Source organism: Microcaecilia unicolor, chromosome 1 (assembly GCF_901765095.1).
Source record: "Microcaecilia unicolor chromosome 1, aMicUni1.1, whole genome shotgun sequence".
NCBI lineage: Eukaryota > Metazoa > Chordata > Amphibia > Gymnophiona > Siphonopidae > Microcaecilia > Microcaecilia unicolor.
In genome coordinates, this window is record NC_044031.1 from 645,308,663 (window position 1) to 645,594,712 (window position 286,050).

The window sequence follows — 286,050 nt, forward strand, 5'->3', positions numbered from 1 at the left end:
AAAAGCTTCAAACAGGCAAGACCTCTGCTCTCTGTGCTCTCTTACTCACCACGTGCGAGGACACCTGACGGTACTTATTCAGCTCCTCAGGCTTCACCAAGTCCTCAGGGACAGTCTTTCCTCTCTGAGGTAGAAGATAGATGCAAGATGTGTCAATAACGGTACATTGGTACCAGCTTCTATCAAATGCTCAGTTTGATCTGCTTTCTCTTCCATTTGCTCCCCATCCTCCATCTTTTGCCATTCCAAATGGCCACACCTAGACTCAGACATGGGTGTGTACTAATTCTGGCTATAACATCAGGAATCCCTGCACTTCCACTTATGCAAGTTATAGAGTGAAACACCCTCACCAGCCATCATGAGGTACAAGAGATCAACTGTCCATATATTCTTTTCTGGGAGCTCCCAGCTCTGGCCACCATAGTGCAGTACACTGCAGCTTAGCTTCCTCTGTAGCTCTTTCATGAAGAGTCAAGGTCCCTTCCTAAAACAGGTTAAGACCCCTTTTCCACCTCTGCTCCCCTGAATATTTAGGATTCCTGCTCAGGAGAACCAATTGTACCAGTCCATCCCTCATTAAATCATCCATTGACATGCACCCTAACTCACCTTCTTACGCTCCGTGGTCAGCACCGTAGCTTTGTCTTGTAGCTGAAAGAGAAGATAAGACCAATCATAATCATGATTCCAGTGCGATAAAGGCTTCCACACTGAGAAACAGAAACTACAAACGAACAAAGCACCTTGCTGCTCCTGATTCCTTCTTTATGGAAGTACTGACATCAAATGCACCAGATTCTGTGTGCCCCCTACACTACCAGCGAGAATTGTGCTAGAATCCACCCATCAGTGCCCATTACCAGCTGCAAGGAAGTGAATGCTACCTCTATAGCTCCCCTCCCCCTCTGAAGGAAAGAGCAGGGGGACAAGTCTACTCTTTTTCAACCGGGAGCAATGATGTTCCAGAATCCCCACTCACAAGCTTGCTAATGTAAACAGCCTTTAAGGAGGAGGGACAGGGGCTAGGCAGTGTAATACAAACAAAGAAAGAGATCAGAAAAAGAGATTGGGGGGATGTTTAATCAGGGCACTGTGGCAAAACAGGAAACCTTGAGAAACAGATGGTAAAGGCAACTGCAGAGAAAGAGGAACGTTCTAAGACATGTTCTGTTCTGGGGCAGTATGTGCTCTCTCTGTAGCACCGCAAGGCAAGTGTGGGGAAGGCTGGAGAACTGTTAGCATCCTGTGCGAATAAAACAAATAGCTGCTAGTAGTTTTGGTGAAACGTCTGAGTGCTGGTCATTGATACCATAAGCAGAGGTAATAAGGGTGTGGTATTTCATGTTGTGCGACTTTTTTTTTACCTTCTGAACAATCTCTGGTGTCATTCCCACCAGTTCTCCCAGGTCCATTGGTTCTCCTGCTCCCTGCAGGGTAAATAGAGACACATCAGTCAGAGGAAGGGCAGAAAAAGAGAAACAGGCTGAGACAGAGACCATTCATAGACTAAGCCAGGCCCAGAACAGAGAGAAGCAGAGACCATTCTTCTCTCCTGCACTCACCACAGCAGCAGGCTGAGCGGCAGGTGCAGCCTGTGGAACCACAAGGCCAGCTTGGGGTTTCAAAGTTGCCAAAGCTGCAATGGAAGAAAAGGAAAAAGAGAGATGTCAGGTAAATTAATGGCTCACGAAGAACACAGCTATCAGTGGAAGACACAAACATCTACATAAAGCCTTCAGAGAGCAAGAGAAAATTAAACAGATGTGTTTTCATAATTCCTCAGTCAAAGAAAGAGATATCCAAAGTCAGCAACTATGAATTTCACCGGAGACGCCAGAAAGGGAAGCACATGCAAGTCTCTACACAGCACAGCAACCAGTTACTGCAGTGTTTATTAGGAAAGGGACAGAGAATATAATTTATTTATTGCATTTATATCCCGCATTTTTCCATTCAATGTGGCTTACATGGAATGGGATGTGCAATACTGGTGGCCACATTGCAGAAAAGATTAAAAAATAACAAGAGATGCTACAGATAGGAGCAACTTTTTATTTAAAATATCCCTGTAAATGTTTGGTTACCTATCAATCAGTAAAATATGTGTATTTTGATCCCTCTCAATTAATCTCCTTTATAACATCAAAAAAGTTTTCTCAAGAAAAAATTTAATTGAGCTTGTAAACGAATACGTCTTGATTTAAGTACTAAGTTATTTAATTTTCTTTTTTTCTCCATAGTTGAAATATTGGACTCCCTAATTGTGGACTTTAAGGATGCTAATAAGAAATTTTCGTAATTTTCCTAGGTTTATATTATTGTATTAGCAGTACTTTCCTATCAAGTGATTTAACTTGTTATATGTATATCAATAAATACAATTAAAAAAAAGATTAGAAAAAAGTACAGAGAAAAAATTGAATGAATTTTCTTTTGAGGAAAAACAATAGAGTAGGGCTGCTTGGAGAAGAGACAGCTGATGTGAGGTATGAAAGGGGTCTAAAATTCTGAGGTCAGTGGAATAGATAAGACTGCAAAGAATACAAAGACTAGGGCGCAATTCATAAAATTAACACATTTAAAATAAACAAGAGAAAATATCTTCTCATTCATGTATAGTTAAACTTTGGACCTTGTTGCCAGAGGATGTGGTAAAAGTGGCAATATGGAATCTTGCTACTTTTTGGCATCCTGACAGGTACTTATGACCTGGATTAGCCACTGTTAAGAAACAGGATGCCAAGTTTGATATTCTTAGATCACTGAACAGGAGAATGGATTAATGAATGCACTGATCTAGTCCAGCTCCAATCAATTTCAAGTGTACAGCGCTGCGTACGTCTAGTAGCGCTATAGAAATTATAAGTAGTAGCAGTTATAGGGCTTTGTGGGGGCAAAACAGCACAACTGGATTCCAAAATAGATTAGACAAAATCATGACATGTCAATTAAAGGGTATTTAACACAATTCGGAACGTCACCTCAGGTTCTACCATAAAGGGTCTCCCAAAAGATAGACAACTCTACAGTAACCTGTTTCTTATGTGTTCCTCTGTCTCTGACGCTGGTAAATGGCAGGTGCTTAAAACTGATAGGCTAGATGAACATTTGCTCAGACCAATGTTAGAAGACCACAAGAAATGCTAAGTTTGATGCTATGAGCAGAATTTGTTTGGATCCATGAGGGTCTCAACTGATCCCCTTTCACAGCCCCTGTGAGCAGAGAAAACCTTATCTCCTATAGAACTCTGCTTCACTAAGCAATTTTGAGTAGCCTATCTAGTTGTAAGAGTGAGTGAGTGAGAAGATATTTTGTCCTGTTTATTTTAAATGTGTTAACTTTATGAATTGTGCCCTAGTCTTTGCAGTCTTTGTATTTTTGAAAAAAATAAACATATGATTCAGGGTTATGCCCTAATGTAGGTTTTACAATTGTAATTGTTACAAAAGATCAATTTGGGGCAAAACAGCATGTAACATAGAATAGTAACATAGTAAATGAAAAGGTATGTACTGGTACATGGGTTTCCTCTCCAAATCTAGTCACTTTTTTTTTTTAAAGCTGAAGATAAAATCATGCATGCTGTGCGAGCTGTATATTGTTGGCCACGACAATTTAGCAAACTAAATGGCTTTGAAAATCATTCTCTCAAGTTATGGGGAAAGGCAGCTAAATAAGAAATGCCCTTTCTTTCCATTCCTTGTTTGCAACATGTTCTTGTAATTAGATGTTTGCTCTTTTCCAGGCAGATCCAGAGGATTCCTGTGAAGAGGTATGCCAGCAGCCTGCTACTAGAGGAAATGTGCTACTGTCCTTGGCTACATGCCTGCTGGGAAAGCTGTATTTTTAGTACATTTGCTTTTAAATCTATAAATATTTGGGGATATAACAACAGCTGTGTTGTTTTCTCTATTCTGTCCACTCCCTCCCTCCTCCAAGCTACAAACATACCCTCTCTTGCAGCGGTGACCTCCTTGGTAAGACGGGCAATGACACGGCAAGCAGCATCATGTTGGTAGAGGGCATGCGAGAGCTCCTGGCGAGTTGTTTGCAGCTGCTGCCGTAGAGTAAAACTGTGAAGCATAACTGCATCCTGAAATCAAACACAGAGGCTAGGGGTCACAATCCTCTGGAAACCAAAATGAATAAGCTCAAGGTAGTTCCCCTCCCCCAGAAACTAAACTAAGGGACTAAGGCAACAGCTTCTCCAAATGGTGTCACAACCTAGATGGACTCTTCATAGGTACATCATTATTCTGCATCTCCAGAGGGTCACACAATTTTATTTGGCTGAAATCATGGGGTCACAGGCACAAAAAGAGTGGGAAGGACTGGACTAAAGAGCTAAAGGGGCCCTCCCTCTCCAGAAACTATGCACAAAGGTACAAGGTTATTGTTCCCCAGAAACCAAGAAGAGACACTCGCACTTCCCAAGTCTCATATCAGACACCAAACACAGAAGCTTAGCGTTGTCTATCTTCACCTCCCAAAACCAAGCTGTTATACTGGTCTTGAAAAACACTGAAATCTTTATATGTTAATATTTTTCACTTGACCACCAAAACAGATGCTTTTGAAACCTTACATTTAAAAAAATAAGAACAAATAGTTGCCCAAGTATTAACATACTGCAGGTTAGTCACTGAATAATGCTGTTTGTGATCAATCCAATGTTATTTTTCTACCCCTACTAAAGGAGCTGGTGGTATGGTCCTATTTGCCCATGTCCCACAAATGCCCCTCTCCTCTCTTTGGCATCCCCAAATCAGACCCTCCTCTCAAATGTCCACCAAATGAGCCTTCCTCCATCCCCTAAGTCCCCTCCACCTAGCTGTTATCCCCCTCTTTACAAGACTACCGCTATGGAGGTCACCAGTGCCATTCTGAACCTGGTACCAGAATAGGCAGGAGCAAGTGGAGATCATTCCTGCTCCCACTTCATAACATCTCTACTACTTGACATTTCTAAAGCGCTACTAGGGTTACGCAGTGCTGTACAATTTAACATAGAAGGACAGTTACGCAGCGCTGTACAAAATAAACAAAGAAGGACGGTCCCTGCTCAAAGGAGCTTACAATCTAAAGAACGAAATGTCAAGTTGGGGCAGTGTAGATTTCCTGGGTAGAGGTGTAGAGGTTAGGTGCCGAAGGCAACATTGAAGAGGTGGGCTTTAAGCAGAGATTTGAAGATGGGCAGGGAGGGGGCCTGGCGTATGGGCTTGGGGAGTTTGTTCCACGCGTGGGGTGAGGCGAGGCAGAAAGGACGGAGCCTGGAGTTGGCGGTGGTGGAGAAGGGTACTGAGTGGAGGGATTTGTCTTGAGAGCGGAACTTACGGGTAGGAACGTAAGGGGAGATGAGGGTTGAGAGGTAAGGAGGGGCTGCAGATCGAATACATTTGTAGGTTAGTAGCAGAAGCTTGAATTGAATGCGGTACCTGATTGGAAGCCAATGAAGTGACTTGAGGAGAGGGGTGATATGAGTGTATCGGTTCAGGCGGAAGATAAGACGTGCAGCAGAGTTCTGAACGGACTAAAGGGGGGATAGGTGGCTAAGTGGGAGACCAGTGAGGAGTAGGTTGCAGTAATCAAGGCGAGAGGTAACGAGAGAGTAGATGAGAGTTCGGGTGGTGTGCTCAGAGAGGAAAGGGCGGATTTTGCTAATGTTATAGAGGAAGAAGCGACAGGTCTTGGCTATCTGCTGGATATGCGCAGAGAAGGAGAGGGAGGAGTCGAAGATGAGACCGAGGTTGCGGGCAGATGAGACGGGGACGATGAGGGTGTTATCAACCGAAATAGAGAGTGGAGGTAGAGGAGAAGTGGGTTTGGGTGGGAAGACAAGAAGTTCGGTCTTGGCCATGTTCAGTTTCAGGTGGCGGTTGGACATCCAGGCAGCAATGTCGGATAAGCAGGCCGATACTTTGGCCTGGGTTTCCACAGTGATGTCAGGTGTGGAGAAATAAAGCTGGGTGTCGTCAGCATAAAGATGATACTGGAAGCCATGAGATGAGATCAGGGAGCCCAGGGAAGAGGTGTAGATAGAGAAAAGAAGGGGTCCATGGACAGAACCCTGAGGGACTCCAACAGAGAGCGGGATAGGGGTGGAGGAAGAACCATGAGAGTGTACTCTGAAGGTACGATGGGAGAGATAAGAGGAGAACCAGGAGAGGACAGAGCCCTGGAACCCAAAAGAGGACAGTGTGTCAAGAAGTAAGTTGTGATTGACAGTGTCAAAGGCGGCGGATAGGTCGAGGAGAATGAGGATGGAGTAATGACCTTTGGATTTGGCGAGGAACAAGTCATTACAGACTTTGGATAGTGCCGTTTCTGTCGAGTGAAGTGGGCGAAAGCCAGATTGAAGCGGATCGAGGATGGTATGAGAGGCGAGAAAATCAATTCAACGGCTGTGAACGACGCGTTCAAGTATTTTGGAGAGGAAGGGAGGGAGATGGGGCGGTAGTTGGAGGGACAGGTAGGGTCAAGTGAAGGTTTTTTGAAGAGAGGTGTGACAACAGCATGCTTGAAGGTGTCAGGGACAGTTGCGGTGGAGAGAGAGAGGTTGAGGCTATGACAGATGGGGGGGGGTGATAGTAGGAGAGATGGTGATAAGTAAGTTGGTGGGGATAGGGTCTGAGGAACAGGTGGTGCATTTCGAGGAGGAGACAAGATGGGCGGTTTCCTCTTCGGTGATATCAGGAAAAGAGGAGAAGGAGGCCTGGGTTGATTGGTTGAGGGAGTGGGTGATAGGATGAAGAGGAGGAGAAGGTTTAGTGGTGAATTCGAGGTTGATCTTCTGGACCTTGTCGCGGAAGTAGTCAGCCAGTGATTGAGGAGAGAGTGAGGGGGTGGGGGGCACTTTGAGGAGGGAGTTGAGGGTGGCGAAGAGACGACGAGGGTTAGAGCTGAGGGAATTAGTCAAATGAGTGTAGTAGTCCTGTTTGGCGAGGAATAGGGAGGACTGGAAGGAGGATAGCATGAATTTGTAGTGAATGAAGTCAGTATGGGTGCGAGATTTCCTCCATAGGCGTTCAGCCGATCGGGAGCAGAAGCGAAGTTAACGGGTGCAAGGGTTAAGCCAGGGCTGGGGATTAGTGCGCCTTGTGGAACGGGAAACAGATGGTGCAAGGGTGTCTAGGGCGGAGGAGAGAGTGGCATTGTAATTGGAAACAGCCTTGTCAACAGACTCGGAGGACATGATGGACGGGAGGAGATCAGAGATAGTAGCGGATAAGGTGGGGGGGGGGGGGGGGTCAACAGCCTGGAGATTCCTGGAGGTAGTGGTTAGTGTTGGGCGGGACTGAGGGGGAGGGTGATGAAGTGTGAATGTGATCAGGTGATGGTCAGAAATGGGAAGAGCAGAGACGCCGAGATTAGAGGGCGAGCAGGTAGAAGAGAGGACGAGATCAAGACAGGGACCAGATTTGTGAGTAGGGGTGGTGGAGCTCAGTTGGAGGTTGAAGGAGGAGGTTAGGGTGAGGAATTGAGAAGCGTATGAGTCGGATGGGTTATCAGTGTGTATGTTGAAGTCACCATCTCCCTGGGTTATCAGTGTGTATGTTGAAGTCACCATCTCCCTGGAATTGGCCAGGTAGGCCCACGGGAAGGGCGCTAATGTAGGCCAGGTGGAAGGGAAATTCTACCATACTGTCTGTCCCTTTAAGAAGCAGCCCACCAATGCATCCAAGATGGAAAATAGTGCCAGCTTTTTTGTTGGTGGTATTTTTGCAGGGATAACATGGCGTTATTTTGATTACATAGAAATTAGCTGTTTTGCATACATCTGCATCTCATTACTGTGTAACTCACAGCGCCTAATATTAGTGTACATTGTAGTAATATAACACACAGTGTCCTTTAACATGCATTAACGTGTTAATAATGCACATTAGGGTCATAACCCACCTTATTAGCCACCCCCCATAAAATAATTTAACACTGTCACTTCTCTTCCACACATACCTATGCAGTTGAAAGCAAATTACAGCGTCACAAAGAACTGCAGTGGGATCTCAAGTCACTGCACTCACCATCAGGCTACTCCTCCACTCAGACCTAAGTGTTAGCAGCAATATATTGCATTCCACCGTTGCTCTATAGTTTTTAAACTTTTCAAAAGTAGTTTTGTGAATAAAGGTACTTAGGGCAGGAAATAGAATATTGTACATTTGGGCTGGTCTAACTGGTCTAGTGGAAGTTATCATCCATAGCATAAAAGACAAATAATCAGGTATCATGTGTAAAATTTTAAGATCTCAGGCTAGAAGTTTAAACAATGCTTCCTTAGCATCCTCACCAGATCAGTCCAGACACTGCAGGTTTTGTTTCCATCAGCCAGCAGGTAGAGATAGAAAAATACTGATGTGCTGGAGCTGCATACTGTCCTAACAAAGCATAAAGACAAAGAAGTGTTTTTTATCTCCAGCAGGTGGAAGGTGGTTGAAATGGAGCGCCTGGACTAGTTGAGCTAGGGAGTTTCTGGATGAAGGGTATTTGGCTCCAAGAGGTAAATCCAATGGTGCTGGGTTCCTCCCTCTGCTAAGCCGTTTTCAACTTTGATGCTACTGCAGCAAAAAAAGAAAAAAAAAATTGGCAGTAAGGAACCAGGTACTAAAGATTGACATTAAAGGACAAACTGTCACCAGGTGGATTATGTGGTAGGCTGCTTCATTTGCCTCATTCTTCTCACAAGGAATCCTGGTAGGCACACCATGTCATTCCTTCTTAAGCACCAATTCCAGCACCTGAATTCCTTTCTGCAGCAGCTGTTTCTTGCACCCGGTCCTTTTTGGTTGGCATGATGAGGCATGGCCATGCAAGTGGAGGCTGTAAAGCGCTGCTCGTGCTGTGGAACATGCTAGACGATGTAGACACTCTGCAATTTCTGCCAGCCCTCCACCAAGTAGCAGGACAATGCTTCAGAAGTGACAGCACCTTCCTCAGACAGAGCATTCTCAAGTCAGAATGAGGAATTTGGAGTGGTTGCTGCACACACATCAATTCCTTCACAAAATGCAGGAAAGGCAGCCACCTTGCCTTCCTACGTACCTTCGTTTTCTGGGATGCAATTGGCTCTAGCTTCCCAATCTGCAGAGAAGGAACCCTGCAACTCCTTGGCCTCTAGCTCCAACTCTTGAGAAGCAGGTGGATGGGGCTCCCATGTTTTCTCCAGACTTTGTTCTTCTTTTTCATCAGGCATATATGTTAAACAGATCCACATCTTCTCAGAAGAAACCCTTGTTGAACTATGCTGTCCCTGCAGATGTTTCATAGGTAAGAGTATTTAGAGGTTTACAAATTTCCTCTCCAGATTCTAAGGAGTTCTCGAATCTCAGAGATTCCCTGCACTCCTTCAGAGCATGCTCACCTTGCTTTAGAGGAAGGTGAGCTGCCTGCAGGAGACTATCCCTCCATTCTGCAGATGTTTCATAGGTAAGAGTATTTAGAGGTATACAGATTTCCTCTCCAGATTCTAAGGAGTTCTCGAAACTCAGAGATTCCATGATAGAAGGCTCTAGGAAACTACCTAAGCCATTTTCTATTCCGCTATTGAACACATTGGACATCAAGTTATAAATAAGCGTTATCCTACCCTACAGGTGGAAAAACGAACCATTCATATAACCTAAGGTTAATGCGTTGGTAACTGCATGGAATATGGTGTGGCTCTGAGGGATCTCCAGGACTGGAAGATGGAATCAGTCCTTAAACAGAACTTTGAAGTGGCAGCTTTAGGGCTGCAAGCATCCATTTTTAGCTTTTATGTAGCCAGAGCTTGCCTTTACTATATTGCTTCAGCAGGAAGATGAAACTGGACAGCGGTCAGGAGATCCAGGGATCAGACTAGAGGTAGGACTAGCATACCTGGCCAACGCTCTGTATGATTTTGTCAGAGCTCTTTCTTGCTGTATGGCACACTCCATCTCAGTGAGATGCTCTTTATGGCTGCAAAATTGGTCAGTAGAAGTGCAATCTAAGGCATGCCTTACTAGGCTCCTCTTTAAGGGAAAGATATTATTTGGGGGAAAGTGGTGGAGAAGCTGGTTAAGGACTTAGAGGAGGCTGGTCCTCAAACTCCCAGAGGACAGAAAGGCAGTATATCAAATCCCATTCCCTTTCTTCCTTGTTCTCTGGTCGTCTCGCTTTTGTGAAGCCAGTATAGGCTGGGATGATCAAACTATTATCAGAGGAGACAGGAAACTATCTTTTCATGGAGACAGGAAAGCCAGATCCCAAACAATTCCCTTTTTCACCCAGACCTCTTAATGGTGGGATCTTGACCCATTCCTCAAGGATTTGCTGTTTGACTTTGCCAAGGAATGGGCCAGAATAACATCTGACCAGTGGAATTTCTTTTTGGAACCCCATTGCAGGAGAACAGTAAAACATCTAGTGGTACAGACCACTCTCGTCTAACCTGTGCAACCTGGATACGGTCTCCCAGGTCCCAAAAAAGAATGAGGCACAAGAAGATATCCATTTATTTCATTGTTCACAAGAAAGAAGCTCCAATTGTCTGATTTTTGGACCTCAAGAAGGTCAATCAGTTTTTCTGGGCATCCCATTTCAGGATGGAAACTGTTTGGTTGGTAACTGCTTCAGTTGTGCAGGAGGGTTTGCTTCAGTTGTGACGGAGGGCTTCTTTCAACTCTGGATCTCAGAGAGGCCTTCTTTCACATTCTGGCCTTCCCGCTGGAGGTTTCTAAAGTTTGCCACAATAGATCTTCACTTCCAGTTCAGAGTGATGCCATTCAGCATGGGAGGGAGCAGGGCACACCCCTATCTGGATGACTGATTGATCCAAGCCTCCTCACTGCATGGCAGCATACAAAAGTGACCTCCAGAATACTACAGCTCCTACAATCGCAGGAATGAGTCATCAATTTAATCAAAAGCAAGCTGGAACAGACTCAGAACCTGAAGTATTTGAGAATTCTGTTTGATACTGTATTGGGAGAGTTTTTCTTTCAGATCACACAATACAGAAGATCCATGTTCATGTTTGGCTCCTGCTGTGGCAAAGCTCCTCGAGGACCTCAAATTAAGTGCAACTCTCAGGCTTGATGGTGGCAACTTTGGATGTTGTGCCTTGAGCCAGGGCACACAGGCAGGACTTCCAATCTTCTCTTCTCAGCCGTTGGTTGCCAGTAACTCAAGACTTACTGTTAACTTTTTGTGGACTCCACAGGCACGCTGCAGCCCTGCAATCTCCACAGGGGGATTCTTTAGCAATCTCTGATTGGATAGTGATCACCACAGATGTGAGCCTGTTGGGATGGGGAGCTCATTGCCTGGGTCTAGTGGCCTAGAGGAAGTGGGTGCTCATCGAGGTGGCATTGTCCATCAACTGCCAAGGAGCAATCACCATAGAATTGTTAGCATTTTCTGACACTCTTTGAGGGAAGATGGTCCAAGTTTTCTCTGATAATGCAACAGCAGTTGCGCATGTAAACAAGCAAGGGGGGGGGCAAGGAGTGTGCCTCCTTCTTCAACTGGGTAGAGAACCACCTCACATTCCTCTCAGTGTTACGCAAAGCAAGAAAACAATCTATAGGAAAATTTTCTGAGCAGCCATTCCCTGGATCTGAGAGAATGGAAATTATTTCACTATGCTTTCAAGTTGATAATGGACCATTGGCTAGGAGATTGACAACAGGCACCCCAGTACAGTGAACACCAAAGCAACCTGGTTCTTACCTGGTTCTTCAGCAGGCACTGTGAGTTTGGCCAAAAAGTGGTCTATTCTATGTCTATCCTCTGTGACTGATGATAGGTCAAGTACGTCAAAAAATTAACCACCTACCAGGGTCTAGTGATATGGGTGGCACAACACTAGCCAAAACATCCTACAGTACACAGACACTCCCATCTCCCTCCTGACAAGGGACTTCTGCATTAGCGTCTGGTGCTCATGGAGGATCTATCCCCCTTTGGTCTTATGACTTGGCTCTTGAAAGGTGTAAAAGTTACTCAGAGGTTTTACTGCTGTCACTGCTACCCTTCCTACAGGTGATGAAACATTCTACTTCTGCAACATAAGGCAGGGTCTGGAAAACCTTCAAGGGTTGATGTTCAGAAAGAGCTATTCTTCCCGAGCAGGCATCTCGCTCTTCTGCAAATAGGCCTTCCAAAAGGACTAGCCTTAAACCCTTTAAAAGTTCAGGTGACAGCTCTAGCCTGTTTTCAAGGGCATCTACAAAACTCTCTTTTCCCATTTGGATGTGGTGCATCTTCTGAGAGGGGTTACTCACCTTTGGCCGTCAATCTGGACTTTTATGTCTGGGCTTCAGTTTGAATCTAGTCTTTAAGGCCTTATAAAAACCTCCATTTGAACCCCTTAAAAAGACCACTCTCAAAGACTTAACATTGAAAACAGCCTTCCTTGTAGCCATTACTTCTACCCACCATATTTCACAGTTACAAACTCTTTCCTGCCGAGACCCATTCTAATGTTTCACAGTCAGGAGTATCTATCCACATGGTTCAATCCTTTTTCCCCAAAGGTTGTGACCGCAGTTTATGTGAATCAGATCTTAATCCACCCTTCATTTAGAAGGAAGGATAATGGAACTGACTTTTCTTTGCTGCAATTGCTGGATGTTCACAGAGCTCCAATGATGTATCTGGAGGTGACAATTGAGCTCCGAAGAACTGACAAATTATTTTTTCATTTTGTGGCTTCCAGAAAAGGTGAAGCAACCTCTGAGGTAACCATTGCTCATAGATCATTTCTTCAGCTTATATTCTTGCAGGTAACGGCCCCCTTTGGTTCTGAAGGCACACTCCATGAGGGGGATATTTACTACTACTTCTATTTATTTCTATAGCGCTACTAGACATACGCAGAGCTGTACACTGGACATGAAGAGACTGTAAGCTCTGTCAAGCAGGGACCATCTAAAGATGACAAACAGGACAACAAATAAGGGATAAAGGAATTACTAAGGTGGGAATGATAAAACATGGGTACTGAACAAGTGAGTTAGGGTTAGGAGTTAAAAGCAGCATCAAAAAGGTGGGCTTTTAGTCTAGAAGACAGAGACAGAGCTTGACATACTGGCTTAGGAAGTTTATTCCAGGCATATGGTGCAGCAAGATAAAAGGAATGGAGTCTAGAGTTAGTAGTGCAGATAAGAGATTTACCCAGTGAACGGAGTTCCCGGGGAGGAGTGTAGGGAGAGAGAAGAGTGGAAAGGTACTGAGGAGCTGCAGAGTGAATGCACTTGTAAGTCAATAAGAGGAGTTTGAACTCTATGCGGAAACGGATAGGGAGCCAATAGAGTGATTTGAGGAGAGGGCTAATATGAGCATAGTGACACTGGTGGAATATAAGTTGTGCAGCAGAATTTTGAACAGATGGAAGGGGAGAGAGATGACTTAGTGAGAAACCTGTGAGAAGACAGGTCTAAGCGAGAGATATCTACTTCTTGGATGTAACTTAGAGCAGTTTCTCCTTCAGACATCTGTACACCAGCAATGTGGTCTTCTCTACTTACCTTTTACAAACACTAACATCTAGATGTGATGGCAAGAAAGAAGTTATCTTTGGAGCTTCTGTAGAGACAGCTGGGGTCTCCATTCTGTTACATTTGCTACATTCTGCAGTTTCTGGACTAGTCTGGTGCAGACACTAAAAAAGGAGAAATCAGATCTTACCTGCTAATTTTCTTTCCTTTAGTCCCACCAGATCAGTCTAGGTTCCCACACTTATGCAAAGCAAGGTTATTGGCGTAATTCATCTTGTTCTCCATAATTTGAGTTCCTTTTCTTAATTAATCTTTGCAGATTTTCTCAAGTTATGATTGTATTTCTGAATGTATATTAGTAGAAATGAAGTTGGTTTCTTTGATTTAACAGAATTTCTACTGCTTTGATATCATAATACTGAAGTGCTGACGCTTCATAATGTCCTTATAGGGCAGAGCACACTTGTGCTTTTATATCTCCACCTGCTGGATGATAGACACAACACCCGCAGTTTCTGGACTGATGTGGTTGGACTAAATGAAAGAAAATTAGCAGGTAGGATCTAATTTCTCCTTGGGTCTTGTACAGAGAAAGTGCCTGACCTGATTCTGGAGTATGAATGCTGAATCTAGTGTGGAAAGCCAGTTGGGAGTGTACTATGAAGGCGATGTAGGTGTCAGGAGTCTGATCAGGCCTACTGGAGCGAGTACATCACCCCCTTTGATATCACAGAAGAAGCATGAATGTCTAGAATAAAAATCAGCTAGTCTCCCCATAGTGACAGACAGAAGTGCCTAATCTGCTTCTGGAGCCTGAACACCAGGATCAAATGTGGGCAGCCAGTTAGGATGTGCTCTGAAAGTTGACAGAAATGTCAGGTGAGTGAATGAGCCCATCAGGAAAAGTGCACCATCCTTCTGACATCATCGAAGTACCTTAATCCCACTCTGCAATGGTTACCTAATGATACTGTGTAACTCCAACAATTGAATTCTTGTTTTTTTTACTTAATTGGATTGTTTAATTTTTTATATATTTTTAAAATATTATTATCAATGTCATTCAACAGTGGATTTTGTTCATGTTGTTAAGAGATGAGATTAGGAGGGAAAATACCTCTGTAAATCAGCAGTCTGAAACTTTTTGTATTGACAGATTCGCTGAACAACCACTCTTCACTGACAAAAAATACTCTGTTTTCTTATATCTCTTTCACTTTGTATTTCTTTTTCTTTACATGTCATTTAGCAGTGAGTACAGCTAAAACAATAAATTCTATGGGCTTCTAAATAAAGCATAAACAATACACTTTTTTCAGAAACGGGTCCCGTTTCGCCCTTCAATTTCATCGGGCTTTGTCAGGTAAATCTTTCTGTTGTTAATGCTCTCTTGTCGCTCTTAGTTATCCAAGCTAAACTTCCAAAGTCATTTATGTTATAGATTCTTCTTTCTCAATCTGCTGTCTTAACAACACAAACAAAGGGAGGAGATGGGAAGGGACCCGGCATCACCAGGTATATCCCGAGCCAGCTTCAACTCAACCCCCAGGGTTCCACTGGCCAGGAACCAGCACCAAATCCAGAGATCACAGGGTATGTCTGTCAACCTGCTAGATAGAGAGAATACTGAAGATGTGGCTACTGCACAGGGTACTATACGGCAGAGCTCTAGTTTTCTATCTCCACCTGCTGGCAGACGGACATAACCCACAAGTCTCTGGAATGATCTGTGGGACGCTATGGAAAAACTAATAACCCATCTCAATCTAAAATATTCATTTTTAAAACCACTATTCGTCCCCACCAAGAAATATATCCCCCTATCTATTTAAATCCCTCCTAACAGCTTCAAGTATTTTTCCACAATTGCGCTCATAAAGTTGGGAGATTCTTACTGATTTGCAACTGCAAGTCTAATAGCAGCCTTGGTCCAGAGAAAAGTGAAAATCCCCTTGAGGTACCATAATCGTCATCCTTCTCCAAAGTAACCCTCAACGCTTCTGTTTTATCCATATTAATTTTTAATCCTGACAAATTGTTTAAATTCCTCCAAAGTAATTGGTATAGGGTCTCCTAAATAGAACAAAATGTCATCTGTGAACAATGCTATTTTATAATTGGTACCTCCCACCTTCACCCCGAATATCCTTATTGGCATGAATTCTCTATGCTAAGGGCTCCACTATCAGCACAAATAACAACAGGGACAACAGGCACCCCTGTCCAGTCTAGTGCCGTGCTCAATAACAAATGGTGCCGAGTACCCCCTGTTCACCTTCACTAGCACTGCTGGCCGGTCATATAATTCCCCATCCAATAACTAAAATTAGCCCCAAGGTCTACTTTTTGCAATATGCTAAATAAGAATTTCCAACTCACCCAGTCGAATGCTTTTTCTGCATCTACTGCCAAAAAAGCATTGTTTTATTTGTCCTCTACTGTGCTGTCCACATTACATGCAGAGTACATTTTATGTTATCAACTACCTGGCGGCCAGGAACAAATTCTGTTTGATCACTATGAACAAGCTGAGGGAGAACTTTTGCCAAACTAGTTGCTAGGATCTTTACTATGAGTTTTACATCTAAGTTTAAAAGACAAAATGGGTCTGTAGGACCCACATACTGTCAAATCTTTACCTTTCTTAGGGAGGATTATACCTGCTTCCCTCATTGATGGAGGGAGGGATTCTCCTTGTAGCAAACTATTACCCACTCTCACCATGAGGTCTCCTAGCTCACAAATTTTCTTTAATAAAATTGGGTCGTAAACTCATCTAAACCAGGGGCCTTCTGTGATTTCAACCCATTTGAAGCTTTGCCATTTCCATTCCCGTCATGGGGTATTCAATAATGCAACATCAGCCTCAGACACTGTGGAAAACTGTACAGTCTCTAAGTAAGCCTGAATTGTTCCCCCTTCCCTTCTCAACCCTATAGAAATCTTGAAAATTTTCCACAAATTGGGTTCTTATTTCCTATCACTTTATACCATTTTGTCACCTTTCACTTTTTGGATCACTTGTACACCTTTATGTTCCTTCAGTTTCCATGCTACAAGTCTCCCTGTCTTACTTCCAAACTCAAAAAGCTTTTGTTTTAATGTTAGCTTTGAAAATCTTACTCTCTGCACTTGTAGATTGCTAAGTTCCCTATGGGATTTTGTAAATTCAGCATCTACCTTCCCTTTGGGGCAGATTTTATGTTGCTTCTTTAAGTAATCTAGCCTATCCCTCAAGTGTAATTCCCATCCTACTCTTCTTTTTTTGCAGGCGCCCCCCCCCCCCCCCACACACACACTTTATAAACCCCCAATAACACTGCCTTTAAAGCATCCCATACAATTCACTCCTCTACTTCTCCAGTATCATTTTACTTCATATAATTTTTGACTGTGTCCCTCACTTCCTGGTCCACATCCGCATATTGCAACAAATTCTCCTGTAATTTCCAAAAGACAACCTATTTGTTTCCCCTCAGCTTACTAGAAGTGATCCAGACATGCATGATCAGATAGATAAATTTGGCTCAACTCCGACTCTTCCACACACCCAAAAAGACTCCTATTGCCCCAAAATATGCCTATCCCGGTATAGGAACATTGGGCATGGGAGTAGTGGGTGTAGTTTATCTGCCTGCATGATCTAGTCTCTAGATATCCACCAAATTCAATGCCTTCATTAGTTGGCATAGGTGGATCCTATGAAAATGACTTATCTCCCCCCTACCCTGAATGATCCATCCATGCACCCACTACCAAACTGAAATCACACCCCATTATTACCACTCCTTCTACAAATAATAACATCTTTCCCAGTAATTTATAGAATTTACCCTGTCCCTGATTCAGTGCATACATATCCTATGTAATAATTTGCACCTCCAACGTTCCATTGCTGTCTGGCTGCCTGGGTTCGTAACATCTGATGACGTTAGCCAGCCTCCAGCATTCCATTCCCTCTCACTGCCCTGCCCTCGTGTCAAAACGTAATGACGTCAGAGGGCGGAACAGTAAGAGGGAAGGGAACGCTGGAGGCGAACTGATGTCAGGAGGGAAGGGGAGGGGAGAATTGATGGACATGGATGGAAGGACAGTAGAGAAGAAAATTGCGGGACACAGATGGGAGGGCAGGGAAGAGGAGAATCCCTGGACATGGAGAGGAGGGGAGGGAAGAATCGCTCTCCCTCCGCTCTCTATCTCAGTTGATAACACCCTCATCCTCCCCGTCTCATCTGCCCGCAACCTTGGAGTCATCCTCGACTCCTCCCTCTCCTTCTCTGTGCATATGCAGCAGATAGCCAAGACCTGTCGCTTCTTCCTCTATAACATTAGCAAAATCCGCCCTTTCCTCTCTGAGCACACCACCCGAACTCTCATCCACTCTCTCATCCACTCTCGCCTTGACTACTGCAACCTACTCCTCACTGGCCTCCCACTTAGCCATCTATCCCTCCTTCAGTCCATTCAGAACTCTGCTGCACGTCTTATCTTCCGCCTGGACCGATATACTCATATCACCCCTCTCCTCAAGTCACTTCACTGGCTTCCGATTAGGTACCGCATACAGTTCAAGCTTCTCCTACTAACCTACAAATGCACTCGATCTGCAGCACCTCCCTACCTCTCTACCCTCATCTCCCCCTACGTTCCTACCCGTAACCTCCACTCTCAAGACAAATCCCTCCTTTCAGTACCCTTCTCCACCACTGCCAACTCCAGGCTCCGCCCTTTCTGCCTCGCCTCACCCCATGCTTGGAATAAACTCCCTCAGCCCATTCGCCAGGCCCCCTCCCTGCCCATCTTCAAATCATTGCTCAAAGCCCACCTCTTCAATGTCGCCTTCAGCACCTAACCACCTACCTCTATTCAAGAAATCTAGACTGCCCCAACTTGACATTTCGTCCTTTAGATTGTAAGCTCCTTTGAGCAGGGACTGTCCTTCTTTGCTAAATTGTACAGCGCTGCGTAACCCTAGTAGCGCTCTAGAAATGTTAAGTAGTAGTAGTAGTACATGGAAAAGAGGGGAGGGAAGAGGAGAATCGCTGGACATGGAGAGGAGGGCAGGGGAGAGTCAAAATCACTTACAAGAAAGCCTTTCTAGGGCCCGTTTCATTGTTGAGGAAATGGGCAGGGTTCCACTAGTTAATGAATGTTACAACCTGTTCTCCGCCTTTAAGTATTGTGTAACAGCTCTCACCTTGCACCACTTCTGCAAAGTCAGCAATGTCCTGAAAAACTTTATTCAACTTTATTCCACTGCCACATAATTTCTTGTCGCTACCTCGCTCTACACAGAACTTCTTTCTAGACATAGCTGTGAAAACAAGCTACGTCATCTCTGGGACATTCATCTTTCCTAGTACCTAAGATGTGATGAGCATGTTCTAATTTAATAGAAGGTGGAGCATCCCCAGTACCCTCACTGAAAGCCAGAGGGATTGACATACCTCTATAGTACCACTTCCATGCAATAACGCCTCCTCCTCAGGGTTCCCTCTGAATTACAAATTAGTGCGACACAATCTATTTTCCACATCCTCTAGTCGCTCTTCCAGGATCTTGTTTCCCCCTCCAAATTTTCCACCCGGATGCACAATGTGGCTGCTCTGGTCCACTGGATACATGAACCTCACACAGGCCAGTATAGATACCACCCCTGCCACCCATATACCTGGGCTGACTCAACTTTCCCATATATCACCTTTACATTATTTCGCTAGAAGCTAAACAGGGTGAAGAATCAAGAGGAGTTTCAACCTTTGCTTAGTCCTCTTGCTTCAGCATGGAGATGTCTCTCTTGCAAAGTAGCAAGCTAATGCATAAGGCATATATTACTGTCTATGGGAGGATGATACATGCGATTAGTGTGAAAGAGTCCCCGGTATGTATTCTGTATACCCCTTTTTTCAATGTGAAAAACTACAACTTCTGTGTTTAGGAGTGCTGAAATCTTTAGAGCAGACCCTATGAAGCAAATTTGAGTGGTCATATGAAGTTTTGAGGTTAAATTTGGAAGATGATTTAATTAATCAGGCTTTAACAGAAGCTTCCTGGAGGGGGGTGTTGACAGCAATTCTAATAGCAAAAAGCGCTATGTTGAAACACTGGGTGGGTCCTCACGGTCCCGTTAGCGTAATGGTAAACATTCATGCTTGAGATGGCTGAGTGGGAGTTCAAATGTTATCAATCTAGAATAAAAGCTGGAATTCTGGATTATTGCCACTTCTGAAGAAGCTTTTACGATAATTTCCCAGTCCTTCTGCAAATGCAGTAGTAGTAAAGGGAGAGGCGGGTTGGGATGGGAACAAGAGAGAAAATGTGAAAAATCAGAACAGCAGTTGAGCATATGATTGATTTATGGGATATTGCTTCAATTCAAGTGTGCTGGGTAACTATATCCACAATGGCTTCTTAATGTATTTTTCTTATATGTATTATGATATTGAACTTGTACTTAAACTTTGAACATCTTGGGGCAAGTAGTGAATGCTATAGTCAACTTTTAAATTATGCTGCATTTCCAATTCTTGTTCATGTTCTTCAGGGCCAATTTTTTCTGATATTTTATGCTTACTTGTATACAACTGTGTTGTTCAAAAAAGATATACCAAAAAAAAAAAAAAAAGAACAAATCAAACCAGCCATTCACTTACCAGCTTAAATGTTCCCCACTGAAATTCATCATTTTTGTGAATTTTTCTTTAAACATGATTCCCCTTCCTGCACTATGCACTTACCCACTCATCTTGCAGTGCCTTCAGGATAGCTGGGATACTGGTGGCAGAGGGCGGCTTTGGTCGGATTGGGTGGGCAACTATGGACAAAATGAGGCAAAACACAATGAGATAGGCTGATAATCTAACTACAGAGACAGGATGCAATTCAAATCCAGCAAAACGTTTGATTAACTTTGGTGGTTTTTAATACAATATTATCCTCCTGATTTTTATTTCAAACTTGAGAAAAATACTTGCATAAAATGTTTTCAAAGTGCTACTTACCTGCTCCAACTGTGGTGAATCTAAGTAAACCAGGTACCATTTTGATATGACCTCTATTAGAGCCACAAACAAGTATCACATGGTTTAATGTAAAGAATAAGGAAGGACATCTGAAGAGCAGATCCTTAAACTATGCAAGTCCTACAGTGATACAGATAAAGCAACAATACAGCGTGGATAGCTGAAGAGCAGATGTTCACCAAAGCCCTGTGAAGATATCATGCAGACATATGTACAAGAATACAGCATGGACAGATGAAGCGTGGCTACTCAGCATAATCCCATACAGGCATTATACCAGGGGTTCTTAAGAAAGTCCTTGGGACACACTCAGCCAGTCAAGTTTTCAGAATATCCATAATAAATATGCATGAGACAGATTTGCATACAATGGAGCCAGTGCATGCAGATCTCATGTGTGAATGCAGCATGGAGAGCCAAGGATGGTACTTGGGGAAAAGAGAACTGGGAAGGACTAGGGTTTACTAAACCTCTGTTTTGGATGATGGTTAAGAATTCCATTAACATGCATGATCAAAACACATTCCCCCAAAATCTATAAATGGTGCTCAAAATTGCATGCTCAAATTTGGCCATGTGCCCAATTTGAGTAATGAGGCAATTAGCACCAATAATGGGACATCAAACCAATCATTGGAACTAACTGGCAATCCTTACCTCCCTCCCTCTCCTCCGAGTTCCAACCCCCCTCCCCTCTGAGTTCCATGCTCCCCTATCTCCAAGTTCCAGGACCCCCCCTTTGCATTCCAGGACCCCTCCCCCTCGCGTTCCAGGACCCCTCCCCTCCCCTTCGATTTCCAGGACCCCCCTCCCTGTTCCATGCCCCCCCTCTCATCCGAGTTCCCCTCCGAGTGCAAGCATGACCTGTCCACCTGCCCCTTGCCTTCCTAAGTGCCGGCTGTAATTTAAAACTTGTTACCTCGTGGTCCGGCGGCAACAGTGAAGCGGAGCAGGCATGGCGCTTCAAACTGACTTCCCTTCTGTCTCAGCTTTTCCTCTGGTCCCGCCCTCATTTCCTGTTTCCGGAAGGGCGGGACCAGAGGCAGAGCTGAGACAGAAGGGAACGCACGCAGAAGCGCCGCTCGCCTTCACTGCTGATGCCGGACCCCGAGGTAAGAATTTTTAAATTCTGGCTGGCATGCAGGAAGGCAAGGGGCAGGCGGAGGACAGGTCATGCTTGCACTCGGAGGGGAGAGAGAGAAGAAGGGAGGCGCGGGGGTCTGGAGATTGGAAGAGAGGAGGGGCACGGAACTTGGAAGGGAGGGAGGGGGCGGGCGGGTCCTGGAAATTGAAGGGGAGGGGGGCCTGGAACACGGAGAGGGAGGGGGCATGAACTCGCAGGGGAGGGGGGCTGGAACTCGGAGAGAGGACCGGGGGGGGGAGGGAGGGAGAGGGGCGATTCTCCCGTGATTCTCTACTCACCTCCAACGTTCTGGGGCTGGCTTCCCTTCCCTTTCACTGATCCGCCCTCTGACATCATCGCAAGGGCGGACCAATGGAAAGTATGTTACGAACCCAGGCATCCAGATGCAGAACGTTGGAGGTGCAAATTATTATATAGGGTATAGGGTCAGAGAATAAGCTCAAAAGAAAAAAAACTGGCACGAATTCTAGTTAGGTCTGCTGCTTAACACTCTTTTTCCCAGCAGGGACTCTAAATCTACTTTTATAATTATCCTTGCAAACTAGACTTCAGAGAGGAAGGAACATCTCCCTGTGGGAACTATGGAACTTTCTCACTTAGTTCTTCAATTCAGTGCCTTTCATCACAGAAGTGACTCCTCTCCAAAGAGTACGCTTGTGTAAATCCAACGCAGTATCTTGAAAGCAGAGGCTGTGTTGGGTGCTCTTCTGATACTCTGTCTTCTTTCCGAATAGAAAAGAGAAGTATGGAATAACGCCTCACAAAAGGGTAAAAATAGAGAGGTGCCCAGGGCTCAAGCAGCCCTGTGGTACTTCACCTGATCTCCACTGTTAAGTACCTTGCCTCTCCCCCAGTTTTGGTGCCGAGAGAGATCCTAGCTAGGTTGACTCAATTTCCCCGGAGTGCAGGAGATCTCATTGAACTCCAACACTTAGAAGTCTCACCAGTACTTAAGGAGGGGAGGTCTGGCAGTTCCTTGGTGATGGCTTACCACTCTATAGGCATGAAAGCCAGCCTGGAGAAGAGTAAATGACCAAGTGCTACATGATTTGAGATCTTTACCCCGTGATTGGGAAGCAGTTCCTGAGAGCTATTGGGCACTGTCCATTAGGGTGTCTTTGTCACAGGCTCCAATTTCAGATCTCCCACAAATATTTGCCAGTGTGAAAACTCTTTCTGCACAGTAGCTGGACTCTATCTTTAGAGAAAGCTATTTCTAATTTGACTGCTTTTTTCCGGGATTCTCCATAAAATGCAGGTGCAGAAGGCTGTGGATTCATCTCATACCCACAAAATAAACTCCTTGGACCTCACATACTCAACCTAACTTTATCCAAGTTAACAAATGATTAGAAAACTTGGAAACTATTACTAGGGCCAAGAAATTACATATTTTGAATGTTCCTAAGTTACATTCAGTACCTCAAGTAGGAAAAAGGGTGGAAAGCTATGAGGAAGGAGCAGAAGTTCCTAACCTTACTAAAGGTAGTTCAGACATATCTGGGATCTCAGAAGAAGAAATGGGGGAGACTATAATGGCGCCTTTTGGTGCCTTTGTGTACCCTGTCTGCATTTTCAGAATAGATGTACAGTACAGTCTCGATTATCCACCATCTAGCACATCAGACAGACCCCCCCCCCCCCCCCCCCCAGTGACATAATTGTATCTTCTTCCATTTTCTGGTGTAGCAGAGGGAAATTTCACACCTAAGACTATTTGTTTCAGACCCAGGACCCTGCTTTTCCAGTCTTTGTTTATGCATTGTTTTCCATATTATCCAACTTTTCACTTATCCGACAACAAGTCAGTCCCATCCGTTTATGTTGGATAATTGAAACTTCACTGTACTATGTTCCTGAGCAGCTGAATATGCATTTTTCTTGACTTGTGTAAGATACAAGCCAGAAAAAGTTGTATCATGGCCTTACTTTTCTCAACTGTTTTTCTCACTGGCCCTACTTTGCTCATGTGTTTTCCTTGTAAATGTTTAATACCCTACAAGCCTTTACTGTTAAAAGTCTTTCATTTGATGCTAAAAGCTAAATGCTCAGGTTTAGTTCAGGGTGGGGGTGGGAAGCCTGTTGAAAGGCTTATATATTTGCATATTTGCATTAAGAGGAGCATTGTTTCATGATGTTTTGTTTTCCTTTTTTGTGTGAGCCAAGATGTTTTTCCTGCTGTAAAATCTCCCAGGATATTATAGATTGTGGGTTATGCTTTATTCTTTGAATATATGGAATATTTGTATTTCCCTTTTTATGACCTTTTACTGGTTTTCTTGTACAAATGTTTATACTTGTAGTTCTTTAAAAATGTATTTGAACAAACAAAGTAAAAAGAAATTTCACTTGTGAATATAGCACTATTGATGGATGAGCCCCACTGCAGTGCCATGCCATTCCACAGAGCCACCCAAGCCTGCCCTGTGCCCTCAGTCAGAGAAAGGCTGCTGTAATACTCAAAGGAAATGCCGCTTCATAAGGCTGTGGTGTCTCTTGGGGGAAGGGGGGCGACTTCAAAAGGGTTTGTTGTGCACATATGAAAGTAATGATCTTGGATGCCATGTGGGGCAGAAGCAGATTTTGACTAAATGCACAGTGATGAAGAGCTGAATTCCAGAAAAAGGGCCAGGTACATATCAACCACTCATACAAGCTCCTACTTCCCCCTTTGAGATCACGGAGCTGTTTCTCAAGAAGGAACTGACTACCAGCCCCCCCCCCCCCCCCCCACATCTCCTCAAGGTCTAACGGCATGTAACTAAGGAGTTTCTCTGACCCTCAAAAATCTCCAGCATCTTCAAGATCAATGGCTGGTATTCTTTCCTCTCAGTGACATCACAAGACCTGACCTCCATGGATGGATTATTCTCCTTTTCAGTAATTTCTCTTCCAGTTCTTACCTTTGAGATCTATTAGTTGCTCCTCTGACAAGGGATGGTTGTTCACTGGGTCTGTGCCATTCTCTGCAATGTACTTCTCAATCAGTCGCCGCTCAAAAACATGATTGGACACTGGAGACACACAGGGGTGCTCTGGGACCTCATTGGAAACTAGGGAATAAATGCACAAAGATAATATGGTAAGACAGAGATCATCTCCTCTCAACCATCCCCAATCTCAAACATACACCTTTAATCATCACTGCTTCTTGGATGTAGTTTTCCACTTTGTTGAAGTTTTCACAACCCCACCTTCTGAAACCAAGCAGATATACAAAACTAATGAATTCATCCTCAGCTCCCAGACAAGTTTCTTCTGCACAGCCTGTCTCCTCACACAACTCTATTCAATAGCAAAGTGATGAAACCTCTCTCCCCAGTAATAGAGCTGAGCTCCATGAAAACTGTTACATAAATTTAGTGCTATAGTCAAAGCAAGAAACAGTAATTAAAACACAATTTGTAGACGATCTATAGACAGAAGTACACACAATAAAACTAACCCAAATAAACCATAAAACCAAAAGCACAAGAAATAAAAAAAAAGAATGCAGCATCCCTTAGTAAAGCACAACAAAATAAATTATAAATAAAAATTAAAAACAGAGATGCAGCTAAGGTGAAAAACACACACACATAAAAACCATAATGTAAGGGAATTCCAACAGTTTACACGCAAACATGCTAACACATTTCATCAGCTAAAAAGAGAGATAAAACCAGGCCTTTAATGGAAGAAGTAACTAACTTGTTAGTCTTACTCACACACACAAGGAGTGACACTGGCTGCACATACTGCAGCAGGACATGTTTATCCACTCTTACCCTAGCTGATATAATATTTAACCATCTCTCTGATCTCATGTGCACCTTTCTTTAAATTAGTCACCTTATTTTCAAACTTCTCTTACTCTCTTACCTATCTATATGTTAACCATCTCTCTGACCTCATGTACAACTTTCTTTAAATGTCACCTTATTTTCTAACTTCTCTTCCTCTCTTACCTATCTATATGCTCCATCTTTGCTTATACCCTACACTGTCAATTAAAATGTTCTATTACATATTGTGTTGACATTGTAAGTAGTATACTATGCTGTATTATCTGAATATTTTTACTGCTGTAGTTGTCTATTGCTCATGTTTGATTTATTCTTATTGTACACTGCCTTGAGTGAATTCCTTCAAAAAGGTGGTAAATAAATCCTAATCCTATATAATAAAACACACCTCCAACGTTCTGAAGCCGAGAAAGTGAAGCCTTCAAGCCTTGAAGCATTCCTGCAACGTTCCGGAACTACAGCTTCAGAACATTGGCGGTGCGTTTTATTATATAGGATGTGCTCGGTGCTTTTCTGTAGCACATGGGGGGAATTTAATATATGCTGATTAAAGTGGAGGAGTGGCTGGAGGGGGGCAGGGGAGATAGGACAATTGCTGGGTGGCTGGAGGGGGGGCAGGGGACACAGGAGAATCGCTGGGTGGCTGGAGGGGGGGCAGGAGAGAGGAGATTCACTGGTTGGCTGGAGGGGGGCAAGGGAAAAAGGAGACTCGCTGAGTGGTTGGAGGAGGCGCAAGGGAAAAAGGAGAATCGCTGAGTGGCTGGAGGGGGGGGCAGGGGACAGAGGAGAATCGCTGGGTGGCTGGAGGGGGCAGGGGAGATAGGACAACCGCTGGGTGGCTGGAGGGGGGGCAGGGGACACAGGAGAATCGCTGGGTGGCTGGAGGGGGGGCAGGAGAGAGGAGATTCACTGGTTGGCTGGAGGGGGGCAAGGGAAAAAGGAGACTCGCTGAGTGGTTGGAGGAGGCGCAAGGGAAAAAGGAGAATCGCTGAGTGGCTGGAGGGGGAGCAGGGGACAGAGGAGACTCGCTGGGTGGCTGGAGGGGGGGGGCAGGGGAGAGAAGAGCATCGGTGGGTGGCTGGAGGGGGGGGACAGAGGAGACACAATCGCACCCAGCAGTCTCTCTCTCTCTCTCTCTCACACACACACTCGCATATGCACTCTCTCTCTCTTACACACAGTCAATCTCACACATATTCTCTCAAACATGCACACTCTGAGGAAAACCTTGCTAGCGCCTGTTTCATTTGTGTCAGAAACAGGCCTGTTTTACTAGTAAACAAATAAAATAGATCATATAAATATATATAGACAGAATAAACAAACCAGGAGAATGTGAGCACTGTCTCCACCCCTGGAAGAGTGTTACCATGGAGATAGAGGCTGATCTCATGGGATTCCATCAAACTCTCAACAGGATTTTTGTATTCTTTTGCATGCCATATTAACTGCCAAACACTTGACCAATCCTCAAGAGAAATCATTCTTAATTTTATCTATGCCATCAAAAGACACCCGATTAAGCATATTACTTTCCAGCTCAGTTAATGTAAACAAGTATTGCAGCTACCATGTTTATTGATAGTTATGTCTATGCATTCTAGCTGATATACATATCTTGGACTACATTTCAAAGCTGTGGCCTGATGAGATGATGCATTCTAGCTAACATGCATACATCTTGGTCTAGCTTTCAAAGGGAACGGGAAAGGAGATGGGATGTCTTTCTGTGGTTACAATCTTAAGGGCCCTGTTTACTAAGGTGTGCTAGCGTTTTTAGCTCACGCTAACATTAGACATACCCATATATTCCTATGGCGCAGCTTAGTAAACAGGGCCCAGAGTGGTTTACAGATTATATACAGGCACTTATTTTGTACCTTGGGCAATAGAGGGTTAAGAGACTTGCCCCGAGCTACAGTGATGCTCTAATCAAAAGAGATGTTAACTCTTGAAAGCTAGCCACGAACATATTATTATATGAACCATGTACATCTTGTTTGTTGACCTTTATATTTACAAAAACATAACTGAATACATGAAACAGGCACAGCATGAGCAGTACAAGCTTCCTTTACCTACACTGTCCCATTACAGAGAAGGCAGCAGCAGTACAAGCTTCCAAACACATATATATATGGCCCCACCATGGAATAGATAAAGCATGGGAAAGAAGAATGCAAGCTTCAAATACACACTCACTGTTCCACCATAAAACTAGAGGCCAGGGCAAGCTTCCCTCACAGTGCTCAAACATAGACAGGAAGAATAAATACTGGCAAGTACTATTAAAAAGATGGTGTTGGGGGGGCTTGCAGTTGTATAGGAAACTTGGGTTCATTTGCCTAGCTGGAAAGCATGCAAACTAATTTTATAGTAATTTTCATGCACATGTGGTCATATATGCATATAAATGGCCTGTTATAAAATAGTGACCAACATAATAAAAGCATGCACAATGACACAATGGCACATTCTTTGCCAGTAGGCATGTACAGGGGTGGAGTTTGGGCAGAGTTCATAAGTACATGCACAGATTATAGAACATACTAATTACTCATGCACTTGAATAATCTAGGTGTGAACATTTATATATATATGCTCAACAGCACCTAAGCAGACATCCACTTGACCTCTTAAACCAGATGCCCTATTATAAAATTGTCCTCCACACATGACTGTGTAATTTGCATCTACAGATTATGTGTGCAACATAGTAACATAGCAAATGACGGCAGATAAATAATGGAAGTCCATGGTACCTCAGCTTCTAGACAACTCTTTAGAAACAATAAGAGTAGGCCATGGATAGGTTCTAACTAATTCAAAATTCAGAGGTGTAGCTTAATGGTTGGAGCATCGGGCTGAGAACCAAGCAGTGGTTCTTTGTGATTTTAGGCAAGTCATTTAACTCCCCATTGCCTCAGGTGTACACTTAGATCGTAAACTCTCCAGAACAGGAATCTAGCTAGTATAACTCACTTTGAGCTACAACTGAAAAAGGGAAGGGAAAATGGGACTTGATATACCGCCTGAGGTTTTTTGCAACTACATGCAAAGCGGTTTACATATATTCAGGTACTTATTTTGTACCAGGGGCAATGGAGGGTTAAGTGCACAATGGCTTTCGTTTTCTATGTTAAAAAACAGATCCAAAAGCAAAAACGAAGCACTGAATGACAGAGAACCAATGCAATTAATGGGGAAAAAACACAACATATATAGCAAGTGTTAATTCTTTGGGAACACATTTAAAAAAATATTATGCCAATAAAGTTTTTGGAAATCTATTCCTGGAGAGGGGATATTCCCTTGGAGGGAGGAGGAATATTCTGAGAATGAAAAGAAATAAAAAAAACTATCATAGTATTGTATCAGCTCTAGGGATACGCAGCGAGAAGTGGCGTCGCTATGGAAGAAGGGGATACATCAGGAAACGAGAGGTTATGTTTTAGAGATTACATGGGGACGGAAAAAGTGAATATACAGCTGAAGGGGGTATATTATGGGAAGGTATGTAATGAAGGCAACATACAGCGATTATAAAGGAATACATATCAGGGGTTTATTATGCTGGAAGAAGATATTCAGGGAGTCGCCATAAAGGGAGGATGATACACAGTGGAAGGGTTATTATATGGCAGGGAAGACACACACAGAGGAGGGAGGAATTTGATGTGTAGCAGCTATGACGAGTGGAAGCTAAACAACGGATGGAGGCAGAATAAAAGACGGGAGGGGGGGAGTTTGGAAGGAGGGAAAAATTTCACGGGGTTATTATGTGGGGGAAAAAGGCTATCCGGAAAGAAGGGAATCCACAACTGAGAGTCCCTGAGCGACACTCACTAGAGCAGATAAGGGACATATTTCAGGCCGATCCGAGTCCGGTTTTGCTACCCAAGCCTCCTTCCGTTTCGGTTCTACCGGACACGAATAGGTCCTTTCTTTAGCGTGTCGCTGCCACGCGCCACAGGCAGCTTGAAGCGTTCCTCCGCTGGGCCCGCGCGTTGAAATCTGAACTGCGCAAGCGCAGCGATTTTTTTTTCCCGGTGTCCCGCTAAGCTCTGAATCGCGCAGATTCTGTGACGTATTTCCGGGTTCGTACTTCCTGTTAGTTCGCCCGTGACCTATGACGTAGAAGCGACAAGAAGAATATTTTTTATTATTATTATTTGCAATAATTTTTTTATTGAATTTGTTCAGTGAGTGGAATGAGTAGCTCCAGCGCGTGGGATGTCGGGGAAAGCACTTAGGTAAAAATGTTCTTCCCTCAGTTCCCGCCATTTCTCTGATGTTTAGGGTAAGTGCTTTCCAGTGATAGTGTTACAACTGGAAGTGACGTAGGTTAAGGGGTCGGTTCTCCTCCAGTCCAGTACAGGTTATTATAAGATTTAGAATTAGAAGTATAAGTGGGAGGCGTTTTTTGCAGGACAATTTGTATGTGTGATGCCAAAATTAATAAATATAGTAAGTGGCGAATATATACAGAAGATGACTTATGCTGTTCTTTTTCCAACCTGTGTGTGGGTGTGTTTATGACGAATGTAGCGAATGCAAAGGAGCAACTTTTGAACCTTTGTTTTTTTTAATTAAAATATTTATAGCCTGCTCCATCCCAAATTTCTGAGCGGGTTACAGTGAATAAAGTATTCTGCACTACTGGAATTGCTATTCTCATAAAAAAGAAATTGAACTTTTTAAGGGGGAGGGGGAAATTACCAAGCTGTATTAGACCTTAAGATAGTTGTGTTATATGTTACATAAAACAGCATTTCCCAAATAAGTCCTGGAGTACCCCATTGCCATTCAGGTTATCCACAATGAATATGCGTTAAACAGATTTGCATATAATGGACGCAGTGTGTGCAAATCAATTTCATACATATTCATTATGGATATCCTGAAAACCTGACCGGCAAGGGGGTACTCCAGGACCGACTTGGGAAACACTGACCTAAAGGACTTAGCACCACATCGCTGCGGGTTACGTGTAAAGCAGCTCATTACTACGTAAAAACCATAACGCAACTTGGGTGCAAGTGGTGTTATTGGTAGTAAAATAACCCCAGCTAAGCGGGCCTCACTTTAAAGGAGCTGCAGAACTGATCTAAGCCTCCCACCCCCAGGCCCGATCACACTTCCCCAGCCCCTCCTAAGGTCTCTCCTTCCATCAGCAAGGGCCTGTGGGCCTTGTATCTGATGGTCTAGTGGTCTGGGGCAAGAGCAATCCCCAATCACTCCTGCACTGCTGGCCCCGGGATCCAAAATGGCACTGGCAACCCCCCCAGTGGTTGTCTCATGTTACTACCTCTAGGGGGTCATGTTTCCACATAAGGGCTTCCTTTACTCTAAAATTACTACTACTACTTATCATTTCTATAGCGCTACTAGATGTACGCAGCGCTGTACACTTGAACATGAAGCATTTAGAACAAACTAATGGATTTTTTAGAAAGTAAGCAAGAAGACCTAGAAAATCAGTGTAGATCTAATGTACGTATTATTGGAGTACCTGAAACATAATGTAGAAGACGTACAAAATGGTCTAAAATTTACAATATTGGTAAAAATACAAGTTCCCATGTGAAACTAGACACAGCTCATAGGGTGAGGCATAAAAAGTCACTTTCAGTAAGAGATCCACTTTCAACAGTAGTATGTTTCCACTTCTTTCAAGAGAAAGAAAATTTAAAAACAAAATTCATAATAAGCCTATTCTGAAATGTAAAGGGCAGCCTATCAAAATATTTCCAGATATCTCTGTGCTTGCATTGGAGAAATGGAGAAGTTTCAAATCGTTTACTACTTGGCTTCAGCCCAACTATATGAAGGTCAAAAGGCATTTCCCTTTTGGTCTTCAGTTTGTATATATTTATTTAGAGGGTGCACAAAACTGTTATTTTTGGTTTCGGTCAAAACTGAAAATGTACCACCATGCCCCTTACAAATAAAAACAAGCCTCACTCGGTCCTCCCCCCCCCCCCCCCGTCGCATCCAAGCTAAAGCAGGCTGCAGTCCAGCATCACTGCCCCACCCCCAAACAAAAACAGGCCCTCCTCTGGCTCCCAAATAAAAGCGGGTTCCCCCATCGACCTACCTTACAAACTCTGGTGATCTAGTGGCCTCGTCGGAGCAGGAGCAATTCCCTGTCACTCTTGCCCATTCCTATGCCAGCCCCGCGTCAAAATTGCTGCCACAACTTCCCAGGTTTGTAAGGTGAGCTTGGGGGGGGGGGGGGGGGGGTTACGGGTGGGAGCTCGCTTTTGTTCAGATGGGGCATAGTGGGCCCAGTTTTCCTTCGGGGGCAAAATGGGGCCTGCTTTTGGTTGGGGTGGGGGGGGTTTCAATTTGAGTCAAAAATGTACTGGCATTTGCAACCAAAATAGAAACAACCTACTTCAAATTTCAGGCTTGTTTCAGCACTGGAACCAAAATTTGGTCAGCCCCTATATTCATTATATCTTCTGTTCAACGGTGTTTTGAGGTGTTTTAACAATTATCATGTCAAAAGGAAACCCCCTCCCCTGACAAAGAACTTGTGACTCCTTGGAAAGAAGTGAGGGCCAAGAAAAGAAAGATCTCAGAGAGCCCACAGTTTACTGTCTCCTCAGCAGCAACTCAGGTTTACTGTCTCCTCAGCAGCTTCTGTTGATTTAGCCCAAAATGAACATTCATGTGCTAGCCTCCCTGAAGAAAGTCTGGCAATGGAAGGTAACTCAGAGGGTTGATTTGTTTTGCCATTTCTACTAAAATAGTACTACTTTTGTTCCAGGCATATCACTTGAGTGAAGATATCTCCACAAATCTTCTGACTGTTAAAAATCCAAAGGGGAGATTCTGATGAAGATATGAGCCTGTCATTGCTTCCTTGTGTTATGATTCATAAGGCATCAACTCCTAATGATAGCTCTTGTAGGGGCTTCATTTATTTTATTTCATCTGATACAGTTGTTTCTATATTTTTTAAATTCTTCTATTCATTTATTTTTTCTCCCAGTTATAATTATTATTTTTAATTTATCTTTATTCTTATTTTCTTTCCCAGATTCCTTTATTTCTCTATGGAATCAGTGGCATGTGATTGTTTTGGTATGATAGGATGGATATTAAGTGGTTCTTTTCTTAGGTTCTGTGTTTAGATTGGTTGCTCAGAATGGCTATCTTCTTTTGGGGCCATCGATTTATGTTTGAAATCAATTTATTAGCACAACTGTTAAATATACAACAAGTCAAATCACAAATCAGCGTAACCATTGCATAGCAATAACAGCAGACATTCCTGATCATGTACAGATTTTTCCCCCTGTCCCTCCTTGCTTTTCCTTTTTTTATATATTTTCTCATACAATTATCCCACTCCCCTGTTTAAACACGTTTAACATGTCTTAAAGTAACTGAGGGCCTGGCTTCTTATAACCCCCGGGAGTCCATAACCTACCCTCTTTCCTTTTAACCCCAACAGCTATCCTGCCCCCTTCCACCACCCTTATGCTGAACTGAGTTACAGATAGTGGGCAACCAAAGATCCACAACTAGTCTCTCCATTACAAATCCAATTGGTTTAATAATAGGCTGCGAGCTCGACCAGAAGGAACTGTAAGTACCAGTCCCAAACTGACAAGAATGTTTTTTTTTCCTTTTAAGAGTTAGCTTAACATCTTGTAAACTCTATTGTGCCAATGCAAAAAGGGTACCTCCATTTGCACCCAATATTGAAGGAGGGCCTTTAATTCTGTGACTCCCATCTTGTGGAAGAAGAAGCATTCCCCTGCACTGGAAACCCCAAATTAATCAGATTGTCCTAATATCAAACCCACTGGATTCAGCCTTACATTTTGGCCTGATATCCTACTGGCTTACTGGATTATGGTTCTTCAGTAGTGTTGCACATTAGTACATCTCCACAAAGCATGGACCTGTCAGAGAGATTGGTAAGTACTGTTTTTATTCACATCTTTGGGGGGTGGAAGGGTCAGTGACCACTGGGGGAGTAATGGGCAGAGTCGTCCCTGATACCCTTCAGTGGTCATCTGGTCATTTAGGGCATCTTTTTATGCTTTATTCTAAAAATAGGTCTAGATCAAAACGTTGAAGTTTTCGCTCTAGACATTTTCGTTTTGTTCCATTATGGTTATAAAATTCCAAATATTAGGAACACCCTAAACCCACCATAATCCCACTGCCAAAACACCCCTGACATGCCCTCTTGTTATTTGGATGCACTGCACATGAATTGCATAGGTAAATGTCTGAAAAAACAGGTTTTGAAAATACCAATTTGGACGTTTTGAGAAGAAATACATCCAAATGCTGCTTTATGACACTTTTTGGACATTTTTGTCTTTTGAAAATGAGCCCCAGAGTAACCTGAGAACCTCCATAAGTGACAGAGAGGGGCATTTTCGAAAGGGACGTTTTTGCAAAATGGCGAAATCCAGGGGCAGGGAAACCCGTATTTTCGAAAAATCTTTCGTTTCGAAAATACCATCAGAGATGTCCAAATCCTTAAATTTGGATGTCCCTAGATTTGGACGTCCTTGGATTTGGACGTTTCTGACTTTCGGCGATTTTCGAAACCAAAGACGTCCATGTCAAAAACATCCTAATGCAAGCCATTTGGTCATGGGAGGAGCCATCATTTGTAGTGCAGTGGTCCCCCTGACATGCCAGGACATCAACCGGGAAAACCCTAGGGGGCACTGCAGTTGACTTCATAAATTGCTCCCAAAGTAAGGGAGCTATGCACGTGGGAGCTTTTCTGAAGTCCACCGCAGTGACCCCTAGGGTGGCTGGTTGGTGTCCTGGCATATCAGGGGGGCCAGTGCACTAAAAATGCTGGCTCTTCCCACGGCCAAATGCCTTGAATTTGGCCGGGGTTTGAGATGGCCGACATAACTTTCCATTATTGCTGAAAAACAAACCCGGCCATCTCAAACCCGGCGAACTCCACGGCATTTGGCCGGGCTAAACCGTATTATTGAAAAAAAAGATGGCCGGCCAGCTGTAGCGCTGCCGCCAACATAGATCGCCGGCGACGTTCGATTATGCCCCTCCATGTTAGTTTGTCCTCCTTCCTCAGATTATATGCTACTTGTCTAGCTCATTCTTTAGTGGAAAATTTTATTTCCTCATTCAGTTTTGGGAATTGTGTGTCTCTAATATTCCCCCCCCCCCCCCCCCCCCAGTACAAGAGGAAATGCATTGTTTCTCTGGGGTTGTACTGTAGGCAGTACCTGACTTCTTGTGGTTTCAGTAATACCACATATTTTTACATCAGGCTGAAGTCTATACATTTCTAATTTGTAGTCAGGAGACGATTTCCAGTTGCTGGCAGTGTTGCAAGTTACACATATACCTTGTAGCTGATTATGAAAAGATACTACCTGCACTTATTGAGGATCATTTTCAAAGCACATAGACTTACAAAGTTACATATATTACTATGTACTACTGGTGGGCTCTTTAATCCCCACGTCTCAACACACCTCCAGCAATGCTTCTTTTTAACCTCCTAAAACACTTAGGGGCCCTTTTAGTAAGCAGTGGTAGGCATTAGCCTGTGCCTGCCACGTGCTAAAAAGCACTGCCGTAGGACGCGCTGAGGTGTCCCGTAGTAGTGTGCTGATCAGCGTGCACTAATCCCTTGATGAATTATCAATACAAAGAGAATCACAGGTATTTAAGGCCAAACTACCAGGGAAAGATGAATTAGGAACACCGAACCAAAGCAGCTTGGTCTTGGAGGGATTCAATTTTAGTCTATATTGGTTTGCCCATAATTAGATTTTAGAAATACAGCATCTGTTTTATCATTCTTCTTTGGTTATGTTCCTTGGTGTGATATTTGGTGGTTTTTTTTTCTGAGCACACAAGGAGACTGTCCTGGGCACCAGACCAGGGAGATTGATGCAGTGCTGCCCATTTGACTGAGTCTTTGATTCCACAAGCACGTGAGCTCAAAAGATGCACTATTTTGTCTAGTGACGGACCTGCCTCTCTGGGTTCTGACCAGCCATTGCAGAGATCTTCCTTGTACCGCAGGTCCTTTTGAGAACAGGCTCATAGAGACTCTGAATTTTTGTATGATGTTCTTGCTGTAAACCACTTTGAATGGGTTTCCACCTTAGCAGTATGTACAAGTTTTTAAAATCAATAAGTCTGTCCACCAGTCATCGCTGTTCAATGATAGCTGTGAAATCCCTAGCGATCCCCCTCCCCCCCCCCCACCGAAGTCTGAGACCTAACCCAGGAATAAAAACGTAAAGCACTTGTCACTGAAGCGAATATACAAAGAATTAAATAATACAGTTCTGGAGACCGCACCTTCAAAAAGATATAAACAGGATGGAGTCGGTCCAGAGGGCAGCTACTAAAATGCTAAGTGGCTTTTGTCATAAAGTGTATGGGAACAGATTTAAAGATCTCAATATGTATACTTTGGAAGAAAAGTGGGAGAAGGAAGATATGATACAGACATTTAAATGCGTGGCATAAAACACATGAGGCAAGTCTTTTTCAATTGAAAGGAAGCTCTGGAACCAGGGAAGGTGAAAGGGGATAGACTCAGAAGTAACCTGAGGCAATACTTCTTCACGGAAAGGGCAGTGAATTCGTGGAACAGTCTCCCTGTGGAAGTGGTGGAGAGGAAAACAGTATTTGAATTCAAGGGAGCTTGGGACAATACATAGGATCTCTAAGGGAGTGACAAAGTAGATGGCATGGATGGGCAGACTGGATAGGCTGTATGGTTTTTATCTGCCTACATTTTTCTATGTTTCTAAGTTTAATAGATCTTTTGGTCAATATGAAATGCAAAGTATGAGCAGAGGATAGTCCACTCTTCATTTTTTCCTAAGAGTGGGAGCCTGCATGTTGCTAACATGCTGTGTCTCAAAGCCAAGGCAATTTGAACCTGAACTGCTGGGAGAATTAACCTTCCTGTTAAAACAAAAAGAAAAAAAGCTTGCACAACTTGCTAGGCAATCTTTTTTGAGTGAGTAAAGTTACATATGTGTTTTGGTGGACTGCTTACCTAGTTTACATGAAGTGTTTTAATAATTTCCTCTTGCCCCTTCCACCAGAGAATGTAACTTTTGCCTTAATCTAGCCTTTTCATCACTGAATTTAAAGATCTGTATGAAGATAATTGCAGCCATGTGTACTGCAGGGGGATCAAGAATGTTAAAGCCTTTATCATGTCTTGAAAACGTTTTCTAAATCATGATAGAACTGTGAGGCAGGCTTATTCTGTAGCTTGGAACTCCAAGTCCCATGATTCTTGGAGGGAGTGTCTCTGAAACTATATCCTCCATAGTGGCAGAGCACAGCTGCTGCCGAAGCAAGAGCCACACGTGAAGGACCGAGACAAGGTGAGTGCCTTGGTGCTGGTTTGCACAGGCTGTGTTTTCTCTATTTCTCTGGATCACCTCTGTTCTCTTTTATAGTTGGATACTGTGCCCATTTTCTAGATCTGAGTACCCTGCCTGGTTCAAGTTCCACCCTCTGCTCAGAGGAACTTGTTGCTGTTCTTACCAGGAGAGTTTCAGGGATCTTTAGGAGGACTGAGTTCACAAGGAGGTTTTATTATCTCATTTACAGTGAAGAAATAGTAGTGATTTATATCTATTCAGCAAAGCTGTTCAGTTGGAACAGCTTATTTTTGCAGTGAGAAGCTGGCATGTGTAATTGGGTCTGCTTCCGTCCTTTGTTCGGATTCCCTCCTCCCTTCCCTAGAGTTGGGATATTAGTGAAATGACAGTTCTTAGCACAGCTGCTGCTCCTCCCCTTCCTTGCCACTCCACCCTTTACAGAGCAAGTGTTTTTCCCATCAGCAGAGCTTTAGAGAGGGCAGGTTCTGCCAAACAGAGCTATTGGAGTTTGTCCCCGGGCTCAGAGGCCCCATCCTTTATACTGTATGGGTAGGAATTATTTATTAGGATTTATTTACCACCTTTTTGAAAGAATTCACTCAAGGCGATGTACAATAAGAAGAAATCAAACATGAGCAATAGACAATTACATCAGTAAAAATATTCAAATAACAATACGAAGTATGGTATAGTATACTACTTACAATGTCAACACAATATGTAATAGAACACTTTAATTGACAATGTAGGGTATAAGCAAAGATAGAACCTATAAATAGCTAAGAGAGTAAGAGGAGTTAGAAACATGAGGTCAGAGAGATGGTTAACATATGGGGGGGGGGGGGGGTATGTTTACTAAGGTGCATTAGCTTTTTTAACACGCCTGTAAATTTAAGGCACGTTAAACGCTAACACGCCTATACATTTCTATGGGCGCGTTAGCGTTTAACGCGTGTAAAACATTTACGCGTGTTAAAAATGCTAATGCCCATAGTGCCGCTTAGTAAACATAGGTGATAGGTAAGAATTATCTAATGCAGTTCCTTTTTATGGGTTGATGCTCTCACTGCTGTAAGACTTGCAAGAACTTCAGGTCTCCAAATGCATGTGGGGAGGAGTTGATTGACCACTGACCTGGCTTATCCCAGAGAATACAGACACTGGAGAGTACTGAAGCAGCTCTTCACCATGTCAGATTGCTATGTTTGTTTCTAAGCTACCCTCTGTTTGTTTGTTTGTTTTGTGCATCTCCTGCCTTTCTTATCTGCATATTTTTGATTTCCTGTGTCTGGGTATTCGTTTTCCTTTCTCATTATGGCGAACACCCCAGTACTCTCGTCTCTTAAGTCTCTTTGAATTCGCGTTTCTGTCTTTTTGGCTGTTTCCACTGCATTAATACTTTAGATGCCTTTTGTTGCTTCTGTCCTCTCCCTGAGATCTCTCTTCAACTGTTTATGCTATTTTTATATTTTTAAAACACCAGGATGATTAAAAATTCCATGCTGGCACCTGCCCCACGCAATCCCTCTGAGCCTGTGATGTGCCCCCCTGCCCCCATCAGGAAAAGACATTGAGCCAACAAGGCCTACCAGCTGGAGAGCTGTGCCTGGGGCTGGCCTTGCCAGGCTGCCTGAATTAAAATAAGGTCTTTCCTAGACAGGGGAGCAGGCTTTGATGGCGAGAAGGAGGGCGAGAGGGAAGGAAGAAAGGAGGGCAAGAAGCTGGCAGGGTAAGTGAAGGAAAAAAAAATACATTGGAAAGTCTGCTCCATGAAGTATACACCATTTCCAATTTATCCCTAGCAGTAAATTGTAAGCAACTAAGTGGGGGTAGTTATTGAGGAACTGTAAATGTTGGGCTTTTACTGAACATTGATTTCCCAAGGGAGTGATTAACCTGCAGTAGCATCAGGGCTAGCGGTAATACTGTGAGACTACCACTAGGGATCACCGGCACCGTTTTGAATGAGGCGCTAACAAGGAGCAGAAGCGACTGGAGATCACTCCTGCCCCAACCACACTAGACACCTAAGATTTTGCGAGGTAGGCTCAGGGGGGCTTATAGGAGGGTGGGGAGGATTTTGGCAAAAGGAGGGTCTTTGGGGTAGGATGAAAATTGATTAGGGGAGAATCTTCAGGAGGTGGGAAACTGATTCAGGGCATCGAGAGGGAAGTTGTGGTTGGCAGGTAGGAGGGCATTGGTTATTTGGCTGGCCCCTTCAAGAAAACACCAGGAGCATTGGGCTGCTGCGGCTTTGAGGCTCAGTTCTCCTGGACAGGGAAAAATTAATGCCAGGTTTTTACTGTCATTTATTTTTCCAGGAATAATGCAACTTATAGTGTACACCACACGTTGCGTTATTCAATTTACACAGCAGTCAGGTGTTTAGCATACATTTGACTGCTTTGCATCTCATTACTGTATAACTCAGTACAGTGTTAGATTAACGTGAGTTAACGGTAACTTAATGACATACGTTACGTCTGTAATGCACCTTAATAACTATCCCACTGCAAGTTACTTAAGTCTCCGTTGCCTCAGGTACTAACATGGGCCAATGCTCAAAACTCCCATGGTAAAGCCAACAGCGCAGAACCCATACTGCCAGAACAGCGCAGGAAACTACTTCGCCAATGCTCAAAGGAAATGGTATTCAAATTATATGTGCGCTGTAAAAACAAAAACAAGGGGGGGGGGGGGTGACATGCTTGGCACATGTGCAGAAGAGTTTCATGGTACTCTCAGCTTCTGTGTGCATGCGCCAAGCAAATCTAAAAAGCACACATTAGTGCTTGTTTTCTGCGCATTTAAATATAAGCTTTTCAATTTTTTTTAAGGGCGGCTTTGTTTTGTGTGCTAGTCTCTGACCATTGGGAGGAGAATAGGAAATGACCTCATTAACATCCGTTTGACTACATCTGCAGGCTATTTGTGAATAACACATTTTACAACATAACCTTGTATTAGTTCTCAACCGGACTTGGCGAACGCCTTTACGGTATTGTGTAAGCCACATTGAGCCTGCAAATAGGTGGGAAAATGTGGGGTACAAATGTAACAAATAAAATAAATAAATAATCTTTGGCGCATACGTGGAGGCGTATTTTCAAAGCACTTAGACTTACAAAGTTCCAAAGTCTAAATGCTTTGAAAATGAGCCTCATTATCTACTTCCCTGCTAGAGCCCTCTAAGCATTCTGCACTCACTAACGCCAGCTCTAAGCTGGTGCTAATTGTCTCTAGCACCAGGGTTACATTTTGAGCATCGGCCCATTAGATTGTGAGCCTTCTGAGACGGGAAAATACTTTCTGTACCTGAATGTAACTCAACTTGAGCTACTACTGAAAAAGAAGAGATCTTAGTCAAAAACCCTTCCCGTATGAGTCTGTATGTCTTTTGAATGTGTATCGAGGGAGGGGGGGGGCAGTTTCTCCAAATAGGTTAGTTTTGCTCATACCATAACAGTAATGAACCTCACTCCTAAGCCAGGGTATGTGGAGTAGGATCTCACTCTCTCAAATTTACTCCTATTACTATATATGTCTGGTTGTGTATCTCTGTTCTGCATGATTTGTTGAGCGTGCTTTGTTGGAATTGGCATCTGGAATATATGTATATAATTTCCTGCCAGCAAGAGTGGAGGAGTAGCCTAGTACCTGTAAATACTATCAGGCTCATTTTTGAAAGAGAAGGACGCCCATCTTTTGACACAAATCGGAAGATGGGCGTCCTCACAGGGTTGCCCAAATCGGCATAATCGAGAGCCAATTTTGGGCATCCCCAACTGCTTTCCGTCGCGGGGACGACCAAAGTTCATGGGGGCGTGTCAGAGGTGTAGCAAAGGCAGGACTTGGGCGTGCCTAACACATGGGCGTCCTCGACCCATAATGGAAAAAAAAGGGCATCCCTGACGAGCACTTGGACGACTTTACCTGGTCCTGTTTTTCTTACGACCAAGCCACATAAAGGTGCCCAAACTGACCAGATGACCACAGGAGAGAATCGGGGATGACCTCCCCTTACTCCCCAAGTGGTCACTAACCCACTGGGAGACTGAGCGTCTAAATGGCAGATGACGTTTAATGTGAGCAAGTGCAAATTGATGCATGTGGGAAAGAGGAACCCGAATTATAGATATGTCATGCAAGGTTCCACGTTAGGAGTCACGGACCAAGAAAGGGATCTAGATGTCGTCGTTGATGATACACTGAAACCTTCTGCTCAGTGTGCTGCTGCGGCTAAGAAAGCAAATAGAATGTTAGGTATTATTAGCAAAGGAATGGAAAACAAAAATGAGGATGTTATAATGCCTTTGTATCGCTCCATGGTGCGACCGCACCTCGAATATTGTGTTCAATTCTGGTTGCTGCATCTCAAAAAAGATATAGTCGAATTAGAAAAGGTGCAGAGAAGGGCGACGAAAATGATAAAGGGGATGGCTATGAGGAAAGGCTAAAGCGGCTAGGGCTCTTCAGCTTGGAGAAAAGGCGGCTGAGGGGAGATGTGATAGAGGTCTATAAAATAATGAGTGGAGTTGAACGGGTAGATGTGAAGCTTCGGTTCACGCTTTCCAAAAATACTAGGACTAGGGGGCATGCGATGAAGCTACAATGTAGTAAATTTAAAACGAATCTGAGAAAAGTTTCTTCAGTCAACGTGCAATTAAACTCTGGAATTTGTTGCCAGAGAATGTGGTAAAAGCGGTTAGCTTAGCGGAGTTTAAAAAAGGTAGGACGGCTTCCTAAAGGAAAAGTCCATAAATGGTTATTAAATGGACTTGGGGAAAATCCGCTATTTCTGGGATAAGCAGTATAAAATGTTTTGCACATTTTTGGGATCTTGCCGGGTATTTGTGACCTGGATTGGCCACTGTTGGAAACAAGATGCTGGGCTCGATGGACCTTTGGTCTTTCCCAGTATGGCAATACTTATGTACTTATGTAATGACAACCTAAATGTCAAGATTTGGGCGTCGCCGACCATATTATCGAAACAAAAGATGGACGTCCATCTTGTTTCGATAATACTGGTTTCCCCACCCCTCCACCGAGACGTTTTACGAGGACGTCCTCAGCAAAACTTGGGCGTCCCTTTCGATTATGCCCCTCTACGTAAACTGCTTTGAATGTAATTGCAAATACCACAGACAGGAAGTATATCAAGTCCCATCCCCTTTCCCTTAAGCATGTGCAGAAGAGAGAGATAGGCACCTAAGGCATTTCTACGGTTGATGTAGTGTTTCTAGATTTTCAGAAAGCTTTTCATAAAGTTCCTCATGAAAGACTCATGAGAAAATTAGAGTCATGGGATAGGAGGCAAGTTTCTGGTGTGGATTAGGACTTGGTTATTGGACAGAAAACAGAGGGTAGGGTTAAATGGTCATTTCTTTAAATGGAGGAGGGTGAACAGCGGAGTGCCACAGGGATCAGTACTGGGACCGATGTTATTTAACATACCGTATTTTTTGGACTATAAGACGCACTTTTTTCCCCCCAAATTTGGGAGGAAAATGGGGGGGTGCGTCTTATAGTCCGAAGGTAGACTTCTCCCTACTCACGCGATCTTCCCTGGTGGTCTAGTGACGTCGGGGCAGGAAAGAGCCTCCTCTTTCCTGCCCAGCGCGCTGCTCTCCATCCTCCTGTATGCAGCCTGACGGTCTCGGCGAGATTCAAAATGGCCACCGAGACTTCAATTCTCGGCGGCCATTTTGAATCTTGCCGAGACCGTCAGGCAGCAATGCATACAGGAGGATGGAGAGCAGCGTGCTGGGCAGGAAAGAGGGGGCTCTTTCCTGCCCCGACGTCACTAGACCACCAGGGAAGATCGCGTGAGTAGGGAGAAGTGGTGACAGGGCTGGGGGGAGGGCGGGATTCGGACAAGACGCACCGGAGCACCTAGGTTTTAGAGTTGGGAAAAAGGAAAATTTTTTTTTTCCTATTTCCCTCCTCTAAACCCTAGGTGCGTCTTATGGTCCGGTGCGTCTTATAGTCCGAAAAATACGGTATTTATAAATGATATGGAAATCAGAACGACGAGTGAGGTCATCAAATTTTCAGATGATACAAAACTATTCAAGGTTGTTAAAACATGTGCGGACTGTGAAATATTGCCGGAAGACCTTAGGAAATTGGAAGACTGGGCATCCAAATGGCTAGGATTATGGGATCTTAAAGGTCGTGGATCCAGGTTTCAGTGATAAATAGGATGTCAAGTTTGTCCGTGGTGATTCAGTCTATGATATCTGTTTTGTTTACTACTGACCAGGCGTTGACGTATCCCAGTTGGATTGGATGGTATGATTCAGTCTGGGTCGCAGATGTGTTGATTTTTATTAGTTGCCTGTTTTCTTGAGTTTTAGTTTTGTTGTTTCCTTTCTTCTCTTTCTATTGATTGTATCCGTATGTATTTGTTTTTCCTTTTAGTTGTTTATTATTCTTTTGTTCTGGTGAGTTGTAAGTGGATTGTCTGTAGGGTTTGTGTATTGTGGGTAGGTTATTATTTACATTGGGGGTGGTCCAAGCATGGTAGATTAGGGGGAGGAAATAGATTATCATGAATAGTTTTTTGGTGTTCATGTTGGTTGCGATTTGTGTGCAGTTTTGACAGTAAACAGTACAGTATGCGCAGTACAGTGCTAGCGATATGGTTTAAACATTGCAGTATAACAATTCAGCTTAGGCAGTAGGCAGTATGGTATACGTGGTACAATTTAAGCAATACAGTGGTTGTAATTTGTGTGTAACCGTTACAGTATCAGCAGTGCATTATAAGCAATACAATTTGAACAGTAAGCAGTACATAGTGCATTCATTAAATGCAGAGCGATGTGAGCAGTATAGTGTACGCAGTGCAGTGTTATTAAAGCAATGTGTTCAGTGAACAGTACAGTATGCGCAGTATAGTATAAGTAGTGCAGCTTAGACAATAAGCAGTGCAATTTGATGGGGGATTGTACTCTGCGTAAGTTATAGAAGAGAGATACTGGGCTGGAAAATATTGAATAATTCAGTTCTTGTACCCTAATAGCTTAGGTAGAATGCTGATCTAGACGGCTATTTCAAGTATCTAGTCAGTGTGTAGCAAAGCATGTAACTAAGCAAGGAGTTAACTTGAATAGTGATTTTAGTTACCATTCAAGTGAGGTTTATTCGTCCTTCAACTCTTTTCTCAACAGTTCAGCTTAAGCATCTGCACAGGCTGAGTACCTAGTCCGCGTGCTGGGAATTAGATGAGGCTTTGTCACATCTCCAAGTGGTAACTAGAAAGGTTGTTAGTAGGTCACTCTGCATGCAGCAAACAGAGAGTCTTTTCCCTCATGTGGTGCCTTTCGTGGGTTTCTGCTGTGCCTGCTGTCCGCTGCAAGATCTCTTCTCACCACCGCTAGTCCAGTTGGCTGGGTAGTGAGGTGGGGGTGAGGCGGGTAGGGGCCATCTTGTCTCTATCCTGGGACGGTCTCCCGTTTCTCTTCGACTCAGGCTGATGAGTTCCCAGAGTCATCCCATTGCATTCAAAACAAAGCAAGCAAGTAGATAAAGAGCATAGAGCAGGCAAAACAGAACAAAGGTTGTAGTGGGAGTGAGTCTACCCAGTTCACCAATTGCCCCAATTTATTTATTTTTTGCATTTGTATCCCACATTTTCCCACCTCTTTGTAGGCTCAATGTGGTTTACAACAATTCATTGTATTAATCCCTCTCATCTGTGGAGAACCCTGTTTCTATCATGGTCTTCGTCTTTTAAAGCGCCAGGTTAGGTGGGCAGAAAGGGCCTGGCGCAAGCAGTTTTTTTCAAATATTAATCTTCAAGTCTGTAAGGACCTACAGCAGTATAATACTCAGTTACAATCTGCTAAAAAGTATTATTCTAATTTGATTGCCCATTCGCATAATCCTCCTAAATGTCTTTTCTCACTTTTATCACAACTGAGTCTCCTTCTGTTGCTTCTATTATGCATTCCACAGAATCTTTGGCTTCATATTTCTGTGAAAAACTTGCCAAACTTCATGAACCATTTACCTCTCACATTCCTAGTTCTTCCATACTTCCTCCTAGTCTTACTCCCTCTGTGTTTTGTTCACATTGGTCTGTTTTTACCTTGTCTATCTTTCCAAAACATTATCTAATATGAGGCTTGCTTTTTGTTGTCTTGACCTGATCCCTCTGGCTTGGTTAAAACTGTCCTGTCATGGTCTTCTTCCATTATACCTCAAAATAATTTCCTCTAGTTTGGCTGAAGGCATTGTGCCTAACATCTGGAAGATGTCCTTAGTTCGTTTCATTTTGAAGCAAACTAGCTCAGATCCTGCTCAAACAGAGAATTATTGACCTATCTCTAATTTGTGGTTTTTATCAAAATTGACAGCATTTGGTCTTTTGAGCAAACTGATTTTGTTGATCAGGTACATGTGTTACATCCTAGACAATCAGATTTCTGTAAAGGCTACAGTATAGAAACTATTATAGCAACCCTATTGAGTGAGGTTCACTCTATTTTTGAAAAAAGTTGTTCTCTTGATATCACTTGACGTAGGGTTACCATATGGCTCCAGAAAAAGGAGGACGGATTGAGCCAGCCGGGTTTTACTTCAATTGAAAGCAATGGAAGTAAAACCCGGCTGGCTCAATTACTTCCATTGAAAGCAATTGCTTTCCATTGAAAGCAATGTAAGTAAAACCTGGCTGGCTCAATCCGTCCTCCTTTTTCTGGAGCCATATGGTAACCCTAACTTGACGTATCATCAGCTTTCAACCTTATTGATCATTCTCTTCTTCTGAATCATCTGACTGGTTTGTCAGAAACAGTGCATTCTTGGTTTTCTTCCTTCCTTTCTGAATGTTTCTTTTATGTCAAGACTGCACCTCTTCATCTTCACTTTGATCCCTTGGTTGTGGTGTTTCCCAGGGCTCCCTGCTTTCTCCTCTCCTGTTTAATATCATTCTCAGTCCCTTACTCACTACCATTCAGGAATATGGTGTCTTGTTCTATGTCTAGGAGAGAGTAATCCACCTAAGTGGATGAACACTGACTCCCACGTGAATACAACAGTGCAAGGAGAGTGGAAAGTGGACCAATGACTCCAGGGAAATGGGAGATAAAATTTCAGAGTACCACTTTATTCAATGACTCGACACAGAAACTGTGTTTCGGCCACAGGCCTGCCTCAGGAGTCTTATGAGCCTTGTGGTTCAAAAAGAAGTGGAATCTTGAAATAGAGTGGTCTTAGATGATCCTTATGGTTCCAAAAAATGGATCTTGAGGTCGAGTGGTCTTGAAAAAGACCTTTGCGATTCCCTGCAGATTATATCGAGATGCTACATCAGCAGGGAATCGCAAAGGTCTTTTTCAAGACCACTCGACCTCAAGATCCATTTTTTGGAACCATAAGGATCATCTAAGATCACTCTATTTCAAGATTCCACTTCTTTTTGAACCACAAGGCTCAACTGAGACTCCTGAGGTAGGCCTGTGGCCGAAACACAGTTTCTGTGTGGAGTCATTGAATAAAGTGGTACTCTGAAATTTTATCTCCTGTTTCCCTGGAGTCATTGGTCCACTTCCCACTCTCTTTGCATTGGTCTATGCAGATGGCAGTTTGTTAGTCTTTCCAATTATTTCCTCCTTCCCAGATTTCAATATTCTCCAAGAATGCCTTAAGAAGATGGCTACTCGGTTCTCTGCTCATAAAATGGTCTTGATTCAAAATAAGACCACTTTTTGTTGGTCGACTGGATGTCTGACTACTCCATCTATAGCACCTCTTCTTTTTGATACTTCAGTTACAACAGTTAATTCATTCCATTATTTGGGCGTGATCCTGGTTACTGCACTTTCTTTTCATAAACAGATTTCTAAAGTATTGCAATCTGATTTTTTAGCACTTCGTTGGCTGCACCCGTTGAAGAAACTCTTAGATTTTTCAACATTGCACACATTAGTACATGCCTTTTGTTATTTCTTACATAGACTACTGTAATGTAGCCTCTGCAGGTTCTTCCCAAACTGAATTTAAAATGTTTGCAAACACTTCATAATACAGCTGTCAGATTTCTCTATAAAGCAAGCTGTTTCGATCATTATTCACCTTTACTGAAGTCTTTACACTGGCTCTCAGTCCACCAGTGAATACAATTAAGATTCTGTGTTTGGCCTTTAAGGCTTTTCACTCTGGTACTCCATCCTGTTTATCCAGTTTAATTTCCTTTTACTATCCTGCTTGGCAGCTTCACTCATTAGGTGCACACTGACTAGTACTTCTTTCCCCACGGACTGCGCATTATGAATCTAAGAGACAATCTGCTTTTTTTCTTTTAGGCTCCATGCTTATGAAATTCGCTATCTTGCGACATTTGTTGTTTATTAACTTTTTGCACCCCTTAAGAAAGCCTTGAAAACCTGTTTGTTTGAGCAGGTTTTTTCTTTCAATTGATTTTGTATATTATTGGGTACATTATGCTGTGATTGAGTTGCAGCATCTCTTGTTTGATGGTTTTTAATTGCATTTTGGTTTTGTTTGTTTTTATTTTCTTATGTTTTTATTCTTTCTCTTTGGTTTGATTGCATTCTGTGATTCTGAATTTATGGTATTCTTTCCTACCTTATGTTAGCCTGAGCACTACTCTGACCTTGTTTGGAAGAGCGGTATTTCAAGTTTCTAAATAAACAATAAATGGTATTTTCTTTCATTCAACATGCAATTAAGTTGTGAAATTTGTTTCCAGAAAATGTCAAGGCATCTGCTCCTGCCTGGGAGTGAATGGGATCTGTTGGTACTTCTTAGTGACTTAGGGGTTCCTTTACTAAGTTGCATTAGGCGCTAATGTGCTCCTAATGCAGCAAAAATGGACTAAAGCAGGATGTGCTTAAGCATCACTGCATTTTTTACATTTGCACATGCAAACCATGCACTAAATAAAATAAGTGCCTGTATATAATATGTAAACTGCTTTGATTTCAAGTACAGAAAGGCAATATATCAAATCCCATCCCCTTTCCAGTTCCTTTTTGGATTTTTGGGAGGGGGCACGTCAGGGGCGGAGCATGGGCATTCCTGTGCCAACTGGCACATGGCCATTAAGGGGAAAATTGAAATTGCAGCCATTTTACAGCCATGCTAAAAGTGGCCCTAGTGCGTTGGAAACGCACATGCTAAAAATAGCACTGCTTAGTAAAAAGGCCCCTTTAGCTTTTGTTGTATTTAATATCTCTTCCATAGGGCAGTGTACTAATTATTTGTACTATACGCATCTCTCATTTTTTGGACGTATGCTTCCTAGTCTAAGGATGTGGTTTTTTAGACTTGCATGGGGTATGTCACTGGATTTTCTTGGATTTTCATTATTGGTGTGACCAGTTTTCTTTTTCCCTGGTGATGGTCTTGCTTTGTTGTTGGCTAATTTATACATTTGCTTTTGCTTTTATTTAATGTGACCTTTTATTATTTCATCTATGTATATTTTCTCCTTACTTGGTTTTGCTGGCCAGCACTGTGGGTTGTGGAACAATGGTATGAAAGAATGACTTAATAAATAGATAAGTAAATAAATCATCCTTATAATGGGGATTTTGCATCTGTAAGGGGGAGTGGATTTTGAGTTATTACATTATCTGGCATTTATCAGAGAGGAGAATGGAACCTCATCTCTTCTTTAAGGATATGCTTTTATATTTTTGCCTCTTCTTTCCACAGATTTCTCTGCATTATTTCCCCAAGGGTGAGGCAATCATGAAGACAACATGGACATACTTTCCCTCCAGCTCTCGGCTCCTGCTCCAAGTGATCATTGCCGCCATGCTCGCCTGTGCCATCTTCCACATACCCACAGTGTCAGCGCAGAAAAAAGAGCCTGAGAGGCCTGGAGACATCCTTTCTCAGGGCGCCCATACAGTGAAACATACACTGGAGGGGCTGCTAGGAAAAGAGCTAACTGAGCAAATAACTTCAGTAAGCATAAAACTTCTTACATGAGTGAGATAATGTATCACTGCCTACCTATAATAAAGCTGTCTGTCATTACTTGAGGGATTATGAGATATTGTTGCTCTGTTGTGATGTAATTTCTTCTTTAACAGTATATGCTCATAAAATGTACATCAAGTTTCAGTCTTTTTTGAACATCAGAAATAGGGTTGCCAACGGCTCCAGATTTGCCCGTCAGGGTTGATCCAGTCCAGGTTTTACCCCAATGCATGCAGGGACTTGTAATCTTGCTTTTGTTAGGGAATCCAATTTTGAAATCAGAACTACAAGTCCCCTGCATGCATTGGGGTAAAACGTGAATATGAGTGAATCTGGAGCTGGTTGACAACCTTAAGTGGCTTTTCAGCAGTCACATGCCACCATATATGCCTCATTGGGAAACTGAGGCAGGTAGTTTCCTAGACCTTCCTGCCCGCCTGCTCAGCAGCTCCTCTCTCCAGTCAGCTGCTTCTTGCCTCCTTCCCTGCATTCATAAATGCTGCTGCCCTTCTAGCATTCCTTGCAGAAAACCTCCTTCTTCCCTGTCCATTTCATGTGCACACCTTGATGGTAGAATGCTGCATGCCTGATGCTGTAGAAGTTGTAAATAATTATTAGCTCTGTTTGATACGTACCTTGTTAAGAAATGCTAAAATGCAGTTGCATGAGATAGAAAGATTGAGCTTTGAGAGACCGCTGACCTGCTGAAGGTCAGACCATAAGAGTGAGGGGCAGGGATGTTTTCCCGCCTTGCTCCTGAAGCTGTTAAGATGGATGTGCTGATCAGAAGGGTCCATTAAGATCCGAGGCTTAGGATTCGAAAGGCATTATATAAACACGATCCCACATTTATCAAGTTCTGTGTGTAACTCAGTCTCCCTGCAGGATCTGGGGTTACTAGGCAGCTCTAGCAACCAATCCTGCTTTTTGAGCTTTCATTGCTGTGCACTGTGGGATTTGTAGTCCTGCTTCCTCATTTGGAATCAGCATGACATGTAACACAGCACCTCAGTCAGAGGAGGAGGTGATTTTAGAACAGCAGGACTAGTCTAAAATTTCCCACCTGGTGCATTTGAAGTTTTCTGCTGCCAGGGATTTTATTTCTTCATTATTTTATACCACCTCCTATTTCCCTCCTAAGTAAGCTGGAATATACTGCATCAGTTTAATAGAGGAGCCAGGGTAACCATCTGTTAGTAGGGGGAGTAAGACACTTTTGACTTCCATGAGTCCCTTACACATATACATTCTGTCATGTTTCCCCTTCTCACTTTGGTTTCCCTTTCAGACTCTCTCCAGTCTCTTCTGGATATTCTGCTCAGCAATCTCCACAGGTCTGATCACGCTCTCAGGACTCATCCAACAGCTGCTCACAGTGCTTGGAGTAGGGGGTAAGTGGTGGGGTTTAATATGTTTTCCCTCAGAACCATGCAGAGAATGAGGAGGCCTTCTTTTCTCAGCAGAGACCCAACCCTTGTTCTGCTGCCATCTGTTCTGGTCGGTGGGATGTATCTGTTATGAAACTGAATGAATTTCCCTTTATAAGGCATATGAAGAAGGGACTCATATGAACCTAATAGCTCAGCTTCTGCTACATCTATGTATGCCGGTCCTTAGAAAGGTAGCACAACCTACAAGGATTCCAGTTTAGTCCAAGGCTAATAAGGCTGCTAGAATTCTCCCTTTATCAGAGTGGAGAAGGGTAGATAATGGGGTTCTCCAGGGGTCTGTGCTGGGATCGCTGCTCTGGTCCCGCCCTCATTTCCTGTTTCCACGAGGGTGGGACCAGAGCTGAGAGAGGGAAAGGAAGGCTCCTGAAGCGCTGAGCAGCTCGCACGCTTTTCACTCCTGCCGCTGCCTGTAACCCGACGAGGTAACTTTTAAAATTCAGAGGGAGGGGGACTGGAATTCAGGCGGTTGGGGGTGGGGCAGAGGCACGCCGCGCGGGGCCCCCTTGAGCGCAAGGCCCTATGCGGTCACTTTGGTCGCCTCGCCCTAAGACCGGCCCTGGATCTAGCTGTCATTGTTGATGATACTTTGAAACCCTCTGCTTAGTGTACAGTGGTGGCTATGAAAGCAAATAGAATATTAGGAATTATTAGGAAAGGAATGGAAAACAAAAATGAGAATGTTGTAATGCCTTTGTATTGCTCGTTGGTACAACTATACCTTGAATACTGTGTGCAGTTCTGATGACTGCATCTGAAAAAAGATATCACAGAATTAGAAAAGGTACAGAGAAGGGGAACGAGAATGATAAAGGGGATGGGACGACTTCCCTACGAGGAAAGGCTAAAGTGGCTAGGGCTCTTCAGCTTAGAGATGAAGTGGCTGAGAGGAGATATGAGTGAGGTCTATAAAATACTGACTGGAGTGGAATGGGTAGATGTGGATTGCTTGTTTACTCTTTCCAAAAATACTAGGACTAGGGGTAATGCAATGAAGCTACTAAGTAGTACATTTAAAACAAACCGGAGAAAATATTTATTCATTCAACATGTAATTAAACTCTGGAATTGGTTGCCAGAGAATATGGTAAAAGCAGTTAGCTTAGCAGGATTTAAAAAAAGGTTTGGATAATTTCCTAAAAGAAAAGTCTCTAAGCCATTATTAACATGGACTTGGGAAAACCCATTGCTTATTTCTAGGATAAGCAGCATAAGATCTGTCTTACTTGGGATCTTGCCAGATACTAGTGACCTGGATTGACCACTGTTGGAAACAGGATACCAGGCTTGATGGACCTTTGGTCTGTCCCAGTAAGGCAATACTTATGTGCTTATGTTCTTATGAGCCAAGAGCAGCAGTCCTGGCAAGGTTACACGAAATAGCCACCTACCTGCTTTGTTTCTCTGTTGCTTTCTCTGTCTTAACATTTTGAGGGTAATTCTGCATCAGGGTGTCTACTATAGGTGTTGGTTATGGCACCTTTTTTAAGCCTACAATACAAGGGAAGGAGCATAATTGAAATACTTAGGAGATGTATAAAGGAAACAAGTTAAGGCAAAGGCCCTAAATTGAGCTACAACACACTATTTAAATGCCATCAGACTGTACATTACCAGTGGTGATTTTTTTTTAACATCCATAAAGGCTCTCAGATGTTGAGGCTCCCCCAAAATATATTTTACCCCCAAATAGCAAATTAAACATTTACAAGGGTATGCTAGAATAAATGAGGCACCCAGCATTCGGTTCTCCATTCTCATTGCCAAAAATAACTTTCTCCTGTCTTGAGTAGACATTGCCACATCTTGATAGACCCAAACTGTTTGCCTACAGAACAAAGCCTGTGAGTTCCGAAAATAGAACCGTAATACAGCGTTTAGATCTTGTTCAAAGACAGAAGATGCCAAAAGCATCCCTCAATCAGTCACCTCAGAGAGAGAGGATTCTAATATAGCTGACAAGTTATTTAAATCCACACCCTCTTGTTGAGGTTGATCTGCAACCACAGGAGCGTCCCCCGTATGTCTTGAAGAAACAGGAATATAGTAAACCTTATTCAGAGGTGGAATAGAAGAAGAGGAATATTTCAAAATTCCAATAAGGTACTTTTTTTTAAGAATTCTACAGGGGGCAGTCCTGATGATCTAGAAAAATTCAAAATCCAAAGATTTAATCTTCTGTTGAAATTCTCAGCTTGCTCCAATTTCCTATATATAAACAAGTTATCCTTAACAACTGAAGCAAATGGTGCTTTAAGATCTTTAATATCTCCTTCATTCTGCTGAGTTGATCTCGGGTACTCCAGCTTATTAGATTCCAAAGATGTAAAAAGAACACCTATGTTGCTCACTAATGTCGCTGTATCTTGAGCAGCTTTTGCCACAGTCTCAGTGAGCACCTGTAGGGTCCTCCAGATGCCTTCTAGGGTCATCACTAATTCTCCCAAGGGAGCTGAATCTGATCTCGCTCCCTTCTCCTGAGGTTCTGCAATCGCCTTGTCTGGTTGAACACCGCTGACAGAGATCCCTGCACCCACGCCTTTCTTGTGCAGGGAGAGCTCGACTTCGGCCCAACTACCAGTAGGGCAAGGTGGGGAGATGACTTCCGGAGGAGAAAGAGAAATGTTAGCCCCAAAGAGTGCAGGCTGTCGAGGGGTCTTCAACTCCTGTTCTATCATGTGAAATGTGCACTGCAAAACGTTCCAGCGTCGATTTATCTTGAGGAGGAGGTGTGGACTGGCAGTGGCTGAAGCCTCACAACCCCTTTCCTTTTGGTATGGCACATAACTCGAGGAAAACTAGCAGCGGGAAAAAAACAAGTCTCTAGTAGGATGTCAAAATGGTATGTCACCGTGCTGCGCTTAATCCGACATCTTATCACACCCCACAAAGTATTTATTTAATTAGTTATGTATTGATTTTATTTGATATTTAGCCCCTCTTCCCGATAATGCTCAGAAAGGGTAACAAAACAAATAGGGGCCCTTTTACCAAGGCGCACTTAATGCCATGCAGACCATTGTATACCTATGGGCTGCCTAGCACTTAACACGCACTAATGAATTAGCTCACCTTAGTAAAAGGACCCCATACTTAATAAAATAAACAACCAACCAACCAACCAACCATAAAAGCATGAAATAAAAACATTTCACAGGAAGTTAAACAAAACTCGATCAAAAAAAGTCTTAACAGCTCACCTAATCTACTACTACTACTACCACAAATCATTTCTATAGCGCTACCAGTCAGTAAACCATCAATTGATCAGCAAGAGGAAGGGGCTTTATTCCATTAACAGGAACCCACAAAAAATAACAATACAGTGGGAATAAGTACAAGACTGTGCTCATTCAAGTTGTAGAGAACTGGCTGAGGGGATGTGAAAAAAAACCTCTCTCCTTGAGAACAGTGTCCCCTCTTTAACTGAGCAGTATTCCTCCAATTGCATTGCTGCCAGTGTGGGGTGGTGTTTCAGTATTGTGTTTTCAATGGCTAGAGACAGGCAAGTCCCAAGGAGGTTTTAATAAGACGGGAGATGGCATAATGTCAAAAAGTTGAAGTTGGTTACGCCCAGCAGCTGCCATCTTGGTACTTTCAAAACAAACTATCAACTGCTGCATCCAAAGGACAAAAAATACTATGTCATAAATCAAAGAACCCCTGCCTAGGGTCTTGTCCAGGTTGTAGCCGCGCTTGAAGCCAGCCATGTTGCTGCGGGGGTGGAGGCGCTGGAAGGAGGAGGACAGAGAGGCGCCAATGATGGCTGCGGCGGCAGCAATAGCAGCAGTTGAGGTCCCTCTGGGCTGAGGTGCTCTGAGGATCCCATCCTCGGCAGCCAGGGAAATGACAGAGTCAGTCACTGGGCACGTGGACCAGCTCCTGACAGCTGCCACCCTCTCCCGCTCCGCCTGTATGCCACTCTTTTGTCTGATTTGTTATATCTGTAGTGGTCTCAGCTCCTCCACCTCGATGGTTGATCTCTGCTGTAACAAACATAATAAATCACAAAACCAAAGACCTTAACTTGATGTCTGCCAACAGCAATACCTTTGCTTTCTTTATTTATGCATTCTCTATATATATACAGACTTCTTATTGTTATTATATGCTTAAAGAGAGCCCTCGGAAAACACCACTCATCGCCCCGGATTGGCCCAGGAGGCCTTGGTATGCGGACCTCCAACAGATGCTAGTGGAGGCTCCCCTTCCTTTACCTCTGGTACTGAACCTGTTGTCACAGGGCCCGGTAGCCATGGAGGATGTCTGCCGCTTTGGTCTTATGGCATGGCGATTGAGAGGGCGCAATTGAGGGACAAAGACTATTCAAACACAGTCATTTCCACTCTCCTGCTTATGCCAGGATTTGGCGCCTGTTTGAGTCTTGGTGTGCTTCAAAAGCGATCACACCCATGTGGGCTCCTGTCTCGCCGATTCTGGACTTTTTGCAGGATGGTGTACAAATAGGCTTGGCCTATAATTCCCTGCGGGTGCAAGTGGCAGCGTTGGCCTCCCTTCGTGGTAAGGTTGAAGGTGTGTCTTTAGCTGCTCATCCAGATGTGGCACGGTTTCTTAGTGGGGTGCTTCGGCTCCGGCCTTCCGTGCGAGCACCCTGTCCAGCTTAGAACTTGGGGCTAATTTTGAAGGCCCTGCAGGCTTCTCCTTTTGAGCCGCTTCGGCAAGCATCGGAGAAAGATTTGACACTAAAGGCCGTTTTTCTTGTGGCCATTACTTCGGCGAGACGGGTGTCAGAGCTCCAGGCGCTGTCCTGTAGAGACCCATTTCTGCAATTCTCAGAGTCCGGGGTCACAGTTCGGACCACGCCTTCCTTCATGCCTAAGGTGGTTTCAGCGTTTCACCTAAACCAGCCTATTTTCTTGCCCTACTTTGATAAGGAGGAGTTTCCAGAATCTTTTGGGAAGTTGCACCTGTTGGATGTGCGCAGGACTCTGCTGCAGTATCTGCGAGTTACTATCTCTTTCAGGATCTATGATCATCTGTTTGTTTTGCTATCAGGTCCTCACAGAGGGTCTCCAGTGTCTAAAGCCACTATTGCCCGCTGGCTCAAAGAAACTATCTTTTCAGCTTATCTGCTTGCCAGCCGGTCTCCGCCTGTAGCCTTTAAGGCGCATTCTACCAGAGCGATTTCTTCCTCTTGGGCTGAAACTGGAGCACTCTCTCGTCAAGAGATATGCAGTGCAGCAACATGGGCTTCTAAGCTCTCTTTTGCCCGACATTACAGGCTGGATGTGGCTGCTAGGAGGGATGCGCGTTTTGGAGCACAAGTGCTAGCGTGTGGTGTGACCTGTTCCCACCCTATATAGGGATTGCTTTGTTACATCCCATACGTAATGTCTTTGTCTGCTTGATGACAAGGAAGGGAAAATTAGGTTCTTACCTTGGTAATTTTCTTTCCTTTAGTCATAGCAGATGAAGCCATGAGCCCTCCCTGTATGATTGTCTGTATGCTGTGAATCTGTTTCAGGTTCTGTTCTTGTTTCCTGAAGTTCCTTCCTTGGGAGAAAGTTGGAAAACAGTCTTCAGGATTCATGTTCACTTATAGGAGGATGAATCCATTCCCTCCAGTTTATGTTTTGGAGGACGAGTTTATTCCCTCCAGGAGGATGTGTTCATTCCCTCCTTTTGAGTTCATGCCCTTGTTAAGGGGCCATCGTTCACTGTGAGGAAAGTTCATGTTATTCCCATTGCGGTTTGCCATACTGCTTTGGAAGCTTCAAATACTGAAGAGGCAGTGGAGCTGGCTGGCCATGAGGCACTGTGAAAAGTTGAGTGCTCTCTATCTCCCCCTGCTGGTTTATGGACACAACCCATATGTAATGGCTTCATCTGCTATGACTAAAGGAAAGAAAATTACCAAGGTAAGAACCTAATTTTCCCATGTAAGTAAATGAATGATAGGAAAGAGAGAAACAGCAAAATAGACACAAAAGCATCAAATATCTCATAAATTCACAAATATAATCACACATAAATTGATTAAAACCAATGTATAAATCTATTAAATACAAATATAAATAACAAATACAGGGAAAAGCTACACAAATTCATATATTTTTGTAACAATTAAAGCAAGTAATACTCTCCTAGGTGTAGTTATGCTGAGTTATATTTGCAGAGGAAATGACTTCAGATGATCCGCATTCACCTCTGATTTCGTCAATATGAACGCTTCGCTGCACAGAATTCACTGCTTGAAAATCAATTTATTGAATGTGAACCTCTGGCTTTTAATTTTTTGATTTTATCTTATTAAATATATATACTGTTGCATTTATCCTTGATCTATATCAATGTTTAAAGCACAAAGTACTTATCTTGTTTAAGACGTGGACTGCTGGGTACGCTCTACAGCGAGCCCCTGTTTCACCAATGCTTCAATAGGAGCATTACCCCCTGTCTCTCCGAGTACCCTATGAAGAAGTACAACAGGATAATCTTAACGAAAGTCAAAGAGAGATATGGGCAAACTCATTCCAATTGAAACTGAACACTGAAAAAACACACTGCCTCATCCTGCAACCATAAGCACCCCAGGACACACACTCCCTACTTCAGACAGCTTAAAAATACTTGGCGTCACAATCGACCACAGCCTTACTCTCGAGAACCAAGTAAATACCATAATAAAGAAAATGTTCTATGCAATGTGGAAACTCAAGTGAATAAAACCTTTCTTCCCGAGGGAAACTTTCGAAACCTAATACAATACAGATTACTGTAACGGAATCTACAGGGGATGTAAACTACAACTCACAAAAAAACTCCAGACCGCCCAAAATACAGCAGCCAGATTGATATATAGTAAAACACGATTCGAAAGTGCTAAACCCCTGCGAGAAAAGCTGCACTAGCTCCCAATCAAAGAACGGATCATCTTCAAAATCTGCACTTTGGTCCACAAAATTACCTACGGCGTAGTCCCAGGTTACATGATAGACCTCATAGATATACCAACCAGAAATAGAATCGGATCATCACAATCATACCTAAACCTACATTACCCAAACTGTAAAGGACTAAGATGTAAAACAACTTATGCATCTAGTTCTCTTACTTAAGCACACAACTATGGAATGGACTCCCAAATGCTGTGAGAACAATCCATGACCACTTAAATTTCAGGAAATCACTAAAAACTCACCTCTTCAAAAAGGCCTATCCCACAGATCCAACGTAAATCCTCACACCCAGCAACACAGCATAACTAATGATCGTACTAGACAATTTATAATCTTCACTTCCTTCGACCCTATGACGCCTGATCCACACCTACCTCATCTGAACACAACATAACTTGTATTTGTTATCAACCGAATTGGCAAATGCCTCTACGGTACTATGTAAGCCACATTGAGCCTGCAAATAGGTGGGAAAATGTGGGGTACAAATGTAACAAATAAAAAAAATAAATAAATAAAAGTCTGTGGAATAGCTCTGAAAACTGTTAATTGCTCATACCTTATGCTGTGTCCAATCTGATTTCTAAGAGGACTGCTACAGACAAAATGGCGCTCCATTTTTAAACTGATGCCGTCGTGTTCCTGCAATCATCGCCGTGTCTATGACTTAAAGGGACAAGCCCTTCAAGTTCTAAACAGTTGACTGACATTGAATAGGCAACGTTACCCTCTACCTTACAGGAAGGCTTTCCATTCAATCCTGTTGTTCAGCCCATTGGGAGTTAAGGTATTCAATCTATGGATCCAACGCTGTTCGGTTTGAATCAGTCTACAATCTCTATCACCTCCTCGTATAGATCCAGGAATATGATCTATTATTAAACATTTGTAGTCTCAAAATGTGTGTGGTAAAAATGGTCATAGTGCCCAGGAAAAATCCATGCAAGGGCACACTAAGGCCAATGTTTGCTGCAGCTTAGTAAAAGGACCCCTAGTAAGTTAAAGATCACAAGTTAAAGAGTCAGAGCGAGTCAGATCTATGTGCTGTGTAGCACTGGAGCATTGTACCCAAGCTGCTGTTTGTGCAAAGATCACTCTCCTCTGTTCATAAGAACATAAGTGTTGCCATACTGGGACAGACCGAAGGTCCATCAAGCCCAGCATCCTGCTTCCAACAGTGGCCAATGCAGGTCACAAGTACCTGACAAGATCCAAAGCAGTACAATACATTTTATGCTGCTTATCCTAGAAATGAGCAGTGGATTGTCCCAAGTCCATCTTAATAATGGCTTATGGGCTTTATTTTAGGAAATTATCCAAACCTTTTTAAAATCCTGCTAAGCTAACTGCTTTTACCACATCCTCTGGCAAGGAATTCCAGAGTTTAATTACACATTGAGTGAAGAAATATTTTCTCCGGTTTGTTTTAAATTTGCTACTTAGTAGTTTCATTGCGTGCCCCCTAGTCCTAGTATTTTTGGAAAGTGTAAACAAGCGATTTACCTCTACCCATTCCACTCCACTCAGTATTTTATAGACTTCTAACATATCTCCCCTCAGTTGTCTCTTTTTCAAGGTGACGAGCCTTAGCCCCTTAGCCTTTCCTTACAGGGAAGTCATTCCATCCTCTTTATCATTTTCGTCACCCTATTGTGCACCTTTTCTAACTACTCATGAGACAGTTTTGTAAGTGAGTTAAGAGTTCATTGAAATGAGAGGCAGCTACTACTACTTAACATTTCTAGAGCGCTACTAGGGTTACGCAGCGCTGTGTAGTTTAACAAAGAAGGACAGTCCCTGCTCAAAGGAGCCAGTGTAATGCACCACAGTGCAGTATTTCTGTGGTCATGCTTTGATTGAGTGTGTTATTGCATGACTGTCAGAGTTGATGATGTCATGTACAGATGGCTCTCCTTCTTTTCAGAGAGGAGGCTACAGAGGGTTTTAAATAGGGAGATACTGGGGGAAATTCTATAAATGGTGCTGAAAATTCAGCATTAAAAAAAATCAGCGCTAACAGTATTCTATAATGGACTCGGTGTCCTTTACAGAATAGCATGTAGCACCTGGATGTGCGTTCAGCTTTGGATGTGAAGAATTACACCGACTGAAACCAAGTGTAAATCCCGGCTTGCAAGTCCCCGAAGTCTATAGCACTGAGCACATTTAAAGGGCCCGCCCACGCCTCTCTCGTGGCCATGACCTACAGTATGTACAGATGCACACGGAAACACTTACATGTTATTCTATAAATGGGCACACAAAGCGTGCTTTCACGTAGATATTCTATTGACGCCTTGCATCTGTTAGAATGCTTTTTTGCCCGACAATTTTGTGCAGACGTAGAGCCAAACGTTCAGTGTTTTATATATATATATATGTAATATATTTATAGGGAGCGCACTGTCCCTGTTGATTTTTAATTATGTCCAACCATTGCTCGCCTTTATTAAATCATTTGGATCTGATTCTATATCTTTTCTGACAATGCTCTCCCGACTGCAACATTACAGCACATCGCAATATCATCAGCATTATCTGAAGAGGCTTCAGTCCTGTCTTCAGTAATTTAATATAAGCTAAAATTAAAAGTGCTACAGATTCTGGAGATCTGGAAGAAGTCTGCGTCCATACTTGAGCCTGTGATGACTTTAGATCAGATATACCCAGCCAGTCAGGTTTTCAGGATACCCACAATGAATATGCATGAGATAGATTTGTATACACTGGAGGCAGTGCATGCAAATCTGTTGTGCATATTCATTGTGTGTATCTTGAAAATCCGACTGGCTAGGTGTGTCCTGAGGCCCTTGAGAATCCCTGTTTTAGATGGATCTTAGGGATGCATGTACGCCAAAAACTTTTGGTTCATTTTGGGGGGGGGGGGGGTCCCCATTTTTTTCAGGTGATTTCTCAATTTCACATTTAGGGCCCTGTTTACTATAGAGCATTATAGATGCGTTAACATTTTTAACGCGCGTTAACCACTTGTGTGCCTACAATATTCAGATAGGCGCGCTAAAAACACTAACGCACCTTAGTAAAACAGGGCCCTTACAGAAAAATTATCTTTTTTAAAAGATGCCAGTGTAATGCAACACAGCAATCTGTTCAAACATGTAAAGGAGTATCAGCTTTCAGTCACATTGTTCATATCGTTCTCATTTTTAATTTTCGTCACTATTTTGAACTGTATTCCTCCTCCACCCCCCTCTTTAATTCTTAACCTATTGAGAAGAATGCTGCAAAGTCATGGAATAAGAGAATTCAAAAAGAGTTCCCACACTGCCAAGAAGCACTTTATCACTTTCTCCCCCATCCTCTTGGCAGTCAGTTGCACCATCCTCAGTAAATTATGCTTATGATTTCTCCATAAAGAGGAGGTGGGTGGCTCTGACTGTATCCAACTCATTAATGAAGAAATGTTAATATGCATTGTAGATTTCTTTTTAAATAATTTTTATTGCACTAGCAAAATAAATAAACAACAAAGGTTTCTCCTTTACGTGTTTGATGAGAACGATATGAACAAAGTGACTGAAAGCTGATACAGCCATCATTACAAAACAGGACTTTAGGTAAACACCAAAGAATTACACAGTAAACTGGCATGTTTTCAAATTGCTGTTCTTGCCTTCCCGCTTCCCACTTGAACAGTGACAATTCAAATAATTCAGGGAGAGAATAGCTGCAGGTTGTTTCTTCTCTGCAGCTAATATCCCTACAGTCTTTTCCTTCTCCACCCCTTATCCCAAAGCCCCCTCCCTCTATCCCTTCTCTTCCTGTGGTACTGTATCCATTATTATTATATTCAGGAAAGCACTACATGCCCTGTCAGGAAACAGTTTTGTAGCTTTTCAACATACACTTCTTTGAATTAATTAATTGGTTTGCATAGGCCAGTGATTTGCAACCCAGTCATCACCCAGCCAGTTAGGTTTTCAGGATACCCACAATGAATATGCATGAGATAGACTTGTATGTACTGCTTCCTTGGTATGCAAATCTATCTCATATATATGGATTATGGATATCCTGAAAACCTGACTAGCTGGTTGTGCCCTTGAAGACTGGGTTGTGAAACACTGGCATAGGCAGGGGAATGGGTTGAGCACTGAAATTTTTAAGGCACGCTAATGAACTGACTGCAGGCATGAGCAGATGGGTTTTGCTCGCCAGTAGCATCAGAAATGACAGAGACCCAGTAGAAATCACCTTAAAGTGGGGAACGAATATGTTTTCACCCACAAGTAGTGTAAGGTCTGCTCAAACGTCCTGGGTATATCCCTCGCCTCCTTAAAACAACTGAGGAAGGTGGTAATTGGCGTGAGCTGGGGGAACTACAATTCCCATGAGCTCTTGGGTGAGGTTCCTGGCAGGCAGGTGAAGGAGTAATTAAGGCAGGTGAGCTTTAACAGTAAGGCTTCATTTTTTTTCTGGCTCGGGTACTCCCGCCCTGCTGCTGCAACTACATTTGTCCCCATGGTATGCTGGTCTGGGGCGGGCTGCCGACCACACTTGTGGGAAAGAAGAGGGTGCCCCTGTGAAAAATTACAGAAGGACCTTACGAGACTGGGAGACTGGGCGGCTAAATGGCAGATGACGTTTAATGTGAGCAAGTGCAAGGTGATGCATGTGGGAAAAAAGAACCCAAATTATAGCTACGTCATGCAAGGTTCCACGTTAGGAGTTACAGACCAAGAAAAGGATCTAGGTGTCGTCGTCGATAATTCATTGAAACCTTCTGCTCAGTGTGCTGCTGCGGCTAGGAAAGCTAATAGAATGTTGGATATTATTAGGAAAGGTATGGAAAACAGTTGTGCGGATGTTATAATGCCGTTGTATCACTCCATGGTGCAACCGCACCTTGAGTATTGTGTTCAGTTCTGGTTGCTGCATCTCAAGAAAGATATAGTAGAATTGGAAAAGGTGCAGCGAAGGGCGACTAAAATGATAGCGGGGATGGGACGACTTCCCTATGAAGAAAGACTAAGGAGGCTAGGTCTTTTCAGCTTGGAGAAGAGACGGCTGAGGGGAGACATGATAGAGGTATATCAAATAATGAGTGGAGTGGAACAGGTGGATGTGAAGCATCTGTTCACACTTTCCAAAAATACTAGGACTAGGAGGCATGCGATGAAACTACAGTGTAGTAAATTTAAAACAAATCGGAGAAAAGTTTTCTTCACCCAACGCATAATTAAACTCTGGAATTTGTTGCCGGAGAACGTGGTGAAGGCGGTTAGCTTGGCAGAGTTTAAAAAGGGGTTAGACGGTTTCGTAAAGGACAAGTCCATAAACCACTACTAAATGGACTTGGGAAAAATCCACAATTTCAGGAATTACATGTATAGAACGTTTGTACGTTTGGGAAGCTTGCCAGGTACCCTTGGCCTGGATTGGCCGCTGTCGTGGACAGGATGCTGGGCTCGATGGACCCTTGGTCTTTTCCCAGTGTGGCATTACTTATGTACTTATGGTCGCCGGCTGATATTGGCGACCGTTCCCTCCCGGGGTCCTCTGCTCTGTCGCATGGTGATGACGTCCTTGGATATCCCATGTCTCCCACCCCCTTTTGGGAGCTGCGAGATCTCTGAGGGGGCAGGGTGGGGGAGTTCATGGCCCCTTGTTAACTCTCTGCCATGCACCCTGGCCTGTGGCCTCCCTATAACATGGGCAGCCTTGACCTTCCCCTAGCCCTGCTGACTTTCCGCTCACCCTCTCTGTCTACCTTAACAGGTGAGGGCTGGCTTCCCCAGCATTAATGCTATAAGCCTGGTATAGTTCTCCAGATTTGCCCTGGGCTCCCCCAAACTAGCTGAGGCCTGTGAACTGTCTATTGCCTCGCCTTAACTTAGACCAAAGTTTTCCCCCAGATTTGTTATAGCAGCGTCCACTCGAGGGCTCCCTGCACGTCGTTGTTGGAACAGGTCATTTCCTATTTCAGATATATGCACTCCTTCTGTCTTGTTTCTTTTGTTGGTGAGCCCTTAGGTTCCCTAAGGCCCAGAAAGACCTCAGAGGACAGCCGTGCAACCCCGAATCTTCACCCGCGGCGGCCGCCGTTCACCAAGGGTTGAGCCCCCAGCTGCAGGCGGCCAGCAGGACTGCTGGAACCGCGGGGTTGACGGCTGGCCTGGCTGGCAGTCAGCAAACACAGTCTATGGATTGACGGCTAGCAAGGGCGGCTAGCAATCCGTGGGTAGTATCAATGCTGTCTCTGGATAGCGGCTAGCAATCCGTGGTTAATATCAGTACAGTCTCTGGATAGCGGCTAGCAAGGCGGCTAGCACTCCGTGGTTAATATCAGCCCAGTCTCTGGATGGCGGCTAGCAAGGGCGGCTAGCAATCCGTGGTTAATATCAACACAGTCTCTGGATAGCGGCTAGCAAGGGCGGCTAGCAATCCGTGGTTAATATCAGCACAGTCTCTGGATGGCGGCTAGCAAGGGCGGCTAGCAATCCATGGTTAATATCAACACAGTCTCTGGATGGCGGCTAGCAAGGGCGGCTAGCAATCCGTGGTTAATATCAACACAGTCTCTGGATAGCGGCTAGTAAGGGCGGCTAGCAATCCGTGGTTAACATCAGCACAGTCTTTCATCTGCTGGTACCCTCGTGAGTAGGTCATCCAAGTGCTTGGGGCGAAAGACGAGCGCAACATGTCCCATGCTTCTGGACTGCAATCCGCCACAGGTGCTCCGGAACTGCCGCTCCCCGGAGGTCTGCTTCTGGGGCTAATTCCCTGAAAAGAGCCCACTTGGAGCGAGAAAGAGAGTCAGCCACTTTGTTATGCACCCCCGGGACGTGCCTAGCTTGCGCTGCTACACTAAGTTTTAAGTATTGCAGCACAACTATCCTAAGCATTTTCTCCTGTACTTTGCAAAATAAACATAGAAAAATATACATTTTACAAAGCAGGTACATCTCAGTCCTTACAAAGTATTAAATAAAAATAATGTTTTTTCTACCTTTGTTCTTTGGGAATTTGGCTTTTTTTTCCGTGTTTCATGAGTCAGCCTTACAAATTCTTTTCCAGGCTGGCCTTTCCATTTCTTCTCTCTCCTCTTGTCTTCTTCCTTTCCTTCTCTACATCTATTTGGCACTGATCTGTGTTACCATCTTTCCCCTTTTCCAAAATTACCTCTTTGTCCCCCATCTCATCCCTTTTTCACGTCCCTATCTCCTCCTCCCCTTTCCAATAGTGCCCTCTGTGTCCCTATCTCCTCCCTGCTTTCCAGTAGTGCCCCTTTATGTCCCTATCCAATCTCAGTTTTCCCTTCCCAGTGAAGCCGTCATTGCCATACTCGCAAAACAAAGCAAGCAAACCTATGAGCTGCTGCATCCATGTTGTCACTCTTTATTGTTGGTAGCATTTGTATTTAATCTCACTTATATTTACAAACATGCCAATTTGTGCAGTATAAGGATGTACACAGAAAAAGTATAACAACGGAACGGAATATATGTAGAGTAGTAATTTGTTGTAAATCGTAATCAGTGTGTCATTTGGAGGGGCTAGTTATAGAGGCACTCTAGCACGTGTTATATTTGTGCAGAGATTTTTTTTCTCCTGGTAAAGGCCACTAAAACAAAATATGTAAGCCACATTGAGCCTGCAAATAGGTGGGAAAATGTAGGATACAAATGTTATAAATAAATAAACAACTAAATATAAGAAAGCCAATGGACTGCATTAGGGGCTTATAGCCCATTTAGTTATGTTTAAACAAAAGAGATCTGCATTAAAAAAATATTTATTTTTATTTTGACCTATAAAACCACTTGTCCCTGAAACATGCCTAAAAACAGAATAATCCATTTGTGTGTCTAAAATGTAAATTCCTACAAATGAGATGACGTTAAAATGTGATTCCATGTGCCCCAATGAAAGGTGAGTTTAATTCTACTTCCATTTAATTTCAGTATATTCTATCATCTTTATAACACCAGCTTCCCAAGGCACAGTACAACAACAGTTAAGATAAACTCATCAAGAAACAGGATATCCTCACTTAAATCTCGGTCATATGTATTGTATAGAAGAACAGTGAAGAAAAATGAGCACAAACTACAGAGTTTATAATTGCTTTTTCTACCAGCTGCAATAATTTTTGAAGCCGTTATTTCTTTTCTCCTCCATCTTTTAAGGCACTGCCTATTAACAGAAACAGCTTTAGCCTTGTTACAGATCAACAATAAAGAACGACAACGTGGATGCAGCAGCTCATAAGTTTGCTTGTTTTGTTTGGGGTGAAGGCAATGACGATGACAGCTACGTGGCGGAGTGGAAACACATTAACCAAATTGGCTTTTCTTACTTACTGGACTAGAAAGGCTCACTTCCACTCGTCTATTAAACCTCCTTGGGCAGCTCTCCCCTCCCCCCCCCCCCCCCCCCCCCCCAGAGTCTTGCATCTTTCTCCCTGTTTCTTCTGCTGCCTGCTGTCTTCCGTCTTGCATCGTCATTTTTACTGCCCTGAAGAGTTCTCCCTCAGCACCAGCGATTCAGTCAGCCTTCTGCCAGCATCGGGGCTTCTCCTCAGGCGCATCCCAGACTCCCGCCTACTCTAACGCAACTTCCTGTTTTCCGCAGAGGTGGGAGTGAGACACACCTGAAGAGAAAGCCCCGACGCTGGCAGAAGGTTGACTGTGAATTGCCGGTTGACTGTGAATCGCCGGTGCCGAGGGAGAACTCTTCAGGGCAGTAAAAATGGCGACGCAGACGGGAGACAGCAGGCAGCAGAAGAAACAGGGAGAAAGATGCAAGACTACGCGGCAGGCGGCAAGGAAAGTTACTGGCACTTGGCGCATAGGCGCCATTTTTTCAAAAATCTATTTGGGGGAGCGATCGCTCCCCCTGCGCCCCACCTAGCTACGCTTCTGCTTGGGCTCTGGCACCCACTAGGCATCGATGCCGGGAGGATCGCTCACCCTCCATTCAGGAGGTGTCGATGCACTCTACCTTGGACAGCCCGGTACCGCCTCCGCACCCCGGACAGATTCTGAGTTCGTCGCCTGTGCCGGACTCCCTGCCTTCCTCGACAATTGCTCTTAAGCGAGAGCCTCCGGGCCATTCTTCCAGGAATCCTGGAGGAGCTGTTGTGCCCTTCTTCTCTGGTACCGGGGGTGCTGGCCCCTTGCCCGTCGTGAGGTCTCCGATACCGGTACCGCTTGCGGTGCCTGCGTCGGACGCCTCCCAGGCAGACTCCCCGATGACATTGATGGAGGGAGCTTCATCGCCGCCGATGCGGGAGTCTTCTTCTCGACGTTCCCACCGTGGCCATGTGTCTACGGAGTCGGAGGAAGACATCAGATATTTCTCAGATGAGGAGTCTGACGGTCTTCCTTCTGATCCCACTCCCTTCCCTGAAAGACAGCTTTCTCCTCCCGAGAGTCTATCTTTCGCGGCCTTTGTCCGGGAAATGTCTACAGCCATTCCCTTCCCTGTGGTTACGGAGGATGAGCCAAGGGCTGAAATGTTTGAGCTTTTGGACTATCCTTCGCCACCTAAGGAATCGTCCACAGTACCCATGCATCATGTCTTCAAGAAGACACTGCTGGAGAACTGGGCGAAGCCGCTAACTAATCCCCACATTCCCAAGAAGATCGAGTCCCAGTATCAGATCCATGGGGACCCAGAGTTGATGCGGACTCAGTTAACTCTGGGGTTGTGGATCTGGCCCTTAAGAAGGTCAAGAGTTCTAGAGAGTATGCTTCGGCGCCCCCGGGCAGAGACTCTAAAACCTTGGATTCTTTTGGGAGGAAGGCCTACCATTCCTCAATGCTCATAGTGGAGGAGTGGCCTAGTGGTTAGGGTGGTGGACTTTGGTCCTGGGGAACTGAGTTCGATTCCCGGCACAGGCAGCTCCTTGTGACTCTGGGCAAGTCACTTAACCCTCCATTGCCCACCGCATTGAGCCTGCCATGAGTGGGAAAGCGCGGGGTACAAATGTAACAAAAAATAAATAAATCCAGTCTTACCAGCTCTACACGAGCATTCATATGCGGAACAATGTGCGGCAGTTGGCGGACTTGGTGGATAAGCTCCCTTATGAGCAAGCCAAGCCTTTTCAGCAGGTGGTCAGGCAGCTGAAGGCGTGTCGTAAATTCCTGGCCAGGGGTGTTTACAATACTTTTGATGTCGCGTCCAGGGCCGCTGCTCAAGGTGTGGTGATGCGCAGACTCTTATGGCTGCGCGCCTCCGACCTGGAGAATAGGATTCAGCAGCGGATTGCGAATTCTCCTTGCCGGGGGGATAATATTTTTGGAGAAAAGATCGAACAGGTGGTAGAGCAGCTCCACCAGCGGGACACCGCTTTCGACAAATTCTCCCGCCGGGCGCCTTCAGCATCTACCTCAACTGGTAGACGTTTTTATGGTGGAAGGAGGACTGTTACCTATTCTTCTAATAGGCGTAGGTACAATCCTCCCTCTCGCCAGCCTGCTGCCCAGGCCAAACCTCAGCACGCTCATTCTCGTCAACAGCGTGCGACTCAGCCGACCCCTTCGGCTCCCCAGCAAAAGCAAGGGGCGGGCTTTTGACTGGCTCCAGCAGAGCACAGCCGAAATCAAAGCGTCTGTGCTGGACGATCTGCCGGTTGGGGGGAGGTTAAAATTTTTTCACCAAAGGTGGCCTCTCAGAACCTCCGACCAGTGGGTTCTTCAAATAGTCCGGCTAGGATACTCCCTCAATTTGGTTTCAAAGCCTCCAAATTGCCCACTGGGAGTTCAATCCTTCAGCTTCCAGCACAAGCAGGTACTTGCAGAGGAACTCTCCGCCCTTCTCAGCGCCAATGCGGTTGAGCCTGTGCCACCGGGGCAAGAAGGGCTCTGATTCTATTCCAGGTACTTCCTTGTGGAAAAGAAGACAGGGGGGATGTGTCCCATCCTAGACCTAAGGGCCCTGAACAAATACCTGGTCCGAGAAACGTTCAGGATGCTTTCCCTGGGCAACCTTCTTCCCATGATTCAGGAAAACGATTGGCTATGCTCTCTGGACTTAAAGGATGCTTATACTCATATCCCGATACTGCCAGCTCACAGACAGTATCTTCGATTCCATCTGGGAACATGGCATTTTCAGTATTGTGTGCTACCCTTTGGTCTAGCCTCCACGCCCAGGGTGTTCACAAAATGCCTGGCTGTAGTAGCGGCGTCTCTACGCAGACTGGGAGTGCACGTGTTCCCTTACCTCGACGATTGGCTGCTGAAGAACACCTCCGAGGCAGGAGCTCTACAGTCCTTTCAGATGACTATTCAACTCCTGCAGCTACTAGGGTTTGTGATAAATTATCCAAAGTCCCACCTTCTTCCTGTTCAGAAACTCGAATTCATAGGGGCTCTGCTGGATTCTCAGACTGCTCGTGCCTACCTCCCGGAAGCGAGGACAGACAATCTTCTGTCCCTTGTTTCTTGGGTACGAGCGTCGCAGCAGATCACAGCTTGGCAGATGTTGAGATTGCTCGGCCACATGGCCTCCACAGTGCATGTGACTCCCATGGCCCGCCTCCACATGAGATCAGCTCAATGGGCCCTAGCGTCTCAGTGGTACCAAGCTGCTGGGGACCTAGAGGACGTAGTCCTACTGTCCACGAGTTTTCTTCAGTCCCTCCATCGGTGGACAGTTCGGTCCAATTTGACTCTGGGACGTCCTTTCCAAATTCCTCAGCCTCAAAAGGTGCTGACGATGGATGCGTCTCTCCTGGGGTGGGGAGCTCATGTTGATGGGCTTCACACCCAAGGGAGTTGGTCAGGTTTACAGATCAACCTCCTGGAGTTACGAGCGGTCTGGAACACTCTAAAGGCCTTCAGAGATCGGCTGTCCCATCAAATTATTCAAATTCAGACCGACAACCAGGTTGCCATGTACTACATCAACAAGCAGGGGGGCACCGGATCTCGCCCCCTGTGTCAGGAGGCCGTCAGAATGTGGCTTTGGGCTCGCCGGAATGGCATGTTTCTCCAAGCCACGTATCTGGCAGGCATAAACAACAGTCTGGCCAACAGATTAAGCAGGATCATGCAACCTCACGAGTGGTCGCTCAATTCCCGAGTGGTATGCAAGATCTTCCAAGTGTGGGGTACCCCCTTGGTGGATCTCTTTGCCACTCAAGTCAATCACAAGGTCCCTCAATTCTGTTCCAGACTTCAGGCCCATGGCAGGCTAGCGTCGGATGCCTTTCTCCTGGATTCGGGGGAAGGCCTCCTGTATGCTTATCCTCCCATACCTTTGGTGGGGAAGACTTTGCTGAAACTCAAGCAGGATCGAGGCACCATGATCTTGATCGCTCCCTTTTGGCCGCGTCAGATATGGTTCCCTCTTCTTCTGGAATTGTCTTCCGAAGAACTGTGGAGATTGGAGTGTTTTCCAACCCTCATTACTCAGAACGAGGGGGCGCTTCTGCATCCCAACCTCTGGTCCCTGGCTCTCACGGCCTGGATGTTGAGAGCGTAGATTTTGCCTCCTTGGGTCTCTCCAAGGGTGTCTCCCGAGTCTTGCTTGCTTCCAGGAAAGATTCCACTAAAAAGAGTTACTTCTTTCTATGGCGGAGGTTTGCCGTCTGGTGTGACAGCAAGGCCCTAGATCCTCGCTCTTGTCCTACACAGACCCTGCTTGAATACCTTCTGCACTTGTCCGAGTCTGGCCTTAAGACCAACTCTGTAAGGGTTCATCTTAGTGTGATTAGTGCATACCATTACCGTGTGGAAGGTGAGCCGATCTCGGGACAGCCTTTAGTTGTTTGATTCATGAGAGGTTTGCTTTTGTCAAAGCCCCCCATCAAACCTCCTACAGTGTCATGGGATCTCAACGTCGTCCTCACCCAGCTGATGAAACCTCCTTTTGAGCCACTGAATTCCTGCCATCTGAAGTACTTGACCTGGAAGGTCATTTTCTTGGTGGCAGTCACTTCAGCTCGTAGAGTCAGTGAGCTTCAAGCCCTGGTAGCTCATGCTCCTTATACCAAATTTCATCATAATAGAGTAATCCTTCGCACTCACCCTAAGTTCTTGCCAAAGGTGGTGTCGGAGTTCCATCTGAACCAGTCAATAGTCTTGCCAACATTCTTCCCCCGTCCGCATACCCGCCCTGCTGAACGTCAACTGCACACATTGGACTGCAAGAGAGCATTGGCCTTCTATCTGGAGCGGACACAGCCCCACAGACAGTCCGCCCAAATGTTTGTTTCCTTTGATCCCAACAGAAGGGGAGTGGCTGTCAGGAAACGCACCATCTCAAATTGGCTAGCAGATTGCATCTCCTTCGCTTACGCCCAAGCTGGGCTGACTCTTGAGGGTCATGTCACGGCTCATAGTGTCAGAGCCATGGCAGCGTCAGTGGCCCACTTGACGTCAGCCACTATCGAAGAGGTTTGCAAGGCTGTGACGTGGTCATCTGTCCAGACATTCACATCGCATTACTGCCTACAGCAGGATACCTGACGCGACAGTTGGTTCGGGCAGTCGGTGCTACAGAATCTGTTCAGGGTTTAGAATCCAACTCCACCCCCCTAGGCCCATTTTTATTCTGTTCCAGGCTGCACTCTCAGTTAGTTGGTTAAGTTTAGGTCAATCTCAGTTATGTCCTCACCATTGCAAGGCCCTATTGACCAATGTTTATTGTTTTGAGTGAGCCTGGGGGCTAGGGATACCCCATCAGTGAGAACAAGCAGCCTGCTTGTCCTCGGAGAAAGCGAAAGCTACATACCTGTAGAAGGTATTCTCCGAGGACAGCAGGCTGATTGTTCTCACCAACCCGCCCGCCTCCCCTTTGGAGTTGTGCCTTCTCTTGTCTTTGCAATGTACTGGACTGACGAACACGAGCGCGTTCAGGCGGGAAGACGGTCGCGCATGCACGGTGTGCGTGCGCACGTGAGGGCTAGCAAACGTCTTTGCTAGAGAAGATCTCCAATAGAAGGGGCTGCCGTGGACGTCAACCCATCAGTGAGAACAATCAGCCTGCTGTCCTTGGAGAATACCTTCTACAGGTATGTAGCTTTCGCTTTATCCCAGCACAGACAGGATAAACTTCATTGGCTACCAGTTTGCTTTTCTGCTCACTTTTAAATGCCAGTATTAGTTTTAAGACTATGATTTCAGGGTAGCTTTCTTATCTTAAAAACCACCTTGTACCAAGTTTTTTTTCCATATTTCTCCACCCTGAAGGTAGAATCAAGTGGTTAGTGCAATGGCCAGAGAACCAGAGGAAATGGGTTTGATTCCCACTGCAGCTCCTTGTGACTCTGGGCAAGTGATTTAATCCTTCATTTTTCCAGGCACAAAATAAGTACCTGTATAACTGCTTTGACTGTAACCACAGACAGGCGGTATATCAAGTCCCATCCCCTTTCCCTTTCCTTTTATGGGTCCCCATTTTTGGAAGTGGTTTCCTAAGGTCTTGACATTTCTGGAGCATTATTTGTCTATTTTGAAAAAAACATAACTTGGTCCTTTTATGAAAGCTTTCCATTGATCATACTATTCAAACCTTTATGTAAATTATTTGTCTTTTGATAATATGATTTTGATTTTTAGGATTTCATTTTGTTTGTTTGTCATGTTAATACTATGTTGGATTTTAATGTTAAGTGTTTGTACTTCACCTTAAACCTGGATTGGATATACAAATACTCAAACTGAATTTGAAAATTTATATTTTGGTGCTAATATTCTGGATTGAGCAAGTCCTGCTTTTGTTTCAGTCTGTACTAGTGGCTTTTCTCTTTTTTTTTCTCAGGTGATCATTTGACACGTTTTCTGGAACTATCACCAAGCCAGGTGCAGTACATCCTTGTTTGGGCATTGGCTGCCCTGATTGGCTACTGGATCTTGTCCTTTGTGCTGGGATTGGTCTTCTCCTTCGTATCCCGAACCCTCTGGCTGATAAAGGTCTCCATCTTCCTCCTAGCATTCTTCTACATCCTCATGTTGGTCCCAGACACCAACCTCCGTGTCCAGTTGCTGCTGGGCCTGCTTGGCATCTATGCCTTAGTTGGGCGGTTGGGTTCGAGTGGTCCTCGGTATGATGCCCACGTGGAAAACAAGCTGTGGAGCCTGGAGAGGCAGGTGGAGAAGTTGCAACAAAATCAGAGGCGGGCTGAAAAACTTTCAAAGAACTATGATAAGTGAAGAACAAGGGAGGGGTGAGCATTGGCACTATTCAAAACAAGATTAAACACAAACCAAATATTACACAAAATTTACCAAAGAATGAGCGATGGGTCTCCCCAGAAAATTGAGAAATCCAATTGGTTAAAGGGTAGTCCACATTTTCTAAGATCTTATCCTGTTCTGGAAATTTAAGCAGAGTCTACAGCTAGCTTCACATCACTATACCCCACGCATATCTAACTGCTGTTTTTTGTTAAATGTTCTTCCGTGGTCCATTGGCCTGTGTAGAATATGTTGCAAGTGACAGTCCATTTCCCAGTAGATGCTTGTCTAAAACCTCAACTTCCATATCTACATTAATTAGCAGAAGCTAAGTAGAGGCGGAACTTACATAAAATCCATGTGTCCAGCACCCTGCGTTTTGTAGGGACAAATTCCATTCTCGCCCCTGAGCAGGGCTGACATGGACTGTGTTTCTAGACTGCCATTAAGTCTGGTTCCTAAGATGTCCTTCTGGGTTTGCAAGACAGCCAAAATGTGATAATGGTGGTTGGCAGATAAGGACCATTTTGATTCTGCATGTGTTTTCCTAGTTTAAAGATTATCTCGTAATTGTGGTAATACATAGTAACACAGAGGATTATGGCAGGTAAAGATGAATCAGCCCATCCAGTCTGCCCAGTTAGTCATCTCCACATGGACTGGGATGTGTCCCCAGTGGCAGCCAGCTTGTGACTGCTCATAGGAGATCGCTCCTTATCCTAATCATTTTTTGTCTTACTTTGGTTCTCATCCTGGGTAGTGAGTCTACAAACCTCCATACTTAATCCAGCACCCAGCCTCCCCACATCCTCTGTCTTACTACCAAGTTTTGTAATAACATAAACAATCGCCAAAACTAGTGTGTCTGTCCTAGATCCCGTGGCCTGTAATCTGCTGCACTGAGCTGCTTTATCCTGGCTACTTCATGACTTGCTCTCTTTTATGTTTGTGCTGTGCTGTCTCTTTGGTTTTTCCTGATCACCTTGTTAGACTTTCTGATTTCCATCCCGGCTGTTTCTGTTGCAGAGGTCGTGGCGGAGGTGTGGGGGGGAGGAGAGATCAGAACTGGATTAAAACCACCTGAGAAAACAGATCTCACACGAACTGCTCCAAAACAAAATCTCTTAATTAAAATAATCACCCAACGTGGTCCACGTTTCATGGGTTGCTTCAGGGGTACAATACTAAAAACAACCAAAACAACAATATAAATCATAAATACAGAAAACAAATATAAAATTTCAATGCATAATACAAATATTAAAAGTGTGTGAGATCCAGGAATAAAATCATGTGAACTAACATTGAGGATAAAACATATAGCTGAGATAATATTTAACCATCTCTCTGACCTCACTTGCAACTTTCTTCAAATCAATCACCTTACTTTCTAATTCTTCCTACTTTCTTACTCATCTATATGTTACAACTTTGCCTTACCCTTCACTACTAATTATAATGTTCTATTACGTATTGTGTAGTCATTGCAAGTAGTATACCATGCCATACTTTGTATTGTTGTTCGAATATTTTTACTGCTCTAATTGCTTCCTGCTCATGTTTGATCTATTCCTACTGTACACCACCTTGAGTGAATTCCTTCAAAAAGGCGGTATATAAATCCTAATAATAAATAAATGAATAAATATAGGGACCCCTTTACTAAGCAGCACTAAAAAGTGGCCTGTGCTATTTTCAGCATGTGGGTTTCCCATGCACTGAAGCCACTTTTAGCGTGGCAGTAAAATGGCAGCAATTTCTATTTTCCCTTTAATGGCCACACACTAATTTCCCAGTTAGTCCTTACCACCACCTATTTACTAGAAGTGGCACTTCTCAGAATGGCTGTCTTGAATACGAGGGCTTAGAGTAGTATTTCTCAAGCCATCCTGGACTATCCTGTAGCAGTCTCAGGGCATGTCTCACTACCCTACGATATGACAGTACTAAAGCACTATTAGTTGAGCACAGTGACAGCGTATCTCTCATATGCAAACGGTCTTTTTAAAGACCTATACATTGCTCCCAGTCTCCAGTCAGCAATATCTCCTCCTTTTTATTTCCAAACCAGCAGACTCCTGAAGCAGGAATCGTGTCCGCCGAAACACGGTTGCCGTGTCGAGTCTTTATTTGAGTTTTAAAGAATAAATTTGATTGGTTGAACCAGACATTGGACTAGCTGCCCTTCATTTCCCACTCCTGTATCTTCTATCCTGTAGTCAGTCAGGTTTTCAGGATATCCATAATGAATATGCATGAGAGAGATTACAGTGCATTGCCTTTGTTGTACAAAAATCTGTCTCATGCGTGTTTTATTATGGATATCCTAAAAAAAACCAAGCCTGACTGGCTACAGGTTACTAAGGAAACAAGACAAGCGATCTGCAAAAGCCAGTGTGAAGGAAAAATACTACTCTATTTTAATGAAATGAACGAAGTGGGAAATAGAAGTATTGAGTTTGCTTCCCTTGTTTCTGGAGTCCGTGGTCAGATTTCCCACTTTGTTCATTTCTGCTACACACCATGGGATCTTTGTGTTCTCCACCCAGGTGGATTTCTTCTGGATCTCTATTTTAATGCACTACAACATCCAGGTGGATTATGAACCAGTGCACTTGTTCATAAAATAGACAAATTGGCTAGGGGGTACTCCAGGAATAGATTGAGGAACACTGGGTTTGGGGAATAGGTGCTCTTATAGACAAGATGGATCTGAGACCATGCTTCTCGGCCGTCTCCCGAAGGCATGCCTACCCAGTTGAATTTTCAGGATTACCACAATGAATATGCATGAGTTGGATTTGCATATTCTAAGGACCCAATATATGCAGATCTATCTCAAGCATATTAATTGTAGTAATCCTGAAAACCTGACTGGTTAGGTGTGCCTCCAGGACAGGGCTGAGAAGCACTGACCTATATATAGTGTGAAAGCTAATGCATGAACATTTTGAAGATCCTGAAAATCACTACGTTACTAATAAACCAGCTACAAATTATTTTTTAGTGTATGAATGAAATTTATTGTGGGAAAAAAATAATTTTGCTACTGCTTTCCTGTTTTGGAAAGGCCTTTGACTTAGATCAGTCAGATCAGAATCATAAGAGGTAATGCCACATGGGGATGTAAAAGTTGCCTGGGGCTTCCATGGTCCAAAACAATGCAGTCTTTTGGGAGAAATGAAATGTCTAGACCTGTTTGGCAATATTTGACCTGTGGACTTCTTATGATGATTTAAGGACTCCTATCACTCAAATTGTAATTCTGCTCATAACGGACTAATATAGAACATTCACCAACCGTTGTTAGAGTGAAAAATTCTAAAATGTCTTTAAAGAAATAGAAGCCTTTAAAGACATTATAGCATTTTTTTGCTCTAATAACGGTTGGTGAATGTTCTGTATCATTCTTTTAAGAGAAAAATTACATTTTGGTTGTGAGTTATGTTATTTTGTTCTCCAATTAAGTTGTTCTAAGTATTCCTATAGCAGGTATGCCATAGAACTATGCAGGCTTTGTGTGATGGGTGGGTGTTCCTTTAACATCAACATCTGTGCCTTTGCCACTGCTGCCTTCCACCAGAAGCCATTAATAAACATACAGAAAGTTCAGAGCCATCCTCCTCCTACTGCATACCCATCATAAGGGGCATCCTGTGTATGACATCACACCAGGTTCCCATGAGAGTGACTGACATGTCATATGACACTATCAGGGGCATTTTCGAAAGAGAGGGGCGCCCATCTTCAACACAAATCGGGAGATGGGCGTCCTTCTCTCAGGGTCGCCCAAATCAGCATAATTGAAAGCCGATTTTGGGCGACCTCAACTGCAGTCTGTCGCGGGGATGACCAAAGTTCACAGGGGCGTGTCGGAGGCATAGCGAAGGCAGGACTGGGGCGTGCTTAAGAGATGGGCGTTCTCGGCCGATAATGGAAAAAAGAAGGGCATCCCTGATGAGCATTTGGTCAACTTGGTCCATTTTTTTTCACAACCAAGCCTCAAAAAGGTGCCCGAACTGACCAGATGACCACCGGAGGGAATCGGGGATGACCTCCCCTTACTACCCCAGTGGTCACCACCCCCCTCCCACCCTAAAAAAAAATGTAAAAATATTTTGCTAGCCTCTATGCCATCCTCAAATGTCATACCTAGCTCCATGACAGCAGTATGCAGGTCCCTGGAGTAGTTTTAGTGGGTGCAGTGCACTTCAGGCAGGCAGACCCAGGCCCCCCCCCACCTGTTACACTTGTGGTAAATGTGAGCTCTTCAAAACCCACCCGAAACCCACTGTACCCACATGTAGGTGCCCCCCTTCACCCCTTAGGGCTATGGTAGTGGTGTACAGTTGTGCGGAGTGGGGGTTTTTTTTTTTTGGGGGGGGGGGTTGGGGGGCTCAGCACCGAAGGTAAAGGAGCTATGCACCTGGGAGCAATTTGTGAAGTCCACTGCAGTGCCGTCTAGGGTGCCCGGTTGGTGTCCTGGCATGTGAGGGGGACCAGTGCACTACGAATGCTGGCTGCTCCCACAACCAAATGGCTTGGATTTGGTTATTTTTGAGATGGGTGTCCTCTGTTTCCATTATTGCTGAAAACCGGGGATGACCATCTCTAAGGTCGACCCATCTCAACATTTAGGTTATCCATCTCTAAGGTCAACCTAAATGTTGAGATTTGGGCGTCCCCGACCGTATTATCGAAACGAAAGATGGATGCCCATCTTGTTTCGGTAATATCGGTTTCCCCGCCCCTTCAAGGGGCCATCCTGCGGGGACGCCCTCAGGAAAACTTGGGCGCCCCGTTAGATTATGCCCTCTATGTATGACATTATGATGACATAAATATCATTTGGATGGGACTGCAGTGTAAAGCTGTTTAATACTTCAAGCTGGTAGTTTCCAGTTTCGCTGTATGTACCAAAGAGAAGATGAACAGATGATTCTATACACACAGACTCTGCATCCAGCCTTCAAATGCTCATCCCAAAATCTGATAGGATTTGTAGTTCTGCTGTACTTACTGTGGAATAAGACTACAGATCCCAGAATTCTGTGGGTAGGGCTGAACCTAAGGTCCCTGTGTTCATCAGACCATCTGTTCACCCTTTGTTTATTTGTTTTATGGGTATTAAGTTTAATTTTATATAAATTCAGTCTTTTAATCTGGGTAGAAAAAAATTAAGAGAATTGTAATTTGTATTTTAATTTGAACTGGAGAGGAATATGCAATTATGGATTTTTAAATTCTTTGTGAATAAACAATTTTGATATCCAGCTCCAAATAAAATATTTTTGAGACACATTTTTCAGTTTAAAACTGTTTTCTTTTTCTGTCATTTTTTTTCTCTGTTGTGTGTTATCTCTCTTCTTGTGTCACACTTGTTTTTTTAGGGCAGTACTTGTCAACCCAATCAGGTTTTCAGGATATTCACAATGAATACAGGGCTGTGAAAAAGCCCCCTCCCCCCCCCCCCCCCCACCTGATTTCCCCTATTCTGTATATGCAACAGTGAATGGTTTCTGATCTTTAAGTAAAATGTAACATGAGTATACACATTATACAAATTATAACTTCATTTATTTAAGGAACAAAGGGGCCGATGATCAAAACTCCGGCACTATTCTGAATTGCGCCATAAAAATAGCGCTGGAACAGCACAGAACAATGCCCTAATGCTCAAACCTAATGAGATGCAAATATAGGCACGCTCATAGCTTTGAGCATTAGGGAGTTTGGCGGGTGGATTGTGGTTGGCGCATGCGCAGAAGAATTCAGCGGTAAGCTCAGCTCCTGTGCGCATGTGCCTGGTAAAACCCGAACGTGAAGCACACATTGGCCTGTTTTCTGCAGCCTAAATATAAGCTTTTTAAAACTTTTTTTTAAATAGATGCTTCTATTTAGATGCAATTAACAGATGCCAATGTGTGCTTTGGGTTTTTATTTTATTTTTTTTTTAAACATGGCCACTTTAAATTTAGACGCAGGGCAAGAATACCAATGTGTGCTTCATTTTTGGGTCTGCTGTTTCTCACAACCAACACTCCAGGGCTTCCACAGGCTTCCTCCTGCTTCCAAAAGCAATCAAACCCAGTAGATTTTGCAGAAAGAATCATGAGAGAAGCATGAGATCATGGGAAATCCTCTCTTCCAACAGCCTAACACCTGCTCAGATCTGGTGTTTTTAGAGTGGTAAGTTTCGGGCACTCTTTTCGGATCATTGGGGAGGAATACAAAATGAACTTGACTACATTTGCATGCAATGTGCGCTAAGGCCTGGCACCAGGGGCGGCCTGAGAGTACTCTGGCCCCCCCCCCCCCCCGCCGCCCCTATCGCCCCTGCTCCCCCACATGCTGCCACCACCACCCAGATGCTACCACCGGTCCCCGCAGCCCTTACCTTCCTCCATGTCCAGCCTCATGTCCTCGGATCTCCCCTTTCCCACCTTCTTCCATCCCTGCTGCTGCTGCCTGCAGTGGCTCCACAGTTTAAAATGGCATCTGTGACCTCTCATGGTAGTATCATGAGAGTTTGCGGCCACCATTTTAAACCGAAGAGCCGGCACAGGACACAACGGCAGTGTGTGGAGGCAGCGGTGGGCAAGGACAACTGGGCAGAGCCTCTGGGCCCCCTGGAGCCTCTGGGCCCTCAGGCACTGCCCAGTTGCCCGAATGGTTAGTCCACCCCTGCCTGACACGCTTGTTGTATGCTGCACTAGACCCCTCTCATCATTCTGTGCTGGTAAATGCAGGTGCTAGTACAGCACTAATGGCCTCTAGTGCCTGCATTTACTTTTTATCGTTGGCACCAAAGTTATTCAACATTCATATCACCCATGTGAAAAAGTAACTGCCCCCTAAACTTAATAACCAGTTGCACCACCTTTACCAGCAATAATTGCAACTAAACACCTCCTGTAATTTTATATCAGCCTTTCACATCACTGTTGAAGAATCTTAGCCCACTATTCATTGCAGAACTGCTTTAATTCAGACACATTCATAGTTTTTTTTGTGCATAAACTGCTTGTTTCAGGTCCTGCCGCAGCATCTCTATTGGGTTCAAGTCGGGACTTTGACTGGGTCAGTCCAAAACTTGAATTTTGTTTCTCCTCAGCCACTTTTGTGTTTTGTATCATTGTCTCGCTAGGTAACCTAGTGACACTTCAGCTTCAGCTCATGGGCAGATGACCCGACATTAAGAATGTTACCAGTGCAGAATTCATGGTTCCTTCAATATTGGCAAGCTTTGCTGAGGCAGCAAAGCATCCCCCCAGACCATCATACAACCATCACCATGTTTGACTGTTGGTATGGTGTTCTTACTGTGGAATGTGGTATTTGCTTTACATCAGACATAATAGGACCTGTGTTGTCCACAGAGTTTCATTTTTGATTTGTCTGGCCATAGAATATTACCCAAAAGGCTTGGGGATCACCCAGGTGTGTTCTCGCAAATGGATAGCAGCGGTTTCCATCATGCTACTCGTGAATCCCATTTTTGCCCAGTCTCTCTCTCTCTCATTGTGACATTGTAAACAACGACTAGCTGAGGTAAGAGGGAGGGACCTGCAGTTCTTTGGATGTTCTGCAACTTCCCAGATGAGTTATTGTTCCAAGGCTTCTCCATTTGGATAATGGCTCTCATTGTGGTTCATTGGAGTTCCAGAGCTTTAGAAATGACTTTGTAGCACTTTCCACACTAATATAGTTTAACTGTTTTTTCTTATCTCTTCAAGAATTTCTTTTGGTCATAGCATAGCATTCTTGTAGAAACTTTGTGATGACTACTTCATTCTCATGGTAACGTTCAACATATAGTAAGGTTTAGATTCAACAGGGCTGGCTGAAATCAAGCCTGGCTGTATTCAATCAGCTGAATCTAATTATCTATTAAATTTGGTCAATTGGATGATTAACTAAGGGAGGAAGTTACTTTTTCACAGTGTGTGTTTTCTAGCCGGTACTCAAATGCCAGGCCACCCTTCAGGGATGGGGTGATCACCAAGGGACCCACCCCACAATAGCCAGGCCCTCTGCAACCAGTCACAGAATCTATAACAAGGCAGAATTGGTGTGCAGGGCCTGAGCGTTTCATTAAAATTTGGGGACCATGGGTCAATTTTAACAGACAGTGGAAAGGTGCCGGTACTCAGTACCCCCAAGTACCTCCTCAAAAAAAGCCCTGCTTTTTCATATGGGTGATATGAGTGTTGGATAACTTTGTTCCTTAAACAAATGATGTTTTAAAAATTGTGTTATGTGTTAACTCAGGTTCTCTTTGTCTAATATAGTGTTTTTCTACTGTTGTGCCGTGGCTAATCCCCAAGTGTGCTGAGGAGTCTGTGGGGATCCCCTCCAGGTCATAGGCATTGCTATGGGGTGGCAAGTGCCTCCCCAAATAATTGCTTTGCCACCCCAAATAGAATCAGTGCACTTCCCCCTCAGGTGTGAAGTTGTTTCACTATCTTCTTTCTCCCACCCCCTCTGTTCTCTCTCCTCTCTGCCGCAATTCTACACATTTTGTGGTTTCCGGCAGCTACTAGAACAGGCCTTCCTCTGGCTAGCCATGGGGGTCCTTCCTTCTGATGCGACTTCCTTTTTCCGCGTAGGAGGGATGCAGCAGAGGGAAAGCCTCCGGATGGCTAGATGATGGCCAGTTCTAATAGCTGACAGCAACTGCAAAGTTTGAAGAATCATGGCAGAGAGGAGAGCGAGGTCTGTAGTGTGGGAGGAGGAAAGTAGGAACATATATTGGACCCATGGGAGGGAACTGGGGTGGAGAGGAGGAAAGACAATATCGTAGAGGAAAATGAGTGAAATGCTGCACATATAGGGAAGGGAAGAGGGGAGACAGGCTACACATAAAGGGATGGGAAGAGGGGAGACAGGCTAAACACTCTAGCTTTCCAAGGACAGGTAGATGGGGGTGGCCCGCCCTGGGTGCAGGCAGCAAGGAGCTTCAAGGAGCAGTCACTTGGCTGTCAGCTCTGACGGTTCCCTGCCCCCTCTGATGTTACTTCCTGTTCCAGGGCAGGGGACCGGCACAGCCGATAGCCAGGCGACTGCTCTGTGCACCCCCAGGTGGTGAGGATGATGTGCTTCAGGAGTTGAGGTGGGTGATACGTGGGGGGGGGGGGTGCGATGCACTGGTGGGAGCGTAGCGGCGACCTGTCCCAGGTGGTAGCCAACCTAGGTATGCCTCTGGCTACACATAAAGGGATGGGATGAGGGGAGACATGCTACACATAAAGGGAAGGGGGAGATATGCTGCACAAATAGGGAAGGGAAGAGGGGAGACAGGCTACACATGAAGGGAAAGGAAGAGGGGAGACAGACTGCATATGAAGGGAAGGGAAGAGAGAGAGAGAGAGAAAACAAGATAGATTTGAGAAGGAGACAGAGAAATTGAAGAAAGCTGAACACAAAAGATCAGTGCCAAACAGACATAGGGCATGAGGTGAGAAAAGAAATAGCAAATGGAAAGGAGACCCCGGAAACAGAGTTAAGAACACAGAGGAAAGCAGAACAAATGTTTGGGAACAAGATGAATGGAATAATAACATCACCAGACTACAAAGGTAGGAAAAATGATTTTATTTTCAGTTTAGAGACCGAATTATATCTGTGTTGACAATTTAAATATGTTGGCTTTATTTTGCACTGTACAGGAGGACATGCATTTCTTTCTGTTTCTCTGGTGTTGCACAACATGCAGATTCTGGTGTCTCTGCTTTCAGTTTTTGTCTGCATATTTTTTGCGGTTCCCTATTTTGTATCAGGTGAGAGTCATGGTCTGCATCTGCAACTGAGGTGAAAGATTCTGATGGCATGTGGTGTCTGTGTAGGAATCTGTAACAGTCCTTCTTGTTCCAGTTTTCCAGTAGCAGGTATATTGGTGTTCTAATGTGTGTCAGTAGCATAATTGAATGAAATAACTGCTTCTGAAGGATACAGGTAAAGGTGGGGATGGAGGAGATTACTTTCAGGGATGGGTGGGGATGGAATGAATCTTAGCGGGGATGAGCAGGTATGGGTTAGATTCCAGTGGTATGCCTTGACAATTTTTGCACCTTTTAAGTATGCTGCTGTGAGATGAAAAAAGTTGAAAATCACTAGTCTTACATTACATTTTGTTTAAAGGTCAGAAACCAATGTGAGGTATCTGCAATAATAGGGGAAATCAGGAGGGTAGCAAAAACGTTTTCACAGTACTGTATGTATGAGATAGATTTGCATGCATTGACTCCTTGATATGTAAATCTGTCTCAGGCATATTCATTGTGGATGTCCTGAAGGGTGTACCCAAGGATTAGGTTGAGAGCCCCCTACTCTGGGGCAACAGTTCTCAACCCAGTGCTCTGTGCATACCCAGTCAGTCTGGTCCTCAGCCTTTGCACAATACATCTGTGTGAGATAGATTAGCATGCCCTGCCTCCATTATATTACTTTTATTACTACTTGATGAATTGCTTTTTTGTAGCATATAAATCAAAGCAATGTACTATAAAATATATAAAGGTAAAAAAAAATTAAAAGAATACCATTAATAAACAGGAAAGGAACCATTCGTACCAGAAGACAATCAGCCCCCTCCCCCAAAAATAAACAGTTTCTACTGCTGCACTTGTCTGGTGCGACCACTCTGTATCACTGTTAAAAAAGATAAGTTTTCAAAGCAGCCTTAAATGTTTTTTTTTTTTAATAGATTCTGATCTAATGTTCAAGGGGAGACCAGCCAGAGGAAAGGTGCCATGAAATAAAAAGCACTTTTTCGCATTGCTTCATAATAGGCTTGCTTGGGACTCGGTAAGACAAGCCTTTGGTCATTAAGGGAGCATAAACAACAGGTTGGTGTGTAAGGGATAGTTAATGATGTCAAATAGTCAGGAAAACCTGTATGTACAGCTTTGTGAGCCAAGGTAAGAATTTAACATTTGTGTTTATTAGGATTTATTTACCACCTTTTTGAAGGAGTTCACTCAAGGCGGTGTACAGTAAGAATAGATCAAACATGAGCAATAGGCAATTACAGCAGTAAAAATATTCAAAAACAAAACAAAGTATGGCATGGTATACTAGCAATGTCAACACAATACATAATAGAACATTATAATTGGTAGTGAAGGGTAAGGCAAAGTTGTAACATATATAGATGGGTAAAAAAGTAGGAAGAATTGGATCCTCAAGTGTAAAGGCAACCAGTGTAACTTCATTAACAGTGGAGTGACATGATCTGAACGCCTCGCATGGCATAGTAGATGCGTTGCTGTATTTTGGAGAGTCTGTAATCGCTTAATCGCCATGTTAGGATGACCAGCATATATAACATTGCAATAATCAAGCTTGGAACCAACAAAAGCATGGAACAGAGTGTATAGTACTTTAAAATCAAGGATACCCCTTACAGATTTTATCCGTCGAAGGGCAAAAAAAAAAAACCCGCTTTAAGACTGATGAAATTTGTTTTCAAGAAGGTTAGTTTGGAATCTAATAGGACCCCCAGATATCTAAATTGATCTATTGGATGTATAGGGCCACCAAGCAGCACAGGTGTTATAGAAGGAGTAGATTCATGGCCTGTAATACTGTTACCTTCTATGGGTTTAGAATCAAATAATGACCTCTAAGCCAGGTGGAAACCTTGTTCAGACAAATCTGAATACAGAAACTGATACAAAATGAAGAATAAGGTTGTCATCAGCATGAAAGTATGTGCTTAATCTTGAAGACTGAATCAGATTAGCCAAAGGGCTAATATTAAAAAGAACTGGAGAAATTATCGATCTTTGTGGGACGCCACATGTCAGAGAGTATAAACTTGACTGTCAGAACTGAAAACACTGAAAGTGCAATCTTGAAGGAATGAAGTAAACTACTTTAGGGCAGTACTAGTGAGTCCAATACCCCTGAGCCGCTACACATCTATCTCATACATATGCATTGTGGATATCCTGAAAATTGGACCGACTGTTGTGTCCAAGGATTGGGTTGAGAACACCTGATCTGTGGGGAGGATAGAGAGATAGCTGGTACTGGGGACAAAATTGTAGGGGCAGATGGAGGAGCACCATTGATGACAAGGACAAGTGTGGAGACACACTGACTGGAGTGGGGATAATGATAGGAGGTGATGAGAAGATTTATTAGCTGTGGTGTGCAGAAAGTGCAGACTTTGGGGCCCATCCAGGGGTTCCTAATGCATGAGTAAAAACAAACAAAAAACAAATTGCTCCCCAGTGCAGTATGATATTGGGCTGTGTGCAAAAACCATGCGCTAACATGAGAGAATGTGCCAGATGCATGCACACATGGAGGGGCATAATCGAACGCGAATGCCCATCTCCATGGGCGCCTATCTCTGAGGACGGATACGCGAAGGGGCGGGACAGACCGCATTTTCAAAAAAGATGGGCGTCCATCTTTTGTTTCGATAATATGGTATGGTGCTGGGCAAATGCATCGGATTTGGGCGGATTTGAGCTGGGCGGTATTGGTTTTTAGCGATAATGGAAACTGAAGGCGCCCAGCTCAAAAATGAACAACTCCAAGGCATTTGGTCGTGGGAGGGGCCAGGATTCGTAGTGCACTGGTCCCCCTCACATGCCAGGACACCAACCGGGCACCCTAGGGGGCACTTGTAAAACGTTTTAAAAAAAATTAAAATACCTCCAAGTCCATAGCTCCGTTACCTTGGGTGCTGAGCCCCCCCCCCCCCCCACCAAATCCTCACCAAAACCCACTGCCCACAACTCTACACCATTACCATAGCACTTATGGCTGAAGGGGGGCACCTCAATGTGGGTACAGTGGGTTTTGGGGGCGGTTTGGAGGGCTCCCATTTACCAGCACAAGTGTAACAGGTAGGGGGGGGATGGGCCTGGGTCCGCCTGCCTGAAGTCCACTGCACCCACTAACAACTGCTCCAGGGATATTCATATTGCTGTGATGGAGCTGGGTATGACATTTGAGGCTGGCATACAGGCTGGCAAAAAAAAGCTTTTAAAGTTCTTTTTTTTGTGGGAGGGGGTTAGTGACCACTGGGGGAGTCAGGGGAGGTCATCCCTGATCCCCTCCAGTGGTCATCTGGGCAGTTGGGGCACTTTGGGGGGACTTGTTCGTGGTAAAAAAGGGTCCAAAAAAGCGGCCCAAATTCTCGCTTCCGCCGCCCTTCTTTTTTCCATTATTGGCCGAGCACGCCCATCTTTCCTCGGCCGATAAACATGCCCCAGTCCCTCCTTCACCACGCCTCCAACCCGCCCCCATCAACTTTGTTCGTTCCCGCGACAGACTGCAGTTGGAGGCACCCGAAATCGGCTTTCGATTATACCTATTTGGGCGCCCACGGGAGAAAGGCACCCATTTCCCGATTTGGGTTGAAATATGGGTGTCTTTCTGTTTTGAAAATAAGCTGGATGGTCTACTCTAGAGGAAGCCATACATAATGCACAAGAACATTGTGTCAGTGCCCAGGGGGGTGAGTGTGTGTGTGTGTGTGTGTGTGTGTGCTGAAGTGCTGATCTCCTCATACAATTTTTGCAATACCACTGTTTATGCAGAGAGTGGCAATGCAACAAGTGCATGAATGTGAGCAAATGCAATACTGGGTGTTGATACAGTCTAGAGGCTGACTAGATTTCGATTTCAGCATTGGTGCCGAAGCTGGCCAAAATCCATGTTTAGCCTTGTTTTGGTTTTGTACAAAAATGCCTGTGAATTTTCAGCTGAAACTGAAACTATACTGTGCAGCCCCCCACTCCCTTCCTCCTCCTCCCTGACTAAACCCCCCCTCCCAGACCCACCCACCAGCTGCAGCTCCCTCATGAACTCACCCCTTCAGTGGCAGCTGCTTTCTGGTACTACCGTATTGGACTTAGTGGCTGGTGGGGGCAGAAGCGATCCCTATTGCGCCTCTGCCCATGCCGGCTCCTGCCTCAAAATGGTTTTCGGGACTTCCAGCGGCAGGAGCAGGTGTGGGTAGGAGCGACTAGGGATCGCTCCTGATCCCACTAGCCACCAACGACATGGTAGGCCCAGGATGGGGCTGCTGCAGGTGGGAGGGTTTAGGAGGGGGACTCTTTTCAGTCAGGTGGGGGCTGTTCAGCGAGGTGGGGGTGACCAGTTTCATTGTTGTCTTCAGTTTCTGCCAAATCCAAAATGGCCAATTTTGGTCACAGATTTGGTTTTGGTCGGGCTCTAACACAGTCTAGTGTTTCTTTGTTCATCTGCAACACACCTTTTGCCCAACTCCTCGTCAACAGAACAAACATAAAATCATCATTAGAACATGCAAACCTTTTATTCCTCCTTAGGCCTTTTGTTAAAACCTCAACATTAGAAAACCCCCGTGCCTGGCCTTCTGGTCTTCTGTGCACTTCTCGGTATCTGTGCTGAATAGTTATATCTTCATTACCGCGGGATTTAAATGAGGTGTGGGCTAATGTTACCTAAGGCTTTGTGCACAGTTATGAGCAAAACTTGTTTCTATATAGGATGCACACAAAATTGTTTGCAGAAGCCAAGCTAACCTGTGCACAGAGCCTAGTGTGCTTTACTGCATCCGCCTCTGTGTGCGAGAATGTTGGGGGGGGGGGGGGGTGTAGGCAGTACTGACAGTGTGTAGGATGGAGGATAATGCAGTGATTGCTGACAGTGTTGGTGAGAATGGGGAAGTGAGTGCAGACTATGGTAGAGAGAGTTTGGCTGGGGGGTATTGGGTAGGTAACTCTGGCTCTGTGGAACAGAGGAGGAGGATGGAGGGAGCACTCACTGACCTAGCACTTATTTTAAATATTGAACTTTTATTTTGTGTCTTATTGGAATTATGTCTTGTTTACACTTTATGCTTTTGGATATCTGAGGATTTATAACACCCACTATTCCATCTGTTCCTACTCTCCTGTCTTCCCAGTCTTTTCCTTCTTTCTCCAGTGTCTATTTGTTTTTGTTCCATTTGTACCCCGCGCTTTCCCACTCATGGCAGGCTCAATGCGGCTTACATGGGGCAATGGAGGGTTAAGTGACTTGCCCAGAGTCACAAGGAACTGCCTGTGCCTGAAGTGGGAATCGAACACAGTTCCTCAGTTCCCCAGGACCAAAGTCCACCACCCTAACCACTAGGCCACTCCTCCACATTTCATGTCTCTCCCCCTTTTTTTCCCCGGTGTCTCTCCATTGCTCCTCTCTCCCTCCCCAGTCTCTTTGCCTCTACCTTTCTTCTCCAGTCTCTACCCTTTTGCTTTCGCCTTTAGCCCCTTGTCTTTGTCTAACCCTTGCTTCCTCCCTTCCTTGTTAACTTAATCTCTCATTTTCTTTGTTGCTCCTTTTCCATTTTTTTCTTTACTGTCTGCTAGGCTCCCCCCCCCCCCCCCCCCCCCAGGTCCAGCCTGCTGTGAGTTGTCAGAACGAGATGCTGTGCTCTTAGCTCTTGCCCAGGCTTATTCCTGCTTCTCAGTGGTTATTGCATGCTGGAAATTAGGCAACTGTTGCTTCCATGTTTCTTGTATCATGCTCTGGCTCATACCAGCCTCCTCTTTTCCACTGACAGTATCTGAACCCCTGGGGGACATCTCTTCTAGCAGCAGATGGTTCCCTTTGTTCTACTTGAAAATTAAAGCAAAATTATTGCTGTTTTTTTCCCCCATCATGTTCGATCACCGAGACTCAGAGGAGAGAGAGAGAAGAAAGACAGTACACACAGAAGGCAGGAAAGAGGATAGAGAGAGAAGACAGGGGGAAAAGAGATGGAAGAGAGAGACAAAGGCATTAAAGGGATAGAAAAAGAAAATAAACCTGCTCAGGGTTCCAGTCTATTAAAACATTTACATACCAGTCAAGAGCTAATTAAAGCTATCCAAGCAGTGTACAAGTAACACCCACCCCATTACCCACTTACCAGACTACTCTAACCTTAAAAATACTTTAAAAAATGCATGAGATAAATGTAAATGTATCAGAAACTAACATATGCAAATCTATCATAAATAGTCACTGTGGATATCCTAAAAACTGACTGACTGTTGTGTCGGGTCTCGAATGCAGGTTTGGAAAGCCATGAGGATTGAAGAAATACTCAGGGGCAGAGAGGGGGACACCAAGACTGGAAGACAGAGTGCAGGAAACACATTCTTTTTCCAACATTCATCCTTATCCCTAAGGTAAATAACATCATGTAATAAAATACAGACCTGGCAGGCATCCTCATTATTCCCCATGCTCTTCCTCCCCAGGCAGAGACTACTATGTCCAGATTACACACCCAGGCCCTCATAAACATAACAGGAAAGTAGATGAGGACCATGAGGTCCATCCATTCTGCCTACTTTATTTCCTGTTATCATGCCATAAACTAAGGTTTATTCTTAACAATAACAACGGGCCAGGATCCGCCCTACCACCGCAGCTGATGCTCCCGCCATCCCCGTCCTACCTGAAGGGCCTTGGTGGTCTAGTAGCCTCTGTGGGGGTGAGCATGTTCTTTCTTGCCCGCTGTGCTGCCACTATTCCCCCGCCCACCAGCGCCACCGTGTTTTCAAAATGGCGGCCGAGACTGGGTCTCAACAGCAGATGCAAATTTCAAAATCTGACATATTTCAATCACTGTACTATAAAAAATGGAAAATATGATGATACCATTTTATTGGACTAAATACATTTTTCAGTTAGCTTTCAGAGGCCAAAACCTCTTTCCTCAGGTCAGGTCAGGACAGTATACTGCTGTTAAGGTATTCTGTTCTGACATGAAGGAGGGTTTGGTCTCCAAACATTAGTAAAAAAATGTATTAAAATTAGTCCAATAAAGATATCACCTTATTTCCATTTTCTTTATTTATTAATACAGCTACCACACTACTTTATCCTAAACTAAAAATAAAATTAGTTTTTTTCCTACCTCTGTTGTCTGGCCATTTACTTTTTCTAATTGTGTTGGTTCCAGTCTCTCGTTTCTTCTTTCCTTGATCTCTTCTTAACTCTCACCAGCGTCTGCCCCTCTATCTCCCCCCAATTTCCATCCAGCATCTGCTCCCTCTCCTCTTTTCATCCAGCATCTGTCCCCTCTCTCCCCCTTTCCATTCAGCGTCTGCCCCTTCTCTCCCCCCTTTCCATCCAGCATCTGCCCCCTCTCTCCCCCTTTCTGACCAGCATCTGCCCCCTTTCTACCTTTTTTTGACCAGTGTCTGCCCCTATCCCCCCTTTCCATCCAGCATCTGGCCCCCTCTCTCTCCCCCTTTTTATCCAGCATCTGACCCTTCTCTCTCCTCACGTCCATCCAGAGTCTCTCCTCTTTTTCTCCCTCCTCCATCCCGCATCTGGCCCCTCTCTCTCCTCACTTCCAACCACTCAGGTCCTCTCTTTCCCCAGTTCCATCCAACATCTGCATCCTTTCTCTCCCTTCCATCCAGCATCTATCCCCTCTCTCTCTCCCTCATCCACTGTCTGTCCCTCCTCTCCCCATTTCCATCTGGCATATTTCCCATCTCTTCCTCTCATCCAGTGTCTGTCCTTCTTCTCCCTCTTTCCATCTGACATCTGTCCCCTCTCTCCTCATCCAGCATCTGTCCTCCTTCCCCCCTCCTTCCAGCATCTGTTCCATCTCTCCTCCCTTCCACCTAACCCTTACCGTTCGGTGAATCCAGACTGCCCCAATTTGACTGCCCCTATCGGACCGACCGTTCACTTGTCTATTAGATTGTAAGCTCTTTGAGCAGGGACTGTCTCTCTTTGTTAAATTGTACAGCGCTGCGTAACCCTAGTAGCGCTCTAGAAATGTTAAGTAGTAGTAGTATCTGTTCCCTCTCCCCCTACATTCTCCATCCAGTGTCTGCCCCTCCCCATCCATCCAGTGTCTCAGTCTGTCATTTTTTTGCAGCCCCCCAACACCCAACCCCTCTCACCCCTCCACCGGACACTCCCACTGCCACTGGTGCACCAGGCTCTCCCCACTTCCACCCAATACCCTCCTGCCACGGCCACCACTGCTGCTGCTGTTTCAGCAATGGTGGCAAAAACAGTGAAAAAGATCGCGGGACTGCACTATTCCTACTCGCGGTTGACCGGCTCTGCCCCAGAAAGGGAAATTATGTCAGAGGAAGGTGGGAGCTGCAGCTGGTGGGTGGGTCTGGGAGGGGGGGGGTTTAGTCAGGGAGGAGCAGGAACAGTGCGGCCCCACGATCTTTTTCTCTGTTTTTGCCACCACTGCTGAAACAGCAGCAGCAGTGGTGGTGGCCGCAGCAGAGGGGTATTGGGTGGGAGTGGGGAGAACGGCGGGCATCCAGGCAGAGTCTCTGGGCCCCCTAGAGCCTCTGGGCCTTTGGGCACTGCCCGGTTGCCTGAATGGTCAGTCTGCCCTGGGCCCTGGACATGCCCATTGATGGGGTATATCTGTCTGCCTGTCTCTATGCATGCTTTAGCAGGCCAATGCTCAAAGGTTTGTGGTAGATTCAAATTTTACCGTGAAACTAGAGCAGCAAAATTCCCATGGCATGATCAGAAAAATTAGCATGCAAAATAATTCCACATTAAAATTGTGACATTAATTAGATGCTCACTATTCTGTGCTAATTTTCCTTTCAGTGCCTGATGGCTGATTGGCTCAGGCACTGACAGGAAAGATGATGTAAAAAAGAAAGCATGCCATGGTCCCTTACCTGAACTCCTTCCCTACCAATAAAAAAAACCCTGGTCCTGACCTGGTCAAGCATCGCACCCCATTTCCGAACATCAGGTCAACACCCCCCCCCCCCCTCAGCATTAGCCCGACCCCTCCACCTTTAAAAAAAAATCCTGGTGGTTCAGTGGACCCCTCCCAGCCCCCTCACAAAAGGCCTTGGTGGCCAGTGAACCCCCAACCTCCCCCCCCCCAAAAAAAAACTTAGAAAAAAACCTGGTGATCCAGTGGGAGCCCCCCCTCCAAAGTCAATCCTGGTGGCCCACCCCCCACAGACCACGTCATCCTCCATAGGAGGCAGGAGAGAGGGATGCCTATTCCTTCCTGCTCTGAGCACTGTCATCATAATGGCGGCACCCCACCCTGCACAGTACATCCTGGGATGCACTGAGTGGGGCCCAACTATGAGGTTGGGGGTCCACTGGACCACCGGGGCCTTATATGAGGGGGCCAGGAGGGGTCCACTGGACCACCAGGGATTCTTGTTAGTTTGGTGGGGGAAGGGGGAGGGCCGATGCTCAGGAGTGGGGGGAGGGGTGCAGCACAGTGACATTGTTGGGGAAGCTCTTCTGGGGCAGGATGATCAGGTTGGTGGGAGAGAAGGGGTATAGACGCCCCTTCTCTCAACCAACCATTCTAATGTTGCTCTGGACTTAGTGTTATTTTTTTTCTGATTCTTAACGCGCCTGAGAGCTTCTTCTTTTTTTTTTTTAAGAATTCATGCAGGGTACTAAAGGATTAGAGCATTCGGGGGGGGGGGGGGGTCACAGTTTTGAGCATCGGCCTGTAGATGCGTTTGCACAGCTTGTAGAATATAGCAGCAGTGGACTAGTTGCTGGTGCAAGTGAGCCACAGGAATCCCAATCCTGAAGCCACGGCAAGTGAGCTGTGGGATTGGTGGAGCACCCAGGCCCTGCCAACACAAAGAGAACCCCAAAGCTGCCACAGATGAGTCACGGCTTTGGAGGGGAACCCATGCCCCACTAACCAAAGAACACAAGGAGCAGGGGAAGATGAGGAGAACTAGGTAATAGTGACAAGTGGAAGGGGTGAGAGGGAGCAGATGGAGAAAAATATAAAAGACCTGATCCTACAGGAGTTCATATGAAATTAGAGGTGCCCAGAGAGCTTACAGCAGAGGCTTGGCTAAGTCACCCCTAAGGAGAAAATAGGGAGCTGGGTGAGACCCTAAGGCCTTGGTCTTCACTCTTAGACTTTGAGAGCCACCAACAGGTCAGGTTTTCAGAATATCCCTAATGAATATGCATGAGAGAGATGTGCATGCTTATTATCTTGCATGCATATTCATTAGGGGTATTCTAAAAACTTGACCCATTGCTGGTCCTTGAGGACTGGAAGTGTAGACCAATGCCCTAGGAAGTCTAGCCAGGAACAGAGGGTAGTAGGGATGAGACATCTTTTGCAATGACATATCCTATTTTGTTATATGTTGTTAACAAAAAATTAAACACCCCCCACGAACATTCCTGGATATGACACGGGAAACTACATGAAACAAAATGTTTCTGACTGCCCATCCCTAGAGGTAGCGGGATTCAGCTTAGAAGTGTCCTGTGGTCCAACTGCCCTCAGAGCTGTTTTTCCTCAGTAAGATGAGTGGGACCATAAAGGTGCATCTCATCTCTACTGTTGAGAGATCCCAGTGCTGAGGTGCCAGGGACCAATCAACCTGGTGCATCTCAAATACCCAGAAACAGGAATTGATTGATTTCTAGCCTATTTTCAGCACCAGAGCACTAGTGGTTAGAGCACCAGGCATGACATCCAGGGATGCCTGGTTCAAATCCCACTGGAGTTCCTTGTGTTCTTGGCCAAGTCACTTGCCTCAGGTACAAAATTAAATTGTACCTTGAGCTACTACTGAAAAATGTGTGAGCAAAATCCAAATAAATAAAATAATAAACAGGCAAGCACAATAACAAAATATGAAAAAAACAACTTGGGATGAGCAGCCATAAATTTTTCATTTTGTGTCATTTCCTCTTTGTCATTTATGGGAATATTTATTTTATTTGTTCTCGTTTGGCCATTTTTGTCACTGGAGTGCACACTGTTTGGAAAGGGGGCATACTATGTGCAAAGAGGAGGCACTCTTTCTGAAAGAGTGTGCACTATGTGTTGATGCTAAGTGGTTTGTGCATGTGCAATAGTTTGGTGCATAATGGGATCCCTCTTTGCAAATAGAAACATAGAAGCAGAGAAACATGACGGCAGATAAAGGCCATATGGCCCATCTAGTCTGCCCATCCTCTATAACCCCTAACTCTTCCTTTTCCTAAGCAATCTCACATGCTTATCCCACGCCTTTTTAAATTCTGACACAGTCCTCGACTCCACAACCTCCACCAGGAGGCCATTCCATGCCTCCACCCCCCTTTCTCTGAAATAATACTTTCTTAGATTACTCCTAAGCCTATTCCCTCTTAACTTCATTGTATGCCCCCTCGTTCCAGAGCTCTCCTTCAATTGAAAAAGGCTCACTTCTTGTACATAAATGCCCTGGAGATATTTAAACGTCTCTATCATGTCTCCTCTCTCCCTCCTCTCTTCCAGCGAATAAATGTTGAGGTTCATAAGCCTGTCCCTTTCTTCTTTGGTTTCACAAGAAGTCTTCATGTTCCTCCCTTGTTCCTGCTCCTGTCATGTTCTGGCTCCTGCTTTGCCTTGCTGTGGACTTTGGACCTTGGACCCAGCTTTGCCTAAGTTCCTGCCAAACTCCAGTCCTGCCTTGTTTGTTTTGCCTTGCCTTGTCTGGTTCTAGCCCTAGCCTAGCCTTGTCTTGTGTTGCACTTTGTCGTTTCCGGATCCAGTTCTTGCCCTGCCTAGCCTTGCCTTGTCTGGACCCAGTTCTAGCCTTGTTTCCTTGTCTTGTTCTATCTGGGACTAATTCTAGCCCTGTTGCCTTGCTTTATCTTGCCTCTTTTGAATCCGGTTCCTGTCTTGCCTGTTTTGCCTTGCCTTGTCCCAGGCCATAGAAACAGAGAAAAAATGACTTCAAAATAGCAGACTCAGGAATAGCTTTAGAAAACATTTATTCACAGGAAAAGCAGTGGTCAGATTGCCAAGTGGCTTTATGTTGTAAAGAACAAACATAATCCAGTCCTTGTGTACCTACTGCACATACAAATGGCTTTCTTTAAAACAGTGGCGTAGCCAGAAGGCAATTTTTGGGTGAGCCAACAGGTTGGATGGATGGGCACTAGAGAAACACCTGCCACCTGATATGCCCTGCCCACACCCCTACTCCTACTGCACACCTACCCCACTCCCAATAACATCAATGGGAGTAGCAGTGCTGGCCTCAGTGGCTGCAGGCCACATTGAGAGCTAGGGGAAATATAAGAGGGTGCACTCTTCATCCTCCACTGAGCCACGGTCCGCCAACACACACATGCTTCCCCCAAATATGCCCTAAATATTACAGTGGGGCCCTAAAATATCAGTACATCAAGAAAACTGAACAAGCCAAAGTACTAGAGAATACTACATAGAAAATTGATACTAACAGAATACTTTGGTCACACACACAGAACACAATGCCAAAAACAGAGGCCGGACCTTGCATTTAGCACAGCACAGAGAAATACAAAGAGATGCATTTTCTCCTATACTGTGCAAAATATGATAGCACATGCAAGAGACAGTGTTAGGGGATGTACAACTAGAGCAACTGCGTTTGGCCCCCTAGCCAGAGAGAACCCCAGGCCAGCTGGAAGCTGAAGAAGGTGCAGCCTATTAGTAAGCTTTGGGGTCCCCTCCTAAATATCTGCCTTGGGCCCCAGCCATATCTAACACCAGCTCTAGCAGGATGTACATTTCAAATCTGACATATTCTAGTCACAAAATAGAAAAATAAAATTATTTTTTTTACCTTTTGTTGTCTGCTCATTTTATTTTTCCAAGTCATGTTGGTCCCCGGCTACTACTACTACTTAGCATTTCTGTAGCGCTACTAGATGTACGCAGCGCTGTACACTTGAACATGAAGAGACAGTCCCTGCTCGACAGAGCTTACAATCTAATTAGGACAGACAAACAGGACAAATAAGAGATAAGGGAATTACTAAGGTGGGAGTGATAAAACATGAGTACTGAACAAGTGAATAAGGGTTAGGAGTTAAAAGCAGCATAAAAAAGGTGGGCTTTTAGCTTAGATTTGAAGACAGCCAGAGATGGAGCTTGATGTACCGGCTCAGGAAGTCTATTCCAGGCATATGGTGCAGCAAGATAAAAGGAACGGAGTCTGGAGTTAGCGGTGGAGGAGAAGGGTGCAGATAAGAGAGATTTACCCAGTGAACGGAGTTCCCGGGGAGGAGTGTAGGGAAAGATGAAAGTGGAGAGGTACTGAGGAGCTGCAGAGTAAATGCACTTATAAGTCAATAAGAGGAGTTTGAACTGGATGCGGAAACGGATAGGAAGCCAGTATGTGGTAACACGGCAGCACACATTAATAACTGTAGCTGTATGTTGGTTTGTGAGAATCTGGAATGTACTCATTATTATAAATATGTAGATAATTTTAAAAAAACATGAAAGAACAATTATAAGAACATAAGAATAGCCGCACTGGGTCAGACTAGTAGTCCATCTAGCCCAGTATCCTGCTTCCAACAGTGACCAATCCAGGTCACAAGTATCTGGCAGAAACCCAGTTAGTAGCAACATTCCCTGCTACCAATCCCAGGGCAAGCAGTGGCCTCCCCCATGGCCATCTCAATTACTTAAATAATAATTACAAAATCATAAAGTATTGATTGTATGAGTCTTCACACCTCTTGACTCAATACTTGCCTCTTGTGCAGCAAAACAATCTTTTCTACTGGAAAGAAAATTCTAGAACAAAAGGCCATGAAATGAGGCTCTAAAGGGGCTCAGAAGCAGTGTCAACAAATATTTTTTAATCAAAAAGCTGAGTGATGCATGGAACAAGTGGAGGCTATAACAATTACAGACTTTAAGAAAGCCTAGGATAATCACAGAGGCACTTTATTTGCAAAAAATGTGGAGAGAGAGCAGAAGAGTGACCTAGTAGTATGTGTTTAAAGTGCCTTACTTGGATAATACAGCAGTGAGTGTTTGGAACTGGTGACAGTGTCCACACTCTGTACACCCAGGCTCTAATGGGCAAACCAGTAATAGAGAATGACACGGATTTGGGGACCCGAAGTAACCGCAGGGATGGGGACAGGGATAGAGCTCATGGGGACGGGGCGGGGATGGGGACAGAGCTTGCAGGGACCGGGGTGGGGATGGAGACAGAACCTGCAGGGATGGGGTGGGGACAGAGACAGAACCCACTGTTAGGGAAGGGAACAAACTTTATCCCTCAGGTTTCTACATCCTTCTGTCTTCTCTTAACTCACTCACCAAGGTCTCATGTCCATTTGATATTTCTACTCTCTCCATGTCCACTATCCATCTTCTTCCATCTCTGTACCTCTATCTTCCTCCGTGTTTAGTATCTCCCTTTCTCTGTGTCCCTATATTTCTCTGTCCAGCTTCTCCCCTCTCTTTGTCCCCAGTGCCAATATATCTCTACCCTCTCTGACTCTTCCCCATCCATCTTCTTTCCCTCTCACTCACTCCCCTTTCCAGCATCTGGTTTGATTGCTTGATTCCCTACCTGCCCACCCACCCCGCCCAGTGGCGTAGCTAGGGGGGGGTGCCAGGGGAGCAGCCACTTCCCCAAACGGAGTTCTGCCGGTGCTGGCACCTATTTTTTTCAATGTGTTGCATTGAAAATGTGCACCGGCGGAAGTCCGCTCTTGCACCACTCTCGCTCCCCCCGCGCCGTCAACCTGGCTCCGCTTCTAACCCCGCCCTCCCTTCCTCTCTCACGCTGTAGGTTTAGTATTTGTTCCCTTTTCCTTCATCTCCTTGGACTGGTATCTCTGTTTCCCTTCCCTCCCTCCTTGTGCTGTACCAGCAGTTCTCTCTCTTCCCTCCAGTTCTCCAGCCCCCTCCTCCTCCTCCCACATCCAGCAGCTCTCTCCCTTCCACCCAGATCCCCTCCTCCTCTTCCTACAGCAGCTTTCTCCCTTCCATCCAGTCTCCTCCTCCTCTTCCTCCCATGTTCAGCAGCTCTATCCCTTCCCTCCAGTCCCTTCTTCATCTTCCTCCCTTGTCCAGCAGCTCTCCAGCCCCTTCCTCCTCTCCCTTCCATGTCCAGCAGCTCTCTCCCTTCCACCCAGTCCCCTCATCCTCTTCCTCCCATGTCCAGCAGCTCTATCCCTTCCATCCAGTCCCTTCGTCCTCTTCCTCCTTTGTCCAGCAGCTCTCCGGCCTCTTCCTCCTCTCCCTCTCGTGTCCAGCAGCTCTCTCCCTTCCATCCAGAACCCCTCCTCATTTCCCTCCCACCTCCAACAACTCTCTCCCTTCCATTCAGATCCCCTCCTCCTCTTCCTCCCACATCCAGTAGCTCTCTCCCTTCCCTCCAATCCCCTTCCTCCCACAAGTCCAACTCCGGCAAAATTATCCTTTCTCTGCAGCCCCCTCCCTCCTCCTCCCCCTTCCCCTTCCCCCAAAAGTCCAGCACTTACTTTAGTTCTGCCCTCCAGGCCCGCCCATCCAACATCCTTCGTTCGCTGTCGCTGCCTTTTCTCCTGTGGCTCCGGGTACGGCCATCCGGGTGGCAGCGTTCAGCGTTGCCTGCGTGCCTGCCTGCCCTGAAATTCTTCTTCTCCCCAGGCTCCACTGCCTCAGTCCCTGCATTCTGTTTTTCGCTCATCGCTGCCATTCACACAGGCAGCTCTGCTCCCCCCTGCCGCATCCATCCAGCCCTCTCTGATGCACTTCCTGTTTACGTAGGGGCAGATGTACACGGCAGGGGAGAGCGGAGCTGCCTGTGTGAATGGTAGTGCTGCGTGATGAACAAAAAAAATAATGCAGGGACCGAGGCAGCAGAGCCTGGGGAGAAGAAGAATTTCAGGGCAGGCAGGCACGCACGCAGGCAATGCTGAACGCTGCCTCCCAGACGGCCGTACCCGGAGCCGCGGGAGAAAAGGCAGCGACAGCGAGCGAAGGATGTTGGATGGCAGGCCTGGAGGGAAAGTGGCTGGGCCTGGGCCTGTCCAGGCCCGTCCGTGGCTACGCCCCTGCTTTAAAAAGGCAAGACATCAAGTCTGTGTAGGAACAAACCAGACCTGGATTAAACTATTCTGCTGAGGTGCTGGATGGATGATGGTGGGGGCACAAACAGCAATATGTCCACAATTAATATACATGAGAAAAGTCCTGAAAAACCATTAGCTGTGGGGTTCCCAGGACAGGTTGAGAAGCCATCCAATTACGGTTTTCAAGAAAACAAAAATAGGGCTTTCCAGAGTCAAAAAAGTCTGCAACATAAACAAAAGGCAATCCCACCCAGTGCCCAACCAGTCAACCAGGGGTGCGCAAACTCGCTCCCTCCTAACAGAGACAGATGGAACACTTTTAACCTAATGACAGAGGAGAGCCTTGACAAACTCGTAAGAGACCTTTGACCAACTACCTGCACCCTCGATCCCTGCCCATCAAAGATAGTGCAGCAGGCAAGTATGGGCCTTATAGAAGGCGCCACAAAAATTGTGAACACCTCTCTTTCTAATGGGAAGCTACCAACAGCATTAAAAAGGGCAGTGGTTCACCCTCTGCTGAAGAAAAACAACCTTGACCAGGACAAACTTGAAAGTTGCAGGCCAGTATCCAACATCCCGTTTCTAGGGAAACTCATAGAACAAGCAGTCTGTGTTCAACTTAATGAATGGCTAGAAAAGAGTAACTGGCTAGATCCATGTCAATCTGGATTCAGACTAGAGAGTTGCACGGGGACAGAAATCCAACCCGTCCCCACTGGAATCCACCCCGTCCCCATTCATCCCCGTAGGGAATCTAACCCATCCCTGCCCATCCCCGTGGGGAATCTTACCCTTCCCCGCCCATCCCCGCAAGAATTTAACCTGTCCTCACCCACAAGAATTTAATGGTACATTAAAAAAAATTCCTGTCAGCTCTCTCAGTCTTTGGGTTTGAGCCACAGCACTGCAGGCAAGGAAGGAACGGAAGGAACTTGGAACACTCCGGTGCGCATATATAAGACTTCTCTGATTCACTGGCACTGTGTGCTAAGAGATCACCACATGCATGTGCCAGTAGGTCAGGTGGCATCTGATGCTCATGCTTATGTCAGAGCTGAGGTCTGCACATCAGCCCGGAAGCAGAGAGGATTAATAGTAATAGTAAATGACAGCAGATAAAAACCGGATCGGTCCATCCAGTCTGCCCAATAGTCACAATCATTATCAATTCAGGATTAAATCAATGAATGTAATTATGGTCTTTCTGTGACATTTCTGGGACATTGACCATAGAAGTCCACCTGGCCCTATCTTTATGTTCCAACTTCTGGAGTTGCCCTCAAAACCCACTCCAGCCTATTCATCTTCTCATTTCCGGGACACAGACCGTAAAAGTCTGTCCAGAACTGTCCTCATGTTCCAGCCACTAAAGTTGCTGTCTAAACCCTTTCCAGCCCATCCAAAACCAGATTGCCATATATGAGACACAGACCGTACAGGTCTCCTGGTATCAGCCCTAGTTCATCACAGCCAGAGTCACCATGTGTCACGTGACACATCCACACACATGCAGCCATATAAGTTTAGGTTTTTTATAACTTCCATTTTCTAAATAGAGATCCTCTGTGTTCATCCCATGCCTTTTTGAATTTCATCACCATTTGTATCTCTATCACCTCCTTAATGGAGACTTTCCGCATCTGTGCTGTTAAAGCAAGGAGGAGGAGGAGACAGCATTCAAAGAACTTGGTACTTGGTAGGTGAGAGGCTGGCGCAAGTGCTGCATACACTTCCACGGAAACCCCATAGGAATTGCTTCCATCCCCACGGGAACCCCACAGGAACTGCTTCCGTCCCCACGTGATCCCCGCAGAACTGCTTCCGTCTCCGCGGGAATCCTGTAGGTTCCGCGGGATTCCCGCGAACCCCGTTCCCATGCAAGTCTCTCATTCAGACCCGGTTATGGAACAGAAACGGTCCTCATATCCCTGCTAGATGATCTTCACAGAAACCGAGACAAGGGATTCACCTCGATGTTAGTACTGCTAGATTTCTCAGCAGCTTTTGACACTGTGGATCATGATATCTTGCTAGCACGACTGACAGAAACAGGTATCAACGGTACAGTACTTGCCTGGTTCAGATCCTATCTATCAGACAGGCAACAATCCATAATGTTTGGCAGCAACTCATCACCACCATGGACACTGACCTGCGGGGTACCACAAGGATCGATACTGTCACCTATTCTGTTCAATATCTACCTCATGCCACTAACCAAGCTGATTCGGTCAATGGACACTCAGTTCTACATCTATGCGGATGATGTGCAGCTACTCATACCCATTGAACCTGACTTACCCACAGCCTTGAATAAACTGATTACTTGTCTAACATCAATTCAAAAATGGGCTAAACACAAAAAACTTTGCCTGAACCCAAGTAAAACCGAGCTTTTCTGGGTCCCTAACACAAGTGGATACATACCTGACATCAAAATCCCTTTTGGGAAGTATGAACTCCCCCTCAAATCACAAGTCAGGAACCTTGGAATACAGTTAGATTCAACACTTACTCTGATTCCCCAAATCCAAGCAACCTTCAAGAGCTGCTTCTACTATTTGCGACAGCTACGCTGCCTCTCTCCTTACATCAAGAAGGTAAATCTTATCCCAGTTGTGCATGCCACGGTAACATCAAGACTGGATTACTGCAATGCACTATACAATGTCTGACTACAAAGGGCCTGCACTAGCTCCAGTTGATTCAGAATGCAGCAGCAAGACTCATAGAAGGTTGCAAGCGACGTGACCACATCACACCATTTTTGCAAAAACTTTATTGGCTTCCAGTACAATACAGGGCTAAATTTAAAACTCTATGTCTGATCTTCAAGGCCCTGAAAGGAAATGGCCCAGAGTATCTGAAGAATAGGATGATCCTCCACACACCGCCAAGGACACTAAGGTCCTCCCAAGGACTTTCACTAACTACACCCTCTCCAAAAGAAATTACACGATACCCGCAAGCGAGCCTTCTCTGGAGTAGCCCCAACACTCTGGAATGCATTGCCTGAAAGGCTCCGCTTAACACAAGACTATCTCTACTTCAGGAAGCAGGTGAAAGCTTGGCTCTTCAACCAAACCTTTAATGGAAGAAGTAACTAACTTGTTAGTCTCACTCACACACACAAGGATTGACTCGGGCTGCACATACTGCAGCGGGACATGTTTATCCACTCCTAACCTAACTGAGATAATATTTAACCATCTCTCTGACCTCACGTGCAACTTTCTTCAAATCAGTCACCTTACTTTCAAATTCTTCCTACTTTCTTACTCATCTATATGTTACAACTTTGCCTTAACCTTCACTACCAATTATAATGTTTTATTACATATTGTGTTGTCATTGCAAGTAGTATACCATGCCATATTTTGTATTGTTACTTGAATATTTTTATTGCTGTAATTGCCTATTGCTCATGTTTGATCTATTCTTACTGTACATCGCCTTGAGTGAATTCCTTCAAAAAGGCAGTAAATAAATGCTAATAAATAAATAAATAACATTTTACTGGATAACTAAGAAGTAGAGCAGGGGGTTTTCAGCCCTATCCTGGAGTATCCCCTTAGAGTTATAATAAGAAGTTGGGTTTTCAGGATGCCCCTAATGAATACCCTGTGATTTCCAAGTTGAATGCTCATTAAAAAATGTCAAGGTAGCCTTAAAAACGTAAGATGGATGGATTTAGTGATTTGATGTTATTATTCACTTTACCTGCATTCGTGGGCTGTGGGATTGCACTAGTTATGTTTTCTCTTCTTTCCCTTACTCCCTCTACCCCTCTTGTTTACTCTTTCAGGGTTAATTATATCTCCTTGTATCCCCTTGTGAATTTGTGTTTTCCCTGTGTTTATTTTTTCCTTATGCCCCATTATATTCTTTGCCTAAAGATTAAAGCACAACATGCATTACATTGAATGAAGGGTATGTTGATGTGATTGTGTGAACTGTGTTAAGGGATATGAATGAGAATTAACCTGGAGTGGAAGGGATTAAAGAGTCAGAACCTGTGCAAGTCAGAAAAAGGGAGAGCTTTGATTTTTTTTAGATGGTAGATAGAGGAAAGTCAGCAGATTATCAAGGAGATATCAAGAGAGGGACACAAGTAAGTTCAGATTGGAGTCAATAACTTAAACCAAATCTGAAAAATTCACAGTTCAGCTCACTGCCAGCACTCCTTCAAAAGCAAGAGTTCTGTTTGTTTGTTTTTTTTTAACCAAAAGGCTCTACACAACTGCCCCTCCTCTTAGTTACCACATATAATGCCACCAAAGTGATTAGATTAACTCACAGGCAATTAGCAGCAGCTCATTTGCATTCCCTTTCCTTAATGCATACTGGGGTTCCTTACCAAGGGAAGGGCTCTAACCATTGTTTAGTGCATCTGGCCCTAGGTGTCCTTGTTGATGATATGTTGAAACTGATACCTTGAAACCTTTTGCTCAGTGTACTGCTGTGGTTAAGAAAGCAAATAGAACATTAAGTATTATTAAGAAAACAAAAACGAGGATGTTATAATGCCTTTGTATCGCTCCATGGTGCAACCGCACCTTGAATATTGTGTTCAATTCTGGTCACCGCATCTCAAAAAAGATATAGTGGAATTAGAAAAGGTGCAGAGAAGGGCGACAAAAATGATAAAGGGGATGGGATGACTTCCCTATGAGGAAAGACTAAAGCGGCTAGGGCTCTTCAACTTGGAGAAAAGACGGCTGAGGGGAGATATGATAGAGGTCTATAAAATAATGAATGGAGTGGAAAGGGTAAACGTGAAGCATCTGTTTACTTTTTCCAAAAATACTAGGACTAGGGGGCATTCGATGAAGCTACAAAGTAGTAAATTTAAAACAAATCGGAGAAAATGTTTCTTTACTCAACGTGTAATTAAACTGTGGAATTCATTGCCAGAGAATGTGGTAAAGGCGGTTAGATTAGCGGGGTTTAAAAAAGGGTTGGATGGCTTCCTAAAGGAAAAGTCCATAGACCATTATTAAAATGACTTGGGGAAAATCCACTGCCTATTTCTGGGATTTGTGACCTGGATTGGGCACTGTTGGAAACAGGATGCTGGGCTTGATGGACCTTTGGTCTTTCCTAGTATGGCAATACTTATGTACTTATATAACTCTGAATGAAAGCACACTACCCAATTCTGATAATAAAAGCACCTTTAAAACTATTTCAGCACAAAAATGTAAAAACACAATGCAAGACAGCAATTATTAGTTATAATCAATTAGTCAGGATGGGTACAGTAGGTTTTTGGTGGGCTTTAGGGGGCTGACAACAGTTAGAGTGGGGTATGGGCCTGAGTCCTCTTTTCCACAGTGCACTGCACCGACCACTAGGCTACTCCAGGGACCTGCTTGATTCTCTAATAGGACTGGCCATAACGTCGGAAGTTGTCATAGAGGCCGGTATGTACTGTTTCTTTCACATATTTGGGGGGGGGGGGGGGGGGGTCAGTGACCACTAGGGGAGTAAAAGGGGGTCTTTGATGGCACCTTTTTATTACTTAGGCATGACTGAAACAGGTCTGGACCAAAATGTCTTACTTTTAGCCCTGGATATTTTTGCTTTGTTCCATGATGGCAGAAAAGCATACAAATTCTTGCCATAACATATCCTCCAATACCTCTCATTGCGAAAACATTGCAAAAAGCACATCGACATTCAGCTCACATGATCTTGATCACACCGTATTGGCCCAGGTAACCATGGTTCCCGGTAGTGCTCAACATGGCTCTTCATCCGCCAGTTTTTCTGCCACAAGTATCAGATTTGATCACGCAGAATCACAGTCAACTACTGCACCCAAACCTTCAGTCCTTAAACCTAGTGGCCTGGCTTATTTGTCCTGGACAAAGACTGATATTGTGTTTTCTCTGGACCTCCTGCAAGTCCTTCTTGCAGCCAGGAGAGAATCAACAAAGAGGTCATATGCATATAAATGGCATAGATTCTCTGTGTGGTGTGCCTTGTCACTATGATCCTCTTACCTGCCGGCTGTCCCCAGTTCTGAACTATTTACTGCTTTTTTTTTTGTTGTTAAATCTATTTTATTGACAACAAATAATACAAGCAACTACAGACAACAAAAACATCAGATTGCAAAAATATAATACCAGCCAGTAACCCAAAGTTGTCTGAATTTCTACATTTTCACCCCTTCTCCCCCCATCCCATACCCAACCCCCCCATATTATCTTAACATCCTACACAGTATGGGACCAAACAAATTACCTTCCCCCCCCCAACCCCACCTCACCAACCCGATACATCCCACAAAGGCAATGTGCTTAGCCACATATCCCAAAAGATTAAACAAAAGCTAGGAAGAAACTAAGGACAAAGTAAAGGACCACCTTCCTGTGATTCACAAGCAAAATGAAGAGAACAAAGAAAAAATAAAGAAACTGCTTGAGAAAAAGTGTCTGTGAAATCAAAATGTCTAGAATAACTAGTTCTGCCTATTAGTCCAAGACACAAAGAGGTAGCTGTTTAAGTTCCCACACTGACTGGGAGATTTTGAAGAAAAGTTTTCGCTGCCTCCACTGATGTAAAAAAGTGTGTTTGACTTTGACCATCATAGGTAACCCGAAGTCACGCCGGATAAAGTAATGCATTCGAAATCTTCTAAGCATGTAATTCAGCGCAGAGGGGAACAAAAGCGTTTCATTGGGTGCTCACTTTGACAGTATAGTCCTGGAATTCGTTGCCAGAGAATGTAGTAAAGGCAGTTAGCTTAGCGGAGTTTAAAAAAGGTTTGGATGGCTTCCTAAAGAAAAAGTCCATAGACCATTATTAAATGGACTTGTGGAAAAACCACTATTTCTGGGATAAGCATTATAGAATGTTTTGTACTTTTTTGGGATTTTGCCAGGTATTTGTGACCTGGATTGGCCACTGTTGGAAACAGGATGCTGGGTTCGATGGACCTTTGGTCTTTCCCAGTACGGCAATACTTATGTAAACAGAGGACTTTCCAATTATCATATTCCAAATTCTTCCCTTGATGTACAGCCTGCAGAATAACCTGCTTGTGCACCAGATGGAAAACACGGAACACAACTACACAAGGATGTGCGGTATCACCACTCTTAAAACCCATCCTTTGAGCCCACTCAATTATAAAGCTATCCTCCAACAACCCCAAATTTGGGGATTGTGTGAGATAAGTCTCCAAATGTCCCATGAGGTGCTCATCCTTCAAAGATTCAGGAAGCCCCACCAGGCACAAATTCTTGCGCCTAGACCGTCCCTCCATATCCTCTATTTTGTGCTCCATCTTTTGCACACAGAGCTTGAGCTGATCCATGTCTCGCGCTGCAGAGTGGGCCTACTCCATTAGAGCTAGAACCCAATGTTGCTGTGCATCCACCTCGAAATTCATACTGTCAAAACGTTCATGGGTGGCCTCTATTCTATCATGCAGTTACTGCAATTTCACGTCCAGCATAGTTTCCACCAGTACCCACACTTCACTATCTCCAAAGTCCAAGCAGAACTAACTGAAGGGCTCGGCAATGCCGATGGACAGGGCTGCCGAGAGAGTGAGCTGGGCCCAGGGCAGGGCTGCTGCCGTCGGGCCCGGGGCGGGGCAGCCGCCCCCTCTCCAGAATCGTCATCACCGCAGCTGCCGCCCCCCCCCCCCCACCCACCCGCAGTACCTTGGCTGGCTCTGAGGCCCAGATGCATCAAACAAATGTAAAAAAAATCTAAATCGTTAAAGTCCTTAACGATTTTGAAAAACCGAAGCATGCACCAAAAAAACAGGTCAAACATGTTTGTTGCGGTATCGAGAAGTACAATGTATCAATGAATCGTAATCCCCGTCGGTAATGTGCCCCTAAATCATGCGCAGAGCAGCCAAGCGTTATGCTGGCTGCTCTGCGCATGCCACAAACGTCCAAAAAAAACCACAACACAAACACGTGGCTCCCCACTTCCCCCTGCACTAACCAAAACAAAAAAAAAAATCCAAATAGATCGGGAGGGGGCAAAGGCGCTCGTCAGGAGCGTCCTGTATGGGCGCCCTTGCCCCCCCCCCCCCGAGATCGCCACTGTTCCCCGCTTCAGCCGGTTTTAATAAAAACAAATCTCCACATTTTCTCATCCCCGGTCCCCCTCCCTTCCTGTGTTTCCTGTCCCTTGCTCCAGGGCTCCACCTCCCGCCATCCTCCACCTCCGCCCCCGTGCCCCGCCCCCTGGGATCGTCGCTGCCGCTCCCACCCTTCACCGGACCCCCCCTCTGCATTACTGTCCCGCGCAGCGCCTGTCACCTGTATGTGGAGGCGCTGCACATCTACATAGGTAACTTACGTCAATGGAGGGCGGGCCCAGGAACAACAGACTGACGTCGGAGGAGGGAGAAGCAATTGGTTATCAGATATTTTATCCAGTGCAGCGCCTCCACATACAGGTGACAGGCGCTGCGCGGGACAGTAATGCGGAGGGGGGGTCCGGTGGAGGGTGAGAGCGGCGGCGACGATCCCAGGGGGCGGGGCACGGGGTGGAGGATGGCGGGAGGAGGAGCCCTGGAGCAAAGGACAGGAAGGGGGGGGGGACCGGAGATGAGAAAATGTGTAGATTTGTTTTTATTAAAACCGGCTGAAGCGGGGAACAGTGGCGATTTGGGGGGGGGGGAGCAAGGGCGCCCATACAGGATGCTCCTGACGAGCGCCTTTGCCCCCTCCCGATCTATTTGAATTTTTTTTTTTGTTTCGGTTAGTGCAGGGGGAAGTGGGGAACTACCGGTTTGTGTTTTATGTAACTTTTTTTTTTTTTTTTACTTGCCAGCTTGCATTTTTAAGGTGCAGGAGGGAGCGGGGAGATGACAGCTCAGGCCTGAGCGACAGGTCTGAAATCTCGCTAAATTTCTCACGTTAAATGATTAGTTAGAATCGTCGGTATGGTTAGTGCATTGCGAATTGTCCACATTTCAATGGTAGTTTCTGGTTTGCATTCCGTTTTCGTTATCTGCTAGCGGCTTCAGAAAAAGGCCTATAATGCATGCAACGGTGGCAAATTTTGTCGTTAAAGGGTCGTTAGAGTTTTGAGCATCTAGGCCTGACAGTTACAGGCAGCGCGGCTCCTTCTTCTGCTCAGCATTGCCTGCCCCTGTGGCTACTTTCCTCAGGTCGCACATGCTTGGTCTCAAAACTGAGCATGCGTGGCCTGAAGGCCCAGCAACTGCTAGGCAGAGAATGCAAGGGGGGAGCTGGCGCCGGAATTTTCTCTCTCCTGCTCCTGTCGGGACGCGATCACCCGCCCCCCTTGGAGGCCTGAGCCTGGGGGATTTTGCCCCCCCCCCCCTCGGCAGGCCCTGCCGATGGATTTGCCATCTTAGCACTTGTTCCTCTCTGCTTCTCCTTTTCCTTGCAGGCAAATCAAATTGCCATTATGAAATCGGGAGCTTTGAAACTCTCACACCTTCGAGCCAACAGGATCACTCAATAATAGGCAAAGTTTCATCCTATTTCTTAATATAATAAGCAGGATATGTGGCTATTTCAGTGGGGAGACAGAGGAGTAGAGCAAGACAACCTCCAGTCCTGCTCTAGGAGTTTACTGTTTTTATCAAATAGTGGATTGTCTTTTTCAACAGTCAAGGTACACCTTGCTGCGTTATCTGTTTTTTATGATGTTATTGATGATACTACCCTGATTAAACATTCTATCATGAAACATTTTTTGCGAGGTTTGCTACACCTTCGACCTCCCATCCAGTTTCCTCCGTTAGTGTGGGATTTGAATTTGGTGCTGAATGCCCTCACTCTTCCTCCATTTGAACCCGTGCAAGGGGCAGACCTTAAATTTGTAGCCTGGAAAACACTTTTTCTGATTACAATCACATCAGCAAGACGCATTGGCGAGATCCAGGCACTAGTTCATTATGAACCATATACTCAGATCTTACAGGATAAAGTACTGCTTCGTTCCCATCCAAACTTTCTTCCTAAGATAGTGTCTCCATTTTACCTAAACCAGTCTATCGTCCTCCCAGTATTTAATCCATCGGCGTACATCAATGATAGTCTAGTCCATTTGCTTTCTCTTGACTGTGCTTGAGCGCTCCACATTTATCTTATTCATACCCAGTCTCAGAACAGACCATCTCAACTATTCTTTCAGTAAAACACGCCAACCACAACCAGTCACCAAATGAACACTGTCTCAGTTGATAGCTGCAGGTATCCATTATTGTTATCAGCAAGCAGGAAATCAGGATGATTTGCAGATTCCTCATGTTACAGCTCATCCTCTACAAGCTGTGGCCAGTATAAGGACTCATCTTCAAAGAGCGTCTCCAGTGGATATTTGCAAAGCAGCAACATGGGAATCATTACATACATTCAAGAAGTACTACTGTATTGATGCTGCTTTCTCAGCAGATTTCAGTTTTGGACGTGCTGTTTTATTGTCTTTCCTATGAGGTGTCAACTCTCCTCCTCCTCCAGTTCCAGGTAACAGTCAACCTTACTTATAAGTATTCTTTACTAGTTATTTCTCTGACTGTTCCCTGTGTAAGCTTGGGAGTTTTTCAGTTGTGTGGCTAGAAGATATTACTGCCCATGGAGAAAAAAAGGTTGCTTACCTATAACTGTAGTTCTCCATTGGCAGAGGATCTTCTAGCCATACAAACCTGCCCTCCCACCCGGAGTTGCTGCCAGCTTCAAGACTGAGGCAGGGGAGGGCTGCAGTCATTACAGTATGTACTGTATGGCGGGAAACCAGGGACATGCACAGAAAGCTCTTCCAGTGACCCCCTCTAAAGACCATAAGTTGATGGATATGATGGGAAAGCGAATGTACCAGAACGCAATGGGTTTTACCAATCTAACCAATCCAACCATCAACAGAAGCAAAGACAAAATCAGAGGCAAAATCATGGCAAACAGCCTCAAAAGGCTACTACGTCCCAATCCGCGAAAACAACTCCTACTTTTTGACACTGTAGATCCCCATCTACTACTAATAGGAGGCAGATTAAAGTTCTTCGCTCGAGCTTGAATAGGAATAATGTGAGATGTATAGGTAAAGAGCATAGTTCAATATGGCTACCATCTCCATTTTGTAAAGAAGCCACCATATTGGAAACCTCCATCCACATGGCAGTCAGCATTCATCTCAACTGCTTCAATTACGACAGGAAGTTCAACAGTTACTTGCCATTCAGGTAATAAAGCCAGTCCCTCCTTAAATACATAATGTACTTAAGGAGAGACTGGCTCTATTGCCTGAGTGCAAGTAACTGTTGAACTTTCTTTAATCGAAGCAGTTGAGATGAATGCTGACTGCCATGTGGAGGTTTCCAATCAGCAAAATGGATTCTACTCCAGATATTTTCTCGTACCTAAGAAAAAAGGGGACATGATGTCAATTTTAGACCTTCATCATCTCAACAGATATATCTGAAAAAAAAAAGTTCAAAATGAAGTCCTTGCACACAATTTTACCTCTTCTAGAAAAGAACAGCTGGCTTGCTTCCCTCAGTTGTGAGGATGCTTACCTCCACATTTCCATACATCCAGCCTCGATGTTTCCTATGATTTGTTTTGGGAAAAGATCACTATCAATACAGGATACTTACTACTACTACTACTTAGCATTTCTATAGCGCTGCCAGGGTTACGCAGCGCTGTACAAGTTTAAACATGGGGAGGACAGTCCCTGCTCAAGAGAGCTTACAATCTAAAGGTAACAAACTAAGTAGTCAGTGTAGGTATCATGAATGGGGAAGGTGGTTATGCGCCAAAAGCAAGGGAGAAGAGATGGACTTTGAGTAAGGACTTGAAAATGGGCAGGGAGGGCGCATGGCGTATGGGCTCGGGAAGTCTGTTCCAGGCATAAGGTGATGCGAGGCAGAAGGGGCGGAGTCTGGAGTTAGCGGTGGTGGAGAAGGGTACAGATAGGAGTGATTTGTCCTGAGAACGGAGGTTACAGGTGGGAACATACGGGGAGAGGAGGGTAGAGAGGTAATGGGGGGCTGCAGATTGAGTGCACTTGAAGGTCAATAGGAGAAGCTTGAATTGTATACGGTAGCGGATCGGGAGCCAGTGAAGCGACTTGAGGAGAGGGGTGATATGAGAGTATCGGTTCACGCGGTAGATAAGACGTGCGGCGGAATTTTGGATAGATTGAAGGGGGGAATAGGTGGCTAAGCGGGAGACCAGCGAGGAGAAGGTTGCAATAGTCAAGACGAGAGGTAACGAGCGAGGGGACGAGGGTTCGGGTGGTCTGTTCAGAGAGGAATGGGCGAATTTTGCTAATATTATAGAGGAAGAAGGGACAGGTCTTGGCTGTCTGTTGGATATGGGCAGAGAAGGAGAGGGAGGAGTCGAAAATGACTCCGAGATTGTGGGCTGAAGAGACGGGGAGGATGAGGGCATTGTCAACAGAGACGGAAAGTGGGGGAAGAGGAGAGGAGGGTTTGGGTGGAAAGACAAGGAGCTCAGTCTTTGCCATGTTCAATTTCAGATGCCGGTTGGACATCCAGGCAGCGATGTCTGAGAGGCAGGCCGAAACTTTGGCCTGGGTTTCGACTGTGATGTCAGGAGTGGAGAGGTAAAGCTGGGTGTCATCGGCATAGAGATGGTACTGTAAACCATGTGATGAGATCAGCGAACCCAGGGAAGAGGTGTATATCGAGAAAAGAAGCGGTCCAAGGACAGATCCTTGAGGAACCCCAACAGCGGGACGGGGGTGGAAGAAGAGCCATTAGAAAATACTCTGAAGGTGCGTTGGGAAACATATGAGGAGGACCAGGAGAGGACGGAGCCCTGGAACCCGAATGAGGACAGTGTATCAAGAAGTAAATTATGATTGACGGTGTCGAAGGCGGCAGATAGGTCGAGGAGGATGAGGATGGAATAGTGACCTTTGGATTTGGCCAGGAACAGGTCATTGCAGACTTTGGAGAGTGCTGTTTCTGTCGAGTGTAGTGGGCGAAAGCCGGATTGAAGCGGATCAAGGACGGCCTGAGAGGAGAGGAAATCAAGGCAGTGGCTGTGGACAGCGCGTTCAAGTAATTTGGAGAGGAAGGGTAGAAGGGAGATGGGGCAGTAATTGGAGGGACAGGTGGGGTCAAGTGATGGTTTTTTGAGAAGTGGTGTGACTACAGTGTGCTTGAAGGTGTCAGGGACAGTAGCAGTGGAGAGAGAGAGGTTGAGGATGTGACAGATTGAGGGGTTAACTGTAGGGGAGATGTTGGTAAGCAGATTGTGGGAATGGGGTCAGAGGAACAGGTGGTGCACTTAGAGGAAGAAAGAAGGCGAGCACTTTCCTCTTCGGTGATCTCAGGGAAAGAGGAGAAGGAGGCCAGGTTAGGTTGGTTGAGGAGTGGGTTAAGAAGTCACAGGGAGGAGAAGGCTTGGAAGTGAATTTAAGGTTTATCTTCTGCACTTTATCGCGGAAGTAGTCAGCTAGTGTTTGAGGAGAGAGTGAGGGGGGGGGGGGGTTGGGAGCGGAGGGCACTTTAAGTAGGGAGTTGAGGGTGGCGAAGAGGCGACGAGGGTTGGAGCCAAGAGAATTGGTTAATTGGGAATAATATTCCTATTTGGCAAGGAATAGGGAAGACTGGAAGAAGGATAGCATGAATTTGTAATGGGTGAATTCTGACAGGGTGCGAGATTTCCTCCAGAGTCGTTCAGCAGATCGGGTGCAGGAGCGAAGGTAACGGATGCAAGGGGTTAACCAGGGCTGAGGATTAATGCGCTTAATGGGGCGAGAGACAGATGGTGCTAGGGTATCCAGAGCAGTGGAGAACATTTCATTGTAGGTAGAGACAGCTGTGTCGACAGATTCAGAAGACGAAATGGAAGGGAAGAGATTGGAGATGTGAGAGGACAGGGTAGGGGGGTTGACAGCTTGGAGATTCCTGAAGGCAGTGGTTATAGTTGGGTGAGGTTGAGGGGGAGGGTGATGAAGTGTGAGGGTGATTAGGTGATGATCTGAGATAGGAAGGACTGAGGTGCAGAAATTGGAAGGTGAGTGGGAAGAGAAGAGAACGAGGTCGAGACAATGGCCATCACGGTGGGTAGGGGTGGTAGAGCATAGTCGGAGGTTAAAGGAGGATATCAGAGTGAGGAATTTAGAAGTGTAGGAGTTGGATGGGTTGTCAACGTGAATGTTAAAATCACCAAGAATGAGGGATGGAGATGCGGGATCAAGAAAGACGGTGAGCCAAGCGTCGAAGTCAGTAAGGAATGAAGAGAGAGGCTTATCAGGGGGGCGGTAGATGACTGCAACTCTGAGTGGTAATGGGTAGAATAGCCGGATGGAGTGAGCTTCAAAGGACGAGAAGCAGTGAGACTGCGGTAGGAGGAGGGGTTGAAAACTACAGGAGGGCGAGAGAAGTAGCCCGACACCTCCACCGCGGCCATCTGGGCGGGGAGTGTGGGAGAAGAGATAGCCTCCATGACAAAGGGCCGCGACTGAGGCAGAGTCGTCAGGGGAGAGCCAGGTTTCAGTTAGGGTGAGCAGTTGAAGGGAACGAGAGATGAAGAGATCGTGGGTGAAGGGCAGTTTGTTGCAGACCGAGTGGGCATTCCACAAGGCACATGAGAAGGGGAGGGAAGGGGGGGGAGGAGGCGGATAGAGACGAGATTGGAGACATCGCAGAATCGTTTGCATGGATAGGAGGAGGACAGGTGAGGGGGGCCTGGATTAGGATTAATGTCTCCCACGGACAGCAGGAGGAGGAGCAGGAGAGTGCGGAGGAGGGTGGGGGAGGTTGGGCGACGAAGGCGACGAAGACGGGGTGCACTTAGGAGGTATGGTGAAGGGTTAATGGCAGGAAGGAGGTGTTGAAGATTAAGGGCTAGGAAGGAGGAGGGGGACAAGAGAGATGGTGAGGTGGTGAGGGATGGGGGTGAATAGGGTATTGCCGTAGCGGGCAGGACGGGAGGGAACACAGGTGGGCAATGAGTTCCAGCGGTAGACAGCGGTAAGGGGAGGGGAAAAAGATTAGGAAGGGACAGGGCAAGGAAGAGGATGTGGACAGGGGCCATAAGTGGTGATTGCGGTGTAATAGGTGTAAGTGTAGTGACTGAGGTGAGAAGCGTATAGATAGAGCGGAGAGCCGGAGGCTTGGAATCGGAGGGATAGATGGACTGGAGAGCAGGTAAGTTAATGACTGACAAGTTAGCAGGTAGGCAAGTAAATAAATGGGTGACAAGCTAGTAGGCGGGTTGGGGCATGCTGGAGCCGATGGACAGGAACGAGAAGGGAGATGCTGGAGAGCAGGTAAGACAAGGGCTGACAAGTTAGCAGGCAGGCAAGTAAGTCAATGGCTGACAAGCTAGCAGGCGGGCTGGAGCACACTGATGCAGAAGGACAGGAATGAGCAGGGAGAAACTGGAGAGCAGGTAAGTCAATGGCAGACGAGTTAGCAAGCTAGCAGGCAGGCAAGTAGTCAATGGCTGACAAGCTAGTAGGTGGGCTGGAACAAACTGGTGCAGATGAACAGGAACGAGCAGGGAGGCGCTGGAGCAAGCAGGCTGGAGCAGATGGACTGAAACAAGCAGGGAGAAGCTGGTTTGGGTGGATTGGAACACGCTGGAGCAGATGTACTGGAGCAGGCAGGCTGGAGCAGGTGTACTGGAATAAGCAGGGAGAGCTGGTTCAGGCAGACTGGAGCAGGTGTACTGGAACAAGCAGGGAGAAGCTGGTTCAGGCGGACTGGAACACGCTGGAGCAGATGTACTGGAGTAGGCAGGCTGAAGCAGATGTACCAGAGCAAGTAGACTGGAGCAGATGGGCTGGAACAAGCAGGGAGAAGCTGGAACAGGCGGACTGGAACACTGGAGCAAGCAGGGGAAGCTGGATCGGCGGACTGGAACAAGATGGGATCATGCAGACTGGAACAAGCTTGGAGCAGGCGGACTGGTACACACTAGAGCATTTGGACTGGAGCAAGCAGGATGGAGCAGATGGACTGGAACAAACAAGGGGGAAGCTGGATCGGCGGACTGGAACAAGATGGGCTCAGGCGGACTGGGACAAGCTGGGATCAGGCGGACTGGAACAAGCTGTCAGGCGGACTGGAACAAGCTGGTTTCTATCAAATTTGTAGTAACAGTGGTAGCACACTTACATCGACAAGGACTTCAAGTGTTCCCCTGTCTGGATGACTGGCTGATAGCGGCCTCTTCCCCAGCCGAACTAGAGAAATCCATACATTTGACTATATCCTTACTCACCAGGCTTAGAGTCCTCATCAATTATCAGAAATCCATACTCCAACCAACACAGGAGCTCAAATACATTGGAGCTCCTCTAAACACCACCTCAGCCTTGGCCACACTACCATGTCAAACAGCAGACACCACTGCAGACTTAGTTTATCATCTTTCATCTGTTCAAGTCACAAAAGCAAGAGTAATACTCATGCTTTTAGGACATATGGCTGCAATGGTGCACGTGTTTCTTCATACCAGACTGAAAATGAGATCTCTTCAGTGGTAACTCTGTGACAGGTGGTGTCAACAAAAATCTGCCTGTCAGAAGCAATCAAACAGGATCTGCAGTGGTGGACATATCCACAGAATGTGCAGACAGGGTCATCCTTTCAGAATCCAGAACTGACAGTGATTATCACAACGGACACTTCAAAAACAGGCTGGGGAGCTCACATTGGCACCTCCCACACTCAAGGCATGTGGGATCTCCTCAAAACCAGGAAATTAATCAATTTTCTAGAACTCAGAATATTCATTTGGCATGCCTAGCCTTTTCATATCGGCTAAAGAATCACATAATACATGTCCAAACAATCAAGTGCAACGTTTTATGTCAACAAACAAGGTAGAACAGGCTCTCATTCACTATGCAGAGAAGCCCTGCAGTTGTGGACTCTATTCATCACAGTTCAACTCTCATTGTTTCGTGCCTTCCAGGCAAGCAAAACATTATAGCAGATGCTCTGAGCAGACATCTTCAGCCTCACGAATGGTCATTAAAGACCACAATTACTCACTCTCTGTTCCAAAGGTGGGGCGCACCATTAATAGACTTGTTTGCATCCCCTCAAAACAACAAGTACAGCAGATAATGCTCAAGGTATCCCTCACTGAACAGAGAAGCAGATGATGCCTTTCACATCCCATGGAATCAACATCATCTCTATGGCTATCCACCGATTCCACAGGTATCTCTAATGCTTCAGAAAGCAAAAAGAGAGAATACCCATATAGTCCTTATTGCCCCTCATTGGCCACGCCAACTGTAGTTTCCACTGCTATTTGAGTTGGCAGTACAGCCACCTATTCTCCTACCCTATCATGCAGATCTTAACATTCAAAACCCAGGTCAGAGGTTACATCCAAACCTGAAGTCTCTCAAATTGGCAACCTGGGTGATTCAGTCTTCCATAAAGAAGGAGATTTTTTCTCCTCAGGAGTCATAACCATTCTATTAGCGTCTTGTAAACTTTCCACTCAATGATCTTATGGATCAAAATGGTGTCGATTTCAGAGATGGTGCCTTCAAAGAAACCTCAATCCAGTCTCTTGTTCCATTTCTCCTCTTCTAGATTATTTACTTGATCTCCAGCAAACGGGTCTCTCAAATAATTTGGTGAGGGTACATGCAGCAGCCTTATCGATTGACAATACCACTGTTTTCAAATATCATATAGTAAAACGATTTCTGCAAGAATTACTTCACTTGCATCCACCTTTATGTCCTCCGACTCCTGCAAGGGACCTTAACCTGGTTCTAGAGGCTCTAATGAGACAGACTATTGAACCTATACCTTCAATCCCACTGAAATATCTCTCTTGGAAAACTGTCTTTTTAATAGCTCTCGCCTCAGCAAGATCTATCGGAGAGCTACAAGCCTTGGTCTACTATCTACTTGGTACCCAAGTGTTGCATGACAAGGTGGTCCTTTGGACACATCCTAAGTTTCTTCATAAGGTGATCTCTATCATTTGACCAGGTCATAGTCTTACCTAGTTTTATTCAGCCACCACATCACAATCAATGAGATGAGCAGCTGCATTCTCTTGACTGTACTAGACTTTTATCATGATATTTACAAAGAACGTCATCACCCGATCGACCTTCACAACATTTGTGAAGGTCGATCGGGTGATGACGTTCTTTGTAAATATCATGATAAAAGTCTAGTATTTTATCATGGTATCATAATAAAAGTCTAGTATTTTATCATGATATCATGATAAAAGTCTGTATTTTCTTCAATTTCATGTTTGTTATGTAAGCCGCATTGAACTGGAGATTATCTTGAGATAATGTGGGATAAAAATGTCAAATAAAGAAAGAAAGAAATGGGCTTGTGTAGAATTGCCTGGCGTTTGTGCACATATCCTGTACACATATAAGTTTATCCAACCTGGGCAGAGGCATTTCTGGGATCAGGGTTGGGTTGGGGTTTGGACTTAGGCACATGTTTAAAAAAAATATGCTCATATGCATATATAATCAACCGGGAATTATGTGCATACTGAACAGTCTCTTTCTGGCCTTTCCCAACACCACGACCATTGACGAAAAGAACATTATTTAATTGGATTGCAGACTATATTAGTTTCTGTTATGCATCATCTCAGTCCATTCTGTCAGCTTCCATTTCACTTATTACAGCTCACGGGCTGTGAGCAGTAGCAGCAACGAAAACTCATTTACAAAGAGCAACTCCACAAGACATTTGCCGGGCAGCAACGTGGACAACTTAGCATACTTTCACCAAGCACTACTGCATAGATGTGGAGTCCTCAGGAGATTCTTCTTTTGGACAAGCAGTCCTGGCTTCTAGCTTATGAAGCTTCAACTTGCCTCCTCCTCCGGAACAGAAGGTAACAGACACATTTCTATTTGCAAGTAAAGATCACTGCAGTTCAGTTCTTATCTGCTCCCTTAGCTTGGGGGTCTTCATTTCTGTGGCTGAACAGATCATTGTCCATGGAGAAAGGAGAGTTGCTTACCTGTGATGGACGCAGTGGCGATCCTAGGTCGGCTGCTACCCGGGGCGGATCGCCGTTGCGCACCCCCCCCCTCGGGTGCAGCGGCGTCCATCCCCCCAGGGTGCAGCACGACACCCCCTCAGCGCATCAAACACCCCCCCTCCGGTGCATCAACACCCCCCCCCCCGGGTGCCTTCTTCGCTGCTGGGAGCAGCTGCGTGCCTGTCTGCGCCACTGGCTCCCTGCTCCCTCTGCCCCGGAACAGGAAGTAACCTATTCTGGGGCAGAGAGAGCAGGGAACCAGCGGAGCCGACAGGCACGCGGCACCCCCCCAGCAGCGTGCACCCAGGGTGGACCGCCCCCCGCCCCCCCCCTTGGTACACCACTGGATGGATGTTCTCTGTGGACAAATGATATTCCATCCACACAAATCCTCCCACCCACCCAGAGTTGAAGCAAGTTTTACACTAACTGACGAACGGCTGTAGTGCAGTTGGATATATTGTGGCGGGAATACCTGCACATACTCAGAAGATCTTTTCTAGAATCTTCTGGGCTTGGAACTACTGGGTCAGCAACATGCCATGGACGTAACATAGTAACATAGTAGATGACGGCAGAAAAAGACCTGCACGGTCCATCCAGTCTGCCCAAGATAAACTCACATGTGGTACTTTTTGTGTATACCTTACCTTGATTTGTACCTGTCCTTTTCAGGGCACAGATCGTATAAGTCTGCCCAGCACTATCCCCGCCTCCCAACCACCAGCCCCGCCTCCCACCACCGGTTCTGGCACAGACCGTATAAGTCTGCCCAGCACCATCTCCACCTCCCGCCACCGGCTCTGCCACCCAAACTCGGCTAAGCTCCTTAGGATCCATTCCTTCTGAACAGGATTCCTTTATGTTTATCCCACACATGTTTGAATTCCGTTACCGTTTTTGTTTCCACCAGCTCCCGCGGGAGGGCATTCCAAACATCCACTACTCTCTCCGTGAAAAAATACTTCCTGACATTTTTCTTGAGTCTGCCCCCCTTCAATCTCATTTCATGTCCTCTCGTTCTACCGCCTTCGCATCTCCGGAAAAGGTTAGTTTGCAGATTAATACCTTTCAAATATTTGAACGTCTGTATCATATCACCCCTGTTTCTCCTTTTCTCCAGAGTACACATGTTCAGGTCCGCAAGTCTCTCCTCATACGTCTTGTAACGCAAATCCCATACCATTCTCTTAGCTTTTCTTTGCACCGCTTCAATTCTTTTTACATCCTTAGCAAGATACGGCCTCCAAAACTGAACACAATACTCCAGATGGGGCCTCACTAACATCTTATACAGGGGCATCAACACTCCCGTTCTTCTGCTGGTCACACCTCTCTCTATACAGCCCAACAACCTTCTAGATACAGCCACCGCCTTGTCACACTGTTTCGTCGACTTCAAATCCTCAGATACTATCACCCCAAGATCCCTCTCCCCATCCGTACCTATCAGACTCTCCCCGCCTAACACATACGTCTCCCGTGGATTTCTACTCCCTAAGTGCATCACTTTGCATTTCTTCACATTGAATTTTAATTGCCAAACCTTAGACCATTCTTCTAGCTTCCGTAGGTCCTTTTTCATGTTTTCCACTCCCTCCAGGGTGTCCACTCTGTTACAGATCTTAGTATCATCCGCAAATAGGCAAACTTTACCTTCTAACCCTTCGGCAATGTCACTCACAAATATATTGAACAGAATTGGCCCCAGCACCGATCCTTGAGGCACTCCACTACTCACCTTTCCCTCCTCCGAGCGAATTCCATTCACCACCACCCTCTGGCGTCTGTCCGTCAACCAGTTCCTAATCCAGTTCACCACTTCAGGTCCTATCTTCAGCCCATCCAGTTTATTTAAGAGCCTCCTGTGGGGAACCGTGTCAAAAGCTTTGCTGAAATCTAAGTAGATTACGTCCATAGCTCGTCCCTGATTCAATTCTTCTGTCACCCAATCAAAGAACTCAATGAGATTCGTTTGGCACGATTTCCCTTTGGTAAAACCATGTTGTCTCTGATCTTGCAACTTATTGGCTTCCAGGAAATTCACTATCCTTTTCTTCAGCATCGCTTCCATTACTTTTCCAATAACCGAAGTGAGGCTTACCGGCCTGTAGTTTCCAGCTTCTTCCCTATCACCACTTTTGTGAAGAGGGACCACATCCGCTGTTCTCCAATCCCTTGGAACCTCACCCGTCTGCAAGGATTTATTAAGCAAATCTTTAAGAGGACCCGCCAGAACCTCTCTGAGCTCCCTCAGTATCCTAGGGTGGATCCTACCCGGTCCCATGGCTTTGTCCACCTTTAGCTTTTCAAGTTGTTCATACACACTCTCTTCCGTGAATGGTGCTCTATCCACTTCAATCTCATTTGTACTTTTTCTAGTCCATCGCGGTCCTTCTCCAGGATTTTCTTCTGTGAAAACAGAAGTATTTATTTAGCAAATTTGCTTTTTCTTCATCATTACTGCGGTTCGCAGTATCTTTTAGCCTCACAATTCCCTTTTTAGTCATTCTCCTTTCACTAATATACCTGAAGAAAATTTTGCCACCCCTCCTTACGTCACTTCATTTGTGTGGCTGGAAGACCATCTGTCCACAGAGAACATCCATTACAGGTAAGCAACTTTACTTTCCTGTGCCTGCCTTTACACTCCTGTTTCTGAGCCTGCCTCAGCGTTTCTGTCGGGATCTTGATACTTAAGCTAAGTGCTTATACAAATTTATTTTAAAGTCTATTTATTATGAAAATTAAAAATAAAGATAGTTGGAAAATATATCATTGAAGTTTTCAGTGCATTTTATTTGTTTGTTTATTGAGTGATTTTTTGTGTAAGTATAGCCAGATCATAAACCTGTATAGTAGTATCTTGAATATAAGACTACCCCCACTCCTCACATGGCTATTTTTGGACCTACTTTTGGGCATGAATTGGGCTGGAAATTTTTGGTCACCTGGGAACAATGGTTAGAGAATTTTATTTGGGGAACAAAAAACAAAACAGCAACTCTGGCATGAAGCAGCTACTCCTGGCTTTCTTCAGAAAGGCTTTTAATGCTGGCTGTGGTTGGGAATACCTGGTGGTCTCTAGGACCCTGAGAGGGGGCTATTCATTCTTCTGAAGGGCTGGTCCAGCCCCATGTGCTTCCCTTCCTCTCTCTCCCCCATCCCTGCTTCTCCCCTCCCCCCTCTTCTCTCTCTTTATTGTCTTCCTTCCAGCCTTGGAGCTGTTGAGAGTGTGCGAACGTACACCCCTCAAAGGGGGCTTTCTGGAGCAAAGAGGGACTAAAAGAAGCAGGAATTGGACCAGAAGCAGGTCCATAGTGAGCTGATTGCAGCGAGAAGTGTAAGAAGCAGACAGGAGCCGACCCAGAAGCGCCGGACTCTTTCCCTTCCTTGCAGCCAGGGGGAGAGAGGGATGAGACTCAGTATGGGACTCCCTAAGACTAAGATCCCATGCTCTGCAGGGTCCCCTTCGCTCTCTAGCCTCATCCTTCTTCTTCTCGGCGTCACCCGGGAGCTTTTACAAGGTAAAGCCGAGACTGAGGGTTTCATTGCTTTCTGCATTCTTTGTGAGCTGTGTCGGATGGATGTGTCTGTACTTGCCTCTTCCCCCACCGCTGCTGAAATGCCCAGTTTGACGAGGAGCTGCTCCTGTCATTCCCTGCCACAAGTTCCCAGTAAATGCCCTGCTGAAATGCAAAAAAAAAAAAAAAATCTATCCCTGCCCCACTTGTAACTCTGGGGAACCCCCTCCCACCTGTAACCCTAGGGAGCCCCCTCTGCCTGCAAGTGCTGAAAGCCCCATTCCTGTTGCTGACAAATCTTTATTGCAGCCCTGGGTGGCACTGCTCATCTATTTCTACAGGGGGCTGTGAGCAAGTCTTCCATAAAGCCTCAGGGCAGGTTTAGCTCTGTGCATCAGGCTTGCAGACATAAAATGATTTCATGTAAGCTGTTGCAGATAGTGAAGGGAGCAGGGTGTTTTATAATTAATACAGAATCTGTATCTGGGGCAGGGAGGAGAGCGGGCATTTTATTCTTAGTATATTGCCATACTGCCTAATTTCTGTATTGAGGACAGAGGGGAACAGGCATTTCACCTTTTAATGTAAATCTATATAGTGTAACTTGTGTGGAGGGGAAAAGGAGAGGTGTGAACATTTTGCTGCTTAATATAAAGTTATACAGCATAATTCCTGTATTGAGGACAGAAGGGAATGGGCAATTTATCCTTAATATGCAGTGTAACTTTTATAGTGGGGACAGGGAGAGAGGTGTGGCTATTTTTATCCATAACAAAGTCATACAGTCTAATTCCAGTATAACTTGTGTATTGGAACAGGGAGAAGCATGGTTTAAAAAAAAATTATACAGTATGACTATGCCACAGATGATGGCGTGGCCTTTTTTTTTCTTAATTTGAAGTTAAACAGTGCAGTGGGGGTAATGGTAGAAGCATGTTCACATCCACTGCATTAAATAACTCAGTTTTAAATACTGACAATTTGGGGTTCCTTATATACCCAAACTTTCACTATTGAGTTTATATATCAGGGTTTTCAATCCTAAATATTTAATCTATTCTTGAATGTTATTATTCCATTTTACTGTATTTTCTTCAATTTGATGTTTGTTATGTAAGCCACATTGAACTGGAGATTATCTCGAGATAATGTGGGATAAAAATGTCAAATAAAGAAAGAAATGGGCTTGTGTAGAATTGCCTGGCGTTTGTGCACATATCCTGTACTCATATAAGTTTATTCAACCTGGGCAGAGGCATTTCTGGGATCAGGGTTGGTTTGGGATTTGGACTAGGCACATGTTTAAAAAAAATATGCTCATATGCATATATCATCAACCGGGAATTATGTGCATACTGAACTGTATGTATAAACATGTGAATGCACTTCCTGTTGAGTAATTTTCAAAGGGAAAGTATTTGCATATCTTCTCTTAGAAAATTGCTGTAACTTAGTGGGTCCTGTCTGACAAGTTAGGTGAGTTGTTAAAAATTACCCTTTTTCTGTCTATTTCTGGTACTTCAATGCTGGTGCTTAGATTTTGCAGGCTGGAGACCATGTTCTTAGTTCAGTGGTAAAGCAGTCAGATTTAATGGTTCTAGTGCTGCAGGCTAGAAATATGGCAGTGTTTGAACATTAATGTAGCACACTCATACCTCACACATCCCAGAACTCAAGGACAAACTGCAGGGGCACCTTTAGCTTGAGACATCTGTGGAGGTATATAACTGATAGCAGCTGGTACAGAGAGATGAAGGATTCTGGGAGGCTGCAATCACTTAACAATATAAGAATAGCCATATTGGGTCAGACCAGTGGTCCACCTAGTCCAGTATCTGCTTCCAACAGTGGCCAATCCAGGTCACAAGTACCTGACAGAATCCCTAATAATACTAAGATTCCATGTTACCAATCCAAGGGCAAGCAGTGGCTTCCTCATGTGTGTCTCAATAGCAGACTATAGAGTTTTCCTCCAGGAACTTGCCCAAATCTATTTTAAGCCCAGATACACTAACCACTGTAACCACATCCTCCGGCAGTGAGTTCTAGAGCTTAGATATTTGTTGAGTGAAAAAATATTTCCTCCTATTTGTTTTAAAAGTATTACCATGTAACTTCATTGAGTGTCCCCTGGTCTTTGCACTTTTTGAAAGAGTAAAAAATTGATTCACTTTTACTTGTTTTACACCACACAGGATTTTGTAGATATCTATATATATCTCCCCTCAGCCATCTCTTTTCCAAGCTGAAGAGCCCTAACCTCTTTTGCCTTTTCTCATATGAGAGGCGTTCCATCCCCTTTTTCATTTTGGTTGCCCTTCTTTGAACCTTTTCTAATTCCACTATGGGGCTCATTTTCAAAAGAGAAAAAGGTCCAAAAAGAGGCATAAATCTGACATTTTTCTCACAAAAACATCCAAATTGGTATTTAGATGTTTTTCTATGAAGTCCATTAGAAGTGCGTTCAAATCACAAGGGGTGTGTCATGGCGATTTAAGGGTGGGATCTGTGTGTTCCTAACACTTGGATGTTTTTCTGCCATGTTTGTACAGCGCTGCGTATGCCTTGTAGCGCTATAGAAATGCTAAATAGTAGTAGTAGTAGTAATAATGGAACAAAACGAAAACATCCAGGGATATAAGCTGGATGTTTTGGACTAGACCTGTGTTAGTAATGAATAAGCCACAAAAAGTGCCCTAAATGACCAGATGATCACTGCAGGAATAAAGGAATGCCACCCCCTTACTCCTTCAGTGGTCACTGACCCCCTCCCACCCCTCAAAAAGATGTAAATTAAACAGTACATACCAGCCTCTATGACAGCTTCAGATGTTATGGCCAGACCTATTAGAGCAGCAAACAGGTCCCTGGAATAGCCTAGTGGTCGGTGCAGTGCATTGTAGAGCAGGTGACCCAGTCCCATAATCCGCTCTATTACACTTGTGGTGGAAAGTGTCAGCCCCCCCAAGCCCCCTCTCCTAAAACATACTGTAGCCACATATAGGTGATACCTGCAGCCATAAGGGCTATTGTAGTGGTGTATAGTTGGGTACAGTAGGTTTTTGGTGGGTTTTGAAGGGCTTACCATACAATATAAGAGGGTAAGGGTGAGATGTGTACCCGGGACCTTTTTTGTGAAGTCCACTGCAGTGCCCCCTAGGTTGCCCCTCTGCTTTGCTGGGATGACTGTGTGGCCAGTCTACTAAGAATGCTGGCTCCTCCTACATCCCAGTGTCTTGATTTTGTGTGTTTTTGGACGTTTTTCTTTTGAAAATGGTCCAAAAAGATAGACACACTAAGTATGACAATGTCTAGGAAATGGCCATTTTCAAAGAAAAGAGACATTTTTCTGGCTTGAAAATGGTCATTTTCACTACTGAATTTTTGGACGTTTTCAGCAAAATGTCCAAAGTCAGATTTGTACGTCATATTGAAAATGACCCTCCACATCTCTTTTGAGACACGGTGACCAGAATTGCTCGGAATACTCAAGGTGAGGTCGTATCATGGAACGATAGGCATTATAATATTCTTCAACTTATTTTCCATCCCTTTCCTAATAATTCCTAGCATCTTGTTTGCTTTTTTGGCCACCACTGCCACACACTGAGCAGAAGATTTTAGCGTATTGTCTACAGTGACACCTAGATCTTTTTCTTGGGTGCTGACTCCTAAGGTGGACTATAGCATCAAGTAACTAGATTATTCTTCCCAATGTGCCTCACTTTGTTTTGGATTTGCTTACACCAAAATGGCTGCTGCAACCTCTCACAGTAACTTCTGGTACTACATGAAGTACCACGAGCTGTTGCAAGAGATCGCGACAGCCATTTTGCAAAGGCGCAACAAGGGTCAGCAGCAAGGGGGTTCTGCTTGTGCCTCCAATGACCACCACTGGACCACCAATCAAGGTAGGCCTGGGGGGGTGGGACTACCTGAACTACTGAGGGGTTGGGGATGTTTCTGGGAAGATGGGGGAGTGGCTTGGGGCCATGGGTTGGGGGGGGGGAGGGATACATTTGGGGGCTCAAATTTGTTTAATGATAGCTTATGGTTAGTGGCCGTATTCATACCGCTAATCAGATAGCAACCTAGATAAAGTTAGGACAGCAAAAAGACTTAGCTATCTGGTTAGCGGTCTGAATATCACCTCTAACCTAATGACACTTCCGGGTTAGTGCTGAAACCATATATCAGGTGCTGGCTGGTATTCATGTGCTGGCGCTGAATATTTGAATTCATTTTAATTGCGACAGCCAGTGTTTTTCTTAACACAGACTGCCAAAGTTAAATATCATAAGTATATAAGTACATAAGTATTGCCATACTGGTTCAGACCGAAGGTCCATCAAGCCCAGCATCCTGTTTCCAACAGTGGCCAATCCAGATCACAAGTATCTGGCAAGATCCCAAAACAGTACAATACATTTTATGCTGCTTATCCTAGAAATAAGCCTGCCATGTGTGGATCCAGCTTCTCAGTGTTCCAAAACCATAGGTTGTGCCCAGTGGTGTGCTGGAGCAGGCTCTCACAGGCTCGCAAGAGCCGGTTGTTAAGTTTTTAAGAATTTTGGGAGCCAGTTGTTAAAGTAGGGCCCTCCATGGCTACTTTAACAACTGGCTCCCAAAATGTGGGCTTGGGCCCCCTGCTGAATTCTCTTTTACTTTGCTGGTGGGGATGCTGAGCCCTGCCAGCCAAGTAAATAGACTACTGCTGCTCCCCGCTCCTTGTTTCCAGCTCTGGGCAGCAGGCTGGGACTTCTCGAGCATGTGAGAGAAGTTCCAGCATGCTGCTCAGAACAAGACGTTGGGAGTGGTGGCAGTCCATTAATTGGCTGCCAGCAAAGGTATGCCTAGCGTGCCCGCACGAAGGGAGGTAGGAGAGAGAGGCAAGTGTTGCTCTCCCCCCCCCCCCCCCCGGCCACCCCTGGAGAGCTGGCTACGTCCGGAGAAAGAGCCTGTTGTTAAAAATTTACCAGCACACCCCTGGTTGTGCCCTTTTTTGGTGTCAGCCCATTTGGGCGGAGTTTAATATTGGAATATTAGTAAATTAAAAATGACCCTGAGCGCCTCCCTGCAGTCTTTGCGGCACTTAGACTGATAAGAGTGATATTAAGATATGCAGTGGACAGCATTTCTTATTACATAAGTATTCTGGCCGGTGAAAGGCTTTCATACTAATTACAGGTAATATAAGGCACCTTTGAATTTTGCATTTATTTTTATTTATTTATTTTCTGCATTTATATTCCACATTTTCTCACCTCTTTGTAGGCTCAATGTGGCTTACAAATACCGTAGTGGCGATCGCCATTTCCGGAATAAGAAATACCGAAGAATGTTCCAATCAGAGTGTATAGAGTACTTTATTTAGAGTATTTATAGATGCTTTTCTAATAAACCACGTTTAAAAAAAATTATTTGAGAAAATGTTGGGGAAAAAGTTCCCTGATGACTTCTCGGGTAACAGTCTGCCTTCTGTTCCCTTGTATGCGCAGATGCTCTATACTAATTGGAAACGAGGAGGGCATCGGCCAGTTGAGCAGTGTGATTGACCGAGCCCCCCCTCCCCCCCCCCCCCATAAGTGTTTATAATTAGTTGTTGATGTGCTGACTGAATTTTAGAAATAGCTAATCCTTGATAATGTAGTTCATTCTTGGGTTATGTTAATTTAGGTTAAGACAAGGTGTTAGTATCTTGTGTAGTCTTTAACAGTTGGGATATTCCACTGTAATACTTGTTTTATCACAATAGCACTGATACCTGGGGTGACCCTGCTTTCTCAGCTCAGTATTACTTAGTTTAAGGGTGTGTTCCTTCGATGTTTTTGGTATAGCGCCTTTACTTTGAGAAGCGTGCACTGGAATACTTGCTGGCCGCTGCTTGCTGATGTCCTGAGGCCTTCAAAGTACCCATGAGACGCTATTGCATCTGCCTAGTAGGTCATTTAAGTAGATCAATGCAGAATGAGGCTGGCGGGGTGTTGTGGGGGGGGGGGGGGGTGTCAGTGTCTGGGAGGGATTGAGAAGGGAGCACTGAGAGATTTATAACAGAACTTAAAATGTAATTTACTATGTTTAGTGCATGCAAAGGCAGCTTTAGGACCTGAGTGATTTACCAGCTCATTATGTATGTATAGACATACATTTTTTATGTATACACACACCAGGGCAGATTTTTAGATTGAGAAGTGTAGTTTTCAATATGGGCTAACATTAAGGTTTGTTGTTCTACCACAAACTCATGCTATTACATGTCCCATTTTATGCAATGAGGCCTAGTTACTAATAACGGGGGTTAACAGTAAAATAACATGTCTTAATGGTAGCCCACTTTGATAACCCCCCCCCCCCCCCCTCCCCGAGTCTTGAAGGTCAGGGCTGGAACTAGCAAAGTTAGGAGGCTGCCTAGCACTTTAATTCACACACTCTGCACACCTCTACTTGTTGTCAAAGCAGTCCACACATGGACATCAGTTCCAAACCAGGAAGGGTTTACTCAAGTCTGGAGATTAAGTAACTGGAACAATGCTTCAATAATTTGTCAGGCAGGTATAGGCAAGTTAAATAGTTACAGATACAGTCTTTTATATTCTCATTTCTCTAATTCTCTGTTCTTAAATATCAGCTTAGTGTAAAGCTGACTGTCCCCAGAAGGATGTCTGATGTTGGAGGCTTTACCTTAGCTGATATGGGACTCTCCCTAGTCGCTGCAGTTTCCTCCATCTCTTCTCCTGTCTGTAAGATATAACAATGGACTGGCTCTCCACTCCAATGTTCACCTGAAGCTGTCCAGCAGCTTTCTAGCCGTGTGTCTGGTTTCCACTCCCAGTACTTTAAGGTCAGAGATTAGAGGCTGACCAAATTTCAGTTTAGGTTTTGGCTTCGGCGCTGAAACTGGCCCGAAATTCATGTTTGGCCTTGTTTCGGTTTTGGCTGAAAATGCTGGTGCATTTTCAGCTGGAACCAAAACTTTATGCTGGGTCCCCTAGCTATCCCCCCTGAACAGAATGAGCCCCCTTCCTGCCTCCCCCCCCCCAGACTTACTGTTTGTCCCCAGGTGGTCTATTGGCTGATCAAGGCAGGAGTGTTCCCCAATGCTCCTGCTCATGTCCTCTCCGCTGCCAGAATAGCTACTGCAGTCTCTAGCAACAGCTTTGCCAGACTGGTACTGGAGGTTGTGGCAGCCATTTTGAGATTGGAGATGGCTGGGCAGGACTCAGGAGTGACTGGAAGGAAAGGGGATAGGATTTGATATACCGCCATTCTGTGGTTACAATCAAAGCAGTTTATAAATGGAATGATTATGTCATAACCAAACTCTGTAAGCCACATTGAGCCTGCAAATAGGTGGGAAAATGTGGGATACAAATGCAATAAATAAATAAAAAAAAAAATATATATATAATTTTGTACCTGGGCCAGTGGACAGTTACGTGACTTACCTAGGCCACCAGGAGCTGCAGTGAGAATCAAACCCAGTTCCCTTGGTTCTCAAGACATTGCACTAACCATTAGGCTACTCCAGGGCTGCTGAGGTGTGTGTGTATGTGTGTGTGTGGGGGGAACGGACAAGATTCCCAGGCCTGGCACCACTGCGTTGGCAAGGCCCCATGGATCTTGCAGTTACTTTACGTATCACCTTAGCGGCAGTGTTTTGACTGGCTCGGGAAGTCAGTCTCACTGCCTACTATCGCTCCGAAGTCCTCTTTCAGTCTCGCCCCTTCTTTCGCCCCCTTCTGTGACGCGTTTGAGGAAGAATTTGACATCACAGGGGGCGGGACCCAGCTGCGATTAATACAGCAGGCAATCTTGTTAATGATCCAGCGAGGAAGATGATTGCTTAGCATGCAGAGATGTACTTCTACCCTAATATTACACTGTTTCACTGGTTATCCACCAAGTCTCTGAGCTGCCCATTACGCCTCTATCTTCATTTGGTGCTTCACGTTCTACAGATGATCACCGAGGGAGCAGACGGGAATGGGGAACTGTGGATTTACCGTGGTAGCACTAGCAGCAAATGCTTCACTGCAGTAACCGGGTCCTCGCCATAGCAGCCAGCACACACGAGCAGGAGCAGCTGTGGGAGAGAGAAGACAGATGGAGCAGACTGGGATGGGCAACCACGGATTTACCGCTGTAGCAGTGCGTGGCAGAAGAATTGCATTGAGTTTTATTTTCATCTACCGGCTCCCCCACACTGTCAGCCTCCTCCTGGGCCTTGTTCTCCGCTCCCAGTGATGCTCTCTGATTGGTCTGTTGTGTTGGCTACATTTCCTACCACTGCTGCCACACAGTTAAATAGTGGCAAGGGCGCACCATTTTGTGGGGTTCAGTGTGTAGTGGGAAGTGGTGTGATATACTACAGTTAGTGAGTGACTAGTGTGAGGCACTAGTCACTATGTGTGAGCAGAGAAGAGCATATTTGAAGGAGGATAGAGCTGGGTGGATCGTGGTCGGATACAACAGGTTGCTCCAATCCTTACAAATTGACTGAGTATCCTATTCCAGTTTTGCCAGGTAGTCGCTATATTAGTTCAAAAACAAGCCCCAAAATAAATCCTGTTTTTTTACATACTGTGAAGTTTAATCATATGCTAAAACACTCACCTGGCTGCTTCCCTGCCAACTACCGGGAGTTAGAGGAACCGGAACTGGTGCTTATCTACCGTCGCCACTAGGCTTCATGCAAAACATAAAGTGTGTGCTCCGGCCTCTGGACTCAGCCAGTCAATGAGCTGAGAGAAGTCATTCTGCACTGTTAATGGCTGGGGTCCTGCCCCAGGAGACCTCAGCTGACTGAGCTGTCAATTGTGGCTTAGGCTGTTGGCAGCGTATATGAGTCGTTCTGCTCACATATGCTGCCAGAGGTAACAAGAAACAAGCTACCCACGAATTCAGAAGAAAACCCGTGAGTTCTAAAAAAAAAAAAAATAAGCCCAAACTCGTGGGAAAAAAGGAGGTTGGCAATTCTATTCTGTACTCTGTAAAATGGCTTTGTCATAGGCACCCCTATCATCCCTGCCCCCAACTGTAATCTTCCTCCTCTTGAGGATTGTGATATAAATATTGGGCTGTGGTATATATACAATAAAGTTGTGACAAAAAAGTCATGTTTGGATCTTCAAGGCATTTGAACCTGGCTGGCTTCACTAATAACATAGTGGTCTGTCAAATTCTATTTTGCCTCTGATATTAGCTGCCTTGATTTTTTTTTTTAAGTGCCTGGATATAGTGTTCACAAGATGTACAAGCTTTTCACGTTTACTTTTTAGATTTTAGATTGTAAGCTCCTTTGAGCAGGGACTATCCTTCTTTGTTAAACTGTACAGCGCTGCGTAACCCTAGTAGCGCTTTAGAAATGTTAAGTAGTAGTAGTACTTGACGTAATCTGATGCTTTAAGCATGAAAAACCTGCACATATCAACTGTGATGTGAATTAACCACCCCTCTGTTATGGCTTCTCTTAGGCAAATCAAATTTAACAACTGGAAATATATATTTAATATTCTTCAGATGGCAACTACTTTTGAGTCAATAGACTTCTGGTCTTTCTCCAACCTGAGTTCTTTCCAGGCGCTTGAAAAGAAAATCAAAGCAGCTAATAGCGGAAGCAAAATAGAATTTGACAGAATGCCATGTTATTAATATAGCCAGCCAGGTTCAAAATTCAAATGCCTGGAAGACCAGGGCAGAAACATTGCCCTTTATTTTCACGCTTACATAGTTGCCAACTTACCCAGTTCCAGGAGGAATATTAATCTAGAGACCACTCCTGGTTTTCAATTACATCCCCAATACAGTGTAATATTAGTAGCTCTACCTGTTCTGTAATTCATCAAGGGAAAGTTATTAGATGTCCTGAATTGGTTTTAACTCTCTTCGTTGGAACAAGATAGTTGGCAGCCATAAGAAGAGCAGCCTTTGCCCCCAGCCAGGAGTGGGCAACCATGGACCTTGAAGGCCTGGGCCACAACTTAGTTTGGACTTTAAGATTTCCCCAGTGAATATGCATGAAATTGATTTAAGCAGTATATGGAAATCAATCTCATGCATATTCATTGTGTGAAGGGAAAGAGTAAGGACAGAATGAACAGACGGATGAACAAATGTTTACAGAAATTAAGATAGCTTGCAAATTGAGGAACATTATAATAATGGGTGATTTCAATTATCCCCGTATTGACTGGATACATGCTACATCAAGGAGCTATTAGATGTAATAAATGACTGCTTCTTGGAGCAACTGGTCAAAGAACCGACAAGAGGGGGAGCTATTTTAGATCTAGTCCTTAGTGGAATGCAGGGCAAGGTACAAGAGGTAACGCTGTTGGATCCACTGGGAAACATTGATCATAACATAATCAAATTTGAGCTGATACCTGGAGTGAAGTCACTAAAGAAATCTGCTGTAGCAGCATTTAATTTTCGAGAGGGTGACTATGACAAAATGAGGAAAATTGTTAAAAAGAAGCTGAAAGGGTCAGCTGCAAAGGTTTGGACTTTAAATCAGGTGTGGACATTGTTTAAAATATCATCGTGGAAGCCCAGAAGAGATACATTATTTATATTACCAAAGGTGAAAAGAAGAGCAAACGACAGCCAGCATGGTTAAAAGATGAAGTGAAAGAGGCTATTAGAGATAAAAGAACATCCTTCAAAGAATGGAAAAAGGATCTGAATGAAGAAAATAAGAAAGGGATGCAAAATAAGACCAAGAATATTATAATGTCTCTGTAACGCTCTATGGTGCGACCTCACCTTGATTATTGCGTTCAATTCTGGTCGCTGTAAAAAGATATAGTGGAATTAGAAAAGGTTCAAAAAATAGCAACTAAAATGATAAAGGGGATGGAACTCCTCCCGTATGAGGAAAGGCTAAAGAGGTTAGGGCTCTTCAGCTTGGAAAAGAGATGGCTGAGGGGGTATGTGATTGAGGTCTATAAAATCCTGAGTGCTACAGAATGGGTAGAAGTGAATTGATTTTTCACTCTCTTAAAAAGTACAAAGACCAGGGGACACTCAATGAAATTACATGGAAATACTTTTAAAACGAATAGGAGGAAATATTTTTTTTCACTCAAAGAATAGTAACTCGTTGCCGAATGATGTGGTAACAGTGGTTAACGTACCTGAGTTTTAAAAATGTTTGGACAAGTTCCTGGAGAAAATGGCCTTAGTTATTGAGATGGACATGGGGGAAGCCACTGCTTGCCCCGAGATTGGTAGCATGGAACGTTGCTACTAATTGGGTTTTTCCCTCCTGGTACTTGTGACCTGGATTGACCGCTGTTTGCAGCAGGATACTGGGCTTGATGGACCATTGGTCTGACCCAGTATGGCTATTCTTATGTTTTTATTTAAATCTTGATACCTGACTGGGTTGAGGCCCTTGAGGACTATGGTTGTCCCTGTGCCATTCTTTCGTGCAGGCCAGGGTTTGGGAAATTTTTGTTTCTATGGTGATATGCATTGCGTTTTGCATTTTACAAGCTCTACCTGATGTTATTCTGTTTGCTCATAACCTAAGTAGGCCCTTGATTGCCTCAAGTATACATTTTCAAAGCACTTAGACTTACAAAATTCCATAGGTTGCTAACTTTATAAGTCTAAGTGCTTTGAAAATATGCCTAGTGTGTACTTGAAGCAATCAAGGGCAAACTTAGGTTATAAACCCAGTTGTGGGGGAGAGGAATACCTAGTATACCTGAAATACATAACTCATCTGTAGCCCAGGTTTGGAAAAGCAAATAATCCTGTATAGCAGTGCCCAAGAGATTTTCTTTTGCTAAGGCTTAGTCTTACCTTTGGCTCATACCAGTATGACAGGCACGAGCTCCAATGTTTGGACTTGGATTTTAGGGCCTGGTGGTGTAATACATATAGTGCTGGATAAGGTTTCTGCTCTGACTGGGAGATAGTGCTGTTATGGTACTCTGAGTGTGCTTTTGCACATGTTTGTGCATAGTGTTTTGCAGTGGTGGGATTGTGTGTTGGCCTTATTAGGATCTGATGTGTGTTGAGGGACAGTCTTACAGCAGACTTTTTGTCTGATCAGGTTTAAATTAAAAGGCACTCTCGTGAGGGTTCTTTACATACAGTTGCATTGATATGTATGTGGTTCAGTGTTTATAAGTGCTTGAAATAATTGAGTTAAAAATATGTAACATACCGTGATACAGAAATGCATTTTTAGGTTCATGTGAAGGCATTACTGGTCAATAAAAGTAGCCAGCCACTGCCCTGTAGCCCTTCCTCAGCACTCTGTCCCTTCACCAGTCCAGTTACCAAATTTACATCCCAAATGCACCAGGACCAGGAGAAAAGCCTCAGTTGGCCTTCAAACCCACTGTTTAGGATGGGTCACCCTTGGCATCTCTCTGCACTGTGGTTCAGGCAGCATCTTCCCTCCCCTCCCTTCTCCTGTCCCCATCCACAGCTTGTCCTACAACAATGTCTAACCATCACCTCACCATGCAGGAAGGACTGTGGAAGGGAGGAGAGCTAGACTGAATCCTGAGATTGCAGGTGACTTATTATTCATCCACTGATTAAAAAACCTGTAACGCTAGTTCAAGATTAAAGGGAGTGTTGTCATCGGCCAGGTTCTTCATAGGGCATATTTCTTCCCTGCTACGATGTACAGAGCGGGTTATATTTTGTCCCCCTGGATATTTTAACAGGGTGGGTTAGATCTAATATTTGATACAGTGTGTGTTTCTCAGATTTCAAAAGATATTATTGGGGTTGGAAGGGTAGAAGTTGGCAGGGGGTTTATTTCAGTTGCTTGTTGGAATTGAATCATTTGCGTTTCTGTGGCTCCACTGCAAAGGGCTATAACAGCTCAGGCCCTTTCTGGCACCTTTGTAAGTGGGGCAGGGAAGGAGTATAGGGGAGGGGATGTTTGTGAATTGCTAAACCTTCAGCTTCATCTCAGCTTTAAAATGACCCAACTCATCACTGTTCTATTTGGCTGGAGACCAGTAATCAGTTCAACAATCACAGGCAACTCTACTGTTTTGATAGGCTGTAGTCAGTGAACAGCAAAATTTAAGATGAGCTGATCCACTGTTTTTGTGATGAGATTTGCAATAGCAAGATCCTGTTCCCAGTTTTGCTGTTTTATTTGGTTTACCAAGGAATCGTCATTTATATCTCACTTCCGTTTTTACTTTTTGCTGTTAACTGCAAGCGTCAGATGTAACTGAGTAAAAGTAGTAAAAATTGGTGAAATTATTACTTCAGTAAAAGTAAAAGTTACAAATATTTCCTATACTTCTTTACAAGTAAAACTGACAAAACTTAAGTACAATAACTAGTTACATTTATTTAGTTACCATACAACACTGTTATTACAATATATTAAATTATGCTTATGTTTGACTTATTCTTGCTGTACACCGCCTTGAGTGAATTCCTTCAAAAAGGTGGTAAATAAATCCTAATAATAATATAAATATTATCAACATTTTTACTTTTGATTGATGATGTGGGTGCGGGCGGCCCTTAAGATTGGCTTATTCTGTTCGGAAGGGAGAGGGAGGGAGGGGGGCTCATTCTGTGTGTGTGTGGGCGGGGAGGAAATGGGGGCTAGCAGCCAGTTTTGGTTTTGGCTTCAGCATTGGCTGAAACTGAGCTGCAAATTTTGGTACCAGATTCAATTTTGGCTGAAACCAAAGAAACTGGTTTTGGTTACCCTGTATCAGTCTGTGCTAGTGAAACACCATTCTTTCAGCTGGTAAGAAAATGCTGCACCCAGGAAGTTAGTTAGATTTTTATCCACTTGCATTGATGAAAAGGGAATGGACTTGGAGCTAAAAACCTGGCCCCCTTGCTGAGAGGTATAGAGGCATATTTTCAAAGCACTTTGGGAGGCTAAGTTCCATAGGTTTCTATGGAACTTTGGGAGGCTAAGTGCTTTGAAAATGAGCCTCATAGAGGCCAGGAATCTTAAATCAAAGACATGGAATTTCCCCCTGGGCTGGGAATTCATACCGGCCAAGGTTTTTCCTGCTTCTTCCTAGAAGGCTTCATTCTCTGGTGCATCTGAGCAAACTAAATGGACCAATTTGGTCTTAATCTGCCATCATCTACAATGTTACTATACATATGAATGCACATGTATATTAACTAAGAGCTCAACTGTTTCTGGAGCTCCATCCTGTTGAAAAATAAAGTATTCAGAAATGTCTCGAATTTCAGGCAGAAGGTTCTACTGCAGTAGGACACTTTTGGGTTATTTGGAAAAATGTTTGGCGTCCTGTTTTTTCTAGACACCATATATATATATATATATATATATATATATATATATATATATATATATATATATATATATATATATATATATAACATGCATCTATATACACCGTGTTTCAAAATAATCTATACAAAGTTTGTTTTCTGCAGAAGTTGGTCAAGTTTTAACCGATAAATACAATTTGGGATACGTCATCCTGAATAAATTTGCAATAAGCCTACACTCGCACCGGCCACCTCACTTAAACGATGTTGCCACCACCTAGTAGTGATTATCGTCGTGATACACACCTATTAGATTGTAAGCTCTTTGAGCAGGGATTGTCTTTCTTCTATGTTTGTGCAGCGCTGCGTATGCCTTGTAGCTCTATAGAAATGCTAAATAGTAGTAGTAGTAGTAGATGCCATATTGGTATTATAAACATTTACCATAGTTTTCAATTAGGAGGATCTGATCCTTTTTAAAAATTTGTAGTTCATGGTGCAAGAGTTTCCAGAAAAGAGGTGGAAGAGGGTAAGCGTAGAATATGTTTTGAAGAAATTGTGAGAAATGGGCTCAACTGATTGCCATTCAGGAAGCAGCAGGGCCCGATCAGCCAGCAATGAAGAAAACATCACAACAGTTGAAGACCCAGGTAGAGAAGTGTTGTCAATAGGTGAGGTGTCTGGCATGAGTGTAGGCTTATTGCAAATTTATTCAAGATGATATATCCCCAATTTTACTGAAATTGGTCAAGGTTTGACAATTATGAAGAAAACAAGCTTTGTATAGTTATTTTTGAAACACAGGGGTAAATTTTGTAAGTGGTGCCTAAAAATCAGTGCCAAAAATTTTACACACTGAGTGCTGTTCTTTAAAGGGTACACATCTTTTATAGAACAGCGCTTAGGGCATAAACCACATCTAACTTTAGGTGCTGGCAATTACCCCGCTAAAAGCTGGTATAAATGCTGGTGCCTAAATTAGGTGCAGTTTGGTCGAATTCGGTATTTCCACACATAAAATTTTGGAACGCCCTGGAATGTTCTAAGCCACACCCCCAAATTTGCACATTTTAGGATTTACACGCGGATCGTTATAGAATACAGTCTGAGCATAAATCCTAATTAAGGTCAATTAACGCCAATAATTGGTTGTTAGCAGCCAATTATTGGCACTGATTGGCTTATTAAGTAATTAAGTTGCACGCACATATAGAATCTGGAGGACAGTGTACATACATAATGTTGGTAAATCATTTGGGGCCTAGAACTTCTGTTTTCTAGGTTGACTAATTCCCAGGATGCTGAGAGGCTGTACCTGTGCAGTCTGGGAGTGAATGCTATTGACACTTAATGAGTGGCCCAGTGTTTATGCATATACATATGAATACTCCTGAGAGCATATCTGTGCATATTTATGGGCCCTTCCCAGCCACTGTGTGCATGTCTCTCTTGCTGCCTTTGTGAGTGTCTGGATGCTGTTATGTGCAAATCCATGTGTCTTTGCCTGTGTTCTGGGTCTCTCTCCTCCAATTTCTTCTCTTTCTCATTTTATTTCTCCCTTTCTTCTCTTCTCTCGCCTACTCTAAAATGTCTTTTCTGAATGCCACGTCTGTCTGTCTGTAGGAGAAAAGTATGGGGGAGGTCAGGTTAGCTGATGTCTGTCGCTCTGAACACAGGCTCAGATTCAAGAAACATGACTGTAGACGTATGGGTTTATAAGTGTGACAGAAGGATGTGTTTTCCCTTCCTATATTTGCAAATTCAGGGTATGTGTATGTGGGTTTTGTGCTACTGTTTGAGTGGTGTATATAAACTGTTTCTTGGGGAAGGAAAGGGAAATGGGCAGGGCTTTTTTTGAGGGGGTACTTGGGGGTACTGAGTACCGGCACCTTTTCCATTGTCTGCTAAAATTGACCCATGGTCTCCAAGTTTTAATGAAAGATCTCAGGCTCTACACAACAATTCTGCCTTATCTTAGGTTCTGTTACTGGTTGCAGGGGGCCTGGCTATTGTGGGGTGGGTCCCGCAGTGATCACTCCCACCCCTGAAGGGTGGCCTGCCATTTGAGTACCGGCACCTTTTTCGCTAGAAAATATGCACTGGAAATGGGACTTTCTGAGGTTTTTGCAATTACATTCAAAGCGGTTTACATATATTCAGGTACTTATTTTGTACCAGGGGCAATGGAGGGTTAAGTGACTGCTCAGAGTCACAGGGAGCTGCAGTGGGAATCAAACTCAGTTCCCCAGGATCAAAGTCCACTGCACTAACCACTAGGCTACTCCTTGGCCTGTAGCACATGTTTAACAGTAGCTGGTGGGGATCCCAAGCTCTGCCAGCTGAAGACTTCCCCCTGATGGTAACGTAAAACACTACTCTCCATGAAATATTTGTGTGAGAAGGGTTTAGAAAAGTAATGTATATGCCTCTGTGGTTATGGCTGGAATTGTCAGGGGTAGATGTATTTTGGGAATTTGTAGGGTGCAATGATGTGGATTGTGCGGGGGGGGGGGGGGGGGGGTGTTATATGTGTAGGGGAAAGGAGAGGTGTTTGTGTTGGGGGGTGTATGGTGGTTGGGGTTGTGCATATGGAAGTGAGTGTGTCTCTGTGGGTGGGTGGAGGAGTCATGTGTGTTGGTGTGAATATGCATGGGGTATTTAGTTGGAATATGTCTGTGGGAGATGGAGGGGGTACGGGTGAGTGGAGAGAGAGAGAGGATGTGCGTAGGAAGGGGGAGAGGAGCATGAAGTATGTGTTTTGGTGTTATATGTGAGGGGGCACATTCAGAGTTGGGGATGATATTGCGTGTGGGATCTGTTTGTGATTGTCTCTGTGATAGATCTATACTGCAAGCTCTTTCCCTTCGACACTATCTCCTCCCCGTTCTTCTGATCCAGCCCCCTCACCCTCATGGCCTGTCCCTGTCCTCCTTGTATCCCCCATGCCCTTCTCCTCCTCATAGTCTATCCCATCTCCTCATAACCACTCTCCTTATGGTGTCCCACTTAGCCACCTTTCCCCCCTTCAGTCCGTTCAGAACTCTGCTGCACGTCTTACCTTTCGCCTGAACCGATATACTCATATCACCCCTCTCCTCAAGTCACTTCATTGGCTTCCGATCAGGTACCGCATTCAGTTCAAGCTTCTGCTACTAACCTACAAATGCACTCGATCTGCAGCCCCTCCTTACCTCTCAACCCTCATCTCCCCTTACGTTCCTACCCGTAACCTCCGCTCTCAAGACAAATCCCTCCTTTCAGTACCCTTCTCCACCACCGCCAACTCCAGGCTCCGCCCTTTCTGCCTCGCCTCACCCCATGCGTGGAACAAACTCCCCGAGCCCCCTCCCTGCCCATTTTCAAATCACTGCTTAAAGCCCACCTCTTCAATGTCGCCTTTGGCACCTAACCACTACACCTCTACTCAGGAAATCTAGACTGCCCCAACTTGACATTTCGTTCTTTAGATTGTAAGCTCCTTTGAGCAGGGACCGTCCTTCTTTGTTAATTTGTACAGCGCTGCGTAACCCTAGTAGCGCTCTAGAAATGTTAAGTAGTAGTAGTAGTAGTCAGACCCAAAATGGACGCATGTCAATTTTATTTATTTATTTACTACATTTGTATCCCGCGCTTTCCCACTCATCGCAGGCTCAATGCTGCACGTCTATTTTCAGCAAAAAAAATTTTTAAAGGCATTTTTACAGGTGCCTTGAAAAATGATTCTGTGCGCACCCAAAACATGCGTCTGCACTACCGCAGGCCATTTTTCAGCACGCCTTTGTAAAAGGGCCCTTTAGTAATTAGGTTCAAAAAGATTTACAAAAACAAACAAACCTAAGGGATCTTTTTACTAAGGTGCGCTAATGGATTAGTGTGCATTAAGTGCCATGCAACCCATAGGTATGCAATGGGCTGCACGGTATTAGCGCACCTTAGTAAAAGGACCCCTAAGTTTCCAAACCAACTTTGTTTTTGAAAAAAGGGTTTGAGGTGCAGATAGCCTGGCATATTCCACAAAGTAGTACCAATTACACGGAAACTGAGGACCAAAATTGTATCAAATCTGATAAAATGAGGAACCACTAGAAGGTTCTGTTGGGTTCAGCACAAAGTATGAGTGGATGTATAAGGAATGAGATGTGGCTCACAGCACCCAGCTGGAAAGGAAGATGTTTTTTTTGTTACATTTGTACCCTGTGCTTTCCCACTCATGGCAGACTCAATGCAGCTCAGAGTCACAAGGAGCTGCCTGTGCCTGAAGTGGGAATTGAACGCAGTTCCTCCGGACCAAAGTCCAACACACCAACCGCTAGGCCACTCCTCCAAGGCCCAGATTTTAGCCTTGACCTTCTATCTAAGGTTTCTTGTCAGTTTCAGAGTGTTACTTGGGCCTTTCCAGACACAGCACAATTAGGAAAAGGTCTTCTGGATAGAAAGGACAAAAGATTTTCTTTGGTAGGATTTCTGTCAGGGTATCTGGGGGGTGGGAGCAGGCAAGAAATAATGTGCACCAACTATATGGGAAAATATATAAGAGGTTTCCTTTATTCACGCTTTGCTATAATTTTAGTTTCTTCCTTTGCTTGTGGAATGACCTCAAATGTATTTCCATTTCCTTTTTTTCTTTTCATTATCTTATGGATAATTCCATTTCTCATTCGTATTATTGGAATATATATTTCAAAATGTTACATCACTATAAAGTCGTGAACTGTAAATTGCAAACCACACTGAACCACTTAAAATATATTATATCATTGTAACATCGCCAACTGATAAATTGTAAGCCACTTTGAACCGAAATCTGTTTTTAGATAATAGTGGAATACAAGAATGAAATAATAATAATAAAATAAAAAAAGTAAAAAACTTCAAAGCGAAATGGGATAAACAAAGAGGATTCATAGTTTTATTATTCTTATTTTTTTTAATGCAATTTACAAATATCAACAAAGTAAATACTTAATTGCCACACTGGGACAGACCAAAGGTCCATCAAGCCCAGCATCCTGTTTCCAACAGTAGCCAATCCAGGTCACAAATACTTGGCAAGATCCCGAAAAAGTTCAATACATTTTATGCTCTCTTATCCCAGTGTATTTTCCCTAAGTCAGTTTAATAATGGTCTATGGACTTTTCCTTTAGGAAGCTTTCCAGTCCTTTTTAAAACCCCGCTAAGCTAACCGCCTTTACTACATTATCTGGCAAAGAATTCCAGAGTTTAATTATTAAATTTACTACATTGTAGCTTCATCGCATGCCCCCTAGTCCCACTCTACTCATTATTTTATAGACCTCTATCATATCTCCCCTCAGCCATCTTTTCTCCAAGCTGAAGAGCCCTAGCCACTTCAACCTTATAATAAAGGGGAAAAAAATCATACATCGATAATCTACTACTACTACTTATCATTTCTATAGCGCTACTAGACGTACGCAGCGCTGTACACTTGAACATGAAGAGACAGTCCCTGCTCGACAGAGCTTACCACACAAGTCCACAAATATTGATCTAAGACTGTGGAAAAGAGAGAATTTAATAAAAAAGAAACTTGTCAGGAATAATAACCTGATGTGCCTGAGTATACAGCTGTTTTCATGAAGAGTTAGCTACCTTCAGAAGTAACTCCCTGGCTACCTACTACACGCTTCGCCACTAAAAAGGCAGAAAGATTAGAAGGCTAAAAGAAAACATATTTCACAGATTGGTATTTAACAATGCAGAGGATTCTTAGTTTTAAAATAGAAAAGAGGCAGCAGAACAGAAAATTAGTACCACAAACTAATTGGTGGCAGCAAGGTCAGTATTGGCAAGCTACAACTCCCCAGAGACCAGCAGGGTTAGAGTAACAAGTTGGTGGTTCTGAGGTACCACCCAAAAAGGTCACAGGAGAACAAGCAGCTTTGCAGTTAGACATGGGAAGGGAATAGTTCTGGGTGTGAATTAATTGTGAATCCTGTAGATTCATCTGTCCAGGATGGTAGAGTGCTAAGGAGGAAGGTAGCAAAAACTGCCTTTGCCGAAAAGAGGTACCTTACAAACAGCCAGACTCTCTGGCTGGCAGTTTGTATTCATTGTTAGTGTGGACAGGAATAGGTAGGAGACTGAATGGGTTGGTCGGTCTTTTTTTCAGTCATTATCTACTGTGATAGCAGTGCCATCTTTCCATAAGTAGGTTTTTTGCTGTTTGAAGGTTGGAGTTTGCGCCCAGAGTCACAATATTAAAGAAAACCTTCAATAAACAGGCCCTCTGGTGTGGCACTTGGAATACTGAGTGTAATTACAGGCTTTTGTGTTACTTCAGAGTTTGTGTGGCTGATATAGCAGTGACACCAGAATTTGAATATTCTTTTTTTGTTAGGTGTGTAATAAGGGGAAGGGTTCCAATTCATTGATAGGGGTAGTTCTGTGGGAGTGGAGTGTCTGTTTGTAGAACTGAAGTTGCAGGGTTTTTATATAGCTCCTGTTAATAATGGACCCAGTGTCTTTCCCATATAAAAGGATTGGTTGAATGATACTGACAGTAGCTTTAATAGTAGGGGGTGAGGATCAGAGGCCTCTTTATTGCACATAGGGCCCTTAGAGCTTTCTCTTTTTATGTTTTATAGTCAGTTTAAATCTTCTAGTTACTGTTACGGTCTTGTAAAATTGTCATGCCAATAAAGTTATCCGAATTGGAATCTTTTCTCCCATTCTGTGTCTTGGGAAAAGGGCTTAGTGAATCAGCACACACGCTTGTATTGGAAATTTTTGACCCTTTATTTTTTCTAGAAAATCTTAATATTTTTCCTTTCTGAATTCACCTGTAGGGCCCATCATTTGCAGGCAATCTGTAGCAGGTTTTTCAGGTTGGGATGTAGGAGATAAATTGTTCACATTGTCCACACACAGTAGGAAATTGATCTCTGGGTCTTGCCGGTCTCTTTTGTAGACTGAACGCCTGTCAGCTTGATAAAGGGGGGAATTGATGGACAGGGAATTCTAATTAGCATGGCAGATACATGTAATGAGGAGGGGGGAATGTCAGGCAAGTCAGTTGCCTCAGGCTCTTCCTACCCACCCAGACAGAAATTGCCCACCTGTTCCTACCCCTAGCAGATGCAAAGAAGGAGAAAGGCAATGAAGGGAATCTCCAACCACCTGCTCTTCAATCTGGGGAGTCCCAAGGGTGGAAATGGAGTTGGACTGATAAGGAAACACTGAAGGGAGAGTGAAGGGGGTTTCTCTGTCCCTGGGTGTCCTGTCATAGTCTGGCAAGAGCCCGTCTTATCACGGGAAAAACATCCATTGCCTTTGTACTATGGGACGGCAATTTGGTGCATGGCTGCCCCCATCCCAGTGACAGGATTTGATTTCAGATGGAGATAAATATCCTTTCTGCAAACACTGGATCAGAGACTACAGGCTTGGATCTCGTCCACCACCATTCCTCACTCTGGGGGGAGAGGGCACTGTGTGCTGACATGGAGGATTTTGAACTCCCATCACAGTGCACTGTGAGAGTTGTCATTTGTCTTATTTCATTTGACATCACTGTAGGTACCACATTCTACCTGGAAGAGCCTCATAAAGCCGTGACTGACTCAAGTCATCCTGTAGGAACTGGGTCACTTGGCAGTTCTGGCCAGTTAAGGACAGTGTTTATCAATCTTTTTTGTGTTAACGGCACACCCGGGACTGGGTTCACTTCATAGTGGCACACCAGTCACCTTCCCTTCCCCTCCCCCATCTGCCTGGCGTAATCACCATCCCTTCCTTTCTCTCCTATCCATTACCTTCCCTTCCCCCATCTGCCTGGCGTAATCACTATCCCTTCCTTTCTCTCCTATCCATTACCTTCCCAAGCATTCATTTTACATTCCCCCTTCCCTATACATCCATCTAGAACAGGGGCTCACAACCTAGTCTGGTTTTCAGGATTTCCACAATAAATATGTATGAGATCTATTTGCATGTAATGGAAGCAGTGATGCAAATAGATCTCATATATATTCATTGTGGAAATCCTGAAAACGAGGCTGGATTGCGGATCTTGAGGACTGGATTTGAGGACCCCTTCTCTAGAGCACTCATCTACCATTTCCTACACCTCCCACCCAACCCTGTGAGACATTAATTTACCTCCTCTTCCCCAAGCCTCCTAATTTCCTGTGCCTGGCAGATCTCAGGGAGCAGTACCCTCCTGTTATGACCTGCTTCTGCAGTGAGAATTAATTGTGTGGGGCTGTAGGGTTTCACAAGCTTATAGGGTACCCTTTTAATTGTTCCAACACCTACTGAACATAAAGGAAGCAGAAGTAATCCAGGCCTCTTTGATTCTCCAAGGACACAGCTTTCTTTATGCTTTTCCACCCACTCCATCTTTTAATCCTTCAGTTTTGCCCACGAAACAGATGTCCTTATGTAGCTCCAGTGTGTTAGAGTTGGCTCATGGATGTAATAAATCATACCTTAATCACAAAGATAGACTTCCTGTAATGCAGGATACTCCCTCGCACAGGGCCACACCAGGACAGCTGTCCCTAGTTCCTTTCCACAGTCTCTCTGTGGTGAAAGACATTAGATTGTCCAGGTTGCATCTGTTGTACTGACATGTCTTTTCCTTTTCACCAACTTGTTTCCTGCTTTTTACATGATTTCCCATTTGATTTCTCTTGGACAAGAGCACGCACTGAAAGGGTGGATCTCATTTGGTCAGTTTGTGTTTCTACCAAAGTCTTTTCTCAGATGGCATTTTATAACAGTCTGTCTTCTTCCAGTTACCATATGCTCTTTGTCTTTTTCTGACACCTGTGACTGCGAGCTGTGACAATGCGTCATACTTACGAGAGTGGGTTAGAAATAGAAGGGGACCGTCACAGTCATGACTCAGGGAGAAAGAGAGAGACTGTCTCTCATGCAACTGCTCTGACAAATTTCTTTCAGTGTTTTATAGTCTCTATCTTTCTCATATATTGCCTCTCAGGAAACTCGGCTTCAGGAAACTGTAGGTGTGACAATTTCTGTAAATGTTATAGAATGAGATATTAATATTATGTTTGTTTGTTTGTTTTTTAAACTAAAATGTATAGATTAGATTTAGGCCTGATAATGCAGCCTGTGTAGTGACTGGCTTAAGGTAAACACCTGTGCCAGCATTTCACTTAATCCCGATATGCTGTTATATGTATAAGTGGTAGGGCTGAATATCCAGATAGTGCAGATAAATATGAAATCTGATGCTGTGCTCCATCTACTGGCAGTCACAGACTACAGCACTCTTAAAAGAGAAATATGCAAACTAGAACATTCTCTACACTACTAATGATCATGCCTACAGCACCGCACAGATCACAGACAGCAGAACAAACCAAACTCTGTCACTACTATGCCATCTTCCTGGTTGCTGATGCTGTGTGGAGCAAAAACAATTTGTAGGACTACAAACCCTTGTGATCCACCCTGTTCTGTTACCCATGGTACAGATACACATAAGAGAGAGTCCCTTCTCTGTAGAGCTTACAGTCTAGTTGACAGAGTGGAGGAATAGCCTAATGGTTAATGTGGCAGACTAAGGAGTGGCCTAGTGGTTAGAGCACCAGTCTTGCAATCCAGAGGTGGCTGGTTCAAATCCCACTGCTGCGTCTTGTGATCTTGGGCAAGTCACTTAACCCTCCATTGCCTCGGGGTACAAACTTAGTTAGATTATTGTGAGCCCTCCTGGGACAGAGAAATATTCAGTGTACCTGAATGTAACTCACCTTGAGCTACTAACAAAAAAGGTGTGAGCAAAATCCAAATAAATAAAATAAGGACTAGAGATGGCCTTGGGCAAATCACTTATTCCTCCATTGCTTTAGGTACAGATTTAGACTGCAGGCTCTCTGGGGACAGGGAAATACCTAGTTGTCATGTCCCCTACCTCAACGCAAGCGGCGTCCTCGGGCTGTGCAGGGTCCTGTCAATACGCACACTTGACTGGCACAGCCCTGAGCCATGTGTGTGTAGTTCATCTCGGGCTGCAGGCTCCTTGATTGCTTTGCTTCCATGCACCTGGGTCTGCTCTCTCTCTGCCTGGCTTCCAGGCTCCTTGATTGCTTTGCTTCCACCCACACAGGTTGTATTGATGTTTATCATTGCTACTGACTGCTTACCTTATTAGCGTCTGCAGCAATCCTTTATCCACTGTGGAAAGTGTACATGACCCCTGAGGCAGGTTGACCACCGCCGAAACACGGGCCCATGTCGGGTCTTCTTATATGAGAGGCTTCAACAAGAAAATTTCCTTTGAATTTGCATTTGGCTGTTGGAGGTTTGTCATCCATCCTTTTTGCATATAGAACTACTTCAGTAACAGGGATTTTTGCCCTCTAAGATGTAAAGGAGACCACAGAGGGGCAGGTGGGACCATGGGCTTATGCTGCTTTACGTGACTTGCATGCAGACAGGGCTCCTGTAGATAATGTTTAGTCTGCCTATTCTGTCTTTCTTACTGATTTTACTACAGATTCCCCTGTAATCTATAATGGGCATTTTTATTAGATACTAGTAAAAGAGGCCCGTTTCTGTGTGAAATGAAATGGGCGCTAGCAAGGGCTCCCTCTCTCTCACCCCCCAACCACCCGCTCACCCCCCACCCCTCTCACCTTCCCCCCACCCCCCCGATCCCCCCTGGGAGTTCCCTGCACCCCTGTCTTTGGAGTTCCACACCCCCATTCGTCCGTCCCTCTCTGTCCTCCGAGTTCATGCCCACTTCCCCTTGGAGTTCCATGCCCCCTACCTCCCTCCCTCCCTGTCCTCCGCGTTCCAGGCCCCCGTCCCCTTCAAGTTTCAGGACCCCCCTCCCCTTACAGCAGCAGGACCCCCTTCCCTTACAGTTGCAGGACCCCACATCCAGTTCCAGTTACAGGCCCCCACCTCCAGTTCAACTTCCAGGACCACCCCTCCCCTTCCAGGCCCCACCCCTCCCCGTCTCTCGTCCCAAGACCCCCTTCCCCCCTCTGTCGTCCCAGGCCCCCCTCCCTGTTGTCCTGTGCCCTTCAAGTTCCATGCACCCATTGTTGTCCGAGTTTCACAACCCCGCGGCTCCCTCCCTCTCTCTCTCTGGCCTCTGATTGCAAGCAGGACGTGTGCGGCTGCCCCTGCCCTTCGTAAGTGCCGGCTGTTCTTGAAAACTTTTTACCTCCTCTGCCGGCAACAGTGAAGTCCAGCGCTTCACACAGCCTTCGCTTTTGCTTCTGTTTCAGCTGTGCCTCTGGTCCCGTTCTTCGGCAAACAGGAAATGAGGGCAGGGCCAGAGGCATAGCTGAAACAGAAGCGAAAGCGAAGGCTGTATGAAGCACCGTCCGTGCGTGCTGTACTTCACTGTTGCCGGTGGAGCAGGAGGTAAAAAGGTTTAAAGAACAGCCGGCACTTACGAAGGGCAGGGGCAGCTGCAGACGTCCTGCTTGCACTCGGAGGCCACAGAGAGAGAGGGAGGGAGGCGCTGGGCGGTAGAAATCGGAGGAGAGGGGGGCATGGAACTTGGAGGGCACGGGACGAGAGAGGGGTGGAGGGGGTCCTGGGACGAGAGAGGGGGAAGGGCCGGGGCCTGGAAGGGGAGGGGTGGTCCTGGAAGTCAAACTGGAAGTGGGGGCTGTAACTGGAACGGGAGGTGGAGTCCTGCAACTGTAAGGGGAGGGGGGTCCTGCTGCTGTAAGGGGAGGGGGGTCCTGAAACTCGAAGGGGACTAAATCACTAAAAACCCATCTGTTCAAGCAAGCCTACCCAAATGACCCAATTTAATCCTATGAACCCATCTACCCTACACATATGCAGGAGACAATGACCCAGACTACATCTCCCACCAATTGCCCTATGCTTATCCCCTGTCCCTTCCCCCTTCCTCTACCCCCTTCTAATGCTCACCTACCCCTTCCTCATACATCTCCTACTCCCTTCACCCTTGCTCATCTCTACTCACCTATCTCTTTTATTATTCTGCTATAAATAACTTACATTTTCTCTATCAATACTCTGTAATCCATATTATTATGTAAGCCGCTTTGAACCTGCTTTGAGTGGGAAAGCGCGGGGTACAAATGTAATAATAATAATAACTCGGGGGGGGGGGGGGAGGGATTCTTTACTCACCTCCGGTGGCTGGTGCTGGGTTCCCTTCCCTCTCACTTCCCATTGGTCCGCCCTGTGATGTCATCCCCAGGGCGGACCAGTGGGAGCTGTGTTATGAACCCAGGCATCCAGACGGAAGTGCAAATTATTGTATAGGATTATCAGAACAAAGCCAGCTGCAGTTAGGGATAACTCCTATTGCTGTTATCTCTATTGTACTCAGGATCTCAGAATTATAGGGGTTCCGTCAACAAGAAGCTTCTGTAAGAACCTTGAATATATTTCCTCATACCAAGGCAGTTTACTCCATGCAGGGCCAAAGGGTCCCTCTGTAGCAAGGTTGTCCATCCTTTTTCCATCGGGGGCCACATTTTATATTTTGTAACATTCAGAAGGCCACAACACGCGGGCACGCACTCACGCTTAAGAATCTCATATGTGCCCCCCCATGCATTCATCCATTCTCTCTCAGATGTGCCCCCGTGCTTTCACCCTTTATCTCTCATATGTGCCCCCCCATGCCTTACCCATTCTCTCCCTCTCTCTCATATGTCCCCCTGCCTTCACCCATTTTCTCTCTCTCTCATACGTGCCCCCTTGCCTTTACCCATTCTCTGTCTCTCTCTTTCTCTCATATGCAAACCCTTCCCCCCCCCCACCACCACCACACACCTTCGCCCTTCTTTGGTTCAGTTTAATATTAGTTGAACACAACAGAGTCCTCGTTTGTTTTAGTTGGACTCATCGTATCCCACATGGTTTCAGCTGCAAAGTCCTCCAGCGAGATCCCCGTTTCCCCGCCACGGCTCCTCTAACTGCCCGCTTGAGCTGCGGGGTGCTGGAAGTTTAGATTGGGTTCTCGATATCAAGTCTCATGAGACTTGAAACTGCGGGGCCAACTCAAAGTTCTACGCCATGTGGCTCAAGCTCGCAATTAGAGGAGTTGTGGCAGGGAAGCAGGGATCTTGCTGCAGAAATCTGTGTTTCTATCGAGCTTCTGCAGGCCAGAAAAATGAAGTTGGTGGGCTGGGTTTTGGCCCACGGGCCATAGGTTGGACAAGACTGCTCTATAGTTATAAAGAATGAAACAGAATTACAGATCCAGTCTCTGGTGATGTTCGGAATCATCTCTGGACAGAGCATGTTTCTGGTCTGGTGGTAGAATAGCACACATTTTGCTGCTTTAGCTGCTGTTTCTGAGCTTTGCCTCCAGGATTATATGGAGTTGTTTTTTTTTCCCTGTGGGATTACTCTTTGATAGTTTCGAATGTATCATGGTTCAAGGAGGAAATACATTTCTGTTTGTTTCTCCGGTGTTGCACTCTATGCAGAGCCTGGCTTCTTGGGAGTCTAGTTTCTTTGTGTATACACATCTCTTTCTGCCTGTGTGAGTGTGTATGTCTGGACAAAGCTGCCACATGAATCTGTGCTTTCCTGCTGGTGTTCTGGGTCTCTAGCCCTTCTTTTTACACCTCTTGTTTTGATTTTCTGTCTCCCCCTCCCTGAAGTTGAATTGATGTGTTCCTGTCTGTGTAAAAGGGTGGGGGCTTGGGGATGCCCGGTGAGCTGAGGCCTGTCTGATTCAGACTCAGAAAAGTTTATTTGCATACAAAGGGCCCTGTTTACTAAGGTGCGTTAGTGTTTTTAGCCCGCCTACACTTAGCGTCTGCGCTAGCCATAAATGCGCCTATAAGGATATTGTAGGCACGTACATGGTTAACGCACGTTCAAAATGTTAACATGCCTATAACGCTGCTTAGTAAACAGGGCCCAAAGTCATACGTTTGAGAGGAACAAAAAAAAACAACAACCCCAAAACAACCACACACAAACTGGTGTGTAATCTCATAAAGGTCCTTTCCACAAAGTCTCTAAGGATGATATCATGTATGCAGAAAAAAAAGAACCAACAATGTGAGGTTTGTAAAGACAACCAAATATTGCTTTTTGCTGGTTGTTAGTTTCAATACAGGCTCCCAACAGAACACAGTATTCACGCGTGATCCTGGTCCAAGCACTGCGTTGGTGCCAAACACGTTGTAGTGTAGTTTTGCTGTTTGAGTGTTGGGAACTAGTGGTGTTTTGCTATGGCAGGTTTGCTTCATGGGTACTGAGAGTATTTTTTAGGGGGTTGGTGTTATTTCACAAAGGGGCCCTTTTACAAAGCGTTGGTAAGCCAAACGCGGGCTTACCACACGCTATCCCGGAATTACTGCTGGCCCAGTGCGGCTGCCGGCGGTAGTTCTGGCTTGAGCATGCGTCATTTCCGGTGTGCTGGGAAATATTTTTAAATTTAGTAGCGCAGCACTATTCTGGTGATAATTGGGCATCGCTGCATGCTGCCCGGTTACCACCCGGTTACTGTGGGAGCCCTTACCACCACCTCAGTGGGTGGCAGTAAGTTCTGTCCCCCATATGGCCACGCATGGTACTGCAGGGCCCTTTTTTCCACAGCATAGTAAAAGGACCCTAAAGTGCCTGATAGTGGAGGGAGTTTGTGTTGTCACAGTTACAGTTATTCCAGTTATATTCCACTAATTCCTGTCAATGGTTCTAAACAGATTACAATCAAGAAGTCTGGATTATATACCTAGGAAATGACAGATTAATACAAGGTAAAAGACATACTAATAGCAAACCTAATGCCGTCTTAGTAGAAGATATTTTCAAAATAGGACAGTTTTGATAGCTTTTTTAAAAATAGCATAGCTAGATACGATTCTTACCTCACTAGGTAGAGTATAGCAGGCTCTAGCATCTTGAAAAGGAAATACAGGAAAACACTCTCACAGATGAAATACCTCTAGGATTTGGAAAGGATAAAACCGTAGAATTGCGTGTTAGGTGATATTGGTTGACTGCTGACATACATATAAGTTGAAGCATATACTCCATGAAAGATTTTAAATAGCTTGTATAGAACTCTGGCTTCTAGGGGAGCCAATGCAATAAAATAAAAAAGGGGTTATCTTATCATATTTTTTAAGAGGAAAGATTAAACAAACTGCTACATTCTGAACGGACTGCAGTCTTTTCCATAGGTATTTCGAAATGCCCAGATAGACTATATTACAATAATCTACCCCCTCCCCTTTTTTACAAAGCCGCACTAGCTGTCGGCATTACCGCACTGGCAGCTGCTAGCATAGCTTTGTAAAAAGGGGGGGGGGGGGTATAGTTTGCTCAGGATCTGGAATTGAACCACTAATTTACACTTATCTGGTTGAATATATTTATGGATTCTTCCCAATTTTCTCAAGGTCCAGAAACAGCTTTTTACTAGATGATTATTCTAAGGTTCCTTTGTTAGCTTACGATCAATTTTAATTACCGGAACTAAGGCAACGTGAGTAACATATCATATGGTCAATCCAGTCTGTCCAACAAGACAAACTCATATCATATAGTATGATGCAATATAACCTATGCATTCTTGATCTTGATCTGTCCTGGCCATTTTCAGGACACAGACCTAGGTGACACCAGTATTAAATATTCTTTTTTTGTAGGGTGAATAAAAAGAGATAACATAAAGTTGTGAAGTGCTGATCTAGCTTTTGCTGCTCATTGTTTTCTAAGGTTATTTGATATTTTTTTTCTTTTTTGGTTCCATGTTTGAATTTGAAGAAATGTTGTCAGACTTTGGAGTAGAGAACAGTGCACAGACATACATTATGATCTGCCAATGCCTTTGTTTCTTATGTGACTGTGCGCTGTAACACTCTGTTTCTCTCTCTCTCTCCTGTGATAGCGTGCTGTGAGACCACAGTGACAGACCCTGTCTTCCTCCCAGTGGGCTTGGAATTGATGGATGTTCCAGAGTATTTCCGCCTGCAAGAGATGGGTCGATATCTGCAGGGAAATACTTCACTGGGATCCCGAACTGAGACTTACCTGCTCAGCCACCGGGGATCGCACACCCCGGTTGTCAGGGCTACCTACCGGCCCTTCACTGCCCGCCAGGTAATGCAGGATGGGAGGCGAGTGTAGCTACTGTCAGCCTGTCTTTTCCCATCTATTTCTGTCAATTTAGCTCAATTCAAGAGAATGTGATTGCCATGGCAGTTACTATATATTTGGGTTAAATACTTTGAGTTAAAGCGGGATATAAATGTAAAAATAAATAAAATATATACTTTCTTAAAATAATAGTAAAAAACTTACTACAGTGCAGAGAAGAGAAATAAGGGCTTTCCAGGGTTCTGGCATTGCTCCTTGTCTCTGGTCGGATTTTGTTTTTTGACTGCTGGCAGGAGATAACATGTTTTGTAATGAAGCCTACATTCAGAGGCGTAGCTAGGTGGGGTGCCAGGGGAGCGACTGCTCCCCCAAACAGACTTCAGATGGTGCTAGCGCCTATTTTTCAGGCGGTCTGTTGCACCTACGTAGTACATGCGCGAGCCTCTCCTCTCTTCCGGCATCACAACCTGGTTATGCTTCTGCCTGCATTATGTAGGGCCCGATGTTGAAAGGATTTATGCTCCTAACTTGGAAAATTACGTTCATCAATTGGCTCTTTGAATATTTACTAGGTCTGAGTGATAAATATTTACTCAAAATTTCCCTAAATTGTTAAATTTAGGAGCATATAAAATGGGTGGTAACAGATGCAGATTTAGGGTAGGGAAAAAAGATTAGGAGCTTTAACACTGATTTTCAGCATTAGGCTCATAAATCTAGGCAAATAAATGGCAGATCTAAATTTATGAGTATAACTTTTAAGCTCCTACATTAAGATGAATTTCAGCTGAAATATTATGCTCCTAAATTTGACTGAAAATAGGGCACACATTAAGGAGGCTAACCTAGGAGCATAAATTTAGGAGCTCAGCATTTTCTGAATATTGAGCCCGTAGTGTCATTTCGGTTTTCTCTTGCCTTTATACAGAACAAACACACACTCAACACATATGTTACAATATCAGATAATGTATGATATAAATTATCAGTATGACATATTCATAAAATCAATATAAAATTCCCACTAGTGTCATACCCTCTCTACTGCCTTCTGAAGGATGCCCAGCACAATGACTGCAAAGAGCTAATCAATATCTTAACATTCACCAAATGGAGACTCAAAACCCTTAGTTCCAGCTTTTCTTTAATGCAAACAAACAAATCAACACTTACAATGAAGAGGCAACTGAACCAGGAGTGCTGCCCCAAGCTTCATGTCAACCCTTAAGACCAAGAAGGGCTGAATTTTAGTACTGAGCTGTAGAAAATGCTGATGAATGGGTAAAGTACAGGATAGTATAGTAAAAAGACAATGCAGACTCAGAGGGTTAGAGAGCCAGGTGCAGGGTTGCTTGCAGAGCCAGAGCACAAAATGGAGCTTTCTATAGCTTCCCTCCGGACCAGCCCAGAAGACTGATGGGTAGCGCTATAGAAATGATAAGTAGTAGTAGTAGTAGTTCTGCAAGCCTACCGGCAGGTGGACACTCTGATTTTGCATGAGCCAATAAGGTCCTTACCCATCCTCAGCTCTAATTATTATTCTCAATATCCAGCAGATGATAGATCTAGTGAGCCCTTAAGTCATTTGTTTTCTCCTTTTCTATTTTTGTTCTTTTTCTTTCAAAAAAAAAAAAAGAGGTTTAAATTCTTTGTCTGGCTGATTATCTGTCGCAGTTTTCCCTTTGCTGAAAGGGGCTGAGGCCTGTGGGGGTTCTCTGGTGCCCTGGGGGTGTCAAACTCAAGTGGCCAAGTCCCTCCCCCTTTCCCCCCTGGTGGTCCCCGAGGGTCCTGTGGGGGGGGGGGGGGGGCCCTTGTCTGTTGGTACCTTTAAGTTGAGCCTCAACCCCTTTGTGTGAAGGGTGTTAGAGAGCTGAGGGGAGACAGCCACGTTAAAAAAAACCCCAATAAAACACAACAGGTTTTCTCTTTCCCAGCAGAGTTGCTAGGTGCACCGAGAGTGGCTGTCTCTCCACAGAGTTTGGACAGTGAGAGGTAGTGTGGCATGGTGGAAAAGTTCAAGAGATGCGCTGTTTTTCAGTGGTGGGGGTAACTGCAGCTGGCATTTGTAAAGTTTGTACAGCGACTGTGTCCATGGGGTTGGCTGAGCCCAGAGAGTCGATGTGCGGTGGAGATATTGGGTCCGCGGCTCCATGTGTGGACCCAGCTTCCTCCAGATTGGTGGTTCCCGTTTTGGCAGGAACTGCCACCAATGTAGATTCTCAGGCTTCCGCCACAGTCCTCTATCCCCTCTTCAGTATTGGAGGCCATGCAGGGAGGGATCCCTGTGGGGGAGGAGGGGGGATTTCCTCCGGAGTTTGTGCTTGTCATATACGAGGCATTTCTTTTAAAGCAATCGGTTCCCCTCTCTGAAGTAGTTCCGGGTTACTGAAGGGGGTCTTCTGCTTCTTTGTCCAAGTGCCCTCAAGTGCTTTGGGATGAGGAGAAAGAGGAGGCTTCTCTAGTTTTGTGGTTCAGATCCTCTATTAGATGGTGAAGATGAGGGGCCTTGAGAGGACAGGGAACAGGAGGGGTTTGGAGACCCTTTTTCCCCACAGGAGGACCTTTTGCCAGGGGAGGACCCCTTAGTGGTCTGTGTCTTCCACAAAGAAGATTTGCAAGAGCTTATTTCTTTAGTTTCATCCACCCTTAATTTTGAGAAGGAGACTGTGACTACGGAACAGTGATCTTTAGACCCCTTGGTAAAAGGCATTTGCAAGTCTGGTAAGTCTTTTCCAATGAATCAGGACATTAGGGAGATTGTTCAGGCTCAGTGGGAGGTTCCTGACTCTCCTTTCCTTTTAGCCAAGCCCATGGTCCAGCTTTATGTGGTTCCAGAGCAAGATAAAGCTTTGCTAAAGTCCTCAGTTGTGGACGAGGTGGTGTTGGCAGTTAATAAGAAGACTACAGTTCTGGTTGATGGGGGTACTGCCCTTAAGGACCCTCAGGATCATAGAATGGAGACACTGTTGAAGCATTGTTTTGATGTTTATGCCTTAGCGGTTCAAGCTACTATCTGTGGGGGGGCTTGGTGGCTCAGGCATATTTTCGGTGGTCGAGCGTGTGTTGGATACAGTGTCGGATGATTTTTCTTTAGTGGATAGAGAGATCTCTAAAATTGAGATGGGTTCCGCCGTTTTGGTGGATGCCTCTATGATTTGCTTAGAGCTTCGGCTAAGTCTGTGGCTCTGAGTTTGGCAGCTCAGCATTCCCTGTGGCTTCATGGTTGTTTGACTGATGCCGCTTCCAAGTCCAAGCGTAGTAAGTTCTGTTTTCAAGGTACCTTGTTGTTTAGGGAGGAACTGGACAAGTTGGTGAAGAGCTTAGGAGAGTCTAAGGTACCACGGCTGCTGGAGACTCATCCTCGGTCTGGGGGCCCGTGGTTTTCTGGCAGGTAGAAGCAGTGCAAGAGATTTTTAGCTGTTTCCACACTGGGAGGCTGGCTACTTCTCAAAGGTTTCTTGGTGCTCGCTATGGTGGTAGGGATGTTACACCCGAATCTCAGTCCCAAAGTTGCCTTTCCCAATGAAGGTGTTGGGGCCCAACCTCTGATTCCTGTGGGAGCTTGTTTGCGAGAGTTCTTTTGGTGGTGGGCCCAGATTATATTGGACCAGTGGGTCCTCGAGATAATTTGCAACAGTTACACTTAGGAGTTCGTGCACACTGTTCTGGATGCCTTTCTAGAGTCTTCCTGCCATTCCTGGATAAAGGTGGGGGCAGTCAGGGACACCCTCGACAGGCTACTGCATCTGCGGGTGGTGTGTCCGATTCTTCCCACAGAGATAGGCACGGGTCGTTATTCCATCTATTTTGTGGTGCCAAAGAAAGATGGCACTTTTTTCCCCATTTTGGATCTTGTCTGTAAATCGAGCTCTGCATGTAGTCCCTTTTCACAGAGAAACTCTTCACTTGTTCATTGTAGTGGTGCATTCAGGGGAATTTTTGATGGCATTGGATTTGATGGAGGCTTATCTACACATTCCAATCCGTCAAGGTCACCAGAAGTTTCTTCTCTTTGCAGTGTTGGGAAATCATTATCAGCTCTGTGCCATACTGTTTGGTCTGGCGACAGTTCTTCGCATGTTTACCAAAGTGATGGTTGTGATTGCGGTAGCTCTCTGCCGAGAAGGCATTCTCATGCATCCTTATCTGGACAACTGGCAGATCTGAACGAAGTCCTCTCAAGAGAGTTGCTTAGTCAAAGCTCAAGTAGTTAATTTCTGGAGTCCCTTGGTTGGGTGGTGAATCCACTCAAAAGTTGCCTGGAACTGTCTCAGACTCTGGACTATCTAGGAATCTCATTTAATACTCTTTGGGGTCATGTTTTTCTTCCACTGTCTTGGATTCTCAAGCTCCAGGATCAGGTTCGGTTTCTCCTTCACTGTCTAGTTCCCCGGGCATGAGATTATCTTCAGGTTCTGAGGTCCATGGCAGCAACCTTAGAGGTAGTTCTGTGGGCCAGAGCACATAAGAGGCCTCTTTAGAAGTCCCCAGTATCCCGCTGGAACGCTCAGTCTGGATCTTTGGAGAACAGATTGCCATTCCGGGCATCGTCTTGCTGGAGTCTCAATTGGTGGCTTCTAGAGGCCAGTCTTTCCAAGGGAGTTCAGTTGACTGTAGACAATGGTGACAGCAGATGCCAGTCTCAGGGGCTGAGGAGCCCATTATCTGGGACAGTTGACTCAGGGGCTCTGGTCCCACGAGGAAGCGGCTTGTTCTATCAACCTCCTGGAAACCAGAGCAATTCACTTGGTGCTCTGTGCTTTTTAGAGATTTCTTGAGGGAAAAGTGCAAATTCTGTCCAACAATGCTACAGCTGTGGCATATGTCAATTGCCAGGGTAGTACAAAGAGTTTTCAGTTGGTGGAGGAGGCAGCTCTGCTCATGGAATGAGTGTAAAGTCGCCTCATGGATCTCTCTGCAGCTCACATGGCCGGGACACAGAATGTTCAAGTGGACTTCCTCAGTCGTCACTCTGGAACCAGGGGAATGGTCTCTGAGTTCTGAGGCATATGCTAGTATTGTTCACCGGTGGGGTGTGCCAGTTATGGATCTGATGATGATGTGACACAATGCAAAGGTGGCGAGGTTCTTCAGTCGACGGAAGGATGATCTTTTGGAAGGAATAGATGCTGTGATTCATCCCGGGGTCTTCTTTACATGTTTCCTTCCTGGCCCTTGTTCGGTCGTATCATCCAGCAAATCGAGAAGTCACAATGGTTTGGTGGTCTTGGTGGCTTCAGATTGGCCAAGAAGACTGTGGTTTGCTGATCTGTTGTGGCTTTTGGTGGACTCGTCTCTGAGACTACTGATGTTGGTGGACCTTCAAACTCAAGGCCTGGTCACCTTGCCGGATTCAGCTCAATTTTATCGTACAACATGGCTCTTGAAAGGGCGCAGAGAAAGAGAAGCTATTCTGCAAAGGTTCTTATTACCATTCAATGGTCTCAACATCAGTCTACTTCTCTCGCTTATATTCAGTTCTGGAGAATTTTCGAGGCTTGGTGTAAGGATCGTAATGTCCATCCTTTGGTTTCATCAGTTTCGCAGATTTTGGATTTTTTTGCAGGACAGTTTTGATAAGGATTTAGCCCTAGCTTCCCTTAAGGTTCAGGTTGCTGCCTTAGTTTGCTTTCAAGGTTGAGTCAAGGGTAAGCCCATGGCGAGTCATCCTGATTTTGTCAGATTCTTCCAAGGGCTAGGTGTCCTTCAACCGCCAATGTGTGCTCAATTTCTGTCTTGGGATCTTAATCTTGTCCTCTCAGATCTGGTTCAGCCACCTTTTTTTTAATAAGCATTTTAATATACATAATATTCAATCAAGAATAATAATACACAATATTTGAAAAACATTTAAAAAAATCAAGTAATAAGAAAATGACAAAATACTATCGTCCACAAATTAAAGAAATAATCCAAGAATTAGGAAATACAATCAAGCTAATAATAACCAGCTTATAATAATATTAAACCAAAGACTGCGCCTTGTTCTGCTTACTTACTCCAAGCTGCTTTACAGTGTTACATTCGGGTTTAAACTTTCACAATAGTACTTTCTTTTCCTTTTAGAAAATCATCCAACTGTTAGGGTTCAAATAATTGATATTTTTATTACATTTGTACCCTGCACTTTCCCACTCAAGGCAGGCGCTATGTGGCGGGCAATGGAGGGTTAAGTGACTTGCCCAGAGTCACAAGGAGCTGCCTGTGCCGGAAATCGAACTCAGTTCCTCAGGACCAAAGTCCACCACCCTAACCACTAGGCCACTCCTCCACTCCACTGTTTTGTGTGCAGCAAAATCCTACACACACAAGGAAATTTCAAAAGAAAGTTTGCTTCCAGGGCTATCACCCTAGGACACAAAGCAAGAAATGACTTATGTCGCTTTTGGGTTTCCCTGGAGAAATCCGGGAAAACCCTTACTTTTGAGCCCCAAAATAAAGAATTTAAATGTCTTAAGGATAATCTGAGCATTTCATCTCTATCCAATTCTAATGCGAAGGTCACTAACAAAGTAGACCTTTACGTGACCACCTCCAATGATGATTCCAGGAAGTCCGTCAAATTCATTACACTTGTCCAGGGATTTGAATATAATATGCTCTTGTAATGGAGGCAATGAATTCTCAGCCATTCCCAAGATATCGACAAGATATTTCTTAATCATTTGTATTGGGGACAACAGTGGTGACTTTGGAAATTTTATAATACGAAGATTAAGTCTCTTGGATTGATTTTCCAAATATTCCATACGTCTAGATGCAAAATTCCTTTCTTTAATCATTGATCTTTCCACAAGTTCCATTTTTTCAACTTTTTCAGAAAGGGTTTTTACTTCAGCTGCATGAACCTCAGTCATTTGCAATTGTTTAAGTGCAGTCTCAGCTAAAACTTTAATAGTTTCAGTATTCTTTGAAATAGCAGATTGCAAAGTTGAGAGAGTTGTGAAGTTCAAATCCCAAAGTGACTCCAAAGTCACTGCAGCAGGTTTTTCATATTTCCCTCCAATAGAAGCCAGGAGAGGTGCTTGAACAACTTGTTCCAGGATACTCACAGTTGTAGAAGCCACAAATGGAGCTGTTTTCTTCTCTGGTCCAGTCATTTGTTCAACCGATGTCCCTGCTGCCAGCAAGTTCCCTCCCTGCTCGCTCCCCTCACCACTTCGGTTGGAAGCGACAGGACTTGCCTGGAAGCTCTCTCTGCCTGGTTCGGGGGGGGGGGGGGGGGGGGGGGGGCGGCTGCATGTAACACAGGGCTTAAGGAAGCCCCTTCTCCACTGTCGGTCAGCGCTGAGACGCTGACACCAGCTGCAGGAGTTGAAGTGAAACCAGAACCGGACGCAATTACAAAGTGTCCGAGCGTCGGCTGTATGAGCTGGGGCTTTCCGCCAGGGTCAGAGGGAACATCCCTGACTTTCCCTCGACGCTTTCCCATCGAAACGACAGGTAAAGGAGCTCTATCCAGAGTTTGCACGAGCACTAATGATATCACGTCTGTAGGCGCGAGTCAAACCGCCGCCATCTTGGATCCAAGAGCCTGGTTCAGCCACCGTTTGAGCTGCTATCGTCTGCTTCTCTGAAGGATTTGACTCTCAATTTTGTGTTTCTGGTTGCCATAACTTTGGCTAGGTGTATGTGGGAATTGCAAACCTTATCGTGCAGGGCACCGTTCTTGGAGTTCTCCAAGGAAAGAGTCACCTTGTGCCCGATTCCTTCTTTCCTGCCTAAGGTCCTGTTGCCCTTTCACTTGAATCAGTTGGTTGGGTTGCCCTCTTTGGGTTCTTCTCAGGGCTCAGAGGAGCAGCGGTGACTCCATAAGCTGGACATGCAGCGTACTTTGCAGGAGTACCTGTGGAGGACAGAAGAGTGTCGGCGTTTGGACCGCCTTTTTATTCTGTTCGGTGGAGCCTGCTAAGGTTTGGCGGCATCTAAGGCTACTATTGCATATTGAATCAAGGAGGCGATTGGATATGCGTATCTTCTTTCTGGCAGGATGGTTCCAGAGGGAGTTAAAGCTCCTTTTATGAGGGGTCTAACTTCCTCTTGGGGTGAGAGGTCTGTCATTCCGTCTCTGGATATCTGTAGAATGCTGACTTGGTCCTTGCTCCATTCCTTTGTTATCATTACAGTGTGGATGTTCAGATGTGTCAAGGTGTGGATTTAGGGATCGTGAGCTGACTGCAGGGCTTTATGGGTTCCTCTATGAATATACTGCTCTGGTATTTCCCATCAGTCTTCTGGGCTGGTCCGGAGGGGTGCTAAGGAAGGAGAAATTAATTCTTACCTGCTAATTTGCTTTCCTTTAGTCCCTCTGGACTGGCCCAGACCCTGCCCTGTGTAGTATTCGGTGTATTATTACTTTCTTCGTGCTATGTGGATTGAGTCTTTTCTCTGGTCTCTGTGAAGAGATGGTTGTTTCATGGTTCTTTTTTTTTGTGTGTGTTGGTTATTGAACCCCCCCCCCCCCCCCCCCCCCCCACACACACACACACACAAAGCCTTTCAGGACTTTTTAGTTTAAGCCAGCACTATGGTTTGCTTCGGAGTGGCTGTTCAGAATCTGCACGGGAGCACAGATGCACTTCCTTTTATCTTCCACTGTTGCTTTGATAGTGACATATTGATCAAAGCTGAGGCTGGGTAAGGACCTTATTGACTCATGCAAAATCAGTTTCCACCTGCTGGTAGGCGTCTACAACCCATCAGTATTCTGGGCCAGTCTGGAGGGACTAAAGTAAAGCAAATTAGCAGGTAAGAACTAATTTCTCCTTTGGCGGGAGGCGGGGCTGGTGATTGGGAGGCGGGGATAGTGCTGGGCAGACTTATATGGTCTGTGCTAGAGCCGGTGGTTGGGAGGAGTGCTGGGCAGACTTATACGGTCTGTGCCCTGAAGAGCACAGGTACAAATCAAAGTAGGGTATACACAAAAAGTAGCACATATGAGTTATCTTGTTGGACAGACTGGATGGACCGTGCAGGTCTTTTTCTGCCATCATCTACTATGTTACTATGTTTCTCTTCTTGCACATGGTGGTAAAGGGAGAGCTGCTTACCCAGCAGGCATGAAGACAGACCTGGGCCAATAAGCAAAGACTATATGACAGTGGGAGCAGGGGTCACGCGCGTAGGGACGTATCCAATCAGAGTGAAACTACAAACTAACAGGGAAGTAAGGCAACCAGTCCAGTAGTTCAAAATAAAACTGAACTACAAATGCAAACAGGAAAATATGCACACACAAAAGTAGGGGCAGAACATTCTCCTCCCTACTATGCTTATTGTGGAGCTGGAAGCGAAACAAACCACTTAGCCACATCCCGTAACTCGTACATCATAGCTGTGATGTTTGTTTGGGCATGGGTGTCATATGTGGAGGGTTTGGCGTGGTATGGAGGAGAGCTGATTTGGGCAGAGGGTTGGCATGATGTATTTTTTGAAAGGGGTTGGTATAGCTTTTAAAGAGTGTGTTGGTGGATCAGCAACCTCTCTGATTATTTCACTTGCTGCTCTCCTGTCATACTCAATAATTGTATTATTCATTTCTCAAATTCTTTATGCTATGAATAAATACAGCTCTGTCATTCTGTCTCTCCAGGGTGCTGAAGTGATATTACAGAATCTGCAATAGCATGTGCATGAGTCTAGCTCAGCCTAGCTGATCTGTATGTAACACCACTAGTGGGTGTCCCTGAGTCCAGGCCAGACCTGGCTGGAATACCCCTAGGGCAGGCTCAGTCAATCCCTTAAGCTTCTGGCACCTGGGGAAGAAAAGCATTAGTGCGTGGGGCTTTTAACAGTTTGAACTGTTTTTTTGATCTATGTACAAGGATATCTGTACAGTTATAGCAGTATTAAATGTTAAGTAATGACTAGGACATTGTATTGAATAAAACACTGAAACGCATAGAGTTCAATGAGCAATTGTCCAAATAGTCTATAACGAATACTTCTTTAACCAGTTAGTTTTTTTGTCTAGGTAGTAGCTCCTGATACCTTCCTATCTCTGTGTTGATTCTTTATGTGAGCATGGCAGTGTGGCCTAAGATCCACCCTTTTCTCCTCTCCTCAGTTTCAACCTTTGTCCCTTTCTACCAAGTCCACAAATCTCACTCTCCTGCTGAAACTCGCTGGGGTGGTGACTGCTGGACTTCTGATGAAAGCCTAGTCAGGCTGGCTGAGCCACTTCCTCTGCAGAGCTCCCTGATCCAACTGCACTCCTCTGTTGCTGGGCTTCTAGTGCTGACTGCATCCTGGGGATCTCGTTTCTGCTTGGCTCCTGGTGCTATTAGCACCTTAGAAGCCTCCACCAGGCTTCTGGTACCAACCGCACCCTGGGATCCTCCATTTTACTCCTGGTGCCGATCGCACCCTGGGAGCCTCCGCCAGGCTCCTGGTGCCGATTGCATCCTGGGAGCCCCTGCTCCGCTACTGGACCTTGGGCCCAACTGGGTCCCAGAGGTTGCTGCCTTCCCCGTAGCTGCTTCCAAGGGCCAACCGCCCTGAGCGCACTCCCAAGGGTCGCTGATCTTCTTGGTTTCAGGCACTGATTGTGCCCTCTCAGTAGCCGTTTTTTCTGCCCTGATCTTCCTCCTAGAAGCTTCCCTGCCTTGAGCTTGTTTTCTATCTTCAGGAGGAGCTTCTAGGGATCCTTTCCCTACATGGTTCAGAACTCCCAGTTCTTAAGAGTCTGGGACCAGCCTCTTCTTTGCTTTTTTCATCTTCAGGAGGCGCCCATAGAGGACCTTTCCCTGCTTGGTCCAGACTCCCAGCTCTTAAAAGAGTCTGAGACCATAGTTGTAAGGATTCCCTAATAGAGGGCAACCTCCCACATCCCCCAAAAGGCCAAGCACAGTCTCCCTAAATATCAGAGGAGAACTCTGGATCCCAGCACAGGGGTTTTAGTGTTCCCTAGGAAACAGGGAAACTACCTAAAGAGTGAAGCTTCTAGTTTCCTTAAACCCCTATCTGCCAATCAAGGGAAGAAGGGGCCCCAAAGGGAGGGGTTTGAGAACTCCTGCCATAGAAAGGAGGGAGCTAAGGGGCAGAGAGGATTGGAGAAATCAGAGGAAAGAGCCCTGGCCCAAGAAGAGGAGCTCCCTCACAGCAGATAGCCAACAGGAGCAAATGGGCTACCTACCCAGGGCAAAGAGGACCCCAAAGTGAAGAAGATCTGGCTTTTTAGCCAAGCCTTTGAATCTGCCTAAACTATCACATGCAAGTTCTATGGTTAACCCCCACTGCCATTCTAATACCCACTTACCCTATCTGTGTCTCCCCCCACTCCTCACACTACCTCCTTCTTTTCTTTTGAACTTCTCCATGTCCGATTGCCTCTAGGGATGTGTGCGTTGTTCTTTCCTTTCTTTTTTGTAGTTCCTTTCTTGTCTTGAAATTTTTGTTTTTGCTTGTAAATCGCCTAGATCTGTGAGTTAGCCCAGGCGGTACAGTAAGTTCTAATAAATTATAAACGGTTTCTGAAATTTGCTATAATTTTTCTGATATCCTATGTGGTAACTCATTCCATCAACTTGCAGCCTCATATGAGCAATATCTTCTTGTAAACAATTCCATAATAATCTAAAAACTTTGGTTCAAATGTGAGACCGATCAAAGATAACTCCCAAGATCTTTAAGGTGGGCTCTAATAGAAACTGAATACCATCAATACATAAGTCAATGTTGCCAATGTTGAAAACATATGCCAATGTTGAAGGAACTACTAAATATCAGAAATGTTATTTCCTTGTTCAACTTCAAAAATTTCTGGGTGAAAAGAGGTAGCTTTTATGTTTTCTGGATTCCTCTTTCCTTCTCTCTCTCTCTCTCTCTCTGTCCTCCTTAACCCATCCCTCTCTCTCAACCTCCTCCCTCCCTCTCTCTCTCTTTCTCTATCCCTACTTCTGCTCTTTCTCTACCCCTATCTTTCTCTCTCCCCTCCTTATCCTATGCTTCTCTCTCTACCCCTTCCCTCGCTCTCTAATCTCTTTAACAGTCTAACCCTACTTCCTGCTCTTTCTCTGCCCCTGTCTCCAGTTAGAGTTCTGTGTGCAGTTCTGGAGACCGCACCTTCAAAAAGATATAACCAGGATGGGGTCGGACCAGAGGGTAGCTACTAAAATGGTCAGTGGTCTTCATCATAAAGCATATAGAGACAGACTCATAGACCTCAATATGTATACTTTGGAAGCAAGACGAGAGAGAGGTGATACAATTGAGACAGATATCTTCACAGCATAAATGCAAAGGAGGCAGGTCTCTTTCAGCTGAAAGGAATCTCTGGAACAAGAGGGAAAAAGATGAAGTTGAAGGGGGATAGACTCAAAAGTAATCAAAGGAAACACAAAGGGTGGTGGATGAGGACTGTATCTGAATTCAAGAAAGCATGGGACAAACATAGGATCTCTTAGGGGGAGGACGAGATAGTGGATGATATGGATGGGCAGACTGGATAGACCATATGGTGTTTATCTGCCATCATTTTCTTTGTTTTTCTCTCTCTTTCTCTTCTTCCTCTGTCTCTTTATCCTTCTTTGTCTTTCTATCCCTATTTCCTTTGTTTCTCTGTCCCTTCTTTCTCCTCTGTCTTTCTCTATCCCTGATCCTTCCATCCTTTGTCTGTCTGTCTCTGTCTTTCTGTTCCCCCTCATTCTAATTTTCAGTGCATAGACTAACTTTGTCTTCACATATGTCTGCCATCCAGCTTGCTGTTGGTTCATTTCTCTTTGCAGGAGGTTCCTGATGAGCTCCTGGACTCCGGCAACACTGCTGCATGGAGTGTGCGAGCTGTTCTCATTGAGGGCTCTGTTTCTCCATCAGACCCCTATGCCCGGGTCCTCTTTCACCTCACAGGCAGAGACTGGATGTCAGAGAAACCACACTTGCCATGTGTCATCTTGCAGGCTTTCTATCAGACGTGGTCTGTACATAGAGCCTGCCGACTGCAGGTCAGTGCATGAGCCCAGGAGGCAGAAGGTGGCAGGGTAAGCAGGGAAGAGCTCAGGAGACAGAAGGGAGCAGGAGAGGCAGAGAAGAGTTCAGGAGAGAGGAAGAGGATCTTTAATGTATGATATCTAGAGAGAGACAAAAGGAGATCCTTAATCTGAGGTCCTTCTGTGAGTGATACCCTGGAGAAAGAACATAAGAGTTGCCATACTGGGCCAGACCAAAGGTCTGTCTAGCCCAGTATCCTCTTTTGAACAGTGTCCAGTCCAGGTCACAAGTACCTGGCAGAATCCTAAACTCAAGATAGAGACAAAGATGGAAACATAAAGGGATTCCTCAATGTGTGATCCCACAGGAAAGACCAAACCGTTGGAGAGACCAAAGGACTCCTCAGCATGTGACATGCAGGGACAGATAGGTGACCTTATACACAGGTGAGAAACCAGAGTGAATCTGAGGGTTAGTCCAAGAAAGACATGCTTCCTTTAGTACAGGGGTTCTTAACCAGTGCTGCCCGCACCCTCAAGGGGTGTGGGAAGAGGTCAAATGGGGTATGGAGAAGGGCTGCCTTGAAACTTTCTAGACAGAGTGAAGACAGTTATTAGGACAATTTTCAAAGGAGTTTGCTCAGGTAACTTAATAGTAGGATAAACTCCTCAGGCTGAAAATTTCACTTAGTATTCACACAGGTATATTATTCAACATTTTGTACAATTTATGTAGCACTATAGCTTTTAAGTGTGACTTTTGTGGTACTATAATACTGTACTACTGTAATTTAAACATGTTAGCACTGTTAGAGGCTAACAGTTAATGACATACATTGTGTCCAGAAAAAAGTGAGTCCCCCTAAATATTTTGCAATAACAACTTCGAACCTGCACCAAATTAATTATAATTTTATATGCACAAAGTGACATCTATTTGCGTCACCAGTGCCAAATTACATAGGAATCCCTCATCCCATTTAAGAGATTTTTAATTTTTACAAACTGCTGTCACAAATCTCAGTTTCCGACATGACTTAATTACTTACTTACTCACTGATGTAATCTGTCATGTCATTGTGCATTGATAAACAAAATGTTGGCAAAAGATCGAGTTTTAATTAAAATACTCCGAGTCCGGATCTCAGTCTGGTGGTCTACCAGATTTGGGGGATTTTGCAGGCTCGAGTCTACTGCTGCCAGATCCGTGACTTTGAGTATCTGAAAGAACGATTGAAAAGTGGCACCGCTTTGATCAGAGTATCATTGATAGAGCAGTGAACCAGTGGCAGGATTGACTACGTAAATATATTTGTGCGAAAGGAGGACTCTTTGAACATCAGATTTAAACATTCGGACTGTTCAGGCTGACATTGACTATGTTAGAAACTCTAACCTTTGGGCAGTGTTATTTAAAATTTGACTTCTCAGTAATGTTCTTGTGGATTTCTACGAAACCATACAGTATTGTCTGATATAGATGTTACTTTGTGCATGTAAAATTTTTATTAATTTGATGCAGGTTTGCGGTTGTTATTGCAAAATGTTTAGGGGGCTCATTTTTTTATGGGCACAGTGTATATAGCTGTCAGTAGTCACTAGTGTTTACGTGGTTTATGAAAGTGGTGCAAAGGTTTCATTGATCAGTTAAAGGGGTGCGGGAACCAGAAAAGGCTAAGAACCCCTGCTGTTATAGGTGAGGGGTTCTGTGATGGAGCCAGGGGCGTAACTATGGAGGGGCCTTGGGTGCCCAAGCCCCCCCCCCAGTCTTGACTCAGGCCCCCCCAGCCCTATATAAGAGGCTGCCACATTTGTGGCTGGGGAGGCCTCCCCAAGCCTAACACAGCAATCAACAACAGAGCAGTTTCCTTCCCATCTCCCACCAGCGTGCTGGCATCTTGTATTGCTTCTGCTGTCTTGATCGCAGCGATTACAGCAGTCTGCCTCAGAGTCGCGGTCTTCTCAGCCACCCCTCCTATGCAGAACAGGAAGTTGCATCAGAGGAGGCGGGACATGTAGCAGGGAAGACTGAGGCTTTGAGGCAGACTGCTATAATCTCTGCAGTGCCGCTACCAGCAGCAATTAAGGCAAGTGCGAGGATCATCGTACCATGGTGAGGGAGGAAAAGGAGAGACACTGGAACTGTGCCAAGGGGGGAGGAGGAGGGAAGGGGATAGATGCAGGTACGGCTCTGCTGGACCTTTGGGCGGGTTGTGATAGAGGGGAAGAGATGCTGAAACCACGCCAGGGGGTAGGGGGAAGAAAGGGGAAAGATGCAGGTACTGCTCTGCTGGACCTTTTTTTTTTTTGGGGGGGGGGGTGATGGACAGAGGAAGAGGTGCTGGACCACGTGGACGGGGAGGGAGGGAAGGGGAGAGATACAGGATCTACAGGATGGAGGGAGAGAGGTGCAGGTACTGCTCTGCTGGATCTTTTGGGGAGGGGGTGATGAACAGAGAGGAAGAGGTGCTGGTCATGGGGGGGGAGGAAGGGAAGGGGAGAGATGCATGATCTACAGGATGGAGTGAGGTGTAGGTACTGCTCTACTGGTCCTTTTTGGGGGGAATGATGGACAGAGAGGAAGAGGTGCTAGACCCCTGGGGTGGGGGAGAAGTGGATTGATAGTTGTGGACTAGCTGGTGGGAGGGAGAGAGAGAGGAGTGAGAGAGAGAGACTAAACTTGGGGAATGGGGGAGAGACATTGGACTATGAAGGGGTGATGGGAATTGAGAGGGTAGGGGGATGCAGGAGGAAGGGAAGAGAAATGGGAGCATCAGGGAGACAAGGAAAAGATGCTATTCACTGAGGGAGCATAGAGACAGAGACACAAAGGGACAATGCTGGGCAGACAGAGGATAGGGACATAAGGGGCAATGCTGATTGGGGGGTGAGGGATTGTGATACAGGAGCAATGCTGATGGGGGGGGGGGGGGGTGAGGGATAACGATACAGGAGCAATACTGATCATGGGAGGTGAGGGATAGCGATACAGGAGCAATGCCCACAGGGGGAGGAATAGGGACGCGGGGAATAGGTCAAGATAGGAACGCAGAGGGGAGATGCTGAACATAGTGAAAAGGACAGAGACAGTGACACAGAGGGGCGATGCAAACAGGATGGGTAGGGACAGAGAAACAATGGACAGTGGACATGGATATAGAGGAAATATCAAATGGACATCTGTAAAGATAAGGGAAGAATACCAGAGAAAAGTAGTGGTAATTATTTTGCAGGATACTGTGATGTGTGTGTTGAGATGTTGACCAGACTCAAGTCTGCTTTAGTGGCATAATGGAATAATGCAAATTTATTTAAAAATATCAGAGTTTCCAAAGGGCTCCTTTTCAAAGCCGCTGTAGTGATTCCCACGCAGAAAATGCAATGAATTGCATAGGAATTGAATGGGCTTCCTTTCATTTGCCGCACTGGGAATCACTACCTACCACGGGTTTGTAAAAGGAGTCATAAATATGCATGGGGTTTATGTTTGATGCAGGATAGATTGTTTACTTAGAAATATGTCATCAAGTGTACGCTAAGGCATTATTTAGGAGTATACCAAGCACTTATAACACCTATATGCCTAGTACCCCCTCATGTTAAATCTAAGCCCCTTAAGATGTCAAGTCTGGCTACCCTATTGGATGGAGCAGGGTATGATTGCTTGTGTCTGTGTTTCAGGCTCCTCTAGGGGTGTGTGTGGTGGAGCTGGAGTTTCCCCAGCATTGGTTTTCTGCCTCTTCTGCAGCAGCTAGTCATGGGCTCTCAGACTCTCCAAGTGGCACTTCACAGCATGCAGAACTCTACTTTCTACTGTCCGCAGCAGCGGGAAAGAAGGATGAGTGCAGCCATGAGAAGCGACCAGGCCGCCACCGGCGTCAGGGGGTAGAGGCGGAAAAGGACAGGCTCACACACATTGCTAATGTAGAGATTAAAATGGCTGCCATGCCTCGGTACGAAGAGCTCCAGTTGGATAAGGACATGACAGTGCGACTCCCCAACAGGACACTGCTCCCTGGAGAAGTATTTACAGCCACCATTAGCGTTGGGAGGAACTTCTCTGTGGACCTTGTCAACATCAGGTCAGTGTCATCCACATTTCCATCTTCTCTTGTGTCCTGCTCTATAGAGGTGAGGTCACTGTTGCACCCTTTAATTATAGTTAGGTAGGGTGGCTTGGTGTTGGAAACCTGGGCTATAATTCAGAGGAAGTTTGTTTATTTAAAATTTACCATGCCGCTCTCTCTCTCTCTCTGATGAACAGGCCAGAGTGGTTTACAGACTAACTCCCCCTTTTACAAAACTGCACGGCAGTGCTGACAGGCTAGCCCATTCACTTTGGGTTTTGTCGGCATTAACAGACCGGCAGCCGCTAGCTTTGTAAAAGGGGGGGGGGGGGGATAAGATTTCAAATATCAAAATGGGACACAAAAATAAAGAGAGACGAAAGATAAAATAGAGAAACAAAAGATCATAGAATAGAGACACAGAACCATAATGAACACAAAGAGTAATCACCCCACTTCAGGACCCAAATACCTATGTATCAAATCCCTGTTCAAAAAATATGATTTAAGGCCAACCTTAAACATTTTAAGAGCAAGCTCAGTACATGGGTAACAGGGCAGCTTATTCCATAATTTACATAGATTCCATGTGGGCATGGCAGAGAGCAGGGAGAGCCAAACGTTCGTTAAAAGACTGCAAAGTTCATCTTAAGAGCACAGGGAATAATTATAGCAGACAGGTAAAGAGGAAAACCTTTAAAAAAAGGTTGTTAAACCTGGTCCTAACGATAGGATAGGTAACCAGTGCAGTTTAATGACCAGCACAGGAATGTAGTTGCTGTATTGTGAGGGGATTTGCAGAAGAAATAGAGCAACACTGGCGTACACCTCGTTTGCAAAGAAGAAAAATCAGGGTAACCTTGGAGTAAACAGTTTGGTGCTCCTCTCTGTGGCCGAGACTTTGTGTGACACTGGGCAAGTCACGTCTTCTCTTTGTGCCTCTGGGATCCAAGTGAAATGCAATGTTTGTCAATGTGTTTCATAACTCTCCACTGCTGGAGTCAGAGAATAAATAAATGACCTCTGTGACAGTCCGTTCTGCCCATTTTCACTTCCTGTTGCAGAACCACAGGATCATCTGTTCTGCTTATCCCCTGCTCTCTTAAGTTATGTTCCTTTTTTTTGCTTTTGATGCATCCACCAACATTTCAGTGAAGAAATACTTTCAGATGTTACTGTTTAGTTTATCCCAACTCTTATCAGAACTAGGAAGTGGTGGAGATAGACATGGGGGAAGCCATGGGATTGGTAGCATGGAATGTTGCTACTGTTTGGGTTTTTGCCAGGTACTTGTGACCTGGATTGGCTACTGTTGGAAGCAGGATACTGGGCTAGATGGACTGCTGGTCTGACCCAGTATGGCTGTTCTTATGTTCTTATGTTTTGAGCCAAATTCAGAAATCGTGACAACATATTTTTCAGAAGATGATTTCATGTTGAATGAAATAGGCAATGGCAAAATATCTGGTGTAAATGAAGTAGGCCACTGAAGAATTGAAAACGGTAGACGATAAATTGATTGACTGTGGCCTTAGGAACCATTTGTGATCAAGAGTGCTAGAAGGTCTCTTAACTTAAAGGTAGTCAGATTATTAGGGTATGCCTTCAGATATATGCATTGCCTCCAATGTATACAAATACATCTCATGCATATTCAGTAGGGTGATCCTAAAAACTCAATTGAGTAAGGGATGGGGGCGTGGGGAAGCCCTATGGATCAGTTTGAGCACAACAGGCCTAAAGAGTAGACAGGAATGCTGTATATCCCATTACCAGTGGCGTACCAAGGGGGGGGCGGTCCGCCCCGGGTGCACGCCGCTGGGGGGGTGCTGCGCGCCTGTCGGCTCTTCGTTTTCATGCTCCCTTTGCCCCGGAACAGGTTACTTCCTGTTCTGGGGCAGAGGGAGCATGAAAACGAAGAGCCGGCAGGCACGCAGCACCCCCCCCCCCCAGCGGCGTGCACCCGGGGGGCGGTTCTTTTGCCGGGGGGGGGGCGTCGTGCTGTTCCGGGGGGGGGGGGGCACTGCACCCGGGGGGCAGGGCGCATCGGCGATCCGCCCCGAGTGTCAGCCCCCCTAGGAATGCCACTGCCCATTACTAAAGAAAGGGGATGCTAGAGTGTGATGCCATGTGTTAGGCGCCATAATGGGAAGTACTGAGCACCAGTTCTTTAATGGAATCTGCGCACACTGATTTAATTGCTCACAGGGGGCTGTTCTGTAAAGGACGCTAAAAATTAGAGATGAGCTTCAGTAAATGGCGCCCAATTTGAGTGCCAAAAAAAATCCACTTAGAGGGCTATTCTATAAATAATGCTCCGAGTTGGGTTCCGTTTGTAAAATAGTGCTTAGAGCCAATTTCTGCAGCAAAGTTTGGATGCAAGGATTTTCACCAATTGAAAGCTGGTGTAAATCCTGTGGCGTAAGTTATTTATTTATTTAATTTATTTCTTTGTACTTGTATCCCACAATTATCCAAAAACGAGTTTCAGTTCAGTGTGGCTTACATTTAACAGTTGTTAGAGATTACATTGATTCAATTACATTTACAAGGTTGTATGATGCTGTGTTTTACAGTGGTTGGCTGGATAACTATTAGTCCGTGTGGAATAGTCATTGGGTTTCTTGAGACGATATGTCTTAGTTCATTTCTTAAATTAAAAATTGCGTTACAGTTAGAGGTTGTGTTGTGTTTTGTTGTTCCAGAATGATTAGTGCCTATTTTACTCATAGAATTTCCTGAAGAGGTAGGTCTTTAGGTCTTTTCTGAACTGGAGGTAGTTCATGAAGTTAGGCGTAGATCCCCGGTATTCTGTAATACTGCATTCATCTTTAGTGAACGGCTATGAGCCACTCATGCCCCTCCCATAGCTGCAACCCCTTTTAAGTTGCATGCAAAAAGATTTGCATGCGGTCCTTTACAGAATAGCAAGTAACAAGATGTGCGCACAAATCCAAATTGTTGCCAATTAATGCTAGTAATTGATTGTTAGCACTCAATTATTGGCGCTAATTGGATCTTCAGCCAATTTAGTTACACACACATCTCAGGAGTGTGCGCAATTTTGCATGCAGAAATTTGTGTCCCATTTATAGAATCTGGGGGTAGGTGCCCAAAATCTGTTCGTTAAGATAGTATTCTATAAGGATATCTGGGTGCCTAGTTTCTGTTATAGAATAGAGCGTAAGCTGGCATTTGGATGCCAGCATTTACACCATGTAAAAAACAGGTATAAAGATTAGTGCTTAAGTGTTGGCGCCTCGGAGTGCAACTTTACAGTATTCTGTGAGTTTGACGTCAAAATATGTGACCCGCCCATGCCCCCTTTCCAGTTAGGCGCCTAACTTATAGTTGAACACCTAAAGTTAGAGGCCTAACTGGCACTTAACTTGTGGTCCACTATATAGAATTAGGGAGATGGTGTTAGACTCACTCACGTGTGCTAGGTCAATGGCAGGCATTAAGTAAGTGTGCGTAACCACTACAGATCACATGCATAACTTAATAGTATTTTTTAAGTTATGTACGTATGTGAGAGACCCCATGTATTGCCTACATTATGCTCCCCTTGATGTTACACACTAATGCACTTCCGTGCTGTTTTATAGAACAGCACATAGCAGGGGCGTATCCCGACTTTGGCGGGAGGGGGGGTCCAGAGCCCAGGTGAAGGGGCACATTTTAGCCCCCCCCCCCCCGGCGCCACCAACCACCCTCACCATTGCCAACTTTGCCTCCCCCCCCCCGCCGCCGGCCCTCTCGACCCCCCCTCCCGCTGCCAACCCGCTGTCGCCTACCTTTGCTGGCGGGGGACCCCAACCCCCGCCAGCCAAGGTCCTCTTCTCGCAAAAGGCTCCCTTCTGTTTCTGACGTACAACGTGCAGGACGTCAGAAACAGAAGGAAGCCTTTTGTGAGAAGAAGAGGACCTCGGCTGGCGGGGGTTGGGGTCCCCCACCAGCAAAGGCAGGCGACAGCGGGTCTTCGGCAGGGGGGTCCAGGGCCGAATCTATGGGGGCCCAGGCCCCCCTGGCCCCACGTAGCTACACCACTGGCACATAGAGCACACACACACACAAGTGCCAATTATCTTGGCACTGACAGACATATGGCACATGTAACTACATGCACTTAGTTATAGAATTACCCTGTGGATGGCTGTTTTGAGTCCAGCAAAATCTAGTTACAGAAAAGACCTGAGCTGTCTATGGAAAGAGGAGGCCAGACAAACAAGCCAGATTCAGAAGAGGTAGAAGAATTTGAGATTGGATAGCAAATATGAGTTGCATAAGGGAAAGAGGAGAATATCCAAGTTTGTTTCATTGAATCATCTGATTGGATCATTTGGGATTCAAATGTACTGAGAAAGATGGGTGTACCTCTATACTTCTACGAAATTCTTACACTGAGCAAAAGGCTCCATGAGGACAGAATTTGGAGAAACAGAATGGTTCAACATTGGAAAAGGAGGGATGCAGAGATGTGCTTTATATCTATACTTGTTTAATTCTACTGCAAGAACAGCTTGAGAATGATTGGGCTGGTGGTATCTTTTAGCATGCTGGGAGAGATATCAAAATAGAACATCGAAGTATCAGTAGTTTAAGATGTGTGGATAGAATCCCTCTCTGAATTGAAAATGAAAATGACCTATGCAATCGTCTAATGAAAATCCGAAAAGAAAGTGGGAGAAGTGATCTGATACTGAACAGAGAAGATAACTGTTGTGTGGCCAGAAAACAGTGAAAAAAAAATCAAGTTTCGATAATGAGTGAGTTGAAGCAATGGACAGCATCATCTTCCTGAGGTGCAGAATGAAGAGAAAAGGGGGAGTCACTAAAGAAATCGGTATGGGACTAATGTTAGGAACAACTACAGCATCAGATTTGTGTGATGGTGACAACTAAAGATGTTTCTGTGACACTTATAGCAGAGATTTAATTTAATTTAATAACAGCATTTGTATTCTGCTTAACCACCAAGTTCCAAGTGGGTAGCAGCAAATATTTTCATCAAAATCATACAATGTATAAAATTCAGTCAAAACCAGAAAGTATAAACATGATCATGAAAAAGTACAGGTGATACAACAATTAAAAGAGATAACGTTGGAATAACAAAATTTTTGCAGCAGTTAAATGATGGGTTTTCCAGTAGAGATGTATAGATATAGGGCAATGTGTCATGTCCCCTACCTCAACGCAAGCGGTCCTTGGGCTGTGCGGGGGTCCCATCGACACGCACACTTGACTGGCACAGCCCTGAGCCAAGTGTGTGTAGTTCTTCTTTGGGTTTGTTCAGAGAGATGGTGGTTGCAGGCTCCTTGATTGCTTTACTTCCACGCACCTGTGTCTGCTCTTCCTCTGCCTAGCTTCCCTTGCTTTTTTCCTATTGGTCTTCCAGTTCCTCCTTCCCCTGCTCTCGTCCTATGGCTGTGCCCCTTCTCCCTGCTGATGTCAGATACCAGCACTTTATCAGCTGAACTGTTCCTGGACTCCATGCTTCGGCTTTTACTTTGGTACGTGTTACTTGCTCAGTAGTTTGCTTCTTCTCTACTTTGTCCCTTGTTGCTGACTTTTCCTGTGCCTGGATTACTCTCTTGCCTGCTGCCTGCCTATTGACTTTGCCTGTACCTGAATTATTCTCTTGCCTGCTGCCTGCCTATTGGCTTTGCCTGTACCTGGATTACTCTCTTGACCTGCTGCCTGCCTATTGATTTTACCTGTACCTGGATTACTCTCTTGCCTGCTGCCCGCCTACTGACTTTGCCTGTACCTGGATTACTTTCTTGACCTGCTGCCTGCCTACTGACTTTGCCTGTACCTGAATTACTCTCTTGACCTGCTGCCTGCCTACTGACTTTGCCAGTACCTGCATTACTCTCTTGCCTGTTGTTTGCCTATTGACATTGCCTGTTCCTGGATTACTCCCCTGCCTGTTGCTAGGGGCTCAACCTCTGGGGAACGGTGGTCAGCGCAGGTGAAATCCGGGGTTGTCCGGCCGCCAAGCAGAACCTGGTCTGAGTACCGGGCTCAGCAGCGCTCTACTTGTTACAAGAACTCACAAGTCTGACACAATGAGTTGCATGATTTGTCTGCCATAATGGAGGATTCATTATCAGAAGTGACTGATTGAGCAACGCTTCTTGTGTCTTTTGTCTTTGAGCAAGACCTTAAAGCTGTTATTAGATTGTTTGTTTTTTCGAAATTCTCAAAATTTATTTTGTGGTCCAAAAATATGGATGTATCCAGATGTGATTAAGACACAGGATAGAAGAAAAGAATTCTTGGCTTTGCGGGAAGAAATCTGGGCTTTGGGTGCTTCCTTTTTATTACCATATTTATATAAATGTGTAGTGTGATGTTTGGGTTTAAAGTATGTTTTTTTTGATCCAGAACATCTGAGGGCCTTCATAGATACGAAACAAATCTCCAGTGGGACTATAACATCAAGTGATTAATGACATTAGAATGATATACAGCAGAGAGTATTCAGATTAGGGCCTTTGCTTGAATATATTTCCACTCGTGATCTCCTTATTGTTTTTAATAGAAATAAAACCAAATAAAACATGGAAAATAAAATAAGATGATACCTTTTTTATTGGACATAACTTAATACATTTTTTGATTAGCTTTCGAAGGTAGCCCTTCTTCGTCAGATCGGAAAAAGATCATTTTTCCGATCTGACGAAGATGGGGTTTTTTGGTCGCTGCTGCACACTAAACAGAAGATTTCAGCATATTATCTACAACAACACCTAGATCTTTTTCTTGAGTGCTGACCCCCAAGGTGAACCCTAGCATCAGGTAACTATGATTCAGATTATTCTTTCCAATGGTCATCACCTTGCATTTGTCCATATTAAATTTCATCTTCCATTTGTTTGCCCAGTTTTCCAATTTTCTAAGGTCTTCCTGCAATATTTCACAGACCGCACGTGTTTTAACAACCTTGAATAGTTTTGTGTCATCTGCAAATTTAATCACCTCACTTGTCGTTCCGTTTTCCATATCATTTATAACTATGTTAAATAGCACCGGTCCCAGTACCAATAGCATTTCTGGTTATCTTTACAAGCTTCATTGGCTTTCTTTAAAAGCTTGAATTATTTTTATGTTTCAAAGTTTTTATTGATGATGCCACAGATTAACACAATCATTTGATTAAGTACATAACAGTTTAAACTTTGTCAGTCATATGTACACTAATCCGCGGTCATTATCATCAAATTTGATTTACAATTTCCTTCCCAATTCCCCCCTTCCCCCCCTTAATACTGTCTTTAACATAATCCTTGTATCAAAATAGAACAATAAACAACAATGAACATTACCCGCTATCTGCACTTTCCAAGAATAATAACTTGTATTTGTATCGCGGTTAACCCCTTATCTAATATCTCCCTCCCTTTCATCCCCTTCCCCCCTCCCCCCTTTTATCATGAAATATTCCGCATTCACTTCATGAGCCATTCAGTTACATCTCCCACTCACTCCTGTGCTACGGTGTTGGTTAAGTTGCTCTGCCTTATGTTGTGTTACTGAACTCTAGTTGCCATTATCCTCTCCCTCCTTTATGGTCCCCTATGTGGAAAATTTATTTAATATTGCACTTCTCGCTTTATGGGATATACTTTGTAAGTACTTGGTCCAGATGGAGATAAACTTCCTTCTTTTCTTGGAAGTGCCCTGGGCTTCCCTGGCTTCCCATAGCATCAATTCATGAAACCTATTTCTCCAATGCCAGAAGGAGGGTGGTACCACCTGCATCCAGTGTCTAAGTATACATTTTTTCCCCACGGCATAAGCCCTGCATATCAATTGTTCCAAATTCCTATCCGAAATCCCGTAGGCTGTCCTTCTATTTAAAAGTGCTCCTCTCCAGGATGGGAGTATTTTTTGATCAATGATGCTCTCAAGGTATTTATGCACCGCCTTCCAAAATATTTTTACTCTATCGCACCTCCAAAATGCATGCAAAAAGGTATTCCTTCCTCTGTTGCAATGGAACATTGGGCATCGGGTGTCCACCCCGCTCTCGCTGCTTGTGTTTGTGTCATGTATCCCCTGTGTATTATTCTGTATTGACTCTCCTGCAGCTCCGCCCCCCCCCACCTGTTTTGGGATATCTATGATCAATTTTGTAAATTTACTCCCTTCAATTCATATCCCAAGTCTTTACTCCAGGCTGCAGTGAGTGCTTCATAATTGCGAGGTGGGCAAAGCAACAGCAGTGCTTTGTGTAAACTAGATATTGAAACCTGATCGTATGCATCCCCCTTTAAAAATTCTCTAAGCTTTTGACCCATTTTTGTACCCAGAGCCTCTTGGTCTAAGCTATACCAGTAGTGGTGTAATTGTCTATAAGTGTAGTGATCCTTGTTTGTTAGGGATAGCCTCTGCTGTAGATCTTGGAATGTATACAACCTTCCATCCGCATTGACTAAGTGTTCCACTAAAGTGATTCCCATTTCTGCCCAGTTTTTAATGGTCCCTGCTTCCATTCCAGGTTGGAAGTCCCCATTCCCTTGAAGAGGCAACTGATCACTGACATTTGGATTATGATTCCAAGCTGTCATTAGGAAACGCCAGACCTGTCTTAAAGGTTGTAACAAAATACTGTTCTTACATACAGGCGGTAAACTAGTTGATTTAGCCTGCAGAAGAAAATTCATATGCCAAGGCCTATACAGTGCCCTCTCCCACCCAATAGGGGTATACTGATTTGTGCCTAGCACCCAGTCTCTGAGATGTCTCAGTAAATAGGCCTGGTTATATCTTTGAATATTGGGTAGACCCAAGCCTCCTTGTGTCCAATTATCATAAAGATATTCTAAACGTAATTTGGACTTCTTCCCGTCCCAAAGGAAATTCCTACAAATCCTATTTAACTTTCGTATATCTCTTCTTAGCTTGAATTATTTTTAAAATTGCTTGCATTGTTTTTCACACATGACATACTTCTTCACCGGACTTATTAATTCAACTTTTGTTTCAATCATTATTTCCTCATCTTGGGTACACAATACATTTCTAGTAAGATTTACTACTGTTAAAGGATTACGCTATAAGCGTCAGCTAGATCTAATATTTACTTATGCCATCGTTACTTGGAATGACCTGTACCAGTGTGTTGGAACTGAGCCAAGCTATCTTCCTTTTTGAAGGAAACTGAAATCTTTTTTTATTTGTTAAGTTTTAAGACGTTTTTTTTCTTTGACAATTTTAATGTTATTTTTGAACTTTTAATATATTAGATCTGATTTAATTCCCTATATATATTACTTGCGCTTCTGTTGCTGTAAGACGACTAGAACCTCTAGTTGGAATTTGTGCAGTAAACAAATTCTACATTAGATTAGATTAGATAAACTGGTGCCTAAAGTTAGGGGGCCAATAGTATGCCAGGTTTGTAGAATATTTGAATACAATGGAGGCAGGTGCATGCAAAAAGCCCTTGTGCAAATTCATTATGGAAATCCTGAAAACCCAACTGGATTGTGGACCTCGAGGACCGACATTGAATACCCCTGCTGTAGAGCATAAGTGTGGGCACAGTGCATCTCAATGGGGAAGGGGAAAACATCTTAAATTAGAACTTAGCGAGTAAAATGTTGTTAATAATACTATTACATTGTTGGTTCAGTCATGAATTGATAATAAATGTGACTGTTGGGCAGACTGGATGGTCTGTGCAGGTCTTTATCTGCTGTCATCTACTGTGTTACTATTCTACTAGCATCAGGGCTCTCTCCTGAATACCAGCACTGGAACAGTTGCAGGCTGCCACAGTGTGTGCGCTGTGTATTTTTTGAGGGGGGAGACTGTTGGGACAGGCCCACATGAGGACTCGGGATACTTCCAGCTTCATGTCAGCTTTGCAGAATGTGATATGTGTGTATCTATCCGACATGCACTGTTGAAAAAACATGTTAACTGCATGACAGGAAATGCAGAGGGTGCCTCAGTGAGATGCAGCGCATCATTACAATATAGTCTTTTGTTTTTTTCATGTATTGCCCCGTCCTTCTATGTAGGTAAAACATTCTTGATGACACCAGGCTTTGAGCCACCTATTGAAATTCTTGGTACTTTGTAAACTTTTCTCTCCCTTTCTAAAAGTAGGTAGTATTTCAGAAAAAGTTACTGTTTGTACCAAACGTTTTAACCCCTCCCCCAGGGCCTGAAAAGCTCTCTTTGCTGCAAGTGAGGTATTATTGGCCAATTCATTTGTTCCCAAATAGATAACAACATCAGTGTTAGACTTCTTAGTTTTTTCTCTGATTATAGTCAGTATTTGCCAAGTAGTCCTGGTAGCTGAGGAGTCTGGAAGGCATTTCACTTTGCTGGGCCCCATGAACTGTGTTCCAAAGTTAATGCCTCTGATAACGGGGTTCTGATGGGTCCTTTTAAAGATTTGTTTAATTAATCCTTGGAGACGAGGGAGGTTCCGTGGGATTGGAGAAGAGCGGACGTGGTCCCTCTTCACAAAAATGATGACAGAGAAGAAGCCGGGAACTGGTAAGCCTCAGTTCGGTTATTTGGAAAAGTCATGAAAGCAATGCTGAAGGAAAGGGTAGTGAATTTCCTGGAATCCAATAGGTTAGGCGATGAGAGGCTGATATGCACATACAGAGAGAGAGGGACCTTGAGGTGATAGTATTTGAGGCTCTAAAGGTGATGAAACAGTGTGATAAGGCGGTGGCTGTAGCCAGAAGAATGCTAGGTTGTATAGAGAGAGGTGTAACTAGCAGAAGAAAGGAGGTGTTGATGTCCCTGTACAAGTCATTGGTGAGGCCCCACATATGAGAAGAGACTGGAAAACCTGAATATGTATACCCTAGAGGAGAGGAGGGACAGGGGAGATTTGATACAGATGTACTAAAACTTTAAAGGTATTTATAGAGAAACAGATATTTTCCAGAGAAGGGAAAATGGTAAAACTAGAGGACATGAATTGAGGTTGCAGGGTGGTAGGCTTAGGAGTAATGTCAGAAGATTTTTTTCACAGAGGGGGATGGTGGATGCCTGGAATGCCCTCCCGAGGGAGGTGGTGGAGAAATAAACTGTGGCGGGATTCAAAATGGCATGGGATGAACACAGAGTGCCAGGCAGACTTTTATGGTCTGTGTCCCGCAAATAACAAGATGTATTCAGATAGGCTTTGATGGCAACTCCAGTAGGAACATATGGACAGAGCCGGGCAGACTTCTATGGTCTATGTCCCAGAAACAACAAAGAAAGACCATGATCAAGTATATAATATCACATTCATTGTTGATTTAATCTGATTTGAGAATGAATGTGACTGTTGGGCAGACTGGATGGACCATTCAGGTCTTTATCTGCCGTCACATAAGTACATAAGTACGTAAGTAATGCCACACTGGGAAAAGACCAAGGGTCCATCGAGCCCAGCATCCTGTCCATGACAGCGGCCAATCCAGGCCAAGGGCACCTGGCAAGCTTCCCAAACGTACAAACATTCTATACATGTTATTCCTGGAATTGTGGATTTTTCCAAAGTCCATTTAGTAGCGGTCTATGGACTTGTCCATTAGGAAACCGTCTAACCCCTTTTTAAACTCTGCCAAGCTAACCGCCTTCACCACGTTCTCCGGCAACGAATTCCAGAGTTTAATTACGCATTGGGTGAAGAAAAAGTTTCTCCGATTTGTTTTAAGTTTATTACACTGTAGTTTCATCGCATGCTCCCTAGTCCTAGTATTTTTGGAAAGCGTGAACAGACGCTTCACATCCACCTGTTCCACTCCACTCATTATTTTATATACTTCTATCATGTCTCCCCTCAGCCGTCTCTTCTCCAAGCTGAAAAGCCCTAGCCTCCTTAGTCTTTCTTCATAGGGAAGTCGCCCCATCCCCGCTATCATTTTAGTCGCCCTTCGCTGCACCTTTTCCAATTCCACTATATCTTTCTTGAGATGCGGCGACCAGAATTGAACACAATACTCAAGGTGCAGTCGCACAATGGAGCGATATAACGGCATTATAACATCCTCACACCTGTTTTCCATACCTTTCCTAATAATACCCAACATTCTATTCGCTTTCCGAGCCGCAGCAGCACACTGAGCAGAAAGTTTCAGTGTATTATCGACGACGACACCCAGATCCCTTTCTTGGTCCGTAACTCCTAACGTGGAACCTTGCATGACATAGCTATAATTCGGGTTCTTTTTTCCCACATGCATCACCTTGCACTTGCTCACATTAAACGTCATCTGCCATCTAGCCGCCCAGTCTCCCAGTCTCGTAAGGTCCTTCTGTAATTTTTCACAATCCTGTCGCGAGTTAACGACTTTGAATAACTTTGTGTCATCAGCAAATTTAATTACCTCGCTAGTTACTCCCATCTCTAAATCATTTATAAATATATTAAAAAGCAGCGGTCCTAGCACAGATCCCTGAGGAACCCCACTAACTACCCTTCTCCATTGTGAATAATGCCCATTTAACCCCACTCTCTGTTTCCTATCCTTCAACCAGTTTTTAATCCTTCAACCAGTTTTTAATCCACAATAGGACTTTTCCTCCTATCCCATGACCCTCCAATTTCCTCTTACTGTCCAGCTTATAATCGAAAGTGATCGCCGGCCATTTCCCGACATAAATCGGGAGATGGCCGGCGATCTCAGAAAAGCAGCGAAATCGGTATAATCAAAAGCTGCATTTTTGACAGCATCGCTGCTTTCCTGTCGCCTCACCGGCGAAAGTTCAAAGGGGCGTGTCGCCGGCTAAGCGAAGGCGGGACATGGGCAGGAGTGGGCGTGGCTACCAGATGGCCGGCTTTCGCCGATAATGGAAAACAAAAACCTGGCGATAAGCAGTATTTCGCCGGGTTTACTTGGTCCTTTTATTTTCACGACCAAGCCTCAAAAAGGTGCCCCACCTGACCAGATGACCACCGGAGGGAATGGGGGATGACCTCCCCATACTCCCCCAGTGGTCACCAACCCCCTCCCACACTAAAAAAATAAAATTACAAACCTTTTTTGCCAGCCTGTATGCCAGCCTCAAATGATGTACCCACCTCAATGACAGCAGAATGTGTTCTATCCTCCGACAGCCTTTCCCTGGTTGTGATGTGGCTCTCGGGTGAGTGTGACACCTTTTCTGTTAGGTGCACTGCACAGTCACATCAGCAATGCATTGTGGTGGGTGTAGGGTACTGGGCTGTACTCCCATGGTGCTTTTCCCCCTGCTAACTGGGTCAGAGTATGCCCTGTTTTACTTCCGTTAGTCCATGGGGTAGTGGCCATGTTTGTAAGCCAGTTTTAGATCCCTTTCATGTGTTACCCACGTTAGAGAACTTAGTTATTACCTTGAATGTTGCTGAAAGAGGGCATTGTACACCATTCTGCCAGCTCGGACCTACTGCTAATCTCAGTACCAGGAAGACTCTTTGCCAGTGGGGCACAACCTCTGATCTGCAGTTAACTGTGAGTAAACATGCTTATTCAAATAAAGGACTTTTTCAAAGAGATTAGTCTTCAGGTGTCAAGTGGTGTGGCAAGCTTATACAGCAGCAACAAGTCCTGTCCCTGGAGCACTTTTAGTGGGTACCGCAGTGCACTTAAGGCAGGCGGACCCGGACCCATCCCCCCCCCTACCTGTAACACTTGTGCTGGTAATGGGAGCCCTCAAAAACCCACTGTACCCACATGTCTAGGGTGCCCAGTTGGTGTCCTGGGGACCAGTGTGCTACAAATGCTGGCTCCTCCCACGACCAAATGGCTTGGATTTCGCCGGGTTGGAGATCGCCGGTATTTTTTTCCATTATCGCTGAAAAACAAACCCGGCCATCTCAAACCCGGCAAAATCCAAGCCATTTGGCTGTGCTAAACCGTATTATCGAAAAAAAAATGGCCGGCCATCTTTTTCGATAATACGGTTCCGGCCAGCTGTAGCGCCGCCGCCACAGTAGATCGCTGGCAACCTATTTGGCCGGCGACGTTCGATTATGCCCCTCCACGTCACTATTTCTAAAGCTGTTTACCCAGGTGAACAGGCTCTTTCTGAAAATGATCCAGGTAAAAGCCTAAATGGAGATCAATAATCCACATACTAAGAAACTTGGACATAATAAAAAAAATAAAAAGCTAAGGAAAACATATGCTGGAGCATGTTTAGGTCAGTGGGAGCAAAATCACACACCTACATTATATTTTCAAATATAGGTGGAGAGGTGGAATCAAGATTTTGGTACCTATACAATAGAGGAGCTCCAAAAAAGTTTAAAGAGTGGACCTGTTATTAGCAAAAAGTGCATATCTTTGTGAACTCCATTGTATTCAGATATATCTGATGCATATTTATTGTGGAAATCCTGAAAAACTGACTGGGACTGACATTGAATACCCTTGCATCCTGATCCGTCTGGCCATTTTTTTAGGGGCTCAGACCATAAAAGTCTGTCCAGCACTGGCTCTACTTCCTAACTACTGGAGTTGCTGTTGAAGCCCACTCCAGCCCATCCTGATCTGTCTTGCCATATATAGGACACATACTGTAGAAGTCTGTTCTGCACTGGCCTCCTATTCCCACTGCTGGAGTTGCCCTCTAAGCACCATTCCTGCCCATTATAAATAATCATATTAACTACTCTTCACTTTAACATATCACTGTCTCTGGTACAAGTTTCTTGATGTAAAGCCAAGCTCGTCTAAGCATAGATCAGTCCCAGTGGCTCTCACTCACTCACTGGTCTCTGAGGCTATCTTGCTCTCTGTTTTTTTTCCAGGGTAAAATTTAAGAAGGGTCTGTATGTGATCTTTGCTCGCTCAGCGGCCCCTGAGACCTGGGCCATGAAGTTGGAGAAACAAAGGGGTGCGAAGCCGCACATGGCTTTGGTCACTTGTCGCCGTGTCGATGGAGGAGCTTCAGACTGGAGGTATGCTACGCTTTCTCCTCAGCTCTGGCTGTATGGGTGTGACTTTGGGCATGACTGGGACTTGTTCTCAGTGCTGGCTGTATGTGCGTGACTGCCACTAGTCCTTCCAGATCCATAGCCAGGCAATGTGGCAAGTGAAAAATTGCAGCATCAATCTGAATGCAACATGCGATACCATAAGGTGGGAGACTTAGTTCATTTTTTAAAATTTAAAATATAACACTATGTGTACAGTCTTATTTATTTATTTCAAACATACATATACCACATGATCTGACATTCTCACCCAGTCTCTCTCATATACCCCCCAAGGCGTCACTCATTCTTTCTTTCTCTCACGCACCCCCAGCCTTCACCCGGTCTCTCTTTCTCTCTCAATCTCATGTACTCCCCCAGCCTTCACTCAGTCTCTCTCTGTCTCTCATGTACACCCAGGCTTCACCCAATTTCTCTCCCCCTCTCATGTAATCCTCCTCCCCACCTTTACCCAGCCTCTTTCTCTCATGTGTCCCCTCCTTTCCACCAACCTTCACCCAACCTCTTTTCCCTCACCTGTCTTCAGCTGCATATTCTTGCTGCAGGATCCCTACTTCCCCACCACGACTCCTCTGTCCATGAACTTGGAAGTTGGGGTTGGTCTTGCGGTTTCAAGTCTCATGAGACTTGAAACTGCAGACCAACTCGAACATCCGGTGCAACGGTGCTGAAGCTTACGGATGGACGAGTTGCAGTGGCAAAGCAGGGATCCTGTGGCAAGAATCTCTTCCCCCCCCCCCCCCTAAAAAAATTGCAAATTTCTGGAAGCCAAGAGAAGGCACTTGGTGGGGGCCGTAGGTTGGACAAGCTTGCTCTACCAGAACTGACCCTTATCCTCTACCCTAGCAGTAGATGCTGGAAATGGAGTGTGTGTTTCGAAGTTATGAAGTCATCCATGACCCATTTTGAGTAAAAAAAATGAGACTTGTAGGAGTTGGAAGGTGTTTGTGTTTGAGGAGTTTTTTGCTGAATAGTCTCAGAGAGAAGTTACAAGGTGAAAACAAAAGAAGCAGTCAAATGACGAGGATCAGGAGAGAGGAATAAAATCAAGAGTACAGAGAAAGAGAAAGAGACCACCATCCTCATCCTATTCAGGAGGGAATGAAGATCAGTGGCCCACTGCTTAGGATAGCTGGGTGAGGTATGGAAATAATGCTCTAAATGGCTATAATAGTCCTCTTCACCAGTTCAGGGATGTGCATGCCCTCACAATTTCATTGCTCTTTGGCAGTTTCACTCACGCTCAGCTGCTGCCACAGAATAATGACACGCAGACCCAGGTCAGTGGGTAGGATGATGCCAGCCATAAGGCTGCTTGGCTGTCACAAGCACCATGTTTCTAGTTCAGCTCCTGTCTTTTTCACCAGGTGGCCAAAATTGACCAATCCTAGTGGGGGTGCTCTAGTTGACAATGGAGATCAGTGATGATAACCCTGGGCAGATGCTCCCTGTGCTCTACCTACCCCTATCCCAAGGATAATTGCATACTGCCACCACTAACTGATTCACTGGCCTAGAGATTATGTTCTTACTGTGTCCTCCTGTGCTTAATTTTGTGAGCCCACTAATAACAGAAAAAGCACCTACATATAATAAAATGTAAACCGCATTGATTGTACCACATAAGGGCGACATGTCAAATCCCTTTTCCTTTCCCTCCCCAGCATGGGCCCTACAAGTGTGACTATCGGGCTCATTTTCGAAAGAGAAGGATGTCCATCTTTCGACATAAAACGGAAGATGGACGTCCTTCTCACAGAGACGTCCAAATCGGTATAATCAAAACCCGATTTTGGACGTCTCCAATTGCAGTCCATTGCAAGGACATCCAAATTTCAAGGGGGCGTGTTGGAGGTGTAGTGAAGGCGGGACGTGGACATGCCTAACACTTGGACATCCTTGACCCATAATCGAAAAAAACAAGGACGTCCCTGACGAACACTTGGTTGCTTTCACCTAGACGTATTTTTATTACGAATAAGGCACAAAAAGGTGCCCAAAATGACCAGCAGGCTTATTTTCAAAAGAGAAGGGCGTCCATCTTTTCACACAAATCGCAAGATGGGCGTCCTTCTCACAGGGTCGCCCAAATCGGCATAATCGAAAGCCGAGTTTGGGCGTCCTCAACTGCTTTCCATCGCGGGGACGACCAAAGTTCATGGGGGCGTGTCGGAGGCATAGCGAAGGCGGGACTGGGGTGTGCCTAGCACATGGGCGTCCTCGACCGATAATGGAAAAAAGAAGGGCGTCCCTGACGAACACTTGGACGACTTTACCTGGTCCTTTTTTTCTTACGACCAAGCCACAAAAATGTGCCCTAAATGACCAGATGACCACCGGAGGGAATCGGGGATGACCTCCCCTTACTCCCCCAGTGGTCAGTAACCCCCTCCCACCCTTAAAAAAAGTTAAAAAAATATTTTTTCCAGCCTCTATGCCAGCCTCAAATGTCATACCCATCTCCATGACAGCAGTATGCAGGTTCCTGGAGCAGTTTTAGTGGGTGCAGTGCATTTCAGGCAGGTGGACCCAGGCCCCCCATCCCCACCTGTTACACTTGTGGTGATAAATGTGAGCCGTTCAAAACCCACCACTGTACCCACATGTAGGTGCCCCCCTTCACCCATGAGGGCTATGGTAGTGGTGTACAGTTGTGGGGAGTGGGTTTGGGGGGGTTGGGGGGGCTCAGCACACAAGGTAAGGGAGCTATGCACCTGGGAGCAATTTCTGAAGTCCACTGCAGTGCCCCTAGGGTGCCCGGTTGGTGTCCTGGCATGTCAGGGGGACCAATGCACTAGAAATGCTGGCTCCTCCCATGTCCAAATGACTTGCATTTGGACGTTTTTGACATGGACGTCTTTGGTTTCGAAAATTGCCGAAAGTCAAAGACGTCCATGTCTAGGGACGTCCAAATCTAGGGACGTCCAAATTTAAGGATTTGGATGTCTCTGACGGTATTTTCGAAACGAAAGATGGACATCCATCTTGTTTCGAAAATAAGGGTTTCCCTGCCCCTGGATTTGGACGTTTTGCAAAGACGTCCAAATCGCAACTTGGACGTTTCTTTGGAAAATGCCCCTCCACGTCTCCTCTTGTATGCTGATTGTATTTGATTTGACTGTGTCTTGTTTTCATCACTGGCTGTTGTACATGTGGAACTGTAATGCTATCAATGCTGGCTGTACCTCATCTTCAGTGCTGACTGTGTGTGATTATGACTGTAGCTCATCCTCAGTGCTGGCTGTGTGTAATTGTGACTGTAGCTCATCCTCGGTGCTGGCTGTGTGTGATTATCCTGCTTATAATCAAAATAGAAAAACGCCTATATTGTGACCCAAATCGGGAGATAGACATTTATCTCACAAAAACGAATAAAGCGGTATAATCGAAAGCCGAATTTGGACGTTTTCAACTGCACTCTGTCGCGGATGCGGACAAAGTTGATGGAGGCGTGTCAAAGGCGTGGTGAAGGCGGAACTGGGGCGTGGTTATCGGGCGATCAGAGATGGGCGCCTTTCGCCGATAATGGAAAAAAAATATGCGTTTTTAGTGAGAATTTAGGGCACTTTTCCTGGACCCTGTTTTTCCACGAATAAGGCCCCCAAAAGTGCCCTAAATGACCAGATGACCACTGGAGGGAATCGGGGATGACCTCCCCTTACTCCCCCAGTGGTCACAAACCCCCTCCCACCACAAAATATGCCATTTCACAACTTTTTATTTTCACCCTCAAATGTCATACCCACCTTCCTGGCAGCAGTATGCAGGTCACTGGAGCAATTATTAGGGGGTGCAGTGGACTTCAGGCAGGTGGACCCAGGCCCATCTCCCCCCACCTGTTACACTTGTGCTGGTAAATTGGAGCCCTCCAAACCGCCCCCAAACCCACTGTACCCACATGTAGGTGCCCCCCTTCACCCCTTAGGGCTATAGTAATGGTGTAGGCTTGTGGGCAGTGGGTTTTGAGGGGGATTTGGGGGGCTCAACACCCAAGGGAAGGGTGCTATGCACCTGGGAGCTGTTTTACTTTTTTTTTGTAAAAGTGCCCCCTAGGGTGCCCGGTTGGTGTCCTGGCATGTGAGGGGGACCAGTGCACTACGAATCTGGCCCCTCCCATGAATAAATGTCTTGGAGTTATTCGTTTTTGAGCTGGGCGCTTTTGGTTTCCATTATCGCTGAAAAACAAAAACGCCCAGCTCAAAAAAAGATAAACGTCCATGTTTTTCGAAACTACGGTTCGGTCCGCCCCTTCACGGACCCGTTCTCGGAGATAAACGCCCATGGAGATAGACATTTCCGTTCGATTATGCTCCTTCACGTCTACCTCATTTTCAGTACTGTTTGTGTGTGATAGTGACTGCAGTTCATAATCATTGCTGGTTGTGATTGTAACCAGCTCATCCTCAGCTGGCTGTGTGTGATTGGGATTGTACCTCATCCTCAGTGCTGGTTGTGTGTGATTGTGACTGTAGCTCATCCTTGGTGCTGGCTGTGTGTAATTGTGACTGTCGCTCATCCTAGGTGCTGGCATGTGTGGTTGTGACTAGCTCATCCTCAGTGCTGGCTGTGTGTGATTGTGACTGCAGCTCATCCTCAGTGCTGGCTGTGTATGGTTGTAACTATAGCTCATCCTCGGAGCTGGCTGTGTGTGTGGTTTTGACTGTAGCTCATCCTCAGTGCTGGGTTTGTGTGATTATGGCTGTAGCTCATTCTTGGTGCTGGATGTGTGTGACTGTGATATGTTTATCGTACAGGTTGTGTGTGTGACTGTGATTCCTCCCATGATTTGTTTCACAGTGCGGCTGACTTTCCCGAGTTCCTTTACTTGGACTTTGGTGTGGAGAATGGCACAGGTTCCGTGTCCACCCGCCGGGTCTCCTGGCAGGTGGAATACCCTGGTCTCAGCACTTCAGAGGAGGGGGAGAAAGTGTTCTGGGAAGTGCTGGTGTCAGACCGTGACCTTCGGGCTATTGTTCCGCTTGTTAAGGTAAGGGGCCATTTCTTTTCCTTTGTGAGCCTAAGGATCCTTAGGGTTCTTTTGCCTTTCTGTTCTCTCTGCAAACGAAAATGTGCAAATAAAAGAAAGTCTGCACCCTAGACAATTTGCCTCTGTAAAATGCAAGCACATATGCTTTCTGTCACACATCTCTTGAATGGATTTTTACCAGTGAGCAGCCAAATGAAGTCCCAGAACCCAGAGATGTTAATAAACAGCCCAAAGGCCCAAATACTTAACCCAGAATTAATTTTATGAGTTTCCATTTCAGTAGTGCACTAGTCATTATATTCACCAGATGTTGAATAAAACAAACATAATATTATCTTGAAATTTGACTTCTGGAGTTAATTGCAGCAAGTGGGCTTCATTTTTTCTCTATAGTCATTACTATCCTAAAAATTGAAGTGTCATTTCAGTTCTATGTCCTGATGAGCTGGGCTGATTTGGGTTAATCAGCAGAACACAGACAATCTAGAATGATTTCTGTGTGAGCCATTAGTGCTAGCCATTCTGTGATATTAACCAAACTATACAGAACTATATATTGGCCACAGATTGAGACACTGGGGACTACTGAGAGTGCGTGCCTGAGGCTGGGAGGTTTCTTGTAGACTTTGTCTATCAGTGTCGGATCTTACTCAGCATTCTTCTACGACAGGAAGAGGAGATTCTGAACACGGCTGTGCTGACCGGCATTCCCCGGAAGGTTCCGGTAAAACTGGTTGCTGTGGAGACAGGGGGCTTTGCACTGGACATCTCAAACCGTGTACATTGCGCATCTTCCAGTGTTCAAGTGATTCAGGTAGGGAGTGGCCTTTCCAGGTTACAGAGTGCAGAAACAGGACTGGGTCTTTCTTTTCCCTACAAAAAGGCTTCTGGAGAGCGGGGTAGGAGTTCTGGGGATTATTTTCTTCAATTTAAATTTTAATAGATTTTTAAAATTCAATCAAGGTATGAGAAAAAGTAAACCCAATCAAAAATCAACACAAAACTCAAGGTTTCACTGAAAAACATAATGATCCTCATGTGCATGGAATTAAAGAAAACTGTAAAAATCAAATGGAGGAAAAAGACCTCATTAACCGGATAGCAACAATGATTTCTTTTTGCTCAAATCAACGGTTCCATATTCATCATTGGTCATAAAAAAAAACCTCCATTGATAGTTCCCCTTTATTACAAAAACATTTTAAATATTTTTTTAATCTTCATTAATCTTTCTTCAATTTTATTAATATTGATGGCAAGGAAATTTAATCCAAAAGGAAGTAATCAATCATTTTATAATCTCAACGGGACCCGTTTCACCCAACACATGGCCTTCTTCAGGGGTTTCCCTTCAAAATCCAAATTTGACAGGATACGTATCTTGACTTCAATTTGTCACGTAATATGGGTATGAACCCATGGCAACAAAAATAAATATAACCTTACTTAGTATCAATTTGCTTTAAAGTATATTATCTACACCTTTTGGCAATCTTTAAGGTTTTTCATATATATGCTTGTGTTTTAAGTACTGGGCTGCAACCTCCCTGTCTGTTCAACTTTTTGCCGCATTTAGTGGCTTGTATTTCAACAATAGTATTGTAAGGATTACTTGGTAATTTTATGAGTAAGCAGCATTAGAGAATAGAATATCGATAGAGATAATGATGGTTCCAGAGATTCGGAATTATATATTGCAGTTATCTACTCAATTTGACATATCACATTGATGTATAACATTTTTTTTCTGATGTTATTCTTGACATTTGAGGGGATAGAAAGTATCAAGAGTTTAGATATATAAAGTGATAGATTGATTTATGTTTTTTCATCATCGTAAATATACCGTCACAAAATGAATCACGACAATGTTGAATCAAGCAAAGATTTTGCTCAGTAGTTAAGATATTATTGTGCGCAAGTGGGTGTTTTCTCTATGATTAGCACTATCTTTTTAAAAAATCATCACTGATAATGGCAGACGTTGGGTTACATCATTATATGTTATTCTGAAGAAAATAAGTATGTATATGAGGTTTTTGTTTTCTAGTATATGAATAGAATATGATGAGCAATGAGTTTTTTAAGAACATTAATTTCATCACTATACCAATAGCTTAATATGCCTATAATTTAATATGGTTTCCATAACCCAAAAATATGGATTAATGATCTTGTGTAGATAATATATTTTGAAAGCAAATTGAGGATCACTATGTTTTTCAGTTAAACCTCCTAAGGTGTTGTTTTCCCTCCGTACCCCCCCCCCCACAAAATCTGGTGTCGCTTTCCCTCTCCCCCCTCCCCACAAGGTCTTGTGTCGCTTTCCCTCCCTCCCCCTCCCAAGTTTGGTGTCGCTCTCCCAATCTACCTGCCTCCCCCCCACCCCCCCACAGGGTCGGTGTCACTCTCCCTCCCTCTGTTCCCACAAGGTCCGGTGTTGCTTGCTCTCCCACCCACCCCGCCACCGCCACCACTGGGTACTGTTTCGCACTCTCCCTACCACCTCTGCAAGCGCCGGTGTCACTCCTCCACCTCTCTGCTATGCTTCCTTCAGCCTTTCCATCTTCTGGGCTGCCGGCAGCATTAGCAATGTAAACACGCTGCCTTCGCGTGCCTGGAAGCCTTCTCTCTGCAGCGAGCGATCTGCCTACGCGGAAACAGGAAGTCGCAATAGAGAGAAGGCTTCTGGGCCATGCGAAGGCAGCATGCTTACATTGCTAACGCTGCCAGCAGCCTGGAAGATGGAAAGGCTGCAGTGGGAGCACAGTGGGACTGGGACTGCTCTCTTCTCCTGCAGATTGGGGATTGAATTTCCTGGCCCATGCCAAACCTTGTCTGCTCTCAGGCCTCACAAAGGGGGAATTCTGAGGTGGTGAGGATCAGATCTTTGGGGTGCAGGAAGTATTGCTAGATCTGCAGTCACTGAGGGGTCCTTTTACTAAGGTGCGAGAAAAAGGACACTGCAGTAGCAGCAGTGGCCATTTTCCCCGCGCACCAGGGCCCTTTTTACTGCAGTGGGTAAAAAGCCCCTTAAAAAAAACTCTTACCGTGTGGCCATGCGGGGGAGGAGCAATTACCACCACCCATCGAGGTGGTGGTAAGGGCTCCCGCAGTAACCTGGCGGTAACTGGGCAGCATGCAGTGATGCTTGATTACTGCTGGGTTAGCGCCACGCTATAAAAAGTATTTTTTTTCCGGTATGCGACACGTTGGGCTGGCAGTAGTTCTGAGTTAGCGTACAGTAAGCCCACATTGGGCTTACTGACGCTTTGTAAAAGGGCCCCTAATTTTCTTCTGGACCACTGCTAACTGCACAATGGCAGAGTCTGCGTATACCTGTGCAGCAGCCATCAAACTTTTTTTTGGATATTTTTAGACCGTTACTTTAAAAAAGCACTATTTTCCAGCAAAATCCCAGCTTTCATTCTTTCCAATGACAACCCAGCCACGTGTGCAGGGTGGCAGGAAATATCCTAACCAGATGAGAGCAGGATTAATATCGGCGTAATAAGGATAAAAGCAAAGAAGAGAAATAAAGCCAGCTTCTATTACAGTGCGACATCCTTGGTGCTGAGCACAAGCTTAGGCTGTTGCACAAGAAAGCAACAGGAGTCAAGTTAAACCTGGGGCTACTGAAAATCAGGTTGCGTAAATTATAAGCTCACCAGACTCTGTTTATCAGTATTTAGCCTTTGTCCCACTGCCCCCCCTTGTATGTAATTGTCTCTCATTTGCTTACTCAGGTGACAGACACGTGTGATTTTGTCTATGTTGGAGGGAAGGAGAGCCGTGGGGCTCTCAAGGTTCGAGTGGATTTCTGGTACGAGCGCCTCTGGACATCTTTGCACCTCCGAGTCTGGGTTCCACTGCTGCCTCTGCGTGTTGAAGTGTCAGACATCCACCTGGAGCAGATTAGAGGGTGGCGGGCAGCACCCCGGGATAGGTGAGTGCAGAGTCTTCATTTTCTCTGCAGAGTCCCTGAATGGACTGATCAACCCGTCCCTAACCAGTTAAATAGGGTTACCACTCAATGTCCCTAAGTGGGACCACTTAGCCCCATTTCCCTGAAGAATCTCTAAAGGATGCTACTTGGTCCCTCCCCACTTCCTTCCATTTATTTATTTATTATTTATTTATTACATTTGTATCCCGCACTTTCCCACTAAAAGCAGGCTCAATGCGGCTTACATAGTAATAGGTAGCACAGAATTTTGTTATGTAAAGTAGGAAATTAAGTATAACATAGTAATAGGATGGATGGGTAGGTAGAGATAGGTGATAGAGCCCCTGGGAGACCTCTCAGCCCCTGTGTCCCTGCAAATCCCCAGATGGGACTCACTGAGTATCCCCACTTCCTTGCAGAACCTCTGGGAGACCTCTCAGCCCCTGTGTCCCTGCAAATCCCTAGAGGAGAGTCACTGATTACCCCTACTTCCCTGCAGAGCCCCTGGGGGACTGCTTAGCTCTCCCATCTCTTGCAGATTGCTTGCCCATTCATGGAAGATGTGTTCCAGGGAGTCCTGGTTGTGTAACTTTACATTTCAGGAGAACTCACGTTGCCTTATTGACCACACATCTGGCAGTGTATCTCAGTAGATAAGTTTCAGAACTTGAGATGCCTGAAGAATGGGCTGTGTGTGGTTTTGAATGGTCATGTACCACAGCCTCTTAGGATAATTCTTATATGAGCCACCAAGTAGATGAAAGAGTCCAAAATATTAACGTTAACGGTGATGTAGGAGGCATGACATTATTCCTCTTAATGCAGCGGGAGAATATAACAGGTGGAAGTGCGGGCATTTGGGGTAGACAGGCGCCATTGCTTTCACAGTCAGTCTTGAGATTGATACCTTGGCGGTGTGTCCTGTACTATGTGGAGTATCTGCGTGTGAAAGGTATAATTTATACATTAATAGTTTTGTGAGGGAGAGTAGTATAGGGCATCATTTTCATTTACCTTTCTGCATTGTTATGTTATTGTAGTAAATCCTTAATGACACCTTCGGGCGAGACACAGAAATATGTCGGGTTTCCACAGCATGGCATACACACAGTGGATTGAAATATATAGACTTGTGGGGAAGAAGCAGCTGGTATTTTCAGAGTCCCAAAAAAGTTGTTAATAATTGAACAACGAATGCAAGAAGAAAGTGACCAATAACTGTGTAATGGATTCAGTGGAGCGATTTTGATTGGTTATTTGGAATGTACACAGTATAATCAGCACATGAAGACAGTAGTGGTATTCTTTCCATGTGGAACATCGTGAAACATTTGTGGTTGTGTGTCTGTGGGCTTGGACATTATTGAAAAGAGAAACTGAGGTTGAAATATTGAGGGATAAAATTGCTTCACTTTGAAGGTTCTATTTATAATATTTTGATGGATTATTTGATCATTTATATGGAAGAATTTGTTGGTCAATAATAACATATAGATGCTGTTTGCCTGTCTGCAATTTTAAGTGTATAGTGTGAGTGGGTTTTGAGTGGTAGGGATGAATGAATAATGAATGCAATATAAGTTTTATTAGAACATTTTGTAAGTTATAAGTAATAAAGAATATTTTGTGAAATCATAGTTAACTGTCGATTTATACATATTCATTAGGGATATCCTGAAAACCTAGCCTGTTTGTGGCACTCGAAACCTGAACTCCTGCATTCCTGGATTAGAGAGTTTCATTTATTGTGGGAATGATTAACATAACATGGGTATTGAACAGGTAAATAATGGGTTAAGCATTAAAAGCAGCCTCAAAAAGGTGGGTTTTTAGGCTACATTTGAATATACTGACTCAGGGAGTCTATTCAGGTGCAACAAGGCAAAAGGAACAGAGTCCGGAGTTGGCAGTGGAGGTGAAGGGTACAGATAAGAGACTTACCTGATGAGTAGTGTTCCCAGGGAGGGGTGTAGGAAGAGATAAGAGTGGAGAGGTACTGAGGAAATGCAGAATGAATGCATTTGTAAGTCAGTATGAACTAGGATTACCTGGACATGCCCTCTTTTTGAGGACACTGCGGGGGGTTTGCCAGCCTGCCCGTTTGTCTGGGTTTGCAGACAGGCAGGCTGGCTGACTTGTGAGCGGGCCTCGGGTGTCCTCCCCTCACATACCTTATTGTGCCCTAGTGGTCTAGTGGCCTCTTCGGGGCAGAATAGAACCCCCTCTTTCCTGTCCAGGGCTGCCCCAGTCTTCTCGTTGCCAGCACTGCTTCAAAATAGCTTCCGAGACCTCAACGGCGGCCTTGCGAGACTTCCAAGTCCACGAGCGGACGAGACAGGGAATATAAGCACTTTAAACAACCTTTAACATGGTATCTCTCTCTGGCAGGCTATCTGACCTGGACCAAGCAGATGAGGATGGCACCCTGGAGAGGAAGGCGCGAGAGTGCAGACCGCAGTACCAGTGCGCCAGTGTTCGCTTCCTAGCCCACTTTGTGGCTCACCCATTGGATGGCGGCCGACATGTAACATACTTGTTGGGCTCTGATTGGCTGCTGGATGTCTCACATTTGCTGAGGGAGCATGCAAGAGCCAAAGACCCTCAGGTAGCAGTGCTGGAGGAGGGAAGCATCCTGATTGGCAGGGAGCCAGGCGTGACCTCAGTGGAAGTGAGTAGCTTTTCATTAATCTCTGCCCCTCATTCTTGGAGCGTTCCGTAATGAGGCCATGTATAGTATGATGAACAAACAGAGCAACCCTCCAAATGTGTTCTGACCATGGCCATTGCTCTTGATGCAGACTCAGAGTTGTGGAAGTGAAAGGCAGGAGCCCTAATCTCTTGTGTAGTTTCTGGTAGTGCTGCTGTGGGGTCCTTAGACCCCCATTTCTGTCTTACAAAACAGTTGGAGAAGATATGAAGTTTTCCTGTCACATTTTCATGTGGTGACTAATTTCATGGTGACCTTTCACCACAGCATGCATAATGTACCTTTTCACAGAAGTGGCATATTCTTGTGTTGTGAATTCTAACAAATTATAGTGCAAAATCAGTGTATTTATGACAGGCGGCTGAAACATTTTGTTTCACACATTATTCAAGAGGATGAAAATGTCAGTTTTTTCACAGTATTTCACTTTTGATAAAAGGTCTAGTCTCAACCTCTCGTACTCCGCTGTTAGGGAGAGGTGAGTAGATAATAATGATTTTGGATGTGTTACAGGTCCGCTCCCCGGTGTCGCACTCTGTTCTTGGGGAGCAGACAGTGGTAGTATCAGAGGAGAAAGTTGCCATTTCGGAGCTGCGCACCCAGTTGGTGTCGGGGATCTCTCTGTCACTCAGCAGCATGGCGGGACACAGTGGAGTGTTTATAGCCACATGTCAGGCTCAGCAGGAGCTACAGAACTACAAACAGGTGAGAAGGGTTAGGGGTGAAGAAGGGAAGGGTGGAAGGGGAGCTGCCAGAAATGATGTCTTTCCCTCCTCCCCCCACCTGTCTCCTTTTGGCATTTCTTTTCCCCTCCCGTTCTAGCTAACATGACTATAAATTGGGGGAGGGGGGGGGGAAGGGAATATTTGACAGCTGGGTGAAAGTAAGAAGCTTTTGTATATTTGAAGTGAAAGCAGTGGACCTTTTGGAGAAAGTTGGCTTCAGCTGTAGATTTGTGGCATTGACACAAGCCACTGTTTGCACACATCAGAGAGCATAGGAAGGGTTGGGAATGGATAAGAACACAGCAAAGTCGGCTGACCGGGCAAAGCGGATGCTGTAAAAATAGAAAGAAAAAGCCCTAAAAGTTATCAATTTTGCCTCTTTTATCCCAGTGGTGCCTCTCTTACTCCTCGCCTGTTTTATAACATTGGTAATGGCAAGGGTGGAAAAAAGATAATAGATAACTTTGAAAGTTATCTATTTGCATTATATTTGCATTATAGATCAGAAATTAGAATGTTCTGATCTATAATGCAAATAGCCAAAGGCCAAGATATAAAAACAGAACTCAATGACTGAAAAAGTCAATACAGATTATCCACTCTGTCCTTCCACACCAGCTCTACAATCCCTTCCTGTCCCTTAGACATTCTCCATGTTTGTCCCATGTTTTTCTAAATTCAGATACAGTCCTCATCTCCACCACCTCCATTGTAAAGCTGTTTCATATATCCACCATCCTTTCCTAAAGATATGTTTCCTTAGATTTCTCCCTTTCCCGCTCATTCTAGGAACTCTTGTTACAGGGTTCCTTTCAGTTAAGCAGGTAATTGTATAAAGAGCCCATTTCATTTTAGGTGCCAAGAAAACATGTAAATGATTGTATTTTTAATCAGTTATCTAATCTAATCTAATCTTATACTTACAGACCGCTTTCTCTCCCAAAGGGTCCAGAGCGCTTTATAATAAAATACGGAACTACAATTACATAAATGAAAATAAGAAAAATATAAAAATTGACCTAATTCAAAAACTGTTGGAAAAGATAAGTTTTAAGACTTCTATGAAAAACATAATAAGAGGCTTGCTCGTTCCAGATGGCTGCAGCTGTATATGAAAAAGATGATGCCAATGTCTTTTTACACTGAACACTCTTAAAAGATGGAAAGATTAACAAATAAGAATCTTTTGACCTGGAAACTTTTTCTGAGTGAAAGAAATACCACTAATTGAGTTAAACTTTCTGCAGCCAAACCATGTAAAATTTAAAACATGAAGCAAGCTAATTTAAACAAGATTTGTCCTTTAATAGGAAGCCAGTGAACAGAAACCAACAATGGAGTAACATGATCAAACCTTTTCTTTCCAAAAAGCAATCTAAAGCTGTAATCTTTTCATGAGAATATCTGAAATCCCAGAATATAAGGAGTTAGAATAGTCCAATTGAGATATAACCAAAGCCTGGACCTACACTGCAAATTGGCTTTTGTGGAAGTAAGGACGAATAGTCTTCAGTTGCCTTAATAAAAAAACAAACAAACAAACCAAAAAACCCACTTCTTATATAAATGATTAATTTGGGCTTCACAGGTCAGAGCAGAATCTTAATATGAAATCCAAAACTTTAGGTGAATTTACAGTATTCAGGACCTCGTTAATATTCAAACAAATAGTGGCCACTTCTGTGTATAAATGATCTCTTATAGAATACTGACTAGAATAAAAGACTGAACTCCTTAGGAAACAAAAAGGTCACAGAATAGGATCACGGATTGCCAACTGGTGAGAAGATAGGAAACAGAGAGCAGGACAGTCAGTTTCCTCGAGGAAGTGAGCTTAGTTAATAGTGGAGTCCTCCGGGCATCTGTATTGGAGCCAGTAAGATTTAACAGATTCCGTTATGATCTGGAAAGGGGAAGGTTAAGCAAGTTCATGAAATCTGCAGATTACACAAACATATGCAAATAATTAAAACACATGACTGTGAGAAAGTGCAAGAGGACTTTGGCAGATGAAACAGAGGGTGGATAAATATGAAGTGACGGTTTATGGTTTATTTAACTTAATATACCACCATTTCATATATAAACAGCAATGCGGTTCACAATGTTAAAAAGGCAGAGGCACTGCAAACAATTTAAGAGTCTAAAAGGAAATAGGAACTACATCAGAAGTTAAAAGGATAGTAAAAACAAAACATAAAGTTTCCACAGTGGTGCATACAGCGGTGGAGTCACCAGCCAGAAAGAGGATCTTGGAGTCACTTCTGCTGCTACTGTTATTTCTCATTTCTATAGCGCTACTGGATGTACACAGTGCTGTACACATACATATGAGTTCCTGCTCCATGGAGCTTACAACCTATTCAAAACAGACAAATAAGAGATTAGAAAGGTTCATTTATGACAAGAAATGGTTAAAAACAACACAGGTGTGAAAAGGAGAATAAGAGGCTAAGGTGTTATTTTAGGAGCCCTATTTTCAATTTACTTGTCAAATACTGGCATGTATACATGTCTGTATCAAAATAGGGCTGGCCCAAGGGTATTGGACATCCTAGGCAAACCTTTAGCCATGCTCCCCCAGGGGTAGTTTCAAGCCCCTCCTCCCCATAGTTCAGCATCACCCCTTCCCCTCTCTGCCCCCTCCCCAATTGGCCAGCATCTCTCCCTCTTCCCTCCCCATATCTGGGCTTGCTGTCACTTCTCCCTGCCTTTTTCTATGTTGGCCTGAAGTTTAAAGAAGAGTGAGCACTGCACAGGCCTTTTTAGTACAGGCCCGTAATGAAGCTCTGATATGTTCTGCCCTCCCTCCAGTCTGCTCAGACAGGGTGGAACAAGGCAGTACTTCAGTGTGGTAGTAGAGGAGAGGTGTGACAGAACAGTGTGTTTTAAGCTTGAGTGTGAAGTGTATTGAGTATTTTCTGAAGTATATTTCTCTAGTTTGGCCAGCAGGTGGTGCATATTTATGTTTTGAAGCTGCTGCAGAACCAAGGTTGTTTTCTTTGTTTAAGCCTTTTGGAAAGGCAGTCTGCAGTATACTTTCAAACTTGTTGTTCTGGGCTCTGATTGGCCCAGGAGCTCAATTTCATTTGGAGTGTACTTGCTTCTGCCCCAGATTCAGCCAGGGAGAAGTGAGAGAAAGATCTCTTTGCTGAGGCCCTGTGATCAATTAAAATTTAATTGTGAGCAGCATATTTTCTGATCTCCCCAGGTACTTTTTAGAAAGTAAACAAATGTTTAGATAGTTTATAATTAATCCATATTTCAGTTACCTGTTATTGTTCTGCTGATTGCACTTTTTCTGTTTCACTGTTCAATTTTTCAGACAATAAACAATTTTAGTTTATTGCCCCTGCTTGTCTGGACTGATAAAGAATCCTGATGGTTTGTGTGTTGGGTCTGTAATTGCTTTCTGGGAACTGTGGGACCACTGGGAGTGTGGTCTCCAGTAACCTAGAAATCACTGGGGATAGTTTGAGATCAGGAGACTCGCCTAGAGGTGGTTATGACCCAGTCGGTGGGATGAGGATGCTAGTGTACAGCACAAGCGGCAGGTGCAGGCGGACCTGAGCTGTGCTGGGGATAGACCCTGTAAGTGGCTGCGGGGCAACCCCAGATGGGTGGCTAGATGTTTCGTCATAAGTACATAAGTACATAAGTACATAAGTACATAAGTACATAAGTAGTGCCATACTGGGAAAGACCAAAGGTCCATCTAGCCCAGCATCCTGTCACCGACAGTGGCCAATCCAGGTCAAGGGCACCTGGCACGCTTCCCAAACGTAAAAACATTCCAGACAAGTTATACCTAAAAATGCGGAATTTTTCCAAGTCCATTTAATAGCGGTCTATGGACTTGTCCTTTAGGAATCTATCTAACCCCTTTTTGAACTCCGTCAAGCTAACCGCACGTACCACGTTCTCCGGCAACGAATTCCAGAGTCTAATTACACGTTGGGTGAAGAAAAATTTTCTCCGATTCGTTTTAAATTTACCACACTGTAGCTTCAACTCATGCCCTCTAGTCCTAGTATTTTTGGATAGCGTGAACAGTCGCTTCACATCCACCCGATCCATTCCACTCATTACTTTATACACTTCTATCATATCTCCCCTCAGCCGTCTCTTCTCCAAGCTGAAAAGCCCTAGCCTTCTCAGCCTCTCTTCGTAGGAAAGTCGTCCCATCCCCACTATCATTTTCGTCGCCCTTCGCTGTACCTTTTCCAATTCTACTATATCTTTTTTGAGATACGGAGACCAGTACTGAACACAATACTCCAGGTGCGGTCGCACCATGGAGCGATACAACGGCATTATAACATCCGCACACCTGGACTCCATACCCTTCCTAATAACACCCAACATTCTATTCGCTTTCCTATCCGCAGCAGCACACTGAGCAGAAGGTTTCAGCGTATCATCGACGACGACACCCAGATCCCTTTCTTGATCCGTAACTCCTAACGCGGAACCTTGCAAGACGTAGCTATAATTCGGGTTCCTCTTACCCACATGCATCACTTTGCACTTGTCAACATTGAACTTCATCTGCCACTTGCACGCCCATTCTCCCAGTCTCGCAAGGTCCTCCTGTAATCGTTCACATTCCTCCTGCGACTTGACGACCCTGAATAATTTTGTGTCATCGGCGAATTTAATTACCTCACTAGTTATTCCCATCTCTAGGTCATTTATAAATACATTAAAAAGCAACGGACCCAGCACAGACCCCTGCGGGACCCCACTAACTACCCTCCTCCACTGAGAATACTGGCCACGCAATCCTACTCTCTGCTTCCTATCTTTCAACCAGTTCTTAATCCATAATAATACCCTACCTCCGATTCCATGACTCTGCAATTTCTTCAGGAGTCTTTCGTGCGGCACTTTGTCAAACGCCTTCTGAAAATCCAGATATACAATATCAACCGGCTCCCCATTGTCCACATGTTTGCTTACCCCCTCAAAAAAATGCATTAGATTGGTGAGGCAAGACTTCCCTTCACTAAATCCGTGCTGACTTTGTCTCATCAGTCCATGTTTTTGTATATGCTCTGCAATTTTATTCTTAATAATAGCCTCCACCATCTTGCCCGGCACCGACGTCAGACTCACCGGTCTATAATTTCCCGGATCTCCTCTGGAACCCTTCTTAAAAATCGGAGTAACATTGGCTACCCTCCAGTCTTCCGGTACTACACTCGATTTTAGGGTGTAGTACTGGAGTGCATGTATTGGAGCTGTGCTGCCATCTACCCAGATTCTGCTGTTCTAGCTAGTTGCCTTGTGACAGGGTGTCAAACTGTACAGGAGGGATAAGTTGAGGTCGCCCCTTGATCCCCAAATGTCCCTCCACTCCCCAAAATCGATAGTGCCAATTGATTGCAGGCTCTTTAATTGGGAAACATAGACACGCAGGGGACGATATTCACTAGCGGCAATGATCAGCATTTCGCTGACTGTCACCAGTGTTATGCCCGTAAATCCAATGTGGGCAATGCCCAGGCTTTGGCATTGAACTTCTGTTGCAGAGCCGGCTAACACATAGCTGGTTAAGTGTGATATTCAGCACTCAACTGACTACGGGTTACCACATAAAGATATAATTGACTTTTATGCGGTCCTGTTTATGCAGTTAACATGGCCACTTAGGTGCTGAATATTGACACTTAACTAGCTAAGGGTCTCTTGAGTTTTGAGGTTTCTGAAAAGTTCCAGGATTAGGGGAAGGAGAAGTCTCTCATTTCTCCTTGCTCAGCATCCAGTGATGCTCTTGTATCTCCCCCCAGAGTTGAAGCCAATTATTTATTTATTTTTTTTATTTGCTGCATTTGTACCCCACATTTTCCCACCTATTTGCAGGCTCAATGTGGTTTACATTATGTTGCAAAGGCATCACTATTAACAGAGTAAGAAGTTCGGCATAATGTTACAGATTAATGTGTAAGAATTCAGGTAAATAGGGTCAGTAGAATGATAATACATAACCTATAATTGAGAGCAGGTTAAGATATAATGATCAATGATGATAATATGATTAAAATAATCGAATTAGAGGGATCAGTCTTAGTTGGTTCTGGTATAGATTATGAATGAGTCCCAGTTTAGAGGATTTGGGGAGAAGGGTGTTGGATTTGTGGACTGCACCATCTGTAGTCCACATTATGAAACAGTTCTGGTACTTTTGGGATTTGAAAATCCAATTTATCCAACAGAAGTGATCTACTAATGTAAACTTTTGTTTAATGCAGATAGATTTAAAAAGATCACTTTTCAAAAGGTTTAACTGTCTAACTTTGGCAGCAGGCTGGTTACAAATCCCACCGTTCTGATCAGCTTTAATCATTGTGCCCACAGAGATAGCCAGTCAGAAAGGGAACTGAGTTAGAGTTGGCTGGGAGTGAGTTCCAGTATCATGATATTCAGTGTTAAATGGCAAATGTACTGCTCAAATCCTGGCACTGTGAAAGCAGGTCTAAATCTTTCAGTCACCTTCCAAAAAAAAAAAAAATTCCACTGTGCCTGTTGTCTCTTATCCCTCCCTCCCTCTTGTGAGCCCCCCCCTCAAAAAAAAAAGGTGTATCAGGGGGTTACTTTACCCACCTCCTTTCGCTGCCAGAAACAGCAGCCAGGTTGCCCCAGGATCACTTGGCTCCCTAATATCCAAGAAAGGTTACAGGGCTGGCCAGGGATGCCTATTCCTTCCCCTCCTGTCCACAAAAAGTACAGAATGTTCCTGAGTTGGTACACCATGCTCTGGCCCCAATGCTTAATGCTAACCGGGCTTGCAACGTTTCATTTAGACCGGTTTTAGCTAGTCTAGCATCACATTATTGTGCACTTAATGAATAAAAGGTTTCGCTGCTGCTTTTACCCAGTGGCAATCCTTGGTCGCCTGCCACCTGGGGCAGTTCGCTGCTGCGCACCCCCCCCCACACCGGGTGCAGCGGCGTCCGTCCCCCTTGGGTGCAGCAAGACCCCCCCCCCCTCCGGCGTATCACCCAAGCCCTCCCCCTGGGTGCATTCTTACCTGCTGGGAGCAGCCGCGTGGCTGTCGGCTCCGCTGGTTTCCTGCTCCTGCTCCAGAACAGGAAGTAACCTGTCCCAGGGCAGAGGGGGCAGAGAACCAGCCTGCACCCCTCCAGCAGCGTGCAGAAGCAATGGCTAAAGATTCTATGCAAACAAGCTCGTTAGTATTAAAATGTGATGTAAATGAGACCATTAGCGATTCCCTCCAATGCTCAGAGAAACTGCGTACAAAAACCTTTCCCTAACGACTAAAACCTACTGACAGCTCCGAGCAGGGGTTGGGGTGAGTGTGCAGAGTTACAGAGGAGTCCCTGGGAGTAGAAGGAGGGATGGGGGCAGCTGCTTAATCTCAGGGGTCCCCCCACTGATTTCTTGTTTCTGATTCAGGAGGTAATGGGTATCAGAGCTATAGCTCTGTGTGCAGCTCTGCAGTTTCTGCAACTTGCTTCTGGTGTTGTCTCCGGTGTTGTTATGTTTTGAGGTTTTCTTTTTTTTAAACCTTTTTTACTTGTATATTTTTACATTTTTGCTGTCTGGTTTACTTTCTGCCCAGGGTTTCCACTATGGACACCACAACTATTCCCTCTTGACTGGTTATACATACAAGAGCTGTGCCAGGCACGTTCTGAGCACTTTAACTTCCAATGCTCAACACTAACAGCGTGTATAGAATTCGCATGTTGTTAGTGTTGAGCATTGTGTGGTAATTTTTCTTCGGTGTTCGGGCTGGTGCTTTCCGGCACTGTTCCCTACAGAGCCGGAGTTCTGAGCATCTTGGCCCTTGACTCTAGTCCTATTTAAATTCAGGCTAAACACCCACCTTTTGAGGCTGCTTTTAACCCCTTATTCATCTGTCCAGTACCCATAACTTAGGCATTCGCACCATGCAAAAATTCTCACATTCAACAACTTATATACCTACAAATTCAAATTAATTTACACACAACAGTATTCTTTAAGTGGCAAATCATGGCCACAGCTTTATTCAGATTTTCCATAAAGTCATTAAATAACCAATGAGTATTTCATGTATTATGAATAACTTGACAAGATGGTTCTGTACTGGCCCATATAACTACACATCATGTAACTTCCACTTTTCCCCCAGTCTTCAGTGATGGAAGACTGAAGATCTCTCCCACTTCATCTCCTCTCCACTAACCCCTCCATGTAAGCATGGCGGCGTCACACAGGCTTTCCCGCCAAAAGTGGGGACTGCTACAGCATGTCTCCAACTTCCCATTACACTTTAGCTGCAACTAGTGATGTACCACATCCCTTTAACACATCTTGAATGCTACTCAATTATATGTCTTGACCAATATCTAATAAATGTACTCCATCTTTACAATATAACCCCGGACAATCAGCTGTTAATAAATCATGAGAGAGGACCAAACCTCTAGATAATACCACAAATTTGGAAACTTCCACATTAATATGCTTCCTCATTTTTTCGATTGCTTTTGGGCATTTCACATATCTCCAAACTCTCTACACTGTATAATCTTTTATTTTCCCACATTTTCTTTATTTTTATTAAAGCGTATTAAAGAATGCAGTCATTATAACAATGAGATCAGTATAACAAACAATAAGAGAATCAACAACCCCCCTTCCCCCCACCCACAACCCTTCCCCCTCCCAGGAATGCAGTAACCAATTAGGAACAAGATCCTAAAGGTGATGTGTATCTCCATGTTTCATAAACACGCCAAACTTTAGAAAAAGCAGCTAAATGTTCACGCCTTAGTTTCCAGGGGAAGCCAACTTCAGTTCGTAGATAGAAGTGGATAAGAGTGGATAGATGAAGCACTATATTATAGGCTATAGCACATAAAAAAATAAGAGTGACCCGATGAAAGAAGTGCTATGTCCACGTGGCATTAAAAAATATATTGCAGTAAACAGTGGTGGTTGCTGAGGGCACTCTATAATCTTAGCAAGAAAAAATAAAATGGAAAACAGAAAAAAGAAGTAATTGATATATATATTTAAATGCTCGTAGCCTTATCTATATTTCAGTTTTGGTAGCTTATGTTATCATAAGCTACTAAAATCACTGCGAGATTTAATTGTTGAATATCACGCCTTAGTTCAGTCAATTTGGACATTTGGAAACAAAATCCAACTTTTGGAGAACTCGAGACATAGTTGGCATTGACTGTTGTTTCTAAGACTGAGCCAATGCTAATTTTCCAGCAGTAAACACCTGTGTTGCTAGTACTCTGCTTATTGAGGGTAAAGTGTTTGTAAAATTTGATGGACTAAATTCAATATATTTATTTATTTAGATTTTGCTCACACCTTTTTCAGTAGTAGCTCAAAGTGAGTTACATTCAGGTACACTGGGTATTTCTCTAGAGGTCCAATAAAGCTGTGCCTTTGGGCAAGTCCACCAAAAATGATAAAATGTACCCCGATTGTCACAGTTTCTCCAGCACCGATCAGAGTCTTGAGAGTACATCTTAAGTAGGCTGTTAGGGGTGTAATACCAGCGATAAAAGTTTTTAAAACCATTTTCAACCAAATTGCTAGCTAGAGACAATTTAAAAAGATGTTTAAAGCTCTTTTCCCATCAGTCCACGTCATAGGTATGATTAAGGTCAGCTTCCCATTTACAAATTTATTTTTGCAAAGGGTATGATATAGCACTAAGGCCAGATACAAGCGAAAAATGCTATCCTTACCCCCTCCACCTCTATTAGCCCTTTCCAACAAAGTCAACTCCAGGCTCAGGTCTCCCCGGGCCCTACGATAAACAAAATCCCGGACCTATCTATAATATAACAGCACCTTCACCTCTAAGCCATAGTCACCTTGTAGGTCCGAGAAGGAGACGAATCCCCCCTCCTTTCAGAATTGCCCTAGGATACGTAATCTATTAGAGGCCCAGCGCTTATAGACTGCATCCCTCAACTCAGGTGTGAAGAGGGGAGCATATTGTAGTGTTATCTGGAGATGATAAAACTGAATTGGAAAAAATTGAGAACAACCTACAGCCATTGTGATCCCCTTCCCCTCTTGGATAAAGACATCAGAATTAGGTTTATTACCCACTCTACTGTCCCTAATAAACCTCAGTTTATCAACTGGCCAGTTCCCAGATCTATGAAAATCAGCCATAGTCTGTCTTATTTTGAAAAAATCTTCTTTGGAGCCCACTATTCCCAATCACTATCATCCCGTGTCCAATCTCTGTTGCATGTCTAAGGTTGTGGAAGAAATAGTATTTGATCAACTCATTTCTTTTTCTGCTGATGCAATCTCTGAGAAAAGGGAACTGCACTGTGGAGTTTCCTGGGGTTCAGTCTTCTTTTTAATTTATTTCTAAGTCCTCTCGCTATCCTTATTCAGTCCTTTGGTATATCTGTTCACATGTATGCTGATGATATCCTTTTGGTCTACCCCACTTCCCCTCTCTCTCCCTCAATTGGTCCCCTTCAAACCTGCCTTGACATGGTCACTACTTGGCTAATGGATCACCAGTTAGTATTAAATGCTGACAAAACCATTGCCTGCTGGTTTTCAAATACATTGGTCACTCCTTCCTCCCCCATTCAGCTTTTTGGTACATTAATCACCCCAGTGTCGAGCTTCCGTTAGCTTGGTATAATCTTTGATTCTTCCCTTTCCGTCCAACCTCAAATCTCACATTTGTCTAGGGTCAGTTTTCTTGTTTTTCGCCAGCAGTGGGCGATATGCCTTTTCTTTGACTGTAATAAGTTCCATTCACTAACCTCTCTGTTTTCACCTGACGACTCGACTATTGCAATATCATTTATGCTTGTTTACCTCATATCTCTTTAAAGAAACTACAAACCCTTCAAAACACAGCCATAAGACTACTATGTTCTGCTCACCGCTTTGATCATACAACTCCTTTACTGAAACAATACCACTGGTTACCGGTTCAAAAGCACATCATTTATAAAGTGGCTATCCTTACATTCAGAGCCTTCAGGTTCGGCTTTCCTGACAATCTCTCCTGTCTCACTGTCCCCTACTTACCAGCCAGGGTTCTCCAGTCAATCAGTGATCATCGCCTGATCCTACCGAGTCCTAAATTTGCTCGTCTTCAATCTACTAGATCCAGCACCTTCTTTTTCTTGTCACCACACATTTGGAACAATCTTCCCCTTTTTCCACAGTAACCTCTCTTTGCGTAGTTTCAAATCTAAACTGAAGATGTGGCTATACAAACAGGCCTTTGGAGACGCAAACTGACAGGAGCCATCAGCGACCTCCCCCACCATCACCACCACCACCAATATCAGTCCTTTACCTTCTCTTCCCTCCCTCACCCCTTTTTTTCTCCTCCCTCACCTCTTTTATCCTTGTTTTTACGTTTCTTTCCTTTTGTGTGATATGTTTTTCTTTCCTATTATTGATGGAGTTCCTTTCCTTAATTGATAGTATGTAAACCACTCTGCTCTGCATGTCAGTTAGGGCGGTATAGTAAGTTGCAATAAACTATAAACAAGGAGCTGCAGTGGAAATTGAACTTGGTTCCCTGGTTCTTAGGCCACTTCATTAACCATTAGGGTACTCCAGAGCAGGGGCGTATCTGGACTCCGGCGGTAGGGGGGGCCAGAGCCAGAGGGAGGGGGCACATTTTAGCCCCTCCCCACTGACACCCCCCCCCCCGCCATTGCCAGACCCCCCCCCCCCCCGCCACCAACGACTCTCTCCACCCCCTCTCCCGCCGTCAACCCTCCCCCACTGCCGTTGCTTACCATTGCTGGCGGGGGACCTCAACCCCCGCCAGCCGAGGTCCGCTTCCACCTTCTGCTGCCTTTAAAAATATTTCTTCAGCTGGCGGGGACCCCAACCCCCGCCAGCCGACCTGAGGTCTTTAAAGTTCTTCTTCGTCCTCCGTGGCCATGCTGCTGTTGAAAGCTGTTGAATCCAGTTCGGAGTCTGATGTTGCAGCACGTTTTACATGCAGGAGCGTCCTGCAAGTACAACGTGCTGCAACGTCAGACTCCAAGCTGGATTCAACAGCTTTCAACAGCAGCACGGCCACGGAGGTCGAAGAAGAACTTTAAAGACCTCGGGTCGGCTGGCGGGGTTTGGGATCCCCCGCCAGCTGAAGAAATATTTTTAAAGGCAGCGGCAGGTGGAAGCGGACCTCGGCTGGCAGGGGTTGGGGTCCCCCGCCAGCAAAGGTAAGCAACGGCAGCGGGGGAGGGTTGACGGCGGTAGGGGGGTCCAGGGCAAAATCTGTGGGGGCCCAGGCCCCTGTGGCCCCACACAGATACGCCCCTGCTCCATAGGCACCTTAAGGGACTAATTTACTAAACTTTTGTTGCCTACAGACACAGAATAGGAAAAGAGCCTTAACAAATCAGTTTCTAAAAGAGCTACTGCTGATCTGGGAGGGGATTTCCACCCTCTCAAAAAAAAGAAATCAGTGCAGGCAATGTAGGAGGAGTGAGGAAGTAGAAGTGATAGAGGTCTCAGCTGCCAGGGGCGGACTGACGTTGGTCTGAGTCCCCGGGCACTGAGGGTGGTCTGGGGCCCCCGCCCGGCCGGTGCCTGACACCCCTCTGCTGCCCCAGCTGATGCCCCCTCTGCCCTGGTCCTACCTGAGGAGTCCTGGTAGTCTGGTGGCCTGTGCGGGGGGGGGGGGGGCGTATTCTTTCCTGCTCGCTATGCTGCTGCTATTCCCTGGCTGCCGATGCCGCCATGTTTTCAAAATGGCGGTAGAGACTTCCCGTGGTAGTCTCACGGGTCTCGACAGTCTCGGCCGCCATTTTTAAAATATGATGGTTTCGGGCAGGGGGAATAGCGGCAGCTCAGCAGGCCAGGCAGGAAAGAACATGTTCCCCCCTGCTGAGGCCTGTAGAACACCAGCGGCATGCCGGGCATCCATGCTGAGCCTCTGGGCCCCCTAGAGCCTCTGTGCTGTTGGGCACTGCCCAGTTGCCCAAATGGTCAGTCCGCCCCTGTCAGCCACTAGCCCCTAAAATTGTAGGCTGGCTCCTAGATTTATTGAAAATTTGTCAAGGCCTGCTATAAGTAGTAGTAGTATGTTTTCTGAAAAACAGAAAGACAGGTTAGAGGAAGGGAAGGGCAGTGGGGCAGCAGGGGATATTTTCCTTTTAAACAGAAAGTCATGGTGGAATGAGTAGAGGATGATTTGCTATAGATTTAGCTGTTCAGCATTTTTTTTCAGTGCTATCTCTGTATGTTTGACACATCCAGTCAGTCAAAATTTGATAGCCTATATTTTATCCGAATTTTTAGCTGAACAACTAGCTGAAAATTCACCTTAAAAAAACAATCAAAATTAGTTGGATGTTGCACCCTTTCAGCATGTCTTTGAATATTGGCCTCTAGGTTTTTGACAGTCTGGTTTTAACTATGTACTCAATAATATTGGAAATGTTTGAAAGGCATCAGCACGAAAAGAAATGATGTTTTTGCTCAGTGTTTTTCTTTGCCCTCAGTTTTGTACTCACTCTGTTACTTTCAGATTGTCTACTGCCTCATAAATGCCTCTCTATCAGTTATTCTCCAGTTGTCTCTCTATTTTCTGTCTCTACAGGAATCCATCCTCAGTATCTGGTTGCAATTCAGCGATCACACCATGGCTCCAATTGAACTGTACAGCTGGCAGAACCTCAAACTGTCCATCACCTCTGCAGACCACCGTCTGGTGTCCACGAACCCAAATGTGGATTTCACACACCCTGTGATCCTTGTGTCTGAGGAAGATGGGGAGGGTTTCCTCCTACAGGTCAGCATCCAAGCTCCTGAGCATTGCCCGAAAGGGAAGCATCGGGGAACCCTAGCGTCGGGGACTACCTGGGTTCGAGTCAACTATGATGCAAGTGAAGGCAGGAAGAAGAACAGGAAAATAGGTGTGATGTTCCCGACTATGTCAACACTGAGTGACTTGAACCTGAAATCAGAGTCTCCTTTTCAGAGAATTGAGGGATCAATGTTGAATGAAGCCCCCACCCATGCAGCTCAAAGCAAAGTTGAAGTTAAAAAGGGTCGTGGGATTATCCAAGATTCTGAAAATGCACCCCAGTCTCCAGTGTGGAAATTTGATCTCGGGAGAAGTAAAGACCAGTTTTCTTCCTCTGAGTCATCACACTTTGATAGTATGGACAACTATGATGATGAAGAGGATGACTATGACGATGCTATTGTAAAGGCGCCACAGTCAGTCACTGACCTGGAGATTGGCATGTATGTTCTTCTGGGTGTGTTCTCTCTCGCCATTCTCATCTTCCTTATCAACTGCATCACCTTTATACTTCGTTACCAGCATAAAAAGGCACCAGAGGCAGATGAAGCCTCAGTTGCACAACCACACAACTGGCTGTGGCTTGGAACAGACCAGCAGGAATTAAGTCAGCAACAGGACCAACAGAACCAGAGCCAGGTGCGTTGTTCATCTGGGGACATAAAGCAGGGGGGAGCAGAAGGTGGAAACTGTGCTGATAGTGTTCCAAAATCAAGGGGACAGGAGGAGGCACTGGAACCTGTAGATGAAGACCAGAAAGACTTCCACAGAATGCCGGAGGCAGACTGTGGAGTTGGAGTAGTGGGAAATTCAATAGGAGAGATTCAGATGGGATTACAGGACACTCAGCTAGAGAATCCCAAATACATAACCAACACTTTCCATCCATTCCAGTCAAACATGGACATGGGACTTGTCAGCCTCTCTCAGGGTGACTTGAGTTCAAGATTTTACAGCAGCTTGCTATGCAAGGAGCTGAATATGCCAGCGTCTGGCATCCTGTCTCAGAAGGAGAGTAGCTGTCCAGGCTCCAACACCCTGTCTCGCAAAGAGCTGAATACGCTACTTTCTGGCACCCTGTCCAGGAAGGAGCTAAATACACCACTGTCAGGCATCCTGTCTCGCAAAGAGCTCAATGTGCCACTGTCTGGCTCCTTATCAAGGAAGGAGTTGAGTTTGAAAAGCACCAACACTCTGGCTCGGAAGGAGATAAATGTTCCCATTGCTGGCACCCTATTTCAGAAACAGCCAACTTCTCAGAGTTCCAGCACCCTTTCTTGCAAGGAGTTGAACGTTCCAGTTTCTAGCCCCCTATTTAAGAAAGAACTGAGTTCCCAAGGCTCCAACACCCCGTGTCGTAAGGAGTTGAATGCTCCATTGTCTGCTACCCTGTCTCAAATAGAATTGAACTTCCAAGGCTCTAACTCTGTGTCTTGCAAAGAACGGAATCTGCCAATATCTGGCATATTGTCTCAGAAAGAGACACCCCCCTTGGGCTCTAGCATTCTGCTGCATAAAAAAATGGGTTCCCAAGGCTCCAGCAACCTATCTCAAAAGGAGCCAGACTCACAAGTTTCTTGGCGCAAGCGGGGAGAATTTGTGACCTTTGCACCCCGCATTTCAGATGGGTCTCTCTCGGCCCCAGTCCAGTCCATCCTTGTGGCCAGTGAGGAAGATATTCGGTGGGTTTGTGAGGACATGGGACTGAAAGACCCTGAGGAGCTTCAAAGCTACATGGAGAGAATTAGGGGCAGTTCATAAGGCCCTCAGTTGTGGTATATAACTTTTTCTGTTTAAAGCTGATGTATGTTCCTCCACACTACAAACTAACATAGGGAAATTACTCTGATCTATATCTAAGAAACCAGTACCAATTACTTAGGGTATTCAGGGCTCTTGGCAGCTGTCAAAGATATTGCCATATATAGATGACCTTAGCTTTTGCCTTGGAAAAGGTCCTATTTAATCTGAATGGATCCAGCCTGATCATGTTTCTGAAGATGCGGTGGAGACTTTGGGAGGGATGAATCATGGGGCTTAAAGTTTGAAGGGGTGAAAGTTCTAGAAACAAAGCAATTACCTTTTTTACTTCTTTGTAATTTTTCTTCTCAATGTTCACCAGCTACAAACTTAATACTTTTCCTGTGGACGCCATTCTGTCTCATTGTTCCTGTTACTCTTCCAGTTCACTGCCGATTTAGATATAACACACATTGACTGTGTCTGATAAGCTATTACTACACTGCTGTAAAATGCTGTATTCTTCTTGTGTTTGATAGTTTTAAAAAGAAACTCTTAATGATTTTGTTATTTATATTAAAAAAAAATCCCTTTTAGCTCTTTTACTGTTAATAAAGTTTTAACATGTTTTTATAATGCCTTGCTTTCCACATCTAGGTTGTTCTTTCTGCTCCTTTCTTGCTTGAGGCGACAGTTAATTCAGAATCTTATGTCCCTCGAGAAGATTTCAGATCTGGTTGTACAGGTTTGTGAGCTAAAGAGGCATAGGGCACTTCTATAACTGGGCTCTTGCATTTATATGCTTCTTGCGTAATGCTAGCAGTTACGTGTATCAGTGTATATTTACCCTTGAAAGTGCCAATAGGGCACCTAAGAGCTATTCTGTAAGGGTGAGCATAAGTGAGGAGAGATCAGCCACAAAAGCATGGAAAAACACTCTGTCCCTACGACCGTAGAACACACGAACCAAAGAGCAGGGTGGGTAGGCTCTTCCAAAGAACATGAGGGAGATGTAATGATTTTCGTACGTAAAATTTATTAAAATACACCAAAAGACTCAACACAACGGCTGTGTTTTGGGTGAGCATTAAGTGGCATATTGTGTAGAGGGAGGCGGAGCATGGGCGGAGCTCCCAGTTACGCACATTAACCTACAGAATATGGTCAGTTGCACATGCTCTTGACGCATTTATGTGTGCAAAGTTATGCCGATACTAGGTTATACTAGTATTTTATTACGGACTGTAATACGGTTGCTGGGTGCCCAGAAGTGGTTATAGGCTCTCACCACACAGTATTAGTGCACCTAAGTGTAGTTTGCCTTCATACCCCCGGATTCTATATATGGCGCCCAAAGTTGCACACATAAATTTGGGTGGGCGCCCAGTGTGCACATACAGTTTCAGTTACAAGTCAGTTAGCGCCAATAATTGGGTGCTAGCAATCAATTATTGGCGTTAACCAGCAACAGTTTAGATTTGCGCATGCCTCTTGCTAAGTGCTATTCCATAAAGATGTACTTGCAAATTTTTTAACTCCATTTTTACAAAGCTGCTGTAGCAGCTGCCGCGTGGTAATGTCGACACAGCCCATTCACTTTGAAAGAGCTGTATCGGCATTACTGCACTGGCAGCTGCTAGCACGGCTTTGTAAAAGGGAGGGTTAGTGCGGAACTGGAAAGGGTGTGGCCATGGGAGGGGCAGGTCAGGGGCATTCACTAAAGATACGCAAAGTATTATAGAATTCGGGGGATCCATGGTTTCTTTTTTGCTGCTTCTTTTTTCTGGAATTCTCTTCCTTTCTCTGGGCTGAATCGTCTTTTAAAAATTTTAAGAATTTTAAAATTGCCTTAAAGCCTTAAAAAGTTGGCTTTTTCAACAGGCTTTCTCATTAGAATGATCTCTTTGTTTCCATGAGTTTATGTAGTTTGTCACTTTTCCCTACCCTATTTACTTGTTTCTTGACCTATCCCTCCCTCCCTTCCCTTTCTTTCTGTTTTGCAGTCTTTCTCGGTTGTGAATCTTTTGATATGACTGTTTTTTACTCCCTTTCCTATTGAATTTTATAGTTCTTTTCTTGATTGTTTACCCATTGTTTTTATTGTATGTAAACCATCCAGTTCTGCGAGTCAGCTTGGGCAATATAAGAAGTTTTAGTAAACTATACCTATAGTTTACGTGCATGGATTTACTCCAGGTTTCAGTGCACCATTTACTGAATCTAGTCCATAATGACTAGAGCCTTCTGGCTGACTATGGAAAATAAGTTATTCAGAGCCATGAACTCCAGGTGATTCAGGGAAGGATTACGTTACCCCATGACTTCTCTAGACACTGACTGAACATTCAGGATCTTAGGGATGAGTTCTCATTAATATGTATTTGGTTCTCTAGTGTGCCTTAAAACATTTAGCGGTCAATATTCAAAGGGACTTAAAGTGGGCTGGAGAGACTCCTAGTCCCTTAAATTGCTTGGGGCTGGCTATCCACTGATATTCAGCCATTTTGAAACTTGGATGCAGAGGGGTATTACGGGGAGGAGCCAGCAACGTTTTCTCAGCAACCGCTTTGAATTTCAACGAGAAATTTTACATACTTATTTAGTCATCATACTTACATATTACTATTAAACAACAATTAATTATCTTGCTATGTTGAAGTTACTGACATTTTAGTGTTACTACCAAGCGATTTGTGCACGGTAAAAATGTTCACGCTAAAACACAGTAAAGTAATGTCATTCAAACGATACAATTCACAATGTCTCAGAATTTTGCAGTCACCGTGATTGCTCAAAGTATCCACCCCCCCCAGCTTTAACACAGGTCTTCAGGCGCTTTGGGAAGTCCTAAACAGCCTTGTTGATTGGTCCCTGTGGCAGACTGTCCCAGATCATCTGCAGCGCTTCCTTGAGTTTGGTGGTTGTTTGTGGCTTTGGGTGAAGATTGTGATAAGCCTCCAGTATTGCTCTCCAGACAAAAGTCTACATCTCTTTGATGTCATTAACAGTAAGCTGGTACAGTGGAGCACCGATAGTATGCAGTAGATGGGAGGCAAAGACCTTGGAACCGCGTTCTATCATTGTGTGTATAAGAGATTCTGCCTCCAGAATTCTTACAAAAGTCGCCAAAAAAGCAGGCACACAACCAGGGGTTGTCTTACTTCATACAGTACTGTCCTGTTAAGTTGCACGAACGGTGCCTACAGTTTATGTCCCATGCGCAGGAACAGCATGAAGTGCATCTGAGTGAGGCTTCACAGGGAGGTGATTGCTGTGTGGGGTTTCCTGTTCTGCTTTGCAGGGGGCGGAAATGTTTCAGTTCTCCATTTGGTTACGCCTGCTTTTTTGGCAACTTTTGTAAGAACTCTGGAGGCAGTTGGGAGGGCGCTGATAGCCCCCCCCCCCCCAAAAAAAACCCTAGGCATCAAGGACTACCAAGTTGTACCGCTTACAAATGAGTCCCATGTACAAACCCAGCATCATCAGGAGGCATGTTGTCATTGTGCATAATCCGGACCCGAGCAATAACTGCGTACAAGCAGTGTTTCACTGTACCAGGGGCGTAGCCAGACTTCGGCGGGAGGGTGGTCCAGAGCCCGAGGTGAGGGGGCACATTTTAGCCACCCCCCCGCCACTGCCGACCCCCCTCCCCCCGCCGCCGCCACCACCACCACCAAATTTGACCCCCTCACCGCCAATTACCCTCTCGACCCCCCTCCTGCCCCCAACCCTCCCCCGCCACCGCCGTCGCCTACTTTTGCTGGCGGGGGACCCCAACCCCCGCCAGCAGAGGTCCTCTTCCAGCGCAAGGCTTTGTACAACGTGCAGGACGTCAGACTCACAGAAACAGAACAAAGCCTTGCGCCGGAAGAAGAGGACCTCGGCTGGCGGGAGGGGGTCAAGAAGGTCGTCGGCAGGGGGGTTCAGGGCCAAATCTACAGGGGCCCAGGCCCCCGTGGCCCCACGTAGTTACGCCACTGCACTGTACCCTTCTTTCTTTTCAAATAATGGTGGTTTTACAGTGCAAACATTTTTGAATGCGCAAAAATTGCTAGGTGCTCACGTTAAAAAGCCTCATTCCACTGAGCACTGTAGATAGTAACAACAAATAAAGGTAGAAGGGCAACAAAAATGATAAATGGGGTGGGACGACTTCCCCATGAGGAAAGCTAAAGCTTCTAAGGCTCTTCAGCTTGGATAAAAGACGGCTAAGGGGAGATATGATAAGAGGTCTATAAAATAACGAGTGGAGTGGAGTGGAACGGGTAGATGTGAATAGCTTGTTTACTTTTTCCATAAATACTAGGACTAGGGGGCACTCAATGAAGCTACAAAATAGTACATTTAAAACAAATTGGAGAAAATATTTCTTCATTCAACGTGTAATTAAACTCTGGAATTCATTGCCAGAGAATGTAGTAAAAGCAGTTTGCTTAGTGGGGTTTAAAAAAGGTTTGAATGGCTTCCAAAAGGAAAAGCCTGTAGACCATTATTAAAGAGGACTTGGGGAAAATCCACTGCGAAACAGGCTCCTGTCGGGATCTAGTGTACATCGTGGACGAATTGCAGATAAGTGCCACAATTTTGTATCTGGGATGAATCACAGAGAAAGACTTTATTTAATAAGTGATTTAGCAAGCCACATCAGTTTGTTACACGGCATAATACAGCATGAACTGTGCCTGACACTGTGAAGTTCGTGGCGGCTTCATTGTTTTCTGTTACTGGCAAAAGTTTAAGCAAGTGTGCTACACTTAAGACATTGTGCAACAGAAGTGAAATATGAAAAATTACAAAAAGAGACTAATATAGTTATTTATGATTTACAAAGCACTAATTTAATATATTTTTTGAGTGTTAGTTTGTTGCACTTTAGGTGGAAGGGGGCTGTCTATGATTACAAAATTGTCACAGCTGCAGGCTTATCACTCGTGATTATAATTGCCTTTGTGACTGGATGAGACGTCCCTGCAACAAGCAATAGCACTGCTTGCTATCTATGTTTCCACAAACTAAAGATTGTATTTCTAGGATAAGCAGCATAAATGTATTGTACAGTTTTGGGATCTTGCCAGGTACTTGTGACCTGGATTGGCCACTGTTGGAAACAGAATGCTGGGCTTGATGGACCTTTGGTCTTTCCCAGTATGGCAATACATATGTACTTATGTTATGTACTTAAATTGCACGTTGAAATTCCAATTGGTTGTTGAGAAAACAGGGATTTTTTTTTTTGCCTCACCCTGTATAGGGTCACACTAAAAGAAATCCTAAAAAATGCCTGCTTAGCTATGTGGGTGCCTGCAATGAATATCGGCCAGTACCCGCATAACTTCTGGGTATCCAATCAAATGACTCCCCCTTTCCAATCCCCCATCCATCCCTTCATCGTGCCACCATTTTGATAGCTGGAGCTGATGGGACAGGAGTGGAATGGGGACCACTACAGCCTCATCCTTCTAGCCACCAGAGATCTCCCCAGGGTAAGTCCCTGAATTGAAGAGGGATGGTGGGGAGGGCCGGAAGTGCAGGGAGGGGGTGGGGTTTGGGTTGCAGATGGACCTTCCCTCATCTTCTTCCCTCCATCCTTTACCATTTCCCTCCCATTCTCCTTCCCTTTCACCTATCATATCCTTGTCTACCTTCCCTATTTTAATTCATTACGTTCTTTTCACATGTCCTTTGTAATGCCTTTCATAATGTAAGTAGTTATGATCATCACAATTTATAATACTGTTCCTACATTTCCTTGTTTTTTACTGTATTCTTTACCATGTAAGATGCTTTCTTTTACTATGGAAGCCGCACTGGACCTGCTGTATGTGGGAAAGAGCGGGGTACAAATGTAATAAATAAATAAATAAGGATTAAGAGGTTCAGATCTGCGGTTTATGGGGGGGGGGGGAGGTTGGGGATTAGGATGGCTGGGGTGGGATCAGGGGCTCAGACTGGCTTTTACCCTTATGTGGGTCCTGGCTGAATATCTGCCAGGACCTGCATAGACTATGGCAGCAAACCCTTGGCTGGTTAGATCTGGCCCAGCATTGAATTCCTGAACCTATTTCTGTCAGCAGTTGAAAAACTGCTGACTGCCACCAGCTGAATATTGACCGGTTAGTGTGTGCTAAATTGATTTAACACGTGTTATGTTGATTAGCACACTTACATAGCTTGTATTTGCAAGGAGATGTACACAGTGGTGGAACAGTGGTGGAACATAGGCCGAACTCTCACACGATACCATAAGTTATGTACATCACTTCCATACTTAGGTGTCAGCATTTACACCAGCTCAAGGGCAGGCATAAGTGATCATGCCTAAACGTTAAGGGTGCTTATTCCAGGTTATGCTAATATTCGGTAACAGAAAGTAGGTGCCTGTTTTCCTTTATAGAAGATGCTCCCAAGAATTGCCTTTGTGAGTGTTACTTAACTTGAGTAGATGCTGTTCCTGTTTGGTGCTATGTTCTCTGCTGCTTAGAGCCACAGCAAAACCAGTATTAATTTTCCTTCATATTTCTGCCAGTTCCAACTCTCAGAGGCCAATTGTGGGCAGTAAATTGTCAGGCAAACCCAAGCACTGCTAATCAGTCACCAGATCCAGCACAGAATCCCAGAGAACAGGAGTTTTACAGAGAGACAAACAAATAGATGTAACCAAACTGTATATGAGGAAACAATGAATGACCAGAATTAAACTAGATGACTAATGTGTAATGCACCGGAGAAATTCTATAAAATAGGCACAGATATTTAACACATGTATTCCTGGAGTATAAAGGACATCCAAATTTGGACACACATCCCAAATTGGCACCCAAAAGTTAATGGATTCCAACAATTTAATTATTGGAGTTAGAAGCACTTAATTGTTTGGGTGCCGATCTAGCTGTGTGCTATTCTGTAACAATGGGGGCGCCTAAATTGGATCTTGTAAACCTCAAAAGGGGGTGTGGCCAAGGGAAGGGCATGGACAGGTCAGGGGCATTTACAAGAGATGCACGCAGTGTTACAGAATAGCGGGGATTAGCACCCAGCTTGCACACCAGGATTTAGACGAGGTTTCAGCTGGCGTAAGTCCTTGTGCCCAAAGTTGAGCATGGACCTTGGCGCTCATTACTGTTCTATAAAGAATGGTCATCCTGGAGCACCCTTTATAGAAAGGCATTGAGTGACCATATTTTATTGGCGCCATTTATAGAATTTCCCCTGTCATGCACATAAATGTGTGGGAATACTAGTATGCAAACAAAATTTCAGTGAAGTGCTGTTCTGTGAATATGTATTGCAAGGAGCATACACGGGGTAGATCCTAGGTAGGACACCCTTGTTGAATACTATACATATTGTGTGCATGTTCGGCATTTAGGTCCCTGCTGTTACACCAGGTCTGTGGCTAAATGTTAGGTGCGTACATACATGCTTAGGCCCATAGTCTGTGAGAGAATGTAGGCACCTATGATTCTTTACATCAGGCTTGTCCAACCTTTTTCCTATTGGGGACCACATTTTATATTTATTAACATTTGGAGGGCAAAAGCACACATTGTGGTATTTTGCCGCATGTTTCGTCAAATAGTGGCAAAATACGACCGGGCATCGTCCCCTCCCCAGACTTCACCCAGTCTCTCTCACTCATGTAACCTCCCCAGCCTTCACCCAGTCTCTCTTACTCATGTAACCTCTCCAGTCTTCACCCAATCTCTCTCACTCATGTAACCCCCCCCCCAACCTTCACCCAGTCTCACTCATGTAACCTCTCCAGCCTTCATCCAGTCTCTCTTACTCATGTAACCTCCCCAGTCTTCACCCAATTTCTCTCACGCATGTAAGCCCCCCCCCCCCCAACCTTCACCCAGTCTCACTCATGTAACCTCTCCGGCCTTCATCCAGTCTCTCTTACTCATGTAACCTCCCTAGCCTTCACCCAGTCTCACTCATATAACCTTCCCAGTCTTCACCCAGTCTCTCTCACTCATGTAACCTCCCCAGTAGGACAGCAATAAGGCTGGCCTAACTTTAGCCGCCAAGTTAATTGAAAGCGCTTTGTCCAGCCAGGGTGATTGAACTGGGTTGGAGCCTCTTCTGACTGGTTCAATCCCTCCTACAGTCCTACTATCTACCCGTCAGTGTTAAAATGTGCAGTCACCAAGTAGCTCAAAGCCAACCAATTACCAGCAACTTAGTTTCAAATCACCTTACATTTATAGGATACAACATGCTCTTTACCAGAGTCATGTCTTGTTTTCAGCTGAAACAGAGTTAGTTTGGGGCATGTTCAGTGGCCTAGTTCAGGCCAGGAGGGGGTGTTGCTGATAAGCAAGTAGGAGAGTAGTGATACTAATCTGTCTAGGATAGAGATCATGGGTGCAACGTGACTCAAATGAAAGTTATAGATCCTCTTTCTTGACCCACATCTTTCTACAGCCCCTTCCTCCTTCCCAGCCAGTACAGTTTGCACAAGGAAGTAAATATCAGTGACATCAGATTTTATTTCAGAGAACATAGTCCAAATGTAAAACACTGCACTACCGTGCTGCAGAACTGGAGAGTGATTCACGGAGGACCTGGCGTAGCAGACTCCAGGGAGCTCACAAGGCATGGGAGGCATCCCTTTGAGACTTAAGATGCTCACGTGGGATTCATTGTCACATCTCTTTTGTGTTTTCAATGTTATAATATATGGCTGTATGCAGCAGGGAATGAGGACTTGTTTGCAATGCAGAATAGCAGACAGTATCTATGTACAGGGAGGGCAGGAGGGGATGGGATTTCATATACTGCCTTTCTGGGGTTAGAATCAAAGCAGTTTAGGGGCATAGCCAGACCTCGTGGTGGGAGGGGGCCAGAGCCCGAGGTGGGGTGCACATTTTGGTTTGCCACCCGTCGCTGCCCCCCCCCCCATTGCCTGCCACTTCCCACCTTGGCTGGAGGAGGTTCCCCCCCCCCCCCCCCCCCCCCCCCCCCCCGTTGCCAGTTTGCTGCACTAATCATTAAGCTACTTTATGCCAGAGAACAGGTTGGGGCTGGTATCAGACAGAAGAACAAACAACCAGGGCAAGGTTAAGGTATATGCAAAGTAGGCATATGCCTAGGGTCCAAATGTTGAGGAGGGGCCCAGGTAAATGTGTTAATTTAGTGGCTCTGAATTCAAATTTTTGCCCTGATAAGAATGGGGGAAGGAGAAATAGAGCTTGTCTGCCCTCAGAGTCTGTCTATTCTCCCCATCTCCTGTGCATTGACTTCAGCACTTCCGTCTCTGCAATCGGAATCAGGCAGGGTCCCCTTTGTGGGATTTTGTTTTTGAAACTTACTTTTTCAGGTACCATTCAACACCATACAACAAAGGAAGTTATGATAACTCCTGACACATTTTTGCCTGGGGCTACCAAAGGGTTAATAATAATCCTGCCCTGAGAAGAGCCATAGTTGAGTCGTTTACTGAAGATGGGGAGAAAGTAGAGCAGAGGGAAGAGTGGAGGTCAGGTGACTTCTGGAGGGCGTGAGTCATGAGACCAATCCGTCTGCGTTCTGATTCTGCTTGTTGATGCACAGATAGCAGTCCTCTTGCTGCTGCTGCTTCTCATACCGGAATGAAATCCAAGTGAAGAGGAGGAGAGCCGCAGCCTGAATGCCACCAAGCAGGAAAAAATACCGGTCCATATGGCAGTTATTAATATTTCCTAAAGAAAAAAAAAAGTGATTGATATGACATCATCCACTGCTGATAGGGGGTATGTGGGTGGTGGTGATGGGGAAGGGGAATGTTTCCATTTATTGCACTTGTCAATCATGAAGGCTTATTTTGCACTGCTGCTGGTTTTCACCAACCTACAGCCCTAACCCCCTCATCTTGACTAAGGCAATAGTCTTGGACATTGTTTGCTCATGATAATCAACCTGGCAAGAGGACTGTCTGCTGCCATTGCCTCCTCCCCCCCCCCCCCCCAATCTATTCTGCACACTGGCGACTTCCTCGCTGTTTAGACATCACAAGGGGGAAGGGCTGGAGCTGCGGATCTCAGCTGGCAGGGCTTGGGCATCCTCCCCAACCATTCAACAGGTGCTACAGTTTTGGAGAGAACTTGAGCTTAAAGTGTGTGGGGTGGAGCCCAAGCCACCCCCCCCCCCCCCCCCGGCTCCTCTTCCCCATGGCTACACCGCTAACACACATAAAAAGACAAAGGTTCACATATTCGTACAATCCCTTTTGTCCTAATGAGTTACAGTTTACCGTGCCTTTTCACGCCCAGTCCCGGAACAGACATGCGTGAATTTATAAATGGTGGAAGGGTAAATGTGTTCTCTAAAAAAAAGGGGGGGGGGGGTAAGTGAAGTAAAATCCTCAAATCACCACAAAATACCTTCACTATATACTGTACTTTGCCACTTAAATTTCACGGCACATATTAATTGAGGAAGGAAAAAAAGCCTCAGTGAACAGGATAAGAGCTTTTACTTCTTTAAGATCTTTACTTATTTAATATTGTAATCATAGGCAAAAAAAAATTATTCCTTAAACAGAGCAAATAAACTCTTGCCCGTCCAACTTTTAATTTCTTAAATAAAGCACTTAACTATTGTAGCAAAAAGCTGTCGGGTCATGTCCTGTAAATTCATTTCTAACATGTTTCACGATACAGAACCGCTGATTCAAGGAATTAGAAACCCAGTGCTTTTAAATCTATAAAGATGTAAAAGCACTGGGTTCATTATTCCCTGAAGCAGCAGTTCTGTACTGTGAAACACTTTGGAAATGAATTTACAGGACATGACCTGACAGTAGAAGCTGAACGAATTTCGGTTTTAGTTTCAGAAATCCAGGTTCAGGCATTTTGGCGGAAACCCAAAACTGTAGCCCCGCCCCCCATTGCCACAAGTCAGCCTCCCGCCAACCTCCTTGACACAAAGCACATCCCCCCTCCCAAGCTGCCCACCACTTGCTGTTGCTCAGGCCATTCCCAGTTCCAAAATGGCGGCCACGACCTCCCATGGCAGTCTTGTAATGCTGTTGTGGGAAATCATAGTAGCAATTTTTTCAGCACAGAGGAAAAGGGGGAGGAGCAATTTTGGATGCTCCTGCTCTGAAGACACCACTAGAGCATCAGGGCCTTTACAAAGGCCCGGGGAGGACCTACTGCAGGGGCGAAGGGGTGGTAAGGAGGGCAGAATGGTGGGTGGCCCAGGATGTGGGGGCACATGTTTTCTGTTGGGGGTGGGGTGGGAGGAGGCTGGTCTGCAGCAACGGCAGCAGCAGTGTGTGGGTGGGGGGGTGGGGGGTGGGGGTGGGGGGGCAAAGCCACAATTTTTTGTTGCAGTTCCGTCCAAAACTGAACCATGGTTTTCGGCGGCGAATTCGGTTTCAGCCAGAACTGTTGGTTTTGGTTGGCCTCTACCCAACAGCTTTAATTGCTACTGCTACAAAAGTTAAGTGCTTTATTTAAGAAATTAAAAGTTGGCCTGGCAAGAGTTTATTAATTTCTTTTTTTTTGCCTATGATTAGAATATTTAGTGACTGATGAGCTTAAAGAAGTAAAAGCTCTGTCCTGCTCACTGAGGCTTTTTTCTTTCCTCAACATATGCCGTGATATTTAAGTGACGTGGGAAGGGTAAATAGGACATTTTGAGGGGCATTTTTGAAAGGGACGTCCATGTTTTGATATGGACGTCCTTGCAAAACGTCCCGATCCAGGGGCGGGGAAACCCATATTTTTGAAACAAGATGGACGTCCATCTTTCGTTTTGAAAATACCGTCAGGGACATCAAATCCTTAAATTTGGTCGTCCCTAGACTTGGTCATTTCTGATTTTCGGTGATAATGGAAACCAAGGACGTCCATCTCAGAAATGACCAAATGCAAGCCGTTTGGTAGTGGGAGGAGCCAGCATATGTAGTGCACTGGTCCCCCTGACATGCCAGGATACCAACTGGCCACCCTAGGGGGCACTGCAGTGGACTTCATAAATTGCTCCCAGGTACATATCTCCCTTATCCTGTGTGCTGAGCCATCCAAAAACCCCCCAAACCCACAAATATACACCACTACCACAGCCCTTATGGGTGAAGGGGGCAGCTTCATGTGGGTACAGTGGGTTTGTGGTGGGTTTTGGAGGGCTCGCTGTTTCCTCCACAAACGTAATAGGTAGTGGGGGGTATGGGCCTGGGTCCAACTGCCTGAAGTGCACTGCACCCACTAAAACTGCTCCAGGGACCTGCATACTGCTGTCATGGACCTGAGGCTGGCATAAAGGCTGGCAATCAGTATTTTGAAAGATATTTTTTGAGGGTGGGAGGGGGTTAGTGACCACTGGAGGAGTAAGGGGAGGACATCCATGATTCTCTCCGGTGGTTATCTGGTCATTTTGGGCACCTTTTTGTGCCTTGGTCATAAGAAAAACACGACCAGGTAAAGTATTCCAAGTGTTCGTCAGGGACGTCCTTGTTCCTTTCGATTATGGGTCAAGGACGTCCAAGTGTTAGGCACGCCCAAGTCCCGCCTTCGCTACACCTCCAACACGCCCCCTTGGAACTTTGGCCGTCCCTGCACCGGAAAGCAGTTGGGGATGTCCAAAATTGGCTTTCGATTATACCGATTTGGACGACCCTGGGAGAAGGACGTCCATCTTCCAATTTTTTGTAGAAAGATGGGTGTCCTTCTCTTTCAAAAATAAGCCCTCTTGTCACACTATGAAAGAGTAATTCTATCAGGAGCTGTGGCAGTAAGGCACAGTCATATGAGGTATTCTAGTCATCTCTGTGTGTAAGTGGCCACTTATGCATGTAAATGACTTCTTGCAAATACTAACTGGCTGAAGAGTATGCACCGTGATTTGATGACGCATACCTTGTCTGGGCATGCGCATGGGGAGAGGAGTTTGGGCAGACTGTGGGCGGAGTGTGTGCATTAATCAATAATTATACAATTCTTTTAGTTACCCACGCTTGTACTAACACCATGGTGCAGGCATTTACGTGAGCTATAGGGCTGGTGTTAAGTGCTCGTTCCTTAAATGTAAGAGCATTTTCATCCATGTACTTACTTTTCTTTAAAGAACAGGCTTACAATAGATGCCATAACCTGGGTCTATAGTGGGAGCCCTGTTACAGGATTACCATCCAGTATAAAATGTTTTGTACTTTTTTGGGATCTTGCCAGGTATTTGTGACCTGGATTGGCCACTGTTGGAAACAGGATGCTGGGCTTGATGGACCTTTGGTCTTTCCCAGTATGGCAATACTTATGTACTTATCCATATGTACACTTTTCAGCTTAACATAACTTTAAATAATGTCTTATATTCCGCTGTTGACCTTGTGGTTCTACGCGGATCACAACTAAACAAACTGGTCATTACCAGGAAACACAATAATCATAATAAATTAAAATAAACAAGTTGAACAAAAGAAGGAACTTCTAACCAGAGCATAATTATCTATTTCCCTTGTAGAAATTTTCTGAATAAGTATGTTTTTAATCAGGTTTCTAACAGGTTCGTAATCCCTAGCAGATAGTAAAAAATTAATAATATGTTTATCTAGCCTTGCTGCTTGAAATGAAACACAATTTTCCAGTAGTTTGATCCTTTTTTTTACCCTTTAAAGATAAAGAGGCAAACAAACTTATCATTCTCACCAGTCTAATTAAAGTTGAGAATATAAAATGATTTAGAAAATACTGAAGGACAAGACCAAATAGAATGTTATACACCATACAATAAAACATGGCAGATATAGGAAGCCAATGAGCTTTTATAAGTGCAGGGGTTAAACTGTCGGTATGTGTAAGGCAGGTGTAAAGCCGTGTTTTGGATGGTTTGATGTTTATTTCTTGCTTCTTACCGTAGTCCTCTGGACAGTGCATCCATCCATTCTCTGGCACAGAGAGGAGAGAGAGCAGTCCAGATCCCAAGAGAGATCCTACCCCAGAGATGAAGAAAAACAGTCCCATAATGACTGACTGCATGGTTCTGGGAGCCTCAGAATATGCAAACTCCAAACCTTGGAGAAAGGGACGAGAAAGTGAGTGACATAGGGAAACTGAAAGAGCCAATGTTTTCACGCTATTCTGCTACTACTGCATAATCAGGATATACTCTGTCCCCAAACACCCTCAGCATGATGTTACAGGAAGCCGTGTAGCTAAAGGCACAGACCTGCATAGCCAGGATATCCTCTGTTTCCAAGCACTCCGGCATGGGGTATTGCTGACAGAACTATTCTTCATAATCAGGACATATTTATTTAGTTATTTTATTTATTAGGATTTATTTATCGCCTTTTAAAGGAATTCACTCAAGGCAGTGTACAGCAAGAATAAGTCAAACATAAGCAATAGACAATTACAGTAGGAAAAATATTCAAATAACAATACAAAGTATGGCATAGTATATTATTTACAATGTCAACACAATACGCAATAAAACGAAGATACTTATCTGTAGCAGGTATTCTCCGAGGGCAGCAGGCTGATAACCCTCATGTGGCTGTCTTGGGCCCGACCATAGCCCAGCCAGGCCGGTGCGGATCGCCGACCCACTTGTGAGGATTATTCAGCCTGCTTGTCCTCATGGAAAACATTTTAATAGACAACAGCATAGGGTGTTAGCAAAGATAGAACATATAGATAAATAAGATAGAGTAAAAGGAGTTAGAAAACACAGCGGCGTACCAGGGGCGGTGGGGGTGGTCCGCCCCGGGTGCACACTGCTGGGAGTGTGCAGAGAGCAGCCGCGCACCTGTCAGCTCTGCTGGTTCCCTGCTCCCTCTGCCCCAGAACAGATTACTTCCTGTTCCGGAGCCAGCGGAGCCGAGAGCCGCAGGGCTGCTCCCAGCAGCTAAAAATGCACCCGGGGGGGGGGGGGGGGGGGGGGTGTGCATCGGCGATCCGCCCCAGGTGGCAGCCGACCTAGGATCGTCACTGAGAAAACAAGTGGCTTAATTTAAAGAAAGCTGCACATAAGGTCAGAAAGGTGCATGACTATAATCTCAGCTAGGATAGGAATGGATAAGCAAGTCCCTCAACAGTATGTGCAGCTGGAGTTACTCCTTGTGTGTGTGACTAGCAAGTTAGTTCTTCCATTAAAGGCCTGGTTGAAGATGCCATCTCAGTGCACCCCAGCATGCTGGTGTTGGTGGGGGAAGGGAGCTGTGCTGCTGGAGGTTGTGTCCTTCATAAGCAGGGCCAGCATGGGTGTGGGGGCAACAAAGGCAATTGCCCTGGACCCCCATGTCACAAAGGTCCCCAAATTTGCCTAAATCTGCAGCTTTGGGGTCCAATGTCTAACACTGGCTGTAAGTCGCACATGCTGCATTTTGCAGCACCCCAGTGATGTTGGAGGCATTGGACATGCTATCTTTAATAAGAAGCGGATGATCCTGGAAACAGTTTTGTTTCAAGCAGAATAGAGATATCTGTTCATTATCACATTCTGTTTCTAATTCTGTGAGCAGAAACACAGGGGGGGTGGGGGGGGGGGGGGGGGGGGGGGGGGGGGGGGGAGAGAGGGATTTTATCAATGTTCTGACCCAGTGCAAAAAAATGTTTCTCATTGTGTTCTGTAAAGTGAAGTAGTTACCTACTTTCCTTTTTAGAATAGGCCTCATCAGGTGCCCTCTGGGACCCTAACTATATAGACACAGTGTTATAGAACTGCCCTCATTTACATTTTCTTATGCGTTTAATTCATAATTGATTGTAGCAATTAGCCGTCCAGGAGGCTAACAATGTTGCTGTTATACAGTGTAATTAACAGGTGCTCAAGGTAAGATGTTATATAGCTTAACGAACCATGAAGCCTGTATAATGGATCAGTAGGTATTTAACTTAACTAATAGACTCGAGGCCTGTATTAAATGTAATTATTTCATAATTAAGGTAATAAATAGCAATAAAACAGTTTTAAAAACTTTGTGCCACAGCATTAACAGATAGAATCTAGCAGGCACTGCAGGATCTAGTTTAGTATTAAGGGGGGAATAAAAAGAGAGAGAGAGAGAGAGGGAAAAGCAAGCAGGACCTAATTTAGTATTAAGAGGGGAATAAAACGAGAGAGAGAGAGAGAGAAAAGCAAGCATCATTAACTAGTTGCCGTGGAGGGGCATAATCAAATGGGGCCGCCCATCTATAAGGGCGGCCATCTCCGGGGACAGCACCGGGAAGGGACGGAGCCAACCGTATTATCGAACAAGATGGGCGGCCATCTTTCATTTCGATAATACGGTTGGGGCTGGCCAAATTCAACATTTAGGTCAACCTTAGAGATGGTCAACCTAAATGTTGAGATCGTCGGACTTAGAGATGGCCGGCTTCGGTTTTCGCCGATAATGGAAACTGAGGCTGGCCATCTTGAAACCGGCCGAATCCAAGGCATTTGGTCGTGGGAGGAGCCAGCATTTGTAGTGCACTGGTCCCCCTCACATGCCAGGACACCAACCGGGCACCCTAGGGGGCACTGCAGTGGACTTTATTAATTGTTCCCAGGTACATAGCTCCCTTCCCTTGGGAGCTGAGCCCCCCCCAAAACCCACTCCCCACAATTGTACACCACTACCATAGCCCTTATGGGTGAAGGGGGGCACCTATATGTGTGTACAGTGGGTTTTGGGGGGGGGGGGGTTGGAGGGCTAAACACCACCACAAGTGTAACAAGTAGGGGGGGGGGATGGACCTGGGTCTGCCTGCCTGAAGTGCACAGCACCCATTAAAACTGTTCCAGGGACCTGCATACTGCTGTCAAGGAGCTGGGTATGACATTTGAGGCTGGCAAAAAAGTGTTCTTAATTTTTTTGGGGGGTGGGAGGGGGTTGGTGACCACTGGGGGAGTATGGGTGGCTATCCCCGATTCCCTCCAGTGGTCATCTGGTCAGTTTGGACACTTTTTTGAAGCTTGGTCCTGAAAATAAATGGCCCAAGTAAAGTCGGCCAAATGCGCGTCAGGGCCGCCCTTCTTTTTTCCATTATTGGCTGAGGGCGGCCGTGTGTTAACCATGCCCCCATCCCGCCTTCGCTACACCTCTGACACGCCCCCTTAAACTTTCGCCGCTCCTGCGATGGACTGCAGTTGAGGGCGGCCAAAATCGGCTTTCCATTATGCTGATTTGGCTGCACCTGAGAGAAGGGCGCCCATCTCCTGATTTGTGTCGGAAGATGGGTGCCCTTCTCCTTCGAAAATAAGCAGGATAGTGTACAAACCCTTTTCCCATAGTTTTAAACTGAAATTTTCTCTAGAAGTTTTAAATACATTTCATTACCATCTAAGAAGGAAACACTAAATAAATCATACAATATACTATATAAACTAAAATACACTTTTATATTAGGCTAATATCCTTAATACTGTAGCAAGTTTTAAATTATAGAAAAACTCAAAATCACAAAGATGGAGTCAGCAGTCCAGCAGCGAGAGGGGTGCTATCCAGTCTTTTGCATTGAGTCACATGTATGACACTAGGGGGCTTTTTTACTAAGGTGCACAGGCGGCTATGCATGTTCAATTTGCATCAAATTAGAACTACCGCCTGACTACCGCATGCCCCAGTCAGTAATTAAAATTTTGACGTGTGTCCAAAATGCGTGGCAGAAAATAATTGCTATTTTCTACTGCGTGACGCTAACTGGGTGGTAACTGGCAGTGTACAGGCACTGATGATTACTGCCCAGTTAACGCGTGAGACTTTACCACTAAGTCAATGGGTGGCGGTAAGGTGTCAAGCCCAAAATGGACGTGCGCTGGTTTTTATTTTGCCACACGTCCATTTTCGGCCCCCAAAAAAGTATTTTTTGCAGGTGCGCTGAAAAATGGACCTGCATACGTCCAATACACGTGCCTACACCAGCGCAGGCCATTTTTTGGAATGCCTTAATGCCTTAGTATAGGGCCCCTAGGTTGCCTAGGCTGCTAAAACTTGATGCCCGTTGCCTAATGTCATTTTGGTTTTCAGAAAAGTAGTTGCTACCAGCTTGGGTTTCAGGCTTGAGAGGACGTGGTATGGCCAGTTAGACTCTGAATAGAGATATCTTGGCCAGCCTGAACTCTAGGCCTAAGTGGAGCCACTGTGGCCTGGGCCTGCCCTCTGCTATGGAGAATCTGAGGGGCTGGAGGAAATGCAAGGAAAAGGAGATGGAAAGAAGACAAAATTTTTTTTTTTTAAGTTTAAGCAAATATTTTTTTCTTTTGACTTGTAACGATTTCACTGGCATCTGGGAGGGGCATAATCGAAAGGAACGCCAAGTTTTGCTGAGGATATCCTCGCAAAACGTCCCAGTGGAGGGGCGGGGAAACCCGTATTATCGAAACAAGATGGGCGTCCATCTTTCGTTTCGATAATACGGTTGGGACGCCCATATCTTGACATTTAGGTCGTCCATAGAGATGGTTGTCCCTAGACTTGGTCATTTCTGATTTTCGGCGATAATGGAAACTGAGGACGCCCATCTCAGAAATGACCAAATGCAAGCCCTTTGGTCGTGGGAGGAGCCAGCATTTGTAGTGCACTGGTCCCCCTGACAAGCCAGGACACCAGCCGGGCACCCTAGAGGGCACTGCAGTGGACTTCAGAAATTGCTCCCAGGTACATAGCTCAGCCCCCCAACCCCTCCCCAAACCCACTACCCACAACTGTACACCACTACCATAGCCCTTACGGGTGAAGGGGGGCACCTAGATGTGGGTACAGCGTGTTTGTTGTGGGTTTTGGAGGGCTCACATTTACCACCACAACTGTAACAGGTAGGGAGGGGATGGGCCTGGGTCCGCCTGCCTGAAGTGCACTGCACCCACTAAAACTGTTCCAGGGACCTGCATACTGCTGTGATGGACCTGAGTATGACATTAGAGGCTGGCATAGAGGCTGGCACAGAGGCTGGCACAAAATATTTGGAAAGATGTTTTTTGAGGGTGGGAGGGGGTTAGTGACCACTGGGGGAGTAAGGGGAGGTTATCCCTGATTCTCTCCGGTGGTTATCTGGTCAGTTCGAGCACCTTTTTGTACCTTGGTCGTAAGAAAAACAGGACTAGGTAAAGTCGTCCAAATGCTTGTCAGGGACGCCATTTTTTTTCCATTATGGGTCGAGGACGTCCATGTGTTAGGGACGCCCAAGTCCCGCCTTTGCTACGCCTCCGACACGGCCCCGTGAACTTTGGTCATCCCCGCAACGGAAAGCAGTTGGGGACGCCCAAAATCGGCTTTTGATTATGCCGATTTGGGCGTCCCTACGAGAAGGATGCCCATCTTCCGATTTGTGTCAAAAGATGGGTTTCCTCCTGTTTTGAAAATGAGCCTGCAAGTTTTCTAATTTTGTTTTCATGTCATCATTTAGTTTAATTTTAATATTTGGATTTTTAAACAGCCTTTTTAAATGATGCTTATGGAACTCTGTTGTCTAATTTGGGATTATGTAATTTAAATAAATAATAGTAACTGAGAAGTTCATATAATTTTCTAAAAAGGCTCATACATTCAAATGCAATTGAGAAAATGGTACATAACATCCCATTCTTAGACAGCCTGCATGTCTCTCTTTTACCTGAAATACTGGCAAAGACCTCGCTGACCCCAATCAGAAGATACTGGGGAATCTGCCACCAAATGGGAAGATCAGCTGCAGTATACTGGTCTGTGCCAATGACCTGCATCACTGTCTGGTTGTTGTGCACAAAGATGAGTCTCTCTTTCTCCAGAATGCCTACAAAAGAGGGACACAACATGACTGGCTGCTGCCCATACACCCAGCAACATCCTGGTTATGCAAACCAAAGGCTTCCCCTTTGCCAACTCAGCTAGCAAGGGTGCCTGTGGACTCAGAGGCTAAAAGCCCTAACCCTCTAAGTCCTGGAAGAAGAAAAATGACCTCCTCACATACAACTGAGCCTAGAAAAGAATTATATCCTGGAGGAGTAATGCTAGGTAGTAAGTGGCCCTCATCGGGGACAGTAATAGCCTAGTTGCCTTTCTGTGGAAACTGTTTCATCCTTCATTATCAGTGCAGCGCAGTCTGGCAGCTTTAGAACCTTATTGTAGTCATTGTTGAATTGACTGATCCCATGAAGCCCTTACTAGAAAAATAGTGCTAATACACCATGTAAGCACCATCCCCAAACTATGACCCAGTGTCTGTATCAGAGCAGTTTGATCCTCACTTATTCTCATATGAAGTGAGGGAGGTTAAGCCTGAAGGCAGGACAGCTGCAGCTTTGCTTTGTGGCAAGGGCATAGCCACGGGCGGGCCTGGATGGGCCCAAGCCCAGCCACTTTCCCATATGGGAAAGAAAGCCAGCAGATCAATATCACAACAAAAAGATTTTATTGAAGATATCATGTATGAACAAATCGCCCGACACAGGCCGTGTTTCGCCCACCTAGGGCTGCGTCAGGGGCTAATTTGAAACCTTCATAAAGGGGCAAATATGGTGCATAAAAGTCAAGGAAAAAACCCAGCTCAAATGGGAATCCTGTAGTCTCTAGCGTACACAAATGGACACACCATTATTGAAGCTTCATGAAATTCTGCTGCCTCGGTCCCTGCATTCTTTTTTTCGCTCGTCACGCAGCGCTGCCATTCACACAGGCAGCTCCTCCCTGCCGCGTCCATCTGGCCCTACGTAAACAGCAAGTGCATCAGAGAGGGCCGGATGGATGCAGCAAAGGGGAGTGGAGCTGCCTGTGTGAATGGCAGCTCTGTGTGATGAGCGAAAAAAAGAATGCAGGGACCGAGGCAGCGGAGCCTAGGGAGAAGAAGAATTTCAGGGCAGGCAGGCACGCAGGCAATGCTGAACGCTGCCACCCGGATGGCCATACCTGGAGCCACGGGAGAAAAGGCAGTGACAGTGAGCGAAGGATGTTGGATGGGCGGGCCTGGAGGGCAGAACTAAAGTAAGTGCTGGACTTTTGGGGGAAGGGGGAAGAAGAGGAGGAGGGGCTGGAGGGAAGGGAAAGTTTTGCCGGAGTCAGACTTGTGGGAGGAAGGGGATTGGAGGGAAGGGAGAGAGCTACTGGATGTGGGAGGAAGAGGAGGAGGGGATCTGAATGGAAGGGATAGAGTTGCTGGACAAGGGAGGAAGAGGAAGAAGGGACTGGAGGGAAGGGAGAGAGCTGCTGGACATGGGAGGGAGAGGAGGAAGGGGCTGGAGAGCTGCTGAACAAGGGAGGAAGAGGAAGAAGGGACTGGAGAGAGCTGCTGGACAAGGGAGGAAGAGGAGGAGGGGACTGGATGGAAGGGAGAGAGCTGCTGGAGGAAGAGAAGGAGGGGATCTGGGTGGATATGGGAGGAAGATTGTAAGCTCTTTGAGCAGGGACTGTCTTTTTTTGTGTATGGTGTACAGCACTGCGTATGCCTTGTAGCGCTATATAAATGATATAAACGAGGGAGGGAAGGGAACAGAGATACCAGACCAAGGAGATGAAAGAAAAGGGAACAAATACTAAACCTACAGCGTGAGGGAGGAAGGGAGGGCAGGGTTAGAAGCGGAGCCAGGTTGACGGCGTGGGGGGAGCAAGAGCGGTGCAAGAGTGGACTTCCGTTGGTACACATTTTCAATGCAACACATTGAAAAAAATAGGTGCCAGCGCAACTCCATTTGGGGGAGTGGCTGCTCCCGTGGGACCCCCCCTAGCTACGCCACTGGGCGGGGTGGGTGGGCAGGTAGGGAATCAAGCAACCAAACCAGATGCTGGAAAGGGGAGTGAGTGAGAGGGAGAGAAGATGGATGGGGTAGGGTCAGAGAGGGTAGAGATATATTGGCACTGGGGACCTTCTTAATGCCATCTCTCCTGCTCTTATTCCTTTTATCTGTCACATTCTCAACTTCTCACTTTCCACTGCGAATGTCCCTGCTGCCTTTAAACATGCTGTGGTCACACCTCTCCTTAAGAAGCCTTCACTCGACCCTACTTGTCCCTCTAATTACCGACCCATCTCCCTCCTTCCTTTTCTCTCCAAATTACTTGAGCGTGCTGTTCACCGCCGCTGCCTTGATTTTCTCTCCTCACATGCTATTCTTGACCCACTACAATCTGGTTTTCGCCCTCTCCACTCAACCGAAACTGCGCTTACTAAAGTCTCCAATGACCTATTACTGGCTAAATCCAGAGGTCAATATTCCATCCTCATTCTTCTTGATCTTTCCGCTGCTTTTGACACTGTCGATCACAGCATACTTCTCGATACCCTGTCCTCACTTGGATTCCAGGGCTCTGTCCTTTCCTGGTTCTCTTCCTACCTCTCCCACTGCACCTTTAGTGTTCACTCTGGTGGATCCTCTTCTACTTCTATCCCTCTGCCTGTCAGCGTACCTCAGGGTTCTGTTCTTGGTCCCCTCCTCTTTTCTATCTACACTTCTTCCCTTGGTTCATTAATCTCATCCCATGGCTTTTCCTACCATCTCTATGCTGATGACTCCCAAATCTACCTTTCTACCCCTGATATCTCACCTTGCATCCAAACCAAAGTTTCAGCGTGCTTGTCTGACATTGCTCTCTGGATGTCTCAACACCACCTGAAATTAAATATGACCAAAACCGAGCTTCTCATTTTTCCCCCCAAACCCACCTCCCCGCTCCCCCCATTTTCTATTTCTGTTGATGGCTCTCTCATTCTCCCTGTCTCCTCAGCTCGAAACCTTGGGGTCATCTTTGACTCTTCTCTCTCCTTCTCTGCTCATATCCAGCAGATTGCCAAGACCTGTCATTTCTTTCTTTACAACATCCATAAAATCCGCCCCTTTCTTTCCGAGCACTCTACCAAAACCCTCATCCACACCCTTGTCACCTCTTGTTTGGACTACTGCAATCTGCTTCTTGCTGGCCTCCCACTTAGTCACCTCTCCAGTCGGTTCAAAACTCTGCTGCCCGTCTCGTCTTCCGCCAGGGTCGCTTTACTCATACTACCCCTCTCCTCAAGTCGCTTCACTGGCTCCCTATCTGTTTTCGCATCCTGTTCAAACTTCTTCTACTAACCTATAAATGTACTCACTCTGCTGCTCCCCAGTATCTCTCCACACTCGTCCTTCCCTACACCCCTTCCCATGCACTCCGCTCCATGGATAAATTCTTCTTATCTGTTCCCTTCTCCACTACTGCCAACTCCAGACTTTGCGCCTTCTGTCTTGCTGCACCCTACGCCTGGAATAAACTTCCTGAGCCCCTACGTCTTGCCCCATCCTTGGCCACCTTTAAATCTAGACTGAAAGCCCACCTCTTTAACATTGCTTTTGACTTGTAACCACTCGCCTCCACCTACCCTCCTCTCTTCCTTCCCGTTCACATTAATTGATTTGATTTGCTTACTTTATTTTTTGTCTATTAGATTGTAAGCTCTTTGAGCAGGGACTGTCTTTCTTCTATGTTTGTGCAGCGCTGTGTATGCCTTGTAGCGCTATAGAAATGATAAATAGTAGTAGTAGTAGAAGCTGGACAGAGAAATATAGGGACACAGAGAAAGGGAGATACTAAACATGGAGGAAGATAGAGGTACAGAGATGGAAGAAGATGGATAGTGGACATGGAGAGAGAGTAGAAATATCAAATTAACATGAGATCTTGGTGAGTGAGTTAAGAGAAGACAGAAGGATGTAGAAACCAGAGCCTGGGACCAACATGACTTGGAAAAATAAAATGAGCAGACAACAAAAAGTAAAAAAAATAATTTTATTTTTCTATTTTGTGACTAGAATATGTCAGATTTGAAATCCTGTCTGAGCTGGTGTTAGATATGGCTGGGGCCCAAGGCAGATATTTAGGAGGGGACCCCAAAGCTTACTAACAGGCTGCACCTTCTTCAGCTTCCAGCTCGCCTGCGGTTCTCTCTGGCTAGGGGGCCAAACGCAGTTGCTCCAGTTGTACCTTCCCTAACACTGTGTCTTGCATGTGCTATCATATTTTGCACAGTATAGGAGAAAATGCATCTCTTTGTATTTCTCTGTGCTGTGCTAAATGCAAGGTCTGGCCTCTTGGGATTTTGATATGTTTATGGTTTGTGGTCACTTATTCTGTTTTTGGCATTTGTGTTCTGTGTGTGTGACCAATGTATTCTGTTACTATCAATTTTCTATGTAGTATTCTATAGTACTTTGGCTTGTTCAGTTTTCTTGATGTACTGATATTTTAGTGCCCCACTGTAATATTTAGGGCATATTTTGGGGAAGCATAGCTGTGTTGGTGGACCGTGGCTCAGTGGGTGATGAAGAGTGCACCCTCTTATATTTCCCCTAGCTCTCAATATGGCCTGCAGCCACTGAGGCCAGCACTGCTACTCCCATTGAAGTTATTGGGAGTGGGGTAGGTGTGCGGTAGGAGTAGGGGTGTGGGCAGGGCATATCAGGTGGCAGGTGTTTCTCTAGTGCCCATCCATCCAACCTGTTGGCCCACCCAAAAATTGCCTTCTGGCTATGCCACTGCTTTGTGGAAACGATTCAAACTTGAGCAGTTACTGAGATTTCCTCTTGTAGCAGAAACATTTGAGTCTCCACTTTTGCACCAATTTTCCAAGAGAAAACAAGTTTACCAAGGAAGAATCAACCTGGATTTATCAAAGTGAAACTTGTTCTCTTAGGCTTCTGTGGTTGCTGTCATAATCATTGCAGCTGTCCGGGTTGTGCTGTGACCAGGTAAATGAAACCAGTGTTCCACCCATCGTGCTGTGGCTTTCTTTATTATTATTATTATTTGTTGCATTTGTATCCCACATTATCCCACCTCTTTGCATTTAGTGGATTCTCAAACCTGACTGGCTGGGGTTTCAGGTGGGTGGTTTCACTGGAATAATTTGATTCTGGAAGGTGAGATGATTCAAAGTGAGAAGGTTCATTGTTACAACTTAAACTCTGGAAGTGGGAAATTTTGGTAGGAAATTGAGGCACAAAAGTTCATTGTGATACAAATTCAAACTTTGGCAGGAAAGTTCATTGGCCACAAGTTTGAATTTCCCACCAATATTCCCTGCTTTCCAGAGTTTAAATCGACACCTTTCAGAATCAATCTGCTCAAATGAACCCACCCACCTGCAGACTACACAGTACACCCTGATGAAAGCCATAGCATGATGGATGACATGTCAGTTCCATTTACCTGGACATGGCACAACCCAGACAGCTGCAATAATCATAACGTGAAATTTGCTATGGGTATATCCAAGGATACTTGCACTGCTTTGTGTGAGTGAGTGTTCTTTGTGTAGACCTGAAAATACAATCCACTTGTGTAGTTTACCGATCCTGCCCAAAATATACATCTGGAAATTTCTTTCCTAAATTCAGCTGAAAATATCTATGTTGTGGAACCCTGCGCTTACATTTAGAAATACTAAAGTAGGGTAATTTTCAGACTCACAATTTATGTGCATAAATCACTATCTGCCCATGTCATTTGACTCTGAAAATTGTCCTACCCATTAGCTTCGGAGGATAAGATACTACATTCCTCTTCTCCCTTTCTCATCATCACCTGCAGTTACAACAGACATGAAGCCAAAAACCATGCCGAGGGCCATCCTCTTGAGGGCTGATGGCAGCAGCTTTCTCTGCAGCAGGAACGGGTCGATGACACGATCCTTCAGAGGGACCAGAACCAGAAGAACGATGACGTTGGCCATGAGGAGCCATGCATCTGGGAACTGAAGAGAGAGAAGGAGTGCGAGTGAGAAGGGGGAAGAACCAAAAGAGACAAGGCAGGGAGAGATGAGCATTAGGACAGAGATGTGCAGAGAGAGAGGGAGAGAGAGAGACGGAGGACACAGAAGAGGGGTCCTGTGAGGAGACCAATATACAAAATTGTGGCAAAATTTGCAAAGGTGACTTTGCAAGCTACAGTCAGTAATACCACACCTTGTACAGGATAATGCATGTTACAAGGCATAACATACAGTATTAGCCCATTTAGTGAACCAAGGAAAAAATTATGTCTTACCAGATAATTTTGTCTCCTTTAGTCTTACCAGACCAGTCCAGAACCAGTAGGTTGTGCCTGTCAAACCAGAGGATGTAGACAAAAAAAAGAAAGTAGTTCTTTGTGACTCGCCCCTTAAGGGTATTGTGCAGTCATAGAATGTTCAGTATTTTGAATAGCCAAGCAGTGGTGCTCAGGAAAAACAGCCGATCAAAGTGATATAGGCAATAATAAATGACATGTCATGTAATATGTACAGTAACAATGGAGGCATACAGCTATTCTGCTGTGTTCATGCTATGCTATATCTATGCATGCCATATGGTCATTCTGCTGTGTTTATACAGATATTTCACTGAGTCAGGAGGTGTATAAAACTGTGCACACTGAAGACTGTTGAAAAACAGGAGACATGAACTAGTGAAGGTGGAATGGCCTAATGGTTAGTGCAGCTGGCTTTAATCCTAGCAACAAGGATTCAATTCACACTGCAGGACCTTGTGCAAGTCATTTAACACTCCATTGTCCCAGTTACAAAAAAACCTAGATTGTGAGCCCTCTAGGGACAGAGAAAGTACCTGCATATATGTACAGCAATGTGTACATCTAGTAGTGCTATAGAAATTATTAGTAGTAGTAGTATTTGAAATCTACAAGAGGAAAAGACCTCAGAAGGGAAATAAAATTAAAATCAATCAGGGTGGGTTTCTGGACTGGTCTGGTAGGACTAAAAGAAAGAAAATTATCAGGAAAGACTCAATTTTTCCTTCATTTTCATCTATACCAGACCAGTCCAGAAACAGTGGGACATAATTATCCAAAAAGGGTGGGGCCAGAATATTGAAATAATAAAGAAAGCAAAAAAAGGTAAAAGCTGGAATTCCTTGAAAAATTCCGTAGTAAACTAATCCCATCGAGAGAGACGTAGGGACCAAAGGTCCCTGAAGAAAATGAGCAAAAAGACACACTAAATTACTGGAGGGCATGAGGTGGAATACCTGAGCATATTATAAATTAGAATTGTTTCAAGAGACAAAGGTTCTGTTGGTGTACCTCTCAACAGATCTCCATAAGGCACAGCCTAAGGACAATGAAAACAAAAGTAAGGATATGGTAACTGCAGCTGAATTTCCTTTCTATTCTTGAAGAAAACAGTGGAAGAAAAAAGGGAAAATGTCAAAATGTGAATGATAATAGAAGTTTCCTTATATCAAGGGTCCCATAATTAGGAAGAAAGTTGCCAATAGACAGTTATAAACACCATTCTGTTATGCTAACTGCATGCATAGATTCAGCTTCTGCAGCCATGCAGCTGAACAAGATATTTGGCTGCTGGAGCTGTGCTATACAGCTAGCAAGTAGAACTATGCCATACAGTTGGTTGCTGTATAAGCTTCATACAGCTATGTACTGAATCTATAGCATAGAGCTGTCAGCAGAATCTTTGCCATAGACACTGACTTTGAGGCAGAAAGCTGATTGTGGTATGCATGATACAGTCATTCTGCAGTATCCATGCCATGCTGAATCTGTGCCAAACAGCTATTTTGCTGTGTTCATGCCATGCTATATCTATGCATGCCATATGGTCATTCTGCTGTGTTCATGCCAAGTTGCATGCCATATACTGCTGTGTCCATGGATGCTGTACATCTGTCTGCTGTGTTCGTGCCATGCTGAATCTATACATGCAGTTAGCTTAGCAGGGTATAAAAAAGTTTGGACAAGTTCCTAAAAGAAAAGTCCATAAGCCCTTATTAATATGGACTTGGGAAAATCCACTATTTGTTCCTGGAATAAGCAGAATAAAATCTGTTTTACTTGTGTCCTGGATCGGCCCCTGCTTGAAACAGGATACTGGGCTTGAGGGACCTTCAGTGTGTCCCAGTATGGCAATGCTTATGTTCATGTTTGAAGCCCACACTGGTGTCAGCCTCTTGCACTATTTCTGATTGAAGCAGTCCACAATCCCTGAAGTATCTCCAGTGAAATGCTGGCCATCGTTGGTCGTGAGCTTTGATTTATTTGATCTATGGCACTGAAAGAGGATGGCTGCATTTAAACCATAAGCTAAGTAATGTATTTACTCCTTGGTTTTTGGACATGGCTGAAATTTGATGGGAGTTCTTTTATGCAAACAACGAAGAGTAAACAGCTCTAGAGACTGTTATTGCCTGCTGCTCTTTGAGGCTTTTTCCTCCTATCTTTTTTGTGTATATATTAATACAAATGTATAATAGTTATACGATTAACATTTGGAGATACAGTTACACCTCTATGTGCTATGTAGTTGTGGAGAATTTTTCATAATTTTGTTTGTGGTTCATATTTTTGATTCTTCTACCCTTTTTGAATTTTTGTAGTGGGATCTTATGTTCATACAGCCATCTGCTGTATTCATGCTATGCTGAATCTATGCCATATAGTTGCCAGCTGTATCTACTTCACACAGATGCCTGCTGAATCTACACCATCCAGATGCCTGTTGCAAGCATGTTATAAGATGTCTGCTGCATCCAAAAGCAATGTTAGTATTGAGCTTGGAGAATTTCGTATTTAACTGTGTTGATACCTCAAAAAAAAATCAAAAAAGGAGGACAAACTACACTCGGTTGGGATTTAGTAGTAGCGAGTGGATGGTAACGCCATGGACAGTGGAGAATGAGAATGAAGATTACGGTTCTCCATGGATAAGTACTGTTTGGTGCACCACTCGGAGATTTTTTTGGACAATTTGCTTATTTATATGAATATATATATATATATATATATATATATATATATATATATATATATATATATATACAAACAGTGCACTCCATTTAAGTGCACGTCGGATAAGCGCATGCTCTGTTTAACTGCATGCCGTACTTTGGTCCCGTTTTGGCACCATCAATTTCTATGGGGACAAACTTCGGTTTAGCGCACCACTGATAAGTGCAAGATTCGCTTATATGCATGGTTTAAGACCGCTCCTCTGCAGGAAAGACTCCGCATAAGTGTGCGCATGAAATATGGAAGCCGATTGGCGTGTGACAACCGACGAGATTTCAAATTTACTGCCCCTTTAACTGCCACAGGCAGAACAAGCGAAAGAACATTGTTAAAGTGTACACTGGGGTCGTCGTTGTCACGGCAGAACTGTAAGACTTTAACACTGGCTGAACGAATAGAAGTTCTTAAAAAATTAGAAAACAAAGTCAAGCATCTATTGCTAAAGAATATGGTGTCAATCCCAGTCAAATTTCACATGTCTTGAAGCAGAAAGACCAGCTTCTGGAAGACTGTCAAAACAATACAAATCCACAACTGAAACGAAAACGGGCGGGAAAAGCTGAGGATGTAGAAGATGCTCTTCGGTGGTTTTCTTGAGTCAGGAGCAGACAGTTTCCTGTCAGTGGTCCACTGCTTATGGAGAAAGCTAACCAGCTAGCTGAAAGTCTTGGACTAACTGAATTCAAAGCCACTGTTGGATGGTTGGAAAGATGGAAGGAGAGGAACAACATTAAATTCAAGAAACAGCATGGTGAGAAACAAAGACGCTGATGACTTTGGTGCTGAAAATTGGGTTGTTTCAGGTCTTCCTACCATCTTGAACGAGTTTGCACCTCGTGACATTTTCAATGCTGATGAAAACGGTCTCTACTGGTGAGCGATTCCTGATGGAACACTTGCATTCAAACAAGCCGAAACTACAGGAGGTAAAATGTCGAAAGGACCGACTGACGATCCTCCTTTGCTGCAATATGGATGGGAGTGAGAAGTTGGAACCCCTCGCCATTGGAAAGAGCAAACAGCCCCGTTGCTTCAAGAAAGTTAAGTGACTTCCTGTGTCATACGAGGCTAACGCAAATGCATGGATGACTGGGGAAATTTGGAAGCAGTGGCTAAAGAAGTTAGACACTGGAATGTGGGCACAAAAGCATCAGATTTTGTTGCTTTGTGATAATTGTGCTGCAATGTCAGGCTGTCTAACGTCAAGTTGGTCTTCCTGCCACCAAAACTACCTCTCTGATCCAACCTATGGATCAGTGCATAAAAGCCAATTTCAAACAACATTATTGGGCTCTTGTGCTACGTTGTCTGATGAACGTTATGGATGACCAGACTGGCAAGGATAAACGTGCTGTTGAACTGGCTCGTAATCTATCACTGTTGGATTCCCTACATATGCAGAAAGAAGCCTGGAATCATGTTACACAGGCAACCATTGTGAACTGCTACAAGCGGGCAAGCTTTGTTAAGGATGTGGAGAGGGATGAAACAGATTCAGCTGTTGCAAACGTGTCAGATGAACAGGTTATTGACATCCCAGCCGGAGTTACTGAAGAGGAGTTTCATTGCTACGTAGCTGTTGATTACGATTTACAAACAGCTGACGACAGCACTGATGTCGAGATATGCGTCTACACGCAGGCAACAATGGCTGATGATGAAACAGATGATGAAATGAGCACATGCTGATGAAATTCAACAACTTCCTCCTGTCACTTTTGCAAGAGTGCTGGAGAGTCTCAACACCATGCGGGCCTATGGAACTCATAGACCCAATAGTGTACAGAGGACTATAACTGATTACTTCAAGTAAGCCTAATGTCAGTTAATGGAGACTGTATACTGAACGTACAATAATAACCAGTACTGTACATATGTTTCTTAGATGTCAAGCTTCTTTGGGTCACAACGGTTAATTGCATGCTCCAGTTAACTGCATGTATTTCTTTGGTCCCAGACCCTTGCACTTAAGTGGATTGCACTGTATATATATAAAAGTTTTGCTTAGTTGAACATTGTTGGTATTGTAGAGTTTTCTTTCAGTAGATTGCAGATTTTTTATAATTGAGCACTTTCTCTCACAGTTCTGAGTATTAAAAAAGAGGAGGGGGGGGGGGAATTTTTAGGAACCAATGGTTTTTCTCTATAGCGAGAGTTTTTTGCATTGGTTAGTTTTTTCTCCCCTCATAAATATTGTTGAGACCAATGATAAAATCTTGCTGCAATTGTACTTGAGATGCACATGGTGAAGGTGCAGTTATTCCTTTGAGAATTGTCTCATTAGGAAGCTTTGAGATCTCATTTATTTAAGTGATATACGCTAAGTTGGACTGTGGGATAAATGGCTCAGTATCAAACTGAGATTAAATATGATCCTTACAAGTAAAAAAAAAAATTGAAATGCTTATATTTAAAGGCACAGAAAACAGATGGCAGTGTGTGCTTCAGGTTTGCCAGGTGCATGCTCATGAGCCGAGCTTACCGTGAAACTCTTCTGCATATGCGCCAAGCACATCCCTCCCTTGCTTTCGTTTTTACAGTGCACATTTAATTTGAATATCATTTCCTTTGAGCATTGGCAAGCTAGGTTTCAGCGCTGTTCCAGCAGTATGGTTTCTGTGCTGTTGGCTTACCGTGGCAGTTCTGAGCATCTGCCTGTCAGTGTCTACCTGCTGTTCTTCACCAATAGGCTGCAGTAGCTCCCTCTTCCTCCTGCAACTCATTGGTCACACAGCTAGCCAATAGGCTACAGGAGGAGGAGGGAGCAATATTTGGGCTAGGAAGCACTTTACAACATGGAGTTTTCATCTACAAATTTAATAAAGTACATTATAAAATGTTGGGGGTGCCCAGGCATCCACACAGTTGATGACTATGCTAATGGCAGTTGTGTGCATAACTGCTAATTAGTGACAATTAGTGTCAATTAATTCCAATCATAGTCATTAATTGCAGTGGCGTAGCGAGGGCGGCTGACATCCGGGGCAGGTCACCGCTGCGCCCCCCCCCCCCCGGGTGCAGCACGGCGCACCCCCCCTCGGTGTGCACACACCCCCTCGGAGCGCATGCTTACCACTGGTGCTCCGCCCCGAGTGCACGTTGTCGCTGGGAGCTGCGTCGGCTCCGCTGGTTCCCTGCTTTCTCTGCCCCGGAACAGGAAATAACCTGTTCCGGGGCAGAGAGAGCAGGGAACCAGCGGAGCCGACACCCCCCCAGCGACGTGCACCTGGGGTGGACCGCTCCACCGCCCCCTTCCTACACCACTGATTAATTGGTCATTAATGCCAATTAGCAGATATTTATTAAATTGTTATGCACGCAACTGATACTATTTTATAGCTTGCATGCACATATAATAAGTTTATAACATACAGATTTCCTTTGGCTTGGCATTGAGCACTGCACAACCACCTAAATCCCCTTCTGAGCTCTTCAGAAGAACATCACTTAAGCTTTAGGAAAAACACTCCAGCATTTACCTCTTGAACTGACAACTCAGGGATGTGTTAAGCCTGGTTTCCCATGCTTTCATTTCCTTCCTCTGTGCTGTTGCCATCTCACCTGGAGACTTCTCTTAGCTGCTCAAACCACACCCTTCTTACCTTCACCTTGTCCTCACAGCAAAGTCTCTTTGAGACTACATTCCCTAAAGAAATCACTCCTTTAAAGCCAGATTGGCTTTTCCCTTTCTTGCAACATAAGTTTCTTGAGCTACAATTCCCAGCAGCTCTCTATTACCTCCTTCCTCTTTGATAGTCTGTCTTTGTATTCTATGTGACTAGGTTATATGTGCTAGGATGGTCATCTGCCTGTTTTTAGGCTGGACAATCCAGTTTATCAGCAAGTTGTACAATATCCTTTTATGCTTCCTAAAATAATGTGTATATTACTAGAATTGCAGAAGGTGCTATGTGACAGGATTGAGATATGTTAGGGGGGGGGGGGGTAGGGGGTGCATGTAAGAGAGACATGAAGCAAGAGTTTCACATCAGCAAATGCACTCCAGAAACATAGAATAGGAAGTCAGAGTAATGAAAGGAGAAGGAAGTAATACCAAGTTGCTAGGAATTGCTGCTCAACAAAGTTGGGTTTCAGGAAATAGAAAAACTGATGCAACTTTAAGGGAGGGATTTTTCTGGGGTCTCTAACATCAGAGAAGTATTGCTATGAAGGCTAATTGAAGGTAGCCAAGATGCGGTCTGAGCAAGGAAGAAATTCTCCAGGAGTGAAGATGCCAAGAGTAGACAGGCAGAGAGCCAGGAAACTGCCAGAAGGGGAAGGGGCCAAAGCAGGGCTGTCAGGAAAGCCATGGACTGACATCAGGAGCTGCTCTAGGAGAAATTTATGGTAGGCTTAATGGAGGTAATTGAATACGGAGCTGTCAAAGTTATGCAGCAAGTACACACATAAATACCAGTATTCTAGTTATTTATGAGCATATAAGAACATGTAAATACGTAAATAACAGCAATCTGGCTACGTGCTATTCTATAAGTACCTGAATATTTTTGATAGAATGTTCTTTGCTGGTAGGTATTCACATGGGCAGAGTCTAGGCAGAGCTTGTGTGAGGCGCACATTTACATGCCCTTATAGAATACAGTAACTTAAATGTGTGCATCCCCATCCTGTTTGGCTGGTGTAAGTGTTGCACTTAAAACAATATACCTGATTAGGGTAGAATTCTATATAGGAAAGTAGATGCTTAAGTTCCTTTACAGCACGAAAAATCCACCGAGGTGGAGGAACAGGAACCCACTACACATGTTCCTCAAACAGTAGAGAAGATGGGATAGTGGTTGGGTCTACCAACTTGAGACAACCATGCAACGTATATCATACTAAGTCTTTATTGGACAAGAAACTGGGACCCGACATGGGATTATATTTCAGCACAAGGTCTGCATCAGGGGTCTGCAGCAATACAAAGACATATTATATTTCTTCGTTGTGCAACGGGATAAAAGTACCATTGAGAGTACTGCGTCAGAGAACTGCTCTTTTACCATATATACTTAGTCTTTGTATTGCTGCAAACCCCTGGCATAGGCCTTTTTCTAGAACATGGTCCCGTGGCCTAATGGTTAGTACAGTGGACTTTTATCCTGGCAACCAGGGTTTGATTCCCATTGTAGCTCCTTGTGACCTTGGGCAAGTTATTTAACCCTCCATTGCCCCAGGTACAAAAACTTAGATTGTGAGCCCTCTAGGGATAGAGAAAGTACCTGCATATAATGTGTACAGCGCAGTGTACGTCTAGTAGCACTATAGAAATGATTATTATTATTAGTCTCAGTTTCTTGTCTAACTAGCCAAGCCTGTTAAAATGGGCGAGATTTCCAGCTACCCTCCTCGCCGCTGCTCCCTCCCCCCTCCGTGCCGGGCCCCCTGCACTGACCTGACAGCGCTTCTCACCTCTGTGTGAAAGCGCTGCAGGCAGCAGCAGAGTGATCTGCTGCTGCCTGCAGCACTTCCACATGGAGGTGAGAGGCGCTGTCAGGTCAGTGCAGGGGGCCTGATACGGAGGGGGGCGGGAGCGGCAGCGGGGATGGGGGGAGGGTGGAGGTTGGTGTACGTGACGTTTGTTTCCAAGCGGCAGCGTCAGCGTCCGACAGTCTGACTCCGTTTCCCTCTCTGTTCCGCCCTCTGACATCATCATGTCTTGACGCGAGGGCGGGACAGAGAGGGAAGTCTCTATTGCGCATTTGCAGGTGAGTCGGTCACTTGCCATTTATACGTTTGATAAAGGCTTATCAGTGTGTTATCCGTTGCATGGTTGTCTCAAGTTGGTAGACCCATCCACCACCCCAACCTCTCTACTCTTTAAGTTCCGTTACAGAACAGGCCTCCATTAGGCACATTCTAGGTACCTAAATTTAGATGACCTTTTATAGAATTGACCTCAGTGCTAACAATTTAGTGCGCATGTGCACACATACACACAAAAATGTCAATAATTGCCCTAAGTTCTATTCTGTGTCCCACTTAACTTACAAAGTGGGTATTTGCAAGGTGGGTGGAGCATCGTCAGGGCTCCCACTTATAAGCCCACCTCTGCTGCATTTAGGCACCTGCACTTATACAAGCTTTACATCTAAATGTTAGGGTGGCTGATTCTGGATTGTTCTAGAAATCAATAATGGAACCTGGCTGCCCAGTTCCATTATAGAATAGGCTTCTACCGCCTAAATGGAGGTACCCACTGATGAATCATCCCCAAAGTATCCACTCCAGCTGAAGAGGTAAAAGGTGGCCTAGCAATGTACAGTTCAGAAAGGATGGTGCATTGAGTCAGGGATAGCCTATAGCAGTGGTGTAGCCAGGACTAGTACATTGGGTGGGCCCAGAGTTAACTTAGCTGGGCCATTCCATGCCCCCCACCCCTGTTTTTTTAAAACTTTCTCCTCAGCTCCTCTCCCCTCCCCCATATCCAACATCTCTCTCTCTCTCCAGTTCCCCACCTGCAGACCAGTAACTCCCCCTGTCTCTGATCCCCTTCCCCATCAGAGGTGACCTCAGTGATTAATTTCCACTGTCTGCACAGGCTTCCTTCTGCCGCATCCTGCCCTCATGGACATCACTTCCTGTTTCCTTACAGGTGGAACGCGGCAGAAGGAAGCCTGCTAGGCTGGCGCAGTCAGCAAAAATGAATCTCTGCGGCTGCCTCTGAGGTATATCGGGGAGGGGCTTCAGAGACAGGGTCAGATATCGGCTGCCAGTGGAGGAGAGGGAGAGAGGGGAGTGTGGTGCCACCGCTGGGTGGGCCTGTGCTCACCCAGATCTATCCGTAGCTACGCTGATGATCTGTAGGTACAGTAAATGCCTGCTGTGCATTCTTGGATTGCCCTGGTGTCTCAGTGAGGGAGTGGTGCTGTAAATGTGGAAGAGAAAGCACCAGAAAGCAATGGTGACATTGTTTTACTCTGACTGCTTGGCTGTATGGAGTGATTCTGGGGATGTGGCAGTGGTCTTGAGAAGGTCACGAGCAGCGGGCTCACACACAGTGGGAGAATTGGGATATCCTGAAGCAGCCTTTGGAGATGTAAGAGAGTGGATAAAGCTCAGGACAGGCAAGAAACTGGGAGACCTTCAGACAGGATGAGTGAATGCAGAGACTGGAGGAGATTAGCAGATAAGACTAAACTACAGTCACCATGTGCGACCAGCCCTTTGCAGCTTACTCTGAACCACTGCCAGATCCCCAGAAACACTGCACATTCAGTTTGGTAGTATGCATTAAAGAATTTAGTGCACAATAAATAGATCTAGAGAGGCATTTTTGATATGACGTCAAAATGGTGAAATAAATGTGAGTCCATAATGGAAGAAAGAAATAAACGTGTTCTGATATTCAAAAATACACAAGAATAATGTTTAGAAAGAGGACGCACTGCAAATATCATATACGCTTTGAGATAAACATTTCTGCCAGTCGAAAATACACTACACAAAACATGCAACGGCGGTACTGGTCCCCTTGTCGCAAAAACATCTGCAGCAATGGCAGTATGTTCTCTCTACGTGGCAAACATGCATACAGTGGGGGAAATAAGTATTTGATCCCTTGCTGATTTTGTAAGTTTGCCCACTGACAAAGACATGAGCAGCCCATAATTGAAGGGTAGGTTATTGGTAACAGTGAGAGATAGCACATCACAAATTAAATCCGGAAAATCACATTGTGGAAAGTATATGAATTTATTTGCATTCTGCAGAGGGAAATAAGTATTTGATCCCTCTGGCAAACAAGACCTAATACTTGGTGGCAAAACCCTTGTTGGCAAGCACAGCGGTCAGACGTCTTCTGTAGTTGATGATGAGGTTTGCACACATGTCAGGAGGAATTTTGGTCCACTCCTCTTTGCAGATCATCTCTAAATCATTAAGAGTTCTGGGCTGTCGCTTGGCAACTCGCAGCTTCAGCTCCCTCCATAAGTTTTCAATGGGATTAAGGTCTGGTGACTGGCTAGGCCACTCCATGACCCTAATGTGCTTCTTCCTGAGCCACTCCTTTGTTGCCTTGGCTGTATGTTTTGGGTCATTGTCGTGCTGGAAGACCCAGCCACGACCCATTTTTAAGGCCCTGGCGGAGGGAAGGAGGTTGTCACTCAGAATTGTACGGTACATGGCCCCATCCATTCTCCCATTGATGCGGTGAAGTAGTCCTGTGCCCTTAGCAGAGAAACACCCCCAAAACATAACATTTCCACCTCCATGCTTGACAGTGGGGACGGTGTTCTTTGGGTCATAGGCAGCATTTCTCTTCCTCCAAACACGGCGAGTTGAGTTCATGCCAAAGAGCTCAATTTTTGTCTCATCTGACCACAGCACCTTCTCCCAATCACTCTCGGCATCATCCAGGTGTTCACTGGCAAACTTCAGACGGGCCGTCACATGTGCCTTCCGGAGCAGGGGGACCTTGCGGGCACTGCAGGATTGCAATCCGTTATGTCGTAATGTGTTACCAATGGTTTTCGTGGTGACAGTGGTCCCAGCTGCCTTGAGATCATTGACAAGTTCCCCCCTTGTAGTTGTAGGCTGATTTCTAACCTTCCTCATGATCAAGGATACCCCACGAGGTGAGATTTTGCGTGGAGCCCCAGATCTTTGTCGATTGACAGTCATTTTGTACTTCTTCCATTTTCTTACTATGGCACCAACAGTTGTCTCCTTCTCGCCCAGCGTCTTACTGATGGTTTTGTAGCCCATTCCAGCCTTGTGCAGGTGTATGATCTTGTCCCTGACATCCTTAGACAGCTCCTTGCTCTTGGCCATTTTGTAGAGGTTAGAGTCTGACTGATTCACTGAGTCTGTGGACAGGTGTCTTTCATACAGGTGACCATTGCCGACAGCTGTCTGTCATGCAGGTAACGAGTTGATTTGGAGCATCTACCTGGTCTGTAGGGGCCAGATCTCTTACTGGTTGGTGGGGGATCAAATACTTATTTCCCTCTGCAGAATGCAAATAAATTCATATACTTTCCACAATGTGATTTTCCGGATTTAATTTGTGATGTGCTATCTCTCACTGTTACCAATAACCTACCCTTCAATTATGGGCTGCTCATGTCTTTGTCAGTGGGCAAACTTACAAAATCAGCAAGGGATCAAATACTTATTTCCCCCACTGTATATACCTATTGCACCTGGAAGCCTGGTCATGTCTCTGTGCAGGGAACCTAATTTTTGGAAGCCAGAGACAGTGCTCCTGGTGCTCCTGTACCTCAGGCACTGGAGAGAAATTTTCAAACACCACAACCACCTGCCACCACACAACATCTTCATGACGGCAAGGAGATTCATTAGAGGCAATTTGACTGACTTCTATACAAGATCAGGGCTTGGTACTGAATACTTAAGCTGTGGTCAGTGTCTGCTTTCTCTGTTTTGAATGAACAGCCCTCTTCTCAAGCATTTTCATAGCATGAGCTACACAAAGTCAGCGAGTAGAGAAAGGTCAATTAAGCCTGTTTCCAAAGGAAGATTAGTTACTTTTTTTTCAGTCTCTGTATCTTACGGCTTTCCCTTTTAGGTATTTCCATTCATGTTGCTGTTGCTGTTACTGTTGACAGTGGGCTCTATTCATAAAAGCTGAGCTCCTAAATTTATGCTCCAAAATTTGTGCTCTATTTTCAGCCTGAACTGAGCATAAGTTTTCAGCTGAAAATTCATCTTAATTTAGGAACTTAAAAGTTATAAGAGCAATTCTGTATAGGGCACACCAGCACATATATGCATCTGGCATGCGTAATTGTAGAATAGACACCATTTACACATGCTTCTGCCCAAACTGGTAATCTGTATGCTCGTGCGTGAGTGGCATAGCTCACAGTTATAAACGGGGTGTACACCTGCGAGGAGCATAGGCAGAACATGGATGTGTCAACTATCAACACATGAAGCTTCTGGAATACTGTAAGTTGTGCATGTTGATTGGTGCATCTAGTTGTGCCCACTTATGACTGCCATTGACTTAGCATAAACAGGTTCACCTTATTTTTGGCGCCAATGGTTTGTGCTAGTATTCTATAATGGAATTAGGGCACCCTGATTCCATTATAGCATTGGCGCTCCCCTTGCTCTTATCAGGGCACCAAAATGGAGGAGCCAATTTATAGAATTACCCCTTTTAACACATATATTTAGGCCTCGACAAAGGAAATAAAAGAATAAGATCCCTCGCATTCACATAGATAAGTCAAATACAGCAAAGGTGACAACAAAGTTAAAGTTAGACAATGTTCAAATTGTGCGGAAAATTTTATTCAAACATCCAATGACGAGATGCGAACTGTGTTTCGGCCATAATGGCCTGCTTCAGGAGTCTTTAATTGAATGTTTTCTGAACACTCTAGCTTTCAAATATAGCAACGGGTAATAATGCACCAATACACGCATGGGCTCTAACAGAGAGCTGAGTTCTCAGGACAATTCTGAATATCCTCTGACCTGTCACCAATAATCCACAATAGACCAGCTCCGTCAGCTAAAAGTGAGTCCACGATAATCCTCAGTAGTCCATCCGAAGGACCTCTCACCTCCGAAAAACACTGATCAGTGCATTATTATCTGTTGATATATTTGAAAGCTAGAATGTTCATAAAACATTCTATTAAAACTCCTGAATCAGGCCATTGTGGCCAAAACACGGCTCATGTCGAGTCATTGGATGTTTGAATAAAATTTTCTGCACAATTTGGACATCATCTAGCTTCAACTTTGTTGTCACTGTCGCTGTGTTTGACTTATAAATTTAGGCCTGCCATTCATTTGCCTAGATTTATGAGCCTAATTTATGAGCCTAGTACTCAAAATTGGTTCTAAACTCCTACGTTTCCCCCCCCGCCTTAAATCCACCCAGGTTACCACCACTTTTTGTGCTCCTAAACTTAAGAGTTTGGTGAAGGTTTGAGTATAAAGTTATGAACGGAGCCCAAGTAAATTTTCAATGAATACAATTTATGAGCGTAACTCTCAAAGTTAGGAGCACAAATCCTTTGAATATTGGATCCAGTATTTCCATCGCATTCTGAGTGTTAGCGGACAACAGTGGGTAGGGAAGAGGTCAAACAGTAGAAGACTGGTACATCTACCAAATTTATATGGCTAAAAGAGTGGGAAGATGGGACTGATAGTACCGTGTAGCCGCCGTCTATTCTGCTGGAGCTGTGGTTTGATGGCTGGCTTCTGAAGATATCAGGGATGTGGAGATGCAAACCCTGTAAGTAGTAAGTGCTCTGCATCTAAGAGAGAATGGAACAGCCATGTTTGAAATTCATAGGGAGAGTACAAGAGAAACTCAGAGACAAGAGAACAGAAATGTAAACCACAGGCAGAACAGCAAACATCATGTTACCTGAGACAAGCTATTTAATGCTGGCCAGTTTATTCATTCTGCTTTTATTATTTAAAACAATTCGATACTGCCCATTTACCAAGGTACATCCCAAACATTTCTCTGATGCGATCCCATTTCAGAAATGAAAACTCACATGATCATCATAACTGGCACATTCATTGTGTTACTTCAGTAATATATGAATATATAAGGAGCAATTAGATCTTGTCTTCTAATTTTCTTTTCTCGAAACACTCCAAACCATTCCCGTTAAGTGGGTATATGCCCTCCTACCAGCAGATGGGGAGACTAAAAACTATTTTGTGATTTCACCTTATTAGGTCCTGTGTAGCCCAGAGTCACTCAGCATTTCTACTGACAAAGCCCAAGATGGTAGTGGAGAACAATAACGAAATCCCCAATACAAGAAACCCAGGGAAGAGGAAACAACCTTTCTGTTTTCCATGTCTCTCTCTCTCTCTCTTTTTTTTTACATTTGAAAACAAACATCAAACAACATAGAACTCAAGGGTCTACCAAGTCCAGCCGCTATCTGGCACTCCAGGCTTGTGGACTACGAACTCACATAAACTACAGAAAAAGAAATATAAACTCCTACTTACATGGAGGGATTGGGAATGGTCTGGAGAGATTCAAGAAAAGAAAATTAGCAGGTAAAATCTAATTTCTCCTTTCTCAGACCATTCCTGTTGAGTGGGAAATAACAAAGCAGTCCTCTGCCTGTACACTGCCGAGTTCTGTGAGTCAGTTTGAGTGGTATAGAAAATTTTAAACTATAAACTAAGCTCAATGAGGACGGGAAGCAGACAACCCTTGAGCCAATTCTGTAGCCCAAAAGTTGCCTCCTGCCTAGCTGCCACATCCAATCTGTAATGCTTCACAAAGGAATGAAGGGACAATCAAGTTGTCGCCTTACAAATCTCCTGAGGAGGAATCAAGGAAAGTTCAGCCTATGACAAAGCCTGGGCTCTGGTGGAAAGGACTTTCAGCTCATTCCACAGTTGCGTACCAGCAAGAAAGTAAGCCAAAGCAACTGCCTTCTTAATCCATCAAGTAATCGTTGCTTTCAAAGCTGTTTCTCCTTTCTTCTGACCTCTAAACAGAATAAAAAGTCTATCCAATTTATGTAACTTATGTGTCCTTCGCAAAAAAAAGCACAGAGCCTCTGGCACAAACATTGAACAGAAGCTGCGCTACAGCATTCTAAACACCTTCACCGTCTGTACCACCAGGAAATTAAAAAAAAACAAAGCACCCCTACTTTACCAGTAAAGTAAAGAACTCTAATAATCCCTCAAAATCTGTGTTCAAGATCATAAACCAGTTTACAGCTACTAGATTTGATTTCTCAATTCCACCGTTCAATAGGGCAAATGACCTTGTTCTGTCCTCAAATAAACTTCTAGCGTTATGTTCTTTTCCACTGACATCTTTCCAGAACTTTCTCCAAACTTATCTCACACTCCATTTACTGATGTCTCTCTTTCTTCTCAATGGAAACAGTTTAATCTGGCTACCCTTTCATCAGTACAAAAATCAGTTACCAATAGATTAACAACTTGTTTCTCTGACCTCTACCAAGCCAATGCCTTAAGCTGTCATGTCATAGCTTGATTCTCTTGTTTCTTATGATGCTTAATCAAAGTTTATCCCTGGAGTATTCCCAGTAGAATGGAAAAGGGCCATGGTTTGTCCTATTTTCAAGAAACTTCTTGATCCAGCCATTCCTGATAATTATCATCCTATTTTGCATCTACCAATTATATCTAAATTAACAGAACAATTTGTCTTTAGACAACTTCTTCAACATATTGAACATTCCCACTTCCTTCATCCTCATCAGTCAGAATTTAGACCTGGCCATAGCACAGAAACACTTCTTACAGCACCGATCAGCTCTGTTCATTCAATTTTTTACTCAGGTAAAATAGCTCTTATTATTTCATTTCACCTGAGTTCTGCTTTTCATTTTTTTTTATCATGATCTTCTCTTATCTCGTCTGTCTAATATTAGAGTATCTGGAACAGTTTTTCATTGGTTCCGCTCCTACATCACTAACCATAGCTGTCAGGTTTGCCCCCTGTGGAATTCCTCAGAGATCTGTCTTGACTCCTATCCTTGTTAATATTTGTCTGAGTCCCCTTCTTAGTCTTATCCAAGAATGCAATATGGTCTAACTATGCTAATGATATTTTGTTTCTTTCCACCCATGATCCAGATTTTCTGGATCTGATCCAAATACAATCTTGTCTCAACTCTGTTGCCATTTTGCTCAATGGCAATCACATGACTTTTAACCCGACAAAATCCACCACTTCATGGTTAATAGGTAGGTTATTTCTGCCCTACTATTTCTCCTTTGATTGGAGGTATTCCATTCCCATTATCATACTTTCTTAAATACCTTTGAGTCCTTATTGATCAACATCTCAGCTTTGAACATCAGGTAGCTTCAACTATTAGGCGTTGTTTCAATGCACTTCATCATTTTTGATCTGCCCGGAAATATCTGTACTCCTCAGCTTGTCTTACCCTTCTCTACTCTATGGTACTTATACATCTAGGTTATTGCAATATTGTCTACAGTTGAATTAATTCTTCTTTAATGAAACACCTACAATCAGTCCAGAACACTGCTGTCTGAGTCTTTTCTTTTGCTAAAAAATACAATTGTGTCACTTCACGGTTAATTCACTATCATTGGCTTCCAGTTAATTTCAGAATTCAGTTCAAGATTTTTCCCTGGATTCTGTATAGTGCAGCCGGATCTGTGCACACAAATTAGGTTGTATTCTGATTTGCGCATGCAAATTTGCGTACTCAAACTAATGGAAGGATTGGTAACCAAACAACTTAATGAGTACATAAACAAATTCACAATACTACACGACTCACAATCAGGATTTCGCCCCCTACACAGCACTGAAATAGTATTACTCACTCTCCTAACAAAATTTAAGCAGGAAATAACTACTACTACTACTACTTAACATTTCTAGAGCGCTACTAGGGTTACGCAGCGCTGTACAGTTTAACAAAGAAGGACAGTCCCTGCTCGAAGGAGCTTACAATCTAAAGGACGAAATGTCAAGTTGGGGCAGTCTAGATTTGGTGGTATAGAAGATACTTATCAAACATAAACATAAATAGAGCCTGGCATACATGCAACCAATAGAGAGAGTCCTCGGTGTCTGCCCTAGAAAAGACTGGCAGAGTAATAGACTGATTGAGATGAAAAGGAGACACCACCTTAGGCAAAAAGGATGGAACCAGGCACAAGGCAACTTTCTCCTTAGAATGAAGAAGAAACGGCTCTCGACAAGTAAGGGCCTGTGCCTCTGAAATATGCCATGCTGAAGTGATGGCCACCAAAAAGACTACTTTCAAAGACAAATCCTTTAGAGTTACATGGCACAGAGTTTTGAATGGTGCCTTGACTAAGGCTAACAGGATAAGGTTCAGATACCAAGGGAGGGGGGGGGGGACAATCTGCTAGAATGGGGGGTCTCAAATTTTTAACCGGCTAACTGAACCCTAAGAGAGGACATGGCTAGCTTTGTATCCATTCCATCCTGAAGGAAATCCAAAAATGTCACCAACAGACATTCGAAGTGGTGCCAGACAGTACCCTATCATCACACAAATCTTTGAAAATCTGTCATACTTTCACATAGGCCATTGAAGAAGAATGCTTCCTGGAACTCAGCAAGGTCCTAATCATCCCACTTGAGTAACCCTTCTTCAACAATCTTGTCTGCTCAAAAGCCAGGCTGTAAATGAGAATCAAGCCATGTCGGGCATGCTGATGGAGCCTTGAAATAGCAGGAAGTGCAGCTGAAGAAACCGAAGGGGAACGTTGACAAGAGGTGCATGAGATGAGATCTTTGTATCACGATGCCTCAGCCAGTCCAGAGTCGTCAGCCCCAGCCCACCTTGAAGGGCCTCTATCCGCTGAAGCACTCATCCAATCAGAGGCCAAGATGGAAACACATGCAGTAGATCCTTTCCAGACCAAGGCTGGACCAGCGCATCTAAGCCTTCAGATAACGGTTTCTTCCTGCAACTGAAGAAATGAGGAGCCTTGGTATTCCTTGCCATGGCCATCAGGTCAATGACAGGAGTGCCTCATCTATTGACTATATTGCTCAAAAGGCAGGCTCTAACAGAGACCAATCTCTGGGATCCAAGAGATTTCTGCTTAGAAAACTGCTTCCATATAGGTCACTCCTGCCACATGAGATACCGAGAGGAAAACAAGATTCTGCTCTGCTCAGGCCATGGGTTCTTCCATCTCCTGGGCCAAAGGATGACAATATTTAGAATTTACGTTCATTACTGACTAAGCATATACTGTAAATAACTGCCTAAATTCTAATGCTCACATTCAAAAAGGGGCATGGTTATAGGCGGGGAAATGGACATTTCATGGATGTTCCCAAATTTACAAGTGAGTTATAGAATATGGCCCAGTCCACATAAATCTACATGTAGGGATTTACGCCATATTTTCATTGGTGTAAAAGTTTTAGGCGCTGGGATATCAACTAAGCATATTCTATATACCATGCCTAAATCTTATAGAATACGCTTAGGCAAAAATGATTTTCACATGAATTTTCCAGGTGCCATAAATAGAATCTCCCCCAAAATGTACAATTTTGTTAACAGCCTAAAAATAGTAGAATGACCAAATATAAACATAAATATAATCAATGAGGTAAACTTAGAGACAGCAAATTCAGACCTAGTAATAGGACTAACATGAAACAGTATCAGAAATATACATATTTAAAGCACTGTAGTTACAATCATATATCAGAAATATGATAAATGTCAGTACAAAATAAATGATACCATAATAGCATGGAAGAACGCTCAAATAACATAGATATAATATGATGTGTACATAATACCAATGAAACACCTTGGGGTCTTCTTACTAAGGTGCGCTGAAAATGGCTTGTGGTAGTGTAGGCACGGGTCTTGGGCACATGCCGATCCATTTTTCAGCATGCCTGTAAAAAAGGCCTTTTAAAATCTTTTCCCAAAATGGATGTGTGGTAAAATCAAAATTGCCGTGCGTCCATTTTGGGTCTGCGACCTTACCGCTAGCCATTGACCTAGCAGTAAAGTCTCATGCGGTAACCGGGTGGTAATGACCTACGCGCGTCCAATACGCATGTCCGAAAAAAAATTATTTTTCGGCCGCGTGTATCGGCCATGCGCCAAAAATGAAATTACCGCAAGAGCCACACGGTAGCCAGGCAGTAACTCCATTTTGGAGCGTTGAGCGCGCATAGACGCTTATGCGGTTTAGTAAAAGGGCCCCTAATAAGCACACAATAGAACATTTGAATAACATAGATATGATGCTAATGCTGTTCCTACAATACAATGAAACATCTTACTATGTAGCCAGTAAATAAGTACACTGCCTTGGGTGAATATATTAATAAAGCACTTTAAATAAATGGAACATAGACTGACAGATAATGGATGACCAGTCCATAAACATATTATTACATAAGAAGATTGCAGAAGGTAATTGAGGTGCAATTGTTGAGTTCTTCTGGGGATATTATGCATTTAGGGACACCTTTGCGGGACGTTCTTAGGCATCCTGCGATAGTTCTGGGTTTGGCATGTGCCAATTCTATGCTAAAAAGTAAAATATTTTTTAGCACAGAGGTGTGTTTGGGGGTGGAGAGTAGGCGTGCCCTGCGCTAATTGGAAAATCACCACACAGTGATGATTAGCACAGGTTTAGCTCAGGAGCACTTACCGCCTAGTAAATAGGTGGTGGTGGTGGTATTTATAGAATTCTATGGTGTGGATATTTGGCGACTAAAATGATAGCGGGGATGGGACGATTTCCCTATGAAGAAAGACTAAGGAGGCTAGAGCTTTTCAGCTTGGAGAAGAGATGGCTGAGGGGAGACATGATAGTGGTATATAAAATATTGAGTGGAGTGGAACAGGTGGATGTGAAGCGTCTGTTCACGCTTTCCAAAAATACTAGGACTAGGGGGCATGCGTTGAAACTACAGTGTAGTAAATTCAAAACAAATCGGAGAAAAGTTTTCTTCACCCAACGCATAATTAAACTCTGGAATTCATTGCCGAAGAACGTGGTGAAGGCGGTTAGCTTAGCAGAGTTTAAAAAGGGGCTAGACAGTTTCCTAAAGGACAAGTCCATAAACCACTACTAAATGGACTTGGGAAAAATCCACAATTCCAGGAATAACATGTATAGAATGTTTGTATGTTTGGGAAGCTTGCCAGGTGCCCTTGGCCTGGATTGGCCGTTGTTGTGGACATGATGCTGGGCTCGATAGACCTTTGTTCTTTTCCCAGTGTGGCATTACTTATGTACTTATTGATGATAAGTAATGCCACACTGGGAAAAGACCAAGGGTCCATCGAGCCCAGCATCCTGTCCACGACAGCGGCCAATCCAGGCCAAGGGCACCTGGCAAGCTTCCCAAACGTACAAACATTCCACACATGTTATTCCTGGAATTTAACTGGTGTATGAGGGGGCTGTACAATTATTTTGCCTGCTGGAGCTGATATTATTTCTGGGAATAGTACAGACCTGGAAATACACCATCCAATAGGGAATTAGAATCACCATCACGGGCAGAATCTTCTTCAAAACCTGGATATTAGAGATCACCTCTTTGTGATCAGCCAGACTTTTCTTAGTGCTGTCCTGTATATGTGGCAAGATTGTGTTTGTCCTGTGATATAAAATGACAATATATTATTAGTGAGGATTGTGGGATGTGCATTAATAACTACACAGTTCAAGAAATATTACACCCCAGAAGTGTCTAGTTCCAACAATGGTAAAAACACTAAAGACACAGTGAGCTTATAGCTGTAAGCTTCATGTGTGTATAAATCTGTTTTCACTGTGGTGGGCTTTGATATCTAAGATCACATCAGGTCCTAAGATGGTTAAAGTACAGTGTATCCTTTTCTAGAGGAAGAATGATGCACTAGAATGATGCTGGAGTGTAAATTTTAAGAGGTTTCGACGTAAGCTTCAGAACTTTTAGTACAAGAACAGTGCTGGACAGACTACTACGGTCTGTGCCCTGAGAATGGCAAGGACAAATCAAACTCAGGTATACATATAAAGTATCACATACCGTGTAAAATGAGTTTATCTTGTTGGGCAGACTGGATGGATTGTACAGGTCTTTATCTGCCGTCATTTACTATGTTACTATATGTTAGAATATAACCCCAGGAAGGTAATATCAGGTCTGAGACTGCTAAAGCACGGCTTATACCCTTTTCTAGAGAAAGAATGATGCACTAGAACATAACTCCATGAATTTAATATCAGGTCTGAGATGGTTAAAGTACAGCTTACGAAAACCACAATTAGATCCAATGTTACACCATTAACGCCTGTTATGGCTACATATATTCAAGTATTGGGTGGCAGAGCTGGTGGTGGGAGGCGGGGCTGGTGGTTGGGAGGCGGGGATAGTGCTGGGCAGACTTATACGGTCTGTGCCAGAGCCAGTGGTGGGAGGCGGGGCTGGTGGTTGGGAGGCGGGAATAGTGCTGGGCAGACTTGTACGGTCTGTGCCCTGAAAATGACAGTTATAAATCAAGGTAAGATATACACAAAAAGTAGCACATATGAGTTTGTCTTGTTGGGCAGACTGGATGGACCGTGCAGGTCTTTTTTCTGCCGTCATCTACTATGTTACTGTTACTATGTTACTATTTTTTCTTTTTTAGGGCAAAAAAAGACCTCAGTGGCTAAAATGGCCCACAAATTTGTAGGCACATTAAAAGCCTCACAAACACACCACCACCACTGGCCAAATACCCCCTTCATTTTTATACCTAATTCCCCTATTTATGACATCTAACTTTCTGCATGTAATAAAAATTACTGCTAATGAACACAAACGATTTGCTGCTTATAAAATTTTTAATTCATAACATGATATTTCAGAATACACAGATGCAATGCACTTATCTTAAACCAAAGGCTCTCCAGGCTCAACGGAGCCATCCGTTTCGCCTCTCAAAGCTTCGTGAGCAGCCCATGTAGAAAAATCCTCTTTATATTTTGAAAGGTAGGAATTCACTCAATCTGTGCTTTATCACCACATACACAATTGCAGTGCTTCTCTACAGGAGTGATATCACCACATAAACAATTGCAGTGCTTCTCTACAGCAGTGATATCACCACATACACAATTGTAGTGCTTTTCTACAGCAGTGATATCACCACATAAATAATCATAGTGCATCTCTACATCAGCAATATAGTACGTGTTTATTAGCAGTAAATTGTATTACATGTAGAAACTATATGAGTCATAAGCCATATGTACATAAGTACATAAGTAATGCCACACTGGGAAAACACCAAGGGTCCATCGAGCCCAGTATCCTGTCCACGACAGCGGCCAATCCAGGCCAAGGGCACCTGGCAAGCTTCCCAAACGTACAAACATTCTATACATGTTATTCCTGGAATTGTGGATTTTTCCCAAGTCCATTTAGTAGTGGTTTATGGACTTGTCCTTTAGGAAACCGTCTAACACTACTATTACTACTACTACTACTACTACTACTATTAAACATTTCTATAGCGCTACTAGACTTACGCAGCGCTGTACAAATTAACTTGAAAAGACAGTCCCTGCTCAACAGATCTTACAATCTAAATTGGACAGACGAACAGAGCGGAAAGGTACTGAGGAGCTGTGGAGTGGATGCACTTGTAGGTCAAAAGGAGAAGTTTGAACCGTATGCGGAAGTGGATAGGGAGCCAGTGAAGCAACTTGAGGAGAGGGCTAACGTGAGTATAGCGACTCTGGCGGAATATAAGAAGCGCAGCAGAGTTTTGGACAGATTGAAGAGGAGATAGATGGCTGAGCGGGAGACCAGCGAGAAGCAAATTGCAGTAGTCTAGGCGAGAGGTGATAAGGGTGTGGGTAAGGGTTTTGGTAGCGTCCTCGGAGAGGAAAGGGGGAATTTTGTTAATATTATAGAGAAACAAACGACAGGTTTTGGCAATCTGCTGAATATGAGCAGAGAAGGAGAGAGCGGAGTCAAAGATGACTCCAAGGTTGCGCGCAGACGGGACAGGGAGGATGAGAGTGTTATCTACCGAAATAGAGAACGGGGGGAGAGGAGAGGCAGGTTTAGGGGGAAAGAGGAGAAGCTCGGTTCTGGTCATGTTTAGTTTTAAAACTCTGCCAAGCTAACCCCTTTAGGGGTTTTTTGACCAGTGATGGTGGTGTGTTTGTGAAGCTTTTACTGTGCCTCAAAATTTGTGGGCCATTATAGCCACTGATGTCCTTTTCCCCTAAAACAGAGAAAATATGTGAATATATGTAGCCATAATAGGCTTTAATGGTGTAACACTGGATCTAATTGTGTTTTTGGTATTTAGGGGCCCTTTTTTTAAGGCGCTTAGGTGTGCCCCGGGAAGTAATTCTAGTTTTTACGTGCGTCTGATACATGCACTAGAAAATATTTTTTACTTTCTGACACGCGGTGCTAACCGGGCGATAATTGGTAGTGTACGCGCACTGACAATTAACGCATGAGACCTTACCGCTAAGGTCTCAGACCCAAAATGGACATGTGCCAATTTTTATTTTATCACACATCCATTTTCGGCTAAAAAAACAGGCCTTTTTTGCAGGTATGCTGAAAAATGGACTTGCGCAAATCCAAAACACACGCCTACACTAGCATAGGCTATTTTTTGGCATGCCTTAGTAAAAGGACCTCTTAGCAGGGCCGCTGAGAGGGGGGGCAGGGGGGAAAAATTCCCCATACCCGAGCATCCAAGTGGGTCCCGGCGCCACAGTCTCTGGTCTCACCCGCCCGCCCTCAGCTCCATCATGTGTCCGCCACCGGGCCGGTCCTCCTGCATTCAAATCACAGCACCTCACCTCAGTGTGAAAGTGAAGCAGCGGCAGATCGCCTCCCTTTGGGCCTTCTCTCCCTGTGTCCCGCCCTCGCGGAAGTTACATCAGACAAGGACGGGACACAGGGAGGGAAGGCCTGAAGGGAGGCGATCTGCCGCCGCTGCGCTTTCATATGGAGGTGAGGCGCTGTGACATAAATGCAGGGGTCCCGGCCCGGTGGCGGACGGAGGGAGGCTGTCAATGGGGCTGAGGGTGGGCGGGTGGAGAGAGGGGACTGCGGCGCGGCGGCCTCGGGGGGGGGGGGGGGGGGTGGGGGGGTGGCGGCAGGGGCAGGGCCCCGGGGGCGGCCTTACCCTGGGCCCGGCCCCGGCCCAGTCTCTTGGCGGCCCTGGTACTGTATATTTTGATCTGGCTTTCCATCTATGGTGTTGTTATAAAGTACAGTTTATCCTTTTCTAGAGGAAGAATGATGCACTAGAACATAACCCCAAGAAGTTTCTTCCAGGTCTGTCTTTCATATGCTACATGAATGGGGAGTGGTGGGGGGAGCATCTCACAGCCATTTTGTCATTGTTTTTAAACGGAAGTTGTTAAGTCCATTGTAACAGTAAAGGAGAAATAGCCTTAACTGTCTGGCAAGATTGCTATTTGGACTAGTTGCCCTGCAGCCTTAATTACTTATCTTATAAAAAATGGTCTTTTTCCATAAACACTAGAACAGTGGTCTTGAGAAATCATAGTGGGGCATGACCTTTGGAAGGAACACTGGCAGGGAGGAGGAATATTGTAGCACCAACCTTTTCCCCTAGTTTTACAAGAGTCATCAGTTTCTTCTAATTTCTTTTATGCCAAGCAAGTTTCTCAAATACACATGACTCATATCAGAGCCCAATCTAGAGAGGAAATGTAGGAAAAGCTGCCACTGTAGTGTGCTGATGGCAGTGGTAGACTGCAGGAGTGTGAGTTTCAGTTACACAGTGGGCCTCAAGTCATCACTCAGCCTTCCGTAATAAGTGCTTGACATTCATTTCCCTTTCCAGGTCAAAGTTGAGGTGAAGGGCACAGTCCCCTCCACCTGCATTGCTTCAACTTCTTTACTGACCAGTGAAGTGGGGCCTTTTCTGTAGTAACAATCATGTTCCTCTGAGGAGCGGAGAGAGAGAGGAATTATCTTTGACTCTTCTGTTAATACGAGCTGGAAACTTATTATGAAGGCTAAGAACTGCCTTTTACATACATATTCAAGGACCTGACTCATGGGAGTCTTCAGCTTCAGAAATTATGCTATTGTTTTCCTATATAAAGGCAGGAAAAGCAAGACCCATATATGGGACTCAGGCAAGGAGGGCACCTGTACCCAAATAGTTGCTACAGGAATGGAAAAATAGCTGATGGAAGAGACACCAGGAGGGGATGGAGATCAAAAGATGTATGAAAAGAGATTTGAAAGCCTGAATGTGTATACCCTAGAGGAACAAGCAGGACCAGCCCAAGGGTTCATGACACCCTAAGTGAAACTTTAGATGTATATCCCCCACTCCAGAGTGACTCAAGGTCCTCCCACCCTCTCACATCTTCAGTAGCATCTCTCCTTCCCTATCTTCTCTCCTTCCCCTCCCGTGGTTTCCAGCATCTCTTTCTTTCTCTATTCCTCCCCATGGTGTTCAGCATCTCTCTCCTTCAGTACTTGCCCATCCCCCACTATGATGTTCAGCATCTCTCCTTCCCTATTCCTTCCCACGGTGTCCAGTAAATCTGTCCTTCCCTATCCCCCCTCCCCGTGGTGTCCAGCATCTCTGACCTTCCTTATACCCCTCTTTGGTGGTACCCAGCATCTCCCCAAGGTGTTCAGTGACTTCCCTTCCTTACCTCCTCTGCGGCAGCACTGGCTTTTTAATCAGCTTGTGAACACATCACTTGTCACAGCTGGTGAGGGGTCTTGAGCTTCTGGAAGTTTGGAGGGGAGTCCTGTCCTTTCAGAACTTCCTGTTTCAGGAGGGGTGGGACCCTGTAGGGCTTGAAGATGCACAGATGCTCAATGCCTGATGTTGGGCATGATGAGCTTTGTGGAAAATCTTACAGAAATGCCAGTGCTGCCACAGAGAAGGTAAGAAAGGGAAGGGAAGAAAAGTCACTGAACAAATTGTGGGGAGGATAGGGAGATGCTGAATAAGCATATTGATTGCTGCAACTGTGCTGGCCCTCAAATTGTGCCACCCAAGGTGGATGTCTAGTCCACTTAGTGGTTGGGCCTGTCTTGGGGAGAGGAGAGATATGATTCAGATGTTTAAATACACCCTTGAAATGTATTAAAATAGAAACAAATATTTTTCAGCATGGTACTGGAAGATTGGAGGGTGACTAATGTAATGCCAATTTTTAAAAAAGTGTTCCAGAGGTGATCTGGGAAATTATAGGCCGGTGAGCCTGAAGTTGGTGCCAGGCAAAATGGTAGAGACTATTATAAAGAACAAAATTACAGAACATATACATAAGCATGGATTAATGAGACAAAGTCAACATGGATTTAGTGAAGGGAAATCTTGCCTCACCAATCTCCTACATTTCTTTGAAGGAGTGAATAGACAGGTGGATAAAGTTGAGCCGGTCGATATTGTGTATCTGGATTTTCAAAAGACATTTGACAAAGTACCTCAAGAAAGACTCCAGAGGAAGTTATAAAGTCATGGGATAGGAGGTAATGTCCTATTGTGAATTAAAAACTGGTTAAAAGATAGAAAATGGAGAGTAGGGTTGAAAGGTTGATAGTGGGGTTCCCCAGGGGTCTGTGCAGCGACTACTGCTTTTTAATATATTTATAAATAATCTACAGATGGGAATAACTAGTAAAGAAATTAATTTGTTGATGACATAGTTATTCAAAGTTGTTAAATCGCAAGAGGACCTTACATGTCTTGGAGACTTGGCATCCAAATGGCAGATGACGTTAAGTGTGAGCAAGTGCAAAGTGATGCATGTGGGAAAGAGGAACTGAAACTATAGCTACATGATGCAAGGTTCCATATTAGGAGTCACTACCCAGGAAAAGGATCTAGGTGTCATCATTGATGATAGGTTGAAACCCTCTGCTCAGTGTGCAGCATCGGTTAAGTAAGCAAATAGAATGTTAGGAATTATTAGGAAAGCAATGGAAAGGAATAAATGAGAATGTTATAATGCTTTTGTATTGCTCCATGGTGCGACCACACCTCGAATACTGTGTGCAGGTCTGGTCACCGCATCTAAAAAAAGATATAGCGGAATTAGAAAAGGTACAGAGAAGGTGACGAAAATGATCAAGGGGATGGGATGACCTCCTATGAGGAAAGGCTAAAGCAGCTAGGGCTCTTCAGCATGGAGAAGAGACAGCTGACAGGAGATATGAAAAAGGTCTATAAAATACATTAATTATTTATTTATTGCATTTGTATCCCACATTTTCCCACCTCTTTGCAGGCTCAATGTGACTTACAATACATCATGAATAGTGGAGGAGTGGCCTAGTGGTTAGGGTGGTGGACTTTGGTCCTGAGGAACTGAGTTCCATTCCCATTTCAGGCACAGGCAGCTCCTTGTGACTCTGAGCAAGTCACTTAACCCTCCATTGCCCCATGTAAGCCGCATTGAGCCTGCCATGAGTGGGAAAGCACGGGGTACAAATGTAACAAAAAATATATATATATTTAGTATTCCAGAAGGATCTTGGGTAGCATGATAATGATAAAACATAATTTTTTTTTTTTTTTTGGGGGGGGGTGGGGGGGGTGGTTGCCGGGTTCTTGAAGCCTGGATTGGCCACTGTCGGAGACAGGATGCTGGGCTTGATGGACCCTTGGTCTTTTCCCAGTATGGCGGTGCTTATGTACTTATGTAAGTAGATGTGAATTGCTTGTTTACTCATTCCAAAGATACTAGGACTAGGGGATATGCAATGAAGATACTAAGTAGTAAATTTAAAACAAATCAGAGAAAATATTTTTTCACTCAAGATGTAATTAAACTCTGGAATTCATTGCCAGAGAATGTGGTAAAAGTAGTTAGCTTAGAAGGGTTTAAAAAGGTTTGGATAATTTCCTAAAAGTCCATAAGCCATAATTAAGATGGACTTGGGAAAATCCACTGCTTATTTCAAATATAAGCAGCATAAAATCTGTAAATGATCTAAAGAAAAATATGATCTAATTTGGTGCAAAAATACAACTTGCGCATGCAAAAAAGGCCTTTTTTTGGGCTGAAAATGGACATGCAGCAAAATAAAAATTGGTGCGCATCCATTTTGGGCCTGAGACCTTACTGCCACTCATTGAACTAGCAGTAAAGTCTCACGCATTAACCGGGTGGTAATGGTCTACGCATGTACAATGCCGATGACTGCCCGGTTAGGGTGTCTTGTGGACGTGCATAAAAAATGAAACTACCGCCTGGGCCTCGCGGTAGCCGGGCGGTAGTTCAAAATTGACATTGTATGTGCCTACACAGCTTAGTAAAAGGGCCCCTTAGTGTTTTTGTCTCCCTTCAAATTGAAGTTCAGTCGTGCCATTTCTGATATTGTAATACAATAATTCTTAATTTTATAGGAATTATGACATCAGAGTTTCTACTAGACATTGAGGTCTTTTTACTAAGGTTTGCTAACGAATTTAGTGTGCACTAACAATTAGCTTGTGCTGAATGCTGTTCAGCCCATTGTATATCAATGGGCTGCGTGGCACTTAACGCACACTAATTCTTTAGCATGTGCTAAATCTGTTAGCGTAACTTAGTAAAAGGTACCTATTGTTTCTATTACAAACATATTAGTTAAAGTGTGTGAGGGCTCTAGTGTTTACTGAATCATCACATGACTACACTGAGCCAATCAGATTCCACATAACAGCAGCCCACCTGTCCTGGTTGCTTTTGTTCCTCCTGGTTTGACAGCAGGTTTGAAGGCTGGTTTTTATCATGGCTGAGATCTGACTGCCATGGGCAGGTTTGATGATGAAGGACGGTGTGGCCAGCAAGAAAACGAAGAGGGCTAGCACCACGCAGATGGAGGGTATGGCATAACCAATTAGATAATCCACGTTCTGCTGAATAAAGGCCACCACCAGCAGTGAGATGATGCCTCCAATATTTATGCACCAGTAAAACCAGTTAAAAAACTGGCGGGTGGCTTCCCGGCCACAATCTGTCACCTAGCCAGGGGAAACAAGAAATTTGTGTCAGAATCTCTAGTGCTTTGACTGATTGTGTACTTCTCTTTTCCCATCTATCTGGATGTCTCTCTGGTTCTCTCTCTTCCCATCCTATTTTTTTCTCATACTCTAACCCAGTGGTTCCCATACCTGGTCCTGGAGGCATCCCAGCCAGTCAGGTTTTCAGGATATCCACAATGAATATTCATGAGAAAGATTTGCATACACTGCCTCCAGCTGCTGCACTAACCACTAGCTATTCCTCCACATATAGATAGATAGATAGATAGATAGATAGATAGATAGATAGATAGATAGATAGATAGATAGATAGATAGATGTGGAGGAGTAGCTAGTGGTTAGTGCAGCAGCTAGAGGCAGTGTATGCAAATCTTTCTCATGAATATTGTGGATATCCTGAAAACCTGACTGGCAAGGGGTACTCCAGGAGTGGACTTGGGGAACACTGCCCTATGTCTATCTCTCTTTCTATATCTCCCTGTCCCTTTCATCTTCCACTGCAATTGAAACCACAAGCCTTCATTTGCAACTGACACAGGGATCTTCTCCTCCTTATTATGTCTATTACAACTTCCTCAGTCCAGCCCGTGCACTGTCAGTCCTCAGTGAGGTGTCACAGACTGCAGCTCCCTCCAGTGTGCAGTAGCACAGATCTTGAGTTTGCCCACCAGATGTCCTCACTGAGCAATGGCTGTGTTCTCTGGGGACTGCGATCTCTGCTGCAGCAGCAACATCCCCAACCCTGACAGGTGCAGGGAGCAGAGTCTGGCCAGGGAATTGAACCTGAGACCTTTATATGGCAGCACACAGCATTGCCACTGAGGCACCAGACTAGCCCCATGTTGACTTTCCCTTTCTCTGTTATCTGCCAATCTTTCTTCCCCTTTTTGAATTATGACTCCTCAGATTTTTTTTACTGTATCTTTTAACCTGTTTATTTTGACTTTCTTTCCCCACTCTTCACCTGCCTCCCACCTCTTTGTCTCTGCTTCTTTCTGCATTTCATTTGTTTCTCTGTCCTCTCTTGTCTCTTTCTTAGGCGAGCACTAACTTCCCTTCCTTGGTCTGATCTTCCGCCAGCTGGTCAAAACCAAACTGAGTTGCGTGTGCTTGAGGTGCAGTTGTTTGCCCTCTCTCACAAAAGAGCTCTCCCCTTCCTTTTTTTGTGGAGGGAGCAGAGGAGTAGCCTAATGGTTAGTGCTGTGGGCCGATATCCTGGGGAATTAGGTTCAATTCCCACTGCAGCTTCTTATGACCTTGGGCAAGTCACCTAACCCTCCATTGCCCAAGGTACAAAAAAACACTATAAGATTGTGAGCCCACTAGGGACATAAAGACTACCTGCATGTAACATGTACAGCACTGCATATGTCTAGTAGTGTTATAGAAATGATTAGTAGTACTTGTTCTTTCATACAAAACTCCAAAGGAAATGTTTTCAGTCATACAGTAAGCTGGGCTATCCTATCCCTTCATTTCACAAGAAATACAGGAGTTATAAACACAGTCCATCTGTCATTATTAGCTATACAGGACAAAGTCACTGTGATTTCAAGCAGTAGGACGGGCCGGAGGACAGGTCTAATGAGACTCTAATTCCAGGAAAAGCCTTGTCTCATTGCCATAACCTTTCAAAATGTTCCTATTAACTGCTGCTGTCCAGAGGCCCTTTTAGATCAAACACATACTTTGTAGTCATATTTCTCAATCTCCTTTCACTGTATCCTAACATTTTATTTTTTTCTGCCCTTTTTAAAAATCACAAATAGTGTACTTTCCACAGTGACTGCTTCCTCTTGTTTTCAGAAATCTCTTACTCCCTCCCCCATATCTACTTCTCAGCTGTCCATCCGTGTTGTATTCATACTTTCAGTGTGATGCCTGCATGGGGCTCTGATGAAAAGCAGAAGAAAGCACCACCTGATTTTATTTAGATTCATAACCGCGGAAGCAGTTATCTAAAACCTTAAACACAAACCTTACCACAGAAATGAAATGCAAATATCAGAATTGGGGGAAAGCCTAGTGATTTTTTTTTCATATCAGCTGGATTATTTTTTTTCAGGTTGTGACACTTTTTATGGAATCTGCATATGAATTATTGATGGATGTTTCCACTTAGTGCTTGCAAGCTTATGTACACCATCTTTGGATTATGCTTTAGTGGATTTAGTTAAAAATATCACAGCCACCAAACTGCTTTTTTATTTTTGCATCTATGCTTCCCTTTTCTACCCCCTACCCCATGTCCAGAATCTACCCATCTCTTCCCTACCCTTTCCCAAACATACAGCATCTCCCCTTCCATTCTCTACCTCCCTCCCAGGTGTCCAGCATCTCCTCTTCTCTTCTCCACCCTCTTTTGTCCAGCATCTACCCCCACCCCTTATTGCTGTTGGTGCGACCACTACCTTCTGCCCAGACCTGCATGCCACATCTATGCTAATGCTGCCTTTTCCAGGGGAGACTTTCAGTATCTGGAACCTTACCTGATCTGCTCCGAAGGACGTCACATTGGCTCTGACGGAGCTGATGCCGAGAGCGAGTAATATCAAACCACTGTACATTGCAGGAGCACAGTATGGTGTAGGCTGTTCGCAAACTTCAGCTTTCGTACATGAATTTCCCAGAAGATTAAACTCTTGCAGCTTGCCACACAACAGTGGTCGAAGCTCATCAGAGGCTGTGGCTGGCAGGACACTAGAGGCTGTCATGTAGAGCAGAAAGCTGAACAGGATGGTCCAGTAACGGCCCAGGTAAGCATCTGCCAGCCAGCCTCCCAGTGGTGAGAGGAGATAAGAGGCTCCGAGGAACAGCAGAGAGGCTTGCGATGCCTGTGGCCCTCCCCAGTTAAAGATGTTGCTATTGAGGTAGAGTACAAGATTGGAGACAATCCCAAAGAACGCGATCCGCTCCAGGATTTCCACCAGCAGGATTGCCGCACAGGCAGTCTTCCGTCCTGCAAAGAGGGAATTGTCACTGGGCCTACCAGTGGCTTCTTTCCCTAGAAGAGGTCTTCTTTCTCCATTCTGCCCTCTGGGCATACTGCTTTCCATCCGCGGCATCCTTCAGGATGTACTGTATATCCAGTTAGTTTGTCCAGGGGTGCGTGCAGAACTCCAGGTTACAGGATATGTGAGTGTATGTATACATCAGTGTGCTTATGTGTGTATGTGGCACATCTATGTGTTTCCTTGAACCTCCTCTTTTGTGAGTTTGTGTTGTTCACTTTGTATATCTTTTGTAACTTGGTGTCCTGCTACCTGTCTCTGTGTTTGTCATGCTCTTTGTGTATGTGTGTGTGCCTATTGTTTACCTCTTATGTTTCTCTGTGTGTGTAGGACTCTGTGCCCACTGCCTACCTTTGTGCCTCTGTTCAACCGTCTGTCTGTGTTGGAACTCAGTTTCCCCTATGCACTCTGTGAGTTTCCCATTAGATGCTACACTGATTTTGGGAGATCACATGTCTGATCAGATGACAGCAAGGATCCGAGCAGAACTGAAAGTGTTTCTCCAAAGTCACTTGAACTCTGAGTGAGGTTCCTGTTTAAGCAGAAAGTACAATCTCCCATCTCTTTGTTTTTTCGCCCTCTTATCTTTTATCACTAATTTTTCTGTTCATCTTTCCATTCTTATCACTTTTCCCTTCATGTGATCCTCAGAAGCAGCAGCTGAGAGACACCGCCTGTCAAAGCCTGTCTCATACAGTGGGTCAAGTGTGGCAGGATGTGGCTGAGTTTGTGTCATCCTTACTGGAGACAGAAAGAGCCTTCCCACACTCACTGACTAGCACAGTTGATCATGTGAGAATGGTGGTGGTGGTGGTGGTGTGTGTGTGTGCGTATAGAAATGCTAAATAGTAGTAGTAGTAGTAGTAGTGTGTGTGTGGAGGGGGGAGGGGGTTGTGAGGCTGGTGTTGTAAGTGTTTTGATAGGCAGTGTTGTTTAAAGTACTAGCTCAGAGTACTTAAGTAAAAGTAAAGACAAATGCATATTTTGATACTTAAGTAACAGTAAAAAGTACAATGAACATCACATTAAAAATTTGCTCAGGTAAAAGCAAAAAAAATAAGTGCCTAATGTAGCACCCCTAGTGGTGGAAAGATGTTAGAAAAATTAATTTTTGTCAGTGTTGGGATTTCCACAAAGAAAACTAACGAGTGTTAAGTGCATTGAACAATTCCTGAACTTTTTACAGTTTCCAACATTAAACAGAGTCAACTCTGTCAAATGTTGAAAGTTTATTACACATCAATATTGTCAATAAATAGGATCGTTTTAAAACATACAAAGACCAGATTTAAAAGCATAAATATGTTTAAATATTTCTTAAAATCTGAGTTAAAATATGCAGCTGCATTAAAAGTCGTGAATAAAGTACATAAGTTGTTTAAATGTGCACACCAGATGTAAAGTACTGGATATTATGATGCCCTCTTATGATGCAGTGTTCCTTTAAATTGCTTAACAATTACACAGTTTCAAATATGTAAATCAGAATTCCTTTCAATCAATTTGACAAGCCATTTCAGATACAACCAGTAGCTTCAATCAGATAAGGTAAAATTATGTATCATACCTGATAATTTTCTTTCCATTAATCATAGCTGATCAATCCATAGACTGGTGGGTTGTGTCCATCTACCAGCAGGTGGAGATAGAGAGCAAACTTTTGCCTCCCTATATGTGGTCATGTGCTGCCGGAAACTCCTCAGTATGTCGATATCAAAGCTCCATCCGCAGGACTCAGCACTTAGAGAATTACACCCACGAAGGGACACTCTGCCCAGCTCACCACCGCCGAAACGGGGGAGGGGAATTAACCCAGCTCATCCCCACACAAGTGGGGGAGGGGAATCCGTCCAGCTCATCCCCGCGGAGCGGGGGAGGGACACCACCCCGCCGATGCGGGGGGATCTGGCTTATCCTGCAACCGCAACCGCGGGAGGAGCTGACTGACCCTAACACCGCCGAAGCGGGAGGGGTACAAAGCTGCCCTACAGCCGCACGAAGCGGGAGGGAGTGCCGGCAGAATTTTAAGTCTCAATCCAGCCCCGTAAAACGGAGGGGAGAGGAATGCAGCAGCTCACTGTAACACAAACTCGTCTCAACTCTTGAAGAATCCAATTGAAAAAACTTGAACACGAAGTCCTCCTGAAGTAACTGAAGACTAAACTTGAACCTGAAATGCAACCAGAATATAAACAGTACAGATATCTGGGAGGGGCTATGGATTGATCAGCTATGATTAATGGAAAGAAAATTATCAGGTATGATACATAATTTTACCTTCCATATCATCATGCTGATCAATCCATAGACTGGTGGGATGTACCGAAGCAGTACTCACCCAGGGCGGGACATTGAAATCCCTGACCTCAACACTGAAGCTCCAAACCGGGCCTCCGCCCGTGTAGCCACAGTCAAGCGGTAATGCTTGGAGAATGTATGGGCCGATGCCCAAGTTGCCGCCTTGCATATCTCTTCCAAGGAGACGGACCCGGCCTCTGCCATCGAGGCCGCCTGAGCTCTAGTGGAGTGAGCCTTCAGCTGGATAGGCGGCACCTTCCCCGCGGCCACATAAGCCGCTGCAATGGCTTCCTTGACCCATCTTGCCACTGTAGGCTTAGCAGCCTGCAGACCCTTACGAGGACCTGCAAACAGGACAAACAGATGATCCGATTTCCGGAAATCATTGGTCACTTCCAAGTATCTGATGATGACTCGTCTCACATCCAGATATTTAAGAGCAGAGTATTCCTCTGGGTAGTCCTCCCTACGAAAGGAAGGGAGACAGAGCTGCTGATTCACATGGAAGCGAGAAACAATCTTGGGCAGGAAGGAAGGCACTGTGCGAATAGTCACTCCTGCCTCAGTGAACTGCAGAAAAGGCTCTCGACATGAGAGTGCCTGGAGCTCGGAAACTCTTCTGGCTGAAGTGATAGCCACCAAAAAGACTGCTTTCAACGTCAGGTCTTTCAGAGATGCCCTCGTCAAGGGTTCAAAAGGCGGCTTCTGTAATGCTCTTAGCACCAGGTTGAGATTCCACGCAGGCACCACTGAGTGCAGAGGAGGGCGCAGGTGATTAACTCCCTTGAGAAAACGCACCACATCTGGCTGCGAAGCCAGGGAAGCACCCTTCAGGCGGCCCCTGAAGCAAGCCAGGGCCGCTACCTGGACTTTAAGGGAACTGAACGACAGGCCTTTCTCCAGACCTTCTTGCAGGACTGCCAACACTGAAGAAATTGGAGCAGTGAATGGAGAAAATGAGCCTGCTTCACACCACGCTGCAAAGGTACGCCAAACCCTGGCGTAAGCAGTAGAAGTAGAGCGCTTCCTCGCTCTCAGCATAGTGGCGATGACCTTGTCTGAGAAGCCCTTCTTCCTCAGACGCTGCCGCTCAATAGCCAGGCCGTAAGACCAAAGGGGGAGGGATCCTCCATCACCACGGGACCCTGATGCAACAGGCCCTGCTCCACTGGCAGTCGCAGAGGGTGGTCCACTGAGAGCCTGATCGTCCGCATACCAGGGACGTCTGGGCCAGTCTGGACCCACCAGGATTATCCGGCCCGGATGCTTTGCCACCCGGTCTAGCACCCTGCCCAACATGGGCCAGGGCGGGAACACATAGAGAAGCTCCTGTGCTGGCCACTGTTGGAGAAGAGCATCTACTCCCAGGGATCGAGGGTCCCGTCCTCTGCTGAAAAAGCGCGGCACTTGGCAATTGGCCGATGACGCCATCAGGTCTAGGCTCGGCTGGCCCCAGCGCTTTGTGATGTCCAAGAACGCCTGAGCCGATAACTGCCACTCTCCGGGATCCAAGGTATGGCGACTGAGAAAGTCCGCCTTGACATTCATGACTCCGGCAATGTGGGCCGCTGACAGCTGCTCCAGGCTCGCTTCCGCCCACTGGCATAAATTCATGGCCTCCTTGGCTAGAGGGGCGCTCCTGGTACCTCCTTGGCGGTTGACATAGGCCACAGCCGTGGCATTGTCCGACAGGACCCTTACTGGCTTCAACGCCAGAATCGGGAGGAACTGCAATAGCGCCAACCGAATGGCTCTGAGTTCCAGGAGGTTGATAGACCACATTGCCTCTGCAGGAGACCAGAGCCCCTGCGCTGTCCTTCCCAAACAGTGGGCTCCCCAGCCCGTCAAAGAGGCATCCGTCGTGACGACAATCCACTCCGGGGTTACAAGAGGCATCCCTGCAGACAACTTGTCTGTCTTCAGCCACCAGCTCAGCGCCTTGCGCACTGCTGGATCCAAGGGAAAGCGCACAGCATAATCCTCCGACCCCGGAGTCCAGCGCTGCAGCAGAGAGTGTTGAAGTGGTCTCATATGAGCCCTGGCCCAGGGCACTACATCCATCGTGGCCGTCATAGAGCCCAACAGCTGCACATAGTCCCAAACCCGAAGGGGAGAGGCTACTAGGAACTGGTCCACCTGAGCCTGAAGTTTGACAATCCGATTGTCCGGCAGGAACACTCTGCCCACTTGGGTGTCGAATCGAACTCCCAGATACTCCAGGGACTGAGTTGGGCGCGGCTGGCTTTTCTCCCAGTTGATGATCCACCCCAGGGAGCTCAAAAGAGCAACCACCCGGTTCACAGCTTTGCCGCACTCTGCATAAGAGGGGGCTCGGATCAACCAGTCGTCCAGATAAGGATGGACTTGTACTCCTTCCTTCCTCAGGAAGGCTGCGATGACCACCATTACTTTGGAGAAGGTCCGCGGAGCAGTAGCCAACCCGAACGGGAGGGCTCTGAACTGGAAGTGTCGGCACAGTACTGCAAAACGCAGAAAGCGTTAATGAGGAGGCCAGATGGGAATATGCAAGTACGCTTCCTTGATGTCCAAGGATGCCAGGAACTCTCCTGCCTTCACTGCCGCTATAACAGAGCGGAGGGTCTCCATGCGAAAGTGCCGAACTTTCAAGGCCCGATTGACCCCTTTGAGGTCGAGGATAGGCCGTACAGAACCTCCTTTCTTTGGTACCACAAAGTAAATGGAGTAACGTCCCTTGCCAAGCTGATTTTCTGGCACCGGAACGACCGCACCCAGGCGGATCAGATTGTCCAAGGTCTGCTGCACTGCCACAGCTTTGACCGGAGACTTGCAGGGAGAGAGTACAAACCCGTCTTTTAAGGGTCGGCAGAACTCTAGCTTGTAGCCGTCTCTGATGACTTCTAGCACCCAAGCGTCTGAAGTTACTCTGGTCCACTCGCCCAGAAACGAGGACAGGCGTCCTCCAATCTGCACTGGGCCATGGACCAAGACCCCGTCATTGGGTACGAGACCCTGGGGGAGGTCCGGAGGGCGTACCTCCGGGACGGCGGTCTCTGCGAAAGGAATGCTGCTTGGGGGAGAAGTTCCTCTTGAAGGAAGAGGGGGCAGAGGAGCCCGACTTGCCCGGGCGGTACCGACGGACTTCTTGAAACCGTCCTCTGGAGTTACCGGGGCGAGCACTGGGCCGAGCCCTGGCCTCTGGTAACCTCTTGCCCTTAGACGTGCCGAGATCGGTCACGATTTTGTCCAGCTCGACCCCAAAGAGCAGCTTGCCTTTAAAAGGCAACTTAGCCAGGCGGGACTTAGAGGCATGGTCCGCAGACCAATGTTTCAGCCAAAGCCAGCGCCGCGCAGAGACTGTCTGAGCCATGCCTTTAGCCGAGGCTCTCAAGACATCATACAGTAAGTCTGCCAAATAAGCCAAGCCCGATTCCAGGGCCGGCCAGTCAGCCCTCAAGGAAGGATCCGAGGGGGAAGCCCGTTGCACAATCGTCAGGCACGCCCTGGCCACGTAGGAGCCACAGACTGAGGCCTGCAAACTTAAGGCAGCTGCCTCGAAGGACGACCTTAAGGCCGCCTCCAATCTTCCGTCTTGGGCGTCCTTTAGGGCCATGCCACCTTCCACCGGCAACGCCGTTTTCTTAGTCACCGCAGTGATTAAAGAATCCACGGTAGGCCAAAGAAAGGCCTCACGTTCACCTTCAGGCAAAGGATAGAGGCGGGACATAGCCCTAGCCACTTTGAGGCTCGCTTCCGGGACATCCCATTGAGCCAAAATTAAGGTGTGCATGGCATCATGCACGTGGAAGGTTCTAGGCGGGCGCTTCGTCCCCAGCATAATGGCGGAGCCAACAGGGGCTGAGGGAGAGACGTCCTCCGGAGAGGAAATCTTTAAAATGCTCATGGCCTGCATTAACAGGTTGGGCAAATCCTCTGAGCGAAAGATCCGTGCTGCAGAGGGGTCATCCGTTCCATCCGAGCGGGAATCCGTCTCCTCCAAGGAATCCCCAAAGGACCGTTGGGAGAACTCAGATACGCTGCCCTCATCTACATCAGAGGAAACAGCGTCCTCTAAGGCCTGGGAATCCACCCGAGGGCGTTTACTTCCGGGGGCCTCAACCCCTTTATCGGATAAAGGAGAAGGGGCAGCGTTCTGCATAAGGAAGGCCTGATGCAGCAGCAAAATAAACTCGGGTGAGAAACCCCCCAGACTGTGCACTTCAGCAGTCTGGGCCACAGCCCCAGACGCACCCTCAACCGGCGCTCGCAAGAGCGGGGGAGAAACATGCTGCGCATCCAAGATGGCGTCCGGCGCGACACTCCGCGAAGGAGCCGCGCGGGAAGAACGGCGCTTAACCTTAGCCGCTTTTTGCCGTCGCCCAAATCAAGGGCGTCCATGGCATGAACGTCTCCCAGCTCAAGGGCGGCCCAAGAAGAAGCCGTCCGAGCAGAGTGGCCGGCCAAAATGGCGGAGGCGAGGAGCGGGGGATGGGCGTTTATGGCGGGAAAAACCGCCGCACCGGAGGAAGACCCGGGACACTGACCGGCCTCCGAACTGACACCCAACAAGGGCGAATCAGACTTTAATACCCCCGCATCCCCGCTAGTAGCGCACACGCGGTCCGGGGAGCGATTCTTCGCGCCCTCGCCCTCCGACGCCATAGGCCACGTGGAGATCAATCGGGGAACCCCCTGCCCGCTATAAAAAAGGTAAAAATTACCTGCTTCACGCTCCGAGCTGTAACGACCTGGTGTCCCAGTGAGTAGCTGCAATAAACGTTTAAATAAACGTTGAAATAAACGCCTTTAAGGACGTCCAAAATTTTTTTTTTTTTTTTTTTTAACGGAGCCAGCGGGAGGGGGGAGAAAAGGAGGGACCTGGCGCCACCAGGTTTGCACTTGCTCAAGAAGAGCCCTCAACCCCAGGCACTCAACAAAACCTAAAAATTAGGCTTGGAGGCCTAGCCAGAGCTGCTGCTGTGTGTGACCACCACCTGCTGAGATAGAGAACATACTGAGGAGTTTCCGGCAGCACATGACCACATATAGGGAGGCAAAAGTTTGCTCTCTATCTCCACCTGCTGGTAGATGGACACAACCCACCAGTCTATGGATTGATCAGCATGATGATATGGAAGTATTTGTTTTAATCTGGCCTTTTTCTCACGTTAACCTTTATATTCTTTTCTTAACCCCAAATTTCCCTTAAAAGGACTGATTTTTTTGTGTTACTGTTTTGTTTTACAGATTTTCCTACCAGAATACTTCAGACCCTCACAGGTAAGTATATAATTTTCCTCCCCAGCACTACCCAAGTTCCAACTTAGAGTACAGCCCTCCTTAGTCGTGTAGGTGCAGGTCCAGAATAGTTGTCACTTATCTGCAGTGCCGTAGCGAGGGCAGCTGACACCCGGGGCGGGTCGCCGCTGCGCACCCCCCCGGGTGCAGCACGGCACACCCTCCCCCCTCCAGAGCGCACCCCCCCTGGAGCGCGTACTTACATGGGAAAGCAGCGAGGGATGGGCGGGAGGGCCGAACCGTGCAGAGTGCATGTCGCTGGGAGCTGCATCGGCTCCGCTGGTTCCCTGCTCTCTCTGCCCTGGAACAGGAAGTAACCTGTTCCAGGGCAGAGGGAGCAGGGAACCAGTGGAGCCGACCCCCCCCCCCCCCCCCCAGCGGCATGCACCCGGGGCGGACCGCCCCACCGCCCCCCCTTCCTATGCCACTGCTTATCTGGATCTGTCTTGAAAAGGACTTTGGCCTTGCTTGGGTTGGTGCACTTGTCTTCAGGTGTGCCACCCCTATAGCTTGTTACCTGTCTTTAATTCAAACTGAAAAGGAGGAATAACTTATCTTCCTTACTCCTGTAGGTTTTTTTCTGACTACGGGTTATGGTATCACTGTGGCCTTCTAGCTAACAGTAAAGTAAAAATAATTATTTTACTTCCCTTCCAGCATTCCTATCACTTGTACCCTATTCTATAGAAGCCAGCTGCTTGAATTTCTCGGCCCACTCACACCACTAATTCACTCAGCCACAATTGCAGGCTTAGCAATCAATTCCAATCTCTCAGTTTTAAAAACAGGCTTTGGCACTGCTCAGAGTGAGCAACACTCTTTTTACTATCTCCAATTAACTATTTTCACTCACACAACACAATGCTAGAATCCAGTCAAATCCTATAAATATATATCTGGATTAAATTATTCTCTGACACATAACCCTGTATCCCCTTAATGTGTCACCATTAATTTAGGGGTCTAATTATTTAAACAGGTGACTGCTGAAATTTACTGTACATAATACCCAGCATTAACACATTCACTTCACCAAAATTTCTTGCCTAGGGAAGCTACCTTCTCCTTTCACATTCAGCTATTCCAACTATCATAGCACCAATTTCAAAAGCAAATCTGTCACTTTTCTCCCTTCAAGGGTCACAGCCACACTAACACACATCCAGCCACGCTGTTGTCCAGGGCTCCTCTGACAACAACTCACTCTGACCAGGGTTGCCAGGTGGAAAATTTTTTTCCCACCCAATCCAGCCTAAAAACAGCCCAAAACCCGCCCAAACTCAAACCCCGCCCCTGACACCCCCACCCTCGCGTCATCACCCCGCCCCACCGTCATCAGCCCCGCCTCCCCGTCACCGGCCCCGCCTCTCCCGCCATCGGACCCGCCTCCCCCGTCATCGGCCCCGCCCAAAACGTCACTAACCCCGCCCCCCGCGGCCGAAAAAACCGCCCGGAAAACCGTGGAAAAGAAAAAAAAGAAGCCCAAAAAAACGCGACCCGCCGCGGGCAAAAATTTCCCGCAGCGGGTCGTGGAAAACCGCCCAATTGGGCGGTAAAACCGCCCACCTGGCAACACTGACTCTGACCAGTGTTGCCAGGTACTCGGCCCCGAAACCCGCTCAAAAAGTTCACACCCCCACCCCCGCCTTCATCAACCCCGCCCCCGCCATCATCGACTCCACCCCCGCCGCCATCGACCCCGCCTCTTCCATCATCGGCCCCGCCTCCTCCGTCACCGGCCCCGCCCAGAACGTCACTAGCCCCGCCCAAACTGGCCCGAAAAACCGCACAAAACTACCCAAAAAACCCAAAAACCAGCCAAAAAAACCGCAACCCGCGGCGGGCAAAAATTTCCCGCCGCGGGTTGCGGAAAACTGCCCAATTGGCAACCTTCACTCTGACTCAAACTGTGTCGTCGCCCAGGTGACCAGGTTCTGGCTTGGGTCATCTGACCCTCCGCAACCAATCAGGCACATCTTCTTGGAATGTACAATTTTTTCTACTGTTTGGAATGTGATGAAAATCTCCATTTTGAACATGGGTGTAGTTTGGGGGAGCGAGGGGAGGCAGTGCCCCCCTAAATGAGCTGAGCTGCCACACACCATTCTCCAATCCCCCGAGCCGCCGGCAGCCTCTCCGAGAAAGCTGCACGCACGCTGCTTTAGACTTGCTCACAGAAGCCTTTCTTTCTCCTTCAACTTCCTAATATGAGTGTAGCAACACTGGTGGAATATAAGTTGTGCAGCCGAATTTTGAACAGATTGAAGGGGAGAGAGATGGCTTAGTGGGAATATGCGTCATGGGAGTCAAGCACTGTGCCTTACAGAACAGCGTACATCCAGAGTGCACAAATTGAAATGAGTGCCAATTAACATAAATAATTTGGTTGTTAGCACCCAGTTATTGATGGTTCTGAATTCATCATCTAATTTATTTGCATGCACATCTCGAAAGCACACCCAAAGCTACAAGAACAACTTTGGGCGCCACATAAAGAATCTGGAAGATGGTGTGTCAATGCAAGAGGGGTGTTTTCATGGGCAGGGTTCTCACAAGCATAACTTACAGAATACTGTAAGTTATACACATTACTGCCACAGGTCTTTGACTGGTGTACATATGGGTGAAAAAATATAAAGTGCACCGAAACCAGGTTATACTAGTCTACTATAATAAAAAGCGCCCTCAACGTTCTGAAGCTGACTCCGTGGCTTTAGTGAAGGGTTCGTAAGTGTGTTATTGACTCACCATCTCTCTCTGCCCCGCCCTCGCATCAAATAGTGATGACGTCGAGGGCAGGTAATCAGAAGGCAGGACTGAGGGAACGAACTCACCTCCAACGTTCTGAGAGAGCATAATCGCTAGGTGGCTGGAGGGGGGGGCAGGGGAGACAGGAGAATCGCTGAATGGCTCGAGAGGGGGCAGAGGATATCGCTGGGTGGCTGGAGGGGGGCAGGGGAGACAGGAGAATCGTTGGATGGCTCGAGGGGGGGCAGGGGATAGAGGAGAATCGCTGGGTGGCTGGAAGGGGGGCAGGGGAGACAGGAAAATAGCTGGATGGCTGGAGGGGGGGCACTCACCTCCAACATTCTGAGACAGCATAATCGCTGGGTGGCTGGAGGGGGCCAGGGGAGACAGGAGAATCGCTGAATGGCTCGAGGGGGGGCAGGGGATATCGCTGGGTGGCTGGAGGGGGGCAGGGGAGACAGGAGAATCGCTGGATGGCTCGAGGGGGGCAGAGGATAGAGGAGGGGGAGGGGGTCTCTCACACATATTCTCTCACAGTCAGTGTCTTTCTCTCACTCTCACACAGTCTCTCAGACTATGTCTCACACTATCACATTCACTCTCTATGTGTCACACAGTCACTCTATGTGTCACACAGTCACTCTCACACACTCTCGGTCTCACACACACTCTCGGTCTCACACACTCGGTCTCATACACTCTCTCGGTCTCACAGAGAGTCTGTGTATCGCACACATACTCTCTCACACTCTGTCTCACACACACACACTCTCTCTCTCTTACACACACTCTCACACACAGTGTATCTGTGTGAAACACACACTCTCTCTCACACTCACTGTGTCTCACATACACACTTGCACACACTCTCATTGAAACACACACACTCTCATTCTCACACACACTCTCTCTCTCTCACAGACACACTCGCACCCAGACTATCTCTGTCACACACACACACACTCACACATTCACTCTCTCTCACACAGTCACTCTCACACACACTCTCTCAAACATACACACTCCGAGGAAAACCTTGCTAGCGCCCATTTCATTTGTGTCAGAAACGGGCCTTATTTACTAGTATTCTATAATGGAATCTGGGTACCCAGCAGTGTTCCCTCTGAGCTAAGTGGAAGTTCTCCAACTGCACTGCTACCAGTAGGGGGTAGTGTTTCAATATTCTGCTTTCAATATCTAGGGACAGGCAGGTTCCCTGGAGTCCTGCAGAACTTGCCTGTCCCTCCCTATTGAAAATGTGATAGTGAAACAGTGCCACCCACTGGTAGGACTAGAGATGGAGGTTAGAAGCTGTTAAAGAATAGGATCTCACCGTGCTGCACTGTAAACTTGTCTAAATGGAGGCATCTGGTTGGTGAATTACCCTCTAAGGGGTAAATTCTATATATGACACCCATGAAATCGGTGCTGAAAAAAGTGCTATTTAATAAGCTGTGCGTAAAGTTAGGTGTGGTTTATAGAATGGTGCTTACAATGAAGAATCACGGCTAGCTTTAAGTGCAGTCATTTACACCAACTGAAATGTGATGCAAATCTTCACACCTAAATTAGATGCATACCCCCATACAGTGGTGGAAATAAGTATTTGATCCCTTGCTGATTTTGTAAGTTTGCCCACTGACAAAGACATGAGCAGCCCATAATTGAAGGGTAGGTTATTGGTAACAGTGAGAGATAGCACATCACAAATTAAATCCGGAAAATCACATTGTGGAAAGTATATGAATTTATTTGCATTCTGCAGAGGGAAATAAGTATTTGATCCCCCACCAACCAGTAAGAGATCTGGCCCCTACAGACCAGGTAGATGCTCCAAATCAACTCGTTACCTGCATGACAGACAGCTGTCGGCAATGGTCACCTGTATGAAAGACACCTGTCCACAGACTCAGTGAATCAGTCAGACTCTAACCTCTACAAAATGGCCAAGAGCAAGGAGCTGTCTAAGGATGTCAGGGACAAGATCATACACCTGCACAAGGCTGGAATGGGCTACAAAACCATCAGTAAGACGCTGGGCGAGAAGGAGACAACTGTTGGTGCCATAGTAAGAAAATGGAAGAAGTACAAAATGACTGTCAATCGACAAAGATCTGGGGCTCCACGCAAAATCTCACCTCGTGGGGTATCCTTGATCATGAGGAAGGTTAGAAATCAGCCTACAACTACAAGGGGGGAACTTGTCAATGATCTCAAGGCAGCTGGGACCACTGTCACCACGAAAACCATTGGTAACACATTACGACATAACGGATTGCAATCCTGCAGTGCCCGCAAGGTCCCCCTGCTCCGGAAGGCACATGTGACGGCCCGTCTGAAGTTTGCCAGTGAACACCTGGATGATGCCGAGAGTGATTGGGAGAAGGTGCTGTGGTCAGATGAGACAAAAATTGAGCTCTTTGGCATGAACTCAACTCGCCGTGTTTGGAGGAAGAGAAATGCTGCCTATGACCCAAAGAACACCATCCCAACTGTCAAGCATGGAGGTGGAAATGTTATGTTTTGGGGGTGTTTCTCTGCTAAGGGCACAGGACTACTTCACCGCATCAATGGGAGAATGGATGGGGCCATGTACCGTACAATTCTGAGTGACAACCTCCTTCCCTCCGCCAGGGCCTTAAAAATGGGTCGTGGCTGGGTCTTCCAGCACGACAATGACCCAAAACATACAGCCATGGCAACAAAGGAGTGGCTCAGGAAGAAGCACATTAGGGTCATGGAGTGGCCTAGCCAGTCACCAGACCTTAATCCCATTGAAAACTTATGGAGGGAGCTGAAGCTGCGAGTTGCCAAGCGACAGCCCAGAACTCTTAATGATTTAGAGATGATCTGCAAAGAGGAGTGGACCAAAATTCCTCCTGACATGTGTGCAAACCTCATCATCAACTACAGAAGACGTCTGACCGCTGTGCTTGCCAACAAGGGTTTTGCCACCAAGTATTAGGTCTTGTTTGCCAGAGGGATTAAATACTTATTTCCCTCTGCAGAATGCAAATAAATTCATATACTTTCCACAATGTGATTTTCCGGATTTAATTTGTGATGTGCTATCTCTCACTGTTACCAATAACCTACCCTTCAATTATGGGCTGCTCATGTCTTTGTCAGTGGGCAAACTTACAAAATCAGCAAGGGATCAAATACTTATTTCCACCACTGTATACTATGACTACCCGCGTAAATTTTAGGAACACCCCCATTCTCCCATAACCCTCCCATTTCTGCGCCCCCTTTTTGAACTCACATGTAAAATTTAGGGGTATATATTTTAATTACATCTAATTAGTGCCAGTAATAGCTTGTTAACAAGCCAATTATTGGTGCTAATTAGCTATTATTCAATTAAATTGCACACACAATTTTTAGTGATTTTTATAGAATTCGGGGTGAAATGTCTTGTTTTTTTGTGTTGCTTAACAGATTAAATAACTGTTCTAATCTCTCATAATTTTATAAAGCTCTATTATGTTCCCTCTCAGTTGTCTTTTTCTCTAACTGAAAAGTTCTAATCTATTTAGCCTTCGGAGCCGTTCCATCCCCTATCATTTTCGTTGCCTTTCTCTGTTTCTAATTTCACTTTATCTTTTTCAGATGGAACGATCAGAACGCACATATTAGTTATGACATGGATGCACCAGGGACCATACAGAAGGGGGGGCCCTTGGAGGCCTGGGCCCCCCACTTAGAGCTCAGGCCCCCTCCAAACTGGCAGTACCCATTAAATGGTTGGCAAGGATGCCAAAGACCCGCCAGCCAAAGAAATTTGCTGCCAAGCCATTACCCTCCTCCTTGTGCTGCTGCAGTAAAGAGCAAGGCAAGGCAATTGCAGCCACTGACAGTGGGACACCTCATGCAGCTCAGTTCATGCAAGAACTGAGCATGTGCGAAGAATCCCAGTGGCGGTGACTGAAGGCATCCTGCTAACTTGCTCTTTACTGCAGCATGAGGAGGAAGGGAGCGACTTGACAGCGAATTTCTTCAGTTGGTCGGGCTTTGGCATCCATGCCAGCAGAGGTAATATTTTTAATACAGGGGTGGGGCATAGATATGCATTGCACTCCCAGACCACCTTTAGTCCCCCCAAAAATGGAGGGCTGGCTACATCCCTGATAGTGAGGCATAATGATACTCTCAGTTTTGTTCTCCATCCCTATTCAAATAATCCCGGCACCCTGTCAAAAGAAACCGGTCAAAAGCAACCAGACAAAAAAGTTCCAAACAAAAAAAGTTCCCGACATAAAAGTCCCTGACAAAATAGACTCCTGACAAAAGGGCCTGATGAAATATATTTACTGAGAAAGTCCACGGCTTGTCACTTGAAAGTCCTGGCACCTGCCTAAGGCTTGACTTCACTATCCACACTTGGTATCTAGTGAGAATCATAAATCTGCTTGACAAGATAATCCAGTTTAAGGAGGTTTCCCTGCCCTGTTTTGTGTACAGTCTATTTTGTCTTGGGTTTTTTGGGGAGTGTTTTTTTGTCAATCCCAAATGTTCTATTTGCTTTTTAGCAGCCGCAGCACACTGGGCTGGAAACATTGATTCCAAGATCTTTTTTTTTTTTCTTGGTGGTGACTCCTAACTTAGAACTTAGCATTTTGTGCCTGTAGTTGGAATTATTTTTCCCTAGGTGCATTAGTTTGCACTTGTCCATGTTAAATTCCATCTGTCATTTAGATATTCAGTCTCCTGGTCTCACAAGATCCTTCTGTAAATCCTCACAATCCTCAGCAGGGCTGGATTTAAGATTTTGGCACACAAAGGCAAGACCAGACAGCAGAACCTGAAGGTGGTGGTGGTGGAGGTAGTGGGATTTGAGAGCCAAAACAAGAGTAGAGGAAGATCAGAGTGTCGCCATAGTCCTTCTTTGAAGCAGCATGCATTTCGGACTGGAAGTTGGGAGCAGATTTTCATTGGCCTGGCAGTTGGGAACAGGCTTTTCATCGGCCTGGCAGTTGGGAGTGGGCTTCTCATTGGTCTGGCAGTTGGGAGCAGGATTCTTAGTGGCCTAGCAGTTGGGAGCGGGCTTCTTGGCCTAGCAATTGGGAGCAGGCTTTTCATTGGTCTGGCAGTTGGGAACAGGCTTCTTATTGGCCTGGCAATTGGAAGCAGGCTTTTCATTGGCATGGCAGTTGTGTTCAGGATTCTCATTGGCCTGGGTATTTGGCACCTTCAAAATGTGGTGGCTTAATCAGTTGTCTTTGTTGTATATAGCCAGGGCCAGCTTAAGGCATAAGCCAGGTGTGGCACTGATTTAGGGCTCAAAAGCTCAAGGGCACCAAAAGCCTGCCTCATCAGTTCACCCTTCGTAATAGCCAGTGCGTACTGTTCTGCTCTGACCATTGTGCTCTCCTCTTTGAGCTGCTGCTGTTGCCATAATTATAGGTTTAAATGCAAAAGCAAGTATTTCCTGTTCCTCTGTTTAAACTTGTGGCAGAACTGGCAGCCCTGCAGGGAATCCCCTTCCTCAGAAGCACCTAAAATTCCTGGTCATCCAGTGGGCTCTATGTTACTCCCCTCCCAATATAAGCCTGTCCACAAAGCCCCTTCCTTTTGCAAACCATCACAGTGTTCAGAATCAGAGCTGGTCCAACTTGTGCTTCTTCTGTGATTCACGGTTCATATTTCCAGCAATCTACTTATTTGGAGGTCATTTTCAGATCATGTGATTCCCAGCCCTCTTCGGTTGAAGGGGCTGAGATTTACAAAATAAAATCGCACTCACTTGTCAGAATCCTTGATGGACAATATAAAAACATTCACACAAATATTAACAATGTCACTTCATTGAAAACAAACAATAAAGGAGTTTTAGATAGATTTTTTAAAATTTCCATAGTGATGAGTATAGTCAGAAAAATAGATAATAATGAATTAAAATGTGTGTGTTTAGTTAAATCATCTTTTATTAAAGGGAAAGATGCCAGCATTACGAACACAAGGAAAAGAAAAGACCAACTGGCACTAACAGTGAAAACAGACTGACAGCTTAAACCCCTTTCAAGAAAAGTATCCTTCCCCCGCAACTCCATCCCACATTTCTGTCCTATGTCCAAAATATTGTTAACTAGTCAGTCTGAAGATAAGTTAAAAGTGCACTGCAGAAGCACATAGGAACCCAGATTCCAAACACTGACAAATTTATGAATGGCTTTCTTCCCGGCTCCCCACCCCCATCCACCATGATTGTTTGAGTGAGTTCAGCCATAGTCGAAGGAATGGCAATACATTCTCATTCACCTTTAAGCCATGGCTCCTGAAGAAGTGCCATTCAAAACTGAGGAAAATCTACATCACACAGATAAATTATTCCAGTATCATCTTGTTGCCTTCTCTGAGCATTTTCACTTATCCTGTTCATGGATTATAAATAAAGGAATCTTACAGACATTCATATAATTAATAGTTTTTTCACTTCATTTGGACACTAATATGATTTTTTTTTTTGGTTTTCTGGGTCATATATTAGTATTAAGCCACCTTGATTATTGCAATGGAATCTATGCAGGGTGCAAAGAAATGCTTCAAAACAAATTACAAACTGCCCAGAATACAGCTGCAAGGCTGATCTATGGAAAATCGAAGTTTGAAAGTTCAAGGCCACTATGTGAGAAATTACACTGGCTGCCTGTCAAAGACTGGATAACTTTTAAAGTTTGCACCCTGGTGCATAAAATCCTCTATGGTGAAGCTCCAGCTTATATGCATTATCAACTTGCCACCTAGGAACTCTCATAGATCATCTCGTGCGTACTTAACTCTCCATTACCCTACATGTTCTGGCCTCAAGTATAAAGCCACTTACTACTATTTAGCATGTCTATAGCGCTACAAGGCGTACGCAGCGCTGCATAAACATAGAAGAAAGACAGTCC

General features: G+C 45.0%; 4 protein-coding genes across 6 annotated transcripts in view; 2 read left to right on the plus strand and 2 right to left on the minus strand.

The window, feature by feature from the left end:
* Positions 1–29,486, minus strand: part of LOC115461372 (pre-mRNA-processing factor 19-like) — a 34,672-nt gene extending 5,186 nt beyond the window's left edge. The window contains exons 1-8 of the mRNA XM_030191136.1: positions 29,262–29,486; positions 24,534–24,683; positions 20,202–20,278; positions 3,956–4,097; positions 1,566–1,639; positions 1,368–1,430; positions 613–654; positions 50–124 (exon numbers count right to left, since the gene is read on the minus strand). Coding sequence (XP_030046996.1) covers positions 50–124; positions 613–654; positions 1,368–1,430; positions 1,566–1,639; positions 3,956–4,097; positions 20,202–20,278; positions 24,534–24,683; positions 29,262–29,280 — 642 coding nt within the window. The 5' untranslated portion in view covers positions 29,281–29,486. The remainder of the gene's footprint in view (positions 1–49; positions 125–612; positions 655–1,367; positions 1,431–1,565; positions 1,640–3,955; positions 4,098–20,201; positions 20,279–24,533; positions 24,684–29,261) is intronic.
* Positions 29,487–36,731: 7,245 nt separating this feature from the next.
* Positions 36,732–73,456, plus strand: LOC115482437 (transmembrane protein 109-like). Of its 2 annotated transcripts, XM_030222196.1 has the most exons (5): positions 36,732–36,784; positions 38,268–38,513; positions 48,473–48,727; positions 50,031–50,133; positions 71,847–73,456. In XM_030222196.1, exons 3-5 carry the CDS (start codon positions 48,509–48,511, stop codon positions 72,236–72,238), a joined length of 714 nt encoding a protein of 237 aa, XP_030078056.1. In that variant the 5' UTR covers positions 36,732–36,784; positions 38,268–38,513; positions 48,473–48,508; the 3' UTR covers positions 72,239–73,456. The 2 variants fall into 2 exon arrangements, with proteins under 2 accessions (XP_030078056.1, XP_030078047.1); XM_030222187.1 differs by lacking the exon at positions 38,268–38,513 and having other exon boundaries at positions 36,752–36,784.
* An 8,330-nt stretch (positions 73,457–81,786) lies between these two features.
* On the plus strand, positions 81,787–211,273 carry TMEM132A (transmembrane protein 132A). Of its 2 annotated transcripts, none has more exons than XM_030222217.1 (11): positions 81,787–81,840; positions 150,653–150,864; positions 163,587–163,802; positions 167,469–167,869; positions 182,616–182,765; positions 187,599–187,788; positions 188,459–188,602; positions 191,535–191,734; positions 194,123–194,402; positions 194,955–195,146; positions 208,746–211,273. In XM_030222217.1, the coding sequence occupies exons 1-11, from the start codon at positions 81,792–81,794 to the stop codon at positions 210,711–210,713; spliced, it is 4,002 nt and encodes a 1,333-aa protein (XP_030078077.1). In that variant the 5' UTR covers positions 81,787–81,791; the 3' UTR covers positions 210,714–211,273. The 2 variants fall into 2 exon arrangements, with proteins under 2 accessions (XP_030078077.1, XP_030078069.1); XM_030222209.1 differs by lacking the exon at positions 81,787–81,840 and adding an exon at positions 120,282–120,566.
* Positions 211,274–219,657: 8,384 nt separating this feature from the next.
* SLC15A3 (solute carrier family 15 member 3) lies at positions 219,658–269,508 on the minus strand. The gene is made up of 8 exons (XM_030222229.1): positions 268,310–269,508; positions 265,507–265,799; positions 257,302–257,446; positions 250,485–250,589; positions 236,131–236,299; positions 230,219–230,377; positions 224,533–224,691; positions 219,658–220,375 (listed from the first exon to the last, which is right to left on the minus strand). The coding sequence occupies exons 1-8, from the start codon at positions 268,883–268,885 to the stop codon at positions 220,200–220,202; spliced, it is 1,782 nt and encodes a 593-aa protein (XP_030078089.1). The 5' UTR covers positions 268,886–269,508; the 3' UTR covers positions 219,658–220,199.
* Positions 269,509–286,050: the final 16,542 nt, after the last annotated feature.

Coding starts and splice junctions, on each gene's coding strand:
- LOC115482437 (XM_030222196.1), top strand. CDS start 48,509: ATGAAGACAACATGGACATACTTTCCCTCCAGCTCTCGGCTCCTGCTC. Junction 48,728..50,030: donor TAACTGAGCAAATAACTTCA/GTAAGCATAAAA, acceptor TTTCCCTTTCAG/ACTCTCTCCAGTCTCTTCTG. Junction 50,134..71,846: donor CACAGTGCTTGGAGTAGGGG/GTAAGTGGTGGG, acceptor TTTTTTTCTCAG/GTGATCATTTGACACGTTTT.
- TMEM132A (XM_030222209.1), top strand. CDS start 120,455: ATGAGACTCAGTATGGGACTCCCTAAGACTAAGATCCCATGCTCTGCA. Junction 150,865..163,586: donor GGCCCTTCACTGCCCGCCAG/GTAATGCAGGAT, acceptor TTCTCTTTGCAG/GAGGTTCCTGATGAGCTCCT. Junction 187,789..188,458: donor CTATTGTTCCGCTTGTTAAG/GTAAGGGGCCAT, acceptor CTTCTACGACAG/GAAGAGGAGATTCTGAACAC.
- SLC15A3 (XM_030222229.1), bottom strand. CDS start 268,885: ATGCCGCGGATGGAAAGCAGTATGCCCAGAGGGCAGAATGGAGAAAGA. Junction 236,300..250,484: donor GAATAGACGGCGGCTACACG/GTACTATCAGTC, acceptor CTCTCTCTTCAG/TTCCCAGATGCATGGCTCCT. Junction 230,378..236,130: donor CATGTCTGTTGTAACTGCAG/GTGATGATGAGA, acceptor CCTCTTTTGTAG/GCATTCTGGAGAAAGAGAGA.